This window comes from Bubalus bubalis, chromosome 16 (assembly GCF_019923935.1).
Source record: "Bubalus bubalis isolate 160015118507 breed Murrah chromosome 16, NDDB_SH_1, whole genome shotgun sequence".
NCBI classification, from domain to species: domain Eukaryota; kingdom Metazoa; phylum Chordata; class Mammalia; order Artiodactyla; family Bovidae; genus Bubalus; species Bubalus bubalis.
The window spans coordinates 10842945-11118700 of record NC_059172.1 but is presented as its reverse complement, the minus strand read 5'-3'; the positions used below and the strand labels follow the sequence as shown (position 1 = coordinate 11118700).

At 41.4% G+C, this 275756-nt stretch overlaps 2 protein-coding genes and 2 non-coding genes across 7 annotated transcripts; 3 read left to right on the top strand and 1 right to left on the bottom strand.

The window, feature by feature from the left end:
• Positions 1 to 41157: 41157 nt before the first annotated feature.
• Positions 41158 to 211783, top strand: HSD17B12 (hydroxysteroid 17-beta dehydrogenase 12). The gene is made up of 11 exons (XM_025266199.2): positions 41158 to 41463; positions 104293 to 104339; positions 106911 to 106986; positions 147095 to 147202; positions 162108 to 162172; positions 163031 to 163075; positions 185646 to 185680; positions 193830 to 193911; positions 195530 to 195595; positions 209384 to 209533; positions 209796 to 211783. The coding sequence occupies exons 1-11, from the start codon at positions 41304 to 41306 to the stop codon at positions 209898 to 209900; spliced, it is 939 nt and encodes a 312-aa protein (XP_025121984.2). The 5' UTR covers positions 41158 to 41303; the 3' UTR covers positions 209901 to 211783.
• TRNAW-CCA lies at positions 48136 to 48208 on the bottom strand. The gene has a single exon. It is a non-coding gene; the product is annotated as a tRNA-Trp (tRNA).
• Positions 181340 to 181441, top strand: LOC112579782. Its single transcript, XR_003104115.1, has one exon. It is a non-coding gene; the product is annotated as a U6 spliceosomal RNA (small nuclear RNA).
• A 16211-nt stretch (positions 211784 to 227994) lies between the features above and the next one.
• Positions 227995 to 270400, top strand: ALKBH3 (alkB homolog 3, alpha-ketoglutarate dependent dioxygenase). 4 transcript variants are annotated; one of them, XM_006047220.4, is made up of 10 exons: positions 227995 to 228749; positions 230382 to 230527; positions 230630 to 230733; positions 231545 to 231579; positions 233909 to 233956; positions 241310 to 241413; positions 242973 to 243061; positions 251967 to 252176; positions 269212 to 269310; positions 270042 to 270400. In XM_006047220.4, exons 2-10 carry the CDS (start codon positions 230449 to 230451, stop codon positions 270132 to 270134), a joined length of 861 nt encoding a protein of 286 aa, XP_006047282.2. In that variant the 5' UTR covers positions 227995 to 228749; positions 230382 to 230448; the 3' UTR covers positions 270135 to 270400. The 4 variants fall into 4 exon arrangements, with proteins under 4 accessions (XP_006047282.2, XP_025121983.1, XP_006047284.2 ...); XM_006047222.3 differs by lacking the exon at positions 227995 to 228749 and adding an exon at positions 228786 to 228939; XM_006047221.3 differs by lacking the exon at positions 227995 to 228749 and adding an exon at positions 228984 to 229130.
• Positions 270401 to 275756: the final 5356 nt, after the last annotated feature.

Below are 275756 nucleotides of genomic sequence, written 5' to 3'. Positions count from 1 at the left end.
AGTGTTGAGTGGAGGGAGTTTCTCTGAGGGGTTTAAAGGCTCCTCACTGTGCTTGTCCCCAGTTACAAAAGCATAGGGTTAGTGAGTGAGGACTAGTTTGTCTGTTTACATGGAGAAAAAGCCAACAGCACTGTGTTTTAGTCGCTCAGTCATGTCTGACTCCTTGCAACCCCATGACTGTGGCCCACCAGGCTCCTCTGTCCATGGGATTCTCCAAGCAAGAAGACTGGAGTGGGTTGTCATGCCCTCCTCCAGGGGATCTTCCAGACCCAGGAATCATTCTTTACCATCTGAGCCACCAGAGAAGCCCAACAGCACTGAGGCTGAAGCAAAGATTTTTATGGCTCTGAACCCACTTGTGTTTTCTGTTTTATAAAAAGCATTTACCTATCATGTCAATATTTTAGTAAGAGGCTTTTAGTCTGGCTTTTATTGTTATTATTATTAAAGAAAGAAAAACTTTGCTGTTATTTCTGGCCGTATCACTGCCTGCACTGGTGTAGGGTTTGGAGATTTTGGAGGCTGTTCATTTCATTCCCTCAAGCTCACCCAATGCCACAGCCCACCTCCATTGCTGGGATGCTTCAGGAAAATGGGTGGAGTTGAGGAACAGACGCTGGGTTAGTTTAAGTCCCTCTGCTTTTGGCCTGTTGATTCTGCCTTCACTGGCTACTCCCACATCAGCATCGGTTTGGTATACTGAGTCAGAGAATGAAGTTGGAGATGAAGAAACTGAGGCACAGTGTAGTTGTATGCTTATTTTCAGTCCCTCAGGAGCATATGACAGGCAAACTGAGAGGCAGAACTCAAGTGTCTAGTCTGGGTGGAAACCTTGGAGGTCAATGTGGCTTCCGTCCTAGAAACTGGTTGAGTCTATGGGTGGCCAACTATCCTACCCTCAAAAGAAACCTTTGCTTTGTGTATGCACATTATACCACAAAGTTCACATCCTTTGAAAATAATGGCTTAAGAAATCAAAGATAGCCTCGGGTCACCTAAGGAAGGAATTTTTTAGTGCTTGTGCACGTGAATTTTTAGACCTGTACAGTATCGAGGTAGTTTGAGCAAGATTCTTCCGGTGATGTGAATAGTGATATCTGTGGTTGGCATTCTTTCTTGTGGATCTAACTCACCTGAGCGCTCCAACTTGATTCATCCATATGTGAATCCCACGTGGGACGTCCTGGTGAAGAACAAGAAATTTCTGCCTGTCTAATGAAATCCCACAAGTCTCTAGTGGGAAGTGCACTTATTTGTATTTAGCGTATGAAGAGGTACCATCAGCCAGACTGTGAAACATGCATCAAAATGCAACAGAGAAAATTAGAATATGCCCTCAAATGTTGGGGAAATAAATATTAGACAAATTGTGTTGGTGTTTGAAAAAAAGAGCTAAGTTAGAGTATGGTAGAATCTTACAGAAGGAAGACTTAGAAAACAGGTCTAGGAAAAGAATTTCAAGGGAGAAACAGCATAATTAATACTTAATTTGAAGTATTAATAGTAGATCCTTCTGTGAAATTAAAGGGAAATGTAAGGAATCTGAAAATTTTCCAAGAAGAAGGTAATTTTTCTTTGGAGAAAAGGCATGATGTGAGTTAATGAATGTAATCCTGAATTAAAGTAGAGAAAAAATTATCAGCACAAAGAGGAAGAGGGAGGAGCAGGATAATTGTTTTTAAAAATTCAGCCTAGCTCTTACTCTGTCTTAAAGTATTAGTATTTTTACCTTAGAGTATGTAGTGTTTCACACATCTCTTTTTGCGGAAATTGATTTGTAGTTAGAAAAAGGCTTTTGAAAGTTAGAAAGTTTAGAGTTTGGATTTTTTTCTTTCACATATTGATTTGATATTTAGACTATAGAAAATACATATAAAGGAGGCATTATTATGTATTAGAAAAATCTTAAAATACATAAAGATAGTTAATGGCTTCAATATATTGAAAGGGTATTAAAACTACTGAGCCATATACATAAGAACAAGATATACCAGTGGCAGAATAACAGAACAAGTAAGGATAAGAAACTACTACCCTGTGATGGTTCTGTGATAAAATTTAAACAGTAAAACAGGGTGACTTTTTAATTGACAGCATCTATTTAATCAAATTATATTTAGGCCTTGCTGTCTAAAATTATGACTAAAAAGATTCAAATAGCCATCATCCTATTATGATTTTTTACAGAGTAGAAAGTGATCATATTAATTAACCTGTATCTTTTTCATTTCCATAGGAAAACCTAAAAAGTTTTATCTCCTGATGAACCATGAAGATTCTTTTAAAGTATGAAACGTATCATCTTTAGGTAAGGAAACGTTTTCCATTGTTTATCCATCTGTTGAAGAGATAGCATTTCAATTAGAGAAAAGAAGTAACATATACATAAGCTTTGCTTATCCTAACTGATGCCAAACATTATGAAGAGGAGAGAAAGCAAGCTTTTTAAAATTAAATAAAACAAAGTAGTTGGAAAACTTTGATTTAGAAAGATCAATTTCCCGGAAAAAAAGGAGACCCTTTTTTTTGCACTTTCTCACAGACTAACATGATAATAGAATTGCCATCATTCCAGCTTTCCTAAGTATTTAGACATAAAGTTAAAATTCTATTTAGAACAATCAGAAACTAGAGATTTTTCAGACAAGTAGAATATTCCTAAACATAAATGTAAACGTATATGGAAATAAAAAGTAGACTATTTTGATAAATTTGAAAGACTGGTCACTGTTTTAAAAGCAGGCCAATGAACTAAAGGTAATTAAGGTTTGAGAGAGAAGCTTAAATTCTGGGAAAGACTCAAAATATTGCTTTGTAGGGTCATAACATAAATATAAACAATTACTTTAAATCAGGCAAGAACTTGTCATTTGCGTGTGACCTCTTTTCAGTTTTTGCTTGTGTAATACTGATAGTGTCAGAGAAGAAAAGACAGACTAACTTTTTGGGCATAATAGAATATTAGCAGCTCATTCTATTTTGGGGAGAAATTCTATTAGTGCAGTTTACTTGTATGAACAGTATAAATTACATATATGAAAATCAGATGTTTTAAGGTAGATAAACTAAAAATGCAATTAAAATGTCTAAACATTTAGAGATGCTTCCAAGTATTTTACGGGTTAAAAGAATAAAAGAAGTAGTTACTGAAATTATATATAGAATTTGTTGTAAGATCTGCAGTCTGTACATTCTAGCTTTGTCACCAATACCACATTTGGAAAAAGAAATAGATTGCAATGTTTGACGTCTATTAACATATATTCTCAAGAATAAAGAAGATTTCTCCTAATTTTAAATAGGTTAATATAGTTACATGTGAATATTTTAAAAATCACAGTATAGAGATTTAGGATTTTAAGAAATACACGTAAAAAATTCATGTGAAAAAACAGAACCTAAAAACTTCGGGAGAAAAATACTAAATTTTTGGTATGAATTTGAAGAATTTATTTCTAGAATATATTTGTTTCCTCCTTAGGAAGAAACTCATGTTAATATTAAGTCTATAGGTTAAGACTTACTTAAATTACTTAATTAGGATATACTAAACTGCTAAGTTATTTTTAAAAGAAGAATTATGGTAACCTGAAAAAAAACAAAATTACTTCTATTGTAATCTTTAAATGCATCTTTCTAATGTACCAATTTTCAAATCTCATATTTTAAAGGATAAAAGAAAAGAAAAAATGACTAATCTCCTAATGGAAAATATGACCTCATAGCACTGAGAAGAGAGTTGTAAGCATGTAATACATATAAGAAGAGATAAGTTTCATTTCTGACTTGATTTTGAGTCTTTCTTATGAATCATATAATTTAACATCAGGAGAGTAATATATAAAATATGCGTTAAATTCTTATGGTCTGGCAGCTATTAAAAATAGGAGAAAAAAAATGCACCTTCTTCTAGCTAAATTCTAACTAAAGTGTTGAGTGAAAATTAGAAAAATACAGAAGCTAAAATAGTATAATGAACTAAACTTCAAAATATCTATGTATGTATAATTTTTATGTCTTGGTATGTAGCATTTATCTCAGTTGTTAATGAAACGACATAGTGTAACATGAGTGAAAAAAATAAATGGAGAAGTATTTTCTCATTGCAGTTTACTAGACCAAAACCTTTACTAATAAGCTAAATGTAACATGAAGAGACACGTTTAAAATAGAATATCGTAGAATAGTTTTGCTGAGGACCTATCTTAACAGCAAGGCTTTGTGTTTTTGTTTATATATTAGGATTTCTGAGTTTTGGGATTCAAAATTCATGATAGATTTTGAATGCTCTTTCAAATGGCAAAATGTTTCAAAGAAAAAATCAGATATTGTGTACATTTTATTTTATATTTGAGTACGAGAAAAATGGCAGGTACTTTAGGGGAATTCTAGTTGTTGTTTTGCTGCACGCATCAAATACCAAGCAATTATTTTGTCTGTCAGTCAGTTACAGGTCTGAGTAAGTTCCTTTGTGTTAACTACAGCTTAGGCATTTAACTAATATTGATAATACAGTGATCTCTAGATGTGATTGTCATTTTTTTCTGAAATTATGGGCAATATACTTAAAAGAAATGTATTTTAAACCTCATTTCTAATTAAAATGGAAAGACTTTAAAGGAGTTTTTTCGCGAATAAAAGATTTGCTGTAGTTTTCTGAAAGAATGAAATCTTCGTTCATTTTTCAAATTATATTAAAATGTTTCTTTCCCTGTTGTTTGCTGATATTTTAAAGTCAGAAAGAAATAAAGCAACGGTTTATGCTGTATCTGATTATCCATATAGAAAAGGAAAAGCAAAGTATGTTGGCATATAAGGTTTTCCCTTAAAAAAATTACCTTGAAATGTAAAAGATATCTTGCCCATCACTAATGTGCCTTATTAGGACTTATTTAGACTCGCATGAATTTTCTTAGTCAAATATTTGAGGAAATTCGTCTTTATAAAATAGAGAGATGTAGAACATCATGGTCAGTTATAGGCTAGTCTTTCTTGTTGCTTCCCAGAACTTAGGAAGCAGGTTTTAAACTAATAAAGTTGAGTACCAAAACCTCTAGGCTATAATAATTTAGAAAAATGCCAGAAAGTTATAGCGAAGGGGAAGATTAATTGAAGTTAAGTGTCCCCTTGATTGACAAAACATTTGGAACTGTGAGGAGAGCTCTGGAGATAACAAAAAGTTCTCTGTCAGGGATAATTTTCTGGGAAGTTGGCGTTGCTTGTGTGATAAAAGAAGGCGCTGAGATAGTATAACTGTAGCAGCTTGACAAAACTTCCAAAGTTAGTTTCAGATTGTGAGGGAAAAAGTAAGTGCAACAACTAGCAGTTGGGATGGGCAGGAGAGCAGGGTTCGTCAGTCCCGGCGCCACAACAGGGTTAACCATGGCGCCGCCCGGTGCACTCTGGGAGTTGTAGGCCGCAGGCATTGTGGGAGTTGTCGTAAAAGTTCGCTTTTTCGCTGTGATGGCCGCCGCTGAGGCAGGAGTTTGGAGTTTCTGCTGTTCCGGACGGCTTGGGGGGCTCTCTGTATCGTTAGAGGGCCCCCAGCAGCCCCCAGGTTGCCAAGGGCCTGTTAGTAGTGTGTTTGGGAGGTGGGAGAGCGGTCTGACGGTTAATTTGGTGTCCTGCTGTCGTTAGATTGGCCAGGGGGGCCTCTGGCGGCTACCGGCTCTGTGAGGGGGGTCCCAACCTGTAGGACCTTGGCCGTGTGGCCTTCTGACTTTGAAATTTCGCTGTGGCTAGCGCCTGAGAGTTTTAGAGTCTGCTTTATTTTGTTGTGGTTTGTGCCTTGCGCCCCTCCCCCCTCTCTTACAGCGTTCCACTCTGTCCTTGTACTCGTTGATGCTTACGACCCTGTTTGGGGTTAGATTGGGCTCGTTTTCGTGGGTCTGGTGGGATTTATGCACGAGCTGGGATTTTGGAAAGGGTGGACAGCAGTAGCTTGGGTGTTGTCTCTTTTGTTTTAGGTGTAAGAAGTTGCATGAGTTGTGAGTCTGTCGTTGGTGAGTGTATGATTCACTTTCTCTTGCTTTTGGTGAACTTTGCGCTTGTTTGCTAATGCTGCGAGGCAGCGGCCGGCCGTTCCTGCTTGTGAAATGCTTTTTTGTTAGCTTGAATGTGTTGATAAATCTTTGAAACCTTCAGAGGAGTGTTTGCAGTTGTTTGTAGTAAGGAATTATGTGCAAAAATGGATATAAAGCAAATGTCAGTATCACAAGTTCCTTTAGTTCTAGGAAGCAAGCCCCTGTGGCTTCTCTGGTGCCCTAAAATTGTTTGGAAAGTTTTATGGGGATCCGATATACTTTTCCTTGTGTTAATATTACTCTTGGCTCATAAGATTCCTCTGCATGTTGGGACAGTTTGACTTCTCAGTATCAGGCAAAAGGAGACACTCTGCACTGCCGTTTAATTGCACCTATCCAGGGTAACACCAGATTGCTAAGCAGGTCTTCATCTGCCTTACCTACTGTGCAAACTTGGACCTCACTATTTCTGGTGTCTAGGAAGTTCTTTCAAGTTTGGTGAAGTAGGGGATTTCCAATAATGTACAGTAGATGCTTTGGAAGTCAGGTATCAGTTTTTAGATTGGAAGAGCAGGCCACATTACAGAAATTATTTATAGAGAAAGTAAAAAAAGTATGTTCCATTTTTTTCTTGGTATAATTGAAAGCATCTGAAACTTGTTTCTGTGTCATTGCATTACACCACTTCCTATATAATTGAAAAGCCCTTTGATGTTTTGTGATGAAGTGGATTTTCATAATTTTGCTCTTGTCTGAGTTTGCTTAGTGCTTGACTAGTTGAGAGATACTAATGGTAGAAAGAGGAGCAAAGCTAGATGGGTTTGTATGTGTGTTTCTTTTGAAGCATGATTTCAGGTTTAAATTGGGAGACTGATATTGTTGGCTTGCTAATCAGGTAACTTCAGTTCTGCTGCTGATGTAATGTGTGTTTTATAATCCATAAAGCCCTATCCTTTCCTCTGACCTCACCCCAGTGTGTCTCAGAATATTCGCTAACTTTCCATTTGCAAGAAGACTGAGACACTTATTTTAAAATGATCTGTATTGTCCATATTGGTTATGTTTTGGTGATTTAATAGAATAATGAGTGAGTGAGTTTTGTATCTTAGGAAAACTGGATAGCTGGAAGTTATAGATTTGTAGAATCATTTAGATTTACTCAAAACCAAGCACAATTTTCTTTGAAAAAAGATACATAAGTTTTAAACTGCCAAGTTACCTCTGACTTGAGTTAAGCAGAACAAACAGTTCATAAGAAGGTGCTCTGAGAGTGGATGGGTGTGTGTAAGTTTAGAGATAAACTTAATGCATTTGCAAAGAATCCTCGTTCTTGGGACATTTAACTAGTAGACACATTTCTTCACTAAATGGGGAGAGTTTATACCCAAGAATTCTAACATTTGGCCTCTGAGTTCTTTATTTTGTACCCTGATTTCCATCTCTACTACTCTAGTTCTGCTGCTGGTGTAAAATGTGTTTTGTAATACATGAAGTCAACAGAAGTTTCAGAAAAAAATGTATAAAAATCCACTGCCTAGTGGGGAAGATAATCCCTAAGGTTTTGTATTACGTAGATGTGTCAAAAGCTGTCTTTTTGAAATTTAGGTTTGCATGGGTTTGATGAAACTTCTTTCAATGAGATATAAGCCAAAGGGTAACTTTGAGACATAAGCCAAAGGGTAACTTTCTTGACTTAGGCTGTTATAAGTGAAAGCCTTTGTTCCTGGTGTTCATTCAAAAAAGAGACACAAACTTAGTTTCAGGTGTAGGCATACTTTGTTTTATTGTGCTTTACTTTGTTGCACTTTGCAGTTTTTGCACAGTATTTGTTGGTTTTTGCAAAATGAAGGTTTGTGGCGTCAGTACCATTTTTCCAATACCATTTGCTTACTTTGTGTCTTTGTGTCTCATATTTGTAATTCTCACACTATTTCAAACTTTTTCATTATTATTATATTTGTTATGACCAGTGATCAGTGATCTTTGATGTTACTGCTGTGACTTGCTGAAGTTTCACAAGAGGGGTAGCATTTTTTAGCAATTGAAAAAAATTTTTTTTTCTTTTTTGGCCACACCTTGTGGCATGCAGCATCTTGATTCCCAGGCCAGGAATTGAACCGGCACCCCCTACAGTGGAAGCCTGGAGTCTTAACAACTGGCCCACCAGGGAAGTCCCAATTAAGCATTTTTTAGTTAGCAATGGCACCCGACTCCAGTACTCTTGTCTGGAAAATCCCATGGATGGAGGAATCTGGTATGCTGCAGTCCATGGGGTCGCAAAGAGTTGGACACGACTGAGCGACTTCACTTTCACTTTTCACTTTCATGCATTGGAGAAGGAAATGGCAACCCACTCCAGTGTTCTTGCTTGGAGAATCCCAGGGACGGGGGAGCCTGATGGGCTGCCGTCTATGGGGTCGCACAGAGTCGGACACGACTGAAGTGATGCAGCAGCAGTTATAGGTCTGTACATTGTTTTTTAAGGCATAATGCTATTGCACACTTAACAGACTACACCATAGTGTAAATATTACTTACATATGCCCTGAGAAACCCCAAAATTTGCATCACTTGCTTTATTGAGATATTTGTTTGATCATGGTGTCCTGGAGCTGAAACTGCAATATCTCTGACCCATGCAGCAATATAGAATTTGGGAGATAACAAAAAATTGTTTTCATTTTAGATGGTAGCCAGAATTTGGAAACACTTTTGTGGGGAGGAGTAGGAATATCTATTTGAGGCTTTTACTTAAGTCCTTTCTAATTCCATTTCCCTATATTTAATTGTTCACTTTGCTGAAAGTAAGCATCTCTTATTAATGTGTTTCTATATCTGTGAACATTGGTGAGTGGTAAAATTGCATATACAAGACAACAAATGACCCGTTCAGAATTTGGCCCTTGTTTTTTGTTTACATTGTTTGAGGAGGAGGAATTATTGATTGTTCTTTGTGCGCTTGTATGTGTATTTTGTCTTCTCCAGTTTCATACATTTGTTTTTAGATTGCAGTACTCTTAACCATGGGTGTCCCAGGTGGCTCAGTGGTAAAGAATCTGCCTGCTAGTGTAGGAGATGCAGGGGATGCAAGTTTGAGCCCTGGGTGGAGAAGATCCCCTGGAGGAAGAAATGGCAACCCACTCCAGTATTCTTGAAATGTCCCATGGACAGAGGAGCCTGGTGGGCTACAGTCCATGGGGTCACAAAGAGTCAGACACGACTGAGTGACTGAGCACAGCACGGTACTCCAATGCACAGAGTGTACTGCCACCCCTCACCTCCGCCTTTCTGGGAGAAAGAGGAAAAGTATTTAAATTTTTTCCATGCTTGTCAATTTTATTTTCTGATTTTTTTTCTACATACATTTGTTGGATGACATAGGTTATTTTTGCTCACTGGGCCTCATTTTTTGAAGTTAGAGTATTAGTCATATGATTTTTATGGGCAAGACACAGCAAACCAACAGTTATTTCCAAATACTATATCTAAAGTAAAAGACATTAATTCATTCCTATCTGAAAGAAAGCAAGATCATTAGCATATATCCTGCCACTTAAAGGATTCTATCTGTATCTTAAAGGTTCAGAAGTCCCTTAAAAGATCATTTTGCTGTGTCCTCTCCCTTCCTTATTTTTGTTTGACTTTCTTAGTGTGCCTTTGTGGTTCTAGAACTTAAATGACATTTTTGTTTAGTTTGGAATTTGTTTTTCCAAGTTAATGTGCTTCAACTTTTAAAACCATTTTTTTAATCTGAAATATTTGTGATAAGGACATTTTCTTAATAAAGGATTCTTGTCATGTTCTAGTTTTATAGTTAAATGCTATGCATAGTATATTTCTGTGTGCTAGGGAATATTATATTTCTATGTAGTAGGGAAAAATGAGTTGATAAGTACCTTAAACCTTAGCACAAAGTGCCAGAATTTGTCATCTAAAAAAATCCAGGGTATATAGCTTAGTTTGCTTTTCTGTTATTAGCAGTCTTTAGTTAATGAAGAGATGAATGACTTGTCATTTTCAGACAAGTTTCACTTGAAGACAATATTACTTCTTGCCCAACACTCTCATGAAATACATATTTTTGAAAAGTTTTATTAGGAAAATATTAGAAGTCCTTAAATTCACATGATAGAAAAAAACAGTTCTGTGTGTGTTTACTAACCAAAAAAAAAAATTATTTGTAAACTGCTTTTGTAGTTTGTTTTTTAAAACTCTCTAATAAGTTTATGTTTCTGGGTTTTAAATTGTTTTTAAAGAAGTCTTTTTGAGGGAGTGAGGACCCTATTGTCATTGAAGTTGTTTTAAAAGAGTGGCCAACTTTTTCCTTTTTATTTTAGTGTTAACCGAAGGTGTAGAGTATGTGCAGTTCATGGTGAGAAATAAAAGGCCCACTGTATTAGAAAGTAAAAATGTAGACATCAGTAATTTTAAACTTTTTGTGCCACTCGTTATAATTGTATCATATAATTTGAATTTTTAATATGGGGTTAATTTAAAGATGTCTATGAAATGGCTTATTCTTTGATAAGATCCTGTAATATATATCATTAGTTTTTTGAGATACATAGTGTTAAGTAATTTTCTCATCCTAATAAAAGATTTTTAGAAGGAAACTTAACAATGAAGTAAATGAAACTGTCTTATATTCTTCTACCTGAGGAGAAAAACTTGTAAAAAACATAATTTTTGTAAATGAAACATTTTGAGATGTAATATAAAAAGTTTTTATAAATCAGTTGAAAAAGATGGAAGGACTAAGCCATGGTTTGATAATTCACAAAAGGAAAAAATCAGTTAGTAATGTGGCAGACTCTCTTTTCCAAAGTCGGCCACAACAGTATCTCCCAGCTCATGTGTTCTGCAACATATTATTAGAGTGTCATCAGAAGGTGGCATCTCTCCACTTCCTTAAATTTGGGCAAGGCTTTTGAGTTCTTAGACCAAGAGACTATGGTAGAGGTGCTGTGCTTAGTCGCTCAGTTGTGTCTGACTCTGTGTGACCCCTTGGACTATAGCCCATCAGGCTCCTCTGTCCATGGGGATTCTCCAGGCAAGAATACTGGAGTGGGTTGCCATGCCCTCCTCCCATGGAACTTCCCAACCTGGGAATCAAACCCAGGTCTCCCTCATTGCAGGTGGATTCTTTACTGTCTGAGCCACCAGGGAAACCCATGGTAGCGGTGATGATGTACATTTCCAGATGTTGCTGTTAACTTGCCTGACAGCTTCTGCTTCCTGCCTCTTGGAAGCCAGCCACTAAATAAAAAATGCAATTCCCTGAAATCTCTATGTTGTAAGAAGCCCAAGATCATGAAAAGAGGCCCTGGAAGATGAGACAGCAAGTAGAGAGGTCAAGGAGCACCAAGGAACCAGAAGAAGTGAAGTGTAAGTGAAGAAGCCATTTGGAAATGGATTCTCTAGCCCCAGCTGCCTTGGCTATTGCTGTGTAAATCAGGGGAACCACCCAGTGGTGCCTCTCCCAGTTTTTGACCCCCCAAATATTGAGCAAAATAAAATGATTTGTTTTCAGCTTGTGAGGTTTTGAGTGCTTCATTATTCAACAACAGATCACTGGAAAAAAGTCCTGAGAAAAAAGATTTGTTAATTTATAATAGATGGCAGTATTGGAGAATATATTTTCAAGTCTAAATCCAACAAGGAACTAGTACCTACAGTACGATAAAAAATACTTAGATCATAAAAAAAAAAAAGTTACCAATAGAAAAATGCACCAAGGTTATAATCATGCTCACAAAACAGAAAGATATGCTCAAACTCATTAGTAATCAGAGGGGTTCATGTGAAAGCAGCAGTATAATCTCTCTCTACTTAGTAGACTAACAAGCAGAAGGATGGGTAATGTCAGGTGTTAATGGGGATGAGGGGATACATACACTGGTGCTGAGAGTATAAAGTGGTAGAACCATTCTGGAGAGCAATCGGGCAGAATTTAGTTAAATGAATATAGATATTATTAATAAATTGTTTCTGGGTATGTGTCCTCAAGAAGTCTTAAACAGGTCTCCAAAGAAACAAAAACAAGAATATTGATCTCATTTTTTGTTTTTGTTTTTTGGCAGTAGTTTAGAGTGAATCTGGGATTCTTTTTTTTTTTTTTTTTTAATTTATTTATTGGCTCTGCAGAGTCTTAGTTGCAACATACGGGATCTATAGTTGCGGCACGTGAACTCTTGGTGTGGCATGTGGGATCTAGTTCCCTGACCACGGATTGAACCCAGCCCTGCTGCATTGGCAGCAGAGTCTTAGCCACTGCACTACCAGGAAAGTCAGAACCTAGGATTCTTAATCCCTTTGGGGAGTTGGGGGAATAGCTAAAATATAGTGGAAACACATGTATAGTACTGTGCATTACACAGAAGCAAAGGACCACATATACTGACCACATATGCACATATTTTTAAAAATGCAGTGTTTAGTAAAAGTAATAATGAAATCTATAATATAATACCAATCGTATACATTTAAAATACATGGACACAAAAATGTTTTAAAGAAAATACTCAAAAACATGTCAAATATAGGATGATTTCCTAAGGACAAGAAGAATGTTGCCCATAGAGCAAAAAGAACAGGAGCAGGAAATGAGGTAAAAAGATACTAAATTAAAAGAACAGTGATGATGATGTGCTATAAACTAAGGCATATGATCAAACTTTCTGTGGCTGAGATCCAACAATAAATCTTCTCAAGAAGAGAAAATTGTATCTGGGAGAAAAAAAGTTTAAATGAGATAACTACTTAGAAAAGTGTGATCAGACAAGCATTCTTATATTTTGTTAGATATACAAACTGGTATGACCTTTGTAAAGGACAGTGTTTACCAAGAACCTTAAAAATGCTCATCATAGCAACAATAATTGAAAATTGAAGTTAAGAAACAAAAACCATGTCAGTAGCACCAGTACACATGAAATATTGAAGGATATATTTAGCAAAGTATGTTCAAGACCTGTATTCTGAAATTGCTGAGAGAAACTAAAGGATACCTAAATAATGAAAAAACAATATGGAGTAGAGACAGGCTTATTTCAAGGGGCATACAAGGAAGATGGGTGCTTTTGCTCAAAAAACCTGAACTTCCTCATGTTTTCTGGAGAGAAGTCTTACAGGCAAAATTGGGGTTGGTGACTGCAGGGTGTGTGTAACTTTCCTCTGATTTTCTGGTGGTAAGATAACAGAGTGGTGCTCCAGCATTGTGCTCAGCCTGAACTTACCATCATCCTCGTGTTTCAGCAGGAACTTCCAGTTTTATAACCAGTCAGTCAGAAGTACGCTTACAACCTGGATTTGCATTTGGTGCCTGAAGTGGGGACAGTTTTGTGGGACTAAGCCTGTGGGGTCTGATGCTATTTCCAGTAGTGTCAAGACTGAGTTAATTTAATTGCTCATTGGTGTTGGAAAACACATTTGGAAATGAACTAAATAAACTTGCTTTCATTTTACTATGGCCCATTCTTGAAATCTTTTCTGCACAAAGCCACAGATCCTCTCTTGGTGGCCCACCCCAGAACTCCTCTGAGACCTGGGACGTGAACATCCTCTTGTGCCCAGTTTTCCTACAACAGAACCATAAGACTTCTAGAAGAAAACATAGACACGTGTACTCTTTCACATTGCTCTTAATAATATTTTGGGGGGATATGTCACCTCAGGCAAAGAAAACCAAAGCAAGAATAAACAAATGGGACTACATCAAACAAAAATGCTTCAGCACAGCAAAGGAAATTATCAGAAACACAGATTGTGTGATAAGTTTAAGGATTAAGGATTCTGAGAGGAGGAAGATTAGAAGGCCTAATATAATCACACAGTTGCTTACAATTACAGAACCTTTCAAAGTGGTCCACTGGAGAAGGGACCATTTCAGTATTCTTGTCTTGAGAACCCCATGAACAGTATGAGATGGCCAAAAGATAGAACACTGAAAGATGAACTCCGCAGGATGGTAGCTGCCCAATATGTTACTGGAGGTAAGTGGAGAAATAACTCCAGAAAGAATGAAGAGACGGAGCCAAAGAAAAAACACCACCCAGTTGTGGATGTGACTGGTGATGGAAGTAAAGTCTGATGGTGTAAAGAGCAACATTGCATAGAAACCTAGAATGATAGGTCCATGAGTCAAGGCAAATTGGAGGTGATCAAATAGGAGATGGCAAGAGTGAACATTGACATTTTAGGAATGAATGAACTAAAATGGACTGGAATGGGTGAATTTAACTCAGATGATCATTATATCTACTACTGTGGTCAAGAATCCCTTAGAAGAAATGGAGTAGCCATCATAGTCAACAAAAGAGTTTGAAATGCAGTACTTGGATACAATCTCAAAAATGACAGAATGATCTCTGTTCATTTCCAAGGCAAACCATTCAGTATCACAGTAATCCAAGTCTATGCCCCGACCAGTGATGCCGAAGAAGCTGAAGTTCGACAGTTCAGTAAACACCTACAAGACTTTCTAGAACTAACATCCAAAAAAGATGTCCATTATTGGGGACTGGAATGCAAAAGTAGGAAGTCAAGAAATAACTGGAGTAACAGGCAAATTTGGCCTTGGAGTACAGAATGAAGCAGGGCAAACTCTTAACAGAATTTTGCCAAGAGAACGCACTAGTCATAGCAAACACTGTCTTCCAACAATACAAGAGAACACTCTAAACATGGACACCATCAGATGGTCAATACCGAAATCAGATTGATTATTTTCTTTGCAGCTAAAGATGGAGAAGCTCTATACAGTCAGCAAAAACAAGACCAGGAGCTGACTGTGGCTCAGATGATGAACTCTTTACAGCCAAATTCAGACTTAAGTTGAAGAAAGTATGGAAAACCACTAGACCATTCAGGTATGACCTAAATCAAATCCCTTACAACTATACAGTGAAAATGACAAATAGATTCACGGGATTGGATCTGCTAGACAGAGTGCCTGAAGAACTATGGATGGAGGTTCGTGACATTAGGGTTAGGGTTAAACAGGAGTCAGTGATCAAGACCATCCCCAAGAAAAAGAAATGCAAAAGGGCAAAATGGTTGTCTGAGGAAAAGACAAAAAGCTATGAAAAGAAGAGAAGCAAAAGGCAAAGGAGAAAAGGAAAGATATACCCATTTGAAAGCAAACTTCCAAAGAATAGCAAGGAGAGATAAGAAAGCCTTCCTCAGTGATCAATGCAAAGAAATAGAGGAAAACAACAGAATGGGAAAGACTAGAGATCTCTTCAAGAAAATTAGAGATACCAAGGGAACATTTCAAGCAAAGGTGGGCTCAATAAAGGATAGAAATGGTATGGGCCTAACAGTAGCAGAAGATATTAAGAAGAGGTGGCAAGAATACGCAGAAGAATTATACAAAAAAGATCATGACCCAGGTAATCACTATGGTGTGATCACTCACCTAGAGCCAGATATACTGGAATGCAAAGTCAAGTGGGCCTTAGGAAGCATCACTGCAAACAAAGCTAGTGGAGGTGATAGAATTCCAGTTGAGCTATTTCAAATCCTGAAAGATGATGCTGTGAAAGTGCTACACTGATATGCCAGCAAATTTGGAAAACTCAGCAGTGGCCACAGGACTGCAAAAGGTCAGTTTTCATTCCAATCCCAAAGAAAGGCAATGCCAAAGAATGCTCAAACTACTGCACAATTGCACTGATCTCACATGCTAGTAAAGTAATGCTCAAAATTCTCCAAGCCAGGCTTCAGCAATATGTGAACCATGAACTTCCAGATGTTCAAGCTGGATTTAGAAAAGGCAGAGGAACCAGAGATCAAATTGCCAACATCCGTTGGAACATCAAAAAAGCAAGAGAGTTCCAGAAAAACATCTGCTTTATTGGCTATGCCAAAGCCTTTGACTGTGTGGATGACAACAAACTGTGGAAAATTCTTTAAGAGATGGGAATACCAGACCACCTGACCTGCCTCTTGAGAAATGTGTATGCAAGTCAAGAAGCAACAGTTAGAACTGGACATGGAACAACAGACTGTTTCCAAATTGGGAAAGGAGTATGTCAAGGCTGTATATTGTCACCCTGCTTATTTAACTTATATGCAGAGTACATCATGAGAAATGGTGGGCTGGAAGAAGCACAAGCTGGAATCAAGATTGCTGGGGAAATATCAATAACTTCAGATATGCAGATGACACCACCCTTCGCAGAAAGCAAAGGATTAAAGAGCCTCTTGATGAAAGTGAAAGAGGAGAGTGGAAAAGTTGGCTTAAAGCTGAACATTCAGAAAACGAAGATCATGGTATCTGGTCTCATCACTTCTTGGCAAATAGATGGAGAAACAGTGGAAACAGTGGCAGACTTTATTTTTTTGGGCTCCAAAATCACTGCAGATGGTGAGTGCAGCCATGAAATTAAAAGATGCTTGGTCCTTGGAAGAAAAGCCATGACCAACCTAGATAGCATATTAAGAAACAGAGACATTACTTTGCCAACTAAGGTTCGTCTAGTCAAAGCTATGGTTTTTCCAGTAGTCATGTATGGATGTGAGAGTTGGACTATAAAGAAAGCTGAGGACCAAAGAATTGATGCTTTTGAACTGTGGTATTGGGGAAGACTCTTGAGAGTCCCTTGGACTGCAAGGATATCCAACCAGTCCATCCTAAAGGTAATCAGTCCTGAATACTCATTGGAAGGACTGATGCAGGGCTGAGACTCCAATACTTTGGCCACCTGATGGAAGAACTGACTCATTGGAAAAGACCCTGATCCTGGGAAAGATTGAAGGTGGGATGAGAAGGGGACGACAGAGGCTGAGATGGTTGGATGGCATCACCAACTCAATGCACATGAATTTGAGTAAACTCTGGGGGTTGGTGATGGACAGGGAGGCCTGGCATGCTGGGGTTCTTAAGGTTGCAAAGAGTTGGACACGACTAAGTGACTGAACTGAACTGAACTTCTCAGCTTTGGTCAGAAAGAGATGTGACTGTGGAAGAACGGTCAGAGAGATGCAGGGATGCTGGTTTTGAAGATGTAGGAAGAGGAAGGATTCCATGAGCCAAAGAATTCCGGTAGCCTCTGGAAGCTGAAAAAGGCAAGGAATCAAACTCTTCCCTAGAGCCTTAAAAATGAACAGTTTGATTTTAGTCCAGTAACTTCCAGGTTGTGATTCTAACCTATAAAACTGTCAGAAAATAAGTGTGTGTTACTTAAAGTCAGCAATTTGTGGCAATTTATAATATCGACAATAGAACTCCTACTATTTCTGTGTGTGTGCATGTGTCCTAAGGAAGCATACCTGGTTGCAGCCTCTCTTCTTCACTACACTCAAGCGATAAGGGCCTTCTCTAAAGTCTGCAAAAGCACAAAGATCCATTTGATACCAACCATACTTTAAGCACCGTAAAGGTCTGTCTGTTCACTGGAACTTGGGAAAGATTGAAGGCAAAAGGAGAAGAGGGAGGCAGGTGATGAGATGGTGAGATAGCATCACTGACTCAATGGACATGAACTTGGGCACATTCAGGGAGTTAGTGGAGGACAAGAAAGCCTGGTGTACTGCAGTCCATGGAATCTCAAAGGATTGGACATGAACACAACTAAATAACAACAACATAGTTCTGGTAAACATATAATAGCCTCTAAATTAGTAGTCATTAAATGAATGAATGGATCATTATTGTAGGAGGAAAAAAGTAAAAGTTAATGGCAGGGAGCAATAACTTCCAGTTGGAAAGTAAAATCAGTCGCATATTTTTAGCTATATAGCTCATCTGTTGGTTCTACTTTTCTCTTAAGTTATAACTCACAGGATTTTCCTTTATTAAACCAAGAATTGGAAAGAAGCTACACTTCTTTGTCTCACCTGGCCCAAATCATTTTTTTTTTAACTGTCTGCTGGAGGGGAAGCAAGCTGTTAAAGTTCAGTTCAGTCACTCAGTTGTGTCCGACTCTTTGCAACCCCATGAATCCCAGCACTCCAGGCCTCCCTGTCCATCGCCATCTCCCAGAGTTCACTCAATCTCAAGTCCATCGAGTCAGTGATGCCATCCAGCCATCTCATCCTCTATCGTCTCCTTTTCCTCCTGCCCCCAATCCCTCCCAGCATCAGAGTCTTTTCCAATGAGTCAACTCTTCGCATGGGGTGGCCAAAGTACTGGAGTTTCAGCTTTAGCATCATTCCTTCCAAAGAACACCCAGGGCTGATCTCCTTTAGAATGGACTGGTTGGATCTCCTTGCAGTCCAAGGGACTCTCAAGAGTCTTCTCCAACATCACAGTTCAAAAGCATCAATTCTTCAGTGCTCAGCTTTCTTCACAGTCCAACTCTCACATCCATACATGACCACTGGAAAAACCATAGCCTTGACTAGATGGACTTTTGTTGGCAAAGTAATGTCTCTGCTTTTGAATATGCTATCTAGGTTGGTCATAACTTTCCTTCCAAGGAGTAAACGTCTTTTAATTTCATGGCTGCAGTCACCATCTGCAGTGATTTTGGAGCCCCCCAGAATAAAGTCTGATACTGTTTCTACTGTTTCCCCCATCTATTTCCCATGAAGTGATGGGACCAGATTCCATGATCTTCGTTTTCTGAATGTTGAGCTTTAAGCCAACTTTTTCACTCTCCTCTTTCACTTTCATCAAGAGGCTTTTTAGTTCCTCTTCACTTTCTGCCATAAGGGTGGTGTCATCTGCATATCTGAGGTTCTTGATAATTTCTCCTGGCAATCTTGATTCCAGCTTGTGCTTCTTCCAGCCCAGCGTTTCTCATGATGTACTCTGCATAGAAGTTAAATAAGCAGGGTGACAATATACAGCCTTGACATACTCCTTTTCCTATTTGGAACCAGTCGTTCCATGTCCAGTTCTAACTGTTGCTTCCTGACCGGCATATAGGTCTCTGAAGGGGCAGGTCAGGTGGTCTGGTATTCCCTGCCGGGGTCCAGCCCCGGTTGGATCCAGGGATTCCCTCGGGAGGACGGCGTCGGCGATTAAAAGGATAGATAAAGAGATAAGGAAAGAATTTTGCAGTTAAGAAAATAGAGGAGAGAAAAGAGGTTGATATTCCTTGGTTTATGCAGAAAGCCAATAAAGCCCGGGCACGGGACTTGCTCTATTCACATAGGCCGCAGACGCCCTTTTGAATCGTGGAAGATGCCCCACCTTAGGCACCTTCTCGAGTGGGTCTTAGAAGCCCAGGCAGGAAAGTGAATGCAGAGAGCCCCTGCGCTCCAAGGGATCAGCCTGAAAAGGAAAAGCAAAGAGAAAGAATGACATGGGGAGACCAAGCCTGATGAGCAAGGCCCGCACTTTGTTTTCCAAAGTAGTTTTTATACCTTAAGTTGTGCATAGAGGATAATGGGGGAAGGGTAGAGTCATGCAAGGTCAGCAGTCCTTGATCCTTACTGAAGCTAGGCTTTCTTTCTGCAAACTTACCATATGCAAAAGTTTTAGGTGATTTACATCATCTTCTGGCCAGGAGGCCTGTTAACATTTTATAACCCTTTCTTCAGAAAACTTATTTTTCTCTAAAGGGAATTATTCTAAAGTCAGGCGCCACCTTTGACTTTGGAGAAAAGCATTAGATAAAGTTGCATTCCTATAGGGCGAAAGTGTGGTGGGCTATAACAAGAAAAGAATTAACTCAAGGGTCCAAGATTACAAACATTAAAGCTACTACTTACATTTCTATACACCAACTATATTAATCAATACACTCCCAGGGACACAGTAGGTAAGGGATATGGAAATTCGGCAGCAAGCATTAGCTCAACAAAAAAATCCTCTACTAGTTCTATTTTAACAATTTTAACTCTCTGAGAAGCTCTGCATTGTTAGAATATCTTAAGCTTCCTGTGCCTCTTGTGGTTGGGAGGCTGTGAATCTGAACAAACCTGTCAGGCAAGCTAGAAAGTCATCAGAGAGGTTTGAATTGAAACACTCCTATTATGCCCAGGAGACTTATTAACTAGAGTTTTAAGTTGATTTTCTTACAGAGAAAGGTGGTAGGGGATAGCCCCCCATTAATGTCAGAAGAGTTGGTGAAAGTCGTAAAATAGTAAAACAGACAGATTTTGGTTTTGGGGTAGACGCTCAGGCAGGTCCGGGGGAGGCGGGGGGCGCTCAAGCTCTGACTCGCTTTGCCCATCAGAGTTCTCCTGCATGACCTTGTCATGGCTGGGGACTCCCGTGCTGGCTCCCAGCAATTCCCATCTGTTGAAGAATTTTCCACAGTTTATTGTGATCCACACAGTCAAAGGCTTTGGCATAGTCAATAAAGCGAAAATAGATGTTTTTCTGGAACTCTCTTGCTTTTTCAATGATCCAGTGGATGTTGGCGATTTGATCTCTGGTTCCTCTGCCTTTCTAAAACCAGCTTGAACATCAGGAAGTTCACAGTTCACGTATTGCTGAAGCCTGGCTTGGAGAATTTTGAGCATTACTTTACTGGCGTGTGAGATGAGTGCAATTGTGCGGTAGTTTGAGCATTCTTTGGCATTGCCTTTCTTTGGGATTGGAATGAAAACTGACCTTTTCCAGTCCCGTGGCCACTGCTGCGTTTTCCAAATTTGCTGGCATATTGAGTGCAGCACTTTCACAGCATCATCTTTCAGGATTTGAAATAGCTCAACGGGAATTCCATCACCTCCACTAGCTTTGTTCGTAGTGATGCTTTCTGAGGCCCACTTCACATTCCAGGATGTCTGGCTCTAGGTCACTGATCACACCATCGTGATTATCTGGGTCGTGAAGATCTTTTTTGTACAGTTCTTCTGTGTATTCTTGCCACCTCTTCTTAATATATTCTGCTTCTGTTAGGTCCGTACTATTTCTCTCCTTTATCGAGTCCATCTTTGCATGAAATGTTCCCTTGGTATCTCTGATTTTCTTGAAGAGATCTCTAGTCTTTCCCATTCTGTTGTTTTCCTCTATTTCTTTGCATTGATTGCTGAAGAAGACTTTCTTATCTCTCCTTGCTATTCTTTGGAACTCTGCATTCAGATGCTTATATCTTTCCTTTTGTCCTTTGCTTTTCGCTTCTCTTCTTTTCACAGCTATTTGTAAGGCCTCCCCAGACAGCCATTTTGCTTTTTTCCATTTCTTTTCCATGAGGATGGTCTTGATCCCTGTCTCCTGTACAGTGTCACGAACCTCAGTCCATAGTTCATCAGGCACTCTATCTATCAGATCTAGGCCCTTAAATCTATTTCTCACTTCCACTGTATAATCGTAAGGGATTTGATTTAGATCATACCTGAATGGTCTAGTAGTTTTCCCTACTTTCTTCCATTTAAGTCTGAATTTGGCAATAAGGAGCTCATGGTCTGAGCCACAGTCAGGTCCCAGTCTTGTTTTTGCTGACTGTATAGAGCCTCTCCATCTTTGGCTGCAAAGAATATAATCAGTCTGATTTTGGTGTTGACCGTGTGGTGATATCCATGTGTAGAGTCTTCTCTTGTGCTGGCATATTGTTGGAAGAGGGTGTTTGCTATGACCAGTGCGTTCTCTTGGCAAAACTCTATTGGCCTTTGCCCTACTTCATTCCATATTCCAAGGCCAAATTTGCCTGCTACTCCAGGTGTTTCTTGACTTCCTACTTTTGCATTCCAGTCCCGTATAATGAAAAGAACATCTATTTTGGGTGTTAGTTCTAAAAGGTCTTGTAGGTCTTCATTAGAACCATTCATCTTCAGCTTCTTCAGTGTTACTGGTTGGGGCATAGACTTGGATAACTATGTTATTGAATGGTTTGCCTTGGAAACGAACAGAGATCATTCTGTTCATTTCTGGTTCGTTTCTAAGCTGTTAAAGATAGTGTACAATTAGTTGGCTACTATTTGTTGTGCTTTGGGGGGCTCATCTGGTAAGTCTACCAACATCATTGTCATCTCTTACTCAAGAATGATTGGGTCTTAGGAATACCACCCCCTGTTACTCAGTTTACAGGGGGTGTTGAAAAATTGAAATGCTGGTTATTACTCTGTGAAATAGATATTGCTAGTGAACTGTGTTCACATTATCGATACAGGGGATCTAAACATATTTTCCTATCTCTAGCTCCCTTCTGGTTTTTTGTTTGTTTTTTTTTTTTTTTTTTTTTAGTTTTGCAATAAGAGAATTTTAATAAGCCTCCTCAAAATCTTCTAAATAAGATAGGGAATGGAGAAATAAATAGCCCCTCCCCTGCTGTCCAAGCACCCAGGTATGGAGGCAACTGAGGAAGGAGCATGCCTATAGGCTGCAGGCTGAAGTGTTGAGGAAGGAAGAGAGAGCAGCATGCTGGTATGCGAGGGGAGTTGGGCAGAAAAGGAAATGGTAGAAGGTGAGGTTAGACACCTGTTGGCTGCATTAAACTGTAAAACCTTGTTACACAATAAACTGCATTTATTCCTCACTCCCACATCCATGAACCTGCTGGTGGCTCAGCAGTGGAGAAGACCTGGGTTCAATCCCTAGGTCTGGAGGATCCCTTGGAGAAGGAAATGGCAACCCACTCCTGTATTCTTGCCTGGGAAATACCATGGACAGAGCAGCCTGGCGGGCTACAGTCCATGGGGCTGCAAAGAGTCAGACATGACTGACCAGCTTCCACTTTCCCACATCCGTGGATTGACTCAATTTGGCTCCAGGCCATGGGCTGGGCTTAGGTCCGCTCTGTTTCACAATCTTATCTTGCATTACCCAGGTTGGAGAAAAACTCTTTATCATATATATTGAAAAATAGTTCAAAAACAGAATCTTCTCTTTGAATAGTATGAGGAAAAGAACAAGCCTGAAGTTTTGTGACCTTGGACAGCTCCAGTATTTGGTTAGCTCACATGTAAAATGGGATGGCAGATAATGCCCCACCTTTCAGAGAAGATAGAGATAACAATGGAGAAACCCGAGAGGCCTGCTGGGTTTACACATCTACTAGTGGTGGGTGTGTTGCAGGAAAATGGGGTGCAAGAGGATGGTCATGTGCCCCAGTCTCTAGCAGCCAAGTGAAGGTCCTTGGCTTTGCACAGGAAAGAATTCAAGAACTGATCACAGTAAAGTGAAAGCAGATTTAGTTAGAGAGGGTCACATTCTATAGGCAAGATGTGGGCCATCTGAGAAGGCCCTGATATAAAGGCTGGTTAGCTTGGTTTTGCTTCTTTATAATTTTCCATATGTGTTTATGGCTGCGCTGAGTCTTCATTGCTGCCCAGACTTTCTCCAGTGGCAGCAAGCAGGACATACTGTCCAGTTGCAGTATGTGGGCTTCTCCTTGTGGTGGCTTCTCTTGTTGGGGAGCACGGGCTCTAGGGTTTGTGGGTTTCAGTAGTTGTGACCCCTGGGCTCAGTAGTTATGGCTCCTGGGCTCTAGAGCGTTGGCTCAGTAGTTGTGTGGCGCAGGGGCTGAGTTGCTCTACGCCATGTGGGATCTTCCTGGATCAGGGATCGAACCCTTGTGTTCTGCATTGGCAGGCAAATTCTTTATCACTGGGCCACAAGGGTGGTTAGTTTTTATGGGCTGGGTAGTTTCATACACTAACAGGTGGGAGGGATATTCTAACTATTTTGGAGACCTGGAGGGGATTTCCACTGCCCACTTTTTGACCTTTTATGGTCTGCCTTTGGACTGGCATGGTGCCTGTGGGTGTGTCATTTAGCTTATGCTGTTAGTGCGCACACAAATTACAGGGACTTCCCTAGTGGCTCAGTGGTAAAGAATCTGCCTGCCAGTGCAGGAGACACAGTTTGATCCCTGGGTTGAGAAGATCTCCTGGAGGAGGAAATGGCAACTCACTCCAGTATTCTGGCCTGGGAAATTCCATGGACAGAGGGACCTGGAGGGCTACAGTACATGGGGGTCACAAAAGAGTTGGACATGACTCAGTGACTAAACACCAACAACATGTATTACATCGAGTGTATTAGGAGGTTCAAGGTCTACTGGAAGTTGAATTTCTTGCTGTGTCAGGTCCAGTAGATTTTAACCAGTTTCTGTTGTATCCTTAATGGCTAATGCTTGTGCACTGCCCCCTTCCCTCCTTTCTCACTTTCAGGCCTTAACATTTAAGTCTTTAATCCATTTTGAGTTATGAGAAAGTATTCCAATATAATTCTTTTGCCTGTAGCTCCATGGGGCTCAGCAGTGTGTTCCTCTGGTCATTAGAACTATATGCCTTAGTTAAAGTGTAAGTCACTCAGTTGTGTCTGGCTCTGTGATTCCACGGACTGTAACCCACCAAGCTCCTCTGCCCATGGAATTCTCCAGGCAAGAATACTGGAGTAGGTTGCTATTTCCTTCTCCAGGGGAGCTTCCCAAGGATAGAACTCGAGTCTCCTGTATTGTAGGTGGATTCTTTACCATCTGAGCCACCAGGGACACTCTAGGGGTGCCCCCATGTGAGCTGGGCACACCCTCCTGTTGTGGTGGAGTTGACTCCTGTGGGCTCTCTGGTAGGTAGGGCTGACCCTCAACCTGACTGGCTGCAAGGTCGTGCTTCCTGCAATGAATATGGGCTTTCTGGAGCCTGGGGTAGTCGATTCTTGAGGCTGTCTGTTTGGCTCAGAGTTACTGGGCAGCTTCTGCTGCTGAGGGTGGGGCCAAGTGCCTGGTGCTAATGGTCTGGCTGGAGGATTACAAAATGGCACTTGCCACACCAGTGTTATTATGGAAGAATGAGCTCCCAAAATGACTGGCACCAATGTCTCTTTTCCCAGGGCGTGTTCCAGTTGCCTCCTGCCTTTCCTGGAGCCCCAGTGGGTCTGACCCAGGCTCTTTTCAAACTACTGTTCTGTGCTGGGGTTTGTGAGATTTTTGTGCACATTCTTTCTTTTTTTTTTTTTTTTTTTAAGGAGTAATTAATCACCTTGATGTTTGTTTTTTAATTGTACATGCTCATTACAAAAAACAAACAAACAAACATAAAAAAGCAGAAAATGACTCCAGATCTTACCACTCAGAAGTAACAAGTATTAATATTCAATGAACATTATTTTAGACATGTGCATGTATATAGATATACAGGTTGGAGCAAAGTGTCCTCAGTGAAGATCCTTCCACAGTTAGTACACACTTTAAAAAAATTATTTATTTATTTGGCTGAACTGGGTCTTAGTTGAGGCACATGGGAACTTTGATCTTCATTACAGCCTGTGGGATCTTTAGCTGTGGCATGTGAACTCCAGCTAAGGCATGTGGGGTCTAGTTCTCTGACCAGGGATTGAACCTGGCCCCCTGCATTGGGAGCCACTGGACCACCAGGGAATTCCCTGTGCACCCTCTGAAGAGCAGAGTCTCTGTTTCCTATAGCTCTCGACCTCCTCCCAAACGTAAGCCCTGCTGTTTTCCAAAGCCAGATGTTCTGGAGGCTCATTTTCCTGGAGCAGGAGGTGCACAGCCTTTGGGCTAGGGAGCCCAAAGTGGGGCTAGGGCCCTCGTGCTTCTGGGAGAGGCCCTCTATGATTGTGGTATTTCTGGTGAGTTGCCCACCCAGGTGTGTGGGTCCTGACTATATTGCATCTCCATTCCTCTTACCTGTCTCATTCTGGGTTCTTCTTGATGTCTTCAGTTGTTAAAAAAAAAAAAATCATTTCTACTAGTATTCAGGTCATTCAAATAGATAGTTGTTGTGTCAGATCAGATCAGTCGCTCAGTTGTGTCTGACTCTTTGCGACCCCATGAATCGCAGCACACCAGGCCTCCCTGTCCATCACCAACTCCCGGAGTTCACTCAGACTCACGTTCATTAAGTCAGTGATGCCATCCAGCCATCTCATCCTCTGTCGTCCCCTTCTCCTCTTGCCCCCAATCCCTCCCAGCATCAGAGTCTTTTCCAATGAGTCAACTCTTCGCATGAGGTGGCCAAAGTACTGGAGTTTCAGCTTTAGCATCATTCCTTCCAAAGAAATCCCAGGGCTGATCTCCTTCAGAATGGACTGGTTGGATCTCCTTGCAGTCCAGGGGACTCTCAAGAGTCTTCTCCAACATCACAGTTCAAAAGCATCAATTCTTCAACGCTCAACCTTCTTCATAGTCCAACTCTCACATCCATACATGACCACAGGAAAAACCATAGCCTTGACTAGACGGAACTTTGTTGGCAAAGTAATGTCTCTGCTTTTGAATATGCCATCTAGGTTGGTCATAACTTTCCTTCCAAGGAGTAAGCGTCTTTTAATTTCATGGCTGCAGTCACCATCTGCAGTGATTTTGGAGCCCAAAAAAATAAAGTCTGACACTGTTTCCAGTGTTTCCCCATCTATTTCCCATGAAGTGGTGGGACCGGATGCTATGATCTTCGTTTTCTGAATGTTGAGCTTTAAGCCAACTTTTTCACTCTCCTCTTTCACTTTCATCAAGAGGCTTTTTAGTTCCTCTTCACTTTCTGCCATAAGGGTGGTGTCATCTGCATATCTGAGGTTCTTGATATTTCTCCTGGCAATCTTGATTCCAGCTTGTGTTTCTTCCAGTCCAATGTTTCTCATGATGTACTCTGCATGTAAGTTAAATAAGCAGAGTGACAATATACAGCCTTGACGTACTCCTTTTCCTGTTTGGAACCAGTCCATTGTTCCATGTCCAGTTTGAACTGTTGCTTCCTGACCTGCATACAGATTTCTCAAGAGGCAGATCAGGTGGTCTGATATTCCCATCTCTATCAGAATTTTCCACAGTTTATTGTGATCCACACAGTCAAAGGCTTTGGTATAGTCAATAAAGCAGAAATAGATGTTTTTTCTGGAACTCTCTTGCTTTTTCCATGATCCAGCGGATCTTGGCAATTTGATCTCTGGTTCCTCTACCTTTTCTAAAACCAGCTTGAACATCAGGAAGTTCATGGCTCACATATTGCTGAAGCCTGGCTTGGAGAATTTTGAGCATTACTTTACTAGCGTGCGAGATGAGTGCAATTGTGCAGTAGTTTGAGCATTCTTTGGCATTGCCTTTCTTTGGGACTGGAATGAAAACTGACCTTTTGCAGTCCTGTGGCCACTGCTGAGTTTTCCAAATTTCCTGGCATATTGAGTGCAGCACTTTCACAGCATCATCTTTTAGGATTTGAAATAGCTCAACTGGAATTCCATCACCTCCACTACCTTTGTTCATAGTGATGCTTTCTAAGGCCCACTTGACTTCACATTCCAGGATGTCTGGCTCTAGGTCAATGATCACACCATCATGATTATCTGGGTTGTGAATCTTTTTTGTACAGTTCTTCTGCGTATTCTTGCCATCTCTTCTTAATATCTTCTGCTTCTGTTAGGTCCATACCATTTCTGTCCTTTATCGAGCCCATCTTTGCATGAAATGTTCCCTTGGTATCTCTAATTTTCTTGAAGAGATCTCTAGTCTTTCCCATTCTGTTGATTTCCTCTATTTCTTTGCATTGATTGCTGAAGAAGGCTTTCTTATCTCTCCTTGCTATTCTTTGGAACTCTGCATTCAGATGCTTGTATCTTTCCTTTTCTCCTTTGCTTTTCGCTTCTCTTCTTTTCACAGCTATTTGTAAGGCCTACCCAGACAGCCATTTTGCTTTTTTCCATTTCTTTTCCATGGGGATGGTCTTGATCCCTGTCTCCTGTATAATGTCACGAACCTCAGTCCATAGTTCATCAGGCACTCTATCTATCAGATCTAGACCCTTAAATCTATTTCTGACTTCTACTGTATAATCATAAGGGATTTGATTTAGGTCATACCTGAATGGTCTAGTGGTTTTCCCTACTTTCTTCAATTTAAGTCTGAATTTGGCAATAAGGAGTTCATGGTCTGAGCCACAGTCAGCTCCCGGTCTTGTTTTTGCTGACTCTATAGAGCTTCTCCATCTTTGGCTGCAAAGAATATAATCAATCTGATTTCGGTGTTGACCATCTGGTGATGTCCATGTATAGAGTCTTCTCTTGTGTTGTTGGAAGCGGGTAGTTGCAATTCTTGTGGGTCCTTGGTAAGAGGTGAGTTCAGGGTCTTCCTCCTCCACAATCTTGGCTACCTCCTCACAATTTTTTTTTTAACTTAAACAAAGTATGTATGTTGTATATGTCATATAGCTTAATACTTACAGAGAAAAATAAAGAGAAGATGTATTCCCAATTGCCAGCTGCAATTAGTGGGAATAGGAAATGAGGTGGGATACTTTCTTATATACTTCTGTGAGCTTTTGAAACTGAAAAAACAAATATCAAAACTATATTTTTAAATAATTTGTTTCAAAATGACTGGTTTAGTTTTTTTTGTTTGTTTGTTTGTTTACAGAAGGTCTCATGAAATGTATGTTCTCTTATAAAGTAGATGATAGAGTAGAAAAGAGCCCTGGGTGTCTAGAGGAGCCCCCTTGGTTCTAGAAACAGGCCTACTGCACCAGAATAGCTCTTAGGCCAGAAGTTCACCTCAAAGGGTTGAACTTCTTGAGAGCTGAGTAAGTAGTGGAGACTCGTGCTGAAACATGAGAGTGTTAGTGTGACGTTTGCATGGATAATGTGAAGTCACTTTGAATGTGATAATGCAGTATTGAAGCATACACATGTTAACACTCATGGTAATATTGTTTGTTACAGTAAAGTTTTACTCTTTTGGAAACCTCCTAGTTTCTAACGTCAAAGGCTTTTTAATCATGGCACTATCTCTTTTTTAACCTAGAACTGAACACCTTCTCAACTGAACTTAAAGGAGAAAATAAGTGCAATATTGGGAACTACATTTAAATGAAGATAAGGTAGAAGACAGAACTGTTACAAGTATGTAAGTTTTATTGTACAGACAAATGAAGGCTTCAGCTCTGTTGTATTCTGAAAAATTCCTAGCTTCTATGTAATTCTCTAATTATAGAACTTTATTTCATTAAGTTGAACTAGTCCTGATTTCACCATGAAAATCTGACCTGAAACTCTGTTTACAGAAATATTGAAAATGAATTTAAAATTAAATGTGAATATTGGTATATTAAGAGATACAATTTGGTTGATTCATATTTTTTCCATGTTAAAAATTATTCTCAGCTCTAAATATTTTAAATAAATGAGACTGAAATCCAATGTGGTTGTGTCTGACTATGTTATCTGTGTAACAAGCAAATATTTCTAGAGACTGTTCTTCATTAAGCATATTTTAAATGCTTTAATTTAATTGGAGCATAATTGATTTACAATGTTGTGTTTCAGGTGTACAGCAAAGTGATTCAGTTGCACATATATTAATAGAGATATTAATTCTTTTGTAGATTCTTTTCTCCTACCAGTTATTACAAAATATTGAGTAGAGTTTCCTGTGCGGTATAGTAGGTCCTTGTTGGTTATCTATCGTATACATAGTAGTATGTGTTCATCCCAAGTTCCTGATTTATTCCCTCCACCGCCCCCCCCACGTTTCTCCTTTGGTAATCACAAATTTGTTCTCCATATCTGTAATTCTGTTTCTGCTTTGTAAATAAGTTCATTTGTAACTTTATTTTTAAAATTAGATTCCACATATGAAGGGAGAAGGAAATGGCAACCCACTCCAGTATTCTTGCCTGGAGAATCCCATGGACAGAAGAGCCTGGTCGGCTAGAGTCCATGGGGTCACAAAGAGTCAGACACGACTGAGTGACTAACACATGTCCACATGTGAGTGATATGATACTTGTCTTTCTCTGACTTCACTTAGTATGATAATGTCTGAGGTGAAGTGAAGTCTCTCAGTCGTGTCCGACTCTTTGTGACCCCATGGACTCTAGCCTACCAGGCTCCTCCATCCCTGGGATTCTCCAGGCAGGAATACTGGAGTGGGTTGCCATTTCCTTCTCCAGGAGATCTTCCCAACCCAGGGATCGAACCTGGGTCTCCCATATTGCAGGCAGACACTTTACCCCCTGAGCCAGCAGGGAAGTTCAATAATGATAATGTCTAGGTCCATCCATATCAGTGCAAATGGTGTTATTTCATTCTTTTTATGGCTTAGTAATATTCCATTGTATGTTTGTACCACAACATTTAGGTTGCTTTCATGTCTTTGCTACTGTAAATAATGCTACAATGAATATTGGGTGTGTGCATGCTCAGTTGTGTCTAACTCTTTGTGACTCCATGGACTCTAGCCTGCCAGGCTCCTCTTGTCCATGGGATTTTTCAGGCAAGAATACTGGAGTGGGTTGGTATTTCCTCCTCCAGCAATGAACATTGAGGTGCATGTATCCTTTTGAATTATGGTTCTCTCAACTACAGGTTTTTAATTGAAATTTCAGTTCTACACTTAGTTTCTATATGCCAATGAGAAAAGTTACTTAAATGTTTTAAGCCTCCCTTTCCTCATCTTTATAATAAGGATAAGAGTAGTGCCAACCTCACTGAACACTTAGTATCTGTGTACCAATCACTGCTTAAGCAGTATTTCCCTATTTTACAGACATAGAATTTGAATGCTTAGTAGTTAAATCCACCCACAACCATTCAGCTAGTAAGAGGTAGAAGTGGGATCTTGTCCTGGATATCCCAGACACTGAAGCCCAAAGTTTTATAGTATTGCTCCCTCTTTGGAGAACTTTTAATTATTTCATATGCTTGGAGGTATGGCTCTACCAATCTCGGGGAACTGTGGTCTACATTAAATTTGAGCACAGAATACTGGTGAACAGGAGTAGACCACCACAGTTCAGTTCAGTCGCTCAGTCGTGTCCGACTTTTTGCGACCCCATGAATCGCAGCACATCAGGCCTCCCTGTCCATCACCATCTCCCGGAGTTCACTCAAACTCACATCCATCGAGTTGGTGATACCATCCAGACATCTCATCCTCTGTCGTCCCCTTCTCCTCCTGCCCCCAATCCCTCCCAGCATCAGAGTCTTTTCCAATGAGTCAAGTCTTTGCATGAGGTGGCCAAAGTACTGGAGTTTCAGCTTTAGCATCATTCCTTCCAAAGAAATCCCAGGGCTGATCTCCTTTAGAATGGACTGGTTGGATCTCCTTGCAGTCCAAGGGACTCTCAAGAGTCTTCTCCAACACCACAGTTCAAAAGCATTAATTCTGCAGCGCTCAGCTTTCTTCACAGTCCAACTTTCACATCCATACATGACCACTGGAAAAACCATAGCCTTGACTGGATGGACCTTTGTTGGCAAAGTAATGTCTCTGCTTTTGAATATGCTATCTAGGTTGGTCATAACTTTCCTTCCAAGGGGTAAGCGTCTTTTAATTTCATGGCTGCAGTCACCATCTGCAGTGATTTTGGAGCCCAAAAAAATAAAGTCTGACACTGTTTCCAGTGTTTCCCCATCTATTTCCCATGAAGTGATGGGACCAGATGCCATGATCTTCGTTTTCTGAATGTTGAGCTTTAAGCCAACTTTTTCTCTCTCCTCTCTCGCTTTCATCAAGACGCTTTTTAGTTCCTCTTCACTTTCTGCCATAAGGGTGGTGTCATCTGCATATCTGAGGTTCTCGATATTTCTCCCTACAATCTTGATTCTAGCTTGTGCTTCTTCCAGCCCAGCGTTTCTCATGATGTACTCTGCATAGAAGTTAAATAAGCAGGGTGACAATATTACAGCCTTGACGTACTGTTTTTCCTGTTTGGAACCAGTCTGTTGTTCCATGTCTAGTTCTAACTGTTGATTCTTGCTCTGCATATAGGTCTCTGAAGAGGCAGGTCAGGTGGTCTGGTATTCCCATCTCTTGAAGAAGTTTCCACAGTTTATTGTGATCCACACAGTCAAAGGCTTTGGCATAGTCAATAAAGCAGAAATACATGTTTTTCTGGAACTCTCTTGCTTTTTCCATGATCCAGCTGATCTTGGCAATTTGATCTCTGGTTCCTCTGCCTTTCCTAAACCCAGCTTGAATATCCGGAAGTTCCTGTTTCACGTATTGCTGAAGCCTGGCTTGGAGAATTTTGAGCATTACTTTACTAGTGTGCGAGATGAGTGCAATTGTGCAGTAGTTTGAGCATTCTTTGGCATTGGCTTTCTTTGGGATTGGAATGAAAACTGACCTTTTCCAGTCCTGTGGCCACTGCTGAGTTTTCCAAATTTCCTGGCATATTGAGTTCAGCACTTTTACAGCATCATCTTCCAGGATTTGAAATAGATCAACTGGAATTCCATCACCTCCACTAGCTTTGTTCGTAGTGATGCTTTCTAAGGCCCACTTGACTTCACATTCCAGGATGTCTGGCTCTAGGTGAGTGATCACACCATCGTGATTATCTGGGTCGTGAAGATCTTTTTTGTATAGTTCTTCTGTGTATTCTTGCCATCTCTTCTTAATATCTTCTGCTTCTGTTAGGTCCATATCATTTCTGTCCTTTATCGAGCCCATCTTTGCATGAAATGTTCCCTTGGTATCTCTAATTTTCTTGAAGAGATCTCTAGTCTTTCCCATTCTGTTGTTATCCTCTATTTCTTTGCATTGGTCACTGAGGAAGGCTTTCTTATCTCTCCCTGCTATTCTTTGGAACTCTGCATTCAGATGCTTGTATCTTTCCTTTTCTCCTTTGCTTTTCGCTTCTCTTCTTTTCACAGCTATTTGTAAGGCCTACCCAGACAGCCATTTTGCTTTTTTCCATTTCTTTTCCATGGGGATGGTCTTGATCCCTGTCTCCTGTATAATGTCACGAACCTCAGTCCATAGTTCATCAGGCACTCTATCAGATCTAGTCCCTTAAATCTATTTCTCACTTCCACTGTATAATCGTAAGGGATTTGATTTAGGTCATACCTGAATGGTCTAGTGGTTTTCCCTACTTTCTTCAATTTCAGTCTGAATTTGGCAATAAGGAGCTCATGGTCTGAGCCACAGTCAGGTCCCAGTCTTGTTTTTGCTGACTGTATAGAGCTTCTCCATCTTTGGCTGCAAAGAATATAATCAATCTGATTTTGGTGTTGACCATCTGTGATGTCCATGTGTAGAGTCTTCTCTTGTGTTGTTGGAAGAGGGTGTTTGCTATGACCAGTGTATTCTCTTGGCAAAACTCTATTAGCTTTTGCCCTGCTTCATTCCGTATTTCAGGCCAAATTTGCCTGTTACTTCAGGTGTTTATTGACTTCCTACTTTATCCAGGGGCAAATAATTGTTGTTCAATCCCCAAAAGGTATAGTCGTCTGAACTAGAAAGGGCTTAAGTCTGGTGTGTACCACTTCACTCTGCAAAGTCTCTATTTTTTACTTTTAGTCAATAATTAATGTTCCTTGAAGTTGAGATGATCAGAATAAATGTGTGCATTGTTAATAGAAATTGTTCCTGTTAACTGTGTGGGTCATGCCCAGATTTTACAGAGAAAAGAATGGATACCAAAATGAGATGGTTTCAATTTTCTATATTCTTTGAGTTAAAATAACATAATGTGATTTCTAACAGCAATGGAAAGTATGTTTTTATAGTACCCGTCCTTATTTATTAAAAAAATCCAAAATTCCAAAATCAAAATTATTTTAACTGCATTTAATTTTATGTCAGGTGCTATGGGAGGTGCTGGAGAGATATATGTGTGTTCTTCAAAACCACAGCAAAACTATTAACAGGTATTTGTTGCTCTTTCCTCTTCTCTACTCCACTCCACTCTTTGCCAAATTAATTTGTACTTATTACAATTTTTACTGTATAATCAGTTGGATGTTTGATTAGTGTCTGTTGCTCCTGCTAAACTATTTTCCTTCCTTCGTCATTCATTCATTCAGCAGGTATTTATTGAACACCTACTAAGTGTCAGGTACTCTTAGATGCACATCTGAGGTGAAGATATGATGTTGAACAAGAAAAGGTCACTGCCTCATGAACTTACACTCTACTGGGAAGATGGACAAAAATCAAATAATCAAAGAATCTGAAAACATTAAGTGTTATAAGGTGAACAAATTAGGGATGGGATGAATAGTGACAGGGCAAAGGACACAAGGCTATGTGGTTTATTTATGTAGGACAATCAGTGAAAACCAACCCTATATGGTGAGCAAAAGTCTAAATAATATAAAGGACTGAGTTTCGGGAAACAGGAGGTAAAAGGTTCCAGGAGTAGGGAATAGGAAGTAGAACTGCTTTGAGACTGGAATGAACTTGACTTATTTGAGAAACTGCAGAAGGTATGGCTGAAATCAAGTGAACACAGGAGAGCCTGGTTGATACTGCTGGGGAGGTTGGGGTGGACAAACTAATATTGGAGGGTTTTGCTCTGAATGTGATATAAAGTTCGTGAAGGGATGTAAGCAAAAGAATGATGTCTAATTTACTTAAAAGAAGTTCTAGTTGCTTCATGGAGAACAAACCCCAAGACAGGCTTCAGGGAGACAAGTTAGGAGGGTATTGCCATATTCCAGCTAAGGGATGTTTGTCATTTGGATTAGGTCAGTAGTAGCAGAAGTGGGGGAAGTAGTCTGTCAAGTTATACTTTGGAGGTGGAATGAAAAAGACTTGCTGAAGAATTGGATATCGGAATGCAATAGAAAGGAAAAAAAAAATCAAGATTGAGTCCTAGATTTGGGCCTTTTGAAAGAGAGTGTATAGTGGTGCCTTTAACAGGGGAAGGAAGGTGTTTGGGTAGAATTCTTGAACGTGGTAAGTTTGTCTATTTTTATTGTATATCTGAGTGGAGATGTTGAGCAGGGTGGTGGAGATTATATGTGTGTGTGTATTTATATATATATGCAGGTGAAAGTGTTGGTGGCTCATTTGTGTCTGACTCTGTGACCCCATGGACTGTAGCCCTCCATGGAGTTCTCCAGGCAATTCTCCAGGGAATCTTCCCGACACAGGGATTGAACCCAGGTTTCCTGTATTATAGGCAGATTCTTTACCATCTGAGCCATCAGGGCAGCCAAGATGTATATATGTATCTGGAGTCCAAGAAAAAAAAATATATGCACTTATATTAATAAATGTCCAGAGACATTTGGAAGTTATCTGCTTACAGTTGCTATTTATAAACAAGGGACCGTGGAAGTTCCCTGGTGGCTTAGTGGTTAGTATTCAGTGCTTTCTCCACTGTGGCCCAGGTTCAGGTTATGCCTCAAGCTGTGAGGCTTATCTAAGATCAAACAAAAACAAATAACCCTCTCCCTCCCTAAAAAAGCAAGGGACTACATTAAATGTAGAGAAGTAAAGAGAGCTGGGAGCTGAGCCCAAGGGCACTGCATCATTTAAAGGGCAGCAAGAGCAAGGGAACAAGCGTCTTTTAAATTCATGGCTGCAGTCACTGTCTGCAGCGATTTTGGAGCCCAAGAAAATAAAATCTGTCACTGCTTCCATTCTTTCCCCTTCAAGTCTCCATGAAATGATGGGACCAAATGGCCATGATGTTAGTTTTTAAATGTTGAGTTTTAAGCCAGCTCTGTTACTCTCCTCTTTGACCCTCATCAGGAGTCTCTTTAGTTCCTCTTCGCTTTCTGCCATAAGAGTGGTGTTACCTGCATATCTGAGGTTATGGATATTTCTCCCGGCAGTCTTCCAGCTTGTGATTTATACAGCTTGGCATTTTGAATGATGTACTCTGAATATATATATATATATACTTTGCATAAGTTAAATTAGCTGGGTGACAGTATACAGCCTTGACATACTCCTTTCCCAATTTTGAACCAGTGTATTGTTCCATGTCCGGTTCTAATTGTTGATTCTTGTCCTGCGTACAAGTTTCTCATGAGACAGGTAAGGTGGTCTGGTATTCCCACCTGTTTAAGAATTTTCCACTGATTGTTGTGATCCACAGTCAAAGGCTTTAGTGTGGTCAATGAAGCAGATGTTTTTTTCTGGAATTCCCTTGCTTTCTCTATGATCTAAAGAATGTTGACAATTTGATCTCTGATTCTTCTGCCTTTTCTAAACCCATCTGTTCATCTGGAATTTCTCAATTCAAGTACTGCTAAAGCCAAGATTGAAGGATTTAGAGGATAACCTTGCTAGCATGTGAAATGAGTACAATTGTATGGGAGTTTGAACTTTCTTCGACATTGCTCTTCTTTGAGATTGGAATGAAGACTGACCTTTTCCAGTCCTGTGACCACTGCTGAGCTTTCCAAATTTGCTGACATATTAAGTGCAGCACTTTAATAGCATCATCTTTTAGGATTTTATACAGCACTACTGGAATTCTATCACCTCCACCTGCTTTGTTCTTAGTAATGCTTCCTAAGGCCCACTTGAGTTTACACTACAGGATGTCTGGCTCTAGGTGAGTGACCACACAATCATGGTTTTTTGGGTCATTAACACCTTTTTGTACAGTTCTTTTGTGTATTCCTGCCACCTCATCTTAATTTCTTCTGCTTCTGTTAGGTCCTTGTTGTTTCTGTCCTTCACTGTGCCCATCCTTGCATGAATCTCATTGATATCTCCAATTTTCTTGAAGAGATCTCTGTGTGCACGTGTGCTAAGTCGATTCAGTTGTGTCCAACTCTTTGCAACCCCATGGACTATAGCCTGCCAGGTTTCTCTGTCCATGGGATTCTCCAGGAGAGAATACTGGAGTGGGTTGCCATTTCCTCCTCCAGGATCTTCCCAACCTAGGGATCAAACCCGAGTCTCCTGTGGCTCCTGCATTGCAGGCAGATTCTTCACTGCTGAGTCACTGGGGGAGCTCCAAGAGATCTCTAGTCTTTCCCATTTTATTGTTTTCCTTTATTTCTTTGCATTGTTCATTTAAGAAGACCTACTTATCTCTTCTTGCAATTCTCTAGAATTCTGCATTCAGTTAGGTATATCTGTGTAAGTTATGACAAACCTAGTCATCATATTAAAAAGCAAAGATATCACTTTGCCTATAAAGGTCGATATAGTCAAAACTATGGTTTTTCCAGTAGTCATGTATGGATGTGAAAGTTGTACCACAAAGAATGCTGAGTGCTGAAGAATTGATGCTTTTGAACTGTGGTGCTGGAAAAGACTTTTGAGAGTCTCTTGAACTGCAAGGAGATCAAACCGGTCGATCCTATATACTGGACTACCAGGGAATTCCCAGAATAGTGTTTGTTGAATGAATGAATCTTTACCTCTACTTATCTGTTAGATAATTGAGTATCTCTAAGTTCCAGGTACTGTTCTATGTCCTATAGATTCATAGTATAGTATTCCCAATAATCATAAATTGTACTGTGAGTATATATGCATAAAATATATACATATATAAATGCAGCAAGATACGTATTTTTAGCTTATATAACTCTCTTCCCCTCCTTCTACCCTATTCTAAGAAGGATGGAATTGAATATGTGGAGGGCCCTTTGTTGGTGAGCAATGATGATTGGGATATATAAATCTGGGGCTATTCTATAGGTAAAGGTTTTGACAAGAGAGAAAGAGGAGGAAGGTGAGGTAGGAGAGAGTAGTGAGATTTCAGTTGAATTGGACAGGCATCTCCAACCAAAGTTATCAGATTCAATTAAAATAAAATATGATGCCAGCTTAACTCACACTCCGTTGGTCAACTGACAGTTTATGAAGAACAGTAATTAATCCTGTAAGAGGGAGTGGAGAAATAATATATAATCCAATACAAGATTACATCTAATTAATCAAAGATGGAGAAGCTCTATATCGTCAGCAAAACCAAGACCAGGAGCTGACTGTGGCTCAGATCATGAACTCCTTATTGTCAAATTCAGACTTAAATTGAAGAAAGTAGGGAAAACCACTAGACCATTCAGGTATGACCTAAATCAAATCCCTTATGATTATACAGTAGAAGTGAGAAATAGATTAAAGGGACTAGATCTGATAGAAAGAGTGCCTGATGAACTATGGACAGAGGTTCATGACACTGTAAAGGAGACAGGGATCAAGACCATCCCTATGGAAAAGAAATGCAAAAAAGCAAAATGGCTGTCTGGGGAGGCCTTACAAATAGCTGTGAAAAGAAGAGAAGCAAAAAGCAAAGGAGAAAAGGACAGATATAAGCATCTGAATGCAGAGTTCCAAAGAATAGCAGGGAGAGATAAGAAAGCCTTCCTCAGCCCTCAATGCAAAGAAATAGAGGAAAACAACAGAATGGCAAAGACTAGAGATCTCTTCAAGAAAATTAGAGATACCAAGGGAACATTTCATGCAAAGATGGGCTCGATAAAGGACAGAAATGGTACGGACCTAACAGAAGCAGAAGATATTAAGAAGAGGTGGCAAGAATACACAGAAGAACTATACAAAAAAGATCTTCATGACCCAGATAATCACGATGGTGTGATCACTCACCTAGAGCCAGATATCCTGGAACATGAAGTCAAGTGGGCCTTAGAAAGCATCACTACGAACAAAGCTAGTGGAGGTGATGGAATTCCAGTTGATCTATTTCAAATCCTGGAAGATGATGCTGTGAAAGTGTTGTTCTCAATATGCTAGCAAATTTGGAAAACTCAGCAGTGGCCACAGGACTGAAAAAGGTCAGTTTTCATTCCAATCCCAAAGAAAGGGATTGCCAAAAGAATCAATGCCAAAGAATGCTCAAACTACTACACAATTGCACTCATCTCACACACTAGTAAAGTAACGCTCAAAATTCTCCAAGCCAGTCTTCAGCAATTCGTAAACTGGGAACTTCCTGATGTTCAAGCTGGTTTTAGAAAAGGCAGAGGAACCAGAGATCAAATTGCCATCAGCAAGAGAGTTCCAGAAAAACATCTGTTTCTGCTTTATTGACTATGCCAAAGCCTTTGACTGTGTGGATCACAATAAACTGTGGAAAATTCTGAAAGAGATGGGAATACCAGACCACCTGACCTGCCTCTTGAGAAACCTATATGCAGATCAGGAAGCAACAGTTAGAACTGGACATGGAACAACAGACTGGTTCCAAATAGGAAAAGGAGTACGTCAAGGCTGTATATTGTTACCCTGCTTATTTAACTTATATGCAGAGTACATCATGAGAAACTCTGGGCTGGGAGAAGCACAAGTTGGAATCAAGATTGCTGGGAGAAATATCAAGAACTTCAGATATGCAGATGACACCACCCTTATGACAGAAAGTGAAGAGGAACTAAAAAGCCTCTTGATGAAAGTGAAAGTGGAGAGTGAAAAAGTTGGCTTAAAGCTCAACATTCAGAAAACGAAGATCGTGGCATCCGGTCCCATCACTTCATGGGAAATAGATGGGGAAACAGTGGAAACAGTGTCAGATTTTATTTTGGGGGGCTCCAAAATCACTGCAGATGGTGACTGCAGCCATGAAATTAAAAGATGCTTACTCCTTGGAAGGAAAGTTATGACCAAACTAGATAGCATATTCAAAAGCAGAGACATTACTTTGCCAACAAAGGTTTGTCTAGTCAAGGCTACGGTTTTTCCAGTGGTCAAGTATGGATGTGAGAGTTGGACTGTGAAGAAAGCTGAGTGCCGAAGTATTGATGCTTTTGAACTGTGATGTTGGAGAAGACTCTTGAGAGTCCCTTGGACTGCAAGGAGATCCAACCAGTCCATTCTAAAGGAGATCAGCCCTGGGTGTTCTTTGGAAGGACTAATGCTAAGGCTGAAACTGCAATACTTTGGCCACCTCATGCGAAGAGTTGACTCATTGGAAAAGACTGTGATGCTGGGAGGGATTGGGGGCAGGAGGGAAAGGGGACGATAGAGGATGAGATGGCTGGATGGTATCACTGACTCGATGGACATGTGTTTGGGTGAACTCCGGGAGTCGGTGATGGACAGGGAGGCCTGGCATGCTGGGATTCATGGGGTTGCAAAGAGTCGGACACGACTGAGTGACTGAACTGAACTGAATCATACAGGAGGAGGAGGTTTTTTAGGGAGCAATAAGTTTCCTAAATATTACAAAATTATGACTTTAGCTTCAGGATATGTTGAACTGTTGACCTTTAGAATTATTAGGCTTAAGTCCCTGCCTTTTAAGAAACTCTCAAGTCTTCCTTCAGCAGCCCCTACTGGTTAAGAGATGTAACAGACGTGGATCAGTCCCTTGGTCAGGAAGATCTGAAGGAGGGCAAGGCAACCCATTCTAGTATTCTTGCCTGGAGAATCCCATGGACAGAGGAGTCTGGAGGGCTACAATACATAGGGTCTAAAAGAGTGAGACGCCACTGAAGGGACTTAGCACGCACTGGATCAGAAAAAACTTCAGGTATCTTATATGATTTACAAATCCCTGCCAGAAAAGGAAACAAAAATGCGTGTGAATCACTGGACATCATCACACAATTTCTTAAACTTTGTGGTCCTACTCTGTAACTTCATCGAGGTGGTTTTCGTACCCCTCCTTGGACTGCACACTTTTTGTACGCCCTCCCCCCCCCCCCCCCCCCCGCGCATCCCCTACCCCCACCTTCCCGCAACACACACACCAAAAAAACCGCGGAAATACAAGAAGAAAGTAAAGGGAAAATCTCAACAGTCCTTTACATCCTGTTAAAACATGGAGCCTTTCCCTCATCTCATTGCTCATCAATCCATGTTCCCATAATATTTTCATTCATTTTGTAGTTCTCATGCCATCGTGTATTATAATCATTCGACTCCATGAAGTTTATTTGCCTTGAACTTCATCCAGGACTCTGGGAACTTTGTGGTTTAATGCTGGGCGCGGGACGGAGGTCTGGCATTTAGAAGGCTCTTTACCCACTCCAGTATTCTTGCCTGGAGAATCTCATAGACATAGCAGCCTGGTAGGCTACAGTCGGGGTCGCAAAGAGTCGGACACAACTGAGCGACTTCTTTTCACATACGGATGTGTAACCGCAGCGAAGCTGTGTCGTGCTGTCGCACGGAAACAGGAGAGGCAAGCCTTTATTCGGAAAAGCTTCCGGGAACAACGACAGCACATTTGACAATGATACCGAGTTGTTTAATAAAGATGTGAAAACAAAACCACGGCTCCGCCTCAACTTACTACTACAATTGTCATTCACGAGCGGCGTCTCTCGTTCCATTCGGTCCTCAAACCCGAGCTCAAACCAGACTGGGTCTGATTGGCCAATCGGAGCACAACCTCCCGTAGTCTCGAGGACTCCTCCCGCCAATGAGAGACTTGGGCGATTTGGTGGGGTGAGAAGTCCTCCCCACACGCGGAGGAATCCTGGGGGCGTGGTGACGCGTTGGGCGAGGCTGAAGTTTGATTGGCAAGTGAGCGATCAGCAGCTTAGAAAGGATACGCGGTCGGGTGGGAGAAGGGGAGGTCGTGGGCGGGGCAGTGGAGCTAGAGTCAGCCAATGACTGGCGCGCTGCTCGCAGAGCGAACGATAGGTCACTAATGGTGGCACGGATATGGTGCTGTGGGCGGGGCTTAAGGCTCAAAGGGGTGCCGGAGTTGGGGCGGGTAGCGCCTATTTCTGTCGTGCTCATCGTCACTGCCGGCACCTCTTCCTGGATTCATTCATTCGTTGTTTTTTTTTTTTTCATTCACGAAGGTAGTGAGGCCTGGTTGAAAGCCATGGAGAGCTTTTTGCCTGCCACCGGTTTCCTGTATTGGGTGGGCGCGGGCACCGTGGCCTACCTGGCCCTGCATATCTTGTGCTTGCTCTTCACGGCCGTTCGGGTCTGGGGTTTGGGTAACGAGTCGGGGGTCGGACCGAGGCTCGGTGAATGGGCAGGTGAGTCGAATTCCGCGCCGCCCTCCCCCTGACTCCTGCTGCGCCTCGCGGGGCTCTGGGCCTGGCCCGGCTCGCGCTGACTAGTTACGGGCCCGGCGCTTGGCCTTCGCGTCCCCAGCTCCCCTCTCCTTTCTGAGGCTCCTGCGTCTTGCGTACCCGCTTGTCCCTCATGCCGTCGCCTGGCTTGCTTGGACTTGTAGTAGAGTTTTTAAACGGAGAAGGCAATGGCACCCCACTCCAGTACTCTTGCCTGGAAAATCCCATAGATGGAGGAGCCTGGTAGGCTGCAGTCCATGGGGTCGCTAAGAGTCGGACACGACTGAGCGACTTCACTTTCACTTTTCACTTTCATGCATTGGAGAAGGAAATGGCAACCCACTCCAGTGTTCTTGCCTGGAGAATCCCAGGGACGGGGAAGCCTGGTGGGCTGCCGTCTATGGGGTCTCACAGAGTCGGACACGACTGAAGCGACTTAGCAGTAGCAGCAGAGTTTTTAAATACTAAACACACTGCTGGCTTAACTCAGCGAATCTGAAGTGCCACTTGGGTGCGGGAGAAATCTGGCCTCAACTCGCTGGGGCTTATGCCTTTTAAGCCATTCCGGGTCCAGGGAGTTAGTTGTCTTGCTGGTTGCTTCCTCAGTCACCTCTTAGGAGAGTTTTTGAAACAAAAAGTCTCTGGCTTGAATACAGGCCCTGTGCTCAGGATGAAAAGCATTCTGTTGCCTTTTGGGGGGCGAGGGTGGAGAAAGGACAGAATTTCAGAAGTCTTTCTGCTCTTTGGAACCTTGGATTCGGCCTATTTCATAGAATTTTAAAATCTTTTTTTTTTTTTTTAAATTATTGGCTAAACTGTCCTGGAGTCCTAATGACTAGCAAGAATTATTGTTTCTTCAAGATGGTAACTCTTCATGTAGAAGTCAGAAATGCCTTCTGCAGAAGGAGATTTGCAGGAGAGTATTCCCACAGAGAGTGAGTTAAACAAACCTAATCATAGTTTCGCGAGTTAGGGTGTCTGGTTTACGATTCCCTCTAGGCAAGAATTCTGAAGATGTAAGGGAAAGGGCAGATTAGAGAAGTTGGGAAAATTCCACAAGAAAGTTTTGGTTTTTTTCCATTTCTGCCTTTTTTGTTGATTTTCTTTCCCTATGTTTTGTTTTTATTAGCTTTTTTTTAAAACCAAGTGATATTGCCATTCTCCAGTTATTCATTCTGCTGTTTTATAATTGATTTTTTAAATTATGATTGGTTTTATATATAATTCACAGAGCATTTTGTTGAATTTTGGGCTGGTTAGGGGTTGCTTTCAGGCTAGGCTCAAATAAGGTATATAAATAATGTTACTCCATATTCTTAACTTTATTCACTCAAACATTTCAACAACTTAGTAGGAAAAACATAAATTAACATTTTGGAACTGCAACAAAAAACATCTCAAGTAGGAATGAATAAGCATCTATTAACATAATAAATATTTTTAAAACTTACTGTTTTTTCATCATTGAAAAAGCAAGTGAAGTGCTCAACGTTGTTATAATCAAGATTATAATTTCACTGTTGATAAGCCTGAGTTCTTGGTTGTCTGGTTTGGAAAACTTGTTGACTTTTGAAATAGTGGAATAAAAGACTCCAGTGTCTTAGAAAATCATATATGAGGATGAATAAGTTTTATAGTTTGTAATTAAAGACTTATGGTAATAATTTTTGTTAACTATCTAAAATTGACGACAGTGGCTGGTAACTTAAATGATCTAAGTCATCTATATAATAATCCATAGGAAAAGTCAAGTGTTGTGACCTTGTCATTTCATGAGTAATATTTATATTGAAAAGATTTGACCTCAGAGGAAGGATTTTAATAAATTAAGGGCAGTGTTTAAAAGATTAGAAATGAGACTTGAACTCGAACACTGGTAATCTAGCAGAGAGGATCATAAAGTGAAATATTATCCAGTTTACTTGTTGGGAAATTTCTCTTTTTTAAATACTTAAGTAGAAGAAATGAACAAGTTTTTACTTGTAACATTACTCACATGTGGTGGCCTGAATCTTAAAATACTTTGTCCTTTATCTCTCCAAATTCAGGGAGTCTTTGGAAAACAAAAACTGAAATGATTTGGAAAACAAAGCAGCAGACATGATACTTGAGTAATTAGGGTTAAGTTGTAATTAAAAACAGGTAATTTGTTCAACCGAGTATTAGGGTAACCATGCCAGGGCTCCTGTGCCTGTGGCCCTGAAAGCCAAACTGACAGCTGGTGTTTGCAGCACAATGAAGGTTTATCTGGGGCTTCCCAGGCAGCGCTGGGGGTAAGGAACCTGCCTGCCAATGCTTGAGACGTAAAAGATGTGGGTTCGATCCCTGGGTCGGGAAGATCCCCTGGAGGAGGGCATAGCAACCCACTCTGGTATTCTTGCCTGGAGAATCCCATGGACAGAGGAGTCCAGCAGGCTACAGCCCATAGAGTCATGAAGAATCGGAGGCGACTGAAGCAACTCAGCAAGGAAGCAGCAGACCCGTGTGGGAGAGAAGTCTCAGATCCACTCTGACTTTGTGTTTAGAGTTTTTCTGTTGTTTTTTTTTTTTTTTTTAAAGAGGCTGGGATTAATCATCATCTAGTGACATTTCCATAACATTTCTTAATCATAGTTTCGGGAGTCAGGGTGTCTGGTTTACAATTCTCAGGCCAGGTGGCCCATGGCACAGGAGTCCGTGAGCTCTCCTTGCTCTGGAGGAACACCTTGAGTTTGTACGTTAATGATATTGGCAACAGCAGTTTCAGTATGTTAATGGTGTTAACAGCAGCGATCAGTCGTCTTATTCTGGTTGATTGGTGTTCAGTTAGCGCCGGATTGAGGTAGAAGGGACCAGAAAAGAAATAAAGTTTTGGATAAAGAGATTAATCATAAACTCAGTAAGGGAGCTTGGTTTTAGGGGGTCTTGCTGTCATTAGGGAGGCATTGTCTGCTTTCTAATACTGATGTTTAACATCTTCCTCTCCTTAACCAATTATTTTAAGTATTATATAATAATGTGTGTTGAGTTGGTGGTATATTTTTATACTTGTCATGCTTAAGTCTCTGCATGTGAGTATGTTTAATTCCTCTCCTGCCCCCCAGCTTAGATTTTAGAATCTGAGAGGCAGGGACTGTGGGTCCTACTTTTTTGTTTTTTCCCCACAGTAATTAACACATTGATCAGATACCAGGTCTTCTAAACTTAAAAGCCTGGAAAATCCTTGAAATACAGTTGGGCTTTGCAGTCCATAAAAATACTCCAGACCATAGATTCCTTAGTCTAGTGGGTTTTTAAGACCGCCCATTACCTGGCCCATCTCCTTCATCTCCTAATCAAGAGCTGGATCATCCCTTCCTTCATTCTCTCCGGTTACAGTCCCACACAAGTAAATTACTCTGATTTCGCTAGGTCTCTAGTGGGTGAGTTTAGCCAGTTTAGTAGGTAAGTCTCTCTTGCCTGCCATTGTCATGTGATACTTTCTGTATTCCTTCCAAGAACAAAGTCCTGTGAAAGTAGAGTTTCAAGTTGTTTGAAAATCTCTGTAGCAAGTTATGAAAAGAAGATGGCCAACAAAGGTGACCAGGTCTATCAGTTTCCTGAATGTCAACAGGGAGTTTATTACACTTACCAAGCTGAACCTCCAGAGAGTCACTAAACCCATTTGAGAATGCCAGAGTGATAAACCTGGCACTTTGACCAGAGTGAAAATGAAAGTAGTATGGCAACCCACTCCGGTGTTCTTGCCTGGAGAATCCCAGGGATGGCAGAGCCTGGTGGGCTGCCGTCTATGGGGTCACACAGAGTTGGACATGACTGAAGTGACTTAGCAGCAGCAGCAGCTGGATATTTTTGTTTGTTTTGTCTTTTTTTTTTTTTAGAGCAGGGCAGGTGGTAGAAGGCAGAGAAACAGATGAACTTAGTCATAAAAGTTCTTAAAAATAGTTATTCATTTTTCATTTCAGCTCTAAAGAGGAAGTCTGTAGGCCTAAATGAACACAGTCTCCAGATGGGAGTTGGCAGGGTGCTGTGTGCTCAGTCGTGTCCACCTCTGTGCGACCCCATGGACTGTAGCCTGCCAAACTCCTCTGTCCATGGGGTTTTTCGGGCAAGCATACTAGAGTGAGTTGCCATTTTCTTCTCCAGGGAATCTTCCCGACCCAGGGATTGAAAATGCATCTCCTGTGTCTCTTACATTGCAGGCAGATTCTTTACCTGCTGAGCCATCCAGCAAGCTCGGGGGCAACCTTAAAGCCCTTGGGCTCGAGCTATGTAAGAGATGGCAGGTGTAGCTGGAGGATGGGACCTAAAAGCATGCCCTAGTCTTATTTGGAGGAGAAACTAGAGAGGATGGTTTCCTGGAATTGGAGATTCAACCTCTGTACTCTGAGCTGTTTCCTCCAACCTTATACCAGTCTCCATTGTCTCCTGCTTCGTGTTTTTTTTTTTTCTTTTTCCCCCTTGTTCTTCCTTTCTGTGCAATATTAAGTTTCCTCTAAAGGGTCAAACGTGAGACCTCAGAGACTCAAACCTAGACTTGGAGTCTAGCTCCTCCTCTGTACTTACTAGAGTGTAGCATTGAGTAAAGTAGTAGATATCTGTGAATCTCACTTTCCTCATCTGCAAAATGGGGATAATACTGGTGCCTGTTTCATAGTATTGTTGTAAAGGGTAAATGAGAATACTTGCTCTATGTAAAGCAGATGGTGCAGTGCCCTTGTATATAAATGCTTGATAACTTATTGCTACTAGTCCAATAGTCATGTATGGATCTGAGAGTTGGACTATAAAGAAAGCTGAGTGCAGAAGAATCGATGCTTTTGAACTGTGGTATTAAAGAAGACTCTTGAGAGTCCCTTGGACTTCAAGGAGATCCAACCAGTCCATCCTAAAGGAGGTCAGTCCTGGGACTGATGTTGAAGCTGAAACTCCAATACTTTGGCCACTTTATGCGAAGAGCTGACTCATTTGAAAAGACCCTGGTGCTGGGAAAGATTGAGGGCAGGAAGAGAAGGGGATGACAAAGGATGAGATGGTTGGATGGCATCACCGACTCAATGATGAGTTTGGGTAAACTCCGGGAGTTGGTGATGGACAGGGAGCCTGGCGTGCTGCGGTTTATGGGGTCTCAAAGAGTCGGACACGACTGAGCAACTGAACTGAACTGAACTAGTAATACTGTTAACCTTAGCAGCATTATGTACCTATCACTTTAGCTAATTGACAATATAAGGCTTAGTAAGAAAAAATTAATAGCTGGTTGACTCCATCTTCAGAAAACTGAGATTACCTTTGCTACTGCAATTGAGAGTGTTGAGCTTCAAAACTAATTTTCTGTTTATTTTTGTTGGTTGAGGAAATTTATTTCTTTCGGTTTCAGAAAAAAATTATTGAAAAATTTAGTGAATAGAGTATATGGGTAAGTGGATTTGAATAAGTCAGTTCCATTGTCTTTAAACTCATTTGTAGGTAAAGGATGAGTTAAAAGAAATTTAATAGTGTGTCTTTGGGCTGCTATACCAAAATACTGTAGACTCAGTGGCTTACACAATGAACATTTCACTCACTTCTGAAGGCTGGGAAGTCAGATCAAGGTGCTGGCAGATTCTGTGTCTGGTGAGGAACTGCTTTCTGGTTTATAGATAGCTGTCTTCTTGCTCTATCTTTCCATGACAGAAAGGGCCAGAGAACTCTCTGGGGTGTCTTGTAAGGGCACAGATAGCATTTGTTAGGGCTCCACCCTCATGATCTAATCACCTCCCAAAGACCCCCCACCTCCAATACCATCACATTCAGGGGTTAGGATTTCAACATATATATTTTGTCCCTAACATAGGAATTCAGCCTGTAGCATAGATCCTTCATTCCATTTCTCTCCTGCTCATTGATCTTGAAAATAAAAATACTGAAATATTATAGCAATTTGTATCTCTGCCTTCTGGAATAGATGGTGATTAAGGCAGGGAGGGTGGGTGGAGAGTGTGATCCAACAGTATTCATTTGTCCGTCCACTGCCCAAATCCTCTTGAGTTCTGGCCAGGGACCAGGAGGATGGCCAGCAGCAACGAAGAACAAACTGCCCTGTAAAGTGGTAGAAAAGCAACGCACTTGGTTCTATGGCTCCTTGTGCAGGAAGGTCAGAGTGATGTCTGACCTGAGAGCTGAAGGGGAGTGAAGAGTAGCAGACAGAGCAAGGGGATCAGGAGGTGCTAGGCTCCTTAGTTGAGAAGGAGCAGGGTCCCCTTAAAATAAGACCTGAGTGCCTGGAGCCAAGAAAGCATAGGCCTGATTTAAGATGGGAGTGGAGCTGGGTGAAGGGGCCAGTGACTAGGGCAGTTTAAGAACGTGGAAAACAATTGTGGGGATTTTAAGCAGAAGGGTAATGTTGAGTTGGAACTTTATTTTTTATTTATTTGGCTGTACCAGGTCTTAGTTGTGGCATGCAGGATCTTTTTTTTTTTTATTTTTAACTTTACAACATTGTATTGGTTTTGCCATATATCAACATGAATCCGCCACAGGTATACATGTGTTCCCCATCCTGAACCCTCCTCCCTCCTCCCTCCGCGTACCATCCCTCTGGGTCGTCCCAGTGCACCCGCCCAAGGATCTTCAGTTGCAGCATGCACACTCTCAGTTGCCACACGTGGGATCTAGTTCCCTAACCAGGGATCGAACCTGGGTCCCCAGCATTGGAAGCGTGGAGTCTTAGCCACTGAACCACCAGGGACATCCCTGAGTTGCAACATTTAAACAGAAATTTTTGCTTCTGTGATCTTTCCAAAACTGTTGTATTGCCACAGAGATAGATCAGTGCAAATTATTCAGATAATCTCCGTTAAAATTGCCTTTAAAAAGGCAAAATCATACTTTATAGTCAGGGAGGCCATTTCTGTGCACTTTCTGGTTATCATCTTTCAAAGACTATGTCTCCCTGGGGGATATCTAATCACCATGGTGTGGGGAGTGCTACTCTTAATCAGGGACCAGATGATAAGGTTGTTGAATGAACCTGGAAACCAGGTCATTGCTTTCTCGAGGTCACTCCATAGAACTGAGGTGAGATAGTTGAGAAGCCTGCCTCACTTTGTTTTGTTATTGATTTTGTCTGGTGAAACAATGCGTTTGCCCAGTCTCTTAACTGGCAGTTCCAGGGAGACTATCCAGTTTCTGAAAAGTTATCCTTACTGGTGTTAAGTGAAGTTATTTCTAGTTAAATGATGTCGTCATTGCAGGAAGAGAGGAAAGGCAAGAAAAGAGGAAAGTCTTAAAAAAAGAAAAAAGATTTTGAACCATTGCTGCCTCTCAAGAGTGTGGCGGTGGGTAACAGGAGCGCTAAGGGGGCGTTTGGCTTTGGGATCAGTGCAATGTGACCTTTGCTACGTGCTAAGCTGTTTGACCTTAGCAAAGATCGCTAACCTCTGAGCATAGCTTCCTTCATCTATTAAATAGGGCCAATAGCTTTTCGGGATTATTATGACAATAAGATGATAATGAGGGTCTCATGTAACCTTTTGTGTGTTTTTATGGGTATCAAGAAACACATATCTTTAGGGTATCTTTATTTGTACACATTGTTCTTATTTGATAAAAGGGCATTGTTGAAACCATGAAATAATGTAGTTCACTCAGCAGATAAACTATTGGACATCTGAAGCTGTGAATAGATCAGTTACAAGGTGATTCATGCTACTGCAGGAGAATTCCTTGCTTTATGGAAAGATTTACCAAAATCTTGGTTTACCAAAATATGGTTCCCATATAAGCTATGATGGACTTAGAAAAATCTGGTACTATGCAACTTTTCAGTGACGTTTGTAAAAACCTTAGGTCATCTTCAACTCTTCTTCTGGCACCCATGTACAGTCTGTAAGGAGACCTTGTTGACTTTAACTTCAAAATACCCAGAATCCAGTTTCTTCTATCACTGGTGTAAGCTACCAAAATCTCTTGCCTTGATATAATATCAACCTCTTGTCACTGATTCCATCTTGCTTCCCCTATAATCGTATCTTAAAGAGCAGCCAGGGAACCTGAAAAGCTCTAGTCGGATCATGTGATCCTTTGCCCAGATCCCTCCAATATCTTCAGATGAAAACGCAAAATCCTTCCTGTGGTTGACAAGGCTTTTGACCACCTGCCTCTTGCCTTCTTTTACCTCTCCTCTCTGCCCATGTTTTGTCTCTTTTTCCCTCCCTCCTTTCTAGCTGCACTCTCTTTCTCCTTGAACTCGATTCCTTAAACATGCTTGGCCTTGCTGCCTTGACCTTTGGTTATCTCCTCTCCTTGAATGCTCTTCCCCAGATGTCCATTTGGCTAAGCCTTCTTCCTTCCTTCTAGTCTTTACTCAGATATCACCTTCTCAATGAAACCTTGCCTTCTGCCTTTAAACCAACAATCCACTCTCCTTCACGCCTCTTCTGACCCTGTTAGCCTGCTCTACTTGGGCTTTATGTCGTAGCGTTTGTCACCGTCTCCCATTTTGCAGGTGTTGTTCATTTCTGATGTTTCTTGTTTGTCTACTCCTATTAGAGTGGTGGCGGCACCATGAAGACAAAGATCTTTTTTGTTCGCTTTTGTATCTCCAGCACCTAGAACAGAGCCTGCACATAAACACTAATACTTAGTTATTGAATGAATGAAAATATTCAGGTACTCCAGTATTTTTGAGGGATAATGTATTTTTTTTGTGGGGGATTCTCTTTCTACATTCTCTTTTTAGTTATAAATCTAAGAGCTATTAATGGTCTTCCCACCTCTAAAAGTGAAATTATTTAGTCTAAAAACAAAATATAGACTATAACCTCAGGGAGGTGTTCTCATAGTAGAGACCCTGGAATCAGACTGCCCAGCGTGGCTTTCTGTGTCCCAGACACGCCTGTACTCACCTGCTTCTTTCTGCTTCTGTGTCCTTTTGTTCTTGCAAAGATGTTCAGTGGCTTCAGTGATTGTTGAAAGTTGTTCTCTGCCTGGAGTGACCCTCCTTCTGTTGTTCGCTCTTCCTTATGCCTCCTGTTGATGAACTTTTACCTACTTTTCAGAGTCCAGATTCTGAATGTTTCTGTGCAGCTGCCCAGATGGAAGCCATCATGTACTTTTGGAATTCTAGTAGCTCTTGTTTTATCCTTTTTTGTGGGCTTTTCCACACTTTACCTTCTTAGTTGTTTGTGTGTATGTATGTGCACCTGTGCATGCACGCATGACTTTGTTCTTAACTATAAACCTGTCAAGAGTGTACAATAAATTATATATAGTGAATGAATATATTTTCTTTGAGCTGTATTTCGACGGGGGTGGGATGTTTTCCATTTTGTGGGTTATATTTTGCAAAACTAATTTGTACACCTTTTTTTCTCTTTGTTTTAAAACCTGAAGTGATGCCTTAAAAGCTGGTTGAAATTAAACCAAGGCTGACTAGACAAAGATGGGTTATTGAATTACTGCAGCAGAGCTGGGACAACAGTTTTGAAAGTATGAAATGCAGTGAGAGCAAAAAGATGTCTTTGTGCGTGTGTGTGTGTGTGTGGTGCTCAGTTGATAAATCATGTCGGACTGTTGTGACCCCATGGTCTGTAGCTCGCCAGGCTCCTCTGTCCATGAAATTTTTCAGGCAAGAGTAATGGAATAGGTTGCCATTTCCTTCTGCAGAAGATCTTTTCGGTTCAGGGATCGAACTTGCATCTCCTGCATTGGCAGGCAGATTCTTTACCACTGAGCCACCAAGGAAACCCATCCTGTGTAGCATAGGTAATAAGCTAATCTTTTTTCATACATGTGTTATAAAACCAACCACTATGCCAGATTTAATAAACATTTCAGTATTAATACAAATTTGGTAATATATTTATTATTTAAACCCAAGATTTTTTTTTTTAACCTCCTTTTGTCTGCACCACGTGGCTTGTGGGATCTTAGTTCCCTGACCAGGGATTGAACCTAGGCCTTCAAGTCCCAATCACTGGATCACCAGGAAAGACCCCTCAAGTCTTTAAAAATTGTTACAGGTAGACTTTCCTTTCATAAGAGAGTCTTTCCCAATGAAGGTTTTAGTAAAGTTTGCTAATTTGTAAAGCTGAGATGAATTAGTGAAAAAATTGAATTCTAGGATGTATTGACCAAAATGTAGTTTTGTTATTTCAAAGGCCTGATAAAATGAACCCATACCTTCTAGAGCCTTCAGACCTTTTGGGGGACATTGGGCTAAATTTCCTGGAATATCTCTTTGGTAGTAAAAGCATTGAGTGGTCAGTGTATATAGTTAATAACTGCTAGAAAGTTAACCACAGAGCATTGAGTATATGCATTTTTTTCCGTCATGGAAAGAAATGAATACTGCAGTTGGTTGATCATCTACAGAAGTTGAGAAACTTGAGAAAACTGAAAAGTCATAAGGGACTGATGAGAGAATGCCAAAACTGGAAGGACCTCTTCAGTTGAACTATTAGGGAAAGAAGCTGGAAGAGGTGAGATGATAATGCAACCTTTTGTGTGTGTTTATGGGTATCAGGGAACATGACAGAGAATATCTAGGCAAGAAGATCAGTGGCAAAGAGCAGAAAATGGGGGACGTGTCAGTGGTGGGTTGATTAAAAGCAGTGGTAGGAGAGGGGCTTCCTAGTGTCCAGTGGTATAGACTCCACTGCAGGGGGCGCGGGTTTGATTCTTGGTTGGGAAACTAAGATCTGACATGCCCAGCCTCCAAAAAAACAAAAAAAAAAATATCGAAAAGAAACTAATGGTAGGAATGATGAGCAGCAGACTCTGACAGCAGAATAGATTTGTGAGGGATGAATTAAGAGAGGAAAACTAGTAAGGAAGACCAGCAGAGGCGATGAGTGGTAACAGCAAGGATGTTGGCAAAACTGAACTCCATCACACATTTCCACTGCTGGTGTGGGGCATAAAGCCTTCTCCGTACAAGAGCCTGAATTCTGAAGAAATGCCACATCTCTGTAGCCCCAAGGATACCATTATTTCGTGTTCTTGGTACATGCCTACATGGGCATTAAGATAGGGGGACTTCCTCATTATATATGGTGCTTTAGGCCAAGTGAATCCATCCAGTATGTCTTATCTATAGCCGTGGCTGCGCCTCTAGCCTTAACTACAGATGACGTTGATGACACTTAATTGCCAAGGAAATATTATATAGGTTTTAGGATATGTTTCTCAAGATGGACAGGAAAGGGTATACAGTCTCCTTTAGAAATTTAAATTCTAGTTTTTAAAGTTCCCTTAACCCTCCTGGTATGTTAAAAAAAAAAAACCCTAATTCTCCAGATTGATTTTACTGTAATGCCTAGTGGTAATTGCTCACTACCAAGCCCACTTCCAGTGGAAATGTTGCCAAGCTTGCTTTAATGATCACTGAAACTCCCATCTTGTCACATCAACGGAGCTAATAAAGTAAACAAGCTCCCCTAATCTTGCACATTCAGTCTAATAATTTTGCTGTGGAACAGGGAGCAGCTGCTTATCTATGTGTTTCAATACCTATCATTGCCTGTCTTGAGAAAGGAGGGGATGATCTCCTTATAGATAAGGGGGAAAAAAAAAACCCACAGCAGGTTAGACAACGATGTTCACACATTCTAAATTAGAAGAGGCTGGATTAATGAAATGTTACCATAATGATGACATCTCAATTTACAAATTGCTTTTGTAAGTTTTCTCAGATGATTTCCATAACCAAGTCATATACCAAGACCAGAGGGAGCGGCAGTGACTGTAAGGAGTGGTACACAGCTAGTAAATGACAGAAGAAACTGAATCCATGTGTTCTAACTCCAGGCTCCCGCCAAAGCTCCTGATGAGGAAGTTTGCAGTACCTGTCCAAGAGTCTATATGTCCGAGACTTCCTCAAATGTTACCTGAAAGTGAAAGGTCTATTTCTACCGTATTTTCGTCATGACAATATCCATGGGACATAAGAATCAATTGGAGGTGCTTGTTAAAAATAGAGCCTAGGGCTTCACTCTAAACCCACTCAATGAAAATCTCTAAGAAAAGAACTTGGGGAAATGTTGTTTTTTTTTTTTAACAAATTAAGTTGATTCTTAAGCTCATGCATTTTGGGAAGCACTGGGCTGGGATCGGGCTAGTCTTGGAAGAAGGCAGTGGGTTATACATGCAGGCTTTTTAGCCAGATAAGCTATTCTTAGTACCAGGGCTTGGTTTATAATAGTGTTAAAACTTCCCAGTGATTTCTGTACCAAATATTTACATGTAATTTTGACAGTTAAATGGAGATTCTATTTTAGGCTACTTCTGTGTTTGTGCATTCAATATAGATTATGTAAAAAGCAAACAAAACTTGAAACTTCTGTATGTTGCTATGCAATGAGAACTACAAGCAGCATACCCAGCCTTTACTAATTGGAGATCAGGTGAGGGTAGGGGGCCAATAAGAATGGGTTTTGGTAGATGCAAATAATGGAAATTTTACTTTGCTTTTGGGTAAGACCATAGGAAGAACAGCTGAAGACTCCAAAAGCTTCTTCACTATAAAGAATTGAGAGAACAGTATGTTCTTATTTTCTGTTTGCAGGTTTTTTTCGTGGTCCCATTTTTTAGTTTATATTTATTGCATTTATAGACAAGAACATTTAAAATCTTTCTCTAAAGGTGGATTTTTACAAAATTGTCTTTATTTATTTTACAAAATTAATGTACTTGATACTGATTGGGCCAATAGACAGGAGAGGATATTCATTTTCTTAAAAAAAAAAAAAATTTAAAGTCCTCCAAATGATGAAGAAGCAAAATGGGCTTGGGTTTAACCAGAAGAAATTCCGATTTTAGTGGGCCATCTGGTTGACATTTGTAGTGATTAAACAGTGGAATCAGTTTGTTCATTCATTCAGCAGATAATATGCATTATGTGCTGACTGTATCCTAGGCATACAGCACTGGAGCTGGGGATTAGTAGGGAGTAAGAAAGTGTTGGCCTGTACCTTCTTCGTTCTAGGAGAGGACACAGATCATTACAAAAGCAGCTCTAAAAAGTTTACTGGGAGCCAGCTATGGGGGTACCTCTTCAGAGGTTTAAAGGTTTTCTGGAAGAAGTAACATTTAATCCAACATGTGGAAGGAAAGATGATGATGATAATAATGGTTTATAATGGGAATAAGACAAAATGAAAAAACTTACCATGTACCAGATGCTCTTCTAAGTGCCTCAGTTAATTCAGTTACTCCAATCAGATAGGTCTCATTAATACCCCCATTTTACTGAAAGAAAGCTAAGATAAGAGAGTTGTTGTTGTTCAGTTGCTAAATCATGTCCGACTCTTTGCAGTCCCATGGACTGTAGTATGCCAGGCTTCCCTGTTCTTCACTGTATCCCGGACTTTGCTCCAACTCATGTCCATTGAGTCAGTGATGTCATCCAACCATCTCATCGTCTTTTGCTCTGTTCTCCTCCTGCTTCAATCTTTCCCAGCATCAGGGTCTTTTTTTGGGCCCTTCTCATCAGATAGCCAAAGTATTGGAGCTTCAGCATCAATCCTTCCAATGAGTATTCAGGGTTGATTTCCTTTAGGACCGACTGGTTTGATCTTCTTGCTGTCAAAGGGACTCTCAAGAATCTTCTCCAGCACCATAGTTCAAAAGCATCAATTCTTTGGTGCTCAGCCTTCTTTATGGTCCAACTCTTACATTGGTACTGGAAAAACCATAGCTTTGACTATATGGACCTTTGTCAGCAAAGTGATGTCTCTGATTTTTAATATGCTGTCTAGGTTTGTCAGAGCTTTCCTTCCAAGGAGCAACCGTCTTTTATTTTTTGTGGCTGCAGTCACTGTCTGCAGTGATTTTATAGCCCAAGAAAATAAAATCTGTCACTGCTTCCACTTTTCCCCCATCTATTTGCCATGAAGTGATGGGACTGGATGCTATGATCTTAGTTTTTTAAATATTGAGTTTTAAGCCAGCTTTTTCACTCTCCACTTTCACCCTCTTCAGTTTCTTTTCTGCCGTTAGAGTGGCATTATCTGCATATCTGAGGTTATTGTTATTTCTCCTGGCAATCTTGATTTCAGCTTGGGATTTATCCAGCCTGGCATTTCACATAATGTACTCTGCATATAAGTTAAATTAGCTGGGTGACGATATACAGTTTCAAAATACTCCTTTCCCAATTTTGAACCAGTCCACTGTTCCATGTCTGGTTCTGCCTGTTGCTTCTTGACCTATATACAGGTTTCTCAGAAGACAGGTAAATGGTCTGGTATTCCCATCTCTTTAAGAATTCTCCACAGTTTGTTGTGATTCACACAGTCGAGGCTTTAGCATAGTCAATGAAGAAGAATTAGATTTTTTTTTTTGGAATTCCCTTACTTTTTCTATGATCCAGTGGAAACAATAGAGAGGCCAAGTCATTTGTCTGAAGTCACATAGGTGGTTATGTGGAGGAGCCTCTGGGGTTGGAACTCCTGTGACCTGTCTGCAGACTGCATTGATGAATGAGGAATCGGTGGGTAAGGGGAGTGGGAGAACGGGAGAGTTTTCCAGCTGAGAGAACACTTTGGGTGATGACCCTGAGGAAAGTAACACCTTTCAGAAACTTTGGGCAGACGATCCTTGGGAGAGGAGAGGCAAGAGATAAGACTTAAAGAAAGGGGCAGCGGGCCAGTCCTAAAGGACCTTGAGAGCCTGTGAGGGTTTTGTTTATCCGAGGGCAGTGGGGAGTCACTGAAAGATGTCCAGCAGTGGACCTCATGATCAAGTGTGTATTTTGGACAGTTTACTGCGGCAGGTTGGAGATTGGATGCAGAGAGAGCCACCCAGGAGATAGGGAGCCCAGCAGGAGACCAGTGGTTGTGTTGGTGGTCAGCTAGGTGCTGAATCATGGTGGTTTGGATCAAGGTCATGGGGGCAGAGCCTGCGTGAGGGAGTCAGACAAGAGAGACACGGATACAAGTCCTGGGCCCTCACCATAGATGGGCTGTGGGGATGAAGGCGGCAGCGGAATCAGGGACTGTGAGGTGTCCGGGCAGATGGTGATGCTGACCTTGGAAACACAAAGGAAAGGAGCAGGGTTGGGAGGAAAATAGTGATTGCTCTGTGGCTCTGTGTGGTTGTCCGGCAGTCTTCCTATAGATTAGCACTGGACTGAGCCTGGGTAACTTACCACAGTCCTTTGGCTCAGCAGTCATTTATAGTTGTAAGAAATTATATGCCATTAATACATCTTGTATTTTACAGAAAATTTGGACGGACTTCTGTGGTGGTGCAATGGCTAAGACTCCGTGTTCCCAGGGCAGCAGGCCCAGATTCAGCCCCTGGTTAGGGAACTACATCCCACGTGCTGCAGCTAAGACCTGGCACAGTCAAATAAATAAATTTTAGAAATCATTATTAAACTTCAACTTTTATTTTTAACTTATGTAAAAGCTGTGGTTAGGTATCAAGGGTTAAGAATATATTTAAATTATTGGTATTGAAGTGTCATTTCAACTCTGTTGTAACTGGAAGACTCTCAAGTCTGACATAACTGCTTAAAGTTCCATTACTATATTATAAGCATTACTGTAAGAGGTAATTATAAGTTCCTGTCATTTCTAATCCAATAGCCCAATGTTTTTGTCTCCAGGTTTAAAGATATTCAGAGAGTACTTTTTCTTTAGTTAAAAGTTTTCTATTGCAACCTTCGTTTAAGCTAGATTCTCATCAGTTATGACATTGATGACATAAGAGTACTTTCTAGATCTCTATAGTGAAAGTATTATCTTTGATATGAGGAAATAGTTTTCAGGTGTATTTTGAATCTAATTTTAAAAACTATAGCAAAGATTAAGACTATATATGAACATCCAAATCTTCTAAAAATATTTGCTTCTGAATATATTACTTTTTAAAGAAATTGTGAATTCTTTTTTGGGGGGGAAGCTTCTTAATATTTCTTCAAATGGAAACACTAACTTTTCTCTCCTTTTGCATTCCTGTCCTTGGGTTCTCCCAGAGGTAGATACTGAGAGACAGAGAATCAAGTGCAATCAGTTTTTTGGAAGGTGATCCTAAGAAACACCAGTAGGGAGGGAGGCAGGAAAAGGAGCACAGCCAGTACAGGGGGTGTTGTCGAGGCTCTGTGATCACCCGGAGCTAGTGTAGAGCTCAAGCTTCAGAGTTCCTTCACCTGCAGGTCTAGAAGCTCAGATGTTTATACCCCCATGGCCATTAGTCACTGGTTGAGGGATGTTGGGAGGAGCATTAATCTAAGAGCACTTAGGTCCACTGTGCACTTGCTGGCTTCAGCTACCAGATAACGCGGTTGGGCAAAGAGATACACTTGGAATGTGCTCTGCAATGGTGTGGCCAGAGTGGATGTGGACAGGGCATCACCAGCTTAGCTCTAATTCCCATCACAATATTTCCCCTTGGTTTCTTTCTTTTTTTTTTAATTTTTTTAAAAGTTTTTTATTTTAAGGTCTTTGTTTTTTATGTGGACTTTTTTTTTGGTCTTTATTGATTTTTTCACAGTATTGTTTCTGTTTTCTGTTTTATTGTTTTGACCCTGAGACATGTGGGATCTCAGCTCCCCGATCAGGGATCAAACCCGCACCCCCTGCATTGGAAGTCAGAGTCTTAACCACTGGACTGCCAGGGAAGCCCCTCATTTTCTATAAACAAAACAACGAATAAAGCCCAAGAAGGAGGAGTTATTTCCTGGAAATAATAAATACAGTAGATGGGAGGCAGAAGTTGATTTATGTTAGACTCTTTCATTGTGGTTGAGGGTTTTGCTACCTCTCCGGGTGGTTGATGGATTGGCCTATGTTAAGTGTTTTTACACTTTTTATAAATACAGATGACTGACTAAATGTTGAATAAACCTCATAGGCTTATGGTTGCATTAAGGTATGACTTAATCTCTTCCTCTCTGTAACTGAATTCTGACCTACTAAACCGGACATGATTTCCCCAAGGTCAGTACAGGGGAGGGCAGCATTTGAGGAAGTTGTGGCAGATGTGGTTGGTTGCTTGTTGACAGAATGCCAAATTTATGTAGGTATCGGACAACCATGCACTTCAGAGGAGGTTGGGCCTCTCCTCAGCCGCAGGGGCCCAGTCTTGAGTAGTTTACACTCATCTTGATGATTCCTCTTTCCTTGCCACAAGTTGGGTTACGAATGGGCATGAGCACAGTTCTGGCCACTGAGATGTGGGGGATGTCCTGGGGGGAGGGCTTCTGAGAAGGCTTTCCTCCCCTTTCAGAAGAGGTAGAAAGAAGGGTATTTTTCTCTGAGGGTGTGATGCCCGTAGCCGTCCTTGGGACCAGAGGGGACAAACCAAGGAAAGAACCAGCACACTGAGGTCTTCGAGCAGAAAGAAGGAAAGCATCTGGGTCTTCGATTCTGTCCCTGAGCTGCTGAATTCATCCATTCTGGAGTGGCTGACACTTCCTGTTATTTTGAGTTGACACATCCCATTTTTCTTAAAACTACTTCTGTTACTTGCAGCTGAAAGCATCCTAACCTACAGATTTGGTAGAAAAGGAGGGAGATTTTCTTCTGTGGAGTAAAAATTTTATGATTGATTTAAGGTCCTGTAGACTTGGACAGGGCTTCCCTGGTGGCTGAGATGGTAAGGAATCTGCCGGTATGCAGGAGACCTGGGTTTGATCCCTGAGTCAGGAAGATTCCCCCGGAGAAGGGAGTAAGATACCCATGGAATTCTTCCGGCAAGAATACTGGAATGGGTTGCTGTCCCCTGCTCTAGGGGAATCTTCCTGACTCAGGGATCAAACCTGCCTCTCCTGCATTGCAGGCAGGTTCTTTATCGTCTGAGCCACCATTTGGTCTAAGTAACTGTTTAATTTTAGGGAGTACCTAGTAGTCTGAGGACTTTGACCCAGTGTGGTTCAACTAAATTGGAAAAAGATCAAGACAGGGTGAAGAAGTGAAGGTGAGTTGGGTATATGTCTGTGTGGACCTTCTCCTGTCCTTAGTGCTTGTGCTGCACTATGCTTAGGCACTCAGTCGTGTCCAACTCTTTGTGACCCCATGGACTGTAGCTCCTCTGTCCATGGGGATCCTTCAGGCAAGAACACTGGGGTGGGTTGCTATGCCCTCTTGCAGGGGATCTTCCCAACCCAGGGATCGAACCCAGGTCTCCCACACTGCAGGTGAATTCTTTACTGACTGAGCCACGAAGGAAGCACATCTTTAGTGCTTATTTCTCTCTAATTGCATTATAAGAAGCCAATAAGAAGTCAATAGTATTCATCACCCTGGCGGTGTATTCTTAGCTTTACCATTTTCCCATATTGAGCTTCCCCTGTAGCTCGGTTGGTAAAGAATCTGCCTGCAATACAGGAGGTCTGGGTTTGATTTCTATTTTGTTACAATCCCTTAGAGAAGGAAATGGCAACCCGCTCCAGTATTCTTGTCTGGAGAATCCCATGGACAAAGGAGCCTGGCAGGCAATGTACAGTCCATGGAGTTGCAAGAGTCAGATATGACTTAGCAACTAAACCACCACCATGACATCCATTTCAGATATTCCTGATTCAGGACAGCAATCAAGTATAAGGTTAGAGAGTCAATGTTATTTAAATTCTCTTATTTTTAAAGTCTAGGGAACATTCCTGGCAGTCTAGTGGTTAAGACTTAGCCCTTCTACTGTGGGGGATGTAGGTTTGATCCCTGGTCCAGAAACTAAGATCTTGCATGCCACTTGTGGCCAAAAAAAAAATTAAAATAAAAAAATATAGATCAAATGGGGAAATACACCATCCGAGTCACTGAAAAGCTAGAGCAAAAATACAAGGAGCTTAGGAATATGGATTCTGCTTTATATCCCAGGTGGGGATATGGCCTTACTGATGCTGAGTTTAAGAACCAGGAGAACCTGCTGTGTGAATCTAAATACTATTTTAAAAAGAAGGTATTGTTTGAGTTCTTCTTGAATAGCAGTAGTGCAGAAACCAAGTCTACAAGGACTGTAGCACAATAAGTAATTAAACCTCACAGGCCCGCCAAGACTCAGGTTGGCCCTGCACCACCCCTGGGGCTCAAGGGAAGCTGCGCTTCTTTGTGTGGGTGTGTATGTCCCTTCTGATAAGAGAGATTCAATAAGGTACTCAGATCTTGCCCTGTGAATGAAGGTGTGTGTGTGTGTGCTTTCCCTGCCGTCCTCTTTAAGCGGTGAAACATTCATTGGTTTTTTGAAAGATGACTATTTTTTTTTATTTTTTAAGGTAAGATTTTATGGCTGATTAGTAAAAGAATCTGACTCTTTGATAATGGATCAAAGGCAAGTATTAGAAGACTAGGACAGCTAGTATTACTGGTTTTAATTTCGTAGTCTTTATGCTTCTTTTTCTTCCTTCTTACATTTTTATATTACCACTGTATCTGCTCCTTACTTGGTACTGGCACGCCATATCAGGCATAACAGTTATCATGGATATTGTATCATCTGTTGTCCAGCTGTTTCCATACTCCCTTAATTATTCTTTCATTTAATTGATTCAACAAATATTTTATCATCTTTGGCATGCCAGATACCTCGCAATGTGCTGAGGGGGTTGCTGCTGCTGCTGCTGCTAAGTCGCTTCAGTCGTGTCCGACTCTGAGGGGGTTAGCAGTGAACAAGTCTTGCCTTTCGTGGAACTTGCATTTTAATAGGGAAGAATGGACAGTAAACAAAAAAATAGATATTTGGTAAGTCTTGTGATGAGATAGACTAAGAAGAAAAATAAAGCAAGGCAGATGATGGAGAATATCAGAGGAGCAAGGAGAGGAAGTGTGTTGTGCCTGCTAGTTTATATAGGGTGGTTCAGTCAGTTCAGTTCAGCCTCTCAGTCGTGTCTGACTCTTTGCGACCCCATGAACTGCAGTACGCCAGGCCTCCCTGTCCATCACCAACTCCCAGAGTTTACCCAAACTCTTGTCCATCAAGTTGGTGATGCCATCCAACCATCTCATCCTCTGTTGTCCCCTTCTCCTCCTGCCAGCATCAGGGTCTTTTCCAGTGAGTCAATTCTTCATATCAGGTGGCCAAAGTATTGGAGTTTCAGCTTCAGCATCAGTTCTTCCAATGAATATTCAGGACTGATTTCCTTTAGGATTGACTGGTTTGATCTCCTTGCAGTCCAAGTTACTCTCAGGAGTCTTCTCCAACACCACAGCTCAAAAGCATCAATTCTTAGGCGCTCAGCTTTCTTTCTAGTCCAACTCTCACATCCATACATGACCACTGGAAAAACCATAGCTTGGACTAGATGGACCTTTGTCGGCAAAGTAATGTCTCTGCTTTTTAATATGTTGTCTAGCTTTGTCATAGCTTTTATTCCAAGGAGCAAGCGTCTTTTAATTTCATGGCTGCAGTCGCCACCTGCAGTGATTTTGGAGCCCCCAAAATAAAGTCTGTCACTGTTTCCATTGTTTCCCCATCTGTTTGCCATGAAGTGATGGGACCAGATGCCATGATCTTAGTTTTCTGAATGTTGAGTTTTAAGCCAACTTTTTCACTCTTCCCTTTCACTTTCATCAAGAGGCTCTTTAGTTCTTCTTCGCTTTCTTCCGTAAGGGTGGTGTCATCTGCGTATCTGAGGTTATTGATGTTTCTCCTGGCAATCTTGATTCCAGCTTGTGCTTCATCCAGCCCGGCATTTCACATGATGTGCTCTGCATTTAAGTTGAATAAGCAGGGTGACAATATATAGCCTTGACGTACTCCTTTCCTGATTTGGAACCAGTCTCCATGTCCACTTCTAACTGTTGCTTCTTGAACTGCATACAGATTTCTTAGGAGGCAGGTTAGGTGGTCTGGTATTCCCATCTCTTGAAGAATTTTCCACAGTTTGTTGTGATGCACACTGTCAAAGGCTTTGGCGTTCGTAGTCAAGAAAGCAGAAGTAGATGTTTTTCTGGAACTCTCTTGCTTTTACGATGATCCAACAGATGTTCACAATTTGATATAGAGTGGTTAGGCAAGGTTTTCTCATGAGGTGACATTTGAACTCAGACCTGAATGGAATTGCCTGTCTCCACTCCAGTCTTGCTGGACTCCTGGCTGTTCCTTGTGCATCTACAGCACAAACTTAGAACTAACTTATCCCTCTGCCTAGAATATTCTTCATATGGATAACCAGGATTTAAATAAATGGGGGAAAGGATTTGGAGTGACCAATTGTGTTGTCAGGCAAATGGAATTCCTTCTTCTCTTAGAACTGAGGAGGATTGGTCTGGCTGCCACTGAATGGTGTAGAAGACCCTAACTGGAACTTTAAGATTTCTTTGGTGAAACACTTAAAATAACATGAATAATTTGTTTAAATATACATGGTATTTAGGTGATCTTTTGAAGACTTAATCCCACCCAAGTTATTTTGCCCAATTTGCTACTTTAAAAAATTGAGTCTATCTATAATAAAAAACTTGGTGATAATGCTTTGTCATTTGACCTAATAAAATGTGATTCCCTAGGTAATACCCATGGTCTTCCAATACTTTACTTTCAACACAATAAAAACTTAGAAAGTTTACTGATAAGTTGAAGCCTAGCAACAGTTTTATTCAAAAGCCTTTTTTAAAACAACAAAGGACTGTTGTTTTATTAGCTCCTCTGAAAGCTGTACATTTACTAAGTTTATCTAGAAGTGCAGTATTTATGTGTTTCTTTACTGATCTTTTTCTTAAGCGTATTGAAACTACACCATTATGATTGATTAGGTCTGTAAAGAAAAGGCAGCTATAAATGAATTGCTGAATAGCATCCCTTGTGGGTTTATCTCTAAAATGATAATGCAAAAAATAGAAAAATTAAAAAAAACCCTGTTTTTGCTGAGCATATGATTTATGTTATTGCAAAAGAACTGAGTGATTCATTACTACAACCTCATGGTGATGCCTTGTTGGGACTGTTGTTTAGTCACTGAGTCGTGCCCAACTCTTTTGCCCAACGCTGTGGAATGTAGCCCACCCGGCTCCTCTGTCTATGGGATTTCCCAGGCAAGAATACTGGAGTGGGTTGCCATTTCCTTCTCCAGGGGATCTTCCTAACCCGGGGATCAAACTGGCGTCTTCTGCATTAGCAGGTGGATTTTTTTTTTTTTTTTTTTTTTTTTTACCACTGAACCTGGGGAGCCCAAGGGACTGTAGTAGTCATATATATGCTTATTGAAGAGGAGAATTTCTGTTTGCACTTACTCCTTGGATTACTCTGTACCTGAAGTGGGTCATTTTCACCATTTCTAAAAATCATTCTTTTCTTTCCACCCATCTTTTATTTATACATTATAAATAGAGGTGTTTTGGAATATATTTTTTTCTTTTAGCTGTTAGCCAATCAGTGATTATCTTTTATAATGGTTTTCAAGGAGAACAGAGATAAGTAAAATTCAGAAATATTACTGAAACATCCTTTCTGAGAGCAGCTTTAACCTCATTTCTCACCCATACTTTTTTTTCCTGGAACTGTAGAACAGACCAAATTAGGTTTCACCAAATTTTCTTTTAGCTAACTGTGCCCTCCAGTGGAGAAAACACAGGGCAGTCAAATAGCCCAGGTAACAAGCAGCAGAGAGTTGATGTAACACATCCAGGTCAGAGCCAAGCTGCGTAACTCTTTCCTGCATAAAAGAAAGAGCTTGTTGTCACCCCCATAAGCAAGAATACAACACATAAGTCCTCCTCTTCATGAGTTTGTTGAACATTCAAAGAGGAATTTATTCTTTGTGCTTTGACTTCATTGCTTTAAAAAAAAAAGTAGTTGATGCCAGGCTTTGCTGCCTTTTGTCTGTGTTGTGATGCCATATTCAGTTTATGAACCGCCAGGCAAGTTTAGCAAAAACTGAGAGGAGGTAATAACTGGAGATTTCTTCCTAGAATGAACTCAAACAATGACTTTTCTTTTTTTTTTCTTAATTTTTGAAGAAGACAAAAGAAAACCCAGAATTAATTTAGTGGATGTAAACAATCATTGGAAGGACTGATGCTAAAACTGAAACTCCAATACGTTGGCCATATCATGAGCAGAGTTGACTCACTGGAAAAGACCCTGATGCTCGGAGGGATTGGGGCAGGAGGAGAAGGGGACGATAGAGGATGAGATGGCTGGATGGCATCGCCGACTGGATGGACGTGAGTCTGAGTGAACTCCGGGAGTTGGTGATGGACAGGGAGGCCTGGCGTGCTGCGATTCATGGGGTCTCAAAGAGTCGGACACGACTGAGCGACTGAACTGAACTGAAACAATAAACATCTTGTTGCTGTACGTACATATGTTTAAGGCATTCAGAAAGTTGGGAATGGACCACTACTCCCCTTTTTTCTGAATAAAAGGGGCTGCTGCCTTGTGCTCTGACTGCTGGCCTGAACGTGGTCTTTCAGTGTACAGGCTTCAGCGGGCGTGGTAACTGCACGTGCCTGAGCCCCTGAGAGCATTGCAGAGGCGCATGCTCAGAACGTGGGCTGGTACATGTGCCGCTCTGGGCTAGCGGATCTTCAGCCTTCAGTTCAGTTCAGTTCAGTCGCTTAGTCCTGTCCGACTCTTTGAGACCCCATGAATCGCAGCACGCCAGGCCTCCCTGTCCATCACCAACTCCCGGAGTTCACTCAAACTCACGTCCGTCGAGTCGGTGATGCCATCCAGTCATCTTATCCTCTGTCGTCCCCTTCTCCTCCTGCCCCCAATCCCTCCCAGCATCAGAGTCTTTTCCAGTGAGTCAACTCTGCTCATGATATGGCCAAAGTACTGGAGTTTCAGCTTTAGCATCATTCCTTCCAAAGAACACCCAGGACTGATCTCCTTCAGAATGGACTGGTTGGATCTCCTTGCAGTCCAAGGGACTCTTAAGAGTCTTCTCCAACACCACAGTTCAAAAGCATCAATTCTTCGGTGCTCAGCCTTTTTCACAGTCCAACTCTCACATCCATACATGACCACTGGAAAAACCATAGCCTTGACTAGACGGACCTTAGTTGGCAAAGTAATGTCTCTGCTTTTCAATATGCTATCTAGGTTGGTCGTAACTTTCCTTCAGCCTTAGGAGGTGCTGAATTCTCCCGCCTGATGGACAGATGGTGGCCACAGGCTTCCTCTGTGTCTCTGCAGTTCTAGGGTCAGAGAACTGGATCACTCACTTGATGGGGAAACATAAAAAGAGATTTGATGGTAGTTTTTGTGTTAGTGGAAATTTTAAAGATACATTTCGAGAAAGTAAGTTAGTGGGTGATATCTGAGAAATCGTGAACATGGGTTTTCTTTTTCTTAAAAAACCTGGGCCAATTGTCTTTATAGTGAAGTTTCATTTAGTATTTTCAACATATTCAAGAAATAATGCTTCCTTTATCTTATTTTAATGTAGTATATATTATATAAACTTTTTTTTTTTCACAAGAGTTATTCTTAAAATTTAGGCATACGGAGGACAACTAGAAATAAAGATACCTGACTTAAAAATCTTAAAAATGCAGCTCTTTGAGCAAGGATCTTTTCATAGTAAACTTCAAAAGGCATGATGTCTTTCACTTGAACTATCCTTTTGTGAAACAATATAAATACCTTAAAGCAACGCTGCCAAACTGAACCTTTTTTTAAAAAAGTATATGTAGATTTTTAGAGGGGAATTTTGCAAATTTGGAGGTAAAATTTTGATATGACTGTGATTTGACATGATATGACTGTGATTTAAGTTCTTTATTAAAATTATGTTTATTTTATCCCTTTTAAATAATGAATTACCATTTTAAGATCTGGTTCACTTTGAACTCGGAGAAGGCAATTGCACCCCACTCCAGTACTTTTGCCTGGAAAATCCCATGGACAGAGGAGCCTGGTAGGCTGTAGTCCATGGGGTTGCTAGAGTCAGACACGACTGAGCGACTTCACTTTCACTTTTCACTTTCATGCATTGGAGAAGGAAATGGCAACCCATTCCAGTGTTCTTACTTGGAGAATTGCAGGGATGGGGAAGCCTGGTGGGCTGCCGTCTATGGGGTCGCACAGAGTCGGACACAACTGATGCGACTGTAATAACTGACTCTAGAGGGTGCTGATGAGCACCAAACACTTGCTAAAAATTTATATTGATTTTTATTAAAATGAAGTTTCCTTTAACTTTTAATCCAGTTCAGTTCAGTTAATTTGCTCAGCTGTGTCTGACTCTTTGCGACCCCATGAACCGCAGCACGTCAGACCTCCCTGTCCATCACCAACTCCTGGAGCCCACCCAAACCCATGTCCATCGAGTTGGTGATGCCATCCAACCATCTCATCATCTGTCATCCCCTTCTCCTCCTGCCTTCAGTCTTTCCCAGCATCAGAGTCTTTTCTAATGAGTCAGTTCTTCACATTAAATGGCCAAAGTATTGGAGCTTAAACTTCAGCATCAGTCCTTCCAATGAATATTCAGGACTGATTTCCTTTTGGATTGACTGGTTGGATCTCCTTGCAGTCCAAGGGACTCTGGAGAGTCTTCTCCAACACCACAGTTCAAAAGCATCAATTCTTTGGTGCTCAGCCTTCTTGATGGTCCAACTCTCGCATCCATACATGACTACTGGAAAAACCATAGCTTTGACCTTTGTCAGCAAAATAATGTCTCTGCTTTTTAATATGCTGTCTAAGTTTGTCATAGCTTTTCTTCCAAGGAGCAATCTTCTTTTAATTTCATGGCTGCAGTCACCATCTGCAGTGATTTTGAGGCCTCCCAAAAATAAAGTCTATCACTATTTCCATTGTTTCCCCATCTACTTGCTATGAACTGATGGGACTGGATGCCATGATCTTAGTTTTTTGAATGTTGAATTTCAGTCTTGGATTATTAGCCCCATTTTTCAGGTGAGGGAACCATGATTTAATCAAAGATTTAAGACTCCTTCAATAGACATTTATTGTTCATTTATGATGACCCCACTCCAGTACTCTTGCCTGGAAAATCCCATGGATGGAGGAGCCTAGTGGGTTCCAGTCCATGGGGTCGCTAGGAGTCGGGCACGACTGAGCGACTTCACTTTCACTTTTCACTTTCACGCATTGGAGAAGGAAATGGCAACCCACTCCAGTGTTCTTGCCTGGAGAATCCCAGGGACAGAGGAGCCTAATGGGCTGCTGTCTATGGGGTCGCACAGAGTCAGACACGACTGAAGCGACTTAGCAGCAGCAGCATGATGATATGTAGATTTCTAGGTTAAAAATAGAACAATCATCCTTCCCTGGAGGAATGAGCAACCTAATGGGAAAAATTAAATAAATAGGAAATTATAATATGACATGTTTGATACTATGCTGTATGTATGCAAAGGATGCAATGGAAGAGCCAGAGAAGCAGTGACCGATAAGGACGATGGGATCCTCCAGGTGAAGTATGTGGGGAAGGGTGGGAGCAGAGGTGGGAGAATGTTTGTCATAATCAGGGGATATATTTAGTACATTGAAGATACCTGAAAACTGTGGCATACAAAATTTACTAGTGGTATTACATCTTCTTGTCCTTGTTTTTCTTCTCGCTCAGCCTGAAGAAGGGCTGGGCTAAAAATAGCTCCTGGTACAGTGATAAAGCATCCTAGTAACAATTCCAAGGAGAAAGGTAAAACTAGACTTAGTTATTTGGCAAACACTAAGTTACTTTACTTATGTGCTAACTAGCTGTGATTTTATTTATTAAAACAGGTCCATAAAGATCTGTCCTTGTTTCCTCTCACTTGTCCCCACTTTTACATCTTTGCTTCTGCTGTTTCCCCAGGGCTTTAATTCACTGCTGTCTTCCCAGGGCCTAGAACAGTGCCTGGCGCATATTAGGTGCTCAGTAAATATTTGATGAAGGAAGAAATGAATCCTAGGTTATTATCCTGCAAGTCCCTGTGAATGTTTAAAAGTATTAAAAGGTGTTTCTTCAAAATTGAAAAAATTAAGAGATTTTTAATATTCAGACTGGCCTTTTTTTTTCTCCCCAGTGCTTCAGTTACCTATTGTATATAACCAGGGCTTACTGCATTGCAGGCAGATTCTTTTAACCACTGAGCTACCAGAGAATCCACATTGCATATAGCACACTGTCCTTAAACTCAGTGGTTTAAGAAAACAGCCAAGTGTGTTATTGCTAATGATTCATGGATCAGGAATTTGGGCAGGGCCCAGTGGATGAAACTTTATTCCACATGATAATGGCTGGGGCGACTCCACTGGGGCTAGAATGTTCAAGATGGACTCAGCTCCGTGTCTGGGGCCTTGATACTCATTGAGGGGCCAGTTCTCCTCTGTGTGGCCTCTCTAAATGGTCGCTCCTCATTCTCTAGACTGGATAGAGCTTTCTTCCATGGCAGTGAGATTACTGTTCCAAGAAGGTGAAAACAGAAGTTGCAAGATGTCTTAAAGCTTTGAGCTGCGATCCTACAGTGTCACTTTTGCCACATTGTGTTGGTCAGAGCAAGTCATAGGACCCAGCCAGAATCAAGTAGAAAGGAAGAGATTCCACCTTTTGACGGACGAATGGCAGATTCTCCTAGCAAAGTGGCCCAAGATGGGAAGTATTGTTGGAACCATCTTGGAAATGATCTACTGTGGTCAGCCCTCTGAGCATAAGATCAGTTTACATTTCTTCTACATGCAAAATATATTTACCCCTCTCTCAGAGGTTTTGGAGAAGTTTTATCGCATTTCTTCAAGTTCAGGATCTTATTATTTAAATAAACTTCAATGGTGGCTCAGATGGTAAAGCGTCTGTCTACAGTGCGGGAGACATGGGTTCAATCCCTGGGTCAGGAATATCCTCTGGAGAAGGAAATGGCAACCCACTCCAGTACTCTTTCATGGAAAATCCCAGGGACAGAGGACTGTAGTAGGCTACAGTCCATGGGGTCGCAAAGAGTCAGACACGACTGAGTGACTTCACTTCACAGATGCGTGTAAAGTTTCTCAGGCATCTCTGCTCTGGTACAGCTTCTTCTTAGAGGTCGTGAACTCCATACCCACCCATGCCCAACATACACTGGTGGGCCAGGAACAGGAAAACTGTGATAGCTACTGCCGTTTAGAAAAAGGAAGAATGCCCAGGGATGCCCAGGGAACTCTACTCAATATTCTGTGATAGCCTATAGGAGAAAAGAATCTGAAAAAGAATGAACATTTGTATAGGTACAGCTATACACTCTGCTGTACACCTGAGACTTACCCAATGTTGTTAATGGACTATACTCCAATCTAAAATTAAAATTAAAAAACAAAAAGAAGAACGAGAAGAACATAGCCATCACAGCAGTTCTGAAATCCAGCTGGGGATTCCATTGCCAGTTTTCTTACTCCACGTTCTGGAAACATTCCATGATCTGTGCCCATTTCTGCTGCCTGGGAGTTGTCCCCTAATACACTGTTTCCTGAGGCTGTTAGCTCTGCCTTTGGGGTTTTGATTTTCTCTTCTTGCTGCTTTTCTTATTCAGAAGAAATGAGTTATATTCGCAGCTGAGTAGCTTTGTCAACCTGTTTCCCATCTGTATGAAGTTGGGACCCCCAGACACTTTTTTTCATTTTGAACTGTTTTTTTTTTTCTCTCTCTCTCTCTTTTAGTTCAAGATGGTAGTACTTTTAGCATTACAGTTTTCTTAAAAGCATTGAGGGTTTTCTGTGAATTTTATTGGGGGTTGATTCTAAATTCCCAAAACTACATCCATAATTTTTTTTTTCTAAGACCGTCTTGCCTTTGTTTCCATCTATAAGACAAGGGAGGTCCTATGATTCTTACACGTCCCTTTGTGTAGGTGAGAAGAATCTATTAGATAATACCTTAAATATTTCCAAGATCTCAAAAACCTTTAGGGGCAAACCCTTGACCTGATATTTACCCTAAGACCATTTCTTAGTTCGAGAATCTTTGGCCAATCCTGTGCCTTCTATGTCTCCTCTAAATTCTGCTTGAAAATTAAATAGGTCCTTATTTAGTTTATTTCTCTCTGAAAAATTTCATCTAGGAGGTTTTATATCTGACTTCTCTTGAATAAGAGTAAGCGATTGTACTCAGTCTGCATCTCCACATTTTCCCTTCTCTAAGGATTGGCCCAACCCAGGGATTGAACCTGGGTTTCTTGATTGTACAGATTTTTTACCATCTGAGTCACCTGGGAAACCCTGCTAACACTGCATTTCTAACGTTAGCTGGTAATTACCAGCTTTACTCCCTTATCGTACCTGTCTGGTTCCTTTGGAATTTGAGTTTGTATTCTTTGCTGCCACAGATGATTCATTTATACTGTAGTTTTTTTAGAATAAAGAGGATAGAAAGTTACTGGTATGCACATGGTGTAGTGGTGGGGATATTTTAGGTAGGGTGGTCAAGAAGGCCTCTCTGAAGGCATGATATTGAGTGGTATTAATGATGACAAGAAACCAATCTGGTGACGAGTAAGAGTGTTCCAGACAGAGGGAAAAGCAAGTAAGACGACCCACAGGTGGGACTGGGCTTTGTGAGCTAGAGAAAAGGGAAGGCCTTTGGCTGAGCTGTGTGACTAGGTGTGGAGTGTATGGGGGAGATGGTAGTAGAAGAGTTTGGCATGGATGAGGCCATGAAAGATCCCACAGGCCCTGGAAAGGACTTTGGCTTTTACTCACTGAGTATTGGGACATCGTGGAGGAATTCAAGAGGGGGGTTGATGTCCTGTGAAGCCATTAGGTGTGATCACATGCCATGTGATTTCATAAAGGTGACTCTGGCCGCTGTGTGGTGAGTAGACTGTAGTGGCCAAGGATGGAAGCTGGATGGGCTCTGAGGAGCTTTGCAGTCATCTAAGGGAGATGTGAATGGTGGTACCTTGAACCGGGGGGTGGTACTTTAGGGCAGGAGTCCCCGACCTCTGGAATCTAAGACCCAATGATCTGCGGTGGAGCTGATGTCATAATAAGAGAAATAAGAAGTAGTGCTCAGTCACTCAGTGGTGTCTGACTCTTTGCAGCCCCATGGACTGCTGCCTGCCAGGGTCCTCTGTCCATGGAATTCTCCAGGCAAGAATAACTGGAGCGGGTTGCCATTTACTTCTGCAGGGCATCTTGCTGAACCAGGGATCAAACCTGCATCTCTTGCATCTCCTGCATTGGCAGTTGGGTTTTTTTATCACTAGCACTACCTGGGAAGCCCAATAGAAATAAAGTGTACAATAAATGTAAGTGCTCGAATCATCCCCAAATCGTCCTCCTGCCCGCCATCCGCAGAACAGTTTTCTTCCACATGAACAGTCCCTGGTGTCAAAAAGATTGGAGATCCCTGCTTTAGGGGGTGAGAAGTACTCGTGCATGGTATGTATGTGAGAGATAGAATAGACAGGTCTTGTAGGTGGATTGGATACAGGATGTGGGAAGGAGAATCAAAGCGGACTTCTGGGCTTTTGGCTTGAGCAGCTGAATGGGTGGTCCCATGAGGAATCTGAAAAGAGGAGCAAGCCTGAAGTGGGAATCAAGAGTTATTAAGTTTGTGATACCTACTATGAAAAAGAGATTGCTGATAAACACTAGCAATGAAATTGTTTTTATCTCATGGCTGTTTGTGCTTTTTTCCCTCATTAATTAAGAAACTGCCATTATCAGATCAAGATGCGAGTTTATAATGAAGCATGTGGATGTGTATTGGAGGATATAGGTATTTTAGTTGTTTCCTGTGAAGTGAGTAGCACAATCATATACTTTCAAGAGTCAGGCATTGTTTGTTATTATTATGTTGTGAAAACTTCATTGGCCCCTGAGAAAGATATCCATTTTTTCCCCCTATTTATCCCAACTGGGTGTGGTTATAAGGACCATGTGTCATTTGTCATTTGTATGTGATTACGGAGAGTTAATTAATATTTACTGTTAAAAATAGTGGCATGATAGTAGTATTCTGGGAGAACCTTCTAGAGGTATGTAACTTTTTGTATTGAAAGCAGCGTTTAGCTGAGACCAGAATCCTGACGTCATAAGGCAGGAACCAGCAAGTTGGATGGCTTTGGTGAATTAAAGTGCTGCTTGTGAAGGACAGTAACTTCACTTTTCTATTGAGCTAACAGTTTGTTATTGTAGAATTCCGATAAAAAATGAGATAATGGGTTTTTCACCCCATCTCCAGAGTCATTTGAAGATAGCATTTTGACTAGATCTGCCATTTAAGTCAGTGGCCTTAGAAATAATTCATGATTTTATTTTCAAATTGTGATTTTAGGCTATTATCACGAGATGGTCATGATGCCACTGTTTCACTATCATTGAGCTGGGAGAAAATAATCTTTTGTATAAGATGGATTAATAGTTTATGACTATTACCATTGATTTTACCTTTTTTTAGTAAATGAGAATCATTTAATCTTAAATTCAAATTCAAATGGATATGTGTTAGAGAGCTTAACTGATTGAAAACTGCATAAAATATGTTCTCTTGCTAACAAAACATTCAGTTTTTCCTTCTTTGTGAAACCCTGAGTAGAAATGTGCTAGTGAGTGAGGGTGTTTGTATTCCAGTGGTGTAGCTGAACCAGACAGGTCTGCAGCACAAGAGGTTATTTTTAGACACTGGGTTGCCATTTTTATCCTGCAGAAATATTCATCAGTGTCTTGCTGACAGGCCCTCAGTTTTATAAATGTGTCACACAGACCAGATTTTGTTCTTTGTCTCATTTTTCCCTCCAACTCTTTCCTTTTCCCTTTGCTTTGTTCATATAACCATTTGGAGGAGGAGAATTTTTTTTTTTTTTTTTAAATTCATGTATTAGATACTTCAATTCACAGATTTTCAGCATCACACAGTTCATTCATCTCTCTGCAGCTGCTTACACATTTCTGCTTATTATCTATGGGCAAACTATTGTAGATCACTGAGCTTGTAGGCAAGAAAAAGAGATGCGCGTACATTGGAGGTTCTCTTCCTGGGCCCATTCAGCTTTTGGCTGCATTCTCCAGAAGTGTTATTTTATATGTGTATTTGTATGCAGTGTGTGTGTGTTTATTTATTTGTCTTGACTCAACTAGGGACTGGCATTATTGTGCATGAGCAATAGCTGCCTAAGGGCCTAGGGGTTACTCTGTGTGGCAGAAAGCCTATTGGATTCTGTTGAAAACAAGTCCATCATTATCTCTAAATATGTACAACACATTATCATTTAATTTGTTAGGAGACCCTTTTTTTTAAATTCTAGATGGTTGAGTAGCAGATACAACTACAGCAGAAGGAGAATCCCTGCAATCAAGAGAAAGCAAGGGGCAACTCATGAATATAGTAAAGTCGTTGTTTAAAAAACAAGGTATGCTCATATGTCTCCTATTTAAAAAAGACTCATTTCTTTCTCTGGCTGCACTGGGTCTTCGCTGCGGCACACGCAGCATTTAGTTGTGGCCTGCAGGATCCACTTCCCTGACCAGGGACTGAACCTGGGCCCCCTGCACTGGGCACGTGGTGTCTTAGCCACCAGACCACCAGGGTAGGCCTCATGTCTCAGTTTTATAAAAGTTTAGATTTATATCAAACATTGTTCTCAATAGTAATAATAATAAAATATACTGGCTGACACATATAATGAGCACGTATAATGTTGATTATGTGCAAGGAGCTGTTGTAATGATTTGATACCCATATTCATATCCTAATCTCTTGGTTACATACGATTACTATTGCCATTTTATAGTTGAGGTTGTTGTGTGGCATTGACCAGGGTTATTTGTTTTTAAGAACAAGAGGCAACCAGGGAGACAGCATCTCATTCTCTGGTCCAGAGGATTGAGTAGCTGAGTGTAGCGCTAATGGGGCAGAAATGTTTAGGTGGAATCCCTAAATCCTCAGCAAAGGAAGGAAGGGGAAATCCGGGACATGAGGTGGGCCTGAGATGGCTTGTACGAACACTGGCACCCCTGATCTCTGCAGCTTGGTTTCACCGTTAGGTGTGATTTGGTCCAGAATTCTCTCATGCTGCACAGACAGTCGTCCCATGACTAAGCCTTGAGCATATACTCTCCTCGTCAGGTACCATTAGGATCCTTTGCTTCTAGAGCATGTGTGTGCTGCTTGCTCAGTCGTGCCGGATTCTGTGACCCCGTGGACTGTAGCCCGCCAGACCCCTCTGTCCAAGGCAGGGATACTGGTGTGGGTTGCCAGTTCCTCCTCCAGGGGCTCTTCCTGACCCAGGGATCGAACCTTCATCTCCAACATCTCCTGCAGTGGCAAGCATTTTTTGTTTTGTTTTGTTTTCACTTGGTTATCTCTTAAATTAAATGAAAAATGATTTTCCTAGCTTCAGTATTGGCCATCTAACAGACTGAGTTTCCAAGATGAGGTACATTTAAATAGTGTCTGAATAGCTCTTTTCGAACAAATGTTATGACATTTCCATCTGGTTTCTTGTACACATGCTGTCCCAAATTAGAAGCTTGCCAATCTGTCAGAATACAGGTGTGGTCCATTCTTAAGGAAACCTGGGGTAAGAGAATATAAATTTATAAAAATTAGCTAAAGTAGGAGGGAGGATGTTTGCATTCCAAAAAGATTCTTAAGGCTTCTATTAAGTTAACTGGAGAATTTGCTTTACATAATGATTCAAAGAACAGATTGTATTTGTACAGCATATAAGTGTGAGACCACAGTTATTACCTAAAGGTAAGCTTACACATATGCTATATGGAGGACTAGGTTATGATACAATGTCTTGCTTATTCTCAGCGAAGGTGATGGTTGTGTAATCAGGTGGAATATGAAGAGAAGACTGTAGCCCGTTAAAGGCCAAGAGGCAACAAATTCAGTGTAAAATATTGCAGCAATTCCTCGATTATTTCCAGTAGAGGTGTTGCCTTCATTATTCTTATGTTATATGGTATCAGCTAACTCACCAGAAGTGGCTCTGTCTGTATTTAGTTTTTATTTTTGCTCTATTGTCTTTGAAATCTGAGTAGAAGGTTCCAGGGAAGATCCTGTTTAGAGGCAACTCTGTGGGAACTTTGAGTCTATTCGAATCTTGAGCACGGCTAGGAAAGTGACTCCTGATTACAAAGTATTTTGTTGATATAAATTGTTGTTGTTGTCCAGTTGTCAACTCGTGTCCGACTCTTTGCAGCCCCATGGAGTGCAGCACGCCAGGCTTCCCTGTCCTCCACTGTCTCCTGGAGTTTGCTCAAATTCATGTCCATTGAATCGGTGATGCCATCTAACCACCTCATCTTCTGTCACCCCTTTCTCCTTTTGCCTTCAGTCTTTCCCCGTATCAGGATCTTTTCCAATGAGTCAGCTCTTCACATCAGGTGGCTGAAGAACTTCCCTCATAGAATAAACCATCATCTCTTGATGCTGAATTTTACAACTCTCTTTCTCCAAGTTTTTGGTATTACAATAAACAGTAGAAAACCTGCAAAATTCTCCTCTCAGTATGCTCTTATCCTTTTTGGCCTTTGATCAGTCCTGTTTCTCTTTGTTTTCCCCGCTATACCTCTGGGTCTCAAGTTGGAAGAGAGAAACTGAAGCAGGGAGTGTACAGTGGGCATGGCTGTCCTCTTCTCCAGAAGTGGTAGGATAGGTTCAGTTCTTTATTTTGTTTCATTTCTAGAAAGCTTGAGCTTGTTACATGTTTTTCTAGCCTCGGTTTTTAAACAGACCATCTCACTGTGGCAGTAAGCACATAATAGAGTATAGTGGCTTGCATAGTGTAATTCTGTGTAAGTTAGCACCTACAGTATGTAATTTTATTTGAATTTTAAACTATAAAAGCATTACATAAGAAATACATTTAATTATTATAGAAAAATTAGAAAATGCAGCTAGGTAAAAAGAAGAAAATAAAACTTACAGCCCTCTACGTAGAGACAACTACTGTCAACTTCTCGGCCTACATGTGACCTTTTAGACTTTCAAGACTTTTTCCAACATACGTACGAACATACACATATGTGTGTGTAAAACTTTTTTTTTATACAAAAGATAGTGATTGTACTTGTCATTCCTACTATTGGGAATTGAATTGTTTATAAGTTAGGATTTTGAGAAGCTTCTTCTGGCTCATCAATAGATAGTGGTCATTAGAAATTCCATCTAAGGGTCTTCAGGAGAAATAAATGTTAAAACAAATATAGTCAATTTTGCTCCTCATGTTTTTCTCTCCATTTCACTTAGAAACATATCGTAGACACCTTTCATTGCCAAAAGCTGTTCTTTGGTGCTATAATTTTTGATAGCTGCATTGTATTTCCATTATATTGGTATATTATCATATATCATAGATATTATATATAGTAGGCATATATATAGATATACTGTTATTATATATGCCATAATTATATACTGTATATAGTAAATATGCTATATATCCTATATATATTCTTCAATTATATATTCTGTGTAATTTATTTGTTGTTTTTGTTAAGTCAGTAGGTCATATCCTACTCTTTTGCCACCCTACAGACTGTAGCCCACTAGGCTCCTCTGTCTGGGATTTCCCAGGCAAGAATACTGCAGTGGGTTGCCATTTCCTTCTCAAGGGGATCTTCCCAACCCAGGAATCAAACCCGCATCTCCTGCTTGGCAGAAGGATTGTTTACTGCTGAGCCCCTTGGGAAGTGATTTATTTAGTGGTCCTTTATTGTTGAATGGTTTTGATTTTGCTATTGCAAACAGTGCTACAGTATACCAGTGTCTTAAAGGTCATGTTCATTCTGAAAAACTAAAAAGGGAAGGCAATTGAGCATTAAGTTAGTTAGAGGCCAGCAGATGGCATGGAAAGGCGTGACATTTAAAGAATTGCCTCAGATGCCCTTGGTTCTTAAGGATCAATGACTAATTAAGAAAACCAAGGGCTACTGTACATCTATTTGAATCTAGTAGAATACCGAAATCTTTGAGTTGAGCAGTGAGGAATCCTAATCCTGTGAGGAACTGAAAGGATTTTCAAATCATTAAGTACCAGGTGATACTCATCCTTCCAGCTTACATGTAAGGTAGATAAGTCAGTAAACAACACAACTTTTAACGTTAGGCACCAGAGACCTTATGCTTTCTCTTTTCCAGCTCAGTTCAAACAATGAGGCTTCGTTAAATAATTTATATTTGAACAAGTTGTGGAAACTTTCACTAGAGATCACTGAGTTTCCACGTGTCCTCTGCAGAATAAAAAGGGATATAAGTAAATAAATGGGACTGCTGGAAAATACATGAGATTGCATGTTAGATCAGGCTTTTGTTAGAAGCTCTGTTTGTAGGAGGTAGCTTCTGGAAGGGAGGAGAGTATGTTTCCTCTGATTCCATAATGCTCCCGGATGGCTATACTTGCTACCTAATTGCATCTGAGACTAGGGCTTATCTATGAACTTGAATAAAGCAGACTTCAAAGGACAAGCAGAAAATCATTTCACTGGTCTTTACCACTTCTGGAACCCCAGTGGTTCACAGGTGAAATAAAGTTATAAAACAAGCCTCAAGTTTTCTACCTTTCTTGTTAACTGTTTTTGGAAGAAAAATGAAAAGTTAGAAAGAGTTTTTGATTCAGTTACTCATGTTCTTTCTTTCTTGACTTCCTAAAGATGAGCTAGCTACAGGTTCTATTTTATTATTGTAAATCATAACTCTGACTTGATGTCTCCTGTTTCTAAAACTTGTGGATGTGTGTGTGTTTCAGTAGTTAAAGGTGAGAAAGAAGTCATGACCATAACTTCATATTCATCATAGTCGTGGAACCATGAAGTCCTGGCTATTCATATAATATGTGACTGCAATTAAAAAGAATGCTTGCTCCTTGGAAGAAAAACTATGACAAACCTAAACAGCATATTAAAAAACAGACATTACTTTGCTAACAAAGGTCGATATAGTCAAAGCTGTGGTTTTTCCAGTAGTCATGTATGGATGTGAGAGTTGGACTATAAAGAAAGCTGAGTGCCAAAGAATTGATGCTTTTGAGCTGTGGTGTTAGAGAAGACTTTTGAGAGTTCCTTGGACTTGAAGGAGATCAAACCAGTCAATCCTAAAGGAAATCAGTCCTGAATATTCATTGGAAGGACTAATGCTGAAGCTCCAATATTTTGGCCATCTGATGTGAAGAGCCGACTCATTAGAAAAGACCCTGATGCTGGGAAAGATTGAAGGCAGGAGGAGAGGGGGACAACAGAGGACAAGATGTTTGGATGGCATCGCTGACTCAATAGACGTGAGTTTGGGCAGGCTCCAGGAAATGGTGAGGGACAGGGAGGCCTGGCATGCTGCAGTCCATGGGGTTGCAAAGAGTTGGACACGACTGAGTGACTGAACAACAACAACAACACTTAAAAAGATGCTGAAACTAGGCTCAGAAATCTTAACTAGTGGTCTAGATTCACTGAACTAACAGAACTAGGACTAGAACCAAGGTTTCCTTACTGCTAGTCAAAACACCCCTATTTTATGTAGACTAACATCTCTGTGGGATAGCTCCTCTAGGCCCTCCTGCGCCCGTGCAGCCACGGCTCCTTGGACATGGGGTTGGTCCTCCCGGCCACTGCCAGTGGCCTCGGGCTTGGGGCGTGGGGTATCTCCTCCCGGCCGCCGCCCCTGACCTCGGACATGGGGTAACTCCACTCGTCACCGCCCCTGGCCTCGGGCGTGGATTGCTCCTCCCAGCCGTCACCCCTGGCCTCGGATGCCGGGTAACTCCTTTCATTGCCACCCCTGGCCTTGGACACTGGGTCTCTCCTCTCGACCGCCCCCCCTGACCTCGGACGCAGGGTAGCTCCTCTCGGCTGTTCCTGTGCCATCGCAGTCTGGTACTCTCAGCCGCTGCCCCTGACCTCGGACGTGGGGTAACTCCTCTTGGCCACCGCCCTTTGGGCATGGGGTCCTCCTGGCTTCTGCCCCTGACCTCGGACGTGGGGTGGCTCCTCTCTGCCGTGCTATGGCGGCTATGGCGCGCCCGTCGCAGCCACCTGCGCTATGGCAAGGAGCAATGGCTGCTCTTGGCTGGAGCAGCCATGAAGAGATACCCACGCCCAAGGTAAAAACCCAAGTAAGACGGTAGGTGTTGCAAGAGGGCATCAGAGGGCAAACACACTGAAACCATACTCACAGAAAACTAGTCAATCTAATCACACTAGGACCACAGCCTTGTCTGACTCAATGAAACTAAGCCACGCCCGTGGGGCAACCCAAGCCGGGCGGGTCATGGTGGAGAGATCTGACAGAATGTGGTCCACTGGAGAAGGGAATGGCAAACCACTTCAGTATTCTTGCCTTGAGAACCCCATGAACAGAATGAAAAGGCAAAATGATAGGATACTGAAAGAGAAACTCCCCAGGTCAGTAGGTGCCCAATATGCTACTGGAGATCAGTGGAGAAATAACTCCAGAAAGAATGAAGGGATGGAGCCAAAGCAAAAAGAATACCCAGCTGTGGATGTGACTGGTGGTAGAAGCAAGGTCCAATGCTGTAAAGAGCAATATTGCATAGGAACCTGGAATGTCAGGTCCATGAATCAAGGCAAATTGGAAGTGGTCAAACAAGAGATGGCAGGAGTGAATGTCGACATTCTAGGAATCGGAGAACTGAAAAGGACTGGAATGGGTGAATTTAACTCATGACCATTATATCTACTACTGCGGGCAGGAATCCCTCAGAAGAAATGGAGTGGCCCTGATGGTCAACAAAAGAGTCCAAAATGCAGTACTTGGATGCAATCTCAAAAACGACAGAATGATCTCTGTTCGTTTCCAAGGCAAACCATTCAATATCACAGTGATCCAAGTCTATGCCCCAACCAGTAACGCTGAAGAAGCTGAAGTTGAACGGTTCTATGAAGACCTGTAGGACCTTTTAGAACTAACACCCAAAAAAGATGTCCTTTTCATGATAGGGGACTGGAATGCAAAAGTAGGAGGTCAAGAAACACCTGGAGTAACAGGCAAATTTGGCCTTGAAATATGGAATGAAGCAGGGCAAAGACTAATAGAGTTTTGCCAAGAAAATGCACTGGTCATAACAAACACCCTCTTCCAACAACACAAGAGAAGACTCTACACATGGACATCACAGATGGTCAACACCGAAATCAGACTGATTATATTCTTTGCAGCCAAAGATGGAGAAGCTCTATACAGTCAGCAAAAACAAGACCTGGAGCTGACTGTGGCTCAGACCATGAACTCCTTATTGCCAAATTCAGACTGAAATTGAAGAAAGTAGGGAAAACCACTAGACCATTCAGGTATGACCTAAATCAAATCCCTTATGATTTACAGTGGAAGTGAGAAATAGATTTAAGGGCCTAGATCTGATAGATAGAGTGCCTGATGAACTATGGACTGAGGTTCGTGACATTGTACAGGAGACAGGGATCAAGACCATCCCCATGGAAAAGAAATGCAAAGAAGCAAAATGGCTGTCTGGGGAGGCCTTACAAATAGCTGTGAAAAGAAGAGAAGCGAAAAGCAAAGGAGAAAAGGAAAGATATAAACATGTGAATGCAGAGTTCCAAAGAATAGCAAGAAGAGATAAGAAAGCCTTCTTCAGCAATCAGTGCAAAGAAATAGAGGAAAACAACAGAGTGGGAAAGACTAGAGATCTCTTCAAGAAAATCAGAGATACCAAAGGAACATTTCATGCAAAGATGGGCTCGATAAAGGACAGAAATGGTACGGACCTAACAGAAGCAGAAGATATTAAGAAGAGGTGGCAAGAATACACAGAAGAACTGTACAAAAAAGATCTTCACGACCCAGATAATCACGATGGTGTGATCACTCACCTAGAGCCAGACATCCTGGAATGTGAAGTCAAGTGGGCCTTAGAAAACATCACTACGAACAAAGCTAGTGGAGGTGATGGAATTCCAGGTGAGCTATTTCAAATCCTGAAAGATGATGCTGTGAAAGTGCTACACTCAATATGCCAGCACATTTGGAAAACTCAGCAGTGGCCACAGGACTGGAAAAGGTCAGTTTTCATTCCAATCCCAAAGAAAGGCAATGCCAAAGAATGCTCAAACTACCACACAATTGCACTCATCTCACACGCTAGTAAAGTAATGCTCAAAATTCTCCAAGCCAGGCTTCAGCAATATGTGAACCGTGAACTTCCTGATGTACAAGCTGGTTTTAGAAAAGGCAGAGGAACCAGAGATCAAATTGCCAAGATCAGCTGGATCATGGAAAAAGCAAGAGAGTTCCAGAAAAACATCTGTTTCTGCTTTATTGACTGTGCCAAAGCCTTTGACTGTGTGGATCACAATAAACTGTGGAAAATTCTTCAAGAGATGGGAATACCAGACCACCTGATCTGCCTCTTGAGAAATTTGTATGCAGGTCAGGAAGCAACAGTAGAACTGGACATGGAACAACAGACTGGTTCCAAATAGGAAAAGGAGTTCGTCAAGGCTGTATATCGTCACCCTGTTTATTTAACTTATATGCAGAGTACATCATGAGAAACGCTGGACTGGAAGAAACACAAACTGGAATCAAGATTGCAGGGAGAAATATCAATAGCCTCAGATATGCAGATGACACCACCCTTATGGCAGAAAGTGAAGAGGAACTCAAAAGCCTCTTGATGAAAGTGAAAGAGGAGAGTGAAAAAGTTGGCTTAAAGCTCAACATTCAGAAAACGAAGATCATGGCATCCGGTCCCACCACTTCATGGGAAATAGATGGGGAAACATTGGAAACAGTGTCAGACTTTATTTTTTGGGGCTCTAAAATCACTGCAGATGGTGACTGCAGCCATGAAATTAAAAGATGCTTACTCCTTGGAAGGAAAGTTATGACCGTCCTAGATAGCATATTCAAAAGCAGAGACATTACTTTGCCAACAAAGGTCCGTCTAGTCAAGGCTCTGGTTTTTCCTGTGGTCATGTATGGATGTGAGAGTTGGACTGTGAAGAAGGTTGAGCGCCGAAGAATTGATGCTTTTGAACTGTGGTGTTGGAGAAGACTCTTGAGAGTCCCTTGGACTGCAAGGAGATCCAACCAGTCCATTCTGAAGGAGATCAGCCCTGGCTGGGTGTTCTTTGGAAGGAATGATGCTACTAAAGCTGAAACTCCAGTACTTTGGCCACCTCATGTGAAGAGTTGACTCATTGGGAAAGACTCTAATGCTGGGAGGGATTGAGGGCAGGAAGAGAAGGGAACACCAGAGGATGAGATGGCTGGATGGCATCACTGACTCGATGGATGTGAGTCTGAGTGAACTCCCGGAGTTGGTGATGGACCGGGAGGCCTGGTGTGCTGCGATTCATGGGGTCGCAAAGAGTCGGACACGACTGAGCGACTGATCTGATCTGAACATCTCTGTAACTGAAAAAAATGGAGTTGGATTACATGAAGCTCTTTTGAAAAGATGAGATTGAAAATGTATCTCATTGAGTGTTCATTTTGAGAAGTGTGATAGTTGTTAAGTTGCTTAGCATAATTTCCTTGGCAGTTTTGGGTTTTCCTATACATTAGAAGGAGAATTCAGTTAGATTGCTGATGGGAGGAAAGTGTGCTTCCATGGTTTTGTCTCTACAGAGATAAGGAAAAGAAAAAAAAAAAAAAAAATTGGAGAGAATAAATTAGCATTCTTCACTTCCTTCCTCAAATTTGATGTTGATGCTTGCCAGTCTTCAAGGTATATCATAAATTGTTTACCAAACTATCTTTTGGGGAAGTGGTTTTTAGGTTCTTTTTTATTTTTATTTTTATTGAAGTGTAGTTGCTGGTAGTGTTTTGAAGTTCTTGACCAGGCCCGAGTCAGTATGAACTTGGTTTCTCCTAGGTGTAAAGTCCCTAGGGATGTGGTGAGGCCTCTTTGGCTGAAACATGAACACTTAGACCTAGGGAATTATTTAATCCTCGAAGAAGCAGAAATTATTCACTAGGAGACTCTGGCTCAAACTACGAGTTTATTGCAGTTACTGTGATAAACCCAGTTTGAAAGCAGGATAGCTTCTTAGTTGGGAGGGACTTAATTTATCAAGGTGACTAAAATTTGCAGTTGCTTTGTTTTGGAGGAATTTACCCATTTCTTGTATGAAGAATATGGTTAAAAGCTTAAACTGGGGATTTTCCTGGCAGTCCAGTGGTTAAGACTCCATGCCTTCAGTGCAGGAGGCACAGATTTGATCCCTGGCTGGTTACTGACAAAGGTCCTTCTAGTCAAAGCTATGGTTTTTCCAGTACTCATGTATGGATGTGAGAGTTGGACTGTAAAGAAAGCTGAGCGCCGAAGAACTGATGCTTTTGAACTGTGGTATTGGAGAAGACTCTTGAGAGTCCCTTGAACTGCAAGGAGAGCAAACCATTCAATCCTAAAGGAAATCAGTCCTGAATATTTATTGGAAGGACTGATGCTGAAGCTGAAACTCCAATACTTTGGCCACCTGATGCAAAGAACTGACTCATTTGAAAAGACCCTGATGCTGGGAAAGATTGAAGGCAGGAGAAGGAGATGACAGAGGATGAGATGGTTGGATGCCATCACTGACTTGACGGATATGAGTTTGAGCAAGCTCCGGCAGTTGGTGATCGACAGGGAAGCTTGGCGTGCTGCAGTCCATGGGGTCACAAAGGGTCGGACACAACTGAGCAACTGAACTGAACTTGGGAACTAAGATCCAGAGTGCCAAGGGGTCACCCCTCCTCCAATAAAAAAGTTAACCTGGTTGAGTTAGGTTGAAATAATCAAATAATCTACACTAGACCCTACACACACACACACACACACACACATACACACATGTACCTTGGGTTGTAAAAATGCAGACCATTCAAAGAAGTTAATTATTGGAATTACCCAGTAGATTTCAGTATAACTCACTTTTATCAGGCCTGAGTTACATATTTAAAAAACACTCATGTAGTAGACACTATTGTCCTACAAGTGTACTGCTTATAAACTAAGAAAATGTTTGATTTTAGATGTTACTAAATGTGTATAATCATAAGATATGTCAAGACTAATATGTCTTATTTTGAGGTAAAGGACTGTTCCACTTTTGACTTCTTGAAGTAACTTCAAGCATTGTAAGCATTTACAAGATGTACGTTTCTTACATAGGCGTAGAGGGAATGTTATGGATTATGTTGAATATAAAATACTTACATAGATTGGACAGTTGTTGTCATTTGAATGTTACCTACTCCACATGAAGAAGAAAATGGAGCCAGGATTACATAACGTAATAGAGATAACAATCTTGTAACTTTGCCGTCAACTCATTCTTTTTCTTGCCTTATTTTTGTGCAGAATGTGAGGTCTTAGTTCCTAGACTAGGGATTGAACCCTGACCCTCAGCAGTGAAAGTGTGGAGTCCTAACTGCTGGACTGTCAAGGAATTGCCTTCCTTGGCTTATTTTATGATCTAATTAATCATTAGTATTAGAAGTGGATTAAAAAGTCAGAGAACTTCAGTTCTGTTTCTTTGCTTTCAGTTATTTTGAACTTGTGAACAGTATTTAGGCTCAAATAATAGATTATCAGGGCTTTGACATCCCAGAGGCTACATGGTCAACCAGACTTAATGATTATTGTGGTCTGTAAAGCTTAGAAGTTCAGATTATTGGGTGGTGGCTGATGGGGGTAGGGAGTAAAGAGAAATGTCCGTCTCAACATGAGAAGTGACTGGGGCATGACATGCAGTCCATCCCCTGGCATGTTATGTTTGGGTAACACCAGACAAACTGCCTAGGGTTAAGGGGCTGGTTAGGAGTAATGAAAAATAAAGTTGGATTCCGCATCACCAGGTTAATGGGGTGGAAGCCCTTTGGACTCTATGTGTGTGTACATGCATTGTTGCTAAATGTGACTGTTTTCATTAGTTCCAACCATGTAAGTCAGTGTCTGTTGTGTAGTGGGTTCATGTTCTGGGGACAGATAATGTTGTCTTCACTTTATAGAGAAACTGAGACAATAGAGGTTAACTGTTGATAGCTTGGAGAAGGCAATGGCACCCCACTCCAGTACTCTTGCCTGGAAAATCCCATGGACGGAGGAGCCTGGTAGGCTGTAGTCCATGGGGTCACGAAGAGTCGGACACTTACTGAGCGACTTCACTTTCACTTTCATGCATTGGAGAAGGAAATGGCAACCCACTCCAGTGTTCTTGCCTGGAGAATCCCAGGGACGGCGGAGCCTGGTGGGCTGCCATCTGTGGGGTTGCACAGAGTCGGACACGACTGAAGCGACTTAGCAGCAGCAGTTGATAGCTTTGGGCTTCCCTGGTGGCTCAGCAGTAAAGAATCTGCCTGCAGTGCAGGAGACATGGGCGATGTGGTTCGATCCCTGGGTCTGGAAGATCCCCTGGAGGAGGAAATGGCAACCTACTCCATTTTTCCTGCAGGGAAAATCCCATGGGCAAAGAAGCCTGGTAAGCTACAGTCCATAGGATTGAAAAGAGTCCCGACACGACTGAGCGACTGAACACACTCACACATTGATAGCTTCTGACAGATGGCAGACTTGAACCCTGCTGCTCTGATTTTAGCACCCATGTTCTTAACCCGTTCACTTAGGCCTTTGTACTTACATGGCAAAAGCCTACAGCCTTTCCTCGCTAGTGTCTTACTAGGCCTGTAATTCCCAAGTAGTCACCACTTCGTCTCCAGTCACAATTCCTACTCTCAAGTCAGGAAGCCCCTTCCCTGTCACGTTTTGGGAACTCCCAAAGGAAGCCATGAAGCAGTTTGAATCTACAAAATCATGCTGAAGCACACGGATTGATGGCCTTTTAATTCTTCTACGAGAGTTTGCATTTTTGAAAATGTGGCAGTAACTGAAATAAATCATTATCTGCGAAGGTTTTCAGTTAACCAAGTAAAGTGAAAGAATCAGGCAGAAGATATTTTGGGGTTTTGGTGCTAATAGAATGTATCACACGGCCTTGCCTGGAAGTCAGCCCAGGGGATTAACTGACTTAAGCGGATTCTGCTTTTTGCAGTTTCTTCATTTTCTCTATTCTGAACCTCTGGGTGCTTGGAGTCTTTTGTTCTGTTTTTGTTTTGTTTGTTAGTTTTTTGAGTGGCAAATTATAACTGTCTGCAGTATTTGGTTGGGTCAAGAGAAGAGAAGGGACAGGTAGGAGAGAGGCCTGTTCAGTAGGGAATCCAACAGGGCTTAGTGGGAGAGGGGCCTGTATGGACCTGGGATAGCATGTTTGTAAACTGGGCCTTTTCCTTCCATAGTAATAGACTGTGCTTGAGAAGATGTCCATTTCCCCAAACCATGAGGTTAGGGGAAATGCCCACAGTATCATGGTTGATGTATAATCTGATATTTTTTTCCTATAAGATTCTTTTTTGTTAAAATATGATGAGGAGAACAAGTTATAATTGTCCTTTCTTATTTTGCATCACTTTCACTGTTTCTCTTTAATGAAAAATGCAGGAAGTTGCTGCTGCTTTCTTAACTTGCAGGCTGCATGCCTCTCCTCTTTGTTCTTTGTTAAATATGAGCTGGCATGTGTTAGACTACGTTTGCATTTGCTCTTCGGGACTTCAGTGGTTTCTAAATTCAGCCCTGGCTAAGCCAGTTCTCTGTTTGCCTGAATCAATTGAGACTGCTATTTTTAGCAACAAAAGGGAATTGAAATAGCAATTTTCTTCCCATGTAATAGATCCCCAAGAGGAATACTGATGTAAGCTCTCTGTCATTTTCTCTTCTCCCCACCCCCCAGAAGCACTCGGTGGAACCGCAGCTGTCATGGTTTGCGGCAGTATTAATCTTTAATCAATCCAATGTTCTCTGCATTCAGGTGTTAGTAGGGGAGGGTGGGTAAGGGTCAGGACAAGGAATCTGCCTAGAATAACTAAGCTCTTATGCATGCGCCCTGCAGTTAGAATTGGGTGGGTAGTGGCAGGGAATAGCAGAAGCTAAAAATAGCACGTTTGCTTCCAGTGTTCTTGTAGTCTATTTTTGATGTTTGATATCGGTAAGGTTGATTGGATTCTTACTAAAAATAACTGTTCCTGGCAAGTTGAGGACAAAAAGAGTAGAGTATTTTTAACCTACACAAACTGAAGCATTTTTGTTGACTCTCTAAAATCTGGAGGCTGAGCCCTGGTCAGTTGCCAGTATTTTATATAATCTGTAACAAGCAAGACACTTCTGGGTGCCAAGTTGGGATATTCTTTATAGTTGTCAGTTTCCATCTTCTCAAAGGCTTGCAAATTTGGTTTTGGGTGTTATATTTATATATGAAAACATAAGCCTTTTAAAATCTCCTTCCCCCAGACTGCCCCCACCTTCTTCCTCTGACTTCAGTTCTGCCCCTGGCCATCATAAAGACTCTCACAACCCACAGGGCTGTGGGTGATGCCTGAGGCCATTGGATTATGGGGTGGGTGATACCTGTAGCCTTATTCTGTGTATTGTTGAAAACTACCTACTTACTCATAGCAATATGGAATCTGAGAACACCAAGTGTTAATTGAAGAAGCCAATCTTATTGACAAGAACAGAGATCTGTCAGAACTTTGGTAATTTGGCATGCTTTACTAAGCCCAAGTGATTCATCCTCCCGCCCCCCCTTTCCCTAATCTTGCTTTGGATCTGTTCAGTTCACATCCACCCTGGCACATTTTGAGTGAAGTAGTTCTCTCTAGCATTGAAAATCATCTCTTTTCAAGGACCCCCTCAGAATCCTTTGAAAATGTGTGTCTATAGATTCATCATAAACGAAGTTAAACTTCTGAATGTGACATTTCTTAAATTTTATTTTAGACCACTGATCCTTGATAATGAGAGGGGTTGAAGAGTGCTGGGGATTCTGTGCAGTGGATGGTTGGGCATTATTTCTGGAAAAAAAAAAGAAAAAAAGTAGGTGAAGCAGTGGGGAGTGTCACAAGAAGATAGTCCTTCCTTCATAATCTCCTTTTTATCATTCACTCATCTTGTGAAACATCATCTACTTTTTGCCAGACCCTATGCTAGTCTTTAGACTGTGGTGACCCAGGCCTTTATGGAAGTCTGTATGATGCATGTCAAGTAGGGGAAGTACAGAGTACCGGGGGCCAGGGAGCTATGAGATCCTGCTGGCCTAGAGGTCAAGGAAGGTCTAAGGGAGAGGAAACGTTCCAGTGAAACCCTTAAGGATGGGAGAGAGAAACTGGTGGAAGTAATTTTGGGAGTAGTGGAAACCGCATTTGTGAAAAGAGAGTGTGTTAACTTTGTAGGAATTAGACAATTTTCAACATGACCAGGGCAGTGGGTGGTAGGGAGACAATGATGGGAGGTAAGGTCAACTCATGGAAAACCTTGTAAAGGATTAAGGGCCGTGGGAGACCATTGACAGGTTTTTGGCAGGGAAGTGATGTCACGTTTGCCCAGTAGACCAATCACTTTGGTTGCAGTGTGGAGAGTAATTTGGAGAGGAATAAGAAAGGGAGCAGGTGAGTGAGTTAGAAGTCTGTTGCAGTGGCTTTTGTGGGAAGTGAATTCTCGTAGCCCAGGTGGTGGCAATGGGGAGACATGAATAGATTTATGTTCCAGGTTTTATATAATTGGCTATAGACAAACATTGTCATTTCTTGATGGAAGAATGAGATCATAAAAATGCTGTTTGAGTCCATGGGACTCTCAAGAGTCTTCTCCAGCACCACAGTTCAGAAGCATCAGCTCTTTAGTGCTCGGCCTTCTTTATGGTCCAATTCTCACATCTGTACATGACCACTGGAAAAGCCATAGCTTTGATTATATGGACTTTGGTCGGCAAAGTGATGTCTCTGCTTTTTAATATGCTGTCTAGGTTTGTCATAGCTTTTCTTCCAAGGAGCAAGTGTCTTTTAATTTCATGGCTGCAGTCACTATCCGCAGTGATTTTGGAGCCCAAGAAAATAAAATCTGTCATTGCTTCCACTTCTTCCCCATCTTTTTGCCATGAGGTGATGGGACCAGATGGCATGATCTTAGTTTTTTGAATGTTGAGTTTTAAGCCAGCTGACCCGACTCCAGTACTTTTGCCTAGAAAATCCCATGGACGGAGGAGCCTGGTAGGCTGCAGTCCGTGGGGTCGCTAGAGTCCGACACGACTGAGCGAATTCACTTTCACTTTTCACTTTCATGCATTGGAGAAGGAAATGGCAACCCACTCCAGTGTTCTTGCCTGGAGAATCCCAGGGACGGGGAAGCCTGGTGGGCTGCCGTCTGTGGGGTCGCACAGAGTCGGACACGACTGAAGTGACTTAGCAGCAGCAGCCACCACTTTTGAATTGGCTAGATAAAGGGCAGAAAGAAGCCTCTCCGTGCTGAGTCACTCCTTTAACGCAGCCTTTCTCAAAAAGTCCCTCACAACACTACTTGCATTTTATTTCCTGAATTTAGTCACGTGGCTACACCTAGCTGCTGGGGAGGTTGTATTCCAGGCCACGATTGCTACCAAGAAGGAAAGGAAGGATGGGTACTGAGGAAGACAGGTAGCAGGCTCTGGCCCCTATGTGTATATAACGTAAGAAGGTTGGGTCCCCAGGGTTGTTTTTGCATATTTCATCTTCTTTTGGTGTGGCTGTATTTAATTTTTTTCTTTTAAGAAAGCACAAAAAGCAAGCAGTACTTCTAATGTGGGTGATTTGGAAGCTGGTCTTTGTTTCATTTGGTTTTCATTGCAAAGTGGTAGAAATATCAGGGTAATAGTGCTTAGATGGTGTTTCCCAGAAGACCAAACAAGAGATGATCTTAGGTACTGCATTGATGAATACTTTAAATTTTTAATAGTTTTCTGTATACATAGTTTTATACTAATATTCTATTTATATTAATTGAAACTGGTGGTCTTTTACCAAATCAAGTAATTAAGTAAATAGTAATTACATTTTCTATTAAATTTAATTTTTAAAAAATCAGTTTTAAGAAAGTATTATGTGACCTTAGGAAACATTGATGTAAGCAATGCTATGCTGATACTTCGGAAACTAGAATAGACGGAGAATTTGTTGGATCAGTTTACACCATCTTTCTATTCCTGGTAGGAAAAGACTTCTTTTTTTGGAAAGGCAATACACACACATGGTTAAAAAATACTGACAGTAAGAAGAGTAAAAAATAGTAACCTCTTTCTTGTATTTCCCCAATGTCCCAGAACAACTGCCAAAAGACTTTTGATTTAAGATGTGCTTTATTTAGCTTCCTAAAGTGAATGATGAAGAGTTGACTACCCAGACAATATGGAGCATCTAGTGAGACTCACACTATTATTTTATAAAATTTAAAAAAAAATATTCAACTTGGGTTAAGGATTTTTTTCTATCCAACCATGAGCTGCTATCTCTGCTACTACTGTTACAATATTGCTTTAGATTTAAAGCAAAGAAAAGCAAAGACATCCTTGTCCCAATCCTCCCTGCCTTAAGTAGACAAATTTAATCTTTTTTTGGCATAAAGTAAAACTTTTGCGATTGACTTAAGTTTGACAGATGACTTGGTTATGTTTGTACATTATTTCAAGCATGTTACCTGTCATGACTTAGAGAACTAAAGAATTTGTCATTTCCTTTGATGGGGAAATTATACTTGATCCCCCATTGCCTGGCCACTGTACATGACTCTGATTATTATAGATCTGCAGTGGTGCTTATAGAGATGACGAAGAGAGGCTCTCAGTTTCCAGTTTTTTGTTTTCTTTCTTTGTGCCCATAAAAATAATTTTTATACTTTTCTATTTTTGCGGGGAAAAAAATATACTTGTGAGGCAGTGTCTGACTTTTGTGTAACTATATAGTGCTATATTTGGTTCTGAGAATTCTCTGAATAGGGGAAAGTGATATTTTTTAATCTATCTAAAAAGATCAGAGGCTGAATTTTTAATACTTATGCAATTTAAAGTCATATTCATTTCTACTTAATAGTTAAAGCAGTAACCATGAAATGGGTGCTTTATAGAATACCTAATATCCACAGTGGGTCTTATGCATCATTGTAGTCTCTGTAGTCATACACATAATAGTTTCTAAAAACTGCAAATTTGATTTAAATTTGATAGTTAACAGGAGATGATAGGAAAAAAATGTTTTTGTTGGGAGCATAAAGCCAAATCTTTTTGAGAAGTGTGTTTAGTATCTTATTCTCAACTTAGTCTACTTTAATATGTTTAAGAGGGACCTTGAGGAACTTCCAGTTTCAAAATAGGCAAGTAACAGTATTTTCTAGCCTTTTATCTCTTGGAATGTGTAGGAGAACTATTCTCCTAATAGTTAGGAGAATAAGAAACAGAAAGCACCATTTGGATGAAATGAGGGAAATTCTGAAATCCTTGATTCCCAGTCACAGAGAGTAAAGTTGGAAGAGCAACAACTTACTTCACAGAGCAGATGTCTAAGAGCTCACAGATGGTCCACCACTGAGAAGCAAGCAAGTTTGCTATGGACCCCAGAATTCAAAAGACAAGGATGAGGAAGGGCCCTGAACCAGATGTGCTTGTGAGTCCAAAAAACTGGGCACAGAAGAGAGCAGAGGTGACACCAGACTGAGGACAGAGGTTAAGCGGTGAGTCTACAGACTGACAGCTGCCCAACTACTCAGCAGCAGTCTTCTGACTGGAATTTGGGGAATGAAGAGATATCAAAGAGTCCTGGAGAAAATACAGATACTGTTATCTGTATTTGGAAGAGTCCTTTTCGACTCCCTGTTGGATCAGTTTTTTTGACTTTAACCTTTTGTTGCTATTGTTATTATAATCATACATAATGGCCTGCCTCAGGTAACCCTGTCCCTCTGCTTGACTTAAACGTAAGTGTCTTTGTTCAGCTCACAGAGAGACAATCTGACCCAGCCCATCTGTGAGGTCAAAGTGAGTGAAGTCGCTCAGTTGTGTCCAACTCTTTGCGACCCCATGGACTGTAGCCCACCAGGCTCCTCTGTCCATGGGATTCTCCAGGCAAGAATACTGGAGTGGGTTGCCATGTCCTTCTCCAGGGGATCTTCCCGACCCAGGGATCAAACCCAGGTCTCCTGCATTGCAGGCAGAGGCTTTAACCTCTGAACCACCAGGGAAGCCCCTTCTGTGAATGGCTGCAAAACCAAGAAATTGACACCCTCCCACTGCCCCGCCCCCTACCTCCCACCACTGGCCATTCCAGGAGGTATTTGCAAGATTAATAGTCTTTTTACTTTACTTCCTTACCTCCTCCCACTCTCTGTTCAGTAAAAGAATCTGGCATCCAGATCCCACAAGATGGTTATTTTGAGACATTAGTCTGCCATCTTCTTGGTCTGCTGACTTTCTGAATAAAGTCATATTCCTTCCCTCAACACTTCGTCTGTAGACTTTTTGGCCTGTCATTCGGCAAGCAGAGCAAGCTTGGACTCAATAACAATACTGACTTGTGGATCCCCTAAACAAAGAGCTGGTTTGCCCAATGATTACCCTGTAGTGGGGGCCCCAATATAGTCACCCCACCCATGCACCCTCATTGCCGTGTTATTGTCTCAAAGATGAGACAAACCAAAACAATCAAAAATAACTTAGAGGAAACAGAATAAAAGAGAAGAAGAAAGTATAAATATATAAACAAAGTCTAATTAATGTCCTCAGAGATAAGATAATGAATGTATAGTAGGAACAAGTTGCTGCTTTAAAAAGAGAGCAATCAGAATAGAGAAGAGCTCTTCAGTATTAAAAAATTGACAACCTAATTTTAAAAGTCAATACAAAATTTGGAAGATAAAGGTTGAAGAGATTTCCAGGAAAATAAATAAGAAGGAAAGTAAAATTAATAAAGAAACTGTTATGTCCAAACTCTGGTTAAAGGAAATTCTAGAGGACAATGTGAGGAAGAAATTATCAAATAATTAATATTTAATACATAAGAAAATTGCCAGAATTGAAGACCATGAATTTGGAGTCCCATCAGTGCCTAGCACCAATGAATGGAGAAGCACCCACTCCAAGTTCTATTACCCTCACAGAGTCCTAAAGATGAACTAAGAATCCTAAAAGCCCCAGTGACAAAAAAGCAGGTCATTTGCAAATTGGAAATGGCAATCCACTCCAGTATTCTTGCCTGAAGAATCCCATGGACGGAGGAGCCTGGTAGGCTACAGTCCACTGGGTCGCAAAGAGTCAGACACGACTGAGCGACTTCACTTCACTTCACTTCTTGCAAATTGTAACTAGAATGGTGAAACATTCTTCTTAAGCAATACTGGTGCAGTGGAGGGTTGTTTTTAATTTTTTGTTGAAAATGATCTCCTATTTCGAATCCTAGTGTAGACTTTAAAAAAATGCACAACCAAAAATTTGAGAATTATGATTTATTTGGCAGACATACTGAGGGCTTAAGCCCAGGAGACAACCTCTTAGCTCTGAGTGATTGTTCCAAAGAGGTAAGGGAGGAGCCAGGATATATGAGTTTTTGCAATAAAAAACAAGTAATAAAAAGATTGCTGTTAATTAAAGAAAAGCAGACTTTTCAAGTTAATGAATTTAGTGCTTTTTCATGTATGGGAAGATGCCAGAGTCTGGGTTTATAAGTCATTCCTTTGATATGCACCCCAACAGGCCAGTATCCTGATTTGCTCCATCCTGAATCCCCTGAGGGTGCACAGTTGGGGGCAGCTGCAGTGGCTGATGGCCCGATGACCTCAGCATCCTTTGTTTACTGATGGCAGGCAGCATTCTTTGTTCATACTAGTTAAACTACTACACTTGAAGTTAGAATATAGACTATATTTTTAAAGATACAAAAGATAAAAAGAATTGTCTCTTAAACTGTCACATGAAGAGATGTGATAACTAAATTTAAAATTCTGGATGGCATCCTAGAACAGAAGGACACTCAGTAACAAGATTGCCTGAAAAAAAATATGAACTTTAGTTAATAATAATATATCATTATTGGTTCATTAATTGTGACAAATTTTCCATACTAATGTAAAGATGTTAGTAATAAAAAGAACTAGCTTGGAGTTTGAGGAACACTCTGTATTATCTTCAGATTTTTTTTTTTTTTGGATAAGTCATACTTTAGCCACCTGATGCAAAGAGCTGACTCATTGGAAAAGACCCTGATGCTGGGAAAAATAGAAGGCAGGAGGAGAGGGGATGACAGAGGACAAGATGGTTGCATGGCATCACCAACTCAGTGGACATGACTTTGAGCAAGCTCCGGGAGATGGTGAAGGACAGGGAAGCCTGGCGTGCTGCAGTCCATGGGGTCACAAAGAGTTGGACAGGAGTGACTGAACAACAAAAGCTACTTTAAAATTTAATAATTACTTTTCAAAATGTTTACAAAATGTATCTAAATGCCTCCTTGTTTGGCAACTTAGATGTGCTCCATAATGAGGGACTAGATCAAGATCTAAAGAAACAAGAGCTTCAACCCAGGAGAGAGAGTCCAGAGAATTCCCAAGATTAGGTTCTAGAACCACAGCTGTGCCCATAGAGTATCTATTCCAGGTTGGAATAGGATGATAGTTGGAGTGCTCTGTGAAGGTGATCTTTAAGGGAAAGAAAACAAAAAAAAAAACAAGTGTAGAACAAACCGATGGGGTTGATTGTGTGGAAAATTATACTGAGAGGACTTTAGAGATAGGGGGAACATTTAAAAGGAAAACCATGTAAATGCAAGAAAAAGGCCATTTTAACTCCAGGAGAAGCAAAACATTGATTAGGAAAGAAAATGTAATTCTGCTATGCAGTTTGGTTCACTAGTGGATGATTTATTTTTCTAGCCACAGTAATTGTTGAATAATAAAGGATTTGACAGACTTTGTTCCTGCTCTCTGGGAGGGAGTATCTAAATCCTTGGAGTTTCCTAAGTGATAGGGGTGTCTTTGTTATTCATGGTGGGCTCTGATAACGTATGCTAGTGAGATCCCTCATGGTGGGACCGTATGGAGAGCTTTGAGATGAGGGCTGGTCCTGCTGGAAACACCAACCTTGAATGATGATACCAGCTGAACCTTGCAACCTCTACGGAGGGATGAGGAGGTTCGAGTCTGAGTTCAGTCCCATGGCCAATGATTCAATCAACCATACCTTTGTAATGAAACCCAATGAGAACTCCCATATTCCCATGATGCTCTGCTCTCCTCAAGAAAAAGTAACCACTCCTATGGATTTATTCTCCATTCTTACTGGATCACACTTGGAGAAGGCAATGTGACCCAGAAGGGAACAGTGGCTCACACTCCAGTGTTGTTGCCTGGAGACTCCCATGGACAGAGGGACTGGCGGACTACAGTCCATAGGGTCACAAAGGGCTGGACACAACTGAAGTGACTTAGCACTGGATCACAAGCTAGTACATCGGCTATTTTACTTGCTTTTAAAAATATATCAATATTTCTAAAAGTCTGTGTAGTAGGGCTTGATTTCCTTCATCTACCTAAAGCAGCTGCATTGTGTAAAAGTCCCAGAGGCAATGCTGCTGTGTAAAATGATGATTTAAGTAACATTAAGCTCTTCTTGGAAAAATCATCTTGCTGTTCCTAGTGAGTGAACACACTGATGTTCTGGGGTGGGGCTGGAGGAGTGACCTCCCCTTATTCAGAGAGGTCCTGGAAGCTCTACACTGGGGACCCCTCCCTACACCTTGCCCTCTGTGGCTGTTCACTTGGTTGGTCCTGATTTGTATCCTTCATTATAAAGCTGTAATCATGAATTGTCTAAGTTATCCTGAGTTCTGTGAGTCATTCTAGTGAATTCTTGAACCTGAGAAATTGTGAGAACCTGAACATGGTAACCAACTAGTCACAAGTGCGGGTGGCCTAGGGATGCCTGAACTTGTGGCTGGTGCCTGCCTCGTGGGCAGTTTTGCTGTCTTTAACCTGTAGGATCTGCACTCACTCTGGGTTAATATCAGAATTGAGTTACAGTATTATAATAACGTAATGACTAACTGTTGGCAGAATCTTGTGATATAACTTCATTGGAAGGATGGGGAAATTTAAGGGGGTGAAGATTCTCTTCAACCCTAATGAGTCAAGTAATATAAAAATAAATGAATCAGGGAATTAAGAGTATAACAGGATTTAGAACATAGAAAGACAAGGAGATGCAATTAAGAGCAGTGAAAATTGTTGTTTCTGGAGATAGAGTAGGAAGGTGCAGAAGGATACAGATAAAATCCCATTTTTTTTTTTTTTTTTTTGGTCTAAAACCTCTTGAAACTGTTTTCTTTTTCAAGCTAAGTTACGTATTTCTTAGCTTTAAGTAAAATCACTTAAAAAAAAAAAAGGGAGCCTGACTTGTAGGCTCTCAGTAGTCCATCAGGAAATAGACTTGGACATTTGTGATGTGTGTATGTAGGGGAGGTATGTAGGGGGATGTTTTTAGGAATGGTACCTAAAAGTGAGTAAGCAAAGGAAGCAGGGTAGGGCAGAGGGAGAAGTCAAACTGATGCTGGAGTCACACTAGATCCCATGGGATGGCCCCATGAGCCCATGGCCCATCAGAGATCCCTAAGTGAGGTCAGGGAGCTGGATCCTTTTGTGGACCGGTAATTAGGCATGTATTACCCAGGGGAGGGCTGTAACCTTGGGCAAGGCAGCTCCCTTTGACTGAGGATCACTCCTGGGAGATGCTCTCTTGTGCGCTGAGAGCAGATAACACTACTGGTGAGAGAATTGCCTGAAGACCTCTGTCCTGGAAGCAAGGATGTGGTTGATACTCTTAACGGTGCCCAATGCCCACTACAAACTCCAGAAACTGGAGAGTCTGATGAAGTTTTGATACCCATCAGACAAATTTTATAATCTCTAGTCCTGGCATATTCTAGGCTTTGCAGGACTATGTTTAAAGTGTGGTATGCTAGTTGAGGGCTTCCCAGGTGGTGCTAGTGGTAAAGAACCTGCCTGCCAGTGCAGGAGACTTAAGAGACAAGGATTTGATCCCTGGGTCAGGAAGATCCCATGGAGAAGGGAATGTCAACCCACTCCAGTATTCTTGCCTGGAGCATTCCATGGTCAGAGGAGTCTGGTGGGCTGCAGTCCATGGGGTCACAAAGAGTTGGGCACGACTGAAGTGATTTACCTGAATGTATGCTGGTTGAGGTCAGCCTGGAGTTCACAGTTTTCACACACACACACCCCCCAGAGTCACCTGTATTCTTTTGAAATTTGTATATTACAGCCAGAAATTCTAGATGCATTAGTTGTGGTGAGTTTATTGTCATTTATTTATTGAGCTTTTTCATATTAAGGGATTTAAAAACACCTAATCTGAGAAAGTCTGATGTTGCCATTGATTCAGAGCTGTAATCACATTTAGGACTTGCTTGTTCCACAATTGTTGAGCATAAACAGAATAATCTATGTACCGAAGGCTCTGTGAGTAGACAGGTTGAGTGGCAGACAGATTAGGAGAGAATAAGATATTGTACTTGTATCATGAAGAACTTTGAGAAAGCAGGTTCTCAGGGAAATCGTCTAAGCCTTGTTTTGTAGTTTGTAAGAGCAGCTACCTGTGAGCATCGCTCGCGCATTCAGCACATGTCTACTGAGCACCCACCTTGTGCACCTCACACAGCAAGGAGCCTAGAATCCAGCAGGAGAATTAAGACGTGTGAGGAAACGCATTTCAAAGTAGAGAGTGGTAAGTGCTGCAAGAGAAGTGCATGCAAAGATGTGGAAGAGAGAAAGGGTTCATTTGAAGTGATCTGAACAGTGGAGTTGGTTGGTGGAGTCTGAACAAGCTATGAAGAAAGAGGCATGGAGATGAGGTTCTGGGGATCTGGGAGAGAGCAGGAAAGTTTATCACAGAAAACAGGGAAAGGAGAGAATTAGAAACAATTAGAAAATGTTTATCCTTCTTGTGTGAAACATTAGTGCATCAGTGACAGGAATACAGTGTAAAATTTGGGTCCCCATACTTCCAAAATGCTCAGAAGATGAAAAGTTACAGAAATGTGAACAGAGTTGCTAATGAGGTTGGAGGAACTTTCATATGATACTTAATTTCCTATAGGTGGATTCCACTACAGATGTTTAAAAGCATGAGTTAATAATGTTTCTTGTAAGCAAAATCACAATCATAAAAACACATGAGTTACCTTTGAGAGGTATCAGAGAACCAATTTATTTTGAAAACTGGTAAGTAAAGGAAAAAAATCCAACATTTATCTCGCGCTTCTGTGCAAACTCTGTATCATTTGTAATCAAATAACTGATAAGGAGTTGTTTCTCTATGAAAATATTCCAGCTAATAAATTAAGATGGGATGACAGAATTCAAGTATCAGTTGAGTTCAGTTCAGTTGCTAGGTCGTGACTGACTCTTTGCAACCCCATGGACTGCAGCATGCCAGGCTTCCCTGTCCATCACCCTGTCCAACTCCTGAACCTTACTCAAACTCACATCCATCAAGTCGGTGTTGCCATCCAACCATTTCATCCTCTTTGTCCCCTTTTCCTCCTGTCTTCAATCTTTCCCAGCATCAGGGTCTTTTCAAATCAGTTCTTAATATCAGGTGGCCAAAGTATTAGAGTTTCAGCTTCAGCATCAGTCCTTCCAGTTAATATTCATGGACTGATTTCCTTTAGGTTTGACTGGTTTGATCTCCTTGCAGACCAAGGGACTCTCAAGTCTTCTCTAACAATACAGCACTCAGCTTTCTTTACGGTTCAACTCTCACATCCATACACGATTACTGGAAAAACCATAGCTTTGACTAGACGGACCTTTGTTGGCAAAGTAAAGTCTCTGCTTTTTAATATGCTGTCTAAGTTGGTCATGGCTTTTCTTCCAAGGAGTAAGCACCTTTTAATTTCATGGCTGCAGTCACCATCTGCAGTGATTTTGGAGCCCCCCAAAATAAAGTCTCTCACTGTTTCCATTGTTTGCCCATCTATTTGCCATGAAGTGATGGGACTGGATGACATGATCTTCGTTTGCTGAATGTTGAGTTTTAAGCCAACTTTTTCACTCTTCTCTTTCATTTTCATCTAGAGGCTCTTTAATTCTTCTTTGCTTTCTGCCAGACGGGTGGTGTCATCTGCATATCTGAGGTTATTGATATTTCTTCTGGCAGTGTTGATTCCAGCTTGTGCTTCATCCAGCCCAGCATCTCTCATGATGTACCCTGCATATAAGTTAAATAAGCAGGGTGACAATATACAGCCTTGACGAACTCCTTTTCCTATTTGGAACCAGTCTGTTGTTCCATGTCCAGTTCTAACTGTTGCTTCCTGACCTGCATACAGATTTCTCAAGAGGCAGGTCAGGTGGTCTGGTATTCCCATCTCTTGAAGAATTTTCCACAGTTTGTTATGATCCACACAGTCAAAGGCTTTGGCATAGTCAATAAGCAGAAGTAAATGTTTTTCTGGAACTGTCTTGCTTTTTCGATGATCCAGCGGATATTGGCAGTTTGATCTCTGGTTCCTCTGCCTTTTCTAAATCCAACTTGAACATCTGGAATTTCCCGGTTCACGTATTGCTGAAGCCTGGCTTGGAGAATTTTGAGCATTACTTTACTGGTGTGTGAGATGAGTGCAATTGTGCGGTAGTTTGAGCATTCTTTGGCATTGCCTTTCTTTGGGATTGGAATGAAAACTGACCTTTTCCAGTCCTGTGGCCACTGCTGAGTTTTCCAAATGTGCTGGCATATTGAGTGCAGCACTTTCACAGCATCATCTTCCAGGATTTGAAATTGCTCAACTGGAATTCCATCACCTCCACTAGCTTTGTTCGTAGTGATGCTTTCTAAGGCCCAGGATGTCATTCCAGGATTGTCTGGCTCTAGGAGCGTGATCACACCGTCGTGGTTATCTGGGTCATGATCTTTTTTGTACAGTTCTTCTGTGTATTCTTGCCACCTCTTCTTAATATCTTCTGCTTCTGTTAGGTCCATACCATTTCTGTCCTTTATTGAGCCCATCTTTGCATAAAATATTCCCTTGGTATCTCTACTTTTCTTGAGAGATCTCTATCTAGTCTTTCCCATTCTGTTGTTTTCCTCTATTTCTTTGCACTGATCACTGAGGAAGGCTTTCTTATCTCTCCTTGCTATTCTTTGGAAGTCTGCATTCAGATGGGTATATCTTTCCTTTTCTCCTTTGCCTTTAGCTTCTCTTCTTTTCTCAGCTGTTTGTAAAGCCTCCTCAGACAACCATTTTGCCTTTCTGCATTTCTTTTTCTGGAGGATGGTCTTGATCACTGCCTCCTGTACAATGTCACAAACCTCTGTCCATAGTTCTTCCGGCCCTCTGTCTATCAGATCTAATCCCTTGAATCTATTTCTCACATCCAATGTATAGTCATAAGGGATTTGATTTAGGTCATACCTGGTGGTTTTCCCTACTTTCTTCAATTTAAGTCTGAATTTGGCAATAAGAGTTCACGATCTGAGCCATAGTCAGCTCCTGGTCTTGTTTTTGCTGGCTGTATAGAGCTTCTCCATCTTTGGCTGCAAAGAATATACTCAATCTGGTTTTGGTATTGACCATGTGGTCGTGTCCATGTATAGAGTCTTCTCTTACGTTGGAAGAGGGTATTTGCTATTACCAGCACACTCTCTGACCAAACTCTGTTAACCTTTGCCCTGCTTCATTTCATACTCCAAGGCCAAAGTTGCCTGTTACTCTAGGTACCTCTTGACTTCCTACTTTTTCATTCCAATCCCTTGTAATGAAAAGGACATCTTTTTTGGGTGTTATTTCTAGAAAGTCTTATAGGTCTTCATACAACCATTCAACTTCAGCTTCTTCAGCATTATTGGTCGGGGCATAGACTTGGATTACTGTGATATTGAATGGTTTGCCTTGGAAACGAATAGAGATCATTCTGTCGTTTTTGAGATCATATCCAAGTACTGCATTATGGACTCTTTTGTTGATTATGATAGTTACTCCATTTCTTCTAGGGGATGCTTGCCCACAGTAATAGATATAATGGTCATCAGAGTTAAATTCACCCATTCCAGTCCATTTTAGTTCACTGATTCCTAAAATGTCAGTATTTACTCTTGCCATATCCTGTTTGACCACTTTCAATTTGCCTTAATTCATGGACCTAGCAATCTAGGTTCCTATGCAGTATTGCTCTTTACAGCATCAGACTTTACTTCCATCACCAGTCACATCCACAACTGGGTGTTGTTTTTGCTTTGGCTCCATCTCTTCATTCTTTCTGGAGTTATTTCTCTACTGATCTCCAGTAGCATATTGGGCACCTACCAACCTGGGGAGCTCATCTTTCACTGTCCTATCTTTTTGCCTTTTCATACTGTTCATAGCATTCTCAAGGCAAGGCTACTGAAATGGTTTGCCATTCCCTTTTTCAGTGGACCACATATTGTCAGAGCTGTCCACCATGACCCATCCGTCTTGGGTGGCCCTACATGGCCTGGCTCATAGTTTCATTGAGTTAGAAAAGACTGTGGTCCATGTGATCAGTTTGTTTAGTTTTCTGTGATCGTGGTTTTCATTCTGTCTGCCCTCTGATGGAAAAGGATAAGAGGCTTATGGAAGTATCACCATTTTGCAGTCTCTAATTAAATAATGTATCTCAGTGGTTCACATCAATGGCTGCTTATGTAACAAAAAGCTAAATTAGCAAACATGTGCCTCCTGATAGAAGTATGTACTATTGCTTATAAAGTATTCTTACCCAAAAAATTAAACCTGCATTCGATCACCTAACTATTAGTGGACAGATGAACATGTTAAATGACATCAGGAGGATGCAATCAGCCAGTGACAGGCTGGTTAGTTTAAAAGTGAAGTGAAGTCGCTCAGTCATGTCTGACTCTTTGCGACCCCATGGACTGTAGCCTACCAGGCTCCTCTGTCCATGGGATTTTCCAGGCAGTAGTACTGGAGTGGATTGCCATTTCCTTCTCCAGGGGAATCTTCCCGACCCAGGGATCGAACCCAGGTCTCCCTCATTGTAGACAGACGCTTTACTGCCCGAGCCACCAGGGAAGTCCTTAAGTTAAATGTATGATCTAATATATTCAACAGATGCCAGGGAGGGGAGAAGGAGGGAGGCAGAGGGAGAAAAAGAGAAACTGGTAGAGCAGATAGAAAATGGCAACCCACTCCAGTACTCTTGCCTGGAGAATTCCATGGACGGAGGAGCCTGGTGGGCTACAGTCTATGGAGTCGCAAAGGGTTGGACATGACTGAGTGGTTAAGCAGAGAGCTGATAGAGGGGGAGAGACAGAGATGGAGACAGACATAGATATGATTTCATAACCTGTTTTATTATTTCATATATGATTATGAAAGATATGACTAGGAAGAATTTAGATGTGTTTGCCATATTTCTGAATAGTAAAAGAAGGGAAAGTGTTAGTTGCTCAGTCAAGTCCAACTCTTTGTGACCCTGTGAACTGTAGACCACCAGGCTCCTCTGTCCATGGAATTCTTCAGGCAAAAATACTGGAGTGGGTAACCATTCCCTTCTCCAGGGGATCTTCCTGACCCAGGGATTAAGACCCAGGTCTCCTGCACTGCAGGCAGGTTCTTTACCGTCTGAGCCATAGGGAAGCCCATTTTGGGATGCTACTCACACCATGCTATGAATTTGTTAACAAACGTGATTCCAGTATTTTAGAGGTAAGATACCATGGTGTGGTCTGAACCGTTATCATTTTCAAATGTTTATGCTACATAAGGTTTTAGAGCTTTAAAAAGAAATATGCTTTCTCATAGAAGTAATAGATATTATTTGATTTTTACTACATATAAATATATTTTAAAGTTTTTAAATGTATAATAGGCATGCTACTGCTAAGTCACTTCAGTCGTGTCCGACTCTGTGCGACCCCATAGACGGCAGCCCACCAGGCTCCCCCGTCCCTGGGATTCTCCAGGCAAGAACACTGGAGTGGGTTGCCATTTCCTTCTCCAATGCATGAAAGTGAAAAGTGAAAGTGAAGTCGCTCAGTCGTGTCTGACTCTTAGCAACCCCATGGACTGCAGCCTACCAGGCCCCTCCGTCCATGGGATTTTCCAGGCAAGAGTACTGGAGTGGGGTGCCATTGCCTTCTCCGATAATAGGCATAATGTGTACTTAATTGTACAGCTCCATGCATTTTTACATACACACATACACATCAAGATATAGAATATTTCCTACATCCTGAAGATTCCCTTAATGCCTTTTCCCTGTCATCTACCCCATTATCCAGGAGTAGCCAGTATTCTAACTTCTATCGTTGTAGATTAGTTTTTCCCTTTTTGGAACTGGATAAGTGGAATCAAAACAGCTTGTACACTTTTATTTCAGGATTTTTTGGCTCAATATAATGTCTGAGAGATGTGTTCATCTTTTGCATGTACTAATAGTTCTTTTATTAAAAAATTGCTCTTTAGTATTCTGTTGTGTAAATATACCTTAATTTACTTACTCATTCTCTTGTAGTTTAATATTTGGACAACTGTGCATCAATAAAGCTATCATGGACATTGTTTTGATAGACGTGATGTTTTTATTACCTCTTGGGAATTGTTAGGTCATAGGTAGGCACGTTTATTTCTGGACATAATGCAAAGTCATTTTCCAAAATGATTGTGTCAATTTATAGTGCCACCTGCATTGTATGAGAGTTGTAGTTGCTTTACATCCTTGTCAGCCCTTAGAAGTGCAGTTTTTTTATTTTTAGCTTTGTGCTGGGTATTCATTCCTAATATTGAACCACTGGTAATTGCTCCATCTTTTACATCAAAAGTATAGTTGACCAGTCAGCAGCACGGTTGGTTAGGGTCACAGACCCTCCATGCAGTTGAAAATCAAAGTATAACCTGACAGTTGGCTCTCAGTATCTTGAAATTTTGCTTCTGAGGTTTCATATCTGTGGATTCAACCAACCTTGGATCATGTAGTACTGTACTATGTATTTATTGGAAAAAATTCGCATACACATGGACCCTTGGTGTTCAAAGCCATGTGGTTCAAGGGTCAGCTATATCACACAGGCCCTCTTGTGTCTAATTGGTGGGTCTTAACTATGATCAGTTCTACAACGTGATTCTGAAACTAAACTGTTACTTTTTTCTTCTCTCAGTTGTCACAGGTAGTACTGATGGAATTGGAAAATCATATGCAGAAGAGGTAAGTAATTTTCAAGACTTCTTTTGGTATAAAAATATAAGAACAAATATAGAATGCTCTCTTACAGTAATTTTGATTTTGAAGTTAAAAGCACCAATAGAGCATTATGCAATATAATAGAGGTACTTTGTTTCCACCTTGTTAGCAATACTATGCTTAAACACAACTTTAAAACAACTTTTGGGGCATAATGTGTGTAAAACATTTTGTCCTGGTAAGTTGGAATTGTGAACATTTTAGTGTAATTTTATTTTATATTGTGTAACTATGGACCATTCTCAGTCTTTAAAGTTAATTGCTTTGGATTATTTTCCAAAAGGTCGATAAAATATTAGAGAGTGATTAAATCTGCAGACTAGCCCATGGTATCGTTTTCACAAGAAGGACTGTGACTGACAGATATTGACAGACACCCTCAGAGGATTCCAGTTGTCTGTAATGTAACCCAAGGGGAGGGCATCATAATAGTTCTAACAAAACTACAGGCCAGAAGCATTGGCCATGCTGTTAAGGCGTGCAGTCCTGGTTCCACAGAGGCACCGATATCCTGAGATACTGTCTGATTGTGGTGGAGATCCTGGTCGATCCATTGACTCTCTCATTTATCCTTTCAAAAGCGTTTTTTTTTTAAATCCTTTGGTTTCTCAGCCTTCTGTTTTTAATGCAAAATCTACAGAAAAGTTTCAAGAAGAATATAGCAAGCACTCATACACCTTTCATCAGGATTCACCAGTTGTTAACATTTTGCCCTGTTTCACTTTATCGTTATAATTTGGTGGGATCATTTGGGACTTACAGGCATTGTAACAACTCACCCTTAAAGATTTCACCATGAAGCTTCTGAAAACTAGAATGTTCACTCTTGTAACCACAGTCCAGTGATCACACATGGGATAGGAAATTTAACTTGACACCATACTGCTGTACAATATACACTCCGTATGCAAGTTTCCCCGTTATCCCAATAGTGTCTTTTATAGAGCTTTTTGTATTCCAGAATCCATTTAAAGATTATGCGTTGCATCTAGATGTCATATTTCTTGACAAGGAGAGCTCCCTAGCGCCCTTCCTCGAAGCCCCCTCCCTGCCCCCGCCAGCTTTTTTGCCTTTTTTCTTTTATAGCAGTGGCATTTTGGAAAAAATCCAGGCCAGTTGTTTTGTAGATTACTCAGTTGGATTTGTCTGATTGTTTCCTCGTGATTGTGTACGTGTGTGCTCCGTTACTCAGTTCCTCATGATGCGGTTCGGGTTAAATTTTTTTAGCAGAAATGCTGCACAGGTGATAAATGTTTTTTAGCAGAAATGTTACACAGGTGGTACTGTATTCTTTTGAGTTTATCTTATCAGGAGCCACAAGAAGTCCATTCGTTCCTTTATTGATTATGTTGAGATAAATCACGTATTAAGATGCTCTCTACCATAATTTTCTATTATAAAAGTACCTTTCCCCCTTTGTAATTAATGAGGAATCTGTGGGATGATTCTTTGTATGCATACCTCATTTCTCAACAATCTTCCACCCCAGCATCTGTTGCTGATTTTTGCCTAGTTATTGGTAGTTTTAAAATGGTGATTTTTAAATGGTATCTTTCCTTTTACAATTATATTAGATGCCATTTTTCTATAGATAGGATCTTTTCCTTGTTCTTTCTCTCTCCATTAATTAAAAAAAAAAGAACTCTCAGTATATATTCGTGGGTTTTTTTATAGTGTTTTTATAAGAGATTAATTCAGCAAGTTATTACCAATCTTAATTATTTTTTATAAAAAAATGTTCCATATCTTCTCATTTGCTATACCACTTTTTTACTTAATAAAAGCTGACTTTGGGATTTAGGACTGGAAAATTAGTTTACTAAATCATTTATAGTTCAGAGCACATAATTTATTCTCATTTATATACTGTCTGTAGTAGTTCACTAAAAATTCTGTGTATATCAGTGTTTTTTCTTCTGCCCCTATATTTATGGGTGTCTGGGGGTAGAAACCACGTTCCTGAAAATCTTATTCATTTTGTGCAGTACTTATACAGCACTGGGGAAGTACACGGAAGGTACTCCTCAGGAAATGCTTTATTAAGTCATCCAATTAACTATCTTAGTTTGCCTTGGTAGTCCATAAAGTATAGTATTTAAATAAAAACTTTAAAATTGATTCTATTTTTATGAATCCCCAACATTTTAACTGTGGTTTCCTTTGCCAGTTCTACAGTCTTCATCTACCCAGTCTAAGACAAAAACTTTTAAAGCTAATTTTTAAATTAAAGAAGTAATAGATACTTATGATTAGAAAAATTAAGTATGGACAGGTACAAAATAAAAGTCTTCCTTTTTCTAAAACCCATTGACTTTTACACACTGCTTGACTGAGAAAGATAATTCTTTGGGGAATCTTTTTGTAAAGTCTTCATTTTGGCTTGCCCATTCATTACACTCCGGGGTGTATTTGTTTTTTAACTTGAATTATCATGTGGGTCAGATTTTCTTAAAATGAGACTATATCTAATTTGCATTTTAAAGTGAAACACACAGATGTGATTCAGCTGTTCGCTGTCTTCTTTTATTGTTTCAGTTAGCAAAGCGTGGAATGAAAATTGTCCTTATCAGCAGATCACAGGACAAACTGAACCAGGTTTCCAGTGAGATAAGTAAGTCTTCACATCACTCTTCCCCTTATAATCACAAAAGGAGTATAGGTAGCCTAAATTTAATGTTTTCAAGCAGATATCTAGCATTAACGTATTTATTTATGGTTCAGAAAGCTTCTTTTTTTGTTTTTTTGTTTTTTTTTTTTGCTGTTAATGGGGTGTTTCAAAGGTGGATCAATTTTTTCAAATTAATATAGTATCATTATAAGTTGCTTAAAATGTATTTTACTGACTCATTTAAGTTCTTTGGTGAAGAATCAGATTCTCTGATTATGTTCTCCTTAAACGTCTGCATTCTTTTTCTGTTGCTCCTTTTAATTATTCTAACTTTTTTTTTTTTTTTTTTTGCTCTTTGACTTCAATGTCTTTATTTACTGGCCATGCCATGTGGCATGTGGGATCTTAGTTCCCCAACCAGGGGTGGAACTTGCACCCCCTGCAGTGGAAGTACAGAGTCTTAACCACTGGACCACCAAGGAAGTCCCTGACTTCATTGTCTTTAAATGTGTATCATATATGACTGAGGAAAAATGCAAAAGGCTAGCATATATACATGTGAGAGAGAAACTATTTTGGACTTTTTTCTTAGACAACTGTGCTTGAGACCTGAATTATAATGTGGCAAAAACTCTTTTCATCTGATATCTCGTTAACCAACCAGATGGTTAAACCAATGCTGTGCATTTCCTTGGTAAAATGTGTTAACTCATGTTCCTAATATGCTGTTTGTGGCTGGTAGGCTTCTCAGTATGATGCTTGTGTACTTTTATTCCTATGGGTCTAATGGTTTACCTGTTAATAGTCAGTTTTATTTGTTTTCAGACTTATGCCGGGTGTGTTTGTTATTAAGCATTGTGTACACTGATGAGTTACTAGTGTAAAAGGGTGAGCACAATAACCAAGTTGAATGCTCTGAAAAAAAGTGAGAAAAGCAAGTTCTTTTAGAAATTGCCTGTCAACTTAGGGGAAAACAAGAAAAATGCAAACTATTGGGGGGAAAACAGTTTGGACTGTTTCATATGTGTTGAAGTTTTTGCTGCATTAAGAACTGAAACTGCAGTTATAGATAATGCGTTATGGGTGTGGGGGTGTTGTATATGTAAGAAAGACTGGAATTCCAGACTGCAGATCTAAGTTCCGATAAGGACTTGGTCCCCTACACAGAGGATTGGTGAATGAATTGTACTTACTCATGGTGTCTGTCAAAATGGTTATAATGTGTGCTTGTCATTTTCTAGAATTCTTTGCTTTAACTGACTTCTCTGAGTATCCAGCTAAAAAACTGCCCTAATTCTTTCAGAAGAGAAAGGATTTCTACTGTATTTTTCTGTTTTCCCAGCTTTATTGAGATATAATTGACATATAACATTATGTAAGTTGTATATACCATATTATTATTAACATTGCTATCTACTACTAACATTTATGTAGTATGTTATTATGTTATATGTTATTATTTATTTATTCTCTCACATGTATTATCCTCTTTGATCCTTCAAGCAACCTTGTGAGGTGTATATTTTGTTATTATTTCTACTCAGACCATAGCTGGTCCTTTTGGACAAATTACACGTTGACACTTTTGGTGAAAAAAAGATCTTTGTAATATAAAGTATATTAAAAAAATTTTAAAGCCCTGTTGAGGGCACAGATCTTTGCAAAAGTGAGATATCCAATATGTCTTTGGTATTTAAGGATTTTAACTTTCAAAGTTTCAACTGTGTAAATGCAACCTTGAAGGTCCAAGACATACAGTATCTTGCAGTTTTGCTGAGGTGCGAATTCGAATTAAGGAGCGCTCCTGTGACACTAAGGAGTCGCAGGTATTTACTGAATGCAGTAGGTGATGTCAGCATATTGCCTGCATCTTAGTACTGTTTCTTACTTAGTTACTTGTAGCTAAATGTGTGTAATAACTCTTACAGTGATAAAAACATTGTGTGTATGTTTGTGGGGAGTGTATGTAAAACCGACTGTTAGTGAAAGCACTTAGTAGTTGCTAGAAATAAAGGTTCATAGGCTGAAAATAGAAGCTTTTGATTAAATGGAACGTTGAATTTTGAAATGCTGTACTATGAATGACTCCACCCCCTCTTTGATACAGAAGCAAGAAAAGCTTCCTCATGACACTCGCAGCAAGTGCTCCAGGCTGCACAGAAGTTGCCCCCTGAGTCAGAAGATATACTTTAATGGCATTTGAGACTTTTGTTAACTTGTGATATGAGGTGACACATGACTGTGGGCAGAAATGTGATTCAGGAAAAAGGCAGGATCCTGTTCAAACATTTTTCATGCAGAAACAGATGGTGAAGGCACTGAAATGACCTTTATTATGAGCAAAAAATTTTTTTAGTTCTTGAAAATTTTGAAAAATATTTTTCTGGGCATAATATAAATTTACTGGGAGAGGTGATATCAGCAAACCAGGTCATCTGTTCTAGGCTGAAAAAATAAATACACAGAGGAGATTTATAAGTTTGTACAAGTTTTCAACTCAGATGTAAATCATCTGTGAGGGGATCACATTTTCCTGAACGTATGTATTCCAGAAGAAGGAAGGACCAGAATTTAATGTTGGCAAAGACAGACTGACTCTGTTTATGCCTTCAGCAAATCTTTATTGAATGCCCATACCAGGTACTATGTTAGGCAGTCAAGATACAATAGTGAACAAGATATATGCAGTCGTTGTGCTCATGGAATGATATTTAAGTGGAGGATACAGAAAAAAAAAAACAGGAAAAAAATAATAAAACCAAAAAAAGACAAATAATTGCAGTTTGTGGTAAGTACCATGAAGGAAATAAATAAGGGGCTGGAGAAAGAAAATAGGGTGTTCTTACATTGTAGCAACACAGTGAATTTTATGACTGGCAGACTAATAAAGGGCTACGCTAATGACCTCTTGCCCATATAATAAGCAAGTTGGTGCTTCAGTGAAGAAATATCTGCTGGGCCCTCTTGGGGGTGTGGTGGCGGAGGGATTGTGTGTGGAAATTGCCATGGTAGATCCACTCCAACATTTCTACTTCCTTAGACCTTTGGGTTCTTGACTCTACATTATGCCATGAGAAGTTGTGGCCTCTGTAGTTCAGATGGTAAAGAATCTGCCTGCCATGCAGGAGACCAGGGTTTGATCCCTGGGTCGGGAAGATCCTCTGGAGAAGGGAATGGCAATCCACTCCAGTATTCTTGCCTGGAGAATCCCATGGACAGAGGAGCTTGGCAGGCTGCAGTTCATGGGATCACAAAGAGTTGGACACAACTGAGCGACTAACACTACTACTGCTACTATTTTATTAGCTGAGCTATTTAAAATCTTAAAAGAAGATGCTGTGAAAGTGCTGCCCTCAGTATATCAGCAAATTTGGAAAACTCAGCAGTGGCCACAGGACTGGAAAAAGTCAGTTTTCATTCCAGTCCCAAAGAAGGGCAATGCCAAAGAATGTTCAGACTCCATGTAATTGTGTTCATTTCACATGCTAGCAAGGTAATGCTCAAATCCTTTAAGCTAGGCTTCAGCAGTACATGAACTGAGAATTTCCAGATGTACAAGCTGGGTTTCTAAGAGACAGAGAAACCAGAGATCAAATTGCCAACTTTCCTTGGATCATGGAGAAAGCAAGGGAGTTCCAGAAAAACATCTCCTTCAGCTTCATTGACTACAAGAAAGCCTTTGACTGTGTGCATCATAACAAACTGTAGAATCTTCTTAATGAAATGGGACTATCAGACCACCTTACCTATCTCTTTAAAAACCTGTGTGCCGGACAAGAAGCAACGGTTAGAACCTAACATGGTACAACTGACTGGTTCAAAACTGGGAGAGGAGTATGACAAGGCTGTATATTGTCACCCTGCTTATTTAACTTCTGTGCAGAGCACATGATGCGAAATGCCAGGCTGGATGAATCACAAGCTGGAATCAAGATTTCTGGGAGAAATGTCAGTAACCTCAGATATGTAGATGATATCACTCTAAAGGCAGAAAGTGAAGAGGAACTAAAGAGCCTCTTGATGAGGGTGAAAGAGGAGAGTGAAAAAGCTGTTTTAAAACTCAGCATTCAAAAAACTAAGATCATGGCATCAGGTCCCTTCACTTCATGGCAAATAGAAGGGGGAAAACTGGAAACAGTGACAGATTTTATTTTCTTGCGCTCTAAAATCACTGCAGACAGTGACTGCAGCCTTAAAATTAAAAGATGCTTGCTCTTTGGGAGGAAACCATGACAAACCAAGACAGTATATTAAAAAGCAGAGACATCACTTTGCCGACAAAAGTCTATATAGTCAAAGCTATGGTTTTTCCAGTGGTCATGTACGGATGTGAGAGCTGAACCATAAAGAAGGCTGAGTGCTGAAGAACTGATGCTTTCAAATTGTGGTGTTGGGAGAAGACTCTTGAGGATCCTTTGGACAGCAAGATCAAACCCATCAATCCTAAAGGAAATCGTCCCTGAATATTCATTGGAAGGACTGATGCTGAAGCTGAAGCACCAGTACTTTGGCTACCTGATGCCAAGAGCTGGCTAACTAGAAAAGAAGATTGAGGGCAGAAGGAGAAGGGGCGACAGAGGATGAGATGATTGGATGACATCACCAACTCGATGGACATGAGTTTGAGCAAACTCCAGCAGAGAGTGGAGGACAGAGGAGCCTGGCGTGCTGCAGTTCATGTGAGAGCAAAGAGTTGGATACAACTTAGCAGCTGAACAACAACAGCAATGTTATTAAATGTGGACCATCCGTGGAGTCGAAGTTAACTCTTACAGCTCTTTTCAGCTGTAGAAACTAACCTTTAAATCCTGAATCTTTCACAAGTGATTCATGTAACCGATCCCTGGGTTGGGACAATCCCCTGGAGAAAGGAATGGCTACCCACTCCAGTGTTCTTGCCTGGGAAATCCCATGGACAGAGGAGCCTAGTGGACTATGGTCCTTGGGGTTGCAAGAGTTGGACATGACTTAGTGACTAAACCACCACCAGTCTGGTGTTACATTTTGTTTTCCTTAATCTAATACTCATAGAATCTGTTCACACCCAGATTTTTCCAGATCTCTACCAATACATTTTTCCATATTTCTACCAGTACATACCAGATATATACCAATTGTATAAAAAAAAACTTAGCAGTTATTTTTGTGTAGAAGTTATTACTTCGTGGATTAGACTTTGTACTTGTGCTCCCAGAGAATTTCAGTATCTAACCCTGTTATGGGCGGTGATAAAGGATGTTCTGGTTGGTAATAAAGCCTCCTCAGCTAGGTCTTGAATAGAAGAGGCATTCTATTGCAAATGAATTATCCTTATATTTATCATGAGGTTTTTACAGGATTTTCAAGCCAGGGAAAGCTATTCTCTTCAGAGACAAGAGAGCAAGCTATTTCTTTTTCCTGGTAGGGCAAGCTCAGAGCAGCATTGCAGGGGCAGCGTGTGTCGATTCTTTAGCCTCAACCGAGTCCACACAGATATCCTCCTCTCCAGTCTCAGAGTCTCACTCTCTCTCATTCTGCTTCACTTTCGTCCATGAAACGTGGTGAGTCTGTGAAATTCAACTTCTATTGTAATTCCGTAAATGACACACTCAAATCTGGGATGTTAGTGAAGCGAGCTCTGTGGCTATAAGACATAAAAGTTTTTACTGGGGTTGCCATAAAAATTCTCTGGATCGGATCATAAATGTGATCTAGAAAGCTTAAAGACCCAAGCTTGTCGTTTTCTTTCTGTTAGAGCCCCAGTACATTCAGAAGAAGCCACATACTGCAGTCTTTGTTTTTTATTGAAGTTATAGTTGATGGATGATATTATATGTTAGAGGTATACAGTACAGTGATTTGCAATTTTTAAAGGTTATACTCCATTTATAGTTATTATAAAATGCTGTCTGTATTCTTCATGTTGTACAATATATCATTGTAGCTTATTTCATATGTAGGAGTTTGTATGTCTTTATAGCCTACCACTGTATTGCCCCTTCCCTCCTCTGTCTTCCCACTGATAACCATTAGTGTGTTCTCTTTATCTGTCTTGTTCTTTTTTGTTATATTCACTAGTTTGTTGTATTTTTTAGGTTCCACATATAAATGATATCATACAGTATTTTCTCTCTTTGATTCATTTCACTTAGCATAAATATCCTCCAAGTCCATGCATGTTGCTCCACGTAGCAAATTTTCGTTATTTTTTATGACTGAGTAGTATTTGTGTGTGTGTGTGTGTGTGTGTACTCCCTCTTTGTCCATTCATCTGTTGATAGACACTTAGGTTGCTTCTGTATCTTGGCAGTTGTAAATAATGCTATTGTGAACACTGGGGTACATGTCTATTTTCAAATGGACTTTTTTCCTGATATATACCCAGGAATGGAATTACTGGGTCATAACGCAGTTCTGTTCTCAGTGTTTTGAGAATCCCCCATTCTGTTTTCCGCAGTGACTGTGCCAGTTTACATTCCCACCTGTAGTTTAGGAGTGTTCCCCCTTCTCCACATCCCCACCAACATTTGTTACTTGTGCTCTCTTTGATGATCGCCATTCTGACAGGTGTGAGATGACGTCTCCTTGTGATTTTGATTTGCTTTTCCAGTCTTTGTAGTCACTGTTTCTCCCAAACTGAAAGCTCTGTGCCAAGGAGCTGCTTGGTCTCTTAAGGCACTTCTTCAGTAGATATTTGAACGATGGGCAACCACCATTAATAGTGATGCTGCTGCATGAAATCAAGCCAACATAAAAGTCTCTTGAGGTCTGTATTTTGGGCTTCTACTCCTGATACCAATTTCTGTACAAGCCAGAGTTCAGTCAGGAAACAAGTCAAGCAGGTTTGTTTAGGCTAGCTTGTCTCACTTCATGCTCATGCTCAGTCATGTCCGACTCTGTGACCCCATGGACTGCAGCCCACCAGGCTCCTCTGTCCATGGGATTTCCCAGGCAAGAATACTGGAGTGGGTTGCCATTTCCTCCTCCAGGGGATCTTCTCGACCTAGGGATCGAACCCTTGTCTCCTGCGTTGCAGGTGGATTCTTTACCACTGAGCCATTGGGGAAGCCCTCTCTCTCCAGCCTTTAAACTCAATCCAGTGGGTAAACTCATCCTTCTTTCTTCCTTGTCTCACTGGAGAAGTCTTTCCTGAAGACAGGAAAGGAGGAGACTGAAAAAGAAACCAAGTGGAGAGAAATAGGGCCCCTCTCACCATCTAACTCTCTACTGTTATTATGTAAATTTGGGGATTCTGTGCCTTGAGATGTAATTGCTTGTGTACGTGGAGAACAGCCTACTCATCAAAGCTCTTCAGAAAAAAATTTAAAAGGATTATATATAATATTGTAGGGAACTAAATGTTTCACCAGCAGTGGTTAAATGCTTTCCCAGGATTGACTGCTTTGATGAAATTACAGTTCTTTGTAAGGATACCTGTCACTTGTTGAATTAAGTCAAGCTGAAAGTCATCACACATATAATAAGCTTATTTTATTATCATTATTAGCCAGGATTATGAATATATTAAGTATTTTTATTGATTTTGATTTGTCAAAGAAAAAAGACTCCTGAATAAATGTCAAACTCTGAGTTGAGTTGTGCTTTACTTGCAATAAAGCACAGTGCAAGAGAGACTGGCTTTCAGAGCAACCTAATGGTTCATAGAATATAGAGAAGGAAATGTTAATAGTTCATGTTATTATGCAGCAGTCGATAATTCTCATTGCATACAGTTTAATCAACTTTGATTTCAAAAGACATTTCTGTCTTTGATTAAAGAAAGTGAAGTCGCTCAGTTGTGTCTGACTCGTGGCAACCCCATGGACTGTAGCGTGCCAGGCTCCTTCTGTTCATGGGACTTTCCAGGCAAAAATACTGGAGTGGGTTGCCATTCCCTTCTCCAGGGCATCTTCCCAAGCCAGGGATTGAACCCGGGTCACCTGCATTGCAGGCAGACTCCTTACCGTCTGGGTTACCACAAATATGGTGTCTCTTGTGTGTGACTTATGTCAGGGTGAAAACCTTTAGGATGCCCCCAAAATTTCATGACTTTATTTCTTCAAATGTAAAGCTTTTAGAAAACTTACTGGTAAATCTTCCTGGTAAATAGTCGACAGAGAAATAGGTTAAGGTGAACAATATCAGTTTCACTTTTTTAATCTTTACCTATGATCGTATCTGTGCAGTTAAAGTGCAGATTTGACCCAACATGTTGGACCCATGTGTTTTTGATACACCATCAGTATTGTTCAGAGAAGGCAATGGCACCCCACTCCAGTAGTCTTGCCTGGAAAATCCCATGGGCAGAGGAGCCTGGTAGGCTGCAGTCCATGGGGTTGCGAAGAGTCAGACACGACTGAGCGACTTCACTTTGATTTTTCACTTTCCTGCATTGGAGAAGGAAATGGCAGCCCACTCCAGTGTTCTTGCCTGGAGAATCCCAGGGACCGGGGAGCCTGGTAGGCTGCCGTCTATGGGGTCACACAGAGTCGGACACGACTGAAGCAACTTAGCAGTAGCAGCAAGGAATATAAAACATTCTTGAACACATAAAGATCTTTTTGTTTTATCTTTAATAAAGCTAGAACCATATGATTGTAGGAATAGAGTTAATCTCATGTATCCCCTAGAGTCACATATCTCTTTTATCACTTCTGTAGTACCAAAAATATCTTTATTGCCCTTTGAGTTCACCTATTTCAAGGTCATAAGCCATCAGGAACCAAGAAGACCGTCCAGTATGCCTCTACCAATTTTGCCTGTTTGTAAGATCATATTACCTATGGTCTTACTCCAAGTTCCCCAAGTAACTCAGTGCTGTTGGTCTTCAGAAGGCGACATTCTGTGCTCCCTGTAAGACTCCCTTCAAGTCATAGAGGAGGTACCAGGATGGTTTACTGGGAGGTTTTTGAAACTTTGTTTCCCCATACAGGAGTGTAATCCTTGTTCCTTCCTTGTGGGTTTGTCATGCCTAAGTGAGATGTACTGTTAAATGAAACATTTCTGGCATGCTGATAGTTATAAATTTGTTTTAATCTAATTTATATCCTGGTAGGAGAAAGGTAGATTCCTCCTGAGCCTATGCAAATAATTACATCACCATGTAAAGTAAAAGGACTCGGGACTTCACTAGTGGTCCAGTGACTGGGCCTCCATCATGCTCCCAAGGCAGGGGACCTGGGATTGATCCTTGGTCAGGGAACTGGGTCCCACATGCAGCAACTCGGGACCCATGTTTCACAATGAAGATAGAATATCCCGCTTGTTGCAACCAAAAAAATATTAAAAAAAAAAAAAAAAAAAAAACTCAGTAAAGACATGTGTAATACTTGACCTTTGTTCTGATTAGTTTTGCAGGCAAGGCCAATGAGTATGTGTTGTATTTTCTATACGATTCCCATCTTTAAATTGACCTAACAAATCACTAGTTTATATTCAAGTTACTATTGCCACATAACAAACTACCCAAACTTACAAGTGTAAAATAACCATTTGAGATGCTCACAAATTGTGCTGGTCAGGAATTTTGCCAAGACTCAGGGAACAATTCTTTTACCCATCAGGGCATTATTCAGGTCACTCAGTGATAACTCACTTGTCTGGTCTGGAAGATCTGAGACAGCTTCTCACAGTTTGCTGCCATGGCAGGATGTGACTGAAGACTAGACATGGCTGGGACTGTTGACTTTGGTGACTCTCTGTAGCTTCTCCAGCATGTTCATCTCACGGGAGTTGGACTTCTTACATAGTAGCCATCTTTCTCCAAAGTGCATGTCCTAAGAGAACTAGGTGGAAGCTGATGTCTTTTTGGTGACGTACTCTCATAATTCATACAGTGTTACTTTTGCTGCACTGTGTTGCTCAAAGCGATGGTGGGCCGTCTCAGATTCAACCCAAGAGGAAAAGATGCGTCTTGGTAGGGGAGTGACATGGTAACTTTGGAGAACATGTGGGAAGGGAGATATTTTTTGAAAATAAAATCTTGATTTGGAAAATACAGTCTGCCACATTTTATAAGCTATATGAAGATTTCTCAGAGAATTTTTTTTTTTTTTTCTGAATCCAGAGGGCTTGGTCAGAGCAATATATCATTCAAAGAGTGTTTCATTTCAGTATGCCCAAGTATAGCCAGACACCATGAGAATTAGTGAGAAAGGGAGAAAGAGGTTTTGTCAAAACCAATTAAATTTCCCTCTTGGGTTCCATTCAGTCTTGCAAAATTAATTCTTTTTCTGTTGGACCTTGGGTTAGCAGCCTGGTTTTACAAGGTGTCTGATTTTTGAGTAAAATAGAGTCTTACAAATACTGACTTAGGTCCCTGGTACATTCTGTCTAAGAGTCTGTTCTTGGTGGTGCTGTTGGGTTACACTGGACAGGAAGCCTGACCCACGAGTCCACAATAGTCAAGGCTTTATTGTTTGAATGTTTCATCTTAGAGACCCAGTTTTTTCACCTCCAGCTTGTGCTTGGCCTTTCAGCATTCTTGAAGGAAAAGTAGAAACCACCTATTAATAAGATTGATGGTCTCTGGTTAATTTATTACAGCAGTTAACAGTGTCAGAATGGAATCCCCTATTGGAGTATAATATACAGCCACTTAATGATTCAGTCAGTGATTATCCTGAGGGCATGAGCTTTATGATGGACACTAAAGGCATTGGTAAATAAATCTCCAGGGACCTTTATAAAGTGTGTTTTAAACCTGCCACCAATTAACAAGAGTATTTAATATTTAGAAATCATATTGTTTGCATTGTTGTGCCAGTCCTTTTCACAAGATCTTGAATATGTTCTGTCTACCCTGGAAAATGTACAAGTGTTGAGCCATACTCATTATTAGTTACTTCATGGATCTGCCCATATTATGGGTTTAGTAAACAGGGCAACTCTTATTTAGAGTTGAGCTAAATTAAAGATACAGAGTATAATATATCTAGTTCTTCCTAATAGCCCCCTTACTCAATAGTGCTGCCCAGCGGCTATCTGGGAAACACCAGAGATAGTTTGGATATAAAATACATCTTAAATAATTTTATTATTTTTAATTTGAGGCTTATGTTTACACAGGAAGTATCATAAAGAGTTGCCAGGAGACTAGTGATTACAGCAAAATATAAGCATAAGCCATAGGTGCCCAAGACAAGAAATGATTACTGTCCTGGTTTGGAGTGACAGTAATTCAAATAAAGCATAGCTGCAAGAAATAGTAATTATGAAATCTGGCCTTCTCAGAAACAAGAAACTTTTGTTAAAAAAATGTTTCAAGGGCACAACAAAAGTCAACACAAAAACTCAAAAAGTTAACTGGTTGTTCGGAAGTGAGAGTGTTCTGGGTAGATAAGGAACCTGGCCAGGTTAGGAACTGAAGGCACAGAATAGCTTGTTTTTAGAGTCTTCTTCAGTGGCACCCCACTCCAGTACTCTTGCCTGGAAAAGTCCATGGACGGAGGAGCCTGGTGGGCTGCAGTCCATGGGGTTGCGAAGAGTCGGACACAACTGAGCGACTTCACTTTCACTTTTCACTTTCATGCATTGGAGAAGGAAATGGCAACCCACTCCAGTGTTCTTGCCTGGAGAATCCCAGAGACAGAGGAGCCTGGTGGGCTGCCGTCTATGGGGTCACACAGAGTCGGACACGACTGAAGCGACTTAGCAGCAGCAGCAGGAGCAGAGTCTTCTTATTAAGAGAAGATTATATTATCAAAGATCAAGTTTCTTTGCAACACCTGGTTTCTAATGGCTTAATTCATAAGCTTTCTTTGTAAATTTTAATATATTTTATAAGCCCATTTATATATAGGTATATGTGTGTATGCATATATATTTAGATGACAAATTAATAGTTTCACTTATAACTTAGAATGTATTAACTGTATTCTCTTAGTATAAGATGATGCACATAACCACACTGAACTTGGTATCCTAATTAGAGTTTTTTTTAGGAATTTTAGTATTCAGAAATTGGCCAGTTAACCAAACATTCCTCATTATTTAACTCACCATGATACTAATATAGTATCTTAAGGCCAATTAAGAGTTTTAGAGGTTTATTTCCAATGACATTACAGAGCAATACAATCATTTTTGACACCAGGTTTTTCAGAGATGGCGTTTAAAAGTTTTACACAGGAGACAGGAAGAGTGATTAAGATAAGATGATTCACAGCATTGTCTGTAATGTAGAAGAGCTAAGAGCTAATAACCCTTTAATAAAGACATCAATTTTCATGACTTTAAATTGTGTGTGGAAACAGTGATAATGCATCTAACTGGTAAAACCTAGGTAGAAAATTTAAAAGCTAAAAGAATGAAATGTTACAATGCATTATTTTTTGTACTGTGATATGATCAGCAAGAAGATGTATTTTAAAAAACCAGTTCTAATTTGGCCAAGTATTTACCTTAATTAGAGGTTTACGGAGAAGTTGGGCTCTTACCAATTATTACAAATATTTCATATTTTAAGTTTATATTAGTACAGTTTTGAATAACTATTAGTTGCCAGTCAAATGTCTGCTGTTTATCCCTCACTCTTTTCCTAGGACTTCAGTTATAGTATATTAAACTGACTGAAGTGGTCCCGCAACTCACTCATAGTGTGCTCTTTCGTCTTTTTTCAATCTCTTTTCTCTCTGTATTTCATTTTGGATGGTGTCTCTTGCTTTATCTTTACATTTACTAACCTTTTTTCTGCAGCGTCTAATCTGCTGTTAATCCTGTTAGTGTATATTTTTTTATCCAGAAATTGTGTTTTTCTCTATATATAAAAATTTAGATCTTTTTTAATATCTTCCTTATCTCTTTTTAAAATAGCCACCCTCTAATTTCTAGAACGTGAAGATTATAGCATGTTCTCCCTCTCTTGCGAGAGAACAACACGGGTTTGAACTGCTCAGTGCGTACTGCATGATCTGTAGACGCGCACATGCAGATGTGGAGTTGCCTGTAAAGTTATATGTTGATTGTCAACTGCGCAGGCGGGTCAGTGCCCTGACTTCCGAGTTGTTGAAGGATCCACTACATATATATATATATAAAATCTTTCTTACTTTGTTCTCACTCACTTTTTCTCTTCACTCTGCTAATTCTACAGACTCTGTGTTTCCCAAGTGCTCAAGTCTGTTTCCTTAGTTCAGGGGACACTGCTGGTATCTCTGTGAGTTCTCTCTTCATTCCAGTCCAGGAAACCTAACGGGGCAGTAAGCTAGGGCAACCGTAAGGGTCACCTTATTTATTTCCCTTTTATTAGGTATTCCTCTCCTGAACTGCCTATTGTCCAGTGTCTAAAAACCATTGTTTCATATATTTTATCATTTTTTTTAAAGTGGTGGAGTAAATCTGGTTTTTGTTACACCATCATGGCTATAAGCAGAAGATCCCCTCCCCATTTCCCCCCTACCATTATAGATTTCCTGGTAAGCATAATTACTATCTTTGCAGATGTCTATAAATGTTTGGTCTATATTAAACTTTGAAGAGAAAAAAGGACTCAGTTCTTTTGCAAATGTTTGCATGGGGCCTGGCATGACTTAAGGGGGGGAATGTGTCCACTTAGCAAGTATTGTTTTGTTGGCTGAAGAGTCATTATGAAACCTCATCATATTCTTAATATTGCACAGAAAGATGCTTTTGACATTTAGCTGACGTTCCAATTATGGCACAAGTGTTTTTCTAAGCTAATGCAGGATCATGTTCTAAAGCTGTCCAACTAAACAATTTCACCAAATGTAGCTGATTTCAACTTCATTACTGTTTGTTACCAATCGTTTACTCCAGCAGAGAACAACATCTGTAATATGGGTGGATATTCTGTTAGAAATGTAGCATACCTACCAATTAGTTGGCTCTGCCAAATTAGCGTGTGTTGGTCTGCATCTCCAATTAAGGCAGCTGCCTGAATGTTGCTGTTCTACAGCTGGCGCTAGGCACGTGGGAGTGTACTGCGCCACGGCCAGACACTAGCTATACCTCTTGATTAAAATGTTTGCTTATGTTTGTGTGATTTCTTTAAAACAGTAAGTGGTCTTTCCAGTTGTGTTATTGATGGTTCCATGACTTTTGTATGAAACAGTTTTCTTGGTTAGGGAAATGTGGGTCCAAGGTGTTCTGAAATTGCTCCCATTTAAATAGATAATTGGTGTTTCTCCTCCCACTTCTAAATTGTTAGTTGTTGTTTTAAGTGGATAATTGTAATTTGGGGTACAGCCTTCAGCTTTAATAAAAGAATTTGTAGAAAGGCATATTCTTTAAAGCATAAAGTTCAGTAGTCTTATATAAGGATTGCTTTCTTTTTCATCACAGAAAGAAAGTATTTTTGAAAGCTTTATGGAAAAGGTTCGTTTTATCTTGATTTTTCTGGCAAATGAAGTTCTGTGTTTTCTTGTCAATTATCTATTGTTTTAATAATCTTTTTATACCATCAGTTATTAAATGTATAATTTATGTTATATGCTGATCTTTAAAATAACTACAAATCAAATTTAGATAATCTACTGCTGTATCTAATACTGGAATCAAAAGAGAAGATGAGTCCATTAAAACTGACAGGAAATTTCATAAATTTTGAATTACTTCATTCCTTTGTTATTAAAAAACAATAGAATTAATGTTTTATAACATCAGTCTACTAGTAATAGAATATTGATATAGAGTCAGCTTTTATTATACATTCATTCTGTTTAATGCTGTAGAGACGTATAAGATCTAAAATGCAATCACTTTTCAGTAGCTGATTAAAATATTAAGCCACAAATATAAATATATTCACTTTTGTGGAATACATAGAATCATGTTTAGGTATATGTAGTTTGAAAAGCACACTCCACACTGTTTTAAAAGGGCATCTCTGTTTATGAACGACTGATGGATTAAAATCCTCATTTTATTAATATGGAAACCAACTCTGAGAAGCCAAGTCATAGCTAATTAATGGCAGAGGTGGACAGGGCTCAGATCTTTGGCCTCTTGCGTTGTGTTTTCCATTACCCCCATGTTCTTAAATATACTTTGAATGGTGTGGCTGATAACTGAATGATAACCTTTGCAGAGGTACGTTTCAAAACCTTAATGTCAGAATAACGTAGCATCAAGAGAAAAAACAACAGGCTAAGCTAAATTTGCATTATGACTGTTTTTGAATGCAGTTGCCTATTACATTTATTATCATTGGATCATTTAAAGGATGTGTGAGCATTTTGATTGAATGGATGTATTCTTTTTCTTTAAGATAAAGCCATGTTTAACTGTGTATTTAAGGAGGACTTTGAATTAGGAAAACCCTAACGTAACTATATAAAACTGTTGATATTAAAACAAGCTTTGACTAAAAGCAAATAGTCTTCTAGTAATGTTTGAGATACTTCCTGAATAAGTAGTGAAATAAACATTCATAATTGATTGTTAGAACCATCATGAGGACACCCTACTAGCTTACCCAAGGTCACATAGTAGGCAGTCTGAATGTTAATTACAGACCATCTAACTGCAGGTCTGGAGAAGGCAATGGCAACCCACTCCAGTACTCTTGCCTGGAAAATCCCATGGGAGGAGCCTGGTAGGCTGCAGTCCATGGGGTCACTATGAGTTGGACACGACTGAGTGGCTTCACTTTCACTTTTCACTTTCATGCATTGGAGAAGGAAATGGCAACCCACTCCAGTGTTCTTGCCTGGAGAATCCCAGGGACAGAGGAGCCTGGTGGGCTGCCGTCTGTGGGGTCACACAGAGTCGGACACGACTGACACGACTTAGCAGCAACTGCAGGTCTCGTTCTCTTTCCACTCCTAGGTGACACTTCTCATTATTCACCCCTTTCCTCCAAGTTATCCTTTATGGTATTAATATACATTCTCAAGGTGTCTTAAGTATAGAGAGAATCCATGTTTTGGACTTCCATTTCTGAGTGGCATGGAAGGTTCTAGAAGGCCATTATTCATCCTTTGTGTGTCTTTAGTCATGGTCTGTGGAGTTGCAGTATTGGAGTTGCAGTAAGATAGGGGGCGCCCTCATGTGTGGGACTCCAGCTTTCCTTCTGCTTCAGTGTTGGCCACTCTGCTTTGATGGGTTTTGTACGTGGAGTTCTGTGGACTTTTGATAAAAGGGCCTGTTGAAAGTGAAGTTTGGAAACCATTGCTGGAAACCCACACCTTCTCTGCTGTTCCTTATTGTTTCCTTCTACCAAAGGACCTGATTACTCAGCATATGTCTCTATATACTTAGACTTTTTCCTTTTCAGAGGAGGAAATGTGTTCTTCCCTAAAAGTCAACCTTTTGCTGGTATCGTGAACCCCAATCTGACATTTCTTGCTAGTACCATAAGGACTTGTTCCCATAACAAACTTCTCTGCTATCTCCAACAGGTACCTTTTAGATGAGTTTTCTTGGGCTGGTTTTTCTTTTTAAAAAATCAGTGCTTGTCACTTAATTACATAAATCTTCATTATGTCTTTGAAAATCCAAATCATCTGCTAACCCTCCAGCATTTCTGTAGAGCAGCTGTCGGCTGAGTTGTGACCCACTTGCCCTTTGGATGGAGACTGCCCTGTGCAGTGAGTTCCATCCCCTCTGCACGCACACAGTGCCTGCACAATGCCTCTTCACACAGCTGGGAAATGTGCTTGGTCCCTGAGGACATTTTGAGCTTGCAGCCGCTATTAACCTTGACAGTCTTTCTAAGCAGCACATCTGGAGAGAAATTCTGTTTCATTTGCAGGGTGTGGTAGAACATTTGTATCACCTGGATATGCTTCATCTTCAAAAAAATACACTTCTGGTATGGTATAGGTACACTTTTGTAAGTATTCTTAGGGCTTCCCCTGTGACTCAGTGGTAAAGAATCTGCCTGCAATGCAGGAGACACAGGTTTGATCCCTGGGTCGGGAAGATCCCCTGGAGAAGGAAATGGCAACCCATCCAGTGTTCTTGCCTGGAGAATCCCATGGACAGAAGAGCCTTACAGCCTACAGTTCGTGGGGTCGCAAAGAGCCAGACACGACCAAGAGACTAACACTAAAACTTGCACGTAGGTACACTTTATAAATATTCATTAATTTTGCTTTTGTCTTGTAATAGAAAAGTGAAAGTGTAAGTCGCTTAGTCGTGTCTGACTCTGCGACCCCATGGACTATACAGTCAATGGAATTCTCTAGGCCAGAGTACTGGAGTGGGTAGCCTTTCCTTTCTCCAGGGGATCTTCCCCACCCAGGACTCGAACCCAGGTCTCCCGCATTGCAGGTGGATTCTTTACCAGCTGAGCCACAAGGGAAGCCTTGTAACAGAAACATACCTATAAATATTAATACTGATAACAAATATAGACTTAGGATATAGAAAAAACAGTAAAAATACTCATGTACAGGTTAGTGAGTGAACACGAAGTTGAGGGAGTCACATGCTCCCACCCGATTATTACTCTTTCTTTCCTCCCCCAAAGTAAACACTGTCTTAATTTCTAATATTATCATTTAGCTTTGACTTCTTTGGACTTTCTGTACATTGCATAATACAGTGTGTATTTTTTTGAGTTTCGGCTTCTTCAACTCAGCATTATGCTTGTCAGTTTTGTCTATATTTTTAAATGGAGCTATAGTTCATTTGGAGAAGGAAATGCCAACCCACTCCAGTACTCTTGCCTGGAGTATCCCATGGACGGAGGAGCCTGGTGGGCTGCAGTCCATGGGGTCGCAAAGAGTCGGACACGACTGAGTGAATCCTTAGTATAGTTCATTTATTTTCATTCCTTTGTGAATATACCGCAGTTTAGTTGTCTGTTCCAATGATGATGGACACCTGGGTTGTTCCTGTTGGTGATGTTACCGGGAACAATCCTGTGTGTGTCTTTTTGGAGCACGTGTGCATGTGTGTGCATTTCTGTTGCATCTATGTTATGAGTGGACTCATATTCTTGATAGCTTCTTTGACATACACATAGCACTGCTCTTTTCTTACAGGGTCTTTGATAAAGAGATATCAAGTACATTTTTTAAGATCACGTTGCAAATGTTATACATTAGCAGATTCAGAATTGGCACCTAAGACCTTAATTCCTTCTGTGCCATTTTCAAAACAAAACACAACAAAGTAAAAAAAACATAACATCTAATGAGGCTGCAAGCTACCTCTTTATTTTTATGTCTTAACTTTTAGTACTTTTATGAATTTATATATATAATTTATATGTATTATATATATATATATTGCTGAATATCTAATCTTTTTACTGAACTGCTTTAACATTTTTCAGACTTAACAGAGATTTTACAAGTTGTTTCACCTGGCAGTTTTCTTTTGCTTGGCATGGCTCCACGTTGCCAGAAGTTGTAGTGAGGAGACTTAAAGTACACTTTAAAGATCATGTTAATGGTGGTGGAGCCTGAATATGGTAGATTATTGCGTTAAATGGGAAATCGATAGTGTAAGCTCCCCCATTGCACCTCACCCCTGTTTTCTCTTAAAAGTTCATTCTTAAAAATGTTACAGAACAGATATGTGTACTCATATAAGTTCACATGGCCCTTCCTAAGCAAATCATTTATTAAAGTACATTTTGGCTTTCCCTCCTTTCCATCACCCTTTCACACAGTTAAAATATTATTAATTGAATTTTCTCTTGGTGTAACTACAAGATGATTTTTGCAAGAAGGGCTTAATGTTACTTAAATCATCATTTTACACAGCAGCATTGCCTCTGGGACTTTTACACAATGCAGCTGCTTTTGGTAGATGAAGAAAATCAAGTCCTACTGCACAGACTTTTAGAAATATTGATATATTTTTAAAAGCAAGTAAAATAGCCAATGTACTAGCTTGTGATCCAGTGCTAAGTCACTTCAGTCGTGTCCAACTCTTTGTGACCCTATGGACTGTAGTCCGCCAGTCCCTTTGTCCATGGGAGTCTCCAGGCAACAATACTGGAGTGTGATCCAGTGTTTCCTTCTGGGTCACATTTCCTTCTCCAAGTGTGATCCACTATGAATGGAGAATAAATCCACAGGAGTGGTTACTTTTTCTTGAGGAGAACAGTGCATCTTGGGAATATGGGCTGTTTCTAAATCTTTTTTGTGAATGGGTTTTACGTTGTCAGATGCTTGTTTGGAGGGAAAGAAAATACTTTCAAGCCTTTTTGAAGATGTTTAGAAAAATTAAAGACTATTTTATGGAGAAGATTGTATCTTACTAGATTTAAAAATATTTTGTAGTTTTAAAAAATAAGCTTTATTCTTTAGAGGTGATTTTAGGTTCACAGCAAAATTGGGGGGAAGGTGCACAGATTTCCTGTGTACACAGAGCATCCCATGCTGTCAAAATCCTGCACCAGAGCATTAGCATTCCTTACAGCTGATGAATCTGGGTGTTAACACAGCATTATAACCCAAAATCTGTAGTGCAGGATAAATTTTTCATACTCTTGGAAGGAATATATTTAAATCTCAAGTTTGTTTTTGTTGTATACTGCTACAAAATGTGTCTTAGATGTCTCTGTTTGGATTCCTTGGCTTATACTCTTTTGGCTTAAAAAAAAAATGGCATGGAAAGTAAAATTTTTGCTTTCCACCAGTTAAGTTTTTTAAGTTTATCTTTGTTTTCAAAAAATATATTTTACTACACGCCTATCTTTTTGTGTCTATATTGTTCACTGGACATAAGCTGAAAGGGATGAGTTTAGGTCTCAGGTTAGAAATGCATATGCTTCTAGAGACCAGGCAGGTAATGAAAATGAGTCAGCTAGGCTAGAATGAGGCAAGAAGGAGTGGTCAGGTCTGGAGAGCCAGAGAGCTCTCGCCCTGTGTAAAGATGTTGGCTCTTGCCGAGAGTTACTATGTGGCAGTTCAAGCCTGAGGGTACCACTATTTCTAGTTATTTTAAAAGGCTTGCAAGAAGAAACCAAGATGTCTTAAGTGAAACTTAGCAATTTTACATCAACTTAACTCTAATTGGGGCCAGATGAAAGTGAGGAGGCCCCAACAATCTATGGGCAAGTATTTTATTTCCTTTTATCAAAGTGTTATTGGCCATTCAGGTATAGCCTAATCAAATCCCTTATGATTACACAGCAAGGGTGATGAATAGATTCAAGGGATTAGATCTAGTAGACAGAATGCCTGAAGAACTATGGACAGAGGTTCATAATATTGTTACAGGAGGCAGTGACCAAAACCATCCCAAAGAAAAATGCAAGAAGACAATGTGGTTGTCTGAAGAGACTTTATAAATAGCTAAGGAAAGAAGAGAAGCGAAAAGCAAGGGAGAAAGGGAAAGATATACCCAACAGAATGCACAGTTCCAGAGAACAGCAAGGAGAGATTAAAAAGGCCTTCTTCAATGAACAGTGTAAAGAAATAGAGAAAAACCATGGAATGGGAAAGACTAAGGATCTCTTCAAGAAGATTGGAGATAGCAAGGGAACATTTCATGCAAGGATGGGCATGATAAAGGACAGAAATGGTAAGGACCTAACAGAAGCAGAAGAGATTAAGAAAAGGTGGTAAGAATATGCAGAAGAACTATACAAAAAAGGTCTTAATGACCTGGATAACCACAACGGTGTGGTCACTCCCTGGAGCCAGACATCCAGGATTTTGAAGTCGAGTGGGCCTTAGGAAGCATTACTACAAACAAAGCTAGTGGAGGTGATGGAATTCTAGCTGAATTATTTAAAATCGTAAAAGGTGATGCTGCTAAAGTGTTGCACTCAGTATGTCAGCAAATTTGGAAAACTCAGCAGTGGGCACAGGACTGGAAAAAGTCAGTTTACATTCCAATCCCAAATAAGGGCCATGCCAAAGAATGTTCAAACTATCATATAATTGCGCTCATTTCACATGCTAGGCAATGGCACCCCACTCCAGTACTCTTGCCTGGAAAATCCCATGGACGGAGGAACCTGGTGGGCTGCAGTCCATGGCGCCGCTAAGAGTTGGACACGACTGAGCGACTTCACTTTCACTTTTCACTTTCATGCACTGGAGAAGGAAATGGCAACCCACTCCAGTGTTCTTGCCTGGAGAATCCCAGGGATGGGGCAGCCTGGTGGGCTGCCGTCTATGGGGTCACACAGAGTTGGACACGACTGAGGTGACTTAGCAGCTTAGCAGCACATGCTAGGAAGGTTGTGCTCAAAATTCTGCAAGCTAAACTTCAATGGTACATGAACAAAGAACTTTCAGACTTACAAGCTGGATTTAGAAAAGGCAGAGGAACCAGAGATCAAATTGCCAACATAGTTGGATCACAGAGAAAGCAAGGGAACTTGAGAAAAACATCTACTTCTGCTTCATTGACTATGAGAAAGCCTTTGACTTTGTGGATCACAACAAATTGGAAAATTCTTAAAGATACGGGAATACCAGACCACCTTACCTGTCTCCTGAGAAACCTGTATGGGGGTCAGGAAGCAACAGTTACATCCTTACATGGAACAACTGACTGGTTAAAAATTGGGAAAGGATTATGACAAAGCTGTATATTGTCACTCTTTTTATTTAACTTATATGCAGAGTACATCATGAGAAATGCTGGGGTGGATGAGTCACAAGCTGGAATCAAAACTGCTGGGAGAAATAACAATCCCAGATATGCAGATGATACTACTCTAACGGTGAAAGCAAAGAGGAACTAGAGAGCCTCTTGAGGGTGAAAGAGGAGAGTGAAAAAGTTGGCTTAAACTCAACATTAAAAAAAACTAAGATCATGGCATCTGGTCCCATCACTTCATGGCAAATAGATGGGGAAACAGTGGAAGCACTAACAGATTTTCTTTTCTTGGGTTCCAAAATCACTGTGATTGCTGACTGCAGCCATGAAATTAGATGCTTGCTTCTTGTAAGGAAAGCTGTGACAAACCTAGACAGCATATTAAAAAGCAAAGATATCAGTTTGCTGACAAAGGGCTGTATAATCAGTTATGGTTTTTCCAGTAGTCTTGTATGGATGTGAGAACTGGACCATAAAAATTCAGCTGAGCACTGAAGAATTGATCCTTTTGAACTGTAGTGCTGGAGAAGACTTTTGAGAGCCCCTTGAACTGCAAGGAGATCAAACCAGTTAATCCTAAAGGAAATCAACCCTGGATATTTGTTGGAAGGACTGATGCTTGAAGCTGAAGCTCCTATACTTTGGCTACCTGGTGTCAAGAGCCAGCTCATTGGAAAAGACTCTGGTGCTGAAAAAGACTAAAGGCAAAAGGAGAAGGGGATAACAGAGAATGAGATGGTTGGATGGCATCACTGACTCAGTGGACATGAATTTGAGCAAAGTCTGGGAGACAGTGAAGGACAGAGAAGCCTGGAATGCTGCTTGTCCATGGGGTTGCAAAAGTGGGACACAACTTAGCAACTGAAGAACAGCAGTTATTTCTCTGATCATTAAATGTGCTGGGGACTGTTCTCAGAGCTTTATAGAAATCAACTCATTGAATCAAGCAACACTGAAGTTGGTACTTTTGTTATCCCCATTTGAAAGGTGATATAAGTCATATACAGAGGGGTGCCTGTCTGAGGTAAGCAGAATTTAAGATGCTCCTAAAGATTCATGTTCCATAGTGCACAGGCACCATAGAATCCCCTCCCCTTGAGTGTAGGCAGGACATCTTGTAACTAAGTTATATTTTATGGCAAAGGTGAAGGGAATTAGCAGATGCAAATAAGGTCTCTCATCAGTTGACTTTGAGTTCTTCTAAAGGGAGATTGAGAAATCTGTATGCAGGTCAGGAAGCAACAGTTAGAACTGGACATGGAACAACAGACTGGTTCCAAATAGGAAAAGGAGTACGTCAAGGCTGTATATTGTCACCCTGCTTATTTAACTTATATGCAGAGTACATCATGAGAAATGCTGGGCTGGAAGAAACCCAAGCTGGAATCAAGATTGCTGGGAGAAATACCAATAACCTCAGATATGCAGATGACACCACCCTTATGGCAGAAAGTGAAAGGAACTAAAAAGCCTCTTGATGAAAGTGAAAGTAGAGAGTGAAAAAGTTGGCTTAAAGCTCAACATTCAGAAAACAAAGATCATAGCATCCGGTCCCATCACTTCATGGGAAATAGATGAAGAAACAGTGGAAACAGTGTCAGACTTTATTTTGGGGGGCTCCAAAATCACTGTAGATGGTGATTGCAGCCATGAAATTAAAAGACGCTTACTCCTAGGAGGGAAAGTTATGACCAACCTAGACAGCATATTCAAAAGCAGAGACATTACCTTGCCAACAAAGGTCCGTGTAGTCAAGGCTATGGTTTTTCCTGTGGTCATGTATGGATGTGAGAGTTGGACTGTGAAGAAGGCTGAGCCGCCGAAGAATTGATGCTTTTGAACTGTGGTGTTGGAGAAGACTCTTGAGAGTCCCTTGGACTGCAAGGAGATCCAACCAGTCCATTCTGAAGGAGATCAGCCCTGGGATTTCTTTGGAAGGAATGATGCTAAAGCTGAAACTCCAGTACTTTGGCCACCTCATGCAAAGAGTTGACTCATTGGAAAAGACTCTGATGCTGGGAGGGATTGGGGGCAGGAGGAGAAGGGGACAACAGAGGATGAGATGGCTGGATGGCATCACTGACTCGATGGACGTGAGTCTGAGTGAACTCCGGGAGTTGGTGATGCACAGGGAGGTCTGGCGTGCTGCAATTCATGGGGTCACAAGGAGTCGGACACAACTGAGCGACTGAACTGAACTGAACTGAAAGGGAGATTATCTTTGATGGGCCTGACCTCATTAGGTGAGCTCTTTCCAAGCTGGCTCAAGCCTTCCCTGAGGTGAAGAGATTTGAAGCAGCAGAATTATTCTTTTGGCCTCGAAGAAGCAAACTGCCTTGTTATGGGGAGTACCATGTGACAGGGAATGGCAAGTGGCCTCTAGGACCAGAGAGGCCAAGTTTTACAACTGCAAGGAGCAGTGTTCTGTCCAACAGCCAGTGAGCTTGAAAGCAGAGCCTGAACCTCAGGTGAGATCACAGACTTTTGAGACTCTGAGTGGAGAACTCAGCTATACCGGGCCTAGATTCTTGACCCATAGAATCTGGGGGCTGATGAATGCCTGTTGTGGTCATTTAATGTGCACCAATAGGGAACTTGTATCTGTTCTCTGTTTTCACATTGCTGAGGTCACACTGCAGATCTGGGGGTGGATCCTGGCAGCGCAGGTACAGAGTACACCGCCCCATGTCACGAATGATCCAAAGAATGTATTTTTTAAAGCCTCCACTCTGCCCTTCATGGCCACAGGTGTATATTCTATTATGATGTTTTCATGAATCGACTTTTGTGGGCAACTCTGCAATTTATTACTCTAAGTTCTCTGTTTATCTTCCCCTCCCTAAATTAAGAAGCTGTATAAATATATACATATAAAATTTATTTATGCATGGAAATATTGTTTACATAATATATTCAAATCAGTTTTTATTAAAAAGCAGTATTTTTTCTGTATTGTGAACTAGTGTTAATGTTTCTAATCTCTTTGGTATGAAATTGTAAAAAATGTGCATTTCAGGGTATACAGATAAAGTATTTGCTGAAATCCCTTTGAGGTGTTGTAGAAAGTTTATTTTCGTTGATTCAAAGTTTTAAAAGATGATGGAATATTTTAGAACTTGTAATTGAATTAATGACGTTCATCCTGAACTTTCTGACCTTCAGAACTTACAGTTTATCTCATATTTTAAAATCATGACATGGAACTGATCATTTTTAACTTCACCTTCATGTACTTTTAAACATGTGAAACTTGCCCAAAGTGGTGCAGAGTACATGGCATGGAGTATAATCTACCGTGTGGGCAATAAAAACTCACCAGTTCTTATTATAGGTATCAATGATTAATGGGTCTTAATTATTAAGGATTATCAAGGTTCTTAAATGAGCTGGAATCCATACCTTTTTAAAAAATGTTCCATTTTGGAGTGTGCAATCAATTGACAACATTGTTTTTAATCCAGAATGCTCCAAGTACTGTTAACAGAACATGGTTCTGTGACCGTGGATTGACTGTTAGGCGACCTGGCTCCATCTCTGGTCTCCCCTGAGGACCTTTGCCGCCTGAGACACCTGATTGTCTGTTGCACTTTGTGTCGGACAGATGTATTCACATCTGTGATGTTGATAATATCTGCTTTCTATAACTTAGAGGATTATTGTAAGGATCAAACAAGATAATATACTTGAGAAATTTCTGAATGTAAGGGGAAAGCTTAAATTTCAGTATTTGTCTTTCCCAGTATAATATGTTAATTGCTTTCTTGGGAGCTAAGTGAGTTTAATTACTGTTGTCTTCCCTGGTGGCTCAGCAGTAAAATATCTGCCTGCCAATGCAGGAGACACAGGTTGAATCCCTGGGTTGGGAAGATCCCCTGGAGAAGGAAAATGCAACCCACTCCAGTATTCTTGCCTGGAGAATTCTATGGACAGAGGAGCCTGGCATGCTACAGTCATGGGGTCCCAAAGAGTCAGACACGAGTGAGCGACTTTCAGTCACTAAGTCTTATTTGTTGGTGGCATTTGATAATGAGGAACAGGAGAGGATAAAAGGGAGATAAAAGATCTCTTGCTCTTCAAGGTAACTCTTCATGGCAGTGACCCTGTGGTTATTACTGAAGCTTATAAAGCAAAAAGGAAATGTTGCTACAGAATGATATTGGCTGAGGTCCCAGTTCTGTGACTGCCAGGGGTCTGCCTGAGTTTATTACCTTTAGGATACATGAATTGATTTCCTCAAAATGACCAGTGAGACTTCCTAAAAATTTGGTTGAAATACATATAGAGAGACATGGACTTTATTAATGATAGACACATTATGTTTTTATATTTTTCATTAAATTTTATGATATTCGTCGGAAAAATTTCAGGTACTCATTTTTTGCTTAGAAATAATTGAAAAGTATAGTAAATACAAGTAAATAAAGTTTACTTCTTGAGCATTCAACATTCAGTCAGTTGTCTAATTCAGTCCATTAATTACCTGTGATACTACGATTTTATCATAGACTAGGATTGGCATGGAATTTAAACAGTGTTCTATCAGCTTAACACATTAGAAATAGAATTTCTTAGCTTCAAAAAATAGTCTCATTTTAAAAGAATTGTTGTTCAGTCATTCCCTGTCCCTCTCACCTTGCTTTTATTTTTTTCCCCCATGGCATTTATTACCAAATATGATGAATTATATTTTTGCTTGTTTCTTTCCTGGTTCCCCCTACCCTGCAATAAACTCAAAGCTCCAAGCTTTGAGGCAAGCAGATTAGTTGGGTCATGACTAATATTCCCACATATAAAAGGCACTCAAGAAATATCTGTTGAATGAGTGAATGAATGTCCGTAGTATTAACTGCCTTATAAAGAGACTTTGGAGGATATGCTTTATTTATTTATATATTTTTTTGCTGCTGCTAAGTCACTGTAGTCGTGTCCAACTCTGTGCGACCACGTGGAGAGCAGCCCACCAGGCTGCTGTGTCCCTGGGATTCTCCAGGCAAGAACACTGGAGTGGGTTGCCATTTCCTTCTCCAATGCATGAAAGTGAAAAGTGAAAGTCAAGTCTCTCAGTTGTGTCCGACTCTAGCAACCCCATGGACTGCAGCCTACCAGGCTCCTCTGTCCTTGGGATTTTCCAGGCAAGAGTACTGGAGTGGGGTGCCATTGCCTTCTCCGATATTTTTTTGAGGATATGCTTTATTTTTTAATTGGAGTTTATAGTTGGTTTACAATGTTGGATTAGTTTCTGCTGTACAACCGAGTGAATCAGCTATGCTGCTGCTGCTGCTAAGTCGCTTCAGTTGTGTCTGACTCTGTGCGACCCCATAGATGGCAGCCCATCAGGCTCCGCCGTCCCTGGGATTCTCCAGGCAGGAACACTGGAGTGGGTTGCCATTTCCTTCTCCAGTGCATGAAAGTGAAAAGTGAAAGTGAAGTCGCTCAGTCCTGTCCGACTCTTAGCGACCCCATGGACTGCAGTATACACGTCCATAGTATTTTCCAGGCAAGAGCACTGGAGTGGGGTGCCATTGCCTTCTCTGAATCAGCTATAAGTATACATATATCCCCTCCTTGCACCTCCCTCCCACCCCAGCACCCCCATCCCATCCATCTGGGTCAACCACAAAGCACCAAGCTGAGCTCCCTGCACTATCCGGTAGGTTCCCATTAGCTATCTGCTTCACGCAGTGCAGATACCTCAGTCCCGATCTCCTAATTCTGGAGGGTATGCTTTTTAGATGATTTAACTACCCAGTTTTGAATGACATCATCAACAGGAGACTAGCTAAACTCAAGGTGTGGCAGGCCATATTTCCAGATAATCATACACTGAGAGTTTCAAAAGTACACTTATGGGTTAAGTGTAGCAATAAACCTCAGCATGGCAAGAGTCATCCTAAAACTGAAAAAAAAAATGTTGTTATTTTGTTCCTCACAAAAAATGCGGATCTAAATGGAAGGCTTACCAGCCTCAGTTAATCCAGAAGCAGCGTCTGACGCCATCAAGAGAGAGTGGGACTGGGAGTAAGACGCCTTTTCCAGCGCTGCATCCCACCCGGTCTCTGACAGAACTCTCTGGTCTTGGACGAGCTATTTCACTTTAGTTTAAAATGGAGGCAATCCTAGCACGGTGTTCTAGGATTGTGGTGCGAATTCAATCAGATGATTCATGGAAAACCCTTGGCGCAGTGCCTGGCACGTGGCAAGCACTCAGAGGTCGCCACTTTGGTTTTGTTAGAGGAGCGCTGTGAGATGAGAAAAATAGAACACGAGAGTTCCAAATTGTCAGAGGAACATATTCAGCTCCGCTACTGAATATGGAATCGGTTGTAGCCAGACCTCAGTGGCCAAGGGGCGGGGTACCTGGAGTGGCCCTCAGCAGTGCGCTCATGATTGCTGCCAAAGGGTGCTGGCCAGGGTAGGGGGCGGAGAGAATCCGTGTGCACATGTGTCTAAGACAGAAAGCTTAAACTCAGTTCCAAAGGAAACTCTTGGAGAATTGACCCAAGATTTAGAAGCCGAAACCTGATTTTGTCTGACTATTCAGAGTAAATACACCTTTCAAGGGTAAACTTGCATGAAATCAAGTTTAAGAGGCTGGTAAGCAAAAACGACAGAGGATGAGATAGTTAGATGGCGTCACAGACTCAACGGACATGAGTTTGAGCCAACTCTGGGAGATGGTGAAGGACAGGGAAGCCTGGCATGCTGCGGTTGCAAGGAGTTGAACACAACAGAGCAACTGAACGACAGCCAACAAAACTGAATGTCCAGTTTTATTTGATTATTTGTTATAGGAAGTATAACTATGGTGAAGGTAGCATACTTTCAGTGTCACTGCTTCCTGTTGGCAGTGTAGATGTAGAGAGGAAGGCAAAATAAAGCCAGAAGTTCCCTTCGTGAGTGTGCTGTCTATTGCCCAGAGAGTCTGTGTGTTTAGGGGCATCAAGTGAAAAGTCTGGCATTTCCATTTCCATGAAGGGAGCAGCCTTGCCAGGATACCTCACGTTTGCTGCCTCTGGCCAACCTCTCTCAGCCTGTGCTGGGTGAACCTTTCCAAAACTCATCTTCAGTTCAGTTCAGTCGCTCAGTCATGTCCGACTCTTTGCGACCCCATGAATCGCAGCACGCCAGGCCTCCCTGTCCATCACCAACTCCCGGAGTTCACTCAGACTCACGTCCATCGAGTCAGTGATGCCATCCAGCCATCTCATCCTCTGTCGTCCCCTTCTTCTCCTGCCCCCAATCCCTCCCAGCATCAGAGTCTTTTCCAATGAGTCAACTCTTCGCATGAGGTAGCCAAAGTACTGGAGTTTCAGCTTTAGCATCATTCCTTCCAAAGAAATTCCAGGGCTGATCTCTTTCAGAATGGACTGGTTGGATCTCCTTGCAGTCCAGGGGACTCTCAAGAGTCTTCTCCAACACCACAGTTCAAAAGCATCAATTCTTCAGCGCTCAGCTTTCTTCACAGTCCAACTCTCACATCCATACATGACCACAGGAAAAACCATAGCCTTGACTAGACGGACCTTTGTTGGCAAAGTAATGTCTCTGCTTTTGAATATGCTATCTAGGTTGGTCATAACTTTCCTTCCAAGGAGTAAGTGTCTTTTAATTTCATGGCTGCAGTCACCATCTGCAGTGATTTTGGAGACCCCAAAAATAAAATCTGACACTGTTTCCACTGTTTCTTCATCTATTTCCCATGAAGTGATGGGACCGGATGCCATGATCTTTGTTAGTGACTCTTATTTTCCTACATGCAGGTCTCTCAAGCATTCCCCTCTCTTCTGCCCAATGCTTTATGTCTTTATATGGTATACTGCTTGCAACTTGGCTTTCTTTATAATTCTTGTAGACCTGGGAGCCAGTCTTGACCAGAGGAGTTATTTTTTTCTTTGAAAATGACAGAAATGCTTCTGGCTTTCTGAAATTCATGAACTAATTAATTCAGACTAAAAAAGCCAAAGTTGTGGAGAACAAATGGCAACCCACTCCAGTACTCTTGCCTGGAAAATCCCATGGACACAGGAGCCTGGTGGGCTACAGTCCATGGGGTTGCAAAGAGTCAGACATGACTGAGACAGCAGCCAGTCATTTTGAGGGGAGAAAACAGTCCCAGAAAATTTGAGGTGCTCGCCAGAGGCCCCACAGCTTTTAATGGCAGAGCCAGAACTATGGCAGAGGACTCCCAGCTGCCAGGCCTCTTGATCCTGGCCTCTCTCACCAGATACCCAGGTGGAAAACTAGAATCTAAAGTATGCCCGAGGGCTTCCCTGGTGGCTCAGTGGTGAAGAATTCGCCTGCCAGTGCAGGAGATGCAAGTTCCATCCCTGGTCCGGGAAGATCCCACATGCCTTGGAGCAGCTAAGCTACTGTGCCACAGCTGCTGAGCCCATGTACCACAACTACGGAAGCCCGAGCACCCTCGAGCCCATGCTCTGCAACGAGACGCCTCCAGTGAGAAGCCCACACACTGCAACCAGAGAGTAGCTCCTGCTTGGCACAACTAGAGAAAAGCCCACACAGCAGCGAAGACCCTGCACAGCCATAAATAAATAAAATAATGGAAAAAGAAAAAAAAAGCCGAAGTTGATTCCTTTTCCTCCTGTACCCAATTTAAAAACACAAATACCCTGACCATTCTACATCTAGGAATTTATCTTACAGAAAAACTCAGGTAGCTAACTGCACGAAGATTTAGGTGCAGGATATTCAGCACACGTTGTAGTAGTGAGATATGAGAAATGATCCACATGTCTGTCAGTGACTCCCTAATCCACTCTTCTGTTTGATTAGAGACAGGGCCCCGCCTCTCAGTGCAGATGGTAGGCCCTAGATGGTTCTGTGTTAACAGACCAGCTTAAACGCAGGGCAGTGGGAACATAAGCCACCTCCTCTTGGTCAGGGACTCCTTCCAGACCTTGATATGGACGGTCAGAGCAGCAGTCATGTGATTCATTGCCTGTCTTGACCACAGTTCCAGAAGTAGAAGAGGTGACCAGCGTCCATAAATAGTCTTGAATGCTTTGACTCAGTAGGGCTCTTTGATGTCTTACTCGGTTTTTTCTTTAATGACTTCATGCCTCTGTCTGTTGCCTATGTTACAGTCTCTCCCGAATCTCACCCAGACCGTTCCCAAGGTGGCCTTAACTAGACTACAGATATCCTTGCCTTGGATTTTGATTTATTCTGCATACTTCGGTAGTGTATGTATGTTTTTCCTCCTTTATTATCATGGCTTTGGCCTGGGGAAGGGTCTGGGAAGCGGGGGCAGGCGTATGTGAGGGAGCAGCCTTAGTTGCCCCCGTCACTTCTTGTGGTCAAGCTGCTTTTGGCTTTGGTGCTAACAAACATAAACGTTCTGTAGTTTCCTAGGTCCTTATTTTGTCTCTCTTTTTTTTAAATAAAGCCTTGGTGACCTATAAAATTCCTCCGCATTCGTTGGCTGCTCACATTCTGTTTCTTATAACTTGCCAGGTTACACTCCCCCTCTCTAAGACAATGAATTCTTCTTTAGATCTGTGCCCGCTCATACTGTGTTTTGAATGGCTCCTTAAATTATGGCCCAGAAATTCTATGTAATTAAAAATATCTCTCAGTAGGTACTGACCTGAAAGGCCATCTTTATTTAAAAAGCATTTAGAGAGTAACATATTTAGAGAAGGTCTGGTCTTACTGTTGTTTAAAACAAAAAACAAAACCCAAAAAACCCAGCCTGCCAATGCCACATATGTACAAAGAAAAAAATAACAAAACTCAAGAACCAACTCTGTGTGTGTATATGTCCATATGCATCAAAAAAAGATCTATAGGATAACAGACCATTCACAGTGGTTATTTCTGGGGAGCTGTTAAACCAAAAACATTTATTCTTTTGAGGGTAATGACTGCTTTGTGATTCCAAATAAAAACCTTATTTCTATAAAAAATATGTATATATACAGAGTATTTTGCCTACAAATATAGGGAGTTCAGGGACTCTTCTAATAATTTTTTTGACTCAACCCATGTGTTTTGGTATTACAGTCTAATATCCATCTTAGTTGGTCTGTTTTTGCTGCTGCTGCTGCTAAGTCGCTTCAGTCGTGTCCAACTCTGTGCGACCCCATAGACGGCAGCCCACCAGGCTCCCCCGTCCCTGGGATTCTCCAGGCAAGAACACTGGAGTGGGTTGCCATTTCCTTCTCCAATGCATGAAAGTGAAAAGTGAAAGTGAAGCCGCTCAGTCGTGTCCAACTCATAGCGACCCCATGGACTGCAGCCTACCAGGCTCCTCCCATGGGATTTTCCAGGCAAGAGTACTGGAGTGGGTTGCCATTGCCTTCTCCATGGTCTGTTTTTAAGTACTGAGAAAACACTTCATCTTTGCCTTTATGATATATACATTGTAATAATATGTATTGAACTTCTACTATATTGCTTTGAAGCAACCATAAGGGTAATAGAAATGATATTGTCTCTGTCTGCTGCAGAAAAACTTGTTAATTAAAAGGTTTAACTCATACCTCCTTGAACTTTTTTTTAAAGGTCCATTCTACACAAATCATTCTGAAGTCTAGGGAGCCAGTTTTATTGTATATTAAGTGGGACCGACATGTTTTAAGACCAAATTTATGATATGATAGTTACATTTTTTACATGTTAAATACATACTTTAAAGTAAATTGGGTCCTTAAAGCAATCAATATTTAGGGGCATAATTTTACTGTTTTAAATTATTATAGAGGCTAATGGTATTATATGTTTGTGTATTTATGTTACATTATTGGGCTTAGCTATGATTGATTTTGGTACCAGAAATTCCAATTATAAAATTGTTTCTGTGGGCAAATGGGATCTATTTTTCAATATCTGTTTAGTGTACTTTCTGGAAATACTTTGAGCAAAGTATGTGGAGTTGCTTATATGTTTTTAGCATGAAACTCCATAGGTAACCAAGAGTCTGTTTTGCCCTTCACAGCTCAAATATTACCTCATACTTTAATCTACCAAGCAAAGGCCCCAAATAAAGCTACCCCTTCTTAAACTAAGACATAAACTACAGTGTTTCATCAGCCTTTATTTCACATTATGTATCAAAGACATTTGTGTATCTGAGATGTTGTTTAGTTGTTGTGTCTGACTCTTTGGGATCCCATGAACCATATAGCCAGCCAGGCTCCTCTGTCCATGGGATTTCCCGGGCAAGGACACTGGAGTGGGTTGCCATTTCCTTCTACAGGGGATCTTCCCGACCCAGGAATTGAAGCTGCATCTCCTGCATTGGCAGGTGAATTATTTTCCACTGAACCACCTGGGAAACCTGTATCTAAGATACTTGGATCCATTTACAGTGTTCCAGGCTTTGGAGAAGAACCCAAGGCCTGCCTGCAGCACCTTTGGCTACTCTATCAAAGTAGAGTAGTGTCTCTCATCTCAGGAAGTGTCCGTCAGTGGCAACCAAGTCCTCTGGGGGACACTGCCCAGTATGTATTTGTATCATGCCTGTGACACTGTAAAGCTGGTTGCCAAAGCTTATGTTCTTTGCTGGGAGCAGCTACACTCCAGTCATAATGAGTAAACTCACCACTCATATCTTGGTTTCCAGATACTGTTTTCTAATAAAGGGTGCAGTGCTCCTTGGAGACATTGCTAGTTCCAGGGCTGGGGCAGGGAAAATAGAAGGTGAGCCTGGAATATTTTATTGTGCCAGAATGCAGGAAAGTATTCAAAGAATAATGAGGATGCTTCAAAAAGACACAGAAACTAGTTTGAAGAGACTTCCTCTCATTAGTCAAATCTAGATAAATTGAACATTAAAATTAAAATGATAGACATGGTAATTATTGAATAAAATAGGAAGTTATGAACCCAGACTCATAATAATACATGCATAAATTGAAATTTTAATGAGAAAGGGAATTTTATGTAGTCTCAAAATCTCTCCCCACAAAAAAACCAAAATATTTGTAATTACAAAGGGGAAAAGAGTAATTTGACAGTGAAAGAGCCAAGCAGTTACCATTTTAAAAAGAGATCAAATGTATCTTCATGGGTAATAGGACAGTTGATAGGGTACAATGAGAAACACAGTTTCATGTCTATGATATTCCTGCCAAGGATGTATAACCTGAATCTAATAATGAGGAAACGTACAAACCTAAATTGAGGGATGCTCTACAAAGTAATTGGCCTGTGATCTTCAAAGTGTCAAAGTCATAAAGGTCAAGAAAAGACCGGAAAACGATTCCCAGGTTGAAAGGCTAAACAGACACGGCAGCTAAATGCGATGGGTGATTCTGGTTTGGATCCTTTTGCTGTAAGGACATCGTTGAGACAATTGATGAAATTTGAAGAGATTCTAAGAATTACAAGGCAATACTGTATCGAGGTTAATTTCTTAATTTTGATGCTTATATAATATTAGGAGACTGTAGGAATTAAATATGAAAGGAACATTCTTATTTTTAGTCTCAGGACCTCTTTATACACTTAAAAATTGTGGAGAGTCCCATAGAGCTTTCATTTGTATTAGAAAGTCAAGCTGGCTAATTTTTTAAAATAATTTTTTAATTCATATAAAAGTAATAGCAGTAAACCCATTCTATGTTAGTGTAATGCATTTTTAGTAAGGACAATAGCTATCTTCTGAAACAACAAGATTCAATGAGAAGAGTGGCATTATTTTACATTTTTAAAACTTCTTTGTTATCTGACATAGAAGACAGTTGTGTTTGCAGATCTGTTTCTGCATTCATTATGTGAAGATATGTTCTTTTGGTTGAAGTTTAAAAAAAAAGGGCTTCCATGGTAGCTCAGCTGGTAAAGAATCCACCTGTTTGATTCCTGGGTCAGGAAGATCCCCTGGAGAAGGGATAGGCTACCCACTCCAGTATTCTTGGGCTTCCCAGGGGGCTCAGATGGTAAAGAATCTGCCTGCACTGTGGGAGACCTGGGTTTGATCCTGTGTCGGAAAGATCCCCTGGAGGAGGGCATGGCAACCCACTCCAGTATTCTTGTCTGTAGAATTCCCATGGACAGCAGAGCCTGTGGTCCATGGGGTCCATGGTTTGCAAGAATATGTAGTTGGAGAAGATAAAGTGATTTGGGTAGCCTCTTCAGATAATTGTAGATTTTTTTTTTGGTTACTACATCAACATTCCTTAAGTGGAAATTTCTTCAAGGTTAGTTGTGATATGGAATCTGAAAATATATCAATGAACTTTTCATACTCCATTACCTTAAAATCCATATGTCTGTCTCCCACATTGAATAGGTCTTATGTCCATCATGATTTTTTAACTTTATGATTGGTCTTTGGAAAATATTGGTTCCTGAGTTTTGCGAATCTTACAAATGTTGACACTGTTCCCCTCCCTGTGCCCCACCCCCCGCCAAATTACAATTACTAATATCAGTCCTAATCTCATCAAAAAAAAAAATATTTTCTTTCAGTCTCAGGATGGTGGATACAAGTTTTACAGGATTCTAATTTTCATTTAAAATCTCTGATTTTACCATGGACAGTAAATCCTGTTGCTTTTCTTGAAGTGCCAGGCTAGCTTCATCCGTTCTCAGGATATGTCTGCCAAACCTGAATAAGCATAGTTTTTCTGTCAGTTGTTCTTTAAAGTAAAATGACGCTGCCTGAAAAAAGGGCAGCGGATTCAGCCCAGAGCTCAATGGTGCTCGCTTTTTCTCAGGACGGCCATTGTCCTGGGTACACAGAAAAAGTGCCTTATGTAGACCTCCCGTTTTGTCACATGGAGCATTACAAAGATGTATCCACACGGGTAGAGATTTAATAAAAATTATTTTACTGCTTCATACAGGAGCCATTCTTTAACAAAACTGACTTTTTTCTTTTTTACTGCTGGTATGTGAGAAACACAGTGACTTTTAACATAGTTAGGTTTCTCGGGAAGCTTCCAGCAGTTTTACCCACCAGTACTTTTGTGCTCTTGGTGCAGTTATCACCAACTAAAAAAGGCAAATAATGTCTTAGTAATTTTGACTCTAAAGAGCCATCAGGGTCATGGGTCACTATTGGAGAACGGCTACACTGAAGTACTTATGGGTGATGGAATCTGAAGCAACTGAATGAAGCATGGTTCAGGAAAAAAATTCCTTGTACAGTATTTGAAACTTTGAGATTATTTCAACATTTAAAAAAAAACATAAATAAATGATAGCCTTTCAAATGATGAAAACTGAAATTTATGATGATAGTCACTTGTGAGTTTCAGCAAGATACCAGTAAATTCTTCTGCAGATTAAGTGGCATATGTCATTTAGTAAACTTTTTGGCATCTAGTTGATTCTTAGTAAATGATAACTTATGACTTATGACTGTAGCAGCTGTTATCAGGTATTACTCCTGTGCAGTTGGTAGACTATTAATTGCAGCCCTAAGCATTTTACATGGTACCTCTGAGTTCTTTAGGACATCCTAGAGTCTAGATGAGTGGTGTCAGGTCTGTATTCTTAGTTCCAGTAATACAGGAGGAGACTGTAAATCAGCACTTTTGCTTTTACTTTGGTTTAATATGTAAAAACTGTGCTTTAAAATATGTAAAATATTTAAAATATGTAAAAACTGGACTTTAAATGAAAAGTGTTGTTTTGTGTTGAATAGAAAAATGGTTCTACTCTTGGCAAAATGTTGAACTATATTGATGTTCAGATTATTAATTGCCATAAAGTAGTTATTTCAATAGCTAATATTTTAAATTTTATGGTAATTTTTTCAAAAGTTCCTGGATTGGTTTTGTTTTGACTTTAAAGAAATAAAGGCAACTGTTAAGCTTCCTTTTTCTAAATACCTAAGTGAGAGACCTAGATCTTGAAAAGAATACTTTTTCCTGTGGTGAGATTTCACAAAACCGGAATGGAATCTTGTAAGAACAAAGTAACAGGTTGAAATAAAAAGAGGTCACTTAAAAACAAAAGCAACACAGTCAGCATTCGTAGAAGAAAGGTACTGTGTGATGGTTGACGTCTAATTAATTCTAACTATCTTTTTATTTGAAAGAAGAAAGAAATGTTATGGAGGGTTACAAAAATATCCCTTTTGCTTTCAGACTTGATTTTTAGTTCATGTATCCTGCATGGGAAATTGGTCAACTCTGGCCCAGATCTTCCTGGCAGTACTCACTACGTTCTGTGTTCATGAGTTCCATGTGGTGGATTCAACCAACCCCAGCATCACGTGTTATGTTTACAATCCTGGGTTGGCAGAATTAGTGGATATGGTGGGCTGAATACAGAACTTGAGCCTCTGTGGATTTTTATATTCACAGGGCGTCCTAGAAACAAATGGATACCAAGAAATACAGGGATACCAAGAGACGAGTTTAATTTCATTTCTCAAGCCAACAAAGAGAGGTACCTAAAGGAAAAAAGTTGCTTTTCAAAAGGAAAAAAAAAAAGTATTTTATGTGATTTTAAAAAAAATGCTGAGACATAATTGGAGGAATTGTTATATATCTTTATCCCACAGCCCTTAGGGTATTGATTTTAACGTATCAGAGCTTCTACCTTGGAAGAAAGACAATGGAGGCAGTCATGTCGTGGACTGTTGTGGTGGACAAGGATCAGGGTACTCAGAAGTATGTCTCCAAAGCTTTGGTGAAGTTCTTACTCTTCTCCAGTGGTGGGCTGTAGCTGAGTTGTAGACTGGTGGTTGTATGAAGAGCCTCGGGTAGGAGACGTGGTGAACGTAGGAATGAAGATTATGTTGGGGTGGCCAAAAGGCTCGTTCAGACCTGAATATGATGGTCCCCACTCACGCTCCAGGTGCTCGTTGCATCCTTGTGCTCGTGTTTAAAACGCGGGTTTCCTGTTCCTCTGTGTTGGCTTCTGTTGGCAGGGCCAGATGAGAGCTGATAGGCTGTGGGAAGCAGGGAGATGCCTACATTTATTTCCACAGTTCCTAAGGAAGCCAGCTGTCTCCCACCCCAGCCTTTTAGAACATCAGTCATTATTCTCTTCTAAGGGCCTTGGCCCAGACAGCGGCATCTCCTGTCCTGTTTTTATGTACGTGCTTCTATTTTTGACTCACACAGCTTGGTGGTGGTGGTTCGGGGGGTAGTTCATGGAGCCCTCAAAGCTGGTCCACAGACCTGGTCAAGAGCATGCATAGCCGATAATCTCGGGAAAGGAAGTGTGAGGGAAGGCTCCTGGATTCTTCTGGGGGAGTTTTCCTCACTATAAAAGGGACCTAAACAGGATGTCCCGTTGTTGATTCTGAACGTTGCCTGCACGGCTGCTTGGAATGGCAGTGGCCTTCTTGAAACCAAGAGAAGAGCCAGTCTAGAAGAATAAGAGGAAGGGTGGAAGGACCCTGGAGCCTTGTGACATTGTTGAGCAACTGAACAAAACAGACCCAAGTCCTTGTCCTCACAAGCTTAATTCTGGTGGGAGCGGACGACAATAAACATGTACATTAACAAGGTACATAGATTAGAGAGGGGTAAGCACAATGGGATGGAAAAAAGCAGAGAAGGGGGAGACGGCGTGCAGGAGGGGAGTAGCTGCATTTTTCAAAGGCTGGTCAAGGAAGACTTCTCTGACCCAACAGAGACGCGGGATCTGGAACAGCATTCCAGACAGGGCATAGAAAGTGCAAAAGCCTTGAGTGTATTTGGAGAAGATTCTGTGTCTACAGAACTGCCAGGACCCCTGTGAACAAGGCTGAGGAGTGACCGGAGAGTAGGTGGGTAAAGATGAGTTTGGTATCAGGCTGTTGCTGAAGACTTTGTTTCTTACTGTATGTGAGATGGCACCCTTTGGAGGTTTGCAAGGAGGGAAGTGACAGGATCTGACCTGTGTTTTACAAAGAAGAAAAGCCCACAATAGGGGCAGTGAAGAAAAGTTAAGAGAAAGAAAACAGTGTTAACTGGACTAGAGCAGGATTCAGAGGAATTCAGGTATAAGTTCAAATTTTTATATATCTGGAAAAACTTGCATCAAAAGCCATTTTATTTATCCTAATGTGACGACATAAGAAAACTTACTTATGCCATATGTATATAAGGCTGTGCCATGTAAGTACACTCACCAAATCTTCTGAGATCTAAAAGTTAATTTGATTCAGTGGCTGTTAGGTGGCTTTTATTACTAGAGAGAAATTTTCCTAAATGTCAGCGTATAGTGCTGGTGTGGAAACAGACTTTGCTTTTCTTAAATAGATAAATTTTATCTTATTTTACCTCTGGAATAAAGTTTTACTTTCCATAAAAGGTTTCTTTCAGCCTTTTGATTTTAGTCTTTTTTCTTGTGAATTGGTGGCTCTAATAAAGGCAAGAGTTCTTTACTTACTTGTGGTAAATTCTGTGAACCATCTGTGATAAGACATGTTGGACCAGCTATGGGGAAAAAGCCTGTATCTGGCTGTCCATTACATGAACACATATCATAACTCATTTATATTTGAATCGTTGGTGTACCTTTAACACTAGATAAGGTGTTTTCCAGGTCAATTATTATCCTCTCTAGTTTATTCATAGATTCCTATCTAGGGTTGATAACTTTTCATTGAGTCTAACTAATAATAAATCTGTCGTGAACCAGCTGTTTTAGTTTCAGACATAAATCCTTTTAGGTCAAGAACAAAAATCTCTGTGGATTAATGCTGTATATTCTGTGATGAGCCGGCATTGACTTCAAAGGAAGAACATTTTATTTTTGGAAGTAGGGTTTTTAAGTTAATTCTTTTGAATTCTCATCCAGTTCCAAAGAATAAACATTCTTAGAGACTTTATGGACTGCCTCCTGTATGCCAGTACATAGCAGTATTGATAGTAATAAAGGTAATATTTTTGTACCTTTGTGTTGGCAGCACTAATGAGTATTAGTGCCTTCATTTTCACAAGAGGATGCAGACGCCCATAGAACTTGCTCAAAGTCAAAGCAAATAAGTGTGGAAGAGAAATTGGTAGCCGTGTCTCGGTAACCTCACCGTTGATGCCATGCTCTCAGAGCAGCTCAACTGGTGAAGGCAGAAATCAACATGACACGTTCCTCCTCATGGGGATGCTTTCTCCAGTGTCTCACTTCTCAGCTTGTTATTTCCCTTAGCTCTGTTTAGACCTGAATAGTCCTGTGCAAAGTGGAACACGGGTCTTTCTTTTGTCACTCTGTGGCTCCATTACTGTGCATTTTATGTGGGCTTTTTAAATGTAGTGACTACTTATCATTAACCAAGTTTTCAAATTCTAATATCATATTCTTTTTTTTTCCAGATTAATAATATGGACTTTTTGTTTTAATAGATCACACTTTACAATATTTTGTGACACAGAGACTGAATAAAGAATGAAGTTATCAGTTTGCAATTAAAGTCATAAAGCCAGAGATACTTAAAGAGTATATAGCATGATGATATGAACCATGTTTTATAGTTTGTACCTAAGGGTCTAAAAAGCCATCATTATTGATTTATAGGAGAATAGATTAAGGAACATTCAGGCAACTCTGACAACACTGGAATTTTTATTTCAGAACTATTGTGCTGACTCGATAGCATCTCTTAGATGGTCTCACGACTGCTTAAAATTACCCTGATCTAAATTCCATCTCAAGTTGGGGTGGGGAAAGTGTTTGAAAGAGTAATGTCATCAAATGCTTGGATCTTATTTGCCATATATTAATTTTCCTCTCTCCATTTGTGTTTTTTTTTCCCCAGGAGAAAAATTCAAAGTGGAAACAAAGACCATTGCCGTTGACTTTACGTTAGAAGATATTTATGACAAAATCAGAACAAGCTTGGCAGGTCTCGAGATTGGTGTTTTAGGTTTGTATCTTTGTCACATTTATAGATTCTTCTTGTATCTATTGATTAGTACTGTTTTCATTTTGAATGTTAGGTGTTCAACTGGTGGCCTAACTAGTGAAAGGAAAATTGTCTTGTTAATACAAATGATCATTAGGTGATATTAGTTTATATATGCGTGAATCTTTATGTTTTGTGTTGTATTTTAATGATGACTACAGTTTAGGTTGTTTTCTTGGCCTGCTTTATTTCCACTCTTTCATTCTCTCGGTGTGTATTTAAATATAGCTATACTGTTATAATCTTTTCAGCAGGTGATGCTGACCCATTTTTATAGTTGAGGAAATGAAGGTTTAGAGGGGTATTTCTTAGCCTTTGTTCAGTATTACCCTCTCCCCAACAAGGAGTCTTTTTAGACGTTATTTTCCACTAGTCTTCCCTCCCATGAAATTTTAGTACCACAGGTAGACTGTGGATCTTGTTTACGTGCTATACCTGTGCTTTATATACAGAAAGGTTAAGAGTTCACACCACGCCCCCAAAACAATTTTTGCCCGCTGAGGGGAGCTATCACCCCAGTTGAGAAGATGTGACTCAGATGAATGACTTGCCTGAGGTCACATAGAGGCTGAGAACTGCACCTGGGTTTTAGCCACTACAGTAAATCCCCTACCTAAAAACGAGTTCCATTCTGAGAGCGTGTTCCTAAGTCCAGTTAGTAAGTCCCGCAAAGTTAGCCTAGGTCCCAGCTAACACAGCTGGCTATGTGATACTGTACTGTAATAGGTTTATAATATTTTTCACACAAATAACACACAAAAAACAAAGAACATGTTTTTAATCTTATACAGTACATACAGTACCCTGAAAAGCTCTACTGAGTACTGTTGTACTTTGGTACTTTTCAACAGTGTACTAAAAGTACTGTCGTCCTTCTCAGCAGTGATGTACCAGCCACGTCACTGCTGCTTTAAGCTTGCTGCCGGACATCCTGGGCTTAAAATAAAGATACTGCACGACTGCACTCTGTGCAGTGTTGTTGTTGTTCAGTCGCCCAGTCGTAGCTGACTCTTTGCAACCCCGTGAACTGCCGCATGCCAAGCTTCTCTGTCCTTCACTGTCTCCTGGAGTTTGCTCAGACTCAGGTCCATTGAGTCGATGATGCCATCCAACCATCTCATCCTCTATCAGCCCCTTCTCCTCCCACCTTCAATCTTTCCCAGCATCAGGGTCTTTTCCAGTGAGTCAGCTGTTTGCATCAGGTGGACAAAGTATTGGAGCTTCAGCATCAGTCCTCCCAATGAATATTCAGGGTTGATTTCCTTTAGGGCTGGAGTGTTATAGAAGGCTTTCTTCAGCTGTTCTTTCCTGACCCAGATATAGAAAGTCTACAGCGTGAGTTGAGGCACAATAGGTAGCTCTATGAAGGATGAGGTACAGGGTACCCACTTCCAAAATCCTAGGACTTGTGTCGGTACATAAGCATTGATATTTAGACATAAGAATTGATATTTTCCTGGCCATGTATGCTAACAGAACCACTGCTTTTGTAGTCCAGCCCCTTAGTAAACTGCAGCCTGCGAGTCAGCAGTTCCCACCCTTCTTTATTCATTCACCAGTCAGTGAACTGGAGATACAACAATGAACAAGGAAGCACCCCGCTTTATTTAATATAATGTTCTGAATGGAAAGACAACCCTGATCAAAAATAGTTATCTATGGGAGAAGTGTTGAGACAGGGAGGGCAGGGTGTAATAAAGAGGATAAAAGGAATGGCGGAGTTGATAAGGGAAGAAATAATGGTGACTTGGCCTAGCCGGTAGGGTAGGAAAAAGGATGATTCCAGAAATACGAAGGGAGTAGAGGAAGCAGGACGCTACATGTGAGCGACGCAAGAGAATTCTTGATGACCTTCAGGTTTCTGGGTTGAACATCTGTGTCAGTAATACCATCTAATAAAATGAGGAATCCTAGAAAAGGAAGCCTTTTGGGAATGAGGATCGTTTAAATTTGGGGTTCTTCCAGGATGCCCAAATGTGTTCTTTTTTAATTAATTTTTATTGGAATATAGGTGCTTTAAATACTGCGTTAGTTTCTACTGTACAGCGAAGTGAATCAGCCATATATATACATGTATCTCCTTTTTTTTGGATTTCCTTCCCATTTAGGTCACCACAGAGCACTGAGTAGAGTTCCCCATGGTATACAGTAGGTTCTCATTAGTTATCTCTTTTATATATAGTACTGTATATATGGGCTTCCCTGATGGCTCAGTGGTAAAAAAAATACACCTGCCAATGCAGGAAATTACCTGCCAGTGCCAACCCAGGGTTCAATCCCTGGGTCAGAAAGATCCCCTGGAGAAGGAAATGGCAACCCACTCCAGTATTCTTGCCTGGGAAATCCCATGGACAGAGGAGCCTGGTGGGCTACAGTCCATTGGGTGGCAAAAGAGTCAGACACAATTTAGTAACAAAACCACCACAACAGAAGTGTATTTATGTCAATCCCAATCTCCCAATTCATCCCCTCCCCACCAGGTGGGGTTGTCAAGTTGAGAGTTGGACATATGGGTCTAGTTGTCAGTAGACCTCTGAACTAGAGAGAGAGCTTAGAGGTCAGTCATCTCTGAGTAGTCATCTCATTGGAGAAAGGAGACTGGAGCTAATCCAAGGAGAATGGAGAGAAAGTAAAGAGGAAAACTGGGACAGAGCTCTGTGTCATCACGGGCTGCCTGGAACTAGTGTGGAGGAGGGGTAGTTTTTTGCACAAGTTCAGCACTGTCCACTGGAAATATAATGCAAGCCAGGTATGTGATTTTAACCTGTCTTGTAGCCACATTTTTAATAAATGAAAAGGAACAAACAAAACTAATTTTAGTAATGTATTTTATTTTAACCCACTGTATCCAAAGTATTATCACTTTACCAAGTAATCCACACAACACTTTTGGAAACATTTTCTATTCTTTTTCTCATACCAAGTCTTCAGGTCATAGGGTGTGTTTTACATTTATAACATTATCTCAGTTCAGACTAGCTACATTTTAGATGTTTGGGAGCCACCCACACCTAGTTAAAGTGTCAGTCGCTCAGTAGTGTCTGACTGCTTGCGACCTGGTGGCTCTAGCCTGCTAGGCTTCTCTATCCGTGGAGTTCTCCAGGCAAGAACACTGGAGTGGGTAGCCATTCCCTCCTCTCCAGGGGATCTTCCTGATCCAGGGATCGAACCCTGGTCTCCTGCATTGCATGCAGATTCTTCACCATCTGAGCCACACACATGCCTAGTGATAGACATCTATTTCCAGTTCATCTTGGCTGTTTCTCATCCTCAGTTTGTGTGGGCGAGCCATAAATATAACTGTGAGGTTTTCCTTACGCTTTGACATGGCTTTTAACCTGGGCAGTTTTGCAGTATCTGGCAATATCCAGACACATTTCTGGTTGTCACTAATTGAGGAGAGAGGAGGAAGCTCTGTTGGCCCCTGTACAGGGCGGGAGGTAATGGTGGTAAACATGCTCAAATGCTCAGATAGACTCCCTCCGCAAAGGATGATCAGGCTGAAATCTCAGCAGTGCTGAGGTTGAGGTTAAAATCTTAACAGTGTGGCTTTGAAGTTACACTGTAATTAAACGATTTGATTGAATACTTACTTAGGCCCCCACACACATACACAGACAACTTGAGTTTTGATTTCTAGGTTGGTTACAGCTCAATAATAAAAATAATTAGAGCTAATGCTCCTTTAAAGTTTATAGCAGCACTTTCACATTCATTATACTATTAATTGGCTATACACTTTGTTTTCTTCCTACTCTGTCAGAACTATCTCCTTAATCATAAGCTTTGTATAATTATTATTGACATTTATTAGCAGATATATTGCATTGTAATTTTAATTTGCCAAGAGTTTTGAGGAAAATATTAAAATGTCCTTATGAGCTAAATTTTATCTTACTACTAGGTCATATTTCAACCTAGATCTTATAGTTCTTTCTCTAGTGTGGGTGTAACCATCTAGAACTTGTGGGAGGGGTCTGGTGTTGATTTTTTATATTATTATTATTACCTGAACATATAGCCCTTTCACTTTCTTCCCTCTTCCCCCACCCAAGTCCAGATCCCATTATACCCCCATCTCTGTCTAAGAAGGATAAAATAATTTATTCTCCTTCCTCCTCTGCTTAACGTCAGTCTCACCTTTATAATATTACCTAAAATAACAAACATATACATTGATTTCTAGTAAGATTTAGCAATCAATCCATATTAAGTCATGAGAAAGATTTTTTTTTCTACTGGAAAAATTTTAATGAAACCAGTAATGATAAAAAGAAATAAAAATCACCAAGGTATATTCCATTTGTTTGAATAGCATTGGCCACTAAAAGCATAGTCAGTGCTTAATAGAGAATTTCTATTTTCAGAATTGCAATAGAAAATAAATGCTATGTGTTAGGAAAGAAATATTAATTTTTCAATAAGATAAGTGGGAAAAAAATGGCCATGAATTCTGTGAATTCGTACTGAAAGCTCACCATAGCTTGATCAGACTGCAAATGTGTAAGGTTGAGACGATGAACTCTTTACTCTGTTGTGTAAAATAAGCAAACATCTCCTGTCTTCTGTCAGGCAAATGGCAAGAAACACAGATTTAAGAAAACTTAAAAACAAACTCCAGCTATTTAGAGAAAATGACATCAGTCCTGCTTTCAGCAAGCAAACAGTTGGTTAGCAGAATGTGACTGTTATAATGCTCAGATGATTCCTCAAGAGCGATGCTCATGTGTGTTCCAGGTCGGTTTGGAGGACTTCATGCACTGCATCTCAGTCGGCGTACTTTACCAAGGCCAGGGGAGTAGACTTGGTTTTGAAGTATGCCACAGACAATACTTGTTTCAAATTCCACTCTGACTTTTTTTTTTACTTTTAAACAGTGGCATTCTTTATTCTAGAGGCAAAAATAGAAAGGTCCTTCTGGAAAAAGATGCTTAGTTTGTGATTCATTAAAAAAAAATCAACCATAGCTTTTTTCAAGCTTTTGATGCATCCTGGACCAAGAGTTTCCCTATGCTAAGTGCTATTAAGGTCCTCTCCACCCATATGTCATTATTTATGTAACTTGTAGAGTCCAGAAAATCGGTTGGTACCGGGTGTCGATCTGTAATGGCTTAGTGTCTTAGACCTGTTGATTACCCATCAACTTTTTTCTGTCTCTACACAGTGCCCGTAATTATATTAAGAGGCAGCATTTAAATAACAACAGCATATATAGACAATAAAAGTCAGTTGATTGCAAAATCTGAGATAGATGTTATTCTCTTTTCTTCCTGTACCTTTCATAAATAAATAATTGTTCTATTAATGTATTTGGTGGGTTATTTTTTAATTGGTATCTTCCCTTCTCAGCTGAATGCAAAAATATCTCTTGATTATCCTTACCTATGCAGCCTTATGGATTATGGGAAAAACATCAGAAGCATTTGTGTTCTGTTTTCCCCCCTACAACTTAGTATTTGTTCTGGGATAGAAAATAGTTGAGTGTTGGGAATTAAGTATCTTAAAAAATAGTTGGAGCAGAGATTAATAGTTAAGATCAGTCCTGTAACTCTGTAACTGTTTATATTTAATTTTCAAAGCAAAAGACCAAAAATATTATTAGCTACTTGGGGGAAAGGACCAGTTAGCTTCAAAATGGCAAACTCCCAGGGAATTAGTTTGGTTGAGATCTCTAGAAGGCTTCATTATACTTCAGTCCCCAAAGTGTCAGAGGAAAAGGAAACAGATGGCTGAGGGTGGGGACCACAGGGAGGTAGGAACTGGGCTGAGGAAAACTTTTCTAGGAACCCTGGGAGGGGAGAAATCTTAAGCACTTTGGGAAGTTGTTATGTGGCCTCTCAGTTCCCAGTTGATGAAGGAAATTACAAGAAGAGTCTTGCTGCTTTTTCAGAAGGTTTTAAAATATGTAAAGCTACAGATGATCTTCTTGCCATTCTCAGGAACTTTACTATTTAGAAATTAGTTTTAAAGTGCCTTCTTTTGAAATGTAAATATCTCTGAAAGAGCAGTGACATCTTCATTTACATCTTATTGGTATTAGTGTATTCAGTTTACTATCTACTTGCTGGATGAGTCACCTTGAGGAATGACTATTTTAGTTAATGAAAGATGTGGAGAAATCATTTTGAAATGGAGCAGCGAGGCTTAAAGAGGAAACTGTAGTGGTAGGCTGATGAACAGTGGGGGTGCTTATGTGCTGGTGGTGATTTAGTTGCCAAGTCGTGTCCAAGTCTTCTGACCCAATGGACCGTAGCCCACCAGGCTCCTCTGTCCATGGGATTTCCCAGACAAGAGTACTGGAGTGGCTTGCCGTTTTGCTCTCCAGGGGATCTTTCCAGTCTCCTGACTTGCAGGTGGATTCTTACTGACTGAGCTACCTGGGAAGCCCAAGGGAGCCTAGAGAGGGAACGAAAAATAGAAGGGCAAGATAAGGCTAGTTGAGAGAGCACCAGTGATAAACTTTGGATGTCTGGAAACACCCGTCTTCCTTTTCCTTTTTTTTTCCTTGCCCTGTAGCCCAGGTATAAAATGACTCTGGCTCAAGAAAGGACAGAGGCTATTGTTTTAGTCTGCAAGAAAGGATTAGAGGAGCATGGTAGGATGGTAGGATGATAGTTTGTAGAGAGGGTGAATTTACTCTATTATGCCAGGATATAATTTTCATGCCTTCTTGGGGTTTAGGACATTTCCAAAACTTCTCTTTTCTAATACAATCAAGTTATGTCCCAAACCACCAGTTAGTGTAGATCCCACAGGTACGATGACACGGTCCCCAAATAGACTGCACTCACTTCAGACACAAGCTGTAAGTTTGAAGGTCCCCAGGCCACCTGCAGTTCTGACCAACTGGCCACAGATTTGTGGTTTCCCGTGACCCTTTCAGGTTCAGCAACTTGCTATACTTAAAAGTCAGGACCAGCCAAACGAAGAGACACAAAGGGCAAATCTGAGAGGGGTCCAGACGCAGAGTTTCTGTGCCCTCGCCTTGTGGGGTCAGGACTCGTCACCCTTTCCACACATTGGTGTGTTCACCCACCGGGAAGCTCCATTGACCTCAGGGCCAGAGTTTTTATTGGGGTTTCATTATTTAGGCACGATTAATCAAACCTTTGGCCAAGTGATTCAACTCAATTTCCAGCCCCCATCCCTTTTCCACAGGCGGGGCTGGCTCAAAGCCCCAGCTCTAGTCACCAGTGACTAGCCCCAGGTTTCTTGTCTGGTTAGCTTAAACTCAGATGTGATCCAAAGGCCCCGCCATGAATAACAAAGACATCCCAAGGGTTTAGACATTTCCATTCAGGAATCTGGGACAAGGACCAGGCAAACTATATTATACAGCATTCTTTTTAATACAGCATTTTTTTCTTTCTTAATTGTTTGTCTTCCTCTCACACCCCACCCTCCCCACCCCCCTGCTACAGGCAGATCCTAATTTTAAAAAATAATTTTATTTACTTATTTATTTATTTCTGGCTGCACTGGGTCTTTTGCTGCTGTGTGCACCGTTTCTCCAGTTGTGGTGAGCAGGGGCTTCTCCTCTTTGCTGCGATGCTGTTCACTGCGGTGGCTTCTCCTCATGCAGAGCACAGGCTCTAGGTGCACAGGCTTCCGTAGCTGTGGCACGTGGGCTCAGTAGTCGTGGCTCACAGATCTGGTTACTCCATGGCATGTGGAGGCCTCTGGACCAAGGATTGAATCCTTGTCTCCTGCATTGGCAGGCGGAGTCCCATCCACTGTGTCATCAGGGAAGTCCCTTCCTGTTTGTTGATAGTCATGCCCCAACTCATTCAACAAGTAAAATTGCGGAGAGATAGCAGTAAGCAAAACTGATACTGTTTTTGCTTTCATGGAAGACAGCCACTGAGCAAGTAATTAGGAATAGGTTTCATGTAATGAAAGAGTAAATTGCTGAGAAGGCTAAGAGTGTCAGAGAGGATCTCTCCAAGAAAGTAATATTTAAGTTGAGACCTGAAAGCTGATTAATCCTGCAAGAAAAGACATTTCCAGGTAGAAGAAACAGGATGTATAAAAACCCTGAGGTGAATGTGCTTGGCAGGTTTGAGGAGCTGACAGAAGGTCTGTAAATCCAGAGCACAGATTATACTGCTAGAGTCTGGAGATTAAGTGATGCCACAACTTTCTTGGCAGGACAGTGTAGAGATTGTAGAGTAAGCAGTAAATTGATATCATTCCAGCATTTTAGATCATTCTGACTCCCAAGTAGAAGAGGCAAGAATTGATGCAAGGAGACTGATAAGGCTACTGCAGCAATGAAATATAAGATAAGGGTGGCTTATATTAGAATGATGGCGGTGGGAATGGATAGAAGTGAATTGACTGGAGAGATGTTTTAATAGAAATAGGACTAATTTCTGATGAGGTCCTTATCAGAGGTCTTGCCTGACTGAGGAGTCAAGAATAGTAGCAGTTTGCTTTTAATTATTATTGCCGAGATTCATTAAGTGTTTTTATATGCCATGCACCAAGCTAATGAATCTCATTCAATCCCCAACAATCCTATAAGATAGATATTAATATTTCTAGCCCACTTAACAGACAAGAAACAGACTTACAGTGATTAAATGCATTGTCCAGGATTATTTTGTTGTTTAGTCGCTAAGTCGTGTCAGACTCTTTGTGACCCCATGGACTGCAGCATGCCTGGCTACTCTGTCCTCCACTGTCTCCTGGAGTTTGCTCAGATTCATGTCCATTGAGTCAGTGATGTTACCTGACCATCTCATTCTCTGTTGTCCCCTTCTCCTTTTGCCTTCAGTCTTTCCCAGCATCAGTCTTGTCCGATGAGTCAGCTCTTTGCATCAGGTAGCCAAAGTCATTCAAAAGCAGTCCAAGATTATACAGTTACTAATTAGCAACTTTCAGGTCGACTTGAGTAGCTGGGGCTATTTCTCTAAGACAAGAGACCTTGGACCAGGAGCAATTCTGTAGAAAACAATGACGATTTCATTTTGAGTTATGTTAAACTTGCGAAGGCTGTGAGAAAGCAAAGTGGAGATTCAAGTAGACAGTGGGATCTTGTGTAAATGCCCTCCTTTGGGCTGAGTGAAGCAGAAGCCTGATGCAGCCAATCATGGCAAGCAGAACAGGTACATGGAATTTTTAGGAGACTAGTATAGTGCCTTATGGGCTTCCCTCCGTAGCTCAATTGGTAAAGAATCTGGCTGCAATGCAGGAGGCCCCGGTTCGATTCTTGGGTCGGGAAGATCCCCTGGAGAAGGAAATGGCAAGCTACTTCAGTATTTGTGCCTGGAGAATCCCATAGATAGAGTAGCCTGGTGGGTAGAGTCCATACGGTCCCAAAGAGTAGGACACGACTGAGTGACTTTCACTTTCATAGTGCCTTATAGTTCCATCAGATGCATTGAACGAGATTGGATTTCTAAAGTGAGAATAAAGTTGAATTCAAATGTATTTCCTTTTACTCAAAACCCACTAGTGGTATTAATTAAAGCAAAACCTTTAGCTTAAAACTGGGCAATTATCTGTGATTTCAGAAATGTAAGCAGAACCATCATTCATGAAACTGACACACATTCCTCTCGTTCACTGAGCTTTAACTACCAACCCTCTCCCATCCTTCTGTCCTCATTCTCTCTTCCAACTTGATGGATGGCAAATCTTACATGGTTTTGTAATGAGCATCACGTAGCAGTTTGTAATTAAACAGTGGAGCTGAAATGTTCTGTTGTGTTGCTTCTGACTCAATCTTAATTTTTCAATTTCTGAGTAAAAGCACTGTAGATTTAAAGCCCTGTAAACTCTCTTTTATTTAGAAATTGCTACTCACAAGTGTAGGAAAACTGTAAAGTTTGCAAAATGTTTTACTTGCTGTTCCAAATATCATCTGTCAGAGTCTGAACATGTGCTAGCTACAGCAATATGTTAAATAAGGCAAAGAAGGAATTTTCTTTGCATCACTTTCCAAACTCCGCAGACTGTAAGATTAGATTACTTGAATGAAGTAAAGAGAGAACAGGAGCAGTTAGGATAAATTCAATCCGTGTAAAGTTATTCTGGTTAACTCTTGCCTAGAGCTCTCTTTTAGATGGATCTTCCACTTCAGTGCTGGTTACGTACAATAAAAACAGAGACCCTGGCTATTGTGCTGCAGCCCCAGCACCTACCCTAGCGTTGGGTGCAAAATAGGAGTTCAATAAACACTTGTTGAATAAGTGACCACACAGCAATAACAACTCTTTCTCCCCACTTATTAACAGACTAGTATATTCCAAGTGTTAGTCGCTCACCCAGAGTTGTGTCCAACTCTTTGTGACCCCATGGACTGTAGGCTGCCAGGCTTCTCTGTCCATGGAATTCTCCAGTCTGGAGAATCAAGAATACTAGAGTGGGTTGCCACGCCCTCCTCCAGGGTATCTTCCCAACTCAGGGATCCAACCCAGGTCTCCTGCATCGAGGGCAAATTCTTTACCATCTGAGCCATGAGGGAAGCTACCAAGGAAGCCCACCACTGCCACACTTTTGAGGGGCTTCACTTGGGATTCTCTGGTGGCTCAGATAGTAAAGAATCTGCTTGCAATGCAGAAGAGCTGGGTTTGGTCCCTGGGACAGGAAGATCTCCTGGAGAAGGGAATGGCTACCCACTCTAGTATGGGTGGGTAACCTGGACAATTCCATGGACAGAGTATGTTCCAGGCATTGGGTTAAACATTTTATGTGTATTATCCCATTTAATGCTTAAATTGTTATGCCTATTTTATATATAAAGGTGATGAGGAAACTGAGGCTTACTGGAGTGAAATCACCTGCATCTTGTTAGGACCTGGTAGCTGCAGACTGAAATCAGGGTCTGTTGGACTCTGAGATCCATCCCCTCCTGGTTTGAAAGCTTAAAATAAGAGAAGTTTCTCTCCACTCATGGTGTTACTTGGGTCTGCATTTTAAAAAATTCAGTATCTTTTGCAGTAAAGAGAGGTGGCAGGATTTTTTAAAATTCAGTTTTTTATGAATGAACTGCATTAGTGTATCCAACTACAAATGTGACCAAAATGTAAACTTAGTATCATGTTTTCTACTTTGATGTGATGAGAGAGAAATAGAGAAGACTGCATTACTTGTTATATATTAGGAAACCCCATCATTAGGCAGTGTGTTTTTAAACTGCCTTAATGTCTTATGTGTGATTAATCTGGAAGAGGCAGCAGGTTGAAGGTGGTCTGTGTGTGGTTACCCATATCTGTTATTATTGTGTTCGTTCAGATGGACTTTTATTCTCTAGCAATTTATTGTCATTTGCTCCTCCCTCATGCCCAACCCAGATGCCAGAAATCGAATTTCCTAATGACATCATTATCTCTACAGCAGCTGGTTTTAATAAAGGATGCTAAGTCCAGTAAGGGTAGAAGCAGCAGAAAATGAATTCAGAAGAAGCAAATCTTGTGTATGTTCTCATCATTTTTTAAAAGTATGATAGGTGGAAATGATTTTTAAGCAGCAGTGTGGTGTAATTTAGAATATTTATATAACATTCAGAAATACTCTGTGGATTTTCCGAGTCTTTAAAATATAATGGTTTGTGGTTTCGGTGTTTTTGAAAGTTCTGGGTAGCAGACGTGGAGAGAGCACTGTTGAGCCCGGCACACGAACAGCTCCTCTGCAGGGATCCGCCACCTCCTTCTCTTTCCACTTGCCTTGTCCTTGTTCTTGGCCTGTCTTCACCTCTGTTCTCCATCTGCCTCATCTCTTCCGTTGAGCTCTTCCCAATCTCAGAACTCCACTGAGAAATGGATGGGAAAGAGTTTCTATCTGTTCATGGTCCTGTGATGATTGTCGGGGTAGTGCTCGGCATTCTGAGGTTACATGTACATACAACACCTTGTTTTCTGAAAGACATGGTGTGTTACATGGGTTAAAAGGATTTTTCAGGTCATTGAACAAAAATGTTCAATCTGCCTCTGGTGCCTGACTTGAAGAATTCAAGGAAACTCACTAATGAACAGATATTTAATGCTAATTTAAAACACTACCGTTTAAAAGGGATTTTCAATTATCTGAATGATGGTGGAACAACTTGTGGCATTGTTTGGTTTGGCGAATCCTGTAATGAATCCTGTAATATAAGAAGATGGTATTGCATGTAGCCATTCTTAATGAGATTAAATTATAATGTAAATATTTCCACCCTTCCCTCCTACCCAAAGCCTGTTTTCTTCCTTTTCCAAGTCCCTGCTTGTTTGGTTGCCTTTTCTGCCTGCTGTTTGGTTGTTGCTGCCACCTGACGTCTCAAAATAAAATTGCAATGAGTTTACTTTTTCCAAAAGATTCTCACCGTTGTGCAAGTTTATGGAAATAACATTTGAGAGCAACAGTTGTTTTTCTTGAACTCTTAAATAATAGCACTCTGAAGTGATTACTTACTGTGGAGAGAATACAGGTAGCATATCTTCCACCAGCGAAAGGTCCGACTAATAAGATAGCAAGAGATTTAAGAGTAAAGGACCACTTGGCCAGTGTGACCTTGGCATGTATTTCCCCTCATAAAGTCAGGCTCAGTGCTCTGACAGATCTATTCCAGTTTTAACACCTTTTTTTCCCCTGTGTTTATTTTTGATTATAAAGGCATAGCCCTTGTACATAATACCATTTATTGCTTTGGATTAAAGGTCTCGGTGTTGACTGTGTTTTCTTTTAGAATTGTGTTAAATAGATGATCACATTTTCACCATGTGAGTAGATAGCTGTGATGTCTTTCCTTTGCTCAATTAGCAAGACAGATCTGAAGTCTTTGTGTTGTAGATACAACCTTACCCAGAGTATCACTTCGTTGCTTAATTAGTCATGTATTGGCATCTTTAGCTTGACTTTGGCCCTTGTAACACAAGTTGGCAAGATGGCAAAAGTTAATGGTGCTGCTTACAAAGTTCCTGGTTTTGTTTTCCTTCTAAATCCAAATCGGGACTGTAAAAGATTTATAGTAACACTGTTCGGTTTTCTTCAGCAGTTTGAAAAGGAACGTTAGTATTTCCACGGGCTAGAAAGAGACCTAGAATCTAGGTCTAGATTCTAGATCCAGAGACCTACAGCTAGAAAGTTTTCTAGATACAAGAGAGTGAAGAAAGATGGAGTTCGCAGTGTGTGATGGAATCTTCTTTCCCAAAGAACATTATAATTCGGCAAAACCCTTTCCTTGAGGACTCCTGTAATCTTACACTGACTTTCTAAAGAATAGTTTAACATTTTAACAGATATTTTGGTTGTTGCTATTTCTCTGTAAATAAGTCATTCATCCTTTATAACCTTGTGGATGGTTAAGGCAAAGTCGAATGAACACAAACCCGCACCTTCAACTAGTTCTGCTGATCTTTAAAGAATTGATTCCTGGAACCCCTGGTGGGTGGAGAACATTTTGAATAAAATAAAAATGGATTTGAACCTGCTATTATTTTTCTGTTTGGATACCATCCCTATTCAGATGGTCATGAATCTTAATTAAATACAGTTTTCTTTGCTACTGTCCTTTGCTTACAGATTTTTCAGACAGGTTTCAGTGATCTTGTTCAAGCCATCCTGACCGAACTGTACCAGTAAAATCTTGAGAGTCACAGCCTCAAGTGACTGACTTGCTGCTAAATATAGAACCTTTGCTGAGTTCCTTTGAGCCACTAATTTTGTTAGTCTGTTGAAAAAGTTACTGTTACTACTCTCAGGTTTATCTGGCATAATTCCTTATATGCTTGAGCAGAATGATCAGAATTTTGTTATCTTTTTGCTACTGAAACCTTTCTTTTCTGATACCTTACAGTTTTATTAAACATTGCTATCAGATTTCTGTTTATTATCCAATTATTACTGACTTTTTTTTCCCCTGAGCTGAATAAGGAATGAAGTCATAGGATGGCTTTAAGAAGTGGTTAAGACACCTCTGAAGTCAAATATTCTCAGTATGAATCCTAGCCTTACTTTGCTCTATGATCTTGTGCAAGTTATTTGACCTCTGTGAACATCAAACCTTCCCTCACCTCCCAGATGAGGTCTGGGACAGACCCCATGGCACTCTGTACTTTGTAATGAAATAGTTGTTTAATTCTTTTTGTTTAGTGTCTTTCTCTTTCTACTGGATAATTTGCTCCATGATGCAAACTATTGTTTATGGTTTTTCTGGTTCTTCACACGTGTCTTGCACACAAGTGAATGGCAAATGTTTGTTGAATGATTAAAATGTGCTCTCATTTAAGAGGTGAAGACACTGAGATGCATATCATGCGTGACTTATCCCAAGTCACATATTTTCTGAAACAGTTGTAAGTAGAACTCAAGTTTTTAGTCTCCTATATAACTGTATCCTCCGCTCTTTCTACTGTACTCTGGGCTTCCCAGGTGGCTCAGAGGTGAAAAATCTGCTTGCCAACGTAGAAGCTGTGGGAGATGCAGGTTCGATCCCCAGATCAGGAAGATCCCCTGGAGGAGGAAATGGCAACCCACTCCAGTATTCCTGCCAGGATGATCCCACAGACAAAGGAGCCTGGTGGGCTACAGTCCATGAGGTCACAAAGAGTCAGACACGACTGAACACACACACACGGAGAGAGAGGTTAAGCAACATCTACAGATGTATTACAGAGGCGGAATGCACACATACTCCAATGGGCTATGGAAATTGGGAGGCCAATAAAAAGTCCTTTTGCCAGGGGTTGGATCCAGAAAGGCTTAGTGAAAGAGAAGACATTTGAACTGTCCATACAGGTAGATTATGGATAGAGAGATCACTCAAGACATAAACAACGTTTTATGTAATTATATGTATCATTTTAATCTCATTATTTTTCATCTCTTTATGTCAAATCTACAAAATGTATAGTAGCTAGCTAATGATCTTGTTTTATTTCAGTGAACAATGTGGGAATGTCATATGAGTATCCGGAATACTTTTTGGATATTCCTGACTTGGACAATGTAAGTTGTTTTTTGTAGATTGTGGTCATAGAAAGAATGCATGCAGGCATAGGTGAGGCAATATGGTCTAATGTTGAGACTGAGCGCTGGAGTCCATCTAACAGCTGAGAGTCACACCCTGGTCCTTCTACTCACTGCCTGAGATCCCCAGGGAATGACCCAACCATCCTTAGTCTCCGTTCCCTTGCCTATAATATAGGCAGCTTTACAGAGATGTTAGAAGGATTGAATGAGAAAATATTTATCATCTCATCTGCACAATGCTACATTCAATAATAGCTCCAGTTTTATTATTATCATTTTTATTACATCAGAGCAGCTCTGTTTAAGTATCAGGATTGTAAACACCAATTTAAAAGCCATAATCATGTTAATAGTATACAGCAATATAGTGGATTCAGGTAAACTAGCTCTACCAAAATGAAAGCTATATACTTGATGCATGTCTAATTCTTTAATAAAAACTAGAAAACATATTATTGAAAGAATATGTAAATTTTTAAAAATTGTTGAAAATATTAGATTCAATAGTTGCATCTTTCCATGTTAGCAGAGAGGAAATTGCATATTTATTTTAGGTTTAGTGTGATTTTTTCGCTTGCAGATTTCACTTGTACGTATACTTTGGATTTTGTATACTAGCATGAATTGCTGCATTGTTGAAAAATACTGTAATACTGAGAGTAAAATATAAGCTGCCTCTTTACCCCAAATCCTGTCAGTTTCCAAGGTCTATATTATATCTGGGGAAACTTTCAGTGCATCTCTGGATTATTTATATATCTCTATCTATCTTATGTATAATATGGTCACTTCCATGATCAAATCTATATAAAATGATCAATATTTCTTTTGCAGACCATCAAGAAACTGATAAGTGTTAATGTCCTTTCTGTTTGCAAGGTAAGGAAACTTATAATAAATATGTCATCCTTATAAATAGCTTCTTTATAAGTATATCACCTTTTTCCAGATCTTTCTATTTAAAAACACTGAATCAGTTTGTTCACTTCAGTCAGCTCTTATTTTGATTCAAGTATGTATTCCAGATGAAAACAATTTATTTCCTTACATTTTCAGAAAGAACTAAATACCGAACAGATATCTATATAGTTCTCCTTTTTAGCAACTGAACATTTATTAAATGCCTCTTATATACAAACACTTCTACAAAAACATAGTGAGTCCTTGGAATATGCAGACTAACTCAGACTAAAGATTGATTCTTTTACAAAGCTTTCACCTATGAATAATTCATTGCTAATCTACTGTTTCTAGTCCATATCTCCTGTGGTCCACGTAAGCTGATGAGCTAAATGTTGTGGAAAAGCATTGTATGTGGGACCCCAGAGTAATGAGAATGATTTTTATTAGCCACACATGAAAATTACTCTCATTTCTAGTTGCTAGACATCCATTATAGCCATGTTACTTGTATATGCCAACAAAAGACACCACAGCTAATATATGCTAAAAGGAAGAATAGCTAGCAAGTATGAGCATCTCAGAACCATCCCTCCCTACCTCTCTTAGGATGAGGAATCTTATTTTCCCAATCTGGGATTGAACCTGTGCCCCCTGTAGTGGAAGCTTGGAGTCCTAACCACTGGACCACCAGAAAATTTCCATTTCCCCTTTTATTCTAACAGTAACTACAATGAGATAGCATACCTTGATTATACATACCAGACCAGCAGAAAATACTGCTTAAGGCAGAATTTCCATACGTAATGTCAGGTAGTTTAAATTTGAACATACTAATGGAACAGCAAAATTATTGATATTTTCATTAACTCATATACTAATTTAAGAAACCCCCCCCCAACAAAAAAGCTCAAAACTATTTGGACTGACCAGATAAATATAAATAAGAATGTAATTATATATATGGCATAGTCTTTTTTTTTTTAATTGTGAATATTTAAAGAAAAGTTCTCCTTGGGTCTTCATGTCCTGAGAAATCATAACCCCTTACACAGTTGATTTCAAATTCAAGGACCCTAAAATCTTATTCCAAGTTCAGAGACCCTAAAATCTTATTATGCCTTGTTCAACTTTTCATATATGGATAGCTGTGCTTCTCCCTGTGTAATATATATGTTGCTTTTAAAGCATGTAGTTAATTTAGTCTTTATGTAATTTTAGCAATATAGTTGATTCAGGTAAAGCAGGTCTACCAAAAGGAAAGCCACATCGTTGATGCATGCACACCATGTGACATCTGGCAGCTTGTTACCTAAAGGCACCTCAAATGAATTACATTGTAAGATGACAATTTTATAAAACAAATAGTTGCTCTATGTTTTTTGTTGTGGTTAACCAAGATTTTTTCTCAAGTAAGATTCAATGTGAGGCAAACTACAAACAAGTGGATCTGTGAGTAGCTTTGGCTCAAGACACACGTGCACAAAATTAATGCTTGTAAAACGTGGTTAATGTGCGTATATCTGTATAGTCTTAAAGGTATTTCCCTTGGCATGCTATGTAAATGTAATCATTCTTCAATAACCTGTGTAAGATTTCAAGTTAATTAAATAACTCCATCATTTACTAGTAATACAGCCTTGAGTGAATTACTTACCCTCTGTGCTTCAGTTTTTCATCTATAAATTGAGGATAATTCTCTTTACCTTACAGAGTTGTTTTGGGAATTAAACAAGGTAATATGTGTAAATCTCTTAGAATAGTGCCCTGAGCATACTAAAGGCTCTAAAAAATGTTTCTATTACTTTGTTAAACTCAGAGATGGTGAAGATGTTGATTAAATGTATGCAGCTATTACTTTTTTAGCAAGCAAATTTTTTGATCAAAATTAAGATCACTGTGGTCTATAATTTGTTTTATGGTTTTTGCCTTTTGAAATGACTGTGTAATATGGTTTTGATAATCCTTTCTAATATATTTGGCCAAATGCTTAAAAATAATGAGTGTTGGAGAGGCGGTCTGAAGATGGCAGAGGAATAGGACAGGGAGACCACTTTCTCCCCCACAAATTCAAAAGATCAAAAGATCATTTGAATGCTAAGCAGCTTCCACAAAACAACTTCTGAACACTGGCGAAGGACACCTGGGCCCCCAGAAAGGCAGTCCATTCTCTTCAAAAGGAGGTAGGACAAAATATAAAAGACAAAAAGAGAGACAAAAGAGTTAGGGATGGAGACCATCCCGGGGAGGGAGTCTTGAAGGAGGAGATGTTTCCAAACACCAGGAAACACTCTCACCGGCGGGTCTGTGGGGAGTTTTGGAATCTCAGAGGACAACATAACTGGGAGGAAAAAAAAAAAAACCCACAGAATACGTTCCTAACTGCAACTCCCAGCAGAGAAGTAGCCCAGACGTTCGCATCTGCCACCAGCGAGCCGGGGCTGAACAGGGAGGTGTGGGTGGCATTGAGAACTGGGCCTGAATGCTCTGAGGACAATCTGAGGGAGCTAATGTGAGATAGTAACCCGAACTGTGGGATAACCAGAGAGAAAAAAGAGAGAGAGAGAGAACTTTCCTGTGAAAAGCTCTAACCTAAGGCACAGCCTGGCCTGCTCACAGAACAAAGGACTGAGCGAATACCAGAGGAGAGCTAGTCAGCTGCAGACCGGCACCTCCCCCCTACCCAGAGGCAGAGAGGCAGGTGGGCAACAGCCAGAGCCAGAAGGCGAGGGGCAATCTCAGCCCCAGAGATGGCATCCTCCACCAAACTGCGAGCAGGCTCCCAGTTGCTAACCAAGTCTTCCTGGGATCCTGGACGGTTGACATCTGCCAGGAGGGTCACAGAGGACACACACAGCACACCTGAGATGGTGCTCTTGCGACACACCCGGGAAACTGAGTGGCTGGGACTGGGGAGGTGATAAGATGCACAGACCACCTGGGACAGTGTGCGCGCCAAGCACCTGGTCGGTCACCTGAGCTGCTCGGACCTGGGAAGGGCACAAAACGCATGCGCAGTCGAATCTGTGTCTTTGTGGAGTACCCGAGAACCTGAACCTGAGCAGCTTAGACCTGGGAAGCGCACGAAACCCAGGGCCTGCTTTGGACAGTTCCCCTGCAGAGCAACCTGGAGGCTGAGCAATGTAGACCGGGAGAGCACACGTGCTGTGAGCTGGGGCAAAACCAGTGTGGTCCCTACACTGCGAGCACTTGCCACACGTGCCAGTGATATTTGTTTGCAGTGTCCCTCCCTCCCCACAGCACAACTGAACAAGTGAGCCTAAATAAGTGACCACCTTTGCCTCCTTGTGTCAGGGTGGAAATTAGACACTGAAGAGACTTGCAAACAGAGGAAGCCAAAATAAACAAAGAAGAGGGAACAGGTGCAACAGATTAAAACCCTGTAGTTAGCATTGATTAAGCATTGAAAGGGGCCTATAGACCTTGAGAAGTATAAGCTGGAACAAGGAACTATCTGAAACTGAACTTACCCTACACTGCCTTCAACAGCTCCAGAGAAATTCCTAGATATATTTTACTATTATCATTTTTAAATTCTTTTAATTTTTTAAAGTTCTTTATTACTCCTTTAATTTTCATTTTTATAACCTACTATTACCTTGCAAAAAAGACCCTATTTTTAAAACAAATTATATATATATATGTATTTTTTTTATAATTTTTGTGATTTGTTTTGTATTTTTAATATTGTATTTTTGAGAGTCTAACCTCTACTCTAGATTTTTAATCTTTGCTTTTTGGTGTTTGTTATCAGTTCTGTACTTTTAAGAATCTAATCTTCAGTACCTATTTTTATTTAGGGGTGTGATTACTGGCTTGATTGCTCTCTCCCCTTTTGACTCTCCTTTTTCTCCCCCAGGTCACCTCTATCTCCTCCCTCCCCCTTATCTTCTCTACTTGACTCTGTGAATCTCTCTGGGTGTTCTGGGCTGTGGATAACACTTAGGGAACTGATTACTGGCTAGATTTGTCTCTCTCCTTTTGACTCCCCCTCTTCTCCTCCTGGTCACTTCTATTGCCTTCCTCCCTCTTCTCTTCTCTATGTAATTCTCTGAACCTCTCTGAGTGTTCCTGACTGTGGAGAGCACATAGGGAATTGATTACTGGCTAAATTGCTTCTCCCCTTTTGATTCCCCCTCTTCTCCTGGTCACCTCTATCTCCCTCCTTCCTCTTCTCTTCTCCATGCAACTCTGTGAACCTCTCTGGGTGTCCCTCACTGTGGAGAATCTTTTCACCATTAACCTAGATGTTTTTTCATCAGTACTGTATGGATGGAGAAGTCTTGAGGCTACTTTAAGAAAAAGACTGAAAGTCAGAGGCAGGAGGCTTAAATCCAAAACTTGAGAACACCAGAAAACTCCTGACTCCAGGGAACATTAATTGACAAGAGCTCATCCAAAAGCCTCCATACCTACACTGAAACCAAGCTCTACCCAAGAGCCAACAAGTTTCAGAGCAAGACATACCAAGCTAATTCTCCAGCAACACAGGAACATAACCCTGAGCATTAAAATTCAGGCAGCCAAAAGTCACACCAAACCCACAGACACCTCAAAACTCACTATTTGACACTCCATAGAGAAGAGATTCAGCTCCACCCACCAGAACACTGACACAGGCTTCCCTAACCAGGAAACCTTGACAAACCACTTGTCCAACCCCACCCACAGGGAGGAACCTCCACAGTAAAGAGGAACCACAAACTTCCAGCCTACATAAGAGCCGCCCCAAACACAGCAATCTAAACAAGATGAAAAGGCAGAGAAATATTCTGCAGGTAAAGGAACATGATAAATGCCCACCAAATCAAACAAAATAGGAGGATATAGGGAGTCTACCTGAAAAAGAATTCAGAACAATGATAGTAAAGATGATCCAAAATCTTGAAAACACAAGGGAGTAACAGATGAATAGACTGAAGACAAGGATTGAGAAGATGCAAGAAATGTTTAACAAGGACCTGGAAGAAATTCAGAGAAGGCAATGGCACCCCACTCCAGTACTCTCGCCTGGAAAATCCCATGGATGGAGAAGTCTAGGGGGCTGCAGTCCATGGGGTCGCTAAGAGTCAGACACGACTGAGCGTCTTCCCCTTTCACTTTTCACTTTCATGCGTTGGAGAAGGAAATGGCAACCCACTCCAGTGTTCTTGCCTGGAGAATCCCGGGGACAGCGGAGCCTGGTGGGCTGCCGTCTATGGGGTCGCACAGAGTTGGACATGACTGAGCAACTTAGCAACAGCAGAAGAAGAAATTAAAAAAGGGTCAGTCAATAATGCATAATGCTATAACTGAGATCAAAAGCACTCTGGAGGGAACCAACAGTAGGGAACCAACAGTAACTGAGGCAGAAGAGAGGATAAGTGAGATGGAAGATAGAATGGTGGAAATAAATGAAGCAGAGAGGAAAAAAGAAAAACCTAACCTAAATTTACACCTAGAAAAAGAAGAAATGAAGAACCCCAGGGTTAGTAGAAGGAAAGAAATCATAAAAATGAGGGCAGAAATAAATGAAAAAGAAGCAAAGGAGACTATAGCAAAAATCAACAAAACTAAAAAGCTGGTTCTTTGAGAAGATAAAATAGATAAACTGTTAGCCAGACTCATCAAGAAAAAAGGGAGAAGAATCAAATCAACAAAATTAGAAATGAAAATGGAGAAATCACAACAGACAGCACAGAAATACAAAGGATCATAAGAGACTACTATCAGCAACTATATGCCAATAAAATGGACAACGGAGAAGAAATGGATGAATTCTTAGAAAAGTATAACCTTCCAAAACTGAACCAGGAAGAAATAGAAAATCTTATCAGACCCATCACAAGCATGGAAATTGAAACTGTAATAAAAAATCTTCCAACAAACAAAAGCCCAGGACCAGATGGCTTCACAGGTGAATTCTACCAAAAATTTAGAGACGCGCTAACACCTATCCTACTCAAACTCTTTCAGAAAATTGCAGAAGGTAAACTTCCAAACTCATTCTATGAGGCCACCATCACCCTAATACCAAAACCAGACAAAGATGCCACAAGAAAAGAAAACTACAGGCCAGTATCACTGATGAACATAGGTGCAAAAATCCTTAACAAAATTCTAGCAAACAGAACCCAACAATATATTAAAAAGATCATACATTATGACCAAGTGGGCTTTATCCCAGAGATGCAAGGATTCTTCAATATTTGCAAATCAATCAATGTGATACACCACATTAACAAATTGAAAGATAAAAACCATATGATTTTCTCAGTAGATGCAAAGAAAACCTTTGACAAAATTCAACATCCATTTATGATAAAAAGTTTCCAGAAAGCAGGCACAGAAAGAACATACCTCAACATAATAAAAGCCATATATGATAATTCCACAGCAAACATTATCCTCAATGGTGAAAAATTGAAAGCATTTCCTCTGAAGTCAGGAACCAGACAAAGGTGCCCACCCTCACTGCTACTATTCAATGTAGTTTTGGAAGTTTTAGCCACAGCAATAAGAGAAGAAAAAGAAATAAAAAGAATTCAGATTGGAAAAGAAGAAGTAAAACTCTCACTGTTTGTAGATGACATGAGCCTCTACATAGAAAACCCTAAAGACTCTACCAGAAAATTACTAGAGCTAACTATATATATAATGAATATAATAATATTTCAATGAATATAATATGTTTCAAGATATAAAATTAACAAACAGAAATCCCTTGCATTCCTATACACTAATAATGAGAAAACAGAGAAATTAAGGAAACAATTCCATTCACCATTGCAATGAAAATAATAAAATACTTAGGAATAAATCTATCTAAAGAAACAAAAGACCTATATATAGAAAACTATAAAACACTGATGAAAGAAATCAAAGATGACACAAATAGATGGAGAAATATACCATGTTCATGGATCAGAAGAATCAATATAGTGAAAATGAGTATACTGCCCAAAGCAATCTATAGATTCAATGCAATCCCTATCAAGCTACCAATGGTATTTTTCAGAGAACTAGAACAAGTAATTTCACAATTTGTATGGAAATACAAAAAACCTCAAATAGCCAAAGCAATCTTGAGAAAGAAGAATGGAACTGGAGGAATCACCTGCCTGACTTCAGGCTATGCTACAAAGCCACAGTCATCAAGACAGTATGATACTGGCAAAAAGACGGAATTATAGATCAGTGGAACAAAAAGAAAGCCCAGAGATAAATCCACACACCTATGAACACCTTATCTTTGACAAAGGAGGCAAGAATATACAATGGATTAAAGACAATCTCTTTAACAAGTGGTGCTGGGAAAACTGGTCACCCACTTGTAAAAGAATGAAACTAGAACACTTTCTAACACCATACACAAAAATAAACTCAAAATGGATTAAATATCTAAATGTAAGACCAGAAACTATAAAACTCCTAGAGGAAAACATAGGTAAAACACTCTAACATAAGTCACAGCAGGATCCTCTATGACTCACCTCCCAGAATACTGGAAATAAAAGCAAAAATAAACAAATGGGACCTAATTAAACTTAAAAGCTTTTGCATAATGAAGGAAACTATAAGCAAGGTGAAAAGACAGCCTTCAGAATGGGAGAAAATAATAGCAAAAGAAGCAACTGACAATTAATCTCAAAAACATACAAGCAATGCCTGCAGCTCAATTCCAGAAAAATAAATGACCCAATCAAAAAATGGGCCAAAGAACTAAACAGACATTTCTCCAAAGAAGACATACAGATGGCTAACAAAAACATGAAAAGATGCTCAACATCACTCATTATCAGAGAAATGCAAATCAAAACCACAATGAGGTACCATCTCATGCCAGCCAAAATGGCTGCTATCAAAAAATCTACAAACAATAAATACTGGAGAGGGTGTGGAGAAAAGGGAACCCTCTTACACTGTTGATGGGAATGCAAACTAGTACACTCACTATGGAGAACAGTGTGGAGATTCCTTAAAAAACTGGAAATAGAACTGCCATATGACCCAGCAATCCCACTGCTGGGCATACACACTGAGGAAACCAGAAGTGAAAGAGACATGTGTACCCCAATGTTCATCGCAACACTGTTTACAATAGTTAGGACATGGAAGCAACCTAGATGTCCATTGACAGATGAATGGATAAGAAAGCTGTGGTACATATACACAATGGAATATTACTCAGCTATTAAAAAGAATGCATTGAATCAGTTCTAATGAGGTGGGTGAAACTGCAGCCTATTATACAGAGTGAAGTAAGTCAGAAAGAAAAACACCAATACAGTATATTAACACATATATATGGAATTTAGAAAGATGGTAATGATGACCCTATATGCGAGACAGCAAGAGACACAGATGTAAAGAAGAGACTTTTGGACTGTGTGGGAGAAGGCGAGGGTGGGATGATTTGAGAGAATAGCATTGAAACATGTATATTACCGTATGTGGAATGGATTGCCAGTCCAGGTTAGATGCATGAGACAGGGTGTTCAGGGCCAGTGCACTGGGATGACCCTGAGGGATGGGATGGGGAGGGAGTTAGGAGGGAGGGTCAGGATGGGGAACATATGTATACCCATTGCTGATTCATGTCAATATATGGCGAAAACCACTACAATATTGGAAAGTAATTAGTCTCCAATTAAAATAAATCAATTAATTTAAAAAAATAATGAGTTATATTATGTACATGTGTTTCATAATGTATCATAATGAAGTAATGATGAAAAATATGTTCAAGTGTTTCTAAATTGTATTTTATAGAATTGTTAGTGCTAGCTCCACATTAGTCTCCTGATCATTTTAATTCCTCTGTCAGAGAAACAGTGTAAAGTTTTTGCTCTATATCCATTAATTAGTATCTTCTCCTGCAATCTCCATACAGACTGAAGTCAGAAAGAGAAAAACAAGTATCACATATTAACCACATGTGTGTGCAATCTAGAAAAATGGTACAGATGAACCTAGTTCCCCAGCAGGGATCGAGACACAGTTGAAGAGCACGGACGTGTGGGCATGGTGGGGGATGGAGAGGGTCAGCTGAACTGGGAGACTCGGTTTGACATAAACACACTACCAGCTGTAAAACAGGTAGTGGGAAGCTGCCATATAGCACAGCGAGCTATACGATGACCTACCTGTGATGCTCTGTGATGACCTAGATGGGTGGGATGACAGGGCCGGGGGAAAGGAGGGAGGTTCAAAAGAGAGGGGATATATGTATACCTGTAGCTGATTCACTTGGAGAAGGCAATGGCAACCCACTCCAGTACTCTTGCCTGGAAAATCCCATGGACGGAGGAGCCTGGTGGGCTACAGTCCATGGGATCGCTAAGAGTCGGGCACAACTGAGCAACTTCACTTTCACTTTTCACTTTCATGCATTGGAGAAGGAAATGGCAACCCACTCCAGTGTTCTTGCCTGGAGAATCCCAGGGACAGCGGAGCCTGGTGGGCTGCCGTCTATGGGGTCGCACAGAGTTGGACATGACTGAAGCGACTTAGCAGCAGCAGCAGCAGCTGATTCACTTCATTGCACTGCAGAAACTAACACAGCATTGTAAAACAATTACACTCCGATGTAAAAGAGAAAAAAAATTGTACAAAAAAGAAAAAGAAACCCTGGCTGCTTCTGTCTCCCAAAGCATACACTTTGGGCTGTCAGTCTACGGAGTAGTAGTGATAAAAAGGCCAAGGTCCTGACCTTGATCTCTGAGAACTGGTCAGCTTGCTGTGCTCTGTGGTCACACACCTCATCCTTTGAGCAGCGTCTGAGCACCGATCAACATGTACTGGTGGTGGTCACCTCATGGCCCTACTTACAGATGAGTAGCGTAGGGGCAGGAAGTGTGGATGAAGCACCACCAGTCCACCGCACTGGAGAGGATCCTCAGTTTTCTTTACCATAGTGATGAAATAATAACAAGACATCAGTCCTGGTATCTTGACAGATGATAAAATACTCCTCCCACCTCTCCATTCTTCTTCCACTTTATTTTTCCCACGGGCATAGATGCTTTTTCCCACGAAAGGAGTCAGTGGAGACAAACGCCAAACTTACTAAACATCATACCCTATCATATTGTGAGCCATACTGACGAGAAGTATCACCAGCAGAAGAGATGGATATATGCTTTAAAAATTTGTCTGTTAACCTCTTTTTGCACGTCAAATCCCATTTGCAAAGCACTAAGGGAGTTTGCTATTCAGAAACACTTCTTTGTTCAGCCAAAGAATGAAGAATCTTTTAATTTATCTTTCATGTAAATATGTATTTTCCTGTCCGTTTGTGATGGGTGCTTTTAGTGGAAAAACAGTTCAAAATGCTTGATTTATCTATCATGGAATTAGTACCATCTACAAGACAGCCAATCGGTTTTCACTGTACTGTAGGCAGTATCTGGGTCGTTTGTAGCACAAACGTAGCACAAATGTAGCACATTTGACTGAATGTTCAAGTATGGCCATAGTTTGACTCAAACAGCAGGAGGTGAGTGGTGTGCAGTGGCTTACCAGAGGCCAGGAAAGTAAGTTAGGACATGATTGTTCAGGTCCTTGAGTGCTGTGCTCAAGAGGGCCAGAGAGCCTTAAAGTAGAAATAAGGTGTGATCTGGTGTACATTTTAGAAAGACAATTCTAGTGGCAGAGTGGCATGGCAGTGTGTATTTAAAGGCATGTGTTTTGATCTTGTTTATACTGAGAAGGGGCATTCACCTTGATGGAGTCGTGTGTCTGAAGCTCCCAGGTTTAGTGTTCTTTCATGCTGCTGTGATTTGCCCTATAGTGTATTTTGATGAATTGTTTCTGTTGTCCTTCAGTTGACTGTGTTATGTTGCAGGTCCAGGACTATGTTTTCAGTAGCAGTGGCTGTTTGGATCTCCAAGTTAACTTAGAGATGAAAATTGGTCTAGAATCTTATAAGGTTTTCTGGTGGTTGGACATCAGAGGACCCAGGGCATGGATGTCTATGGCCTAAAGCCTTAATAAGTGTGTTGAAAAAGGTTTATATATGAAAGAGAATGACATCTTCTGTCCATCAGGGATGGTTCAAGTTATATCTCCTAGCAAACCACATGCTAGGGGCTGACTGGCTGAGAAACATGCCAGGAAAGGTCAGAGAGATGAGCTTGCCCTGTGACCTTGGGTTTGTGCCCCTAATTTGGAGATATTTGCTGGGTAGGGCCCAGCATCTGGTTGGAAGTCTTGTGCTGTACCATGAGCATTGAATGACCTGGCTTGACATTGCAGGATTAGTGCCTGGTCCATGTGTTCCTGTCCCTGTATCAATAGGTCAGATGATGATAAAAATCATCGAAGTCCCCCATTCCAACAGAGGAATAATAAAACTGCAATATCCTGGCCAAAAGGTTTACAGGTCATCGCCGGATGAAGTGGCGATTAGTGGTCCACAGAATATGGAGGAAGAAATGTTAATAAAAATAGTGGTGACTCTAGACCCCTCCAGTCCCGTCTGATCGTTTCACTTTTCATCTTATTCAATAATTTAGAATTACTGCTTTTTTTCTCTCTCAGTGACTTGCTTAACTGGGCTTTCCCTTTACCAGGGTAGTTGAAGTAATCCAAGAGGTATTCAGAAGCCTTTCAGCCTTCAACTGGAAGAAAGGTCCTCCTGGCCAGGGCTTTCTTTGGTTTCACATATTCTGTGACTAAAATCTAAGGTTAAGGCTCATTTCTCCTCAAGATCAATGACCTTCAGACCAGAAATGGTAAGAGTTTAGAGATAATTAAACCTCCAAATAGTAAACCACACACTTCTACTGTAGTTTGGGTTTTATGCCTGGAGGGGCTTCCCTGGTGGCTCAGACGGTAAAGAATCTGCCTGCAATGCAGGAGACCTGGTTTCGATCCCTGGGTTGGCAAGGTTCCCGGGAGAAGGGAGATGGCTACCCGCTCCATTATTCTTGCCTGGAGAATCCTTTGGATAGAGGAGCTGGGCAGCCTACAGTCCATGGGGTCGCAAAGAGTCGGACATGACTGAGTGGCTTTCACTTCACTATCCCTGGAAGAAGTTTCCATTTCGGAATACTGAAAGAGTTTGCAGATGAAATTGTGATATTGCTATTGGTTATTATTAGAGAAATCATAGAAAAGGGGGAACACGCCACAACTCCAGAGGCAGGTATATATCGATCCAAGTCCACTTTCAATCAGGTAGCACACTCAGCACCAAATCCAAAGACTAGTTCCGAAATGGATCTTCTCCGTGCTGTTTGTCACTGATTTGAGATCACTTGTTGTAACATCTGCCAAACTGAGAATTGCCTTCCTTCTCTAGGCCTGATGGTTCTTTGATTCCTTTAAAGACAGTATAAGAACCTCAAGGACACCATAGACTCTTCACTCCTTTTCAAATGAACACAGCCCAAGCCCTTTCCATAGCTTATCTAAGAATGTGAAAGCCATCCCTTCTGAAGGTGCTGGGCCCTGAAGCTGCTGCTGGGCTTGGTGAATATGCTGGACAATAGGGAGTGGCCCTACCTATACTCAGATCCCTTAGGAAATTTCCAGACTATCATGCTGACAAATACAGGGGCTGTCCTACTTTCTTTATTACCTTTCTCCGAGCAGAGAAATAGGTGGGTGGGGATCCAAGGTAAAATTTATTAACGATTTCCACTTACAGTGAAGTACCACTCAGTTTTGTTTTATTTGGGAATGGGGAGGAAGAGTCTTAAGCAGGGGATCAAAATTTAATTCTTCCTTCATCAGATAATCAGCCAAAGTGGAGTAGTTGAAAGAAGTAGAGATGTTTAGTGTGGAGAAGGGAAGCATGACATCACACACACAAGCACACACAATCAAGACCAGTTAACTCTACCTCCTAACTGTTTTGTAAATCAGCTCAGCCAATGATTCCTTCCAGACATCTCTCTCTCTCTCTCTCACACACACACACACACACACACCCAATCAAGGCCAGTTAGCTCAGCCTCCTAACTGTTTTGCAAATCAAGTCACCCAGTTATTCGTTCCAGATTCCAAGCGCCTTACATTTCTCAGTGAGAACCACTCAAGTACCCTAACCAGCCAGGTTATCTTTCTCCAGTCCAGTCTCCGTGCTCCAGCCAAAGTGTTACTATTGTACTCTGGGTCGTATCACACCACTGTTAAACCCCTCCATGACTTCTTTCCCTCAAGTCCAGAACCTTTAACGTGACCTGTTGGGAAGGGCCTGCATTGATCTGGCTCCTCACCACGTCTCCCTTTCAACTCAGGTCTCTCCTGCAAGTGCTGTGCTCCGTCTCTTGAACTAGTCTCAGTCTAGCATCTCCTCCAGCTGGCCCCCTGCATAGAAGACTCGCTTGTCTCCTGCTTTACTAGTTCTCCTCACTCTTCAGTTCTCAGCTAAAGCATTACACACTTAGTGTTGGGGAAAGGGCAGGGAGCCTCCCAGGCTCGATGAAGTCTCTCAGCTGTGCTATTTCATTGCACGCTGTGTGTTTCCCTTTCCCTTAGCATTTCTTTCTTCGTCGAGTGTCTGTAGACTTTGTAAGGTCTGGGACCAGGTCCTTTTCGTTCTCTGCCATTTCCCAGCCCTAGCTCTCACATGTGGCAGGTGTACAGCAAATGCTTTTTGAATAAATCAGTGAATACATTTAAAAACAGAGAATTCTAGTCCTTTGGAAATAAGCATCACACTTACTTTGTGGGGCTCTGCAAGGTTGGCCTTAGATTGGTTGCTGATATTTACCCTGAAATGAGCTGTGAGAACTTCCTAAGCTTTGGATCTGCCAGAAGGGGAGTGGGTGGAAGGTGAGTTCTTTCTGATTCTGGGTCAGAGGTTACAAATCCATAGTCTGTGGGCTGGATGTGGGCTACTAATACATTTTGGTTGGTTCCAGCAGTGTGTTCAAAATTAGGACATTTCCCAGCTCTCTAGCTTCTCTTGAGAAAATTTTGAAACGAGGGTGACACAGACCTGAACTGCTGCTTGGCAGCAAGTGATCAGAGCTGAAAAACAGCGGAGTGTGCTCCATAGTTGGGCCTGCACTCTTGCACTCTCCAGATCACTGCAGTCCCCACGAGCCCCTATTGTCTGATCCACCGCACTGTTCTGTGTCACCCACTTGGCCCTTTTAGGCTTTTGAGTTCATGGTTCCCCCCTGTTCAGTAACTCTAAGTATTCAGCCTACTCAAACTGAATCATTGCTTGCTTGGAGGACTTGAAGTATTAGAATGGCTTTGACTTAAATCCATCTCTTCCATCCCTGTGATTGTCTGAAATCAAATCACTTGGAATGTGAGACCCTTTGCCTGCTTTTGAAAAGCCAATTTTTTTTTTCTCATGATACAACTATGTATTCACTGAATATCACTTTAGCCATAATGCTATGTCCTGCCCATGGAGTAGATAATAGTAATAAATGTTTGGATGGATGGACAGATGAAAACACACAAGAAAAATATTTGTTTACTTTTCTAAAAAACATGTATTTGCCTCTGGTATGTCACATAGTACCAGTAGGGGGAGCCCTCTATTAATTTGGAAAACAATCAGGAGAATCTGTTCAGCAGTCTGAAGCGAAGTGAAGTCGCTCAGTTGTGTCTGACTCTTTGCGACCCCATGGACTGTAGCCCACCATGCTCCTCCATCCATGGGATTTTCCAGGCAAGAGTACTGGGGTGGGTTGCCATTTCCTTCTCCAGGGGATCTTCCTGACCCAGGGATCGAACCCAGCTCTCCCGCGTTGTAGGCAGACACTTTACCGTCTGAGCCACTAGGGAAGTCTGTTTAGCAGTCTAGTTGTATTTAATTTAGGGATTATGCTAAGAAGTTATCCTCCGACTCTGCCCCAAGAATTCAAGTTAACACAATAGGAAATTAATCAATTGTAGGAAGGAGAGTATGCTTCTTACCACTGCCCCTGCCCAGGGCTTTTCAGAAGAAACACATTCCAGGTTAATATCTAGAGCCTTTAAATCCATTTGAAAGCAGTTATCATTAAGCTCTTAACAATTTCCAAATTGGGGAGCATATTTAGCCCTAAGAGTCTCAGAGTAATGGGCTGCTTCAGGCACAAATACAAAATAATGGGTTTGCCAAAATACAGGACCACCACTCTTTCCACGATTTTCATCTTTACAAAATGAGGAAGTAGTTGGAGATTCCAAGGTTCTTTGTAGCTCCAAGTAAAGTTTGTTTAAAGAAGAAATGCATTATAAATGAGTGAATGTGTAAAAATCTCTGTGAGAAACTTAGGGCTTCTTTTCTCCTCCAAATCTATCACTTTTGGAGAAGTCAGCTAATTTGGAGAAAAGGTCAGTAATAGAAACTCTCAGTATGTTGGTTGAATAGTATCACCAACTCAATGGACATGAGTTTGAGCGAATTCCGGGAGATAGTGAAGGATAGGGAAGCCTGGTGACCTGCAGTCCATGGGGTCACAAAGAGTCGGACACAACTTAATGACTGAACAACAAACTTGGAAAAACAGTGTGTGATGGTATATATGTTCTTTTTATTTTCATTGTTGTTCAGAGTTTAAAAATTATGGCTTTAGATTCTTCATTATTAGTTGGCATCCAGTTCTCTGTTCTGGAAAGTTCTTTTCTTTTTCTTTTGTTAAGTCATTAAAAAAAAAATTAAACTAGAATTTATTATCAAAGAAAAGTATTGTTTTTTATAGTATGGGGTTGAATTTCAAGTCCAGTAATATGGGATGGGGGAAATGGCAAAAGAGGGTTGATAACTTTGACAAGAAGAGCTGATAACTTTACAAAGACCTAAACATTGGTAGAGGAGAGGCAAATTATACTCAGATCTCAAAGCCGTCTAAAAACTTAAGTCTCATTAAGCTTCTCACCCCCTGCAAGGTAAGTATTCTGTTAGCCATACATATGAGATTCTAAGAATTTATAATTAAGCTGTATTCTTGGTACCAGAGCTCAAATTATACATTTCACCAAAGGAAATGTGTGCTGTGTCATTCTAGTATGACTTCCAGTGGAGTTACCACCCAATTTCTCCAAAACAGGCATTGTGTAACATCGTTGTTACTTTATGTAAGTCTTTGCACTATTATATTGTGGTTTTAAAAAGTTATTGTTAATGATTCCAACTAAAAATTTGCTTCAGGCATTTGTATCTATTTCCTTTTCATTTGTGTGGGTTCATTTTTCAGTTGCTTGAATTCAGATGCTGTTTACTCTATGCAGGTTTCTCTAGGGTAGAGGGCAGGGCAGCAGTGGACAAAGTGGCTATTTGTGGTGTCCTAACTATTTGTACAAGAAGCCTGGATTCCTGGGGCTCTGCCCAGATTCTAGAACAAGTTGTTACTTTACCTCCTATTTATATATAATGGTGATACAGGTGTCAATATTGTTTTCTTATTTTAACTAAAGTATCTTGAATTTTAATCTTTTCATTTGGGTTTTTAGTTATCTCTTAAGCATTATGCAATAATGTTTTCTTTATACTGTTCTCTCCAAAAAAATGATGAAACACAAGAGGTTACATGATATAAAAGTAATTTGCTTGTACAATAATATGCATGATTCACTTGTGTAGGCATCGGTTTTCATACCAAACTAAAAAAGTGGGAAACTTGGATTGGCTTTTGAGTATAAAATGAGATTCTTTCTACAAATTCTTGATTACTGATGCCAGAGAAATGAAAAAGAAAAAAATTTATTCGTGTTAATTTCTTTTAGAACTAACATTAGTTGTGGGGGCTCTTCTGATTGCAAAAGCAATGCAAGCAGTTGCAAAAATAGAAGAAATATTTCAGAATACTAAGATGGATACACTTGAATATAACATTTTAAAGGACTTTCTAGGTCAGCCAGTGCATTTTTAAGTCAGGTTATCTCAACTGAATGATCTAATAGTACTGATTTTTATTTTTGTATGAGCTACATCAGCCTCTTACTTATTTCCCAGCCAGAACATACATAGCTGTGGCAGTAAATATATAACTCTTGAAATAGAATATGTGGTGTCCCCAAGAGGAATTCTCAATTGAGCTATCATTGGTGAAGACTATGCCAGGCTTGCATGCAGAGTGATATAATATCTTGGTGTGAAATAGCATGTATCGGCCTTTCTCCCTTTGAGTTAGGCTTCTAGGACTTTTTTGTGGTAAGGATTGATGAAACTGTCCCTAAAAAATATGTCTCTATAAATAGGAAACATTTGTTTTTTTTCTGCAAGAATTTGAAGCTGCCATTGTTGTAGAGGTGCTATTATAGGACTTTTATTTACTTTTGAGGAAAGAATTAAATTTATATCGTCTGCTGTATACTTTTGGAAATACCGTAGAAGAAAACAAGTATAGAAGTCATGTTTACTACTATTTTTGATATTTTTAACCGCTGAACTTACAAGTTATGGTAACCTTATTTTAGCAGTATCTTAAGAGGAACAAAATTTTTCCTGGTACAGCAATTATCACCTGCAGATGGCCTAAAATTAGCATATTGAGTTAACTCCAGAAACAGCTTGTAAGCTGTGAGATGGAGTTCAGATAGTGAGATTTCACAGAAACCCTTGGTATATGGTATAAATAACCAGCCATCAAGATACCAATTGATGCATATAAAGTAAAATGAGACTACTAATAGCTTAATTTAAATATCCTATGTAAGACTTGACGTTAAAGAGAATTTAATTTGATGTTAACGTAGTGAAGCCTCTCTACTTACACACAGAATATTAAGAATTATTTGTATGCACATACCCCAACAAAGAACACTTGAAATTGAATTTATTATGACGTGTATTCTGAGTAGAAAGAAAGATAATTTAAGTATAGACGAAGGCATTAATCCGCCTTATAAAAGCCTGCGGATTTCAGGTTAACTCTTCCTAGGCTTTTTAGTGTTGTTATATCTGACAAATCCAAGAAGATACTCTATTTTATGGCAAGGAGAAATAATTTAGAAACAGAATTTAAGAGGAGAAACCAATGACCAATACAAAAGAATTTAACATTTTCATGCATGAATTTCCATCTTTGATGATGAATCATTTGTTCAAATGAGGATTGCAACAAGTATTTCTGGCCCTTTAATAGTCAGGCATTGAAAACACTGCTTCTTCCTTTGTGTTATTAAAACTTCTTGAGTTTTAATTCACTTGTATAAATACTATGGAGAAGGAAGTAGCTTCCCATTCCAGTATTCTTGCCTGGGAAATCCCAGGGACAGAGGAGCCTGATGGGCTACAGTCCACAGTATCGGACACAACTTAGTGACTGAGTAACAAGAACAGAAAGACTTATTTCAGCAGCAGAGATACTTGAATTGAAATGATACGGGAAGAGTAGCATGGCCCCTGTGCAAGGATGACACACAGATAGTAAAGCATTCTGTATTTTTGATGTTAACTAAACTTCATTGTGGTAATCATCTTACAATATATACATATATCCTTATGATGTATACCTTCAGTTCAGTTCATTTCAGTCGTTCAGTTGTGTCCGACTGTTTGCAACCCCATGGACTGCAGCACACTAGGCTTCTCGGAGCTTGCTCAAACTCATGTCCATCGAGTCGGTGATGCTATCCAACCATCTCATCCTCTGTTGTCCCCTTGTCCTCCTGCCTTCAATCTTTCCCAGCATCAGGGTCTTTTTCAAGGAGTCAGTTCTTCACATCAGGTGGCCAAAGTATTGGAGTTTCAGCTTTAGCATCAGTCCATCCAGTGAATATTCAGGACTGATTTCCTTTAGGATTAACTGGTTTGATCTCCATGCTGTCCAGGGGACTTGCAAGAGTCTTCTCCAACACCACAGTTTAAAAGCGTCAATTCTTTGGCGCTCAGCTTTCTTTATGGTACAACTCTTACATCCATACATGACTACTGGAAAAACCATAGCTTTGACTAGACGGACTTTTGTTGGCAAAGTAATGTCTCTGCTTTTTAATATGCTGTCTGGGTTTGTCATAGCTTTTCTTCCAAGGAGCAAGTGTCTGTTAATTTCATGGCTGCAGTCACCAGCTGCAGTGATTTTGGAGCCCACAAAAATAAAGCATGTCACTGTTTCCACTGTTTCCCCATCTATTTGCCATGAAGTAGTGGGACCAGATGCCATGATCTTTGTTTTTTGAATGTTGAGTTTTAAGCCACTTTTTTCCCTCTCCTCCTTCACTTTCACGATATGTACCTTAAACTAGTAAAAAAGTTATGTAGATTATATCTCAAATGAAACTGGGAGAAAAAGTGAATATATTTTGAAGCTATCTACACATTAACAACCATCAGGACTGACTTAATGTTTAGCGTGCTGTTGATATAATTTTTTAAATAAGATAATATCTTACAAGGTTTTATTTTGTCTCTGATTGTTTCCTGGGTAATTTTTACCATTCAGAAAGTAGACATTTCATAGATGACATGCACACAGTATAAGGAAAAAAATAGCTCCCAAAGTGTGCATTTGTATGTCCTTAATAGCCCAGCTTAAAGTGCTATTTCTTATTGGACTGTATTTAAGTGTGTACATTTATGTCTTGGGGGGAAAAAAAAACTCTGAATTGAACTTTAAAACTCTGCACAACCAGTTATTAAATATTCAAGTGGTACTTAGATCCCTGGTCAGAATAAAGGACTCCATCAGCAGATCTTGTAGACTTTCCTGGTAGTTCTCCAGATTGATCACTGCCTGCAAATCCCATCTCTCCTCCTCTCCTTTTGTGCGGGAAAGGTAGGTGGTCAGTGGCGCCCCCTGTCAACTCCACTTCGCTACTTCACACATAACAAGTTTCACTCCTCACCCCAAATGCACGTGTGCATGCACACACCCCGACCCCTGGGTGAGAAAATTTTTTATTATCAGTCTTCTTCTTCCTCATCTGGTTTCTGGGGATCTCAGGACATTGGGGGAACTGTTTAACAACTTCTCACAAAATGCTGGGAACCTCCTTATAATATATGAGCCTAAGCATTAAGGTCCCCTGATGAAATGTATTAAATAAAGTATGTGTTCAGATACTGCTAAAAATGCATATAGTCTATCCCTACAAAGAAAAATCCCCCACAACTGTTACCATGCCTGATGTCTGTCTGTACTAGCATGGGAAGCTATCTGTGATGTAGTATGATATGCAGATTGCAGGACAATATTGCTGAAACTGTCCAGAAACTGGAGAAGGCAATGGCACCCCACTCCAGTACTCTTGCCTAGAAAATCCCATGGATGGAGGAGCTGGTAGGCTGCAGTCCATGCGGTCGCTAGGAGTCGGAAACGACTGAGCCACTTCACTTTCACTTTTCACTTTCATGCATTGGAGAAGGAAATGGCAACCCACTCCAGTGTTCTTGCCTGGAGAATCCCAGGGATGGGGGAGCCTGGTGGGCTGCCGTCTATGGGGTTGCAAAGAGTTGGACACGACTGAAGTGACTTAGCAGCAGAAGCAGCAGCAGTCCAGAAACTTCTGTGTGGTGAGTTGAACTGGATGACCTCAAAATGTGTTACCATTTTTTGCTCTCAACTGTCAAGCACAGCAAGCTTAAGGGGGTCCTGGGTACTTAGTGGTGCTGTGTCCTGAAAGAAGAGTACACACTGGCAACAAGGGCCACAGTTTCGTTTCAGGGCCTACTCTGTGCTGGCTGTCTGTGCTAGGTTCATTATCTATATCACCTTATATGAGACTGCAGTCCCTTGGACCGCACGGAGATCCAACCAGTCCACCCCAAAGGAAATCAGTCCTGATTATTCATTGGAAGAACTGATGCTGAAGCTGAAACTCTAATACTTTGGCCACCTGAGGCGAAGAACTGACTCATTGGAAAAGACCGTGATGCTGGGAAAGATTGAAGGCAGGAAGAGAAGGGGATGACAGAAGATGAAATGGTTGGATGGCATCACTGAATCGATGGACATGAGTTTGAGCAAGCTCCAGGAGTTGGTGATGGACAGGGAAGCCTGGTGTGCTGCAGTCCATGGGATCTCAAAGAGTCGGACACAACTGAGTGGCTGAACTGAACTATATGAGATTACAGCATTACAGAAGGAGGAAGACTGGAGATGCTTCAGGCCAAACTCTTTTCTTACAGTGTCTCCTTTTTTTCACCTGGAAGATTTGGCCACATCAGATACTTCTGGTGAAATGATCCTCCTAGGCTTTGAAGACACCACTTTGTCTGTTTAGAAGCTGGCAGTGTGTTCTCCTATTATGACATGGTGTCGGTTCAAATTCACATCTTTCCTGGAAAAGTGTATGCAGCAGCTCCAAAGTTGACCTCTGAGTTGAGAGCTCTGCAGGGCAGGTTCTATGTTGGTGAAGTCTGGATGCTTTTTCTTTCTTTGAAGTGTTTCTAGGAAAAGAATGCTCTCTTTGTCAGAATGCTATTTTAATTAAGGCATAATGTTATTCAAGATAGAAAGTTTGAGATTCCTGTGCCTGGCATACATGCAAACTTCTCTGTAACAAAACAGCATTTGTTTTTTCCTGAACTGATGGTGTGCAGGAATCCAGAGTTCATGTTCCAACTTAGGTGCGTAACTGTGATGTGGCCTTGACTAAACCAGTGGATGTCTTAACTTTTCTGAGTTAATAATATCTTAAAATAGAGTTTAGAAGTATTAATAGTTTCTCTCGTCATAGTATATATATTTAGGCAACAGTCATGAAGTCCTTTAAAAATGAGGTGTCCATGGAATTCCTTGGTAGCCCAGCAGTTAGGACTCTGTGCTTCCACGGCAGAGGGCCAAGGTTCAAGCCCTGATCAGGGAACTAAGATCCTGCATATTGCTTGGCTCGGCCAATAAAAAATAAAAATGCTGGTGCCCCTTTTTTCATTGTTGGTTACTTAAGATGACAGATAATATCAACTTTCTTCAAGGATGCATTTTACTCACAATTAGCTTGAGCAGGAGAAGAAATGCATGTGAAGATAGACTTAATATTTGCCTACATGTCACTTTATGGCATTCTCCTAAAGGTTTTTTGATTGGAAAAAAAATTATTTGATCTGTTAAGATTAGAAAGCTTAAGTAAGTTTGGTAGGCAGGATATTTCTTGTAATGTATGTCTTTTTACTGAGAATGTATTTTGGGAGACATGGATTTCACCATAAGTCCTTACTTATTTGAAGATCTCCATGCCAGTATTACATTTCAGGCAAGACTAACTTTAGCCAGGTTCACTGAAAGTGTTTCCAGTGTTATCTCCAGTAATTTCCTCAGATTCCTTTTTGCGCACTCGTAACATTCAGTCAGGGCGCTGTTGCCTTCTGCAACGGCCCGTACTTCTGTGGAGTGTGTTTCCCCCGAGGTCGCTCTCGCCTTCTGCATGGCCCATACTCTGTCTGTGGAGTGTGTTTCTCTGTAAATAAATCCATCTCTTATCTATCAAAGAGAAAAGAAAAGTTCATTCAGGTTTTTCCATAAGAAGGTATGGCAAAACCCAATTGAAATTTTTAGCCAACCCAATATATAAAGTCTATAAAATAAACTGCTGTCTGTAGAAGTGGCGAGCAGCTCGGCAATTCCCCCCTTGTTTGTGTGGGCAAGTTCTCTCCACTCTCAGTGGCCTGCATCCTCAGTCACCATGGATGTTTTGTTTTTCTCTTTCACAGATGACACAGCTGGTCCTGCCTGGCATGGTAGAAAGGTGAGTCATAAGCTCACACACAAACACTCAAGCTCATGATTATTTATAGGGAGAATCCTTTCTTTGAAAATTTCATTAAAGTGACTAATGAACCTCCCTTCCATGTCTTGGTGACAGAGTAATGTGCCAGGCGAGTCACACGGTAGGGCATGAGTCATCCGGTGGTGGAGGCCTTTTCCCCTCGATTCCCTTCTTATTTCCCTCACCAGGGTGGTGGTGCTTCCTTTACATCAGGATTAAAAAGCCTGCCTGAGTCACCGTCACTAACTCAATTGCCTGCTCTTCTGAGGGGGTGGATGGAGTTCCTGGGATATTCCCGGGAATGCCTTCTTAAAGCGATACGCTGTCAGAGCCCAGCTCAGTGGAGTTTTGTGAAGCAAGACCCCCCATCCTCTGGTTTTTCTGTTATGGGAGAAAGGATGTATGAGGAACTTAGGCATGTTATAAAGTCATCTTAAGGGGTCAGCCTCCCCTACCCCTGCCCTTGGAGAAAAAAGGCTATGTCCTCTAGCTTCAGCTGTATTTGTATTGGGTTCCACTAGGATTTGCTAGATGTCTTCATTTCTCTTGAGAAATGTGTTGCTAAGTCCTTACATTAGGAATAGCAGGAAGTATAAGATGGGAATTAAATTCTGTTCCTCCCTTGGAGAAGTCTGAGTGATGGCTAAGCTTTCAAAGCAAACCTGTTGCAAAGGGATGGGCTGGCTTGGTCATTTGCTAAATTTAGGGTTTCACAGTCATCCTTGCTGTGCAAAATGGCTTTGAGTTTGGGAGAGAGCCACAGGAATCACACCTTTGCAAAGAGCCAGGGACCCTACTTCCGTGAAGGAGTCTCCATGACCAGCTTCAGGCAAGGATTTACAGCTTATGTTTGTCGATTACGTATTCTTTGCCAGGTGTCAGGCTGAGAACCCGATAAGTGTTTGCTTATATAACTTTGATAGCCTCCCACCATTGTACAGATGAGGAAACTGAAGTTCGGAATCCATTTGGTTGGTAGCTACTTTTTAGTAAGGCTCTTTGTTTGTAATTCCATTTTATGTGTGATTTTTTAATGTCTCAATTGCTTTATTTTAGTAAACTTTCCCTTTAAAACCTTTTAACTACTTACTGATGGTCGAGCATGCCCCTGATGGTGATGATATGAAAGTGAAGATGGTCAAACCAGACCAGAATCCTGAAAGATTATAGAGAATTAGGGCAGACATAGTAGAACTCAAGATGCATGAAATTTGGGTCCAAAGCTTAATTCTAGTTGGATATCTACAAGTGACACAGAATAAATTCAGGGTAGTATTCTACCCATTAAAAAAGAAAATACATTCCACAGAGGAATTTTTAAGTGTGTTGTTAAAAACCATATCCAGAGAGATACTGGTTATGACGAATCAGACTTGAATTGAATCATGGAATTTCAGTACTTTAATTGAAACCAATCCCCCCTCATTTGACATAAAAAGTGAGATTCAAAGAACCTGAGTGCCATGAGGCTACATAATGAGCTAATACATGATACAACGTGCTCACACGTCTCTGCAGACCTAGAAGCCAACATCACAGTTGTAGCTGAAGCCTTAGATAAAGAATGCTAAAGAAAGGATCCATCCAGTTCACTGAGTAAAGTTCATCATATGGAAGATGAATTGGATCCTTGTCTTTAAGAAATCAGATTGATTTTACACTGAGGTTGTGAAATGATCTTGTGGAAAGCTATCACGGCTGAAGATCTAGTCAGAAATGTAAGGGGGTTTTATGAATTGGTACTTTTGGGATAGGAGAAGGAACAGGTCTGTCTGTTTGAATTAAAGGAGTTACTTGTTGTATTAGTCCAGGCAGGCTAACTGCTGTAACGGACCACCCCAGAATCTCAATGACTTAAAATTCTAAAGGTTGATCCTCCCCTCACATCACAGTCTGGTGTGGATCAGTGGTCAGGACTCTGCTCTACACAGTCAACTCAGGGATCTCAGGCTCCTTCCATCTGGAGTTGAGGGGGGCCTACTCTTCCCTTGGGTTTCCCTGGTGGCTCATACGGTAAAGAATTTGCCTGCAATGCGGAAGACCAAGGTTTGATCCCTGGGTGGGGAAGATCCCCTGGAGGAGAGCATGGCAGTCCACTTCAGTATTCTTGCCCAGAGAATCCCATGGACAGAGGAGCCTGGTGGGCTACAGTCCATGGAGTCGCATAGAGCTGGACACAACTGAGCGACTAAGCACAGCATGGTACTCTTTCCATAGGCCTTGCAGTTCTCTGCAGAAATATCTGCACCCAGCTAGCAAATGAGAGAAGAGACAGGAAGGATGATTTTACAGAGTTTCATGGGTCAGGCCTGCAAGTGGTGTCCCTGTCTTCTACGCTCGTTCCATGGTCTAGAACTCAGTCACAGGCTACAGCTAACCACAGGGGAGACCAGAAGCGTTGTCTTCTGTGTGCCCAAGAGGGAAGAAAGACTCCAAGTTCACAGATCATCTCAAAGCCTTCTTACTTACACATTATAAGTGATTTGATCATAGCCTGCCCTGTGAGCCATCCCCAAATGATTTATTTCCTATGGCTGGTTGCTGTAGGTTTCGTATCTCCATTGAGGAATAGCAGAGTTCTTTGTTGTGGTGGGTTTGTTTTGGTTTTTTTTTTTCCTTTCACTGATGCTGCTTCTGATGTATGTGGCTTCCCACACTCTCTAGAACTCTAGCCTAGGGCCAACTGACTATCACTAAACAAGTCTCTATAATCAAACTAAGGTATTATTATTACCATAGAAGTAGAAACTACAAAATTATGTTATGGAGGAACCTTGCTCTTTCCACTTCCCTGGAATTATAAACATTGTGTACAGCTGGAGCCAGGAGGTGGTTGCCATAACAACCATGGAAAAGCTAAAAATAGCCCCTTTCATACTGTATTACTTAGGGTGGAATTATGACATGTTATGGTGTTTTAGGGCAGGCAGTTCTCTTTCATGTGGGAAATGTTTGCAAACTTTCTTCAACAAAGCAATATTTGTATAATGTATTTGGATTGCTGGTTCTAATTATATACCTGACCCCCGTGATCCAGGATTCTTTTCTGACATGGAACTCTGTTTTGATATGTTTCTCTTTTTGAGAACCTGTTAGAGAACTATCTGTACCAATATTCAGTGTTATGTTTCAGCTTAAAAAAAAAAAAAAGTAATGACCCTCCAAGAGCAGACTTAAGTGCTCCCTGATAAGAAGTAAAAATATGAAGAACTGGGATGTAGTCTTTTTTGCCCAACCCTCCTTTTTCTGCCATCACTCTCTGTATCCTATAAGCTGTCCACAGGACCAACCCTGTGTTCCAGTGCTTCACAGCAACATTTAAGCCTCCCTCCTCACGTGCAGCGTGGAGCAATGATGAGAGTCCTAAGGAAGGTGGAAATCAGAGACTTATTTCATGGGAGACCTGTCACTTCCTCCATGACAATACTGTTTAAGAGCTGTGCACAAGGATGCTACAGCTATCTGATAGAATAGTGGGGCATGTGTAGAAGAAAAGAGGCTTGGTAACTCTTTCATCCAAGTGATCATTAAGGAGAGTTTTCTAATTGGGAATTTTACCGAACTTAGGAAATTCTAGATAGCATAACGATAGAAAGCTATAAATGCAAGGAACTGAATTTCATAGGGTTATATGTGTTTAATGTCTGGCTGGTGGGAGGGCTAGTCATTGAAGAGAATATTTTTAGATGAAAAAGTGCTTCCTTATCAGAAGTCGTGGTTTCTGCTTTGTCTTTGCAGTATTTTAATTCTAGCAGATCCTCAATAACTTATGCCACTGAGACACCATCGTGTGGCTGTTAGCAAGTAAGCAGCATGATGAATTAAGAAGGTTGTATCACAGAAAATATTACTGGACTTGTTTATTTGGATATTTGTCATAACAGACTGGAAATGTTCAGAAATATGAGCATTGGGAGTCTTCATTATGGAACTTCAGCAAATATTCTTAATGTACCTTCCAATCTTAGAATTGTTCCCCAATTCCCCAGAAAATGAGAGATTAGCCAGGGTTTGGTTTTATGTTTGTTTCTGTGTGCAATTAAGCGCAGCCCATTTTGTTCTTCTGCTTGATATAACAGAGTTGTCCTGAGTCTGGCTGTGCCATGGAAACTAGTTTGACGTCACTAATTCTGCTTAGATGGGGGATTAGCACTAGATAGAGTAGCTGATTTTAGAGGCTGGTCCTTTGTGTCTCTCGGTCCCAAATGTGCATCCCCATCTCTACGTAAAGAATAGATACTGTATACAGTACAGAGAGTAAGACCACTCTGCAAAGGTGTTATTTGTGATCCAGACAAAACTAAGTTGAATATCATTATCCTTGGAGAGAAAGAGAGACTTGTGTGTGGGAGGGCTTTTGCAAGACAAACAAATAACGTGTGCTGCTTTGCAGCACAGTGTTTTTGTAGAAAGGGTGTTTTTTTCTCCCTTGTCATTTTGGTCCAGTGATAAATGCTGTCTGTTTCATGTTTACTTAGATCTAGTGCATTCTCTCCATATACTTTTTAATGCATTTTAGAGCACAAATATTGTGTTTTGAATGAAGTATCTTTCAATTCCGACTTTTCACTTAAGTCAAACTAACTCTACCCTCTGAAAATTTTTAAATTAAGGTAGAATATTTGGGAAACAAAAATCTCACTTCCCTCAAAGAGTAAACAATTCAAAGCACATGCTTGCAGAATTGTAGCAGATCATATTTGACTATTGGTCTGTATTAATTTTGCAAGCAGAAACAAGGTTTTTATTATCTTGCAATGAACTTTCCTGTATTGAAATCATTGCTTTGGTGAGTGGCATTTTAGGAATCCATTTTGGTGAGGTCAAGATTTCCTTTTTAAAAATGGGTTGTTTTTTTTTAATATTTATTTATTTGGTTGCATTGGGTCTTAGTTGCAGCACACAGGATCTTCAGTCTTCATGGCAGCATGTGGGATCTGGTTCCCTGGGCAGGAATTGAACCCTAGGCTCCCTGCATTAGGAGCTCAGAGTCTTAGCCACTGGACCACGGGCAACTCCCCAAAAATGTTTTTAATAACTTTTATACTTTAACTTTTGGAAGACTTTTAAATTGTATTTCACTTGTGAGAAAGGAAAGAAACAGAATGTAAGATTTTTGTTTGAGGGCACATGCCGCCCTTTTAGCCAAATTGAGTATTATCTAGCCCAGAGTCCCACTGATTGAGCCAGCAGTGATCAGCCACAGTGAAAAACATCATCTTCTACAACCACTTCAGAATGGGTTTTCTTCACTTGCTGTGATGAGTGAGGATATAGCAGTTCCTGGTTATTTGAGAAAATGTTAAAATAAACACCACCTAAACTTGCATGGGTGCTTGGGGCTCAGGACGAGGTGCAAAGATTCGGGCTTATTCTCAGAAAGCAGATTGTACTGCAGGAGATAGCTTCTACTTGATTGGGATCTGCTTTTAACTCAAAGGCAACACATTCCAATAAATTATAAATATATTTCACTCTCTTTATATATAGATTTATTGAGCTATATTTCACATGTCCTAAAATCCACTCATTTAAAGTGTACAATTTGGTGATTTCTAGTATATTTACAGAGTGTATCATCACCACAGTCTAATTTCAGAATATTTTTAACACCCTAATATATATATATTATATATATAATATATATTATAATATATAATATAAAGATATTTTAAACATCATAAATTAATACTGTATTAAAAGTCTGAGTAACAAAGGTGGTTTTTAACCCCTTTTAATCAAAGGAATTTCTCACAAATATAGATAAAATGAAATTACTAGATAACTAATTGCTAATTCACCTGTTTTTATCTTAGAATAATTGGGTTCTAAGTCCTGATAGACATTCTTACTCTTAAAATTTAAAAAGAAAAGCCTTTTCTGTCTGTGTGAGAGACACAGGCAAAAACTACAAGAATAGTATAATTAATACGTTGACCAAATATTTCGAACTTTCTTCAGAAAATTTGAGATTTGATTTCTATGTCCAACCTGTTAATTGAGTCACCACTTAGGAAAGTGTATATTACTAATAAAGACTTCAGTTCAAAAAAACAGAAGCAGAAAAACAACTCATTTTCAGTGACTCATTAAGTGGAGGGTCCAGACTTCCATTTGATGGTTGAAGTGGCATCTCGCCTAGGGGCTGGCAGATGGACTGAATGACCTTTGGGGATTATTTCTTCTCAGATTTATGTCTAAAATAACTTAGAAGCCATTTGATCTTGTTTCTTTTATTAGTTTGCATAAGAAGGGCCTATATAGTCCTTTTAAAAAATACGAAAAAAAAAAAAAAAGGCCTTGGGAAGTAAATTTCAGGCCAAGAATAATGAGAAAGTAAGCCTCCCTGATTGGAGAAGGCAGTGGCAACCCACTCCAGTACTCTTGCCTGGTAAATCCCGTGGACGGAGGAGCCTGGTAGGCTTCAGTCCATGGGGTCGAGAAGAGTCAGACACGACTGAGCGACTTCACTTTTACTTTTTACTTTCATGCATTGGAGAAGGAAATGGCAACCCACTCCAGTGTTCTTGCCTGGAGAATCCAAGGGACGGCAGAGCCTGGTGGGCTGCTGTCTATGGGGTCTCACAGAGTCGGACACAACTGAAGTGACTTAGCAGCAGCAGCAAGCCTCCCTGATAGCTCAATTGGTAAAGAATCCTTCTGCAATGCAGAAGACCCCGGTTCTATTCCTGGGTAGGGAAGATCCCCTGGAGAAGGGATAGGCTACCCACTCCAGTATTCTGGAGCTTCCCTTGTGGCTCATCTGGTAAAGAATCCACCCACAATGAGGGAGACCTGGGTTCAATCCCTGGGCTGGTGAGATCCCCTAGAAAAGGGAAAGGCTACCCACTCCAGTATTCTGGCCTGGAGAATTCCATGGATGGTATAGTCCACGGGGTCACAAACAGTTGGACACGACTGAGCAACTTTCACTTTCAAGTTGAAAGAAAGGCTTCCCAGGTAGCACAGTGGTAAAGAATCCATCTGCCAACTCAAGAGATGCAAGAGACCCGGGTTTGATCCCTGGGTAGGGAAGATTCCCTGTGAAGGAAATGGCAACCCACTCCAGTATTCTTGCCTGGAGAATCCCATGGACAGAGGAGCCTGGTGGATTGCAGTCCGTGGGGTCACACACAGTTGGACACAGCTGAGCGACTGAGCATGAAAGATGAAGGACAGCAACCTGGTCTAGAGGGCAGGAGACAGGCAGGGCCAAGTTGACGTAGCTGAATAAGGGGACCAATTCCCCAGGGAGAATGGATTTGAGGACCAAAAGTTGGTTGTTAATTCTGTCTAAAATTTCTAAAACCCTAATTTCACACTTTACTCAAGCCATATACAACTGCTAACAACATGGGTATTTGCAGCATTGCTTTTCTCAAACTAATTTTTACTTATTTGTAGAACAAGTCGTTCCTGGTAACTTTCTGACTCTGAAATCTCACTAGTTTCTAAAAGTTACAGTAGTATTTGAGCTTTGCCTTTTGGCAAAAGAATATGATTTGGTGAACTATGGAGTAGCATGACTTTAGAGTCAGCTCTTCATTTAGCACCTGAATGCCTACCACCTGGGGAAGATAAGAAGGCGGGGCGTAGCCATTCATTCATGTAAGTACCTGTTACATGCTCACCACAGGCAGAGTATTTTGAGGAAAAGCGTAAGTTAAGAGTTCTGATGTCCAGAAGCTGATGGGTTTTATGAGGGATAAAAATGCTGATAATCATAGAGTGATTAAGTGCTGCAGCATGATAGTATGTGATAATGTGCCAAATTAAAAGCATACCAGGAGTATGAGAGTGTTTTTAAGGGTGATAATTCTTGGTGCTATGGCCAGAGAAGACCTCAGAGGATAGACATCAACTCAAGAAGACCAAAGATCTAATCTGGTCATGCCCCAGATTACTAAAACTGAGAAGTGAGCTAATTGCAAAGAAGAGCTGTTTTTAGTTGATTGAGTTATGTCTCATTCACTGACCAAGCACAGCACTTGCTGATGAAAGGCAAGGAGAGAGGTGGGTTAGAAAAACAGCCAGGTTGTTCTATTTCAAATAGTTTTATATATCTCAATCTGTAACTTAGAATTGTATATTTGATTTCACTCTGTTCACTTGCATCTTCTTTTTTTAGATCTAAAGGCATAATTCTGAACATCTCCTCTGCCACTGGCATGTACCCAGTCCCACTGTTGACCATCTACTCTGCAACCAAGGTGAACAATTTTTTAGTAAATGGTGTCAGAAGAAGAATAAAGAATCGTTTTCAGTTTGAAAAATAAGAGATGGACTTTCTTGAAGTTCTCTCTCTAGCCATTTTCAAATGGACTGAGAAGAAAAGGAAAATAGCCAACCCTAGTTTCAGAAGAGCCGGAGCTGGAGATAGACTGCTTGGTATCAACTTTACAACCGAACTGAGGCGCCAAGATCTCAGATCTGCAGATGATATTTTTTTTTTCCTCACAGTTCACTGGTTTTAAAATTGGTATTTGTACTTTCCAATAGAGACCTAGTCTGAGCCAGTTAGCTCAGCTGATCAGAACATGGTGTTAGTGAGTCTAAGACTGGGGATTTGGTTCATGAATGACTCAGCATACAGCTTGAGTGCCAAGTCCGCAGAACTGAATAGCAGGATTGCAGCTAGTCAGCACATAGGTAAACATGGCAGACACAAGATAGATGGGGAACTGTGAATGTTTGGCAACATTATTCAAAATTCAGAGATATTTACTGCCACTTCTGGAGTGAGGTAAGAATTTCCAGAGCTCTCTGTAAGATTCCATAATTCTATACCACACCACCATTCACCTCTTCACACCACACTGCGGACAGTGATTTAGAATGCATTTTATACTGCCTGCAGGTCAATAGCATGATTCTCAAATACATTGTTGAAGCATAGGATACATCTCTGAAGTAAAGGTGACCACTGAGATGCTGCTTTTAGAGGAAAATGAGCAAAATAAAATGCACAGTAAGAACTTGCATTGTGCAGGGGGTAAAAAAGAGCAAAATACCTGCCCTCTTTTCCCTTGCCTTTCAGCCCCTGGAAAAACTGAAAAGTCATGTATTTTGAAAAAGCTTGGCCCCACCCCCCACCCTGGAATCTACCTGCTTTCCATATCTCTGAAACATACAGTAGGCATGTTTAAAATGAACACCATGTTTCTTGAAGTGACTGGTGCACTTCTTCTTGCCTGTTCTGCTCCACAGGCACAAGACTATTAATATTATTAACAGGGGCTCTGGTAGGGTCATCACCGATACATTTCAAGCCTGAGATTGAGTCCACATTTGAAAAAATGGTATATTTTACAAATAGATTTAGAGTTGTTCTGTTGGAAGAAGATGGGCTGTCACGTTCATCTCTGCACCTCTTGGATCTTGCCATCCCAAAGGACAAAGAGAATGCTTGCTCTTTTCTTCTCTTTACTGACAACAAAATCCCCATAGAACAGACTTGAACAGAATTCATCCTGTGTTTCTGTTCGAATGGCAGGTGGGGAAGAGGAACGTATCCTTTGTTATATAATAAGAGGTTTTTTTTCTTGGAAAGTAATTTTCTGAAAACAGAAAAGAAAAGAAGAGCCTTTTCCAGTTCAGTCAGAATTAGATATTATATTTGGTGAAAGAATACTTAATTAAGTGGCAAATAAAGAAAACGTGAGGTTTTGAGTTTTGTTTTTTTTTTTTTTAAGGTCTCATCTTCATTTGAAGTGAAAAGAATGATTAGAAATTATAGTGTTAAATGGTTAGTTGATTATTTTTGTTTCCATGGCTACAGATCAGGCCGATTGATGTAATGTGTGTGTTCTTACTCCCACCCCCTCCCAGGCTTTTGTAGATTTCTTCTCTCAATGCCTCCATGAGGAATATAAGAGCAAGGGCATCTTTGTGCAGGTGAGTAGAGTTCGTTTCAGTTAAGTATCCCTGTTTTTGTGTGGTTTCCACAGCAACTGTTGCTGTCTTGGCAACGAAAGAAAATCACATTCCTGGGTAAGTGAATGTGACGTTAGCACATCATTAAAGAGATGGTTTCTTTTCCTTTATGCCCTTAAGTCTAGATTTAAAACAGTTATTCTCTAGAATTTTAAATCAATGACCCCTAAAGTAGAACTATGCAGCATAAACAGTTGGTGCATAGTAATTGTAAGTGCTTATGATTTTATTTTGAAAGAATTAGACCATCAGTATCTCGTAGCTGCCAAGTGTGCAAGGAGTGCCACTGTTTATTAATGATAGGAGAGGAAAGTGCTGAATAAAGCTAACTTTTTACTAAAGTGAGGATGACTGCATTTACCAGGTTAATATAGGTATGGTAGTGATTTTTTTACTTTTTTAAAATTGTGGTAAAATATACACCAAAAACACCATTTCTGTAGCTTTTAAGTATTCAGTTCAGTGTCATTAAGTACATTCACATTGTCTACAACCATCACTACCTTCCATCTCCAGGATTTTTTTGCAGTTGCCCCAAACAGAAACTTTGTATCCTTTAAACAGTCACTCTCCATTTACCCTCCCCCAGCCTCTGACAACCACCATTCTACTTCTTCTCTCCGAATTTGACTACACCAGGTACTTCATAGGAGTGGAATCCTACAGTATTTGTCTTTTTGTGACTGGCTTATTTCACTTAACATGTCTTCAGGGTTCATCCATGTTATAGCATGTGTCAGAATTTCCTTTTTAAGGCTTAATGTAATTCTGTTACTGGTATATGTCACGTGTGTTTATCCATTCATCTGTTGATGGACATTGGGGTGCTTCCACCTCTTGGCTGCTGTGAATAATGCTGCTTTGAACGTGGGTTTACACCCATCTCTTTGAGACCCTGCTTTCAGTTCTTTTGGATATGTACACAGATGCAATTGCTGGATCATATGATAATTCTTTTTTGGAAGAATCACCTTACTGTTTTCCACAGTATAGTAGCTGCCCTATTTTATATTCCTACCAGCAATATATAAGGGTTCCAATTTCTCCACATCCTCACCAATATTTGGTATTTTCTTTTTGTTTGTTTTTAGTAATAGCCATTCTTATGACTGCTTCCCAGATGGCACCGTGGTAAGGAATCTGCCTGCCAATGCAGGAGACTCAAGAGACGTGGGTTTGATCCCTGGGTCCAGAAGATCCTCTGGTGGAGGAAATGGCAACTCACTCCAGTACTGTTGCCTGGAGAATTCCATGGACAGAGGAGCCTGGCAGGCTATAGTCCATGGGGTCACAGATTCAGACACAACTGAGCGACTGATCTGAGCTGATGCTTACGTGTATGGAGTGGTATCACATTGTGGTTTTGATTTTGATTTGCATTTCCTTAAGGATTAATGATGTTGAGCATCTTTTCAAGTGTATACTGGCCATTTGTCTATCTTCTTTGGAGAAGTATCCAAGTTTTCCACCCATTATTTCATTAGGTTGTTTGCTTTTTTATTTTTGAATTGTAGGATTTCTAGATATTCTGGACATTAACCCTTTATTAGATATATGGTTTACAAACATTTTCTCCCAGTCTGTAGGTTACCTGTTCACTCTATGGGTAGTCTCCTTTGATTTTCAAAAGTGTTAAAGTTTGATGCAGTCCAACTTATTTTTCATTCCTGTTACCTGTGCTTTTGGTGTCCTAGCCAAGAAACCATTGCCAAATCAAATGTCGTGAGGCTTTCCGGCTGGGTTTTTTAAAAAAAATTTTATTGAAGTATAGTTGATTTTCCCCTTTATGTTTTCCTCTAAGAGTTTTACAGTTTTAGCTCTAATATTTAGGCCTTTGATCTATTTTGACTTAATTTTTAGAGAGACCTTTGGTTTTATTATGTAGCTAACAGATACAATGCTGTGAAAATACAAAACGAATCCAGTGAAGGGGGTTTTATGGCTATCAGTCTCAAATCAGCTATCGCTCAACACAAAGAAATGAAGGCTCACAGTATTTCCATGGTTAGGCACATTTTTATCAATGTCTTGGGAGATTGCAATCCTTATCTCGTTCCTGCTCCTGCCCACAGCCTGCGCCCACCTCTTCACACATCCAGTGTTCATTATAGTTTTCCATTTTGTGAGCCTAGTATTTTCCTTTTTGCACCCTGAAGCCCCAGACGATCAATCACAATACAAATAGCTAATGTCAGAGGGAATACTTTTCAGGCACTGTGCTAGGCACTTCATATGTCTCTGTGTGGTTCACGGCATCTCCTGATGATCTCAGTGTTAGTCACTCATTCGTGTCCGACTCTTTGTGACCCTACGGACTGGAGCCTGCCCAGCTCCTCTGTCCATGGACTTCTCCAGGCAGGAGTCCTAGAGTGTGCTGCCATGACCTCCTCCAGGGGGTCTTCCTCACCCAGGGATCGAACCCACATCTCCTATGTCTCCTGCTTTTCAGGAAGGTTCTTTACCACTAGCACCACCTGGGAAGCCCACTGAACATTTATTGGATCCATCTGGTCAGGCAGAAGGTGCTGGACTGCTTAGTTCCATTTCCTCCCGTATATCTTTAGGGTAAATATTTCCTCATCTTCCAGGGTCAGTTTAGAGCCTGTTCCTCTAAATGTCTCCCTCAAGGGATCCTTTGAAGGGATCCTTCCATATCATAGTCCTTTGGTGTTATTCCAGTCTGCAGCTCCCCATGAATACAGGGTACCCTGGGAGGTCAGGGTTTTTACTATATGCTCCCCACTTCCCCGTCTCTTGACACCAGTTATTTTAATGCTAATAGTCTGAACCTGCTACACAGAATGTGTTGTATTTTGGTAACAAGAGATCAGTAAAACACTCGGGGAGGTCAGGCCTCACGTGCCTCACTGTGTCATGCCATCTTCTCATTCTGATGAATCAATTATATTCAAGCTATTAACTAATAATTTTTAAACACTATGGAGACCCAGTAGGAATCTTAAAGGCCCACTGGTGAGTGACCTGGAGGCAGTGTGACCAGAAGCTGCCAAGTGTTTCAGTGACAAAAGGCAGTCTTAGGCCTTGTGAGCGCAGACGAGCAATTTCCAAAATTCCGTGAACAGACAAGGCTCTTTCTTCTCTTATTTCCAGGTCTGATTTCCCTCAAAGATCTTTTCTGCATATTCTCTGCCTGTTGATCTGTTGTGACCAGCAGCTACTATAGAAACACATTAGCATTTGTTTCGGAAATATTTTACTTTGATACATGTTTCTTTTTCCTAAAGATGAATTATCAATGATGTGATTTCATTGACCCCTGTGTTCCTTCATGAGAATTCACTCAAAGTTTAGACTTAGGGTGAACTTGGTGAAAAACCAAAACCCGCAATGTTTGTGAGGAAAAGTAGTCATTTCTGCATGAACACATCAGAATGCTGAATTAGAAGAGACTCTTATGTTAACTCTGACTAAAGGGATAAGAAAAAAAAATCCAGTCTAAATGCAACTCCGTTACAGAGTATTGGTTTTTCTCTGGTGCTGTGTGGTCTGGGCAGTCTTTCAGGTGAGGAGTATTCATCAGCTGGTTGCCCTTCCACTCCTTCCCACATCCCGTTCCCTGGGTGATCTGATTCAAAACAACCGAGATGTGTAGCCTTCCTTCAGAGTCCTCCGGTGGCTGCCCATCAAGTTCAGGGTTGGATTCAGACCCCATGAGGCCGTCGCCTCTGACCGGTCCATCATCCCACCCTGAATTCCAGCCAGAGCGGACCCTGTCACGTCTGGCACGTGCTGCGCGCTCAGCGGTGCCCGTGACTGGCTCCTCCGCTGCCGGCACGCCCTCACCCCGACTCCTCTGCCAGTCTCCTCTTCACACCTTCTCCCTGCCCATCTTTCAGGGCTTCGGCCTCACTTCACCTGGGAAACCTTTTGCTGTCTTCTTTCTTTCCTTTTTAAAAAGTGGATTTATTTGGCTGTCCTGGGTCTCCGCTGATGTGCGGGCTTCTCTCTCGCTGTGGTGAGAGGGGCTGCTGTCTCTCTGCGGAGCACGGGCTCTAGAGCATTCGCACTCCAGTAATTGCGGCCCATGGGCTCAGTAGGTGCGGCTCCTGGGCGCTGGAGCACAGGCTGTATCGTTGCGGTGCACGGGCTTAGTTGCTCTGCGGCATGCAGGACCTTCCCGGTCCGGGGGTGGAACCTGTGTCTCCTGCATTGGCAGGTGGAGTCTTTACCCCTGAGCCTCCAGGGAAGCCCCTCTCTCATTTCTTATTACATATCTGTGTCTGATACTCTCTGGCCCCAAACTCCCCCTATCCCCTCCCAACCAGTGTTTTCTTGGATACACTGTATCCAGTGTGTTGGGGCTTTTTATCCTGTCTCTGTTATGGCACCTTAGTGTGGGGCACACGAGAGAGCTGCCCTCTGCTGGCCTCATGCAAGACCCTGGCTGTGCATGGCGATGCATGGTGATGCACGGTCCTCTGTTTTTAAGGCCTTTTGAGCTTCTTCCGTTGCTCACATAGGTCTCTGGTCTTGAATTTTCAAATTCTCTATCTAGAGGGTTTCCAGGCTAATGATATGATGTCACATTTCAGTTTCTTCTAATCTTTGGAAGACAAGTTCGCTTTCTAGGTCTGTGTCCATGTGGAAATATGACAGACTGCTCTCTGGAGAGAGGGAGAGAGAATGTTTTTCAGATTCTGAAATGTTTTCTATTCATTCCTTTGTTATATTTTTTTTTCTTTGCTTTGCTCTCCTCATCTTTCCTTCAACTTCTTTCCTATAATTTTGTAAGAGCATTTAACATTTCCTTCATGAATTCAGATTTGCCAATAGATTTGGCAAAGCATTTCCTGGAAACACAAACAATAGCAACAACAAGTGATAAGAAACATCTTAGAGGTGCATTTTGACTCTGTTGACGTTAGAATAGAGGCTAAGAAATACATTCTTGTAAATCTCATTGAAAGTTGCTCTGTCAGTAAGAATGATCTGTTCTCATTATTACACTATAACTAAATCCCAGTCAAAATTATACTTAACTCTTTCAGAGGGCAAAGTCGTAAGTGATCTAACTGGCCAGTTGGTGGGCCCCAGTACCAGGCTCCATCTCTTAATGCCAAGCAAGTAAGAAAGAGCTGAGACTAAGATGACATCCTTAAACTGTACTTCTTGAACACTTATTCTGTAAAACTTTCACAGGCTTTCTTGTGTGTGTGTTTTTTACTTTGGAAGTAATTTCAAATCTGTAGAAAGCTTGTAAGAATAGTACAAAGAACACCCCAGTATTCTTTATGCAGATTCACTTGTGGTTAATATTTTGTTCCATTTGTTTCATCATTGAGAGGTGAGCTGTGTGTATCATGTTTCTTTACCTCCAGATCCTTCAATGTATTTTCAAAGAATAAGGATACCCTTAATAACTAATCACAATACAGTTACCAACTTTACCATTAACATTGATGTAGTATTCTTTTTTTTTTTTTTTTGATGTAGTATTCCTATCTAACTTACCACCTGCATTCTAATTTTTGACCTCACAGTATCTCTCATCTTGGCTGAGCTGCGTGGCTTATGGGATCTGAATTCCCCGACCAGAAACTGAACCCAGGCCATGGCAGTGAAAGCCCCAAATCCTAACCATTAGGCCATCAGGGAACTCTTTCTCATAATATTACTCTCAAAATACTGAGAGGGAACTGCTGGGGAGGTGGGGCTGCCATAGCAAAAAGACAGATGGAGTCCTTGCTGTGGCAGAGTTTATATTTAGTGGGAAGGAGACAGACAATAAGCAAGCAAACACACACATGAATGAGATGGTTTCACATAGTGGTCCGTTCTATGAAGACTCTAAAGGAGGATGCTGTGTTGGGGGCGTGGGGGAGGTATAGGGAATTTAGGAATTTCCCCCTCCAGATTGGCCGCATGGGTTTGAGTAACGCCTAGGTCTGTGCTCTTTCTGCCAGGTCCCCGTGCTTCTCCCTGGGGTGTTATCCTGCACCATAGTCTTCTTGCTTGGAGCTGGAAAGCCAGGTCTCTGGAAGTGTTCTCAACACGGGGATCATTTGCTAACTGAAACCACCCATTAGGTTTAGTTTGAAAGGGAAAGTCAGTTGCTCAGTCACGTCCGACTCTTTGCAATCCTGTAGTTTCCTCTGTCCATGGGATTTCCCAGCCAAGAATACTGGAGTGGGTTGCCATTCCCTTCTCCAGGGGAATCTTCCCTACCCAAGGATCGAACCAGGGTCTCCCTCATTGCAGGCGGATTCTTTACCGTCTGAGCCACCAGGGAAGCCCAGGTTTAGTTTACCTGACTCTTTACCAGAGGAAAGGTGAGGATGCAGGTGGAGACCATCCAGACCCGAAGAAGGTAGGTGTAGGTTTCAGCCAGTCTGGCCTAAAAACAAAGGGGGGGCTTGTCGCACTTAGCACGAGATTACAAAAGAATGCTCCATTTAAATGTGAATTTATCATAATGGAGAAAATCTCGGTGCTCCATTCTCTTAGAATCCTGCCTTCCAGTTCTTTGTTTCTCCTCGGTGATGAGAGTTGGCAGTTTTGCTAATTCTTTAAAAAACATAGTTTTTAGAATAAATTTAGAAAACAAGTCAGACAAATTGAAGTGAGGGAGCAAACAAGATTCCAGTTTATTTTGTTAATGAAAGAAGATATTCTTTGTGTATATTTTGTTAAAGCATTTTATTGCTTAGCGTAATCAGACAGATCTACGAGCCTTCAACGAGCTAGAAAGCTCAACGTGGAGAAATAGGTGTTGGGAATGAAAATGTAAGTCCTCATACATTCTTCTTGTTAATTGCCAATGACAGTAAAAGAAGGCAATGGTGTATGTCTTTAGTGCAAATGGAGTCTAAATACAGAGAACAATGAAGCAGCAGAAAGAGTCTCACAGGAGATAGGTATATCTGGTCAACTGCACCAACTTTGAGAAATATCTTTAAGAATAATAAAATTAGTCCTGTTGGGATCTTTGGACCCAGACCCCTTCCAACCAGGTGAATCCTTATTTTTGTCGGTGATCATGGCTGTTTTTCCTTGGCTTTTTTAGTAACGTTGCACCACAACAACTAAAAACCTAAAGCGTCCTTTAGTGATAGTGTTAGTCGCTCAGTTATGTCCGACTCTTCGCGACACCATGAACTGTAGCGCACCAGGTTCCTCCGTCCATGGAATTCTCCAGGCAAGAATACTGGAGTGGGATACCATTCCCTTCTCCAGGGGATCTTCCTGACCCAGGAATTGAACCCAGGTCTCCTGCATTGTAGACAGAGTCTTTACCGCCTGAGTCACCAGGGAAGCCCTTCTTCAAACACATTAAATCTGTATCCATAAAGGACTCAGATATCCAGGTGGTTATCGGAGTCATTTTTCTATAGCAAATGGTGTTCTTATACCTCTTACTTATTATTAAATGTTAGCTAAGTTTTTCTTTCTAAATCCATTATGAAAAATATAAATATTAGAAAACTTGGAAAATAATTGCTAATACATACGAGAGTTCAAGTCCCACACTTTCTAACTGACAATGTTTTATTTAATCCTTGTAATAATGCAATAAGGAAGATGCTGTATACCCCAAGAAAGAAACCTCAAAAAAAAAAGCTCAATATTTTGCTCAAAATCTCAGGACTAGTAAGTGGTCAAGTGGAATTTGAATCCAGGTCTATTGATTTCAGAGCTGATGTTCTGCCCCCTGTATCTAGCTTATTCTTTCTTTTACACCCGAAATTCCATCCATCAGGAAATCCTCCTGACTTGAGTTGACCCTTTAAACACATCCACTACCTGACCACTTCTCATGACCCGCCACTGCTCCTAGTCTGAGCCGCCATGACCTCTTGGCTGGGCCTTTTGCAGTCTCTTCCTGTGTGGCCTCCCCACTCCCTCCCCTGCCAGCCCCACAGTCCGCTCCTGCAGAGTGATCTGTTCAAAGCATAATCCAGGTCGTTGTACTCCTCTGCTCAAAATTGTCCTGTGGTTTTTCATCTCTTTCAGAGTAAAATCATGAGTTCTTATGACCTACGTTGTTCTGATTGCAAGCATTTCACATTAGCTTGCCCCCACCCCTGCTATTTCTGTATAACCTCCTTGCAGTCCCTCAGATGCTCCAAGCACACTCAGGACCTTTGCAGTTGCTGTTCTTCCAGTCTAGGGCTCTTTATCCAGGTATCCTTTTGGCTCGCTCTCTCCCTTCATTGTAATCTTTGTTTATATGTGATCATATCACATATATGTTACCATATCACAGAGGGCCCTTCTTGATCACCTGCAGTAACAGCCCCCATCACCTCCATCCTTCACTCAGGTTTATTTCCCTTCTTCCTTTTTTATCATCACCTGCCAGTGTTATAGACATTCTTTTACCATCTGTTTGTAGATTCTACGCATCAGGCCTTCCCCCAACTAAGATGTAAGCTCAGTAAGGTCAGGGATTCTGTCTTTGTTCATAACTGAATTCCGAGGGCCTAAATCAGTGTTCTAGTAGGTGCTTAGGAAGCGCTTGTTGTTGAATACATGCTTTTTTTGGGTGAGATTACACTGTTTGTCCTTTGGTTCTCTGCATTTTAATGTACAAATTCCACATATATGGAAGTAGGTCATTTGTAAGATTATCAGCCAGCCAGAATTGATCAAGGATCATCTTTGTGCAGAGCACAACACTTCAACTCCTTTCTTTTGTGCTTAGGTCCTTTGTAGCTAATGTTACTGCAGGGCCTTTGCTTGTTGGCGTGGAATCAGGGATCTCTGCTCCATCAGAATGATTCCTTTTTCCTAACATTTTCTAGAAAGTCCAAGGATTTGTTTCTGCCAATGAGATAATCAAGGGCTCTTTGGTGAAAATGCTTATCTCATGGTCTGCAAGTGAAATAGCCCAATCTCAGACAGCAAAGAGTCTGCCTGCAATGTAGGAGACCTGGGTTCGATCCCTCGGTCAGGAAGATCCCCTAGAGAAGGAAATTACAACCCACTCCAGTATGCTTGCCTGGAGAATCCCATGGATGGAGGAGCCTGGCAGGCTGCAGTCCATGGAATTGCAAAGAGTCAGACATGACCGAGCGACTTCACTTTCCTTTCCAAAACTAGGATCTAGGTATGTGATCATTCAGATTTTCTGGAGGATATCAGATCCTGCGATGGAGGATGAGTACACAGACTTAAGGGAAGAGATTCCCTGAAACGCCTCCTAGGAGCTGCAGCCTCTGCCTTGAGAATGAGTGCCAGCTTCCCTGGTAAACGTAATGCTCATAAAAGGCCATATTGAGATCAGACCCCATATTGAGAATTCCATATTGTACAAACAGACTGGAGCCTGGTATTCTCTGGATCCTTGTTTCCCAAAGCATAGTTGGGGGTTTTTGTAGTCATCTTTAAATTTGAGAAGGCATGTTCAGGACATAGATGACGACATGAAAGATCACTACCATGTGAAGTTAGAAGATTTGGTGTTTGATTCTTGAACACTTGCCGTGCAGAGCTGGTCATCCATCTTTCTCCTATTCTATGACATTGTTGTATTTAAACTTCCAGTTCTGAATCGAGGGCCCCCTAAACTGTTCCCTAAAGACCAGATACCTCAGCAGGCTACTCAGTGGGTGAGAAAAAGGATATCAAATTTATCTCCAGGGATTTTTTTTTTTTTTTAAGTAGGCTGATGCAAGGATAAACATCAACAGTTTTGCTTTATGGCCTAGTTAATGATTTTTGGTTTAAAGACCAGGGCATGTGCCTGCATCTGTAGCTGTCAAGGATCAAGCTGTTTCCAGGCTGACTGTATTTATCACAGCAAATTGTTGATTGAGCTTAAGCAACTTTTAAAATTTGTTGTGTTCTGCCCAAAATACTTCCTATGAAAGTATGGGTATCTTCTTGACCTGTTCACTATAATGTTTCCTTGTATAGACAGGAAAGACAGGAAAGGTGGATTAATGATCATTTATTGGGTTTTAGTTTAACTGTTTAGATGACATTTTGACCTATAAGATATTTACTTGTTGTTGTTCAGTCACTAAGTCATGTCCAACTCTTTGCGACCCCGTGGACTGCAGCACGCCAGGCTTCCCTGTCCTTCATCCTTCACTATCTCCTGGAGTTTACTCAAACTCATGCCCATTGATCCAGTGATGGCATCCATCCAGCTCATCCTCTGTCGTCCCCTTCTCCTCCTACCTTCAATCTTTCCCAGCATCAGGGTTTTTTTCCAGTGAGTCAGCTTTTCTCATCAGGTGGCCAAAGTATTGGAGCTTCAGCTTCAGCATCAGTCCTTCCAGTGAATATTCAGGGTTGACTTCCTTTAGGTATTTCCTTATACTGTCCTATGCTTAGTCACTCTGTTGTGTCCGATTCCTTGTGACCCCATGGACTGCAGCCTGCCAGGCTCCTCTGTCCATGGGATTCCCCAGGCAAGAATACTGGAGTGGATTCCCATGATCTCCTCCAGGGGATCTTCCCAACCCAGGGATCAAACCCAGGTCTCCCACATTGCAGGTGGATTCTTTACCATCTGAGCCACCAGGGAAACTTTTATGTGATTTGAAATACTGCTTTTTAAACCCTAGGTGAGCTATAGCAAAAGCTATACATTTGCTTTTGTTTAGATAGATAGATAGATAATCTTAAGTGTCAGAATATCTAAAGTTGTGGTTTAAAATCTCATATCGTGTTGTCAGCTTTCTGGTGTCATTAATTTTCTGGACTGCAGCAGTAGAAAGGGACCCCAGTAGTATATTCAGGGCTGTCCCGAGAGCTCTGCTGCTGATTCATTCAGTAGATATTCTTGGCACTCTTCGCACATGTGTGGCACTGGCGGTGTCTGAGCATATAATGGTGAATAAGACCGTGCCATCACAGAACTTCCGCTCTGGAAATCAATACCGTTGGTGATTGGACTTCGTTTTCTGTACTCTTTCGCCTTCCTCCTGCCACCGCTTCGTGCCTTTCCGATGTGTGGACCGTAGTGAATTGTTGCAGGTCCCTGAGAATGTCCTGCTCCCTGTGTCTCCTTTTCTTTGCTCCTGCTGTTTCCATTACTCAAAATGTTCTTCACTTATTCGTTTACCTGACAAACTCCCATCTCCTAATCCTTTCCATCCTCTGCTAGGCCATGTGAACTGCTTCGATTTTAAACCTTTGTAGAAATAAATACCCTTCCCAGAGTAGAATTTGTGTCTCTTGTCCCCACCTCCAGAGCCAGGACCTCCTCCAGACAAGCTGGAGCTTTAACTGAATGATGAGTTAACATTTGGCACCATCAGGTGGTTCACCCAGGCAGTGCGACTTAATTTAAGATCAGAACAGTCTGATTTATGCTGCCCCAAGAGGAGGGAGGCAGGGAGGATTAGGATAGAATGATGTAATTGAAACATATCATTAGTAGACCACCTTTATACTGAGAGGCTCGAAACTTCACTCTTGATAGGTTTGTGATCTGTATATGAGAAAGGGTTTTGGTTTTGTTTTTTAATCTTTCCTTTTTTGTAACCAAGAAACCCAAGGCACAGAGGTGTGACGGCGTTTGCTGGAGGTCCTTCACTATTGAGTCAGAGTACACGCATACATTCTCGCTGCTGTTTGCTACTCAGCTTGATGAACAAGCTTTCTTTCCCTACCCATTGTCAGAGCCTCATGAGCTCTGCATTTCGTGCGGTGTGTTAGCCTGAGATCTCTCTTTGGTTTGTACTGTCATATACTGGATCCTTCTAGCAACATGGTGTTAAAAATAACGATCTATTTGACCCCCCAAAAAATGCTTTTTAAGTGAAGAATAAGTGTAGAGTAATAATTTCAGTAAGTGTGTGTGTTAATCACTCAGTTGTGTCCGACTCTTTGTGACCCCATGGACTATGGTCCACCAGGCTCCTCTGTCCATGGAATTCTCCAGGCAAGAATACTGCAGTGGGTAGCCATTCCCTTCTCCAGGGGGTCTTCCCTATCCAGGGATCAAACCTAGGCCTCCTGCACTGCAAGCGGATTCTTTACCATCTGAGCCACCACGGAAACCTAATTCCAGTAAACAAACTGTCAAACACCAAAAGGTCACCTAATCAGAGTTGGCCCAGGTATTGAAGCACTTTGGGAAGTTACTTTGCTCAGTGTCAGGTTTGTGACAGCAGGGAGTAAGAAAAAGCTGGCGAGGGACAGTGGTTAGGCCCTTGGCGTCATGGTTCTGTTAGGTGGGTTGCAGTTTCGGCTCACCTGTTAAGGAGGGTGACTCATACTTGGGAGTGACAAAAAATAACAAAAGACAGATATAGGAACTCCCCGCTCTTAGCAGAAAGAAAATCTAGAGACTGGAGCACATTTCAGTTTTGTTTCTGCCTTTAGTAATGACGTTTTTGATTTTGACCACCATGTGCTGAAATATATCCACTTCCTTAATAGAAGTTTCATTGCAATTTATACCCTTTCCTTTCACACATTTCAAATAAAGAGAGTACATTCACTCCTTGGTATACAAGCATGCCCAAGTAATTTCAAAGTATAGAAGGGACCTCTTGTTCCATGACTCAAGAGTCACTGTAGTAGGGTTTCCTTGCGTTCTGTGTTGAAGCATATCTAAAATATAGCAAGCATCAGAAAGAATGAATTCCCCTAAATAATGAATAATAATAAAAAATTAATTCTCCTGAAAGGTGACGTCCAGGTTTGTCATCCCACACTAGCTCTGTCAAGTGTCTATTAGTTGCCCGAGCTGTTTCCATAACGTTATCCTGTCTCCCCCACAACAAAGAAAAGAGGAAAAACACAAAGACAGATGGTGGTCCTAGCTCATCAACAGCAAAGTTCATAAAACTCAGAAGCAGAATGGTAAGAAACTAGGGGAGAAAAGTGGGTAGCCCAAAGCTGAGAGTGTGAAATGTCTTTTTATTTTAGATGGGCCAAAGCTGATAGAACAAGCTTAAAGCAGGGAGAAAGTTAATATTATCTCTATAGGGGCATAAAATGTCAAAAAACTCCTGTGTGGTGGTTCTGTAAGCATGCTGTTTAATCAGAGTAGAAAGCATCCTATTCCAAATCTCTGCTCTAGATTTGTATAATGATCCTTTTTAAAGACCCAAAAAAGTGTGTTTCTGCTTATTTTTTAACACTTTCTCTAGTCTCGAACTCTGTTGTATTGATCGGTCAGTTCAGTTCAGTCGCTCAGTTGCATCCGCCTCTTTGTGACCCCGTGGATGTGGATGCGCACGGCAATGAAGAAATTTTTCTTTTTTTTAGGGAAAGCTTTTTGGTTTTTTTGATATTTGTTTTATTTATTTATTTGTGCTAGGTCTTCATTGCCACGCTCGGGCTTTCTCTACTTGCAGTGAGCAGGGGCTACTCTTCACTGCAGCATCCAGGTTTCTCACTGCTGTGTCTCCTCTCGTGGAGCACAGGCTCCAGGCGCTTGGACTTCAGCAGTCGCAGCGTGTGGGCTGGTAGTCGCAGCTCCCAGGCTCTACAGTGCAGGCTCAGTAGTTACGGTTCACGGGCTTGGTTGCTCTGCAGCTTTCTGTGTCCCCTGCATTGGCAGGCGGATCCTTATCCACTGCGCCACCGGGGAAGTGATAGATTTTGTTTTGTTTTGTTTTTTAAACTTGTTTTATGCAGTCATTTCTTCTATCAAGGTAGCTTTAGATAGCTGCTTCTTTTTTTCTTCTGTCTCTCTCTAAAGATACAAACTTTATACTTTTTCAGAATGTTTCTGCCGTTAAGAGCAATCAAGCATCACAGTGAATTCTGAGTTTATGGCCTTGCTAACCAATGGCGTGTTTTTTGTGGGGTATATTGCCTTTCTAGAGTGTCCTGCCCTTCTTTGTTGCAACCAAACTGGCTAAAATCGGAAAGCCAACTTTGGATAAGCCCTCTTCGGAGATGTTTGTGAAGTCTGCCATTAAAACCGTTGGCGTGCAATCCCGGACCAATGGATACTTCATCCATTATCTTATGGTATGTCGATTTTTAAGTCCCGAATTAGTACTTTGGTTTGGGGTTTTCTTTCCCTTCGAGTCACAAAATTAGTATGTGATACATTAGCATATATACATTGTTTAGACTTACTAGCAAGGCCTCCATGTTCTCCACTGTACATCCAAGAACTCTTAAATCTATCTATAAATAAAATAGTAATATAGTAAGACATAAGATCCTATGTGTCGAATGAATTCAGATTGCAGGCCTTAATTGCATATCTCTTCGTTTCTTTCCCTAGGCCTCAGTAGCCTCAATCCTGCCTTCCTGGTTGTGTTTTAAAATGGTCATGAATGTGAACAAATCCCTCCGGGCTCGCTATTTTAAAAAAATGAAGAAGAACTGAGCACTGGTAACACCTTCGAGTAACTCAGCAGATGCGCCGCCTAAGCGTGGTTCTGCAAGGCACCCACCAGTTCCAAATCTTCAGTTGTCATGCTTATTAACAGTTACTGATAAAGCTAAATGTTGTCATAATTAGGAGGAAAACAGAGGTTGCTTTCAGGAGTTCCTGACATGTTCTGGATGCCACCGGGAGTTATTTTGAAGTTTAACATAAATGCTCATATCAAATGGATATAGAACTAACATTAGCAAGAACTGCTTACTATTAATAGAAGTACTATTATTATTATTAATATTAATACTATTAATGATTATAGCAAATCAGTGAATGATAGAGTCAGACATAAGGCTTAACAGTTTCATCTGGTCGAAAATGCCAGTGATGATGATTCTTGTATTTGTGCTGAAATGTACTTTTTTTTAAATGCCCAGCTACTTTTTTTTTTGGTTTTGTTTTTAACTTTTTAAGGGAGTGGGGATTCATTGATATGGGAAGACACACTGAAATCTGCAGAGCACGCTGTAAGGTTTTCTAAAAGTATATTTGTACATTTATGTAGAACTTTCCTTTCGCAAGGGTAGCTAATGACGTAAAAATAATGGAGTTATTTTTGACACATGATGCCCACTAAAATATGCTTTCCTCTAATACAGATGTCTTCTCAGTTTAAATGTATGTAAACACTGAATGCTCTCTGGTATGATTTCTAAAGGTAAACAGGCCAAAATGTACACCAATGGGCAGCCCTTCCAGTGCTGCTAAAACCCTGACCCAGGAAGGTGGCCTTCTTGGACCCCAGGTTCTTTGTTTCTGCACCGCACCAATCCCGCTCACGTGGCTGACACCAGGCCGCTCCTAGGGCAGTGATGATATTAGGGAAGTGGTATTACACTTTTAAATAGGTACCCTATAGGTACTGATACAATTAGTTTTAATGAAAGATGATATAACCGTGATGTTGATTGAAAATGTATTTCTTTGGTGCTTGAAATTAAGGCCATTTTTGCACTGGTTTAATATAAATTAAGACTTTTATCCTGTTACGTACCTAACTTGTTTGGAGAACTTGCTAAGAAATTAATTCAGTGTTGTGGAATATGCAAGAAGGTGGATCTTTACCTAGGCTGTGGTTCCCAGATTCTGAGTTTTAAGCACCAGGAAATTTGCAAAACAAAACAAAACAAACAGCCATTTTAATTGGCATATTTAAAAGTGTTTCTAGCTTTTAAACTTGCCAGCCAAGGACATTGGAAAGAAAATAAACCCAGAAAAACCCAAATCACCATCTGCCATTGGCATCATTATATAAAAGTAAAGAAACTTTAGTACCCTTAAAATAGGAAGAGCGTAATCTCAGAATAAAAAAGTCATTTAAATTGAATAAATTTAGCTTTACAAAAAACACTTTGCCTTTCTTATACTTTGCCACCTTATACTTGTCAAAACTTTCAGATTAAAGAAGACAAAAGAAACATGCAAAAGATATGATCTTGGGTTGGATTCTGGTTGAAAAAAAATTTTTTTTTTCTTCTACAAAGGACAATTTTGAGACAATTTGTGAAATTTGAGTAGTCTGAAGATTAGATAATACCATTATATCAATGTTAATTTCCTGAGTTTGATCATTGTACTGTGGTTACTTAAGAAAAAGTTCTTGCTTTTTAGGAAACACACACTATAGCATTTATGGATAATGGGACATTATATATGCAACTTAATCGAAAAAGATTCAGAAAAAATATGTATACAGAAAATGATAAAGCAAATGCATTAGTATGTTAACATTTAGAGAATCTAAGCAAAAGGCAAATGGAAATTCTTTGTGCTATTTTGCAAATTTTCTGTAAATCTAAAGTTATTTCAAAATAAAAAGTTAAATCTTTTGTTGTTGATTTCTAAATAATTGCACTGTAATCAAAGAACATGTGAATATGACATAGTTTTAACCTTTCTCCACTTCAGTTTTGTGTTCTGAAAAATGGGAATAATAGTGCCTAGCTCATAGATTGTTTTGAGCACAAATTAATATTTTAAACTGCTCAGAATCCAGCCTAGCATAAGAATCCAGCCTGTATAGCTTCAACATATATATATATATGTTAAGGCATGTCCAGTTCATTGCGACCCCATGGACTGCAGCACGCCAGGCTCCTCTGTTTTCCACTACTCCTGGAGTTTACTCAAATCATGTCCATTGAGCTGGTGATGCTGTCTAACCATCCCATCCTCTGCTGCCTCCTTCTCCTTTTGCCTTCAATCTTTCCCAGCATCAGGGTCTTTTTCTAGTGAGTCAGCTTTTCCCACCAGGTGGCTAAAGTATTGGAGCTTCAGCTTTAGCATGAGTCCTTCCAATGAATATTCAGGGTTGATTTCCTTTAGGATTGACTGGTTTGATCTCATTGCTGTCCAAGGGAATCTTAAGAGTCTTCTGCAGCACAATTCAAAAGCATCAATTCTTCGGCACTCAGCCTTCTTTGTGGTCCAACTCTCACATCTGGAGTCAGGCAGGACTGAGCAAGTAACACTTTTTGATTACATAGACCTTTGTTGGCAAAGTGGTGTCTCTGCTTTTTAATACGCTGTCTAGGTTTGTCTTCCAAGGAGCGAGTGTATGGTAAAGAAGGGTACCCAAAGGTATCAGGTCTTAATCCCTGTATCTGTAAGTGTTACCTTATATGGAAAAGGGGCAGGTATGATTAAGTTAGGGATCTTGAGATGAGATTTTCTTAGGATATCCAGATGGACCCTAAATGGAATCACTCTTTGTAATAAGAGAGTAGCAGAGAAAGATTACTGAAGTAGGAGATGGCAACCCACTCTAGTATTCTTGCCTGGAAAATTCCATGGACAGACGAGCCTGGCAGGCTGTAATCCATGGGGTCACAGAGTTGGACACGACTGAGCACACACACAACCAGAAGAGGAGAAAGTAGTGTGACCACGAGCACAGAGATTGGAATAATGCAGCCACGAGCCAAGGAGTGCCATCGGCCACCCAGTGTTCTTAGGAGCCGGGAATGGATTCTCCCCTAGTTCTGGAAGATGCAGGGCCCAGTCTTTGGATTAGTAACTGAATTTGGACCTCTGGCCTCCTGAAATGTGAGAGGATGGTCTTAATGTCAGCCACTGAGTGTGTCACACAACTGTAGGAAACTAATCCCTAACAAATGTAAACTTATTACCTAGTCTCAGAAGGGACTTGTGTCTAGGTATAGCCAATACTTTAAATGTGCCAAGTATGCTTAAGAAGAATGTCTATTTTCTAATAGTTATTTTTCGATATATGTCCTTTAAGTTGTTTGTTAATTGTATTCAAATCTTCCATCTCTTTACTAACTTTTATCTGCCTGATCTGTCAGTAATTGAGAGAAGTGTTTTGAATTCTCTCACTGTAATGAATTTGTCAAATTCCCCTGTTTTATCCATTTTTATTTTATACATTTTGAGGCTATCTTTTTAGGTGAATAAATTTTAGAATTTTGACTTTGTGGTGGGTTGAACTTTTTGGTCATGTACTAACATACTTATTGCTAATGCTTTTGCCTTAAAATCTCTTTTCTGTGATATCAAAGTAAGTACCTCTATCTTTCTACATATTTATGTTTTGTAAGCAAAATAAACCTGGGTTGGGGGGATAGTTTTCTTTTAATTTGGTAGTCTCTGCTTTTTTACAGGCAAGTTTATTTCATGTATAACTTATGATTCTTAAAACATGAAGACTTCTATAATGTTATTTTGTTCTCTTTGTTTCTTTTATGCTTCTTTTTTTCTCACTTTTTGATTGGCTAAATTCTTTTTTCTTTTACTTCATTTTTCCTCCTGTACTAGTTTGGAAGTTTTACATTCTTTATCTTCGTTGTCTTTACTCTTGAACATTTTCAGTGCATGCACAATGCAATTTAAACTTATCTGGAGAGATTTCCCTGGTGGCCCAGTGGCTAAGACTCAACACTTTACTGCAGGGAGTGTGGGTTCCATCCCTGGTCTGGGAATTAAGATCCCACATGCCACCCAGTACAGCCAAAATTATATGTATTATTATACATATATGTATATATATCCCCTCTTATTAACATCCTGCATCAGTGTGGTTTGTTTTTTTGCAACTGATAAACCAATATTGTTACATGTGATTATCAACTAAAGTCCACAGTTCACATTAGGGTTTCCCGGACCTTTTAACAATGTGTGTGATGTGACCGTCACTACAGTATCATAAAGAACAGTTTCACTGCCCTAAAAACCCCATGTTCCGCTTATTTATCCCTCCCTTTTCCTCCACCTCCAGACCCCTGCATCTGTGATCTTTGTCTCGATAGTTTTGCCTTTTCCAAAATTCTATAGTTGAAATCACTATAGTACACAGACTTTTCAGACTGGTTTTTTTTTCACTTCACATGCATTTAAGTTTCCTCTATGACTTTTCAAGGCTTAGTAACTCTATTCTTTTTATTGCTGAGTAATATCCCATTGTACAGATGCACCACAGTTTGTTTATCCATTCACCTATTGAAGGGCATACTGGTTGCTTCTGGTTTGGACAATTATGAATAAAACCACTATAACCATCTGTGTGCAGGGTTTTATGTGAACAAAAGTTTTCAACTCATTTGGGGTAAATACCGTGGAGCATGATTACTGGATTATATAGTAAGAGTGTTCAGGTTACTTCTGCTTAGCTTCTTTTCTATCAACTATCTTTTAAGTTCACTAATCCTACCATATTGAAGGTACTTTGTGCTGTTAAATCCATGTAATATCAGGTATTAATACATTTCACCTCTGGAATGTTCATTTGATTCTTTAAGGTAATTTCTAGTCATCTATTTAAATACTCCCTTTTTCATGTTTTGCCCACTCTATTTTTATATATATTATAATTGTTTTAAAGTCCTTGTGTGCTTACTCCTACATTTGGATCATCTGTGGATCTACTTATTTTTTTCTTTTGAGAAGAGGTCACATTTTTCTGCCTCCTCACATGTCCCACAATTTTTAAATACTGCATGCCAGAGATTCTATATAAAAGAACCAAGGCTGAGGTCAACGCTGTCTTTCTTTAGGCAGCCTTTGCCTCCTGCCTAGTAGATAGGATGGAGACCGATCACTTCAGCCCAGATGAGTCCTGAGCTGAGCTGGGGTTAGGTTGCCACTTTCCTTATACTCATTGCCACTGGCATTTGACATGTCAGCAGAAAGAAACCTGGCGTGTGTTTCTTGTGGGCTCATCTTTCTGAAAATTTAGCTTCTCAAGCAAAATAAGACCATGAGAGGTTTCACCTTGTCTTTTCACCCCACACCTCTACTCTTCTGTGCAGCCCTAGTACTCAGCAGATGCCTTGTCAGGGGAACTGGTCGCGCATCTGAGAGTGCTTCTAGATCCAGGCTGTCACGCCACCCCAGTGGCTGTCAAAAGATCTGCTGGAGCCTCTCCCCTTGTAGAGATGCCACTATCTTTGGCAATGCCAGTCATCAGTTGTCATGCTTGGAAAATGTCCCAGGGGAAGAACATAGCCAGCTCACCTAGGGAGGGCTCTTTCTTTAGAATTTTAGTTAAGCTAGTCCTCATTGCATCCAAATATCTCCAGGGTCTTCAAAGAAAAGTTATTTATAATTGTTTATTTTTCCTGCTCTAATAGTGACTGCTTGCTACTACCATGTCCCACTGAAAAATAGGGACTTCACTGAGTTTTTAAATTTAATTGTTGCATTTGGTTCTTTATAAAAAAAAAAAAAGCTTTGAATTTTTTATGGTTTCAACTATACTTATGTCTTTAATTGTTTTATTTATTTCAACATATTAAACACCATTATGTTGTGTTTCTTATAGTTCCAATAATCCAGTATTTTTGGTAGATGTTGTTTCTGCTGACTTACCCCATATTTTTCATGATTCTTGTGAGTTTTTCATTAGACCTATATTGAAATTATTCAGAATCTTATTGACTGTAAATTTTCCTGGAGACTTGTGTTTATTTTCATCAGGTATGGGGGCATTACTGATTTTCACCTGCTTTATATTAAAATTCTCAGCTTTGCAGCTGTTGAGTTTCTGTTCCTGGGTGTGGGGGAGGGGACAGGGAATTTGTACAAATGGTATTAATTCATCCTTACAGAAAGAAAAGTGAAATCACTCAGTCGTGTCCAACTCTTTGTTACCCCATGGACTGTAGCCTACCAGGCTCCTCTGTCCATCCATGGGATTTTCCAGACAAGAGTCCTGGAGTGGGTTGCCAATTAAACCCATGGAAAATTAGGCTAGTGGCCATGAGTTCTCAGGGAAGAGTTCTTCCTACCCTTAGTTAATGCCAAGACAAAAAGGTTTTCTTGCTGTTGGCCTCTGTGAGATTTCTGCACCCCTTTCCAGTACTGACTCCTTCCTGGGTCCCAGCTTTACGTGGGTCTCTGCTATAACCCTCCTTCCTGCGCTTGGTCTCCCTCCTGTCCCAACCCATCTGCCCCCTTCCCCAGGAATATACAAGCAGTTGGCCACCCAGGAGTGTGTATGTCCCAGCTTACTCATCTCTCTGGACTCAGATTCCCACATTATTCCTGGTCTCAGCTGCTGCTGCTGCTAAGTCACTTCAGTTGTGTCCGACTCTGTGCGACCCCATAGACGGCAGCCCACCAGGCTCCGCCATCCCTGGAATTCTCCAGGCAAGAACACTGGAGTGGGTTGCCATTTCCTTCTCCAGTGCATGAAAGGAAGAGTGAAAGTGAAGTGGCTCAGTTATGTCTGAGTCTTAGCGACCCCATGGACTGCAGCCCACCAGGCTCCTCTGTCCATGGGATTTTCCAGGCGAGAGTACTGGAGTGGGTTGCCATTGCCTTCTCCACCTGGTCTCAGAAGAAATCTTTTTTTGCACAAGCTAATTCATTTATTGAAAAGCATTTTATCTTTTATTAGTGTTTTATAGCAGATATCCCTCAGGATCTCCAGACTAATTTCTAAAAACAATCTCTACATACTTTCACCGCATAGAGCCAGATTCTCCTACCTAACATTCTACCGACTAGCTCATCTCCCCGGAGCCACTGCCCTGCCCCTGAGAGGACAATGGGGCAAGGCCTGGAAGAATCCTTGCAGACTCATACCTTATAAATGTAGTTTCTGCCCAGCAAGTGGTACTAGAAGGATGAAAAATACAAGGCCACTTTTAACACACCCCATGCTGATAGCTTACTATGTTTTTTTCATTCATGCATCCACCCTGGTGCAGATGTTGGCTGCATTTGACAATTGGACAAGCCTACTGTGACTGGCAAGCACTACACAACCTATGGGAAAGTTATAAGTGAAACCTTGGATGAATACTCTATTTAAAGCTATGTCATCTCTGGTTCTTTCCAGGAAAAAGACCTAGGCAGATCAATTTAACTTTTGTGCTTCTCTACATAATGGATTTGCTTCTACAAAGTGGATAATTTATTTCTAAAGCATTAAGGGACTTAGTCCTCTAATCATTAACTTAATAATTTCAGGTACTTTTAATTTATTCAGTAATAAGCTTTTATTGACTATTTTCTGACCAGAATCCTAATCACTTGAAAGAAAACAGTCCCTGCTTTGGGACACATCTAGAAACAAAAGGGCCAATATTCTGGTTTCTCTTTAGATTGTATAAATCTTTCACCTTCTTAAAACATGTGGACTTGACAACCATTTCAAAGTTTTCTATGAGATGGAAAGTAAGGGAGGAAGGGCCCTTGAACATTTAATGTTAATCATATACTTCATACCATATATAAATTAATGTTCAGAGTTTATTATGCCTCTCAAGGCCTGCACAATCTGACTCCTTTCTGTGCTGTGCTTAGTTGCTCAGTCGTGTCCAACTCTTTGCGACCCTAAGGACTGTAGCCCACCAGGCTCCTCTGTCCATGGGGATTCTCCAGGCAAGAATACTGAAATGGGTTGCCATGCCCTCTTCCAGGGGATCTTCCCAACCCAGGGATCGAACCCAGGTCTCCTGCATTGCAGGTGGATTCTTGACCACTGGAGCCACTACCTCATCTCAAAAAACTGCTTCCCTCACCCTCTACTCCTGCAGCAACTTTCTGTTTCTCCAATATTCCCCATCATGGAGTGTGGTAGAATGGTTGCAAAAATGCTTCAGCACTCTTTTCCTCCCATTTTCCATACCCTTTGGGATGTGACTTTACAACTCCAATCAAGAGGTAAAGTCTATTTCCCCACTCTTTGAACCTGGGCTAACTTGCTTTAGCCAATAAATGAAGAAGTGGTTCCAAGCCTGGGACTGGAGAAGTCTTGTGTGTGTTTCATACTGTTCGTGGGGTTCTCAAGGCAAGAATACTGAAGTGGTTTGCCATTCCCTTCTCCAGTGGACCACATTCTGTCAGACCTCTCCACCATGACCCGACTGTCTTGGGTGGCCCCACCCGGCATGGCTTAGTTTCATTGAGTTAGACAAGGCTGTGGTCGGTGTAATTAGATTGACTAGTTTTCTGTGATTATGGTTTCAGTGTGTCTGCCCTCTGATGCCCTCTCGCAACACCTACCATCTTACTTGGGTTTCTCACGTTGGACGAGGGGTATCTCCTCACTGCGGCCCCTCCTGACCTGCTATATGCTACTGGAGATCAGTGGAGAAATAACTCCAGAAAGAATGAAGGGATGGAGCCAAAGCAAAAAGAATACCCAGCTGTGTATGTGACTGGTGATAGAAGCAAGGTCTGATGCTGTAAAGAGCAATATTGCATAGGAACCTGGAATGTCAGGTCCATGAATCAAAGCAAATTGGAAGTGGTCAAACAGGAGATGACAAGCGTGAAAGTCAACATTCTAGGAATCAGCGAACTAAAATGGACTGGAATGGGTGAATTTAACTCAGATGACCATTATATCTACTACTGTGGGCAGGAATCCCTTAGAAGAACTGGAGTAGCCATCATGGTCAACAAAAGAGTCAAAAATGCAGTACTTGGATGCAATCTCAAAAACAACAGAATGATCTCTGTTCATTTCCAAGGCAAACCATTCAATATCACAGTAACCCAAGTCTATGCCCCAACCAGTAATGCTGAAGAAGCTGAAGTTGAACAGTTCTGTGAAGACCTACAAGACCTTTTAGAACTAACACCCACAAAAGATGTCCTTTTCATTATAGGGGACTGGAATGCAAAAGTTGGAAGTCAAGAAACACCTGGAGTAACAGGCAAATTTGGCCTTGAAATATGGAATGAAGCAGGGCAAAGACGAATAGAGTTTTGCCAAGAGAACGCACTGGTCATAGCAAACACCCTCTTCCAACAACATAAGAGAAGACTCTACACATGGACATCACCAGATGGTCAACACCGAAATTAGATTGATTATATTCTTTGCAGCCAAAGATGGAGAAGCTCTATAAGTCAGCAAAACCAAGACCGGGAGCTGCCTGTGGCTCAGACCATGAACTCCTTATTGCCAAATTCAGACTGAAATTGAAGAAAGTAGGAAAAACCACTAGACCATTCAGATCAGATCAGATCAGATCAGTCACTCAGTCGTGTCCAACTCTTTGCAACCCCATGAATTGCAGCATGTCAGGCCTCCCTGTCCATCACCAACTCCCGGAGTTCACTCAGACACACGTCCATCAAGTCAGTGATGCCATCCAGCCATCTCATCCTCTGTCATCCCCTTCTCCTCCTGCCCCCAATCCCTCCCAGCATCAGAGTCTTCCAATGAGTCAACTCTTCGCATGAGGTGGCCAAAGTACTGGAGTTTCAGCTTTAGCATCATTCCTTCCAAAGAAATCCCAGGGCTGATCTCCTTCAGAATGCACTGGTTGGATCTCCTTGCAGTCCAAGGGACTCTCAAGAGTCTTCTCCAACACCACAGTTTAAAAGCATCAATTCTTCGGCACTCAGCCTTCTTCACAGTCCAACTCTCACGTGCATACATGACCACAGGAAAAACCATAGCCTTGACTAGATGGACCTTTGTTGGCAAAGTAATGTCTCTGCTTTTGAATATGCTGTCTAGGTTGGTCATAACTTTCCTTCCAAGGAGTAAGCATCTTTTAATTTCATGGCTGCAGTCACCATCCGCAGTGATTTTGGAGCCCCCAAAAATAAAGTCTGACACTGTTTCCACTGTTTCTCCATCTATTGCCATGAAGTGATGGGACCAGATGCCATGATCTTCGTTTTCTGAATGTTGAGCTTTAAGCCAACTTTTTCACTCTCCACTTTCACTTTCATCAAGAGGCTTTTGTGTTCCTCTTCACTTTCTGCCATAAGGGTGGTGTCATCTGCATATCTGAGGTTATTGATATTTCTGACCTAAATCAAATCCCTTATGATTATACAGTGGAAGTGAGAAATAGATTTAAGGGACTAGATCTGATAGATAGAGTGCCTGATGAACTATGGACGGAGGTTCGTGACATTGTACAGGAGGGGGATCAAGACCATCCCCGTGGAAAAGAAATGCAAAAAAGCAAATGGCTGTCTGGGGAGGCCTTACAAATAGCTTTGAAAAGAGGAGAAGCAAAAAGCAAAGGAGAAAAGGAAAGATATAAGCATCTGAATGCAGAGATCCAAAGAATAGCAAGGAGAGATAAGAAAGCCTTCCTCAGCCCTCAATGCAAAGAAATAGAGGAAAACAACAGAATGGGAAAGACTAGAGATCTCTTCAAGAAAATTAGAGATACCAAGGGAACATTTCATGCAAAGGTGGGCTCGATAAAGGACAGAAATGGTATGGACCTAACAGAGGCAGAAGATATTAAGAAGAGATGGCAAGAATGCACAGAAGAACTGTACAAAAAAGATCTTCATGACCAAGTTAATCACGATGGTGTGATCACTGACCTAGAGCCAGACATCCTGGAATGTGAAGTCAAGTGAGCCTTAGAAAGCATCACTATGAACAAAGCTAGAGGAGGTGATGGAATTCCAGTGGAGCTCTTTCAAATCCTGAAAGATGATGCTATGAAAGTGTTGCACTCAATATGCCAGCATATTTGGAAAACTCAGCAGTGGCCACAGGACTGCAAAAGGTCAATTTTCATTCCAATCCCAAAGAAAGGCAATGCCAAAGAATGCTCAAACTACCGCACAATTGCACTCATCTCACACGCTAGTAAAGTAATGCTCAAAATTCTCCAAGCCAGGCTTCAGCAATACATGAACCAGGAACTTCCGGATATTCAAGCTGGGTTTAGGAAAGGCAGAGGAACCAGAGATCAAATTGCCAAGATCCGCTGGATCATGGAAAAAAGCAAGAGAGTTCCAGAAAAACATCTATTTCTGCTTTATTGACTATGCCAAAGCCTTTGACTGTGTGGATCACAATAAACTGTGGAAAATTCTTCAAGAGATGGGAATACCAGACCACCTGACCTGCCTCTTGAGAAACCTATATGCAGGGCAAGAAGCAACAGTTAGAACTGGATATGGAACAACAGTTCCATTTTCCAAATGGGAAAAGGAGTACGTCAAGGCTGTATATTGTCACCCTATTTATTTAACTTCTATGCAGAGTACATCATGAGAAACGCTGGGCTGGAAGAAACACAAGCTGGAATCAAGATTTCCAGGAGAAATATCAATAACCTCAGATATGCAGATGACACCACCCTTATGGCAGAAAGTGAAGAGGAACTCAAAAGCCTCTTGATGAAAGTGAAAGAGGAGAGTCAAAAAGTTGGCTTGAAGTTCAACGTTCAGAAAACAAAGATCATGGCATCTGGTCCCATCACTTCATGGCAAATAGATGGAGAAACAGTGGAAACAGTGTCAGACTTTATTTTGGGGGGCTCCAAAATCACTGCAGATGGTGATTGCAGCCATGAAATTAAAAGACGCTTACTCCTTGGAAGGAAAGTTATGGCCAACCTAGATAGCATATTGAAAAGCAGAGGCATTACTTTGCCAACAAAGGTCTGTCTAGTCAAGGCTATGGTTTTTCCTGTGGTCATGTATGGATGTGAGAGTTGGACTGTGAAGAAGGCTGAGTGCCGAAGAATTGATGCTTTTGAACTGTGGTGTTGGAAAAGACTCTTGAGAGTCCCTTGGACTGCAAGGAGATCCAACCAGTCCATTCTAAAGGAGATCAGTCCTGGGTGTTCAATGGAAGGACTGATGCTGAAGCTGAAACTCCAGTACTTTGGCCACCTCATGTGAAGAGTTGACTCATTGGAAGACTCTGATGCTGGGAGGGATTGGGGGCAGGAGGAAAAGGGGATAACAGAGGATGAGATGGCTGGATGGCATCGCCTACTCAATGAATGTGAGTCTGAGTGAACTCTGGGAGTTGGTGATGGACAGGGAGTCCTGGCGTGCTGCAATTCATGGGGTTGCAAAGAATCAGACACAACTGAGTGACTGAACTGAACTGAACTGTGTCTGTTTACATACACCTCCTCTGACACCACTATTAGATCATGCCTAGTGAGCTTGTTCAAGGATGAGCGACCACGTGGAGCCAGAACTAATCTGGACCAGCCAAGCACCAACTGCTGAATCAGATCCAAATCAGAACTCCCTATCAACCCAGGACTCAGCATACAATGCAGACACTACTGACTAGGTTAGGTCCCCCATGTCTCATATACGACAATTGCAATATCTGTTTTTTAAATGTCTACCTCCCCTGCTAGACTCTTACCTCCATGAGGGGAGGAATCAGGTCTATCTTGACCACAACTTTGTCCCTCGCATCTAGCATGGTGCTGGCTATAGTCAGCACTCGTTATTAGTTGATTAAATGAGTGTATTAGTGAACATATGAGCAAATCTTCACACAGTCTAACAGATGAGGAAACTAAGGTCGGAAGGGCTTAAATAACCTTTCTGAAGTTACTCAACAAGGAAATAGTGAGGCTGAGACACAGTTCATGCACTTGAAATAATACAGTTCACACAGTTCTGGAGACTGCTGCTGCTGCTAAGTCGCTTCAGTCGTGTTCGACTCTGTGCTACCCAATGGACGGTAGCCCACCAGGCTCCCCCATCCCTGGGATTCTCCAGGCAAGAACACTGGAGTGGGTTGCCATTTCCTTCTCCAATGCATGAAAGTGAAATGTGAAAGTGAAGTTGCTCAGTCGTGTCCGACTCTTCGCGACCCCATGGAGCCAACCAGGCTCCTCTGTCCATGGGATTTTCCAGGCAAGAGTACTGGAGTGGGGTACCATTGCCTTCTCCAGTTCTGAAGACTAGATAACTTTAAAGAGGAATCTGCTAAGCCATCTAGATAAAGCCATTAAGAATGACCCATAACCCAGGGTCTGCTGGGAAATATTGCTACCAACCCTTCAGTTTTGTAATCACTGAACGAAACCAGCTACAAGGTCCTGGGAAACAGCTCCATGTATCATTTGGGAACAGTCATGCCTTTGCTATTTGGCTTTCATTCTACTGTACATCTGTACAGAAGCAGCATGGTGGCATCAGGAAGCATGATGGTTCAGTTTTCTCCTTTGAAAATGGGACTATTTGGTAGTATTTCGTATTATATTATATATAAGAAATATTATAATATATATATTACCTACATCCTAAGAGTGTTCTGAAAAGTATACTGGTGTAAGCATGAAAATAATTGGTGTGGCACTTGACGTGCAAGAAGCTCGTAAGATGTTTGGGTGGGTTAAGTGGGCACTTTGATGACATGGCTTCTCCTTTGGCATATTTAATTGTGATGGATAATGGCCATCTTTGCAGCTTAAGATGGCACTGTTAAAATAGAATTCTCTTCTAAAGATGCCTGGAGCCTTGCCACTCAATGGGAGAATCAGCAGAACCTGTAGTATCTTATTTGCAATTGACATTCTCTACAACAAAATTGTAATTTTTTTCCTGTTTTAAATTTTTTCTTGTTTCACTGGAAAGATGTTTCTCAGTTTTCAGCTTTAAAAGTGTACAAGTCACTTTGTTACAATAAAAATAAATGTGTTTTTTAAAAAAGAACCTCTCAAGAAATGTCAACAAATAATATTATTTGCTACTATTTAATAACAAAGAGGGGCTTCCCTGGTAGCTCAGCTGGTAAAGAATCCACCTGCAATGCAGACCCTGGTTTGATTCCTGGGTCAGAAGATCACCTGGAGACAGAATAGACTACCCACTCCAGCATTCTTGCTCTTCCCTGCTGGCTCAGCTGGTAAAGAACCCTCCTGCAATGTGGGAGGCCTGGTGTTGATCCCTGGGTTGGGAAGATCCCCTGCAGAAGGGAATGGCAACCCATTCTGGCCTGGGAAAGTGCCATGGACAGAGGGGCCTGGCAGGCCACAATCCATGGGGTCGCAAGAGCCAGACACAATGTAGCGACTGAACAACAGCAACAAATCATTTACACTGTGGTTCATCTCCGGAGGTATCCACAATCATGCTGGGCACTGAACAGGAGGCGTTCCTGTCTAGAGTTTGAGGAAACATCCTCTCTCCCTCATCATGGTGTAAAGTTGGCAGAGACCCGAAAACCTCCATGCGCACACCCTCCGGCCTCCAGCCGGGAAATGCTGAGCCTCTGGCAGCGGAGACAGGAGCTGGGAACATCTTTATGATATCTTCACTGAGAGCTATTAGTGTGTTGGCCATCATTTGCCTTGGACTGGATTTTCACAGAATTCAGCAGCAGGTACTCTACAGGCAGCACAGGACTAAATGTTTGGCAAGAGTCTGGGGTAACAATCAGCAACTGAAAATAAGCTGTGGTGTGCGGCTTACCCAGAATGATTTCTTAAGAGCTGCTGCTGCTAAGTCACTTTAGTCGTGTCCGACTCTGTGCAACCCCATAGATGGCAGCTCACCAGGTTCCGCCATCCCTGGGATTCTCCAGGCAAGAATACTGGCCAGTGTTTAAAGTACCTATCAGTTTTTCCATCCCGAGGTGAAGATAAATGTTGGGCAGAAAACTAATCACTTGAAGAGAGCATGCAGCAGCAAAGGGTAAAGAGAATTTTTGAAAATTATTACAAAATGAGACAAGGCACTGTTGAAAGTGCAAATTGTTGGGCCCTGCCCCAGATCCACGAACTCTGGATCTTATTGCAGGGGGCCTGGGATCTTCATATATATAAGCATATTTATAATCTTCATATTTATAAGCATCCCCTACTGACTTCAGAGCAAATGGTCGTCTAACCACATGCTGAGAAATGCTGGTTTTGGAGTTCAGGCAAGCCAGTGGATTCTGCAAAAACCTACTGGGGCTTCAGGAGGGTTATCTCAGGTGAAGAGACTCAAGAAGGGTAGTGCAAGAGTAAAGGGTCAGGGATGACAAGGATCCAAATCAGAGGCAGTTTTAAGGTCTGCCCTTACAGTGGAAGGCCCACCATGGAGCCAGCCACTTGCTAGCTATTGCTCCCACCCCTGCTATCACAAGCACACCGTAACAGTCAGGACTCAAAGAGGAGACAGAAATCATACAGTGATTTGGAGAGGGAAACTGGGTATTACCTACAAGGGGTAAGACTTCCCCGGTGGCTCAGATGGGAAAGCGTCTGCTTACAATGCAGAAGACCCGGGTTCAATCCCTGGGTTGGGAAGATCCTCTGAAGAGGGAAATGGCAATCCACTCCAGTATTCTTGCCTGGAAAATCCCATGGATGGAGGAGCGTGGTAGGCTACAGTCCATGGGGTCCCAAAGAGTTGGACATGACTGAGCAACTTCACTTTCACTTTCTTCACTTACAAGGGGTAAAGGAAAACTCTAACATATAGCCACTACCTACCTTGATGTTAAGGAGAACACGAAGCCAGGCACAAATACGGGAGCACTCCCAACCCATCAGGAAGCACAGACCGGCGCTGTACTTTTCACGTCGTCTGCTCCAGCTGAGGGTTTTAGGGGGCTTTTAAGCAGAGGATGACCAGGCTCCTCACACACAGGAAGGCAAACTGCTGCCATTGCCAAGGGAGGCTCAGGGTGGCTTGGGAGTTCCATGTGGTCAGTTTTACCTGGGTCCAAGCTGATGTTCCCTATTTCAAGTTTTGGGATCCCATTTCTTCCAGTCGAAGATGATGTCAACTTCACAAGAGTTAACAAGGCTGTAAATTCAACTAATTCAGTGCAGAGAGGTGCCAATCACATCAGGCTACCATATACTGAAGAGCTAGCTAAGAGGAGCACCCTGAAATCAGGGGAAAGAGCTCCTTCTCATTCTAATGTCCCTCTAGCATCCTCTACTGATGAAGCTTAACACCGGGCCAAATGGCAAGAAAGAAAGGTTCCAGTATTGCAAGCAAGGCAGAAAAGGATTGGGGCTGAGATCAACACTGGTGACTGGCAATGCACCCCTACCTTTATTGTCTCTCCCACAGTCTCCACTACCACCCACGAAAACAAAAACACAAATACTACAAATAGAAATGAGGAAACCCAGGATGCCAACAGCCATCAAGAACATCTTTTGAAAGCTATATACTCACATGTATCTAGGGTGACCTACCATTTGTTTGCCCAGGGCTCTTTGCCCAACCTTAGCACTTAAAGTCCTGCATCCTAGGGGCACCCCTCAGTCCCAGAAAACCTGGAACATATTTGTCACCCTACATGCATCCCAAAGGTTTTCAAACATTCTGTGCATCAGAATTGCCTTGGGCACTTGGTAAAAATACAGGTGATTCTATTAAATCTGTTAAAGGTTATTTTGGGTGCAAGCGGACCATGGAGTGATTTTTAAGAACTTTTACTTGGAGGACAGTCCAGGACTTCTTTCCATTCTAAAACCACGATCATTGAAAAGAAAGAAATGACGTCCTTTGGGATTAGAGGCAAGGTTCCTGAGCCAGAAGAAGACACTGACAAGTTGTTTGTTGACAGGACTGTCGCTACAATTGCATCTGATTCTTTGTGACCCTATGGACTACAGACCGCCAGGCGCCTCTGTCCATGCAATTCTCCAGGCAAGAATACTGGAGCGGTTTGCCATTTCCTTCTCCAGGGGATCTTCCTGACCCAGGGATCAGACCCACATGTCTCATGTCTCCTGCATTGGCAAGCGGGTTCTTTACCACTAAGAACCTTAGTTTATGGGTAAACTAATGGCATCTGGTCCCATCACTTCATGGGAAATAGATGGGGAAACACTGGAAACAGTGTCAGACTTTATTTTTCTGGGCTTCAACATCACCGCAGATGGTGACTGCAGCCATGAAATTAAAAGACGCTTACTCCTTGGAAGGAAAGTTATCACCAACCTAGATAGCATATTCAAAAGCAGAGACATTACTTTGCCAACAAAGGTCCGTCTAGTCAAGGCTATGGTTTTTCCTGTGGTCATGTATGGATGTGAGAGTTGGACTGTGAAGAAGGCTGAGTGCCAAAGAATTGATGCTTTTAAACTGTGGTGTTGGAGAAGACTCTTGAGAGTCCCTTGGACTGCAAAGAGATCCAACCAGTGCATTCTGAAGGAGATCAGCCCTGGGATTTCTTTGGAAGGAATGATGCTAAAGCTGAAACTCCAGTACTTTGGCTACCTCGTGACTCATTGGAAAAGACTCTGATGCTGGGAGGGATTGGGGGCAAGAGGAGAAGGGGATGACAGAGGATGAGATGGCTGGATGGCATCACTGACTCGATGGACGTGAGTCTGGGTGAACTCCCTGGGTGAACTCCCTGGGTGAACTCTGGGAGTTGGTGATGGACAGGGAGGCCTGGCGTGCTGCAATTCATGGGGTCGCAAAGAGTTGGACACGACTGAGCGACTGATCTGATCTGAAGCCTTAGTTTATGGGATGGGGGGAAAGATAAAAATTATAGTCTGCCCTTACCACCTTTCTCTCCTCTCAGTTCAAGGATAAATCCTTTCTCCTTCAATGTCACAAAGTATAATAAACTGTAACGAATGCTGTGAAATTAGATTTGATAGTAGCAACAACGTAGGGTTGTTGATGGGGTATACTGAGCTTCCAGCAGGTTAAGCACTATATAACACAAAGTTTATTTTAAATACTTCCACAGTATAAATTGCACCGGGTGTAGTTAATTTAGCACTACTTCTGCTATTTTCACACTGTAAGGTACATGATTTAACACGGCCACTTAAAGATGTGTCTCAAGAACTCAGACAGATTGAAGACACTTAACATTTATTTTCTACTGTGTTCCAGGCCTCGTGCTAAATTCTGTAAATACATTATCTCATGTAATCCTCCCGACAGAAAAGCTATGCCCATTTCATAAAAAAAGGAGGATACCCGACCGAGATTATACACCAAGTAAAAAGGTGTATAGCGTGAAACTCAGATCTCTTCTCTCAAGCAAACTTTGTTTGCAAATAGGGCGCGGTCCTATTCTCAGTGCTATGACAGAAGTCTGCACCGGCTGCAGGGAAAACAAACGAGGTGCATCTCAGACTCTCAGTGGAGTTCAGGATAAGAGTCAAACCCTGTTGCTCAGCGCATCAATACCAGGTTCCCCAACGCCTTCGCCCTTCCGCTGGGGCTCGGTCGCTCTTCCGGCACGGACCAAAGAAGCGGCCCTTGGATGTCTCTCGTCTTTGCTTAGGGGTGTGGGACTTCGGCCGAGGAAACGTCTTCATCCCCACCATCGCCACAGCCGACCCTTAACGGGGCTCCACCGCACCCTTAATCTCTGTGCTACCCTAGAACCCCGGCGCTGCCGTCTTCACCGTCAGAGACACGGCCCTTTTGGCTCGAGGGACACCGAGCCGCCCGGAGATCCGGGCTGTGGCGCCGGAAGAGGCGGAGGCGGCGGCGGCGCGTGACGTCAGGGGACGTGCCTGCCGCCGTGGGCCTGCGGGTGGGAAGTGCTGGTGTCAGGCCGGGGTTCAGAGACTCCCCGCAGACCGCCTGCGGCAGAGCAGGCCCGAGGCAGCGCGGGGTTTGCTTTCGGAAGAGCGGCTTTAAAACCTGCGCGCCCGGCTCCGCTGGCAGGTGCGGCCTCCCGGCCTGTCGCTGCGACTTGTGGGGACCTTCCTGAGGTCCCTTCCTCAGGGGACTTCATTCAGGGCCTCCCGGGGGTGGGGCGGAACGGGTCTAAAGTAAAGTTGCTTAAGCCTTATTGAGAGGACCAGGCTCTTTCACCTTCGAGCATCGCTTAATTCTCGCTCGGACCATGAGAGAGGTACTGGCTCCTCTGTTGACAGAGGAGGAAACAGACTTGGAAAGGGGAAGGCATTTGCCTCAGGCCACGCCGCTGGGAAGGGTCAGATTCGGATTCAAAGCGAGTCCTTGGGCTGCCGCAGGAGCGCTCGCTCCTGGCCCTGGAAGCGGGGTTCTCGTGCTTAATTCGGGTAAAGAATCTCGGCGTGGAAGGTAGGAGTTAGTTAATAGTTTCCGAGACTCCGCAGATTTCTGGAATCTGTCTTTTCAGCAGCCGTGCGGTGCACGTAACACATCGCTCCCCTGTGAACACAGCAAGAATGAGAGCTGGTTGTCGCGTTACGGTTTTAAGGCCTCAACGGAGAGAAAATATCATACGAGAGCTTCCTCTACAAATCATGTGGAACTGGAGAGTAGATATTTGGTTCTGCCGTTAACTCTGTGGGCAGATGGCAGCCTCTGTCCTCTGCCCACTTATTAAATAGGAAAACTTACGTGCTTATCACTTGGGAGAATTTGTTAAACATACAGATTCCCAGGACCAGCTTAGTTCTACTGAATCAGAAAGTCCGGGGGTGGGGCTGGGAATTTGTAGGCTAAACAAGCTGTTAAAAAGAGCCTGTTAACCTTTGAGAACTTTGGAGTGAAGTAGTCTTGGACCTATGAGAAAATGGACTATAAGTCCGTACGTGCCCCCAACGTTCCCGTTTCGTTTTGTTTGGTTTTGTTTTGCGGGTGTGTATGCTCTGTATTTGATGTGGGCTAGACTTTTATTGGCAAAAATGTCAAATTAATATTCCTGGTCATTATGGTGTGGATTTTTTACTTAAGACCGGAATGTGGTAAAATCTGAACGTTAATTACCTGTTGATTTCCTGAGTGACAGTGGGTGAACCACTTAACCTCGTGGCCCTTACATACCTGTTTATCATCACCTCCTACAATGCTTGTTTCAATGACAGACACGTGTATCCATCCAACATTAAATCTTCTGAGACGGGCCATAGATGTTTTTATCAAGCTTCAAGGGAAGTTTGATGCAGCCTGTGATGATGGAGTACGGAAATGCCCCGGGGAAACTGAGTTTTAGCCTATTTCTGAATCTTCATGGAGGTGGCATATCACAGTTCCGTTGTGTTGTCGTCTTGGGGGACTAATAAGAGTAATGGGGTTTATGGTAGATCCTGGTTATAGAATTTCTTAGTATCTACTTTCTTGTGAATAAAGTGAAAGTAATGCGATAAGCTAAATCATTAAAAGATAAGCATTAAAAGCAGCATCCCCGAGTAACTTAGTAGGCTCCTGATTGAGATGTTGTGATCTCAGAGTTGATTTTATGTAGACGCACTGATTGCTATTGAGTCATCTCATCTACTTGAAACAGGATTATAGTCAAAGCTTGGTAGTCAAAGCTTTCACAACCCCAACTTAAAGCATCTTTTTTTTTTTTTCCTCTTTAAACAGATACCATTGTGTAGTTTGAATCAGGAATGAAATTTTCTGAAAGCTAAGCGTAAAAGTCTTGGTCAGCATGGAGGACAAAAGACGGCGAGCCCGAGTGCAGGGAGCCTGGGCTGGTCCTGCTAAGAACCAGGCCACTGTTCAGCCAGGCAAGGACCTGGGGGGATCTCCTGTTTTTGTGTGTATATGTGTGTGGACCAGTATCCTTCTCTTTTAATTGATGTTAAGGTTTGAATCTTCTCTCTTTTCAGCTCCCACTGCTGAGAACAATTTCCAACAGAGACCTGGTAAAACCTGGATGAACAAGGAGCAGCATCTGTCTGACAGACAGTTTGTGTTCAAAGAACCCCAGGAGGTAAATTCTTGTTTCTTCTTCAACAGTCACAAAGATTTATTTATAAAAGCAACAGTCACATAGCAGACACGCAAATAAATGGTGATTGAATAAGCTCACTAATAGAGAACTGAAAGGCCTGTAATAATAATGAAATGTGGAATATTAGTTTCTTAGTATGTCTGAGAATTCTTAGTAGTCTTCGCCCAATTTATAGGCATATATAATTCCCTTTTTTTTTGCCAAAGAGATGTACTGTGACTAGAGGTTATACCATGACTAGAGTTTGCATTAGTTATCTAAGTTCTAACAGTCCTAAAAATGCTAGTGTGTCAAATATCTGTGGAATTGGATTGAAATTTTAGCTATTGCATTGCTTAATCCCGCTGGGAAAAATGTAAGAAACGGGGAAGAGTTGCTGTTTTTAATAACATGGGGAAAAGGCGCTAAAAATCAGGTATCCTCCTGTAGTAATGATTGCATAAATAATGATTAAAACCTCCTATTTCCTAGTATGTCTTCTGTTTTTAAAAATCCCTTGAAAAGAATGTTTTTTTTTTCAGAATGCTTACTGCTAGGAAACATATTAATTCTAGTTTTGTCATCCTTTACTGCCTACTAGTCGCTCTGGAGTAGTTCTAAGAAGAGTAGAACCAGAAGTTTCTGGTGGGATACTAAGAGCTTAGAATAAAACAGGGGTAGTTTTAAACCTGCTTTATTTTAACTAGGAATGAGAGGATACCACAATTCTGCAGGATACCACAATTCTGCAAGGAAACCTCCCTGGGGATCAGGAATCATTCAAAAATAATACCTGACTGTTTCTCTTCAGGTGGCGCGCAGAGCCCCAGAGCCACGAGTGATTGAGTAAGTACACTGCTGCCCTCCTGGGACTGTTGCCCACGGTGAATGGAGAGCCCCAGATCTCTCCCTTGGCCTGGTGTTTCCATCTGGAAAAGATAATGGTCAATTAGTGTCTTAAATTTTAAGCTGGGATATCCCTGTCTCAGATATCTTTAAACCCGGTCTTTTGAGAAGCCTTTCCGAATTTGCTGATGGTGTGGAAAATGCAACCAGATATCTGTTCCCTAAACTCTGACTGGTGTAGATTTCCTGACTCTGTTTGACTAACATATATGCAGATAGCAGCTAAAATATCTCTTAGGTAAAGACACAGAGGAATTTTTTTCCTGAGTCATTGAAACATGATTCTTCAAAAAACCTTTTAGTATCAATTAACTAGCAGTGCTATGAAAACTGCTAGAAATCTAGAAGCTTTTACAGTTCATTTATTAAAACCACAGAATTGTTCCAGAGCAATTAAATGATAATAAACATTTCTCTTATACTGATCTGTGTCTAAAAATATTCTTTTTCAAAATGATGAAAGATGCTTTGATTTCTCTTGTCCTGCTTCTCAATTTCCATCTAATGCAGATCAATTATCTGTAGAAAGCATGCTTTTATTTTAGCAAATTAACATTAAATGTGTACTGTTGCTCATGAGCAAGTGTTCAGCTGTTTGGCTATTTGCAGGTCAACTTGTATATTTTAGAAAAGTTTGAAACTAACACAAGTATCATCATATTTTCAGAGAGGTGTGTAGTTGTGGCCTGGCCACTAGTCAGCTATGTAACTAGTCCTTAGGTAAGTTATTACTGTCTCTCTGGACTTGTGTTTCCTTGCCTGTAATATTAAGGGATTGGACTATATAATCACTTAAGACCCAGACTGGTAGCTTTAACAGTCTTTGTTTTGCAAATACAAATGTGATACTGCCTCCATCGATGGTAAGGAAAAGAAGCAAAGCCAAGAAACCTGTTAAGCTACAAATGGGACATTCAGGTTGAAAAAAAGGGACAATTGTGAATTTCCCAGACAGAGACAAAAAATGATGGTACGCATTCCTACTTGACCATAGGGTTTGTTAATTCTGTTTATCTAAAATTAGCTATGCTAGATTTTTTTAATAGCCAGAAATATCCCTCATATTTAGAATGAACCATTTTCTAAATATGGCCCAAAATATAGCACTGAGAATATGAGCACTCTAGGAAATTTTATAGCCAACTAATATTGTGAAACATGCTATATGTTTATGATAATAACTGCCTACATTTTGACTCAGAGTGGCTTACACATCCACCTAAGGGCCCAGGTCAGAGATTATGAACTGCTAAGTCACCTGGAAAAAGATGACGTAAATACTGTCCCTTTATATTATTCTCCATAACTTATCTCTGTGAGAAGCATCTGACACAGCTATCTGGACGGAAACACCTATCCAGTCTGGATCACATTTCTTACCATGACGTGCCCTTCTGTGACAGTTTTGTACTTTCATACATTGGATTAAGTTCAATTAACTTTCTACTGTTCATCTGTTGTGTGCTAGGCACTAGGAGACAGAAAAGTCGCCCATCCCAGCCCTTCAGCAGCTCATAGTCTAGTAAATGAAATAGACATGTAGTCTGACAAATTGTGATCCTGACTATCTTGGAACAGTATACTTCTAGGTGAGGTGCAGTGGTCACAGAGGTTGAGATATGTAACAGGTTAGGAAAGGCTTAGACAAAGTAATACTGAGCTGAGATTTTGAAGGATGAATTAGAATTTTCCACTGGACCAAAGCCGGGGGCAATTTGGATTGGGGGTGCTAGATAGTGGGGACACATGCCAGCATGTAGAAAAGCATAGGATCAGACATGTGGTGATGTATTCAGGGGATTCCAAGCAGTAATTACCCTGGAGGATGCTGAGTCTGTGGCAACTTCTAGGAGGTGGAGCTCTATCATGGGGACCTTCTACTTTTGTTCCATGTATCTCTATTCCAGATTCCAAGGGGATGCTCAATTTGGCACCCCTTTGTGTGATAGATTCCTATGACACATCAACCTGAATTATGGGTGAAATATGAAGGTACAGAATAAGAATTTACTTTATTGTGGCCTTTGTCTTCATGGCCTGATTTTGTCAGGATTCTATACCCAAGGCCAGTAATGGTTACCACCATCTTACCCTTTATCTCAGTGGTAGAAGAAGGTGGGGCTATATTTCCCTCATCATGCACCCTCATCGGGAAGTGGTTTTGGTGAGCTGGAACTTTGTGCACTCCGAAGACAACTCTTCCTTCCACTACGTGCAGTATGTTGTTTAACTTGGTACTAATAAGCCTTTGTTTTCTTGGTTTCTTTAGAAAAGAGGGTGTATATGAAATCAGCGTGTCACCCACAGGCATATCTAGGTAAGTGAATCCTCACTAGAAAGGGACTATAATTAATCACTTACTTCAAGCCTTTTGAAATATTTAGAATGTTTTCCTTGTAGAGTGTTAACCTTGATTAAAGTAGGTAACATCTGCCCCTTAAATTCCTGGAGAGCAAATATGTAGTAATATCTCCTTTTATACTAGCTTCAAAACATTTTCATAACCTCTCTGTCAGGTATAGTATAACTATTACTTCTCCAGTTTTTCACGTGAGGAAATGAGGTCCAGGGAGATTCAATACTTTGTCCTGGTGCTACATAGCAGTTTAATATTAAAGTTGAGCCTGGTCTCAACTTCTGTGCTGTGAGTGCTATATTATTGTTAGAGTGTCATGGTTGTTCAGTCACTAAGTCAGGTCCGACTCCTTAGAACCCATGGACTGTAGCACACTGGTCTCCTTTGTCTTCCACTGTTTCCCGGAGTTTGCTCAAACTCATGTCTGTTGAGCTGGTGATGCTGTCTAACCATCTCATCCTCTGTCACCTGCTTTTCCTTTTGCCTTCAGTCTTTCCCAGCATCAGGGTCTTTTCCAACAAGTCAGCTCTTCACATCACATGGCCAAAGTATTGGAGCTTCAACTTCAGCGTCAGTCCTCCCAATGAATATTCAGGAATGATTTCCTTTAGAATTGACTGGTTTGATCTCCTTTCATTCCAAGGGACTTTCAAGAGTCTTCTCCAGCCTCACAATTTGAAAGGATCAGTTCTTTGGTGCTCAGCTTTCTCTGTGGTCCAGCTCTCACATCTGTAATGAGTACTGGAAAAACCATAGCTTTGACTATATGGGCCTTTATCAGCAAAGTCGTAGTCCTGCTTTCTAATATGCTGTTTAGGTTTGTCATAGCTTTCCTTCCAAGGAGCCGGCGTCTTATAATTTCATGGCTACAGTCAACCATCCGCAGTGATTTTTGGAGTCCAAGAAAAAAAATCTGTTACTGCTTCCGCTTTTTCCCCTTCTATTTGCCGTGAAGTGATGAGACCAGATGCCATGATCTTAGTCTTTTGAATGTTGAGTTTCAAGCCAGCTTTTTCACTCTCCTCTTTCACCTTCACCAAGAGGCCCTTTAGTTCCTCTTCAGTTTCTTCCAGTAGAGTGGTATCATCTGAATATCCGAAGTTGTTGATATTTCTTGTGGCAATCTTGATTCCAGCTTGAGCTTCATCCAGCCCGACATTTCACCTGATGTACTCTTAATAAGCAGGGTGACAATATACAGTCTTGATGTACTCCTTTCCCAATTTCGAACCAGTCCATTGTTCCATGTCTGGTTCTAACTGTTGCTTCTTGATGCCCATACAGGTTTCTCAGGAGACAGGTAAGGTGGTCTGGTACTCCCATCTCTTGAAGAATTTTCCATAGTTTGTTGTGATCCACAGAGTCACAGGCTTTAGCAAGCATAATCAATGAATCAGCGGTAGATATTTTTCTGAAATTCCCTTGCTTTCTCCATGATCCAGTGAATGTTGGCAATTTGATCTCTGGTTCCTCTGCCTCTTCAAAACCCAGCTTGTACATCTGGACGTTCTTATTTCATATACTGCTGAAGCCTACTTGAAAGATTTTGAGTATAATGTTGTTGTTATCATGTGAAATGAGTGCAATTGTATGATAGTCTGAACATTCTTTGACATTGCCCTTCTTTGGGATTGGAATGAAAACTGACCTTTTCCAGTCCTGTGGTCACTGCTGAGTTTTCCAAATTCGCTGACATACTGAGTGCAGCACTTTAACAGCATCATCTTTTAGGATTTTAAACGGCTCAGCTGAAATTCCATCACCTGCACTAGCTTTGTTTGCAGTAATGCTTCCTAAGGCCCACTTGACTTCACACTCCAGGATGTCTGGCTCTAGGTGAATGACCACACCATCATGGTTATCCCGGTCATTAAGACTTTTTTTGTATAGTTCTTCTGTGTATTCTTGCCACCTCTTCTTAATCTCTGCTGCTTCCGTTAGATCCTTACTGTTTCTGTCCTTTCTTGTGCCCATCTTTGTATGAAATGTTCCCTTGGTATCTCAATTTTCTTGAAGAGATCTGTAGTCTTTCCCCTTCTATTGTTTTCCTCTCTTTCTTTGCATTGTTCATTGAAGAAGGCCTTCTTATCTCTGCTGTTCTCTGGAACTCTGCATTCAGTTAGGTGTGTCTTCCCCTTTCTCCCTTGCCTTTTGCTTCTCTTCTTTCCTCAGCTCTTTGTAAAGCCTCCTCAGACAACCGCTGCCTTCTTGCATTTCTTTTTCTTTGGATGGTTTTGGTCACTACCTACTATATAGAGTCTGTAGCTCTGCAGGCACTGTGTCTACCAGATCTAATGCCTTGAATCTATTCATCACTCCACTGTACAATCATAAGGGGTTTGACTTAGGTCATACCTGAATGGTATAGTGGTTTTCACTACTATCTTCAATTTAAGCCTGAATTTTGCAATAAGGAGCTCATGATCTGAGCCACAGTCAGCTCCAGGTCTTGTTCTTGCTAACTGTATAGAATTTCTCCATCTTCAGCTGTAAAGAACACAATCTGATTTCAGTTTTGACCATCTGGTGAGGTCCATGTATAAAGTCATCTTTGAGGTTGTTAGAAAAGGGTGTTTGCTATGACCAGCATGTTCTCTTGACAAAACTAATAGCCTTTGCCCTGCTTCGTTTTGTACTCTAAGGCCAAACTTGCCTGTTATTTTGGGTATTTTTTGTGGAATTCTCTGGTAGCTCAGCTGGTAAAGAATCTGCCTGCAATGCAGGAGACCCCAGTTTGATTCCTGGGTTGGGAAGATCTGCTGGAGAAGGGATAGGCTACCCACTCCAGTATTCTTGGGCTTCCCTGGTGGCTCAGCTGATAAGCATCTGCCTGCAATGCGGAAGACCTGAGTTTGATCCCTGGGTTGGGAAGATCTCCTGAAGAAGGGAAAGACTGCCCACTTCAGTATTCTGGCCTGGAGGATTCCATGGACTGTATAGTCCATAGGGTCACAAAAAGTCGGACACAGCTGACTGACTTTCACTTTTGGATATTTCTTGACTTCCTACATTTGCATTTCAATCCCCTATGATGAAAAGAACATCTTTTTTGTGTGTTAGTTCTAGAAGGTGGTGTAGACCTTCATAGAACCAGTCAACTTCAGATTCTTCGGCATCAGTTGTTGGGGCATAGACTTGGATGACTGTATTGTTGAATGGTTTGCCTTGGAAATGAACCAAGATCATTCCGTCATTTTTGAGGTTGGACTCAAGTACTGCATTTGGGACTCTTCTGTTGACTGTGAGGGCTACTTCACTTCTTCTAAAGGATTCTTGTCCACAGTAGTAGATATAATGATCATCTGAACTTAATTCACCTGTTCGTGAATTTAATTCATTTTAGTTCACTGATCCATTTTGGTTCACTGATCTGTAAGATGTCAATGTTCAGTCTTACTATCTCCAGCTTGACCATGTCCAGTATACCTTGATTCATGGATCTAACATTCCAGGTTCCTATGAAATACCATTCTTTACATCATTGGACTTTACTTTCCCCACCAGACACATCTGCAACTGAGTGACATGTCTGCTTTTGCCCAACCACTTCATTCTCTCTGGAGCTATTAGTAATTGCCCTCTGCTCTTCTCCAGTAGCATATTGGATACCTTCAGACCTGGGCAGGGGGTGGAGGCTCATCTCCTGGTGTCCTGTCTTTTTGTCTTTTCATACTGCCTACTGGGTTCCTGCAGCAGGAAGCCTAGGGTGGGTTGCCGTTCCCTCCTCCAGTGCACCGTGTTTTGTCACACCTCTTCACTATGTCCCATCTGTCTTGGGTGGCCCTGCACAGCATGGCTTATAGCTTCATTGAGTTACACAAACCCCTTCACCATGACAAGACTGTGATCCACGAAGGGGATTGCTTATTATTGCATGCATTATTATGTTAATCATGCATTATTATATATAATATATGTTAAGTTATGCTATGCTAAGTCACTTCAGTCGTGTCCGGCTCTGTGTGACCCCATAGACGGCAGCCCACCAGGCTTCCCTGTCCCTGGGATTCTCCAGGCAAGAACACTGGAGTGGGTTGCCATTTCCTTCTCCAATGCATGAAAGTGAAAAGAGAAAGTGAAGTCGCTCAGTCGTGTCTGACTCTTAGTGACCCCAAGGACTGCAGCCTACCAGGCTCCTCCGTCCATGGGATTTTCCAGGCAAGAGTACTGGAGTGGGGTGCCATTGCCTTCTCTGATGTTAAGTTATATTGTATTGCTATATAAAGGTAGATTTCAATAACATTAAAGCATATGCGATTTAGGGTATGTTAGGCGGTAGTCATTATTTCATTTTGAAAGCATCACCTCAGTGCATGTTCAGTTCAGATCAGTCGCTCAGTCATGTCCGACTCTTTGCGACCCCATGAATCACAGCATGCCAGACCTCCCTGTCCATCACCAACTCCCGGAGTTCACTCAGACTCACGTCCATCAAGTCAGTGATGCCATCCAGCCATCTCATCCTCTGTCATCCCCTTCTCCTCCTGCCCCCAATCCCTCCCAGCATCAGAGTCTTTTCCAATGAGTCAACTCTTTGCATGAGGTGGCCAAAGTACTGGAGTTTCAGCTTTAGCATCATTCCCTCCAAAGAAATCCCAGGGCTGATCTCCTTCAGAACGGACTGGTTGGATCTCCTTGCAGTCCAAGGGACTCTCAAGAGTCTTCTCCAACACCACAGTTCAAAAGCATCAATTCTTCAGTGCTCAGCCTTCTTCACAGTCCAACTCTCACATCCATACATGACCACAGGAAAAACCATAGCCTTGACTAGACGGACCTTTGTTGGTAAAGTAATGTCTCTGCTTTTGAATATGCTATCTAGGTTGGTCATAACTTTCCTTCCAAGGAGTAAGCGTCTTTTAATTTCGTGGCCACAGTCACCATCTGCAGTGATTTTGGAGTCCCCCAAAATAAAGTCTGACACTGTTTCCACTGTTTCCCCATCTATTTCCCATGAAATGATGGGACCAGATGCCATGATCTTCATTTTCTGAATGTTGAGCTTTAAGCCAACTTTTTCACTCTCCACTTTCATCAAGAGGCTTTTGAGTTCCTCTTCCCTTTCTGCCATGAGGGTGGTGTCATCTACATATCTGAGGTTATTGATATTTCTCCCGGCAATCTTGATTCCAGCTTGTGTTTCTTCCAGCCCAGGGTTTCTCATGATGTACTCTGCATATAAGTTAAATAAGCAGGGTGACAATATACAGCCTTGACGTACTCCTTTTCTGATTTGGAACCAGTCTGTTGTTCCATGTCCAGTTCTAACTGTTGCTTCCTGACCTGCATGCAGATTTCTCAAGAGGCAGGTCAGGTGGTCTGGTATTCCCATCTCTTGAAGAATTTTCCACAGTTTATTGTGATCCACACAGTCAAAGGCTTTGGCATAGTCAGTAAAGCAGAAGTAGATGTTTTTCTGGAACTCTCTTGCTTTTTCCATGATCCAGCGGATGTTGGCAATTTGATCTCTGGTTCCTCTGGCTTTTCTAAAACCAGCTTGAACATCAGGAAGTTCACGGTTCACGTATTGCTGAAGCCTGGCTTGGAGAATTTTGAGCATTACTTTACAAGCGTGTGAGATGAGTGCAATTGTGCGGTAGTTTGAGCATTCTTTGGCATTGCCTTTCTTTGGGATTGGAATGAAAACTGACCTTTTCCACGTTACTGTAAATTAATGAGATGTTTAAATAAATCAGAATTTGTGTATGTAAGTGAATTGCTTAGAAAGAGTTGCTTTTGGATTTGCAAGTCTCTATAGTTAGTCCAATGGCACTGCCATTGTTACAACCCTTTTCAGAACTTCCGTTTTCAGAACTTCCCTTTTAGAGCAAGTTTAATAGTCACGCAAGAAAACCAGTTGCATTCTTTTTGTTACATGTCATTGTTAACCTGGTATGGCTTCAGGTGAGCTTTGGCTCTTTCAAAATATCAACTCCCAGTATGTGTAAGCCAAATTATTATGCTTTACACTGAAAACGGATATAGAGCTGTATGTCCATTATATCTCAGTAAAACTGGAAAAAATAATAATTCAGATCAAACATTGTAAATTGTACAGCTGGTTAAAATTAATAAATTCCTTGTTAAACTGTTAAAAAAAAAAAATCAAACATACCTTCAAAGAGTGAAAATTTATTACCAGCAAGGCTGTTGAAGAGCATGTTCCTGTCTTTCAGAACATTTCTTAAGAAAGTTATCCAGAAATCCAAATGCATTGTTAAAATGAAATAGTATATTAGGGACATTGAAATCAAAACCACAATGATATACCACTTTATATTCACTAGAATTTCCACAGTCAAAAAGACAGTAATAAGTGTTATTATAAGAGAGAATGTGGAAAAACTAGAGCCTTCCTGTATTCCTGGTGGAATGTAAAATAGTACAATCCACTTAAAAGTTTGTTGGTTTCTTAAAAAGTTAAGCATACCTTTATCATATGACCCAGCAGTTTCAGGCTTAGGTATCTTATTCAAGAGAAATGAAAACATACATCCATACAAAGACTAGTGTGTGAAGGTTCATAGCAGCATTCAAAACAGACAAAAGTAGGAACAACTCAAATCTCCATCAGTTGGTGAATGGACAAACAAAAGGTGTTATATCTATATAATGGAATATTTTATTCCACCATAAAAAGAAATGTTGCTTTGATAATGTGCTACCACATGGGTAAATCTTGAAGACATTACACTACGTTGAATTTTACAGTATATTATATTATACCTTAGTAAAGGAGAGGAAAAAAAAGGTATCCAAATCAATTCTGAGCTGACTTGGCATTGTTGAAATAAGTGTATATTCAGTGAGATAAAAAATCCTCTCTTGGATATCTTTAGTTTGTTATAGTTATGAATGATCGCTTTCCCTACGGTGGGCATAGTCCCGGAAGACTCTCAATTGCTAGAGCAACACAGGGCCGCGCATTGTATTATTCTGCTTTTCGCAGTGGCGCTGTCAGGTGATCTTCTTTGTGTTACAGATGAGAAAAGCCAAGGTTCCGAGAGCTTAAGTAACCTGTCCAAGGTGTCACAGCCCAGCAGTGCTGGGGTAGTATTTGAACCATGTCTGTGAAAGCCGTCATGTACCTCCTCATCCTTCACTGCCTGTTTTATTGCCTGTCTTAACTTGGCAGAGATTGGTTTTTCATCTGGAGCATCATGATCTGGGTGATACCACCCTCTGGGGGTGTGGTAAGATGATTTCATCTACCCATGAAAGGAAGCTTCGTCCAGATTCATTTACTCCGCTGATGGTTGGAGTCCACCCCATCTTCTGTGTTCTTTAGTTAGTAACTGTTCTTTCTGCATCCAGGGTGTGTTTGTGTCCTGGTTTTGTTGACTTGAAAGAGGCCGACTCAGTGTTTGAACAGCTTTGTCGGGATGTTCCCTGGAAGCAGAGGACCGGCATCAGAGACGGTAAGCGGATATCTTGGGATCACAGTTGTTGGTGTTTGGCCCTCCTTTCCAGATTGTTTTCCAGTCCCCTTGCTTCTTGGCATCGCAGCCAGACGTACACGATTTTCAAAGCCTAACTGGAACCCTAAGCATGGGCAGGAACTTGCCCAAGGGGACAGGGAAGCGTGTTCCTCACAGAAGAGACAGCACGTGGTTCTCAGTGTGTAGCGGAAGGTGGGCCTTCAAGGAGAGGAAGGAAGTTTGGTTTGGCTGAGCTGTGGTTGACATGCTTATCTCCTTTGGTGTTTGATCACTGTTCATTACTTCAGACAGTGCCAGCTTCCCTCTTTCTTCATAGAAGCTTCCAGAACTTGTTTTTTTCTGATTCTGTTTGGCATACATTCTTTTTATCATCTTTTTATTGTCACTCTAGTTTCACTAGAAGTCTCCTTTAGCTCCAGCATTTGTAGTATTCTCCTGAGCTTGTCAAGATTACCTGGCTTGGAGTGGGTACCACACAAGCAACAGTACCTGCTATACCAAAGGTGGTCACTGGGGGGCGTCGGTGCTCTAGCATAGAATCTTTCCTTTTTTTTTCCTGGCACATTGAGTGATTTTAAATTTTCTGTGGAGAAAGAGGCAAAGTATACTGGCATCACTTTTGTAACAGGCATCATAAGGAGAGTCGGCTCTTTCAGGGCAGGCTTTTAATTCCCAGCAGTTTCTATAGCAGGGCTTTTGGTGACAGACTTGGCTTCAACTGCTGGCTCTTTCAAAGTGATTGTTTATTTTAGACAAATGATAGTTAAATAATTTTCTGATTCTTAATTTTTCTGATCAAGAAAATAGAGCTAATAATAATACCTATCTTGCAAGGTTGTGGTGATAATTAAATGAGACAGTGCCTAACAACGTACTTAACAGAATGCTTGGCACATAGTAAGCCTTCAGTGAATGTTAACTGCGTTTATTATTATTGTTATTGTGGTGTGAAGTCAATTGTAGGGAAGAATAGCAAATCTGCGGGTAGCTGCTTCTCTAATTATAAAGTGGACATCAAAAACTTCTGACTAAAATTAACTATGTGCTGCGGTGGGTCAGACCACCTTGTTCTTTATTTGGAATTAAAAGGGCTTAGATAGTGGTGGCACGTGGGTGAACAGTTGGTTTTGTTTCCTGTATGGACGTTCATGCCACAGTCTCCTGCCTACCAGGGTTCAGACTCCATGGCCTGCATCTTAGACCCTCCCTAATGTGAATCCTTCTGTCCTGCGGTGTGACTCCTTCACTCTGGTTTGTGTCACCACTGACACGAATGGGTCACACCCATTCTCACCCCAGAGCTGTACCCGTACTGGTTCTGCCATATACCCTCTCTTGCCATCCTTTTAGCTGTCGCCATGCCACTCCTGAAGTCCCATGCCCTTTATGAAGGTGGAACCTTGGGTCGGAGCCCATCCTGCCTCTTCCTTTGTATTTCTCATAGCTTCTTATCCATTACTAGGCAGGGTGTTGGCACTCGGTAGGTACACCTAAAATAGCATTGAACCCTTTCAAAGGCCCTGTATTTTCTTTCTTAGATGTAACTTACCAGCAACCAAGACTTACAGCATGGTATGGAGAACTTCCTTACACTTATTCAAGAATCACTATGGAACCAAATCCTCACGTATGTTGGAATGTTGTTATTGGTATGGTTTTATAGACGATATACTGTGACTGTAGAGTACTGTGAAATAACAATAAATGACCTTGCAGAGCTGTGCGGTGGATCCTAGTTCAAAAAATCCTCCGAGTTCAAACACTGAGTCTTTGTGCTTATCACCATTGGTGTGCTTTTGATCCACAGGTGAAGTCAGAGGATGAGGAAAAAACTGGAACTAGAGTAAACTAGAGCCAGACGCAAGGATTTCAGAGAAATGAATGGTCTCTTTTCCTGATCTCCCCCTTCCCCAAGCTTTTCCGCCATAGCCCTTGTGTGTCTCTGGTACACATTTGCTCTGGTCCCAAATCCTTACGACTGACCAGTGAAGTCAGAATGTTTCCTTCCATGTCTCAGGCTCTTTTCCCATTTGTGAGAAAAATCTGTTGCTTTTCTTGTTGACTTTGTATTCATTCTGTGGCTGCAGTTCTCATATTTATCATTGCTTTGGCTTGTCTCTTCTGCTTCTTGTGTTTTTAAAAATGTCCATGAAAGACAAAGAGATTCTAATGTATAAATTAAGCTTATCCAGATGATGGAATTAAGATCCAAGAAATAGCTCTCTGTTTAGTCCTTGGAATCTTGCCTTTGGCAAATAATAATATGGTTTTTGTGGGGTTTTTTTTTTTTGAAGGAGACTTTGAAGAAAAGGGAGTTTTTGCTTATGGCCTTGGAATAAAGAGAAATGTGACACATTTAGAACTTCTAGTAATTTCTTATCATAAACTAGCATTTTACTAAAATGTTCAGGGATAAAATATTGACTGAAGGGAACATGACTTTTTCACATGAAGAGATGGATGGGTGCTCTGGTTTCTAAGGCTGCATTTAGAATGTAACCCAGGGAAGTACTGAGAGACCCTTTATATCTGAAATTGACTTGGAAACATGAGGAGAATTGAGCTAGGCCAGTCCAGCATAAACTGCTGGCTATGTTTCTGTCAGAATTAGTGTATCTTCTTATCAACAGTTATAGCAGAGAAGTTGAGGATTAAATAGCCTGTGGGAAAGAAGTTCTTTCATTCTAGCTAATCTTTCAGAACAGGATTTCTCAACCTTGGTATCACTGACATTTCAAGCACAATAACTATTTGTTGTTAGGTTGTCCTGTGCATTGTAGGATGGTTAGCAGTATCTGTGACTTCTGCCCCCTGGATGCCAGAGGCACCCCCTACCCAGTCAAGGCAACCAAAAATGACTCTGGACATTGCTAAACATCTGTTGGGGTTCCAAATTGACCTTGCTTGAGAACCACTGCTTTAGATTAAACATAAGACATGTAAGGTCTGCTGAGATAGAGTGACCACTTATGCTTGGGGACATTTTGACAACTCTTCAAAAGAATTGTTTAAATGACAACCCTTTTCTTATATCGTAAGTAATATGTGTTTATTACTGAAAATTTAGAAACTGCAGATAAATATGAAGAATATTAAAATTTTGGATAGTGCTTCCATCTGATGATTTGGTTCTAGTCTTTTTTTTCTTTTTAATCAAATATATGTAGAGAATTTTTCTATAAAAATAAAATCAGTTATTCATATACTTACATTTAATTTTGCTGTATTATTAACATATTCTAGTATAATGTCATATTAGAATTCTTTAATTTGAATTTGACTGGCTCATAACTTTGTATTTATTGCTAATAGATTTAGTTTGTATACCATCTGGAACAAAAGCAAAACAGACGTCCCTTTCTCAGATTTTTTAAGGGAAGATTCCCTAATGTGTATATATGTGTTGGGGATATTAGTTTAATTTTAAAGTTATTTTTACCTCAAGCTTAGTATTCCATAGCACAGGAGGAGGTTCAGTCATAGGTACTTAAACATCTTTTAGTCTTTTTTTTGGCAGCACTGGGTTTTCATTGCGGCATGCAGGCTCTCTCTAGTTGCAGCACGTGGGGGCTTCTCTGGTTGTGACTTGCAGGCTTCCGTCATTGTGGAGCGTGGGTGGGTGGCTTCTAGAGCGCATGGGGTCAGTAGTTGCTGCTTGCGGGCTCGCTAGTTGCCCTGCGGCATGTGGGATCTTATCCCCCAACCAGGGATCAAATCCATGTTCCCTACACTGGAAGGTGGATTCTTAACCAGTGGACCACTAGGGAAGTCCCTTTTAGTCTTTTTTCCAAGTTAAATCTTATATGAATCCACTGTGTGGAAATAAAAGAGGACCCACACTGTCTGGTATTCCCACCAGCTTGACCTCTCCTCCTTTCTTCTCCTGTGGTCCCAGAGGCGTCTCTGTGGTACCTGGGTCTCTGCAAAACACTGTTTGAAGTCCACCAAATAGGTCCTTGTATTTTCTCATACTCTTTTCCTCAAATGTCTTTTAAGGATAGAATGTCTTCACTGAACAGTGAGATGACGCTGGATTTTAATTTAGACTTTCAGTTCTGCGGGATCTGTATATAGCGTATTGGTTGGAGAGTCTAAATTAATCCCCTAGTTCATTATTCCTTGTTTTCTCCTTTTCTACTTACTTCACCACCAAAAATAACCAAGAAAAAAAAATATATTCACTTAGAAACATAATGCAGACTTGGTGTTAGCTCAGTCCCTAAGCAAGTCAAGGAAGTGCTAATTAGTTTCTCAGTTACATTGCCGAAAAGCTATCATCCTCCTTTACGTTCTTGTGTTTCTTGTTAAGCGTATGATTCTAACATCTGATCTTTATCCCCACGAAGATAAGCTGCTTCTTGTTGTCATTCAGTCATGGCCGATTCTTTGCGACCGCGTGGACTGGAGCATGCTAGGCCTCCCTGTCCCTCACCACCTTCCAGAGTTCACCCAAGTTCATGTCACTGAATCAGTGATTCTGTCCAACCGTCTCATCTTCTGCTGCCCTCTTCTCCTTTTGCCTTCAGTCTTTCCCAGTATCGAGCTTCCCAGGTGGTCCTAGTGGTAAAGAATGGCCTGCCAATGCAGGAGACTTAAGATACACAGGTTCAATCCCTGGGTTGGGAAGATCCCCTAGAGAAGGAAATGGCAACCCACTGTAGTATTCTTGCCTGGAGAATCCCATGGACAGAGGAGCTTGGTGGGCTACAGTTCATGGGGTCACAAAAAGAGTCAGATATGACTTAGGGGCTAAACTGTTATCTATAGCCCTTGAGAAAGAACTAAATATCCTTGACTATGCTTAATGACTACTAATGACTTTCCCCGCATCAGGGTCTTTTCCAGTGAGTCAGCTGTTCACATCAGGTGGCCAAAGTATTGTAGCTTCTGCTTCAGCATTCATCCATCCAATGAGTATTCAGGTTTGATTTCCCTTAGGATTGACTGGTTTGATCTCCTTGCAGTCCAAGGGACTCTCAAGAATCTTCTCCATCACCACAATTTGAAAGCATCAATTCTTCGGCATTCAGCCTTCCTTATGGTCCAACTTTCACATCCATATATGACTACTGGAGAAATCATAGCTTTAAATATACAGACCTTTGTCAGCAAAGTTAACATGCTGTCTAGGTTTGTCATAGCCTTCCTTCCAAGAAGCAAGTGTCTTCTAATTTCAAGGCTGCAGTTACCATCTAGTGATTTTGGAGTCCAAGGAGAAAAAATCTGTCACTGCTTCCACTTTTTCTTCTTCTGTTTGCCATGAAGTGATGGGACCAGATGCCATGATCTTAGTTTTCTGAATGTTGAGTTTAAAGCCAGCTTTTTCACTCTCCTCTTTCACTTTCATCAAGAGGCTCTTTAGTTCCTCTACATTTTCTGCCATTAGAGAGTTATCATCTACATATCTGAGGTTGTTGATATTTCTCCCAGCAATCTTGATTCCAGCTTGAGCTTCATCCAGCCCGGCATTTCACATAATGTACTCTGCATATACATTAAATCAACAGTGACAATATACAGCCTTGTCGTACTCCTTTCTCAATTTCAAACCAGTCAGTTGTTCCATGAAAGTGTTACTCCTTGACCCACATACAGGTTAAAGATAGCTTAAAGCCATAAAATAAATAGGAAATACAGCTTAATAACATTATTATGGAATTTCACTCTTGAATGTAGGTTAGTTTAATAACATTTATTTAATGATCTAAGTTTTGTTTGTTGTTATTGTAGTTTACTTCTTAAAATCCTCTGCCTTAGAGGAGCTGAATAGATATTTTTCCAAAGAAGACATACAAATGGATAATGGTGGTGGTGTTGGTGGTTTAGTTGCTAAGTCGTGTCTGACTCTTGTGATCCCGGAGACTGTAGCCTGCCAGACTTCTCTGTCCATGGGATTCTCCAGGCAAGAATACTGAAGTGGGTTGCCATGTCCTTCTCCAGGGCAAATGGACAATAGGCATGTGATAAGATGCTCAGCATCACTAATTAGGGAAATGCAAGTCCAAACCATAGTAAGATATCATCCCCTCATACCTGCTAGAAAGGCTGCTATCAAAAAGGCAAGAAATAACAAGTGCTGGTGAGGATATGGAGAAAAGAGAGCTTTCATACCCTGTTGATGGGAATTTAATTGGTGCAGCCATTATGGAAATTTCTCAGAAAATTAAAAATAGAGATACCGTATGATCCAGCTATCCCACTTCTGGTTATTTATCCAAAGAATATGCAAACACTAATTTGAAAATATATGTGCACCCCTGTGTTCATCACAGCATTTTTCCTAATAACCAAGATACAGAAACAACCTAAGTGCCCATCAACAGGTGAATGGATAAAGAAGATGTGGGGGGCGTGTGTGTGTCTATATATATGTTGTTGTTCAGTCACTAAATCGTGTCCAACTCTATGCAGCCCCATGGACTGCAGCACGCCAGGCTTCCCTATCCTCCACTGTCTCCCGGAGTTTGTTCAAGTTCATATCCATTGAGTTGGTGATGCTATCTAACCACCTCATCCCCTACTGCCCTCTTCTCCTTTTGCCTTCATTCTTTACCAGCATCAGGGTCTTTTCCAGTGAGTTGGCTCTTCGAATCAGGTGGCCAAATTATTGGAGCTTCAGCTTTAGCATCAGTCCTTTCAATGAATATTCAGGGCTGATTTCCTTCAGGATGGACTGGTTTGATCTCCTCACAGTCCAACAGACTTTCCAGAGTCTTCTCTAGCACCACAGTTTGAAAGCATCAGTTCTTTGGTGCTCAACCTTCTTCATGGTCCAGCCATTTTAAAAAAGATGAAATCTTACCTTTTGTGAGACCACGGATGGACCTTGAGGATATTATGTTAAATAAGTCAGGTGGAGAGGGACAGATTCTGTATGATTTTATTTATGTGTGGAATATAAAAAATCAATAATATAAATGAACAAACCAAACATGCAGGTACAAGGAGCAGAGTAGTGGTTACCGAAGGGGAGGGGACAGAATGGAGGGCACAACAGGTGGAGGTCACCTGTGTGGTGACGGATGGAAACTGAGTGTTTGGTGGAGCTGAACGTGCTGTATGGCTGGAGAAGGACATGGCAACCCACTCCAGTATTCTTGCCTGGAGAATTCCATGGACAGAGGGGCCTGGCGGGCTACAGTCCTTAGCGTCACCAAAAGTCGGACACTACTGAGCGACTGAGCACACACGCATGTGCATGGTCGAAATATGATGTTAAAAACCAGGGTTACTTCAGTAAAATAAAGAAAGTCCTCTGCTAAGAATGTAATGCCGCTATCCGTAACACGGAATGCCAGCTTTTAACATGATTTCCACAAGACAGTGAAGCTGAGTCCCACATATGCTCCCTGGAAGTTTTACCTGATAATAGTCATGGTATATACCTAAGAATGATATTATGCTTTCCTTTGCTGAACATACATTTCTTCACTTCAAAACACAGAACATGAACTCTGAAGGGGTTCTCTGAAGTGGCAGTTCTTTTTTTTTAATAATTTAAAATATTTATTTATTTTTGGCTGTGCTGGGTCTTTGTTGCTGCGCAGGCTCTCCTCTAGTTGCAGAGAGTGGGGGCCTCTCTCTGGTTGCGGCGCACAGGCTTCTCACTGTGGCGGCATCTCTTGTTGCAGAGCTCGGCTCTCGGGTGCATGGGCTGCAGGAGTTGCGGCTCCTGGGCTTAGAGACAGGCTCAGTGGCTTGTGGCACATGGGCCTAGTTGTTCTGCAGCCTGTGGGATCGTCCCGAACCAGGGGTCGAACCCACATCCCCTACATTGGCAGGCACATTATTTACCACTGAGCCACCAGGGAAACCCTAGAGTGGCAGTCCTTAAAGTAGAATCTGTGGATCCCTGGAGGGAGTCCACGAAATTCTTTTTGGGAATCCACAGGGTCAAAATTATTTTTATGAGATTACTAAGACTAGGTGACATTTTTCACTGTGTTGAGTTTGCACTAGACAAAAACAATGGTGACTAAAATTGTGGTGCCTTGGGGTCGCTAAGAGTCGGACACGACTGAGCGGCTTCACTTTCCCTTTCACTTCATGCATTGGAGAAGGAAATGGCGACCCACTCCAGTGTTCTTGCCTGGAGAATCCCAGGGACGGGGGAGCCTGGTGGGCTGCCATCTATGGGGTCGCACAGAGTCGGACACGACTGAAGCGACTTAGCAGCAGCAGCAGCAGCAGTATGAAGCAAGGCATTGCCACCAGACCGTACTAGTAATCATTGTTTTCTTTACCACGTGCACGTCCAGTAAAAAAAAAAAAAAAAAAAAAAGATGGTTTCATTCAAGGGTGTCCTTTGAAGAAGTGATAAGCGTTATTTTATTAAATCTTGATCTTTTAAAATTGTTTCATGAAATGGAAAGTATGCATAAGGCATTTCTGCTACAAATGATTTATGATGGTTGTGTGTGATTGTTTACGGTAGAAGCTGAACTAGCTACTTTTATCCTGGACCATTTTACTTGGAAGAGCAACTGGTGCACACACACTATTCAGACTTGAGTATTCAGCAGACATTTTCTCATAAGTGAGTGAAGTGTCACTTCTAGGAAAACAATGGACAGGATTTAATAAAAGTTTGACACTAATAAAAGTTGAAGTTTCAAGGAAATGTGAGGAATTCTGGAAAAACTCGTATCCTTCCCATTACTTAGCTTTTTCTGAAGAGATCAGTGGTAATGTTAATGGAGATGACTTTTTTATGGTGTATAATGAAACTCGTCAGCAGTAAGAGCATCTACATGACTCAGTGAGCCAGTATTTTCCAAATGACCAGTGCTTGATGTTACAGAATCCTGCAAGATTAAACGATCCATCCAAAGTGCAAGTTGGACCAATGGATTTGGATGTAATAACATAAAAAGTGTGTTGATGTCGTTTCAGATTCCACAATGCCTCTAACCTTTAAGAAATCAGTACAGTTGAGCTTTGGTTTAATAGCAAAGAATATCTATGGTTATTTGAAAAGATTTTTTTCTAACTTTTTCAAACTACATGTCTGTGTGAAGGCAGTTTTCTTTGTATGTGTCAACAAAAACATTTTAACAGATTGAATGCAGAAGCAGATATTAGAACCAACTCTCTTCTGTTAAATCAGACATTGAAGAGATTTGCAAAAGAGTGCCACTCTTCTCACTAATTTTTTTGTATTGGAAAAAAGCTGATTTTCATAAAATACTACTTGGGTTAGCATGTAATGGGGCTGTTATTTTTTAAACGAATTAACCAAAAATTAAAAATTTTTTAGTTCTAATTTTTAACATGGTAGCTGTCACAGCTATAACTCAAACACGTAGAAGTTCTTTGGGGTCCTCAGTAATTTTTTTTGGCTGTGCTGCGTAGCTTGCAGCATCTTAGTTCCCCAACCAAGGGTTGAACCCGGGCCCTCAGTAGTGAACGTGCTGAGTCCTAACCTCTGGACTGCCAGGGAGTTCCCTCCTCAGTCATTTTGGTAGTGGAGCGAGAAGCCCTGTCCTACAGGAAGCTTCCGTAAAGCACTTGAGGTTTCTTGGAAGGCAAGACACACAGAATTCTAACCAGAACCATAAGAGCTGCCCTGATTATAGCTCCCTAGTGCAACCTAAGGTCAAGCGTCACAGTTTCCTAAAGCATGTATGGCAAGATGGTGAGTTCTGAATATAAACTACAGATATGAACTCGGTGCTCAGGAGGCAGGGCTGTGGACTGTTTAAATCTTTTGTAGTTCACAGCCATTTCATGACTCCATTCTGTAGAATGTTTTTCCCCTCTGGGTTCTGGTCTTAGGAAGTTTGCCACTCTAGAAATATTGAATATCCTTTCAAAGAGCAATTTTGCCACTTGTGATAAAATGGGAATGGAATCCTGGTGGCTCAGGCGGTAAAGAATCTGCCTGCAATGTGGGAGACCTGGGTTCGAGACCTGGGTCAGGAAGATCCCCTGGAAGAGGGCATGGCAACCCACTCCAGTATTCTTGCCTGGAGAAATCCCCATGGACAGAGGAGCCTGGCGGGCTACAGTTCATGGGGTCACAAAGAGTCAGACACAACTGAGTGACTATGCACAGCACAGGAATGGAACAGAGGGCCACCCTGAAGGAGAGCTCTTTCACCCTCAGACTTGAGTCTTTATCTGCTGACTCCTGATGGCTCCTCAGCTGTGGTGACAAAGCAGGCTTCCTGCTCCACGTGCCACCTCCATGCCTTACGGAGGCGACCGCCCAGAGTGCACGGACAGTTACTTCTCTGGAGGGTCATACGTTTAACATGGAAAGGATGAGATGGGAGGATAGGCCTGGTCTTCATGACATTGCTACACCAAATTTAGCACCTTAATAGAACCGCAGAGGTCAGCTTCCTTCAGAATAGACATAATGGGAGAGAATGCGACTTCTCTTCTGGCCTTATTACGTTTCAAATGGTTTGCTTATTCCAAGCCCCTGTTTATAGCGTGACTGATTTTGCACTTCCTGTTTTTCCCTGTGACTGCCACCTTGTATCTCATGTAAACTGTCTCTGCCCCTTCTCTTGACCTGTTGATTGCAGTGGCATCCTGTGCTGCTCACGCTGAAGAACCAAATTGAAGAGAACACTGGCCACACCTTCAACTCCTTGCTTTGCAATCTTTACCGAAATGAGAAGGACAGCGTGGACTGGCACAGCGATGACGAACCTTCACTGGGGAGGTGCCCCACCATCGCTTCACTCAGTTTTGGTGCCACACGCATGTTTGAGATGAGAAAGAAGCCCCCGCCAGTGAGTAGCCCCTTTATTATTTTCTTTTCCTCCCGCTATCTAATGATCTGTGGGAAAAAAGCCGGGCTCCTAAAAGGCTCCTATTTTCAGATTTAGGGGATTGCAGTATGTGTCTGGTTGATGAAATGTTTTCAACTGATGGCTTATATCCTGTGGATAACTTTTGACTTCCAAAGAAGCCATTCATTCATTTCTGCAACAGAAATTGCCTGCCGTGTGCCAGGTGTCAGAGGCTTATTTCCATTGGTGGAAAGGACAGACACAGTCACCGTCCTCATGGAAATGGGGGTAGACAGACATTATTCATTACTCAAGTAATTGGAAGGCAGAGCTCGAGTGAGTAGGGGCAAGAAGGGAAAGGAAGGAGGCTCAGGGAAGATGCCCTTCTTCAGGAGCCTTTATTTTAACTAAGTGTTCTTCATGGCAGTGTTGCCTGTCCTCTTTGAAAGGAAGTACTGCAGTCCATCCTAAAGGAGATCAGTCCTGGGTGTTCATTGGAAGGACTGATGTTGAAGCTGAAACTCCAATACTTTGGCCATCTGTTGCGAAGAGCTGACTCATTAGAAAAGACCCTGATGCTGGGAAAGATTGAGGGCAGGAGGAGAAGGGGACAGCAGAGGATGAGATGGTTGGATGGCATCACCGACTCAATGGACATGGGTTTGGGTGGACTCCGGGAGTTGGTGATGGCAGGGAGGCCCCGGGTGCTGCGATTCATTGGGTCACAAAGAGTCGGACACAGCTGAGCGACTGAACTGAACTGAACTGAACTGAACCGCACTCATCCCCATTCCTTCTTAGCCAGTTCCTAAAATCCAGATGAACGGTACCTCTTTCAGAGAGGAAGTTCCAGCCAGGTGACTAGACAAGCAGTGACTAAACTGTAGAATAACTTCAGTTGTTCAGCCCAGCTCTTACCTATATTTTAATACGTTGGAGGGGTATGAGGGCTCTTTGTGTGTGTGTGTGTGTGTGTGTGTGTGTGTGTTTTTAATCAAGAAGTGTAGAACTTTAGGACTGAAATAGATAGAAAGATACTAGGAACTCTAAGAAAAGAGCAAAGCTCTACCAAATTATCTTATTTCCAGGATTTGCATGTGGGTGTTTTTTTTAAACCAAGGCTCCCAATCATTTAGCTTATAACATTAAACCAGACATAGTCAGTGTGGACGGCCTACAGGGCTGTGTTTTGAGTATGACCTAATCCAGACCGTGTAATTATCAGGCAGTCAGTGCTTGTGTCTGTTCTTCATCAGATATACTTCTTGGGCTGTTTTCCTGACATGTATTTGGGTTTCCAAACATGGTATTTTGAAGCATATTGTGTTGTTTTGCACTTACTCCATTAAGCACCTTTCCTTGGCATATCTTCCATCGATGGGGTTGTATTTGCTTTTGTTTACACAGAAGCTTTGGTCTGTGTTGGCAGGGATTGGGGGTAGTTGTCAGTTGCCGGTGACTTCCTGAGTGAACTTGCTCCCTGGGCACTCTGACTAGCTTCACAGTCTCAGTGTACCAGGGAGAACCGCCTAAGAAGCAGGCTCCCCAGCCTTTGCCATGTTCCTTTCAGGCACAGTTAGCTTTTATATGCAGGCTTCCACTTGGTTAAATCCTACGTTCGCACATATGAGGAGTTCATCCTGCCCTTCATAAGTCCTCTGCTGTGTGAATGGCAGAGAAACACCAGGTGTCTTATTTTAAAGTTCAGACCCTCAAGCCAGACATACGGAACACCACCTTTTTGCCAGGCCTGGTCTTGGGAGCTGGGATTATAGCCATGAGTAAGTGAGATGAAGTCATCCTTCCCCTCCTGGAGCTGATGATCTGGCCCCTGTTAGTGCTCCGTCTCCCTTCCAGGGTTATCCTTCCAGCTTTCTGAGTGGACAGCAAACTCTGGTGGATCCAGGATAATCTTTGGTGTAAGCTGAGTCTCTGGTTCTTTGCAGTGACTTTCTTTGTTGCCAAGTATTTAAGTATTCAGTTATCGTTTTTCTCTACACATACATTCACCACCACCACCACCATCACCCTTTTTAAAAAACATTTTTTGGCCTATTTCCAGATTTTAAGGTTAAGAATTCCTGAAGCATGCTTTGTAGGATAATTAGTTTTACTGTACAAGCAATTTCCAACTGTTAAGCATTAGTCATTGGAAGGACTGATGTTGAAGCTGAAACTCCAATACTTGATGCGAAGTACCTGATGCGAAGAGCTGACTCATTTGAAAAGACCCTGATGCTGAAAAAGATTGAAGGCGGGAGGAGAAGGGGATGGCAGAGGATGGAATGGTTGGATGGCATCACCGACTCAATGGACATGAGTTTGAGCAAGCTCCGGGAGTTGGTGAAGGACAGGGAAGCCTGGCGTGCTGCGGTCCACGGGGTTGCAAAGAGTCGGACGCAACTGAGCGACTGAACTGAACTGAAGCATTAACAGTGTTCTGGTGCCCAGAATACCTCTATTCCTTTTCCCCTCTAGGCAGCTGAAGGTCATTTTCTCATATGAGAACATATTCATGGTGATCAAGAATTATTTCTTGGAAATATAATTCAGTTATATTATAGGTTAATGGGTGGATAGAAAATGTAACTACCACTTAGCATTGTGTCTGAGGGCAACCATTTGGAACAAAATCTCTAAAAGAGACACTGACCATACTTACTGAAACTGTCTTCTCAAGGCTTCTTAGAGTCTATTTTGATGAACAAGAGTGAAAGCACAGGCCGTGAAACACCGAAAATGTGGTTCAATCCCTTTAATTATCTGTCAATAGCAGGGGAATTTGCACTATAACTGTAGTAGCTGATTTGATGAAAATACCTATCTGATAAGTAAGAAAATTTGTCTGAGATCTTGAAACAAAGTTGGCTGAGGAAACAGATATGGGAAGAAATGCAAATGTGTCAGTATGTTGCTGCTGCTGCTAAGTGGCTTAGTCGTGTCCGACTCTGTGCGACCCCACAGACGGCAGCCCACCAGGCTCCCCCGTCCCTGGGATTCTCCAGGCAAGAACACTGGAGTGGGTTGCCATTTCCTTCTCCAATGCGTGAAAGTGAAAAGTGAAAGTGAAGTTGCTCAGTCGTGTCCGACCCTCAGCGACCCCACGGACTGCACCCCACCAGGCCCCTCCGCCCATGGGGTTTTCCAGGCAAGAGTACTGGAGTGGGTGCCATCGCCTTCTCCGTCAGTATGTTGGGTTACTGATTAATAAGTTTTTGCTTCTGGCATAGTCTTAACTGTGATTGAATTTGATGCAGTTGTATATTCCTTCAATTCTGACTTTTGCTTAAGATGGGGAAATTGAAGGTTAATATATTTGAAATTATAATCACGCATTAGTGAATACAGTTTTAAAATTACTTCCCCTCCCCACCACCTCCCCACCTCGCCCCTCTCCAAGAACCTATAAACTCCATTCTTGGATAAACAAAACCCAGGTTTAAACTTTTGGAAAAATTTCTTCAAGTTTCTTTAACAGATTTAAAACATCTTGGGCTTTACAAATCTAGCTAAACTTGAACTACAGAAGCCTTTCTCTGAGTTGACATCTTTGGGAATGTATCGTAGGGCACATCATCTTTATCTTATCCCTTTTCTGAAGGATTGAAAGGAAAATGGTTATTGCAAATCTGTCTACTTTTCTTCCTTAACTATGGTGATAGCTTTGAGAACATGACTCATGATTCATATAACTCAAGCTAAAAGCATAAAATAAAAAGTGTAATTCAAGTTAGTCTTCTGTGTGGAATTTGTAGGAGTCTGACTTTCTGTAGCTCCTAGGAACCTGTCTCGCTATGCCACTAAAGATTGTAATTTTCATGTCTGTCAACAAGACATTTGGAGTGTGCTAGAGATCGTGGGAGGGCATCTTTTTCAAAAGCCAGTTAGTTTTAACCTATCAAAGGAGAAGAAGTTAATACCTGTTTGACTTGAGTCAAAGTTTCTCATCTAAAGCTGACATAGGGGAATCATGAGATTTCCTGTATTTGATTCAAGTATGCAGATCTGAGACAGAAAAGCATCTGTTTGGGGCCACTTTCAAAGGGAATTAGCCTTTTTTTTTTTTTTTTTAACATTCGAACTCCCCCACCCCTGCGGCAGCTGTCTGTTTTGCAGTCTGGCACCTTGAGTAGTTCTCTGTAGCCGCTGATCTTCTGAAAGCTGCCCCAGTTCCACACATCGCATTCCTAACAATTTCTTGCTGTGCTGAGATGGTAAGGAGATCTTTGTTTCCCTAAGCGTCAGTGTCTCTCTGATTCATGCAGTTGGCTCAGGCGGCTTCGCGCATGCATCATCCCTAGGATTAAACATTCACTCCTCCAAGATGCCAATCCTTGATCCTCATCTCCCTGTCCAAGTCTGTCAACTCTGCTCATTTGTTTTGATTTTATAGTCAATTACCACTTCCTTTAATGATAATAAGCTACTTGGAGACATGGTAGCCTTTCCTTCATTCACCCATCCCTTCTTTTGTTAATTCAGTTAAACCTGAGTGAACAGCATTGTATCTATCTTCTGGCCAACATCAGAATATACTATCTTAAGACAAAAGTAAAGCTTACCAACTATACCTCTGTAGACATTTTTTTTTAAGAAACCAAAAACCTCTTTTATTCTCCCAAGGTAGGCTCATTAAAGCTTTTCTACGTTTGTGTCCCAAACCCAGTTGTACTTTTCAGGCTGCATCGTGTCCCTGTTATAAAGATTAGTCTGGTTCTTTTCCCAGTATAGCTTTAATTCTATACTGAAAAACAGGCTGGAAAAGGAACTACAAAAGCCATTTGGCAGGCTGCTATTTCTCTGTCGGTTACCATAGAAACAGTGATGGCTGAGTTGGGGAGGGGGGTGAGTATTAGATAATAGGAAGTTTGTGATGCACTGGAGGTTTAGATGCCAAAAGCCTTGTTTTCTAGAAAATTACCCATGCATAAGCACTATCCTTTATCAGCTGAATCCTGAAAATGTGAGGGGCTTCTATCTACCTCAAGATGATTGAGTTGAGGCAAGTTGGGAAATTTCTCCAACCATTCCTTTCTCTAGCACCTTCTGAAGAATGAGAGCTCTGTTCATAATACCAAAAGAGATGTTTGTAAAACCACTTGTGATGGGAGAGGTTGAGAGTTGCCAGTGCATTCGAGTTCCTAGTACCTCCCTGTTTACACACAACTGGGAAGAGTGGGATATTAAAAAGGTCATTTTAATCATAAATATCAGTATTTTTTCCAGGGCTTTAGAAGAATTGAGGATATTGGAATCCAAAATAATATAAGCTGACTAGCTTAAATTTGAAAATCGGGTAGACTAGACTGTACAGTGTTTCGTGGGGTGGTGACTGAGCCGCAGCCTCAGCCACCACGCCCACTGCTGCTCTTCCAGGCATCCATACTTCTTCTTAGTCCATCTTCTGATTACTGCATCTGTTCTGAGAAATTACAAGAACTACTCAAAAGGAACTGTTGATAATCATCATCTTTTTAGTACAGTCCCTAATGAAATTTAAAATATCAGGTTTCGTTTCCTGTTTCTGTTACTGATGCCTGTAAAAAGCACTTATCTGCTTCATTTATACTCATTCCATTTTTGTAAATGGGATGATAATTGGTAGCAACTTTATGGGAGTAATAGGAAAGTTTTCCCATGAAAGGCACTATGAAAGTTGGTGCAGTGATCAGTGAATTTTTAAGCTGTTATAAATGGTGGATGCTACAGTGACTTTTCAGTTGTGGAAATTGAAAAAGAAAATGAACGGCAGTGAGGCTAACCTCCAGGGTTGCCTCACCCTGTGAATGGCATTCATTGAGGGGGTGCAGGGGAGACTCGGGGAGGGTCAAGTGGCCTGTGGATCAGGAATGGCGACTGAGTTTTTGAGCTCCTGTCTTTAGGGTCATGCAGTGTTTGGAGAGTGTGAGTCAGTGAGTGGGGGATAAATTGGTACATGTGTAAGTGGATAAAGATAAGTAGTCCTCGTAGGACCTCAGTTCTCTACAGACGAGGTCTTTGGGGAGTTGGGATCGCCATTTGCTTCTTTGGGGGCTGTCTCAAGCTAGAGTCCGTGTCCTGACTGCCACTGGGAATAACTAATCTTTGCAAAGAACCTCCTGGTTTTGCCACTGAGAGCACTTTTAATCTTGGGAGAACAGCGTTTTCCAAAGTGATTTGTCAAATTCGTGTGTGTCCTGACTAGGTATGAGGTCTGCTTACAAACTTTTTTTAAAACCTTGCCTTAATGGTAGTTTCCCCTCCCCCTCCACTTTGCCATGCTCTGAAAAACTATTCCTGAGCCTTCTGGTAATTTTCTTTAAGAAGCCACATTTTCCTGGTGGATGACTGCTTAGCTGAGGCAGAAAAGAGCGTAGTGAGTTTGAGGAAGGAGAAGGAGGCCCAACAGAGGAGCAGAGTGAGCAAGTGCAGAGAGGAGCATGTGATGAGATGGAAGGGGTGGGTGGGGCCAGATGACACAAGGACTCAGGATCCTCAGGAAGGAGTGGGTTTTAAGTACATCAGGAAGCCATTGAAATGTGTTAGGCGGAAGAGTGACATGATCTGATTGAAATTTTACAAGGTCAGTTGCTACTGCGTGGAGCTCAGACTAGACAAGAGCAAGAGTGGGAGCCAGGAGACCAATTAAGAGATTGTTATACCTCCTGGGACCAAGGCAGAGAAGGAGAGAGGTGGACAGCTTCAATGACATGAGCTCAAAGGAGCAAGCATTTTTAAGACATGCCTGGGAATTATGGTCTGAAGGTGTTAATGAGGAGTATCCCCTCACTCTGTCGATGTGTGACATGATCACCTTCCACAGGAGAGAGAGTTCCTGAGAGTTTGGAGTCTTCTGGAGAGAGCCAGGTTTTGATTAGGACAAGGAGGTAGAGGGAACCTTCAGAGCACGAGGTTGAGGATCTGGGGGCGTTTGCTCATCCCTGAATGAGAATTCCAGCAGACACAGTGGCAGGGCCAGGGGTAGGTGTGGGGGATTGTGTTTAATCAGGTTATGTCCTGGGATGGTTTGGGAATAAGTGTTCTGATGTAATGGATGACTGGAGAACCCTGCACTTTTCCTGGTAACTGGGGTCAGCTGGATGTCAGGCTTCATGGAAGTTGTCCTGTACGCTCTTTGAGGAAGGAGAGCATTTATTTCTGGTGCTGCAGTCTTGAGTAGAAGCTCTTTCAAAATAGCAATTCCTTTAAGTTGCATTTCTTAGAAATATTATATCACCAAGAACAGCATCTTCATTACATTAAATCTTCTGGTTTTAAATGCACATTTAGTATAGCTAGAGTGACTGTAGCAGTAAGGGTAAAGCCAGCCTTGTTTTTGCGTAATTCGGTAACTTTTCAACCCTCCTACCCCCAGCACTCTCTCAGCAACAGACAGTGGTGGCAGGTGTAGCAGTGTAAACTGCACTTGCCTCTTACGATCACTGGATGTGCCTGGGCTGGGCTGGCCGACTGCACATGCCAGGCCCTCATGCCTAGCGTTCTCACTCACCTCACTGGAACCTTCCCTGCCAAATCCACGTCAAAAATCAGGAAAAGAGTTTGATAAAAGCCCAAATATTTCTGTGTGCCAAGAGAGTTCAAAACTGTTTCGAACGGATAACCTCAAGTCACTTTAAATCTATGGTTTCCCAAGGGTTTCCCTGGTAGTCCAGTGGTTAAGACTCTTGTGTTCCCACTGCAGTGGGCACAGGTTCAGTCCCTGGTCAGGGAACTAAGATCCTGCATGCTGCATGGCGAGGCCTAAAAAAAAAGTCTATGCTATCCCATCTAGTTTCCTACTTTATCAGATCTTATTTCAAAACCAGCTGCTTTTTTTTTTAAAGTAATGTTTTTCAGATCATGTTGAAGATGCCATCTCTGAAAGTGTTTGGTCTGAGTCAGCAGACTAGCTGTGGAGATGACTTTGTGGGGTCCTAGCTTTATTTTGTTTCCATGATTTCCATAACTAATATGTTTTGTTTATGTCAAATTTAAAAAATATATTACCGCTATGAACAACGGGTCCAGCTGTGTTCTTATATTGGTGTTGTAGAAACAACTTTACTGTCCAAATATAGCTGCAGACTTTGATAATCCATCAGTCTGTCTAGAAGCCAGCCAGGTTCTCAAGGGCAAGGCCACACCATAGTTTGATTGGGAACACAAGCTGGAAAGAAAAGACTGAAAGAGAGGAGAGGAGACATTTTGGCATAGTCCTAACTCAGGAAGCAGGGCCAGCGAAGGGACACTTGGCTCCAGCAGTCTAAGCAGCTGTAGCACATGCTGGCATTTAGTTTTCAATTATCATTTTAATCTGCGGTAAAGCCTTAACCATACTTGTCAAGCAGCTCGACTATGTATCTGATTCTTGGACCAGAGAGCAAGGGAAATTCCTATTCTGTCTGTTACCATCTTGTGAAAACCCTTTGCTTGATTCTGCAGACGCTCCAACATCTTGGTTTTTTCTTGATTTTTGAAGCACAGATTCTGGGATCAGTTGTCTGCATCTGCAGGTTCCCTCTCCTACAGCTTAACTCACTTTTGGAAGCTGCTCTCTAGCTCCATCTCACCGTGCTGGTGATACGGTGATACCATCGTCCTGAAGAGCAAGTAGTCTGGCCTTTCCTCAGTCGTCACTGCCTTCCTCCTTGTGATGCTGCTCACCCGCATCCAGCATCTCTCTCCCTGAAACTCAGCCGTCTATTAGCTGCCCTTTCTTGCTCCTCCTGGCTTCTGAAATACTGTATTATCTTAGCTGTTCTCACACTTTTCTCACTGTTACGTTTCTGCCTCCTTCGGTGTTTTCTTCCCTTTGCATTCAACCCCTTTAAATATAGATATTCAGGATTGTCTTTGATTCTGTCATCTTTGTCTACATAACTTTTAAGGAAATTATGAAATAGGAGTAGATTGTAAATGCCATGTAGGCAAGGTCCATTTCTGTCTCCTTTATTGTTACATCCCCAGCGTTTAGCACTGTGTGTATATGTGTGTTTTGATTGAATACATAAATGGATTTCATTTATTGTTATGGCTTCAACCATTTCTTCTTTGGTGGAGCAACTTGTGAATCTCAATTCCAGCTTTGACTTTTATCTCACAGTCTAGTCATCACTTTGTCATGAGACATTTCTACTTACAACAGCACATGACTTGTAACCTGAGACTGTAGACTTACTGTTATTCTCTCAGAAAACTCCACAATTCTGCCTGCTCATAAGTAGCATTATGTTCATGATGTCACTACTCTCTTGGACAGGTTTAATCGTAAATTATTTTCAGTTCTTCCCCATTCTCTCATTTCAATTGTTTTAGTTCCAAATCTTCTTAATTCTTTCTTGAAAGGTCCGAAAAACTCATCCTTCTAATAGTGGCTTCATTTCAGGCTCTCTTTACCACATGCCTAAAATACTAAAATGCCTTTTTCCACTCTGATATCCATAATTCTAATCTCTTCTCCTTCAGTTCTGATAACCAGATGCCAGATATTTTCAGGAACAGTTTATTTTCTCTATTTGTTCTTTCTTCTCTTTCCTCCTGCTCACAAATATTAATTGAGCACCCACTATGTGTCGGGCACAATGCTCAACTCTGGAGAAATAGCGTAAATGTGGCAGACACGGACCGTGCCTTCCTGGATGTCACGGGAGCTAGAGAACTGTTGATTCAATGGAGAGGCGTAATTACGACTTGGAGTTATGGCTCTGAATTTAGATTTTACTCCAAGCGCAATGGGAATGAATGAGGTTGTGACATGCTCTGGTTTATATTTTAAAAAGAACACTCTGGCTGCTGTGTGAAGAATAATTCGGGGAGAGGCAAGAATAGGAGACTAAAAGGTTGTTCCAGTGTTTTTACTGGGAGACTGCTGATTTGCACTCAGATGGTGACAGTGAGGAGGAACACAGTAGATGAATTTGAGGTGTATTTTTGAGGGTGAACCAGGTTTCTTGCTCAATCAGTTGGTAGATGGAGGTGCTATTTACTCAGATGGAAGAGGAGCAGGGGGTTTGCATTTTGTTTTGCTCTTGTTTAGGGAGGATTGTGGAGGAATCAAGAGATCCTTCTTCTACATGCTAGATTCAAGATTCTTGAGACTCCCAAATTGGCTATGGCGCCAGGGCTTCAGATGACAGGCCTGTGCTAGAGGTGTCCTTTGGGAATTGTCAGGATAACAACAGTAACGACAGTGAAGGACAGTGATGGACAGCGGGTGCCTCGTGCGGAGTCCGTGCCCGGCTCTGTTCTCAGTGCTTCCCTCGCAGCCTCCGGGAATCTTACGAAGTCGACGCTGCTGGCATCTCCATCGCACGGGTGAGGTGGCTGAGGCCCTGTGTTAAGGCACTTGCTCCACATGGCATGGACAATCGGTTGTTGAACTGAGTTGAAACTAATAATCTAGATAGTATGTAAAGCTATGGAATTGCCCATTATCAATTCAGAGCAGAAGAATAGAGAAAGAGGAGCAGAAAGCCAAGACTGAGCTCACTGCTTTCATCAGTTTGTTTTCCAACTTAGAAGTCTTTACTTGCTCCTGCTGGAACACAGGGTATAAAATGTAAACTCTTCCAGCCAGATTGTCAAATCTTCACCAAATCTATGCCCAACCGACTTTGATGTCCCTGTGTGATTGCACCATACTGCTGACTTATCTCTTTGCTCCTTAGACGTGCTCTCCACCTTCTCACTGGGCTTCCTGGGTGGCGCTAGTGGTAAAGAACCCGCCTGCCAATGCAGGAGACGTAAAAGACACAGGTTCGACCCCTGGGTCAGGAAGATCCCCTGGAGGAGGGCCTAGCAACCCACCCCAGTATTCTTGCCTGGAGAATTCCATGGACAGAGGAACCTGGTGGGCCCCAGTCCATAGGGTTGCAAAGAGCTGGACGTGACTGAACCGACTTAGCACACATACACACCAGCTTCTCATGAACTTAAGTCCTCTCCAGCCTTCAAGGGCCCCTGTAGCCTTGAAGCCTTTCAGTGAACAAAGCAATAATAGTTACTGCATGTCGGGTGCTTCCTGAGCTTTGGAAATGAGAAACAGGTAGCAGGCTTCTACTTTGTTTTGACCTTTCTGTTCATTTGTTTTCTTATTATAAGCATCTTATTAATAAAAAGATGGAAGAATTTCTAGGTAAGTAGCTTATCCAGGAGATCAGAGATGACTTGGAAAACCAGATGTCTCACTGTTGACTAAGATCATTAATTTGGAAGCATATTTTGCATCCATGGCCTTTTCTGATTGTGTTGGGATCACTGAGATTAAGAATACGATACTTGAAGCAGCATATGTGTACTGAGCTTTGTTTCAGGCACTATCACGTGGAATGGCAAAGGGTCATCAAAGAAGCTGGGCAGGTAACATCTGGGCTTGCTTGGGAGCTTATGTGGGATGACCAGAGGTGAGCATAAGAGAAGCAGTTGTGATAGGTCCACCAGCAGCTCAGTTGGGCAGCTCTTAAGCAGAAACTGGTCCTCAGACTTGTGTATATACTTCCCAGTATTTTTAAAGAAACCAAGTTAGTTGGCAAAATTTATAACTCAGGAGAGATCACATAAAAATCCCATTTATCAGCTTCCCTAGAAAATCCAGATCAGGCAACACCCGGGGAATAACGAGGAAGCCGCAGAGGGTACACAAGTCCCGAGCTGCCTGGTGTCCATGGTCCCCACTCCCCACTGTGTTGCACCTGCCCCACGCCCCTTGCTTATGCCACCTGCTGGTAATTGTGACCCTTACAGAAGAGACAGGGTGCCGTGTCATTCAGACAGGAAGTATTACAGGATTTCAGAAGAAAGAAAGCACTTTGGAGAGCACAGTAAGGTGGAAAAAAAAAAAAATACAGACTTTAAAACCAGGCAGGTCTTAGTTCAAATACTTGCCTCCATGTCTCCTGCCAGCCTTTTGCCTTAGAAATGTACTTTCCCTCCAGCTTTGTTTGCTTATAATAAAATGAAGAATATCACGTCCCCTGCAGGGTTGTGGTGAGAATTAGCAGTGCTGGGTACATACGGTCCCTAACATGCCTGGCATTTTAGCAGCTTACACCATGGTTGATGGTGTCCAGAAGGTCTAGTGGGATGACTTGGTTTAAGTACCTGGAAATTGTTAGGAAAAAACACTTGGACCCAGGGGAGTGGGGAGCCAACTCCAGGTGGATTAAAGAGTTAAATCTAAAAAATACAGAATTTTTTTTTTTACTGAAAGGAAATGCAGTTGTATATTTAGGTTTCCTGAGAATGGGAAAAAGGCTTTCTAAGCATAAAAACCATGAAGGGAATCAAAGAAAGATCAGCAGAGTTGATTGTAAAAGTTTTTGACTATTCTGTGTTAAACATCATAAACACAGTTAAAAGTCAAATAGCAAGTTAGAAAAATATTTACAGAAAATATAACAAAGGGGAAATATCTTACTATATATGGTTGCAGATCAATAAAAACGTGAACATCCTGTAGAAAAATGGACAAAAGACATGAACAGAGTTTGCAGTAGAAGAAATGCAAACAGCAGATAAGCATATGAGAAAATGGTGAACTTGGTTAGTAATTAAAGAACTTTATGTCTGAAGAATGAGCTGCCATTTTTCCCTAAACTTTTTTCATCATTGTCAATTGATAATGTTCTATATTGGTGATGTTCTCAGAAGGTAGGTACTATCATATTTTCCAGATGGAATTATAAATTGCCACAATCTGCTTAAAGCGGTTTGATACTATAAATCAAAGTGCCTTTAAGTTCATGCCCTTAGACCCAGTTTTTCCATTTTAAAGGATTTATTCTAGGGACTTCCAGTGGTTAAGACTCTGTGGTCCCAATGTAGGGGCATGAGTTTGATCCCTGGTCTGGGAACTAAGAACCCACATGCCACACAGCATGGCCAAAAAAAAGAAAAGAATGTAGCCTAGAAATACACTCAGAGATGTTTTGCCCAGAATCTACTTGCAGTAGCTTTTTCTTTCTTTTTCCTTTTTTTTTTTTTAAAGTATTAGTGGTATATTAAAATCTATTTCCAACCACGCATACCTCACTGCTGTATCCTCAGCACAGTGCCTGACATATCCAGGTGGTCAAAAAATAGTTTATGAGTTTAAAGGAGGAAGGATATGTTCATGCAAAGGAATATTATATAACCATTTTTAAGAAATACTGTACATCTAAGATGTAGGAAATGCTCACAGGAGAGTGTTAAAAATGAGTGCAAGATTGTATGTATAGAATATTCCTGGTGTTTGTGTTGTACGAATTCTGGATGATGGGATTAAAGGTGATTTTTATTTCTTCTTGGTGCTTTTCTTCAGTCATTCAGGACATATTTATTGATATATGTGATAGGCATTGAGCATATTTCAAAAGGGAAAGACAGCATCATCTTCCCCTCATGGAGTTTATCAGAGATCAAAAAGGCAGACATTGAACAGGTAATTACAAGCGTATCATTTACTCTAGTGAACTCTTATAGTAGGGAAAAAAACTATGCCAATGATGGTTTTTAAGCACTGATGTTTGTAATTTCTAAGACACCTTTTTAGGACAAGAAAGCCATAATTACATGAAAGATCTGCATCGATCTCATACAGTGTGAAGATTTCCTTTCCAAGGGAATGAAGAATGTTTAGATTTCTTATATCTTATCTTACAGATATCTGTAATGATATGACAATAAATACATCCAGGCTTTTTTTCCCCCCCCTAAATAGCATTTTTCTAAAGGAAACTGCATAGACTCAGATCTTGGTAAGAGTTGTGAAACTTTGGAAAATCCCAGCATTCATTGAAAAGTATAATTAAGCATTCAAATGAATTGGCTGTGTTTGAGGAGGGAGTGAGAATGTTGATTAGCATTAATGTGAAAAAAAATTTTTTTTTCTTTTTCTTTTTCCATCTACTTGTGAGTTTTCAAGTATGTGGGAAACCAAGAATATCAGTAGCAAAACCCACCCTGTAGACTGACTCTGGCCCTACAAGTTTCTTTGAATGGGGATCAGGAATGGAAAATTTTATCCTAAGCCAGGGCTTTTTAGAGGATGTGTTTTGTTTTGTTTTGTTTTGCAGAAGGACCTGAGTAAATCAAAAGGGTTTCAGAGCCATGTTTGGGTAACAACCGTGCTTAATAGCCGTGAGCTTGCTCCTCTAAACAGTCAGACCCATGCTTCCACTGTTGCTTATCCATTTATCAACTGAGCTCTTATGCTCAGCCACGTGAGCTCCTCTGGCCCTTTATCTGATTCCTTGGTGGAAAAAGTCTCTGTGGATCTTGGTTGCGTTGAAGGGTGGCTGTGTGGTCTTTTGCTGCCCCAGTCTCAGGAGAAGGAAGCGTCTGTGAGCCCAGTGCTGCCTTGGTAGAATCCCCTGTCCTCTTTCCCGTCTGTGTCCTTCTGCGAATTATGGGGGGCTTCCCTGGTGGCTTAGTCAAGAATCCTCCTGCAGTGCAGGAGACCTGGGTTCGATCCCTGGGTCGGGAAGTTCCCCTGAGAAGGAAACGAGGAATGCATTTGCTGAGCCAAGGGTGTTTGAAGGAACGAATGACGAGCAGCAGAGTAATGACCTCACCTCTCCCTGTGGGTGTGCTGGTATTACCATCTCCTTCGGGGACAGATCAAGGTAGCTCCCTGCCAAGAAAAGGCTCACCCTCTTTTGCTGTTTGGTACAACTAAGGGTTATACTGGATGTGATGTGTTTCAAACCACCCTGAGGCTTTCTCTCATTTGAAGAACTCAGATCTTAGAATTGGAGAGGGAGACGTGGCTCTGCTGAGCATCACTTTCAGTCCGTGCTGATATACCCCTCCTGGGTTTGGAATCCTCTCTCCCTGCTTCATGTTTCCAGATAGGGTTACAGTGCTCACCTCTTCTCTTCCGCTGGCCTTAGCACCTCCTCCTCCCCAATAATGACTTTTTTTTTTTTTTTCACGTTTGGAACACTGTTAAGGAGTTCCATTTATTTGGAGCACAGGGTGCCCGTGAAAGGGATGTAGGAGACGAAGCTAAAGAGAAGGAAGCAGGCAGGTCATCAAGGGCCTTGGGTGCCAGGCTAATGGATTTGAACTCCATCCTGAAACCTTTGGGATGTCATTAATGTATTTTAAACAAGGGAGGGGAATTCTGAGATCAGATTTGCATTTCATTACAGTGGCTCTGACAGAGCAACCCTGGATTAGAAAGTGCTGACTCTTGACTCTCCTAACTTCTTCTCCAAATCACTCCTTAGACCTGCCCTCTGGTCTCACAGACCTGTGTATGCATGATGGGCCTTGGCTTCTTGGCCTCTGGCTGTCGCATATACAACTCCTTCTTCCTAGGACATGCTTTTCTTTCTTAGTGTTTTGTTTTTTTTAATTAAAGTATAGTTGATGTACAATATTATCTCAATAATGCTTTAATGTTCTAGGAGATCGTCTCAGGCTTGTCTTCCTGTTATGTTAAGTGTCTTTCCTGTCTGCTGTACTCTCCTGTCCCAGTGCTCGATTTATAGATTAAAGCCCCGTTGTACTTCTGGGTTATGCAGAGGGCAGCAGCAGTTCTGTCTGTAGCTGTGTCGAACCTTGATCTGGTGACTGACTTACAGCCTAAATCAAGGAGCCCTGGACCCTCTGATCACGAGCAGCGCGCTGCCTTCTGATACCTTTTCTTCAGTAGGACGTGCATCTGTCTGCAGTCCTTTTTTCAGAGAGCACCCTTTTGCTTTTCTGAGCTGGAACTGGCCCACCTGCAGACAAGGTCACCTTCCCAGTCCTCTGTGGTTGGCTGGGGGTCAGAGGTAAATGTTTTGGTGCTTGCTACTGGAAAGCAGAAGGTGGCAGACACAAAATCAGTCACTGAGACTGAAAGCTATTTCAAACATTGCTTGTGTCTTCTGCTTACGAAAGTTGTGACAGTGCTTGGCAAAGTCACTGCCAAGGGCTGGGCCTGGAAGCTAGACTGTTACAAAAGTTCATTATTGCTTTGGTTTTGATTTTCCTGGGGGAAATCACTGTAAACAGTTACATTCTCAGAAGCACCCCTGCAATGATAAACATAAACACAGCATTGCAGCAAAATCAGTCCTGCAGTAATTTAAATGTAATCTCTTGCATTGGAAGTGAAGCAGATGAATGGATGGATCTGCTCAGAATGGAGTGAAGAAGTCAGGACACTCGGGTCTGTCCCAGTCTCAGCTCTCCACGTGCTCTCTCTTGCGTGAGGAAGGAAGTTGTTTAATGTGCCCCTTTGTCAGCGGTGGCGGAGGAGTGGCACCGCCTGTGGGCCGTATCGCAGCCCGTGCTGGGAAGCTTCATTATGATGTTGTCTGTGGATTGACTTTGAGCTCTGGAAGAAAGGGCAGTGTAAATATGGGCATCTGTATTCTAGGTGCTCACAAGTTGCCATCCTTTCTCAAAGGCTTACACAGCCAGGCTCAGTTTAGCAACACTGTTCTGATCACGGCAGAGTCCCCTTCTTTGAGAAAATCTGGCTGTTGACTGTTCTGGAAAGAAATGAGAATGTATCTCCAAAATACCAAAGTAGCTATAGGGAGAATTATGATCAGTTTTAACATAGATATTAATTAGTGAATTAGCATAAACTGTGAAAGGTGGTCAAAGCTCATCACACCACATCTTGTTTGAAAGCCTGTTCTCCTAACACTATGTCAAAACACAGGGCGCAGAATAAGGCAGATGTAAAGAATTATTGTATAAATGACTTTGAATTCCTTCATAGGCCAGAATGTACTTTTCTGCAGTTTGGATGCTGATAATATGAATACTAATAGCTATTACACTGTACCTAGTACCCGCTGGGCTCCAGGTGATTCACACATGCATCAGCTGAGGCTCACAGCAGCACTGTGAGGCAGGTAATACCACATCTTCCTCTTACAGATGAGTGAATTCAGGCACAGAGAGGTGAAATAACCTGCCCACGGCCAGCCAGCTGCCAAGTGACAGAGCTGGTAAACGAAGCCCTGCCGCCTGGCTGAGGTGGAGTTGCCATTTCTCTGACCAGTGTCATGTTCTGTTGCATCTTGATCACACAAGTGAAAAAAAGAAATTCAGTGCCATGAATGCTGTTTTCTAGGAAGACAATGGAGACTACACGTATGTGGAGAGAGTGAAGATACCCTTGGATCATGGGACCCTGTTAATCATGGAAGGGGCCACGCAGGCGGACTGGCAGGTGAGGACGTGCGGGTAACACGGACTCGCTGTCATGGGGAGGCAGTTTGCCGACGGGCTCACGATGATTAATTTCTGTATTAAATGTGGCGATAGCAAGTTGCTTTTATAAGGAGCACGAGGCAATAAACTGACCTCATTTCCAAGAAGTTTTGATACTGCTGACAGAATGGCCCTCTCGAGCAGCGTTGTCCAGTGGAACTTCCTGTGATGAAGGAAGTGTTCTGTATCTGTGCAACCCAGTGCACTCGCCACCAGACACATGACTCTTGATCCCTTGAGATATGCCTCGAGTGCTGAAGAACTGCATTTTCAATTAAGCTAGAGCTTCAGGCAGCCAATGGCTCTCATATGGGGCTGCATAGCTCCGCAGCTTCGGCCAAGCCATTTTTAAGGTGTGCAAATTAATGTAAGAATACCTAGCATGGGAGAGCACCTTGTGCCTCTCTGTGGTCTCAGTCATTTGTGTGTTGTCTTTTGAGCTTTGGAGAAATGGCAGGAGGCCGCGAGGAAGAACAGCACTTAGAAGAAAATGAAAAGATCTCCCTGTGAGGGTGGGGGTGGGGATTTGTTTCCGAGAAGACAACCTTTCTCCACAAGACTTTGAAGAGCTATTGCTGCTCATTGAAGGGAGATAAAATTGAAATATGTTTGTGTCCTCATAAGTTTTAAATGGCTTTGGAGTAAAAGTGTAAGTGTGTTTATGTCAGAGTTATTCATATTTCCATTTAGCATCGAGTGCCCAAAGAGTACCACTCCAGAGAACCAAGAATAAACTTGACCTTTCGGACAGTTTATCCTGACCCTCGAGGGGCGCACTGGTGATGTGAGATCCTGGAGAGGGAAGCCGCGCTGAGGCTGAGCAAACCTTCCTCCATGAAGACACTTCCGGAGGCTGGTCCAGCTGCTCTCGTGGCTGTCTGGAGGATGAGGATGGGATTTACTTTCCAGCTTGGAGTCCTATTAAATGACAGCCTGCAGTTCGTGTTCAAAATACGTTTACTGTGAGAACAGTAATCCCGAATCACATTGTGAAATCACATATTTTCTTTAGGCAGATTAAAAACCGATGTGGCTGTGTTTACCAATGATTTTGCCCATAAGCCGTTTCCCCCCCTCCTCGCTGCCATCTCCGGTTTCGGTTGAAGAAATATGAATGGACTTTGCCTCCGGGGGAGGGTAAACCTACATCTTTGTTCCTTGTGCCTGTAGCAAAGTGGAGATAGTAATACACATCAGTGACTCGGGAGCCTTCCGCAGGCAGACAGCTGCTGCAACCCAAACAGAGTTTTGTTGAAGTCTGCCTCGACTCCTGAACATGTTGGCTTGTGTGCTATGGTAATGGAAAGCTGCATACTCTGGGAGCACTTTATTTAACCGAGTCTCCTTGCCTGTCCATTTCCTGGGAGACACGTAGACAGGTTTCAGGCCTCTGAGTGAAAAGCAGAGGGGGTATTCTCTCTCCAGTGTATCTCCAAGCTGCCCCCTGGACTGCTCGTAATACAAGAGGAAACTGTCCTCTCAAAGGGAGGAGGAATTGAGTGATGTCATGAGAAATTTCAGCTGAAGAGCGGCAAATGCCGTGCTAGTGGCAGCTGTTCCGCGTAGATTAGTTTCCCCCGGAGAATTACTTGAGTCACTTAAACCCAAGCCAGATAGGAGCGGGAGCCGTCCTGCAGGGAACAGACTCAGTTACCTTAATAGTGCTTTTCCCTGTAGAGCTCAGTAGCCCCGTGACTAAGGCTTTCTTCTGACTCAGTGTTGTCTTCGGTACACGCTCCCGAGATTCAAGGGTTAGTCTCTGATGTCACCAAGGTTCCCAAAACAGACAAAGCGGCTGCCCCTTGTTGCATCATAAAAGCACGTGTCTTCCTGACCCCTAGACTTAGGAGCAGCATGCTGGATCAGTTCCAAACCAAGATAGAGAAAAGCAGAGAGAAGGAGGATGGATTTAAACAGCTGAAAGTAGGGCGAGGGAGTTAGAGTTTCCCTCGCGCCCCATGGGGAAAATTTACCCAGCCTTCGTGCTTTTTTTTGTTTCCATTCCATGCTGTAAGACTGATGAGCCCCAGGATCATGAGAAGAGGCCAGAGGCAGATGAACACCTTGCTTTGCCAGGCGCTATTCTTCTGTCGAGCTCTGTGACTTCTTGAACCAGAGTCTCTTCTTTTAAATGTTGTTTCCTGTGTGTAGCTCCTTTGTCTAAAAAATACCAAATGCTTTATAAAATCTGAGTGTCACAGTAAGCCTTCCTGTGAGAGAGATACAAATTACCACAACAAAAAAACAAAGCCTATTTAATTCCTAGCTTTCCTGCAGTTCAGACACACACAACCTGGCCAGGGAGGTGCCGCCAGCTTTGGCTGTGATTTGGATGCGTGACCCCGGGGAAATTCCTCTTCCATTCCCACAAGTGAAAGAGCCAAGAGATAACTCCAAGTCTTGTTACCACATCCCTCCCAATTCGGGCAGTGCATTGCGTCAGCTGCAGATTTGATCTCTTCCCTCATCACGGCTGTGTCTGTCAGGGAAACAAGTTCCTGACCGCCTGGCCCACCACCTGGGTTTCTTCATCTGAGAGCAGCGGTCTGAGGTCTTGTTTCTGGCTGTCCGATGGCAGAACAGCCACTCTTCCTACTACTAAGGTAATGTCCTTCTGAAATGTCGAGGAGGTGGTTGCTGTAGAGTAAAAGGGCCCTGGCAAAGGATACCCGTGCTCAGAGACTGCACCAGCCTGTTGCTGTGTCTCGCTGATTGTAGATCTTAACTAACAATTCAGGCCAAAGCTCTTTTTGCCAGCATTACTTGTTAAAGTTGAGGGAGCAAATAAAGTAGCTGTAGCATGAAGGAAAAAACAAGTCTGGTTTTTTAGCTGCCCTGTTTTTGAACTTTAATAACCTGCCAGGACAATTTAGTAACCATGCTAGGAGCTTCCCTGGTGGCTCAGACAGTAAAGAATCTGCCTGCAATGCAGGAGAACTCGATTCAATCCCTGGGTCAGGAAGATCCCTGAAGGAGGAAATGGCAACCCACTCCAGTATTCTTGCCTGGGAAATCCCATGGACAGAGGAGCCCAGTGGGCTGCAGTCCATGGGGTCGCAAAGAGCTAGACACGACTGAGCGACTAACATGGGAGCTTCTTATATGTAATCCCTAACCCTCCCTGAAGCCCTGCCAGAACCAGCTGCTGTTCCCATTGTAGAGATGAGGCAACCGAGTCTCCAAGAGGTGAAGTCATTTCACGGGACTTGTGAATGGCAGAACCAGAACATAAAGGACAGGTAATCCCCTAACTGTGCTTCTCCTGCCATGCAGAATTTAGGCAGAATGGTCTAGTGGGCACCTCCAGGCCCAAGCCTCAGGGCTTGCCCCTGCAGGGCTGGCAGCCCAAGCTCACCCCAGTGCCCTGCTAGCTGGGCTGACTGCCATGCCACCCTGTTGGTCCCCTGGCTCTCCTGTGCACCAGGGCACATGTCTGCACCTCCTTAATCAACACTGGCATCTCCTAGTCAGAAACTCTGCTGCCAACTGGGCTAGAATTGTCCATTTTAACAGAGGAGGCTCATTGTGGGGGGATACAATCCAATTTATGATGAATTAGACAAATTCTCCTCCAGCCTTCCTGGCAGGTGACTGTTTCCTGACCAATCCAAGCAACCCTTCTGTCGTAGGCGGGTGGTCCCTTCTTCCCTCCATTCTTACCTGTGAGTCCATTTCGGCACCCTAATGCCTAGATTCAGCATCAGGCTTCCTCATGGTGCTGGCCGGCACCACGACTCCGGTCAGTCAGCAGAGCCCAAGACGCAGGGCAGGCTGCACACTGAAGACGCGGGCCACAGGCAGCAGGCCTCGGAGCAGGCTGACACGCACCATCAGGGTCCTTAGTGCTGGAATCAGGTTCCAAGTAGTTGTCAGCTAAACCACTAACTCACGTGGCATCGATGATTCCTGTTAAATCGGGGTCACAGCTCATTAATTAACCTGCTATTTTCTTGTGACACACTCCCTGCTGCCTCCATGGCTGGTGTGACCTGCCCCCGCGAGTGGCAGACCTGTCTAGGCCTGGCCAGTAAGTGGCACCATCTCCTGGACCGTGTCATGGCAACCCCAGAAGAGTTAAGTGGGCCCTGCAGTGAGCAGAAGACTAGTTGGAGGCCTTCAGAGAAAGCCCTGACACGTGATGGGTCCCTGCCCCACTGGGAATATTTCTTCCTTGAGTTCTGGCAGCTTTTACTTGGCTGCAGAATATCTGAGACCCATTTGCCTTTTCTGGTCATAAACACTTGTAGTGTTGAATCTGAAGTCTTGATTGCTTTATTTTCTTAACTATTTCTTTGAAAAAGCTGAATGTTTCCATAGTGATGCATTCTTTTCGTTGAAATCTTTACATGTATGTGGTTCCACCCACATGCTCTCCTCAGAGGGACCTAGTCTACAACTGTCCCCAACTGCACCCCCACCGCCACGCACCCCCCATCCCCATGCCCCCCCTCCCATTTTCTCTTTTTCAAGGAACCCCTGTATGAGAGCCTGTTAGTTTTGTGCTGTTGGAATCCGCTCTTAGATACAATGATTCCTGTGTCAGGGGGTCAGAAAGGAAATTATCCTGATGTTTATTCATGAGAGTGGAACACAGGCTAATGGTGCCTTTTCCAGCTGGCTTGGTGCTCCTGTGCCAAATTAGAAAAGCCTTTCTCAGCCTGTGGCCAGAGCCCCATGCTGGGCTGGGCCTTCAGCGTAACTTAGGTAGTGTTTCTGTAGCCAGCATTACCCGAAAGAGCGTTTTCTCAGATGAGCCCGCTTGGAGCTGACCAAGGCCTGTGTGAGTGTCATCAGCGCAGTTATTCAGATAATACGCTAATGGTCGCTCTCGCGCCCCCTGTGGAATGGTGATGTCATCACACCAATCATAGAATGGACAACAGTCCCTGTTCTCATGTGGGCTCCGCAAGTGTGGACGTGCTCAGGCAGGATCCTGGCCTCTGACCCCACTCGTTTTTAACTCTGGACACAAATGCTAGGTTTCTAAAAGGGAAGGAAAGGTGAAAGCCAGAAGAAAGCATTGAGTATTTACTGGACCTATTACACACCTGCTCAGTCGTGTCCCACTCTTCGTGACCCCATGGACTGTAGTCCACCAGGCTCGTGTCCATGGGATTCTCCAGGCAAGAATGCTGGAGTGGGTTGCCGTTTTCTCCTCCAGGGGGTCTCCTGACCCAGAGATAGATCCTGCATCTGCATTGCAGGCTAATTTTTTTTTTTTTTTTTTTTTACCGCTGAGTTACCACAAAATTTGATTGCTTGCTGCTGCTGCTAAGTCGCTTCAGTTGTGTCCGACTCTGTTTGACCCCATAGACGGCAGCCCAACAGGCTCCTCTGTCCCTGGGATTCTCCAGGCAAGAATACTGGAGTGGGTTGCCATTTCTTTCTCTAATGCATGAAAGTGAAAAGTGAAAGTGAAAGTGAAGTTGTGTCCAACTCTTAGCGACCCCATGGACTATAGCCTACCAGGCTCCTCCGTCCATGGGATTCTCCAGGCAAGAGTACTGGAGTGGGGTGCCATTGCCTTCTCTGAATTTGATTGCTTAGTTTTTTTTAAACAGATGAGGAAACTGAGGTACTAGAGGGTAGCTCAGATCCTGAGATTGGGTATCCCTGATGTTTGGGGTGGTCTCTGCACCCCCACCGCCACGCACCCCCCATCCCCATGCCCCCTCTCCCCATGCTGGGCTGGGGCTGGAGGAACTACGCATTCTCAGCCCCTTCACCAGCCGGCAAAACCTTGGGTCCACGCCTGGAACCACGAAGCTTCTCCCCCTGGAGAGGGGGGGTGAGCAGGAGGAAGTGGTGGGCCAGGCGCGGGGCTCTCGAGGGCCGCGTGATCGGGTTGCAATTAGCCGCCCACTGCAGGAAGGGTGTGGGCGAGCGCTGTGACAAGCGCCTGCCGCCTGCCGAGCCGCACCTCTGATGCTCCAGGCGCCCCTGGGAAGGAAGGCTAGCGGCAGCCTGCAGGAGCAGCCTCGCCTTTCTCAGACGCTGTGGCAGGAAGGCCCTCCCCAGGAGGCTCTGCCTGCCAGGTCCCTCCCTGCTCCCCCTGCCCCCATCTGCACGTGGATGGGACCATCTGGGAAGGGAATCCACACCCTCCAAAAAGCCATTCTGGGTGGAGGGCTGTATCCTCTCTTCCTGGAGAACGTTTGTGGGGCGGGTGGGCGGATGAAGGATGCCCTGGGGGCCTCCCTAACTCTGGCCCAGACCATTCAGGCCAGCTGAGCATCCAGCCAGATCTCAGGAGAGTCCTGGAGAGGAGGAGGGCCCCCTGGAAGGGTCTCCCCCAGGCCCTTGTTGCTTAGAGAACAGCTTTGCTGGAATGTTTTCTCTGAAAATGTATCAAGGGATTAGGCAATAATTTTTTCCCTGCACCCTGTCTCTGATGGTAGCTGTTAG

Coding starts and splice junctions, on each gene's coding strand:
- HSD17B12 (XM_025266199.2), top strand. CDS start 41,304: ATGGAGAGCTTTTTGCCTGCCACCGGTTTCCTGTATTGGGTGGGCGCG. Junction 41,464..104,292: donor GAGGCTCGGTGAATGGGCAG/GTGAGTCGAATT, acceptor TTCTTCTCTCAG/TTGTCACAGGTAGTACTGAT. Junction 163,076..185,645: donor ATGTCCTTTCTGTTTGCAAG/GTAAGGAAACTT, acceptor TCTCTTTCACAG/ATGACACAGCTGGTCCTGCC.
- ALKBH3 (XM_006047220.4), top strand. CDS start 230,449: ATGGAGGACAAAAGACGGCGAGCCCGAGTGCAGGGAGCCTGGGCTGGT. Junction 230,734..231,544: donor TGTTCAAAGAACCCCAGGAG/GTAAATTCTTGT, acceptor GTTTCTCTTCAG/GTGGCGCGCAGAGCCCCAGA. Junction 269,311..270,041: donor CCACGCAGGCGGACTGGCAG/GTGAGGACGTGC, acceptor ATTTCCATTTAG/CATCGAGTGCCCAAAGAGTA.